This window comes from Equus caballus, chromosome 12 (assembly GCF_041296265.1).
Source record: "Equus caballus isolate H_3958 breed thoroughbred chromosome 12, TB-T2T, whole genome shotgun sequence".
Classification (NCBI taxonomy): Eukaryota; Metazoa; Chordata; class Mammalia; order Perissodactyla; family Equidae; genus Equus; species Equus caballus.
This window is the reverse complement of record NC_091695.1, coordinates 39,802,332-40,034,593: the sequence shown is the minus strand read 5'-3', so window position 1 is coordinate 40,034,593 and position 232,262 is coordinate 39,802,332. Positions and strand designations below refer to the sequence as shown.

General features: G+C 50.5%; 20 protein-coding genes, 2 long non-coding RNA genes and 1 other non-coding gene across 59 annotated transcripts in view; 14 read left to right on the top strand and 9 right to left on the bottom strand.

Moving 5' to 3' along the window:
* Nucleotides 1-3,914: 3,914 nt before the first annotated feature.
* POLR2G (RNA polymerase II subunit G) lies at nt 3,915-7,236 on the bottom strand. The gene is made up of 8 exons (XM_001494958.6): nt 7,096-7,236; nt 6,853-6,962; nt 5,787-5,946; nt 4,905-4,955; nt 4,733-4,798; nt 4,558-4,629; nt 4,350-4,383; nt 3,915-4,134 (listed from the first exon to the last, which is right to left on the bottom strand). Exons 1-8 carry the CDS (start codon nt 7,105-7,107, stop codon nt 4,121-4,123), a joined length of 519 nt encoding a protein of 172 aa, XP_001495008.2. The 5' UTR covers nt 7,108-7,236; the 3' UTR covers nt 3,915-4,120.
* An 11,365-nt stretch (nt 7,237-18,601) lies between these two features.
* Nucleotides 18,602-21,841, top strand: ZBTB3 (zinc finger and BTB domain containing 3). Of its 2 annotated transcripts, none has more exons than XM_014729631.3 (2): nt 18,602-19,079; nt 19,524-21,841. In XM_014729631.3, exon 2 carries the CDS (start codon nt 19,568-19,570, stop codon nt 20,990-20,992), a length of 1,425 nt encoding a protein of 474 aa, XP_014585117.2. In that variant the 5' UTR covers nt 18,602-19,079; nt 19,524-19,567; the 3' UTR covers nt 20,993-21,841. The 2 variants fall into 2 exon arrangements, with proteins under 2 accessions (XP_014585117.2, XP_014585118.2); XM_014729632.3 differs by lacking the exon at nt 18,602-19,079 and adding an exon at nt 19,322-19,415.
* A 4,018-nt stretch (nt 21,842-25,859) lies between these two features.
* Nucleotides 25,860-35,441, bottom strand: TTC9C (tetratricopeptide repeat domain 9C). 3 transcript variants are annotated; one of them, XM_023654239.2, is made up of 4 exons: nt 34,746-35,441; nt 32,951-33,245; nt 28,777-28,959; nt 25,860-27,550 (listed from the first exon to the last, which is right to left on the bottom strand). In XM_023654239.2, the coding sequence occupies exons 2-4, from the start codon at nt 33,186-33,188 to the stop codon at nt 27,456-27,458; spliced, it is 516 nt and encodes a 171-aa protein (XP_023510007.1). In that variant the 5' UTR covers nt 33,189-33,245; nt 34,746-35,441; the 3' UTR covers nt 25,860-27,455. The 3 variants fall into 3 exon arrangements, with proteins under 3 accessions (XP_023510007.1, XP_003362722.1, XP_001916410.1); XM_003362674.5 differs by lacking the exon at nt 34,746-35,441 and adding an exon at nt 33,846-34,718; XM_001916375.6 differs by lacking the exon at nt 34,746-35,441 and adding an exon at nt 33,499-33,908.
* HNRNPUL2 (heterogeneous nuclear ribonucleoprotein U like 2) lies at nt 34,928-46,770 on the top strand. 2 transcript variants are annotated; one of them, XM_023654235.2, is made up of 14 exons: nt 34,928-35,468; nt 37,422-37,557; nt 37,857-37,933; nt 38,129-38,268; nt 38,564-38,654; nt 38,752-38,864; nt 39,073-39,336; nt 39,509-39,631; nt 40,028-40,156; nt 40,697-40,865; nt 42,272-42,472; nt 43,477-43,550; nt 43,799-43,906; nt 44,028-46,770. In XM_023654235.2, the coding sequence occupies exons 1-14, from the start codon at nt 34,928-34,930 to the stop codon at nt 44,106-44,108; spliced, it is 2,247 nt and encodes a 748-aa protein (XP_023510003.1). In that variant the 3' UTR covers nt 44,109-46,770. The 2 variants fall into 2 exon arrangements, 1 of the variants encoding a protein (XP_023510003.1); XR_011424062.1 differs by lacking the exon at nt 43,477-43,550 and having other exon boundaries at nt 44,028-44,645.
* A 2,807-nt stretch (nt 46,771-49,577) lies between these two features.
* Nucleotides 49,578-51,018, bottom strand: GNG3 (G protein subunit gamma 3). 2 transcript variants are annotated; one of them, XM_014729628.3, is made up of 4 exons: nt 50,878-51,018; nt 50,559-50,647; nt 50,370-50,469; nt 49,578-50,091 (listed from the first exon to the last, which is right to left on the bottom strand). In XM_014729628.3, the coding sequence occupies exons 3-4, from the start codon at nt 50,466-50,468 to the stop codon at nt 49,963-49,965; spliced, it is 228 nt and encodes a 75-aa protein (XP_014585114.1). In that variant the 5' UTR covers nt 50,469; nt 50,559-50,647; nt 50,878-51,018; the 3' UTR covers nt 49,578-49,962. The 2 variants fall into 2 exon arrangements, with proteins under 2 accessions (XP_014585114.1, XP_014585115.1); XM_014729629.3 differs by lacking the exon at nt 50,559-50,647 and having other exon boundaries at nt 50,878-51,010.
* A 373-nt stretch (nt 51,019-51,391) lies between these two features.
* Nucleotides 51,392-52,467, bottom strand: LOC138916726 (uncharacterized). The gene is made up of 2 exons (XR_011424064.1): nt 52,035-52,467; nt 51,392-51,614 (listed from the first exon to the last, which is right to left on the bottom strand). It is a non-coding gene; the product is annotated as an uncharacterized lncRNA (long non-coding RNA).
* On the top strand, nt 51,564-61,016 carry BSCL2 (BSCL2 lipid droplet biogenesis associated, seipin). 11 transcript variants are annotated; one of them, XM_070230022.1, is made up of 11 exons: nt 51,564-51,703; nt 53,155-53,471; nt 54,319-54,400; nt 57,771-57,936; nt 59,012-59,146; nt 59,333-59,430; nt 59,860-60,001; nt 60,147-60,213; nt 60,390-60,470; nt 60,566-60,646; nt 60,785-61,016. In XM_070230022.1, the coding sequence occupies exons 2-11, from the start codon at nt 53,177-53,179 to the stop codon at nt 60,925-60,927; spliced, it is 1,290 nt and encodes a 429-aa protein (XP_070086123.1). In that variant the 5' UTR covers nt 51,564-51,703; nt 53,155-53,176; the 3' UTR covers nt 60,928-61,016. The 11 variants fall into 11 exon arrangements, with proteins under 11 accessions (XP_070086123.1, XP_070086128.1, XP_070086122.1 ...); XM_070230027.1 differs by having other exon boundaries at nt 60,384-60,470; nt 60,791-61,016; XM_070230021.1 differs by having other exon boundaries at nt 60,384-60,470.
* A 219-nt stretch (nt 61,017-61,235) lies between these two features.
* LRRN4CL (LRRN4 C-terminal like) lies at nt 61,236-63,860 on the top strand. 2 transcript variants are annotated; one of them, XM_070230028.1, is made up of 3 exons: nt 61,236-61,364; nt 61,734-61,852; nt 62,421-63,860. In XM_070230028.1, exon 3 carries the CDS (start codon nt 62,426-62,428, stop codon nt 63,134-63,136), a length of 711 nt encoding a protein of 236 aa, XP_070086129.1. In that variant the 5' UTR covers nt 61,236-61,364; nt 61,734-61,852; nt 62,421-62,425; the 3' UTR covers nt 63,137-63,860. The 2 variants fall into 2 exon arrangements, with proteins under 2 accessions (XP_070086129.1, XP_005598299.1); XM_005598242.4 differs by lacking the exon at nt 61,236-61,364 and having other exon boundaries at nt 61,738-61,940.
* A 2,628-nt stretch (nt 63,861-66,488) lies between these two features.
* On the top strand, nt 66,489-71,280 carry UBXN1 (UBX domain protein 1). Of its 2 annotated transcripts, XM_070230016.1 has the most exons (11): nt 66,489-66,729; nt 67,846-68,697; nt 68,804-68,891; nt 69,029-69,082; nt 69,171-69,277; nt 69,363-69,432; nt 69,673-69,864; nt 69,958-70,009; nt 70,158-70,268; nt 70,777-70,969; nt 71,138-71,280. In XM_070230016.1, exons 2-11 carry the CDS (start codon nt 68,298-68,300, stop codon nt 71,185-71,187), a joined length of 1,317 nt encoding a protein of 438 aa, XP_070086117.1. In that variant the 5' UTR covers nt 66,489-66,729; nt 67,846-68,297; the 3' UTR covers nt 71,188-71,280. The 2 variants fall into 2 exon arrangements, with proteins under 2 accessions (XP_070086117.1, XP_001502810.2); XM_001502760.7 differs by lacking the exon at nt 66,489-66,729 and having other exon boundaries at nt 68,310-68,697.
* A 1,126-nt stretch (nt 71,281-72,406) lies between these two features.
* UQCC3 (ubiquinol-cytochrome c reductase complex assembly factor 3) lies at nt 72,407-74,236 on the bottom strand. The gene is made up of 2 exons (XM_001494826.7): nt 73,698-74,236; nt 72,407-73,607 (listed from the first exon to the last, which is right to left on the bottom strand). Exons 1-2 carry the CDS (start codon nt 73,815-73,817, stop codon nt 73,458-73,460), a joined length of 270 nt encoding a protein of 89 aa, XP_001494876.1. The 5' UTR covers nt 73,818-74,236; the 3' UTR covers nt 72,407-73,457.
* A 2,075-nt stretch (nt 74,237-76,311) lies between these two features.
* CSKMT (citrate synthase lysine methyltransferase) lies at nt 76,312-79,267 on the bottom strand. 3 transcript variants are annotated; one of them, XM_023654232.2, is made up of 4 exons: nt 79,136-79,267; nt 78,774-78,864; nt 78,602-78,668; nt 76,312-78,434 (listed from the first exon to the last, which is right to left on the bottom strand). In XM_023654232.2, the coding sequence occupies exons 3-4, from the start codon at nt 78,666-78,668 to the stop codon at nt 77,779-77,781; spliced, it is 723 nt and encodes a 240-aa protein (XP_023510000.1). In that variant the 5' UTR covers nt 78,774-78,864; nt 79,136-79,267; the 3' UTR covers nt 76,312-77,778. The 3 variants fall into 3 exon arrangements, with proteins under 3 accessions (XP_023510000.1, XP_023510001.1, XP_023509997.1); XM_023654233.2 differs by having other exon boundaries at nt 78,778-78,864; nt 79,134-79,238; XM_023654229.2 differs by lacking the exon at nt 79,136-79,267 and having other exon boundaries at nt 78,778-79,044.
* On the bottom strand, nt 78,942-79,090 carry LOC111776146 (small nucleolar RNA SNORA57). Its single transcript, XR_002812100.1, has one exon. It is a non-coding gene; the product is annotated as a small nucleolar RNA SNORA57 (small nucleolar RNA).
* Nucleotides 79,249-81,666, top strand: C12H11orf98 (chromosome 12 C11orf98 homolog). Of its 2 annotated transcripts, none has more exons than XM_014729620.3 (4): nt 79,249-79,349; nt 79,497-79,621; nt 81,136-81,233; nt 81,318-81,666. In XM_014729620.3, the coding sequence occupies exons 1-4, from the start codon at nt 79,311-79,313 to the stop codon at nt 81,425-81,427; spliced, it is 372 nt and encodes a 123-aa protein (XP_014585106.1). In that variant the 5' UTR covers nt 79,249-79,310; the 3' UTR covers nt 81,428-81,666. The 2 variants fall into 2 exon arrangements, with proteins under 2 accessions (XP_014585106.1, XP_014585107.1); XM_014729621.3 differs by having other exon boundaries at nt 79,265-79,418.
* A 3,961-nt stretch (nt 81,667-85,627) lies between these two features.
* INTS5 (integrator complex subunit 5) lies at nt 85,628-90,310 on the top strand. The gene is made up of 2 exons (XM_001494796.6): nt 85,628-85,779; nt 87,138-90,310. Exons 1-2 carry the CDS (start codon nt 85,646-85,648, stop codon nt 90,115-90,117), a joined length of 3,114 nt encoding a protein of 1,037 aa, XP_001494846.3. The 5' UTR covers nt 85,628-85,645; the 3' UTR covers nt 90,118-90,310.
* Nucleotides 90,311-90,501: 191 nt separating this feature from the next.
* On the top strand, nt 90,502-105,632 carry GANAB (glucosidase II alpha subunit). 4 transcript variants are annotated; one of them, XM_003362671.5, is made up of 25 exons: nt 90,502-90,616; nt 93,316-93,420; nt 93,549-93,657; nt 93,899-94,026; nt 96,742-96,921; nt 97,377-97,442; nt 98,249-98,318; nt 98,492-98,579; nt 98,665-98,761; nt 98,984-99,164; nt 99,765-99,918; nt 100,143-100,378; nt 100,461-100,587; nt 100,693-100,772; nt 101,058-101,201; nt 101,304-101,400; nt 101,712-101,813; nt 101,984-102,227; nt 103,123-103,187; nt 103,356-103,432; nt 103,537-103,611; nt 103,789-103,902; nt 104,026-104,138; nt 104,305-104,405; nt 104,528-105,632. In XM_003362671.5, exons 1-25 carry the CDS (start codon nt 90,579-90,581, stop codon nt 104,635-104,637), a joined length of 2,901 nt encoding a protein of 966 aa, XP_003362719.1. In that variant the 5' UTR covers nt 90,502-90,578; the 3' UTR covers nt 104,638-105,632. The 4 variants fall into 4 exon arrangements, with proteins under 4 accessions (XP_003362719.1, XP_001502746.2, XP_070086111.1 ...); XM_070230010.1 differs by having other exon boundaries at nt 90,574-91,420; XM_001502696.7 differs by lacking the exon at nt 97,377-97,442 and having other exon boundaries at nt 90,503-90,616.
* Nucleotides 105,633-107,373: 1,741 nt separating this feature from the next.
* Nucleotides 107,374-111,941, top strand: B3GAT3 (beta-1,3-glucuronyltransferase 3). Of its 2 annotated transcripts, XM_014729619.3 has the most exons (6): nt 107,462-107,673; nt 108,792-108,966; nt 110,186-110,258; nt 110,352-110,546; nt 110,737-111,027; nt 111,440-111,941. In XM_014729619.3, exons 1-6 carry the CDS (start codon nt 107,592-107,594, stop codon nt 111,536-111,538), a joined length of 915 nt encoding a protein of 304 aa, XP_014585105.1. In that variant the 5' UTR covers nt 107,462-107,591; the 3' UTR covers nt 111,539-111,941. The 2 variants fall into 2 exon arrangements, with proteins under 2 accessions (XP_001494810.2, XP_014585105.1); XM_001494760.6 differs by having other exon boundaries at nt 107,374-107,673; nt 110,186-110,546.
* Nucleotides 111,942-112,088: 147 nt separating this feature from the next.
* On the bottom strand, nt 112,089-114,388 carry ROM1 (retinal outer segment membrane protein 1). 3 transcript variants are annotated; one of them, XM_001502671.5, is made up of 3 exons: nt 113,303-114,388; nt 112,699-112,945; nt 112,089-112,586 (listed from the first exon to the last, which is right to left on the bottom strand). In XM_001502671.5, the coding sequence occupies exons 1-3, from the start codon at nt 113,890-113,892 to the stop codon at nt 112,368-112,370; spliced, it is 1,056 nt and encodes a 351-aa protein (XP_001502721.1). In that variant the 5' UTR covers nt 113,893-114,388; the 3' UTR covers nt 112,089-112,367. The 3 variants fall into 3 exon arrangements, with proteins under 3 accessions (XP_001502721.1, XP_023509992.1, XP_014585104.1); XM_023654224.2 differs by having other exon boundaries at nt 113,399-114,269; XM_014729618.3 differs by having other exon boundaries at nt 112,699-113,002; nt 113,303-114,093.
* Nucleotides 114,389-114,416: 28 nt separating this feature from the next.
* Nucleotides 114,417-123,826, top strand: EML3 (EMAP like 3). 3 transcript variants are annotated; one of them, XM_023654219.2, is made up of 22 exons: nt 114,417-114,751; nt 115,545-115,716; nt 115,796-116,050; nt 116,145-116,258; nt 117,299-117,366; nt 117,549-117,672; nt 117,896-118,066; nt 118,249-118,318; nt 118,403-118,513; nt 118,759-118,854; nt 119,237-119,392; nt 119,555-119,696; nt 120,135-120,286; nt 120,367-120,492; nt 120,576-120,707; nt 121,171-121,238; nt 121,794-121,882; nt 121,954-122,051; nt 122,184-122,271; nt 122,788-122,886; nt 123,172-123,302; nt 123,386-123,826. In XM_023654219.2, exons 1-22 carry the CDS (start codon nt 114,730-114,732, stop codon nt 123,587-123,589), a joined length of 2,688 nt encoding a protein of 895 aa, XP_023509987.1. In that variant the 5' UTR covers nt 114,417-114,729; the 3' UTR covers nt 123,590-123,826. The 3 variants fall into 3 exon arrangements, with proteins under 3 accessions (XP_023509987.1, XP_023509988.1, XP_023509986.1); XM_023654220.2 differs by having other exon boundaries at nt 114,419-114,751; nt 115,799-116,050; XM_023654218.2 differs by lacking the exon at nt 123,172-123,302 and having other exon boundaries at nt 114,419-114,751; nt 115,799-116,050.
* A 73-nt stretch (nt 123,827-123,899) lies between these two features.
* On the top strand, nt 123,900-132,998 carry MTA2 (metastasis associated 1 family member 2). Of its 2 annotated transcripts, none has more exons than XM_023654221.2 (18): nt 123,900-124,627; nt 125,353-125,420; nt 125,798-125,891; nt 127,468-127,585; nt 127,718-127,781; nt 127,957-128,074; nt 128,376-128,478; nt 128,665-128,764; nt 128,934-129,122; nt 129,224-129,298; nt 129,421-129,479; nt 130,067-130,164; nt 130,288-130,427; nt 130,689-130,917; nt 131,112-131,201; nt 131,574-131,692; nt 131,798-131,946; nt 132,162-132,998. In XM_023654221.2, the coding sequence occupies exons 1-18, from the start codon at nt 124,600-124,602 to the stop codon at nt 132,325-132,327; spliced, it is 2,007 nt and encodes a 668-aa protein (XP_023509989.1). In that variant the 5' UTR covers nt 123,900-124,599; the 3' UTR covers nt 132,328-132,998. The 2 variants fall into 2 exon arrangements, with proteins under 2 accessions (XP_023509989.1, XP_023509990.1); XM_023654222.2 differs by lacking the exon at nt 123,900-124,627 and adding an exon at nt 124,745-125,000.
* Nucleotides 132,999-134,195: 1,197 nt separating this feature from the next.
* On the top strand, nt 134,196-145,763 carry TUT1 (terminal uridylyl transferase 1, U6 snRNA-specific). 3 transcript variants are annotated; one of them, XM_005598238.3, is made up of 9 exons: nt 134,196-134,799; nt 136,346-136,536; nt 140,794-141,109; nt 141,296-141,396; nt 142,419-142,888; nt 143,499-143,608; nt 143,774-143,884; nt 144,053-144,145; nt 144,569-145,763. In XM_005598238.3, the coding sequence occupies exons 1-9, from the start codon at nt 134,718-134,720 to the stop codon at nt 145,717-145,719; spliced, it is 2,625 nt and encodes an 874-aa protein (XP_005598295.1). In that variant the 5' UTR covers nt 134,196-134,717; the 3' UTR covers nt 145,720-145,763. The 3 variants fall into 3 exon arrangements, with proteins under 3 accessions (XP_005598295.1, XP_070086114.1, XP_070086115.1); XM_070230013.1 differs by having other exon boundaries at nt 134,779-135,261; XM_070230014.1 differs by having other exon boundaries at nt 134,796-134,946.
* LOC138916725 (uncharacterized) lies at nt 142,230-146,692 on the bottom strand. Its single transcript, XR_011424061.1, has 2 exons — nt 146,568-146,692; nt 142,230-146,023 (listed from the first exon to the last, which is right to left on the bottom strand). It is a non-coding gene; the product is annotated as an uncharacterized lncRNA (long non-coding RNA).
* A 278-nt stretch (nt 146,693-146,970) lies between these two features.
* EEF1G (eukaryotic translation elongation factor 1 gamma) lies at nt 146,971-156,292 on the top strand. Its single transcript, NM_001081785.1, has 10 exons — nt 146,971-147,001; nt 148,104-148,262; nt 148,957-149,020; nt 149,177-149,319; nt 149,988-150,131; nt 151,493-151,622; nt 152,033-152,237; nt 155,429-155,601; nt 155,694-155,818; nt 156,058-156,292. The coding sequence occupies exons 1-10, from the start codon at nt 146,990-146,992 to the stop codon at nt 156,214-156,216; spliced, it is 1,314 nt and encodes a 437-aa protein (NP_001075254.1). The 5' UTR covers nt 146,971-146,989; the 3' UTR covers nt 156,217-156,292.
* Nucleotides 156,293-165,496: 9,204 nt separating this feature from the next.
* AHNAK (AHNAK nucleoprotein) overlaps nt 165,497-232,262 on the top strand; it is a 138,996-nt gene continuing 72,230 nt past the window's right edge. For 4 of the 6 annotated variants that reach the window (XM_070230008.1, XM_070230009.1, XM_014729615.3 and 1 more), the window contains exons 1-5: nt 165,792-165,973; nt 176,189-176,290; nt 176,602-176,758; nt 177,202-177,389; nt 214,323-214,422. In XM_070230008.1, coding sequence (XP_070086109.1) covers nt 176,602-176,758; nt 177,202-177,389; nt 214,323-214,422 — 445 coding nt within the window. In that variant the 5' untranslated portion in view covers nt 165,792-165,973; nt 176,189-176,290. Of the gene's footprint in view, nt 165,974-176,188; nt 176,291-176,601; nt 176,759-177,201; nt 177,390-178,347; nt 196,467-214,322; nt 214,423-232,262 lie in introns of those variants that run through there. The other 2 variants (XM_014729614.3, XM_005598236.4) reach the window with 2 other exon arrangements.

The following is a 232,262-nucleotide window of genomic DNA, read 5'->3' as shown; positions in this document are numbered from 1 at the left end:
AGCTCAACCTACCTCTCCAACATGACCTGCCACTTCCCCTTCCCGAAGGATGGATGGGGGTCCAGGCGGGTAAAAGGGTCTTCTCACTGGACTAAACCCACGTGCAAGCTCCAGAGTCCAGGGCTCTGCTCATTTGGTCACCCTACCTCATGTCTTTCCCATTGTGTCCGAGAAGCCAAATAGGAGCCCTCACCTGCCTCGGAGACTGTTTTACACGCACACTTTCCCAGACTTGAGCAGTTCTCAACTGAGAAGCAAGTGGGCTTAGTGAGTAAAGGATGGTATTTGGAGTCAGACTAACCTGGGTTGAAATTCTAACAATGCTTTTGGGCAAATTACCTGACCACATTTTCCCCCATCTACAAAATGGGGTCAGATTACCCACCTCACAAGGTTACAGTACGTTACATGAGACAATGTCTGTGAAAGCACTTGGCAGAGTTGGTGGCTGAACTTCCTTTCACTCACACACCACAAGGCAGGCGGTGAATTAATTCCTTTATGTTCATCCAGGATGGAGTGGATTGCAATGGGCTATTCATTACAGAAAGGAGCTTCCTGCAGGAGAGCATAAGTACACATCCTCACCTTTCCTCCCTCTCGGGGTGAGATGCTGCTGCCTCTAGAAAAGATCCTCTGAGACCCGCGCTGGGAAAGCCAGATGGCTGTGACTGGGGTTGCCATGGCAACACCACCTAAGGAGACTGTGACCCTGCAGAGTCTCTTTCATTCATAATCAGGATGACATTTGGAGCAGTTTCAGTACTGTGCTTGAACACTGGCGTGTCTGCCCACCTATGCATGAAGGGAAGGGGCGAGGGGCTCTTCTAAGGTCCTGAGTCTGAGACCAGCTCAGCAGGATCTGGGCCGCTGGCAGATCTCCTTGCTAAGGTGAATATTGGTCTGGACAGCCGTCGGCAACCTCGGAGGCATGAGACAATGAAGGCAGGCCCAGGGCTGTATGGGATGTAGTGAAATTGCATCAAGCTGTCTGCGGCTCATATGCCCCCAACTTGAATGAAGACAGGGGCCAGGGAAAGCGGTAGTGAGACCCACGTGGCCACAGGTGGGAGAAAGGTGGTTCCCAGTCACTCCTCAGCCACCCAGGACCTGGCAAGAAGAGCTGTGATGGCTTTGGAGTCGAACTGACAGTTAAAAAAAAAAAAAAAAAAAGGCAAAGCTCCACTACTCACTAGCTGTGTGAACTCAGGCCTGTTAGTTCCTCTCTCTGACCTGTTTTAGCAACAGTAAAGTGGGATAACAGAACCTATGTCATGGGACAGTTGTAAAAATTCAGTAAAGTGTGTAAAGGATTCAGCATGTTACCAGGCAGATATTCTAGTTTCTGTTGGCCTATGACCAATAAGAGGCTGTAACTTTCAGACTCCCCTAGTCACAAACGTTAAAAGACCAGAAGAGTCCTGGAGACCATCTCCAGACCATCCCTACTTATGCCCTTCCCTACTCAGTGCCAGCCTTTTTTTTTGCTAAGGAAGATTGGTGCTGAGCTAACATCTGTTGCCAGTCTTCCTCTTTTTGCCTGAGGAAAATTCACCCTGTGTGTGTGCTAACATCTGTGCCAATCTTCCTCTATTTTGTATGTGGGTTGCTGCCACAGCACGGCCACTGATGAGTGATGTAGGTCCGTGCCCAGGAACTGAACCTGGGTCGCCAAAGAGGAGGGCACCAAACTTAACCACTAGGCCACAGGGCCAGCCCCCAGTGCCAGCCTTCTTAGTGGGTGCCACACTCTACATCCTCACCAGCATCCATACGCTGTTCCATGAGCTGTTTCTCTATCCATCTCTGCCTTCTAGGCCTGGTGTTACTTCCAGGTTATCCTGACATAATTTACAGATGGGTGGTTCCATTTGAGAACTTGGAAAAAGTTTTACTCTTGGTGAAACACATGGTGTTTATGGCCTCAAGGAAATTCCTACAAGCTATTTAATCAACTCACAGTATGGTGAAGTGATATCACACTTTGTTTCCATTGGAAAATTCATTGCAAATCCAGCAAAGAAACTTTCCTGGATTCAACAAATTTGGAAAACCTGGCACAGTGCTGAGAGCTGGAGATACAAAAGTGAAAGGGGATGCATGTGAATCTATAATTATCTCAATAAAATAATTGAAACTACATAATAAAAAAATCAAAAGGGACAATAACAAAATAGCATGTTTGTGAAACACTCTAGAGGTATGAGTGCAAGAGCCTATGTCTGCCCAGGAGTGGTGACAGTGAGGAGAAAGGAACCACATTCAAGTGCCTTTTTTTTTTTTTTTGAGGAAGATTAACCCTAAGCGAACTACTGCCAATCCTCCTTTTTGCTGAAGAAGACTGGCCCTGAGCTAACATCCATGCCCATCTTCCTCTACTTTACATGTGGGACGCCTACCACAGCATGGCTTGCCAAGCGGTGCCATGTCTGCACCTGGGATCCGAGCCGGCGAACCCCGGGCCACCAAGAAGCTAAATGTGCAAACTTAACCACTGCACCACCAGGCTGGCCCCTCAAGTGCCTTTTTCTTACCATGTTCCAGGTACTATTCTGGATGCTTCATATGGGGGTTTCTGGACCTCGGCACAATGACATTTGGGGCGAAATAATTCTTGGTTGTGGGGAGCTAGACACTGTGGGATGTTTAGCAGCATCCCTGATCTCTACGCATGAGAAGGCAGTAGCATCCGCCACCCAGTTGTGACAACCAAAAATGTCAGTGCCAAATGTCCCCAGGGGACCAAAATCACCACTAGTTGATAATCACTGCTTTATATACATTATAGAAATTACCTGATTATAATTAACAGTTGAGTGTCTAGCATGGGCCAGGTTCTATACCAGCCACTTGCACATAAGGATCTGAACCCAGGGGCTGGCCCCATGGCTGAGTGGTTAAGTTCGCGCGCTCCGCTGCAGGCGGCCCAGTGTTTCGTTGGTTCGAATCCTGGGCGCGGACATGGCACTGCTGGTCAAACCACACTGAGGCAGCGTCCCACATGCCACAACTAGAAGGACCCACAACGAAGAACATACAACTACATACCGGGAGGCTTTGGGGAGAAAAAGGAAAAAATAAAAAAATCTTAAAAAAAAAAAGGATCTGAACCCAGCAGTAACTATGCAAAGAGGGCTGTATGCCCATTTTAAGATGAGGGAGCATAAGGTCGCCCCGCTGGGACTGAAACCCAGTTCTGTATCAGTCCAAATACCATGCTTTCCACTACATAGCCCTGCTTCCCAAGGAAGTCAGGAAAGCTGCAACAACAAAAAAAAGAATTGACTGAGATGTGACAGATTGCTAGGCAGAAGCACACAGGCTGGGAAAGGGCATTCCAAGGTAGACAAATAGTACTGCGAAGGCATAGTGTGAGGAGAGTAATGTGTGTTCAATCTTGTAGACATTTTATGTATTTTTGTTGTGTTACCTTCACAAGATTATGAGCTTTTCACATCTTCAGCTGAGCTTAGTATAGTGATTGATTAGCAAATAAAGGCCTCTGTTGTTTATATACCCATCCTAGGAAGAACTGTGTTGGGACCCCACAAATCGTGTCATTACTCTCCCCTTGTTCACCTCTCCCATCTGCTGTTTCCTCTCCCCTCTTTCCCAGCTGTACCCTTGGTTATTTTTCAGGGTGGGGGAAGGGCGAATACTCTGAAACAAGATTGGGCCTCAGAGTGGCTCAATGATAGTTATCATTTGCTAGAAGCCAAAGATCCAACATTAGTGCCTTTGGTTCAATGAGGTCAACTTTAGACGTTGGCAAAAGGGTTAGTGAGACCCGTGGATGGCTGTGGCTAGCTGAGGCATCAGGCCAAGAAAAGAGGGGCTAGTTAGTGAGCACCTGGCCCCCAGCCTTTTAAAAAAAGAGTTGTTCTCACCAAAGAAAAAAGGAGCTAACACTTCCATGAAAATCAAGGACCTTTTATGGTTAGGACATAGAGTCAAAAGTCTGGCAGTGGCTGCTAAGCTGCAAGAAAAGCCAGATGTCTTCTGGGGACAAGGAACCTTCCTTGTCTCCCCCACACCAGCGACATGGGGCCTCTGGACAACATGGGAAGTGTGACAGTCAGATCTTCTAGATAAGGACCAAACAAGGTCGGAGGCCCTGGGCTCAGCTCACAAGCCCTGTGAGAACAGGAAAAGCACATCAGTTAGACTCAGAGCTTGGGGCAGCCATAACCACGTACCTCCCATCCCAAGAGGCGCATGGCCTGGATCTTCCAAGCAGACAGCGAGTTTCTTTCACCTGTGACTCAGGTATTAAAGCCCACATCCACCCACCGCCACGAACAAAGCCCTTTTCCAAGCAACAACCCTGGCACATGTGATTGGGCACTCACCCAAGTAATCGTCCATCAGGGAGCCAATAGCAAACTGCACAAGAGAAGGTAAAAAGGAAATGAAGCCAAAGCAAGCACAGAACTATCCTCTAACCCCCAGCCCTAGGCCTTCTGCCCACCCAACCCCTTTTCCTGGCAGAAGAGCACAAACCCTCCTGGAACTCCCAGCTCTGCCTGGTACAGACAGGGAGGCAGGCAAGAGACTCACAATGTCATTCTTGTCCACACGTGTCCCCACAATCTTCAAGCGGATCTCATCATCCTGCTGAATCACAATGTCCTGGGGATGAGGGAACAGTGTACTCAGGCACCCCCAGGCCAATACTCTCCCGAGAGTGGCTCATTCCCTCCTCCCTCTCGCTGACTTCTTCCTCCCCACTCACCTCATCCATTGTCTTGTAACATGGTGGGTTGGAGTTAGGATCAAACTCCATTTCTGATGGGATAGACTAAAAGGAAAGGGGGACTGGGTCAGCATTTTAAATAGATGCTTCCACAGATGGTCATGCATGGGTGTCTCTCCTCCTTGGCCCCACCCAGCATGTCCAGACTTACATGTCGAGAGATAAAACAGGACATAGGTCCAATTTCTGTGAAGAGTCCAACCTGCAAGGAAAATGAGTGACCTAGGGGCTGGCCCCGTGGCCGAGTGGTTAAGTTCGCACGCTCTGCTGCAGACGGCCCAGTGTTTTGTTGGTTCGAATCCTGGGCGCTGACATGGCACTGCTCATCAAACCACGCTGAGGCAGCGTCCCACATGCCACAACTAGAAGGACCCACAACAAAGAACATACAACTATGTAGCGGGAGGCTTTGGGGAGAAAAAGGAAAAAATAAAATCTTTAAAAAAATAAATAAATAAAATAAAATAAAAAAAGAAAATGAGTGACCTTGCTTTTTCCTTTGCCCCTAAAGTCTTCTAAGCTTTCCATCTTTATCTGATTCCTAATAACATTCTTCCTGTTTTTAAACCACTCTGAATTGTAGCATTTGTTTTATTTCTCTCTTTTTTCAAGCTTTCACTTTACGTTACACAACTACAGGGTAGTAGTAAAGAGCTGAGGCCCGGCACTTGTCAGTCTAGGATGTGAACAAATTGGTCACATGACCTTGGCCAGTAGACTTAATTTCTCTAAGCTTAAGTATCTATAAAAAGGGATAAAACCAACCACCTCACAGAGTCATTATGAAGCTTTGCACAATACTTGGCCCACAGTAGCTACTCAAGCAATGGAGTTTACTGTCGTTATGACTATTAATACTGACTTACATACCCCTGAGTGAGGCAGGGCGAGATTACCACACCATTTGACAGGTGAGGAAACTGAAGCCCAAAGAAGTGACTTGGCCAAGGACACAGAGTTAGCAAGTGCAGTTGGGACCCATCCCACATCTTCTGAGGGACCACCCCACTGCCTCCCCTGTGTGTGGTCTCACCTTGTTGACCTGAGTGACAACAGCATCCACAACCTCCCCTTTAAAGGGCCGGAAAACAATGGCCTTGTACTTCACTGGATAAAGGACAAAGCCTCGGCCTGGTTGGATCACACCAGCACCGATATTGTCGATGGTGGTGACAGCAATGACAAAGCCATACCTGCAAGAAGGATGAGAAAGAGAAAGGCACTGTGTGTGAAGAGCCTCTAAAACCATCTACAACAAGAGTCGGTGAGCCTGAGGGTTGGGAGACAGCACAAAAGGGAAGTAGTGGTACCCCCGCCCCCAGAGAGCTTGATGACTGAGGCAGAAGACCCGACACTGATCAGTATCTATGCTGCCAAATGCTGCTCTAGTAATTTCATGATAAATGTACAAGAAGGCGGCAGTCCTCGAGCCAAGAGACCACAATCTTTGGGATGCCTCAGAATCACCTGGCAGGAACTTAATAAAATGCAGATTCCCAGGCCTGTCGGCAGACAGTCTCGATTCTGTAGGGGTGAGATGAGGCTCAAGAACCCGCATGTTCAAGAAACACCCCAGGTTATTCTGATGATGGAGGCCCAGTACTCCATAGCCCTGGGCTCATAGCAGCTCACTCACGTCACAGTGTCAGAGGCACCTCTGCGCAGAGCCCAGAGACTGCCATGCCAGGTCCCTGGCGTAGGGGATGGAGAAAATCAGCAGAATCACAGAGAGAGAGCAAACACAGGAACAGTGTTAGACTGTGAGCTCCAGGAGGGCTGGCCTCATTGTCTTATTCGCTGCACTGTTCCCAGGGCCCAGCACAAAACCTGGCACGCAGCAGGAGCTTTAGGAATGTTTGCAGAGTAAATGAATGACCAATCTCAGCTGAGGGAAGGACGTCCTGTAATCCAGCTTTGCAGAGGCCGTAGTGGGAACCCAAAGAAGGAAGCAATTGACTGCGTGGGGCGCCTGGGAGGGTGAGAGGGTTCCCCAGAGTAGGTGGCAGGCCCTTGCAGGATGAGTAGGAGTTGGGGAGGGGCTGCAGGCATAGGGCTCCGTGTGCGCAGTGATCAGGCGGCACGGAGGGCGCCGCGCTTACTTGCCGGTGCAGGTCCCCTCCACCTCGGTGAAGAGCTTCTGCTTCACCGTGTTGAGCAGGTTGGGGCCGAAGTAGCGCGGGTGCAACAGGATCTCGTGCTCCAAGGAGATCTGCGGGGAAAGGGGGATAGAGACCAAGCCAGGCTCGGCAGGGATATGGGGCAAGAAGTGGCCCCTCGTCCCGGCGCCCCGACTCGCTCCTCCCCTCGACCCTGCCCTCGCCGCCACCCCGCGCCCTGCTCACGTGGTAGAACATCTTCCCGGACAAGGCGGGAAAGCAGCAGCGCCTGTAACTGCCGCGGCAGCGAGGCCTCCAGACCAACCGGAAACACACGCAGCCTCCCCATCCCCACTTCCGGGTCTGCCCCCTCTGCGGACGCAATTGGGCCTCGCTGTCGTGGGCGGGGAATCCACGAAGCCCTGCCCCCTTCTCCCCGCCCACCCGCGGTCGAAGAGCCCAACTCCCATAAATTAACAGTGCCCGCCCTAGAATAGATGCTCAGTAGATACTTTCAAACAGAATTAGTTAATTAATGGGAGCTGGCATAAGTAAAGCGCTTTAGCACAGTGCATTCATTCAGCAAATATTTGCAGACTGCTTTCACATAGTAAGAATAGTAAGTAGCCGCTCTTACCTCCTTTAGTCCATCCAGCAACTTCATGAGGCAGGCTTTACTGTTATTCCCATTTACACAGGAGGTCGCGCGCTGCGTCAGAGGGCTGAGGTCACTCAGGGCCGGGATTCAAATTCAGGATGTCTAACTCCAAGACTCTTGCATACTCAGGCATTCCGGTGCCAGGGAAGCGGGAGAATTCCCCCCACCTTTTCCTTAAGGTTCTTATGGCTGGTCAAACAATTTAAAAAGCAGGTTAGCAGGAGAAAATCAAACAAAGTTTAATAGCGTGTATACATGGAAGAAACTCAGGGGACACTGAGTAACTCAGCCAACTGGCTGAGGCTGCCTGTTTAAGTATCTTCAGCTACAGAGAAGGAGGACATTTGGGGTAGTGATTTGGGGCTTCAAAGGGGAGGAAGGCAACCGACTGGAAAGGGAAAAGCAAATGTTTGGTAAATAGAACTTTGATAACAGTGGCCTTAGCAAGGATCCTCCCAGTCTACCAAAACCCGGAGTTATCTATGGTGACGGCCTGCCCTGGAGACAGGCCTTTATTTTAAATTTATTTTAGGCAGTTAGGAGGGGAAGGTCGAATGTTCTTGCTGAGTCTGAGCCTTTATTGTCTTCAGCTCGAAATAATCCGCATACCACAGTGGCGCATCTTGGGGTGGCCTGCCTGGACCCCATCACCAGATACTATGCATGCACTAATTTGTTCAACAAACATTTATTTAGCATCCATTCCTTGTCAGGCGCTGGTAGTTTGGAGATGAAGCAGCCAAAGTCAGAGCCCAGAGGGTAGTGCTCCCTCCCCGTGTGAGAACCACGTCACTGTGCTGCTCCTCCTCCTCCCAGGCCCCCTGTCACACACACACACACACACACAAGGGATCTAGAGAACCTGTAAGCCCTTGTTTATTCCTTCAACTCTGCCCACATTTTTGTAGATAGTCCCTTTATTAAACTCACCTCAATTAACAAGAGTATGCAACTGTTCCTGCCTGAGACTCTGACTTATAAAAGGGCCGTGCAGAGAGAGGCAGAAACACCATGAGACACAGACCTGTGAGAAAGGCTCGGGAAGAGCAGCTGATTCTAGAGCCAGGGCAGTCTATGTGGCCTTGAGCAAACTCCTTGTTGCCTGAGTAAGTTTTTGTATGTTGTAAGTAAAAGAGCCTGTCCTCCCCTCCTGCAAGAACAGAGACCTCATGCTTCCTCAGAGCTGACACTCTCCAGCTCCCATTGATGCTGCCTGTCTCCTAGAGTGGTTGAGGCCATCATTCAGTGGCTCAGACCCCATCAGGATCCCCTCTGCCCATGACCAGGCAAGGAAGAAGATGAGTGGGCCTCAATACCCCTGACTACCTGCTCCCCTCTTTTCCAGTCAGTGTCCCCGCAAGGGCAACCTGACCTGCTGACAGTAGTGTGCTGGAGCTGACTACGAGAACCCATTGTTAATATTTCAGGAATTTTGCAAGGCAGTGGTTAAACACAGCCATTATTAAAATTGTAATTATTTTAACTTACAATGAAGTGAATTATATGAAAAAACAAAGAGATATAAACGAAACAAGTTTGGCAATATACTGATAATTGTTGAAGCCAGATGATGGATAATGGTGGTTTATTACACTTTTCCTTCTACTTTTGTGTGTTTGAAATTGTTCATAATAAAAAGCTGGGAGAAAACAAAGGTAATTGCGATATTGTGATTTATAATAAGAAACATATATTTGGTCTTTGTCTCTGTTCCTGGCACAGAGCTCCTGAAATTTAGGAAAAATTTAGGAAATCCTTGGAATTTCCTAAGTGACATTAATTTCCACAAGATGTGGAAGGAAAGAAACGAAAGAAACCTTAACTAAATTGGAGTCAGGAAGGCCTGTAGGGGGAGCTCTCACACCCTATCGCACATCTCAGAGACACCAAGCAGGAAAAGACAGACAGGAAGTAAAACTACCTTACTACTGAAGGGAGATTTCTCTCCCTACCCAGCAACAACCCTCAAAAGAGAAATGCTGCTGCTCAGCCAATGAGAAATGCCAATTAGAAGAGCCACTGAGAAGCCCTTGCTGCCCTGAGCTGTTTCTTTCCCCCAATGGACTTTTCTTTGGAATAGCCCCTCCCTACTCCCTTTTTCTCTATAAAGGCTGCTCCTCTGGGTTGGATTTCTTTTTTTTTTCTTACAGGTTGGCCCTGGGACCACCACGTGGCTGAGTGATTAAGTTCATGCTCTTTGCTTGGGCGGCCTGGAATTTCCCTGGTCCAGATCCCAGGCACGACATGGCACCGCTCATCAGGCCATGCTGAGATGGCTGTCCCACATAGCACAACCAGAAGGACCTACAACTAGAATATACAACTATGCACTGGAGGGCTTTGGGGAGAAGAAGAAGAAGAAAAGGGAAAATAAAAAAGATTGGCAACAGATGTTAGCTCAGGGCCAATCTAAAAAAACAAAGATTGTCTCTGAGCTAACATCTGTTGCCAATCTTCCTCTTTTTTTTTCTTCTCCCCAAAGCCCCCCAGTACATAGTTGTATATTCTAGTTGTAGGTCCTTCTGGTTGTGCTATGTGGGACAGCCATCTCAGCATGGCCTGATGAGCAGCGCTAGGTCTGCGCCCAGGATCCCAACTGGTGAAACCCTGGGCTGCGGAAGCAGAGCTTGCAAACTTAACCACTTGGCCATGGGGCCCGCCCTCTGTTGGATTTGCCTATGGTTTGCCATAGCATGCACTTCCCAAATTGCAATTCTTTTAGCTATTGCTGAATAGATTTGTTTTGAGGCTTTTCAAGTCAACAGTGATAAGAGCAATAAAGATGTCTTGATATTCATAACAAACCCCTTTCAACCATACCTGAGTTTATGATAAAGAGGTGACTTTTGCTAAGAACCTTAGGATGGGGGCTGGTTGCCAGGGGACCAACAATGTGTGATTGGAACTTTCAGTCTCGCCCCCCACCGACCTCCAGGGAGGAGAGAGGGGCCAGAGGTTGAATCGCTGGTCAATAGGCAATGATTTAATCAATCATGCCTACATAATGAAGTCTCTATAAAAACCCAAAAGGGTAAGATTCGGAGAACTTTTGGGTTGGTGAGCACGTGGAAATTTGGGGAGCACGCTATGTTGTGGTAGGTGTCCCATATATAAAAAAAGTAGAGGAAGATGGGCACGGATGTTAGCTCAGGGCCAGTCTTCCTCAAAAAAAAAAAACAAACAAAACCACAAATGAGATACTACTACATGGCTATTAGAATAGCTAACAAAACAAAAAAATTTTATTTTGTTTTATTCATTTATTTATTTTTAGAGGAAGATTAGCCCTGAGCTAACATCTGCCGCCAATCCTCCTCTCTTTGCTGAGGAAGACTGGCCCTGAGCTGACATCCGTGCCCATCTTTCTCTACTTTTTTTATATGTGGGACACCTACCACAGCATGGCTTGCCAAGTGGTGCCATGTCCGCACCCGGGATCTGAACCAGTGAACCCCAGGCCGCTGAAGTGGAAGCAGAACGTGCGAACTCAACTGCTGTTCCACTGGGCTGGCCCCTCTCATTATGGTTTTAATTTTTTTTTTTTTAGATTTTATTTTTTTTTCCCCCAAAGCCCCCCGGTACATAGTTGTATATTCTTCTTTGTGGGTCCTTCTAGTTGTGGCATGTGGGACGCCGCGTCAGCGTGGCTTGATGAGCAGTGCCGTGTCCGCGCCCAGGATTCGAACCAACGAAACACTGGGCCACCTGCAGCGGAGTGCACGAACTTAACCACTCGGTCATGGGGCCAGCCCCAGGTTTTAATTTTTCATTTCCCTAATGACTAATGATGTTGAACATCTTTTCATGTGCTTATTTGCCAAGAGTGATCTTTTCAAAACTGAAGTCAAATCATGTCACTCCCCTACTTAGAACCCAGTAGCTGGGGCCAGCCCCGTGGCTGAGTGGTTAAGTTTGCACTCTCAGCTTCAGAGGCCCAAGGTTTTGCTGGTTCGGATCCTGGGTGCAGACCTAGTACCGCTCATCAAGCCACGCTGAGGTGGTGTCCCACAAAGGAGAACTAGAAGGACCTATGATTAGAATATACGACTACGTACTGGGGGGCTTTGGGGAGAAGAAGAAGAAAAAAATTGGCAACAGATGTTAGCTCAGGTGCCAATCTTTATTTATTTATTTATTTTCTGCTTTTCCCCCCCAAATCCCCCCAGTACATGGTTGTATATTTTATTTTATTTTAATTATTATTATTTTTTAAAGATTTTATTTTTTTCCTTTTTCTCCCCAAAGCCCCCCGGTACATAGTTGTATATTCTTTGTTGTGGGTCCTTCTAGTTGTGGCATGTGGAGTGCCACCTCAGCATGGCTTGATGAGCGGTGCCATGTCCACGCCCAGGATTCGAACCGATGAAACGCTGGGCCGCCAGAGTGGAGCGCGAGAATTTAACCACTCAGCCACAGGGCCAGCCCCGGTTGTATATTTTAGTTGGGGGTCCTTCTAGTTGTGGCATGTGGGACGCTGCCGCAGCATGGCTTGATGAGCGGTGCCATGTCCATGCCCAGGATCTGAAGGGGCAAAACCCTAGGCCGCCGAAGCGGAGTGCGCAATCTTAACCACTCGGCCACAGTGCTGGCCCCCCAATCTTTTAAGAAAAAAAAAAAAGAACCCAATAGCTTCCCGGGGCACTAGAATAAAGTCATCACCCTGGCCTACCAGGCAGGGGACAGATCCAGCCAATTCCATCTTCCACCTCTCTTCCTCTTGCTTTCTCCACTCCAGCCACACTGGCCTCCTCTCCCACCTCAAGACCTATGTACTTGCTGTTTCTGGTGCCTAAAAATGCTCTTGGCTCTGATCCACACCTAGTGGGCTCCTTCTCATCCTTCAGGTATAAGCTCAATATCACCACCTCAGAGGCCTTCCATGAACTACCCTGGCTCAAGTAGCCACACCCCAGTCCCTTCGCTATTGCATTGCCTTGTTTTATGTTCCTCATAGAACTTAGGCCTATTTGGAATCATCTTATTAATTTACATATGTGTACATTGCCTGTGTCCCATCAAGGAAAGCAGGGATTCTTGTCTGTTGTGTTCTTCTGTATCCCCAACGCCTAGAATAGTCCCTCACACACAAGAGATGCTCAGTATCTATTTGCATCAGTGAAGGAATCTCTCGCACTTAATTAGAGTGCTCAGCAAATGATGGAGTTTAACAAATGTGGGTCCATTGAACTTCAGTCTCCTAATGAACCTATTATGATCTCTTCGAGCTCCCCAGGCATGGGTTGGCCATGATAAATTCTCCCCAAGCCCTGATCCCCTTGCTTCCAAAGCTTCAGGATTGGAGACAAGCTAGAACAGAAAGAGAAAATAGCAATGGAGAATAATCTATTGAGACTTAGAGTGCAAAGAAAGTTTATCAGAGGATTGCTTCTGTTATCTTGGGCTGCATAATAAACCATCCCAAAACTTAGCAGCTTAAGACAACCAAGATAATTTATATAGCTCACAAATCTACAATTTGGGCAAAGCTCGGTGGGGAAGGCTCATTCCAGCTCCATGCAGCATCAGCTGGGGCAGCTCAACTGGGGACTACGGGATCCACTTCCAAGACGGCTCAGTCACAGGGCTGGCAAGTTGGCTGTTAGCTGGAACTCCAGAGGTGGCTGTGGCTGGAAGCTTTACACATGGCCTCTTCATGTGGCCTGGGTGTCTTCACAGCAGAGTGGCTGGGTTCTAAGAGCAAGCATCCCAAGAAGACCACGTGGAAGCTACATCCCTTTTTATGACAGCCTGGAAAGTCACATAGCATCACATCCCCCTGGGGGTCACAATCCCTCCCAGACTCGAGGAGAGAGACTTTACCTGATTGACAGATAAAAATGGCAAGCAATGGGATATATTGGAGTATATGAGGAAGCCATTTTGCGTAAACCTAATTCGACCTGACCTTGTCTTTCCAAAAGGGCCTCACCGAGGCTGTTAAGCATGCATTGTATATCTGCTTTAGAGATTCCCTATGGCAAGAGCAAAGGCCCTTGAGATAAAGGTGCAACTTCTCTCCCCCTCCCAACCTTGGCATCTCCTTAAAGATTAAGCATCTTTCTTTAGGCTGGGAACCGATTGCAGCGCTCATCTGTGACCCCCCAGCCCGGGGCAACATACCTGCCACCCAGCGGCGTTCACTGAGACAGCAGACCTATCTGCCGTTTCCATCAACCGCTGTGCTGACAGAGCAGCCTCATGACTATTGTAAAAGGGACATTTCAATCATACGTGAAACATACTCTTTGAGGGTGTATAACCACCCTGTATACCCCCACTTCTTTGGAGTGCTCTGTTCCTTTGTGGAAAGACTCTCCCGGGTTATAATCCTCAGATTTCAGCTCAGAATAAACTCACCCAAATTTTCATTTATAGATTGGTTATGGATTATTTTTGTCGACACTGATGGAGAAGCATCAGTGTCATATTGTAAGATGAGTATGTGGGAGGGGAAAGGTTGTGAAGGCCATCTTGGAAAATACTGCCACAAGGGGCTGGCCCAGTGGTGCAGCAGCTAAGTGTGCACGTTCCGCTTCAGCGGCCTGGGGTTCGCCAGTTCCGATCCTGGGTGCGGACATGGCACCGCTTGGCATGCCATGCTGTGGTTGGCGTTCCACATATAAAGTAGAGGAAGATGGGCATAGATGTTAGCTCAGGGCCAGTCTTCCTCAGCAAAAAGAGGAGGATTCGCAGCAGTTAGCTCAGGGCTAATCTTCTTCAAAAAAAAAGAAAAGAAAAGAAAACACTGCCACAAGAATATAGTCTTGCCAACATATAATAGAGAGGAGCCCTGTGTAATATCTGCCACTTGTCTCCCAAAGATTCATACACAAGCAGGAGGTCCACTCCCTGGAGGGCAATCTCTGAGCAAGGATCATCCATCCCAGCTGCCCCTCTTCCTGATTCTGGGCTTCTCCTTCTGTGCCATCAGCTCTTCCATCAGGTAGGATAATCCTGCTCTAGCCACGGGTCCTACAACAAGCCTAAGGGCCACCCTGGGGCCACTCTGGGAAGACAGATCTACACAGTGGCTAGGGGTGTGGCTTTGAAGATAGACAGACCTAGATTCTATCTCAGCTCTGCTTTTTATTAGCTGTATGACCTTGGCCAAGTTACTTAACCAAGCTGAACTCAGTCTCTTCTGTGTAATGGGGTTAAGAAAGGCTATTATGGAATTGGAGGCTATATCTTTAGCATATTGCTAGCACTTAGCAAATGCTAAATAAATGGTAGATATTTTTCTAACTTCTACTAATACACAGATACACAGAAGCAAAGCTTTTCAGGGACTGGCCCTATGGTGTAGTGGTTAAGTTTGGGGCACTCCACTTTGGTGGCCTAGGTTCATGGGTTTGGATCCTGGGCATGGACCTACACCACTCATCAGCCATGCCGAGGCAGTGACCTACATATAAAGTGGAGGAAGATTGGCACAGATCTTAGCTCAGGGCTAATGTTCCTCAAGCAAAAAAAAAAAAAGAGGAAGACTGGGGCCAGCCTGGTAGTATAGCAGTCAGGTTCGCATGCTCTGCTTCAGCAGCCCGGGGTTCACAGGATCAGATCCCAGGAATGGACCTACGCACCACTTACCAAGCTATGCTGTGGCAGGTGTCCCACATATAAAATAGAGGAAGATGGGCATAGATGTTAGCTCTGGGTCAATCCTCCTCAGCAAAAAGAGAAGGATTGGCAGCGGATGTGAACTCAGGGCTAATCTTCCTCAAAAAAAAAAAAAGAGGAAGATTGGCAATAGATGTTAGCTCAGAGTGAGTCTTCCTCAGCAAAAACATAATAAATAAATAAATAAATAAATAAATAGGCTAAGAAGCAAAGCTTTCAATTTTTTTCCTTGAGGGAAAGTTACTGCTGTAAGTGCAAAATTACTTTTGTTTTAGCTTTAAATTTCACCTACATTTTTTTCACGTGCCATAATCTATCTGTGCTAGTTTAACGCTAGCATATTCCCCAAATAAAAGCTTTTATCGAAACAATTTGGGGGCCGGCCCCGTGGCTGAGTGGTTAAGTTCATGCACTCGGCTTGAGCAGCCCGGGGTTTCGCCGGTTCAGATCCTGGGCACGGACATGGCACCACTCATCAGGCCAGGCTGAGGCGGCATCCCACATGCCACAGCTAGAAGGACCCACAACTAGAGTATACAACTATGTACTGGGGGGATTTGGGGAGAAAAAACAAACAAACAAAAAAACCCCAAAACAACAATCTGGATGATGCTCTAGAAAGATGTGTCCTGGTATCCTGTAGTCTGTATACCCCAGGGTAGGCGTATGTGTACCCCAGTTTCAAGAAGCTGAACGTTTCGAGAGGCTGAAATCTGGCACATCCTTGGCTTATTAAGCTCTTGTGGCTACTAGGCTGCACTGACCAGAAAGGACACCTTTTTCACACTTGCACAGAGGTTAAAAGAACTGTAATTGAAAAAGTCTAGGTCAATTTTGCACGGCCATCCCAGAGTGTGCCACACACATAGTCTTCGTGCCCAAACTCAGACTCATCTTCATTCTGATCTCTTCTGAACCTGTAGAAACAGAATTGCTTAAGCTTCCCAAACAGCCTATGCTCCTTACTGCTTAGCAACTCCAGCAGCCTTCTCTCCTACAGGTGGTTTTCCTTCCAGTTCCTTAGCTTTAAACATAATCTATGCGCTGATGATATCTCTAGCCCCAGCGTTTGCTGATCTTCAGGCTCACAAGTCTAACGGGCTGAGGAGAAGCTCCACTTAAAGGGTCAGAAACAGAACTCTCAATTTTCCTCCCCATTGTCCACATCTCAGAAAATGGCTCTGCCAGCCACACCATTGCTCATGCTAAAATTCTGGCCATCTTTGACTTCTTGTTTCTCTTTCCCTCATCTCCTACCTGAATTTTAGCAAATTCTGTTGACCCAGCACTTCTCTCCAGCTCCACCACCACTACCCTTGTCTAGCCACCATCATATCTTGCTGGAACATTTCCATACCCTCCTCCCTGCTCCCACTTTGATCCCCACTGTCCCTTCTCCACAGAGTAGCCATGATAAGCCTTTAAAAACAAGAATCAGGGTCTGGCCCCATGGCTGAGTGGTTAAGTTTGTGCGCTCCGCTGCAGGCAGCCCAGTGTTTCGTTGGTTCGAATCCTGGGCGCGAACACGGCACTGCTCATCAAACCACACCGAGGCAGCGTCCCACATGCCACAACTAGAAGGACCCACACGAAGAATATACAACTATGTACTGGGGGGCTTTGGGGAGAAAAAGAAAAAAAAATAAAATCTTTAAAAACAAGAATCATATCAGAACACTCCCCTGCTTAAATGGCTTCCCATTACACTTAGAATAAAATACAAACTCCTCACCATGGCCAATGGATTCCACGCCTACTCACCTGTGTGAGGCCAGACTGTCTTCACATAATCAAAGCAATGTATCATAATAACTTGAAAACAGAAGAGGCGAGAATCCAGCTGTCTTCTACTAAGCCAGATATTAAGGAAAAAAAGTAAAACAATGCCACTATTTTCACTACACTTTCTTGGGAAAATACAGTTATTTTTAATAAAATATGAAAATGTTATTTAAATTAGTTTTAATTTCTATACCATAAATATTGTATGGCTTGGAAGACTATCTTGAAGATGTAGGCGCCTTCAAGCTGAGGCCAGTGTGGCCTGCATGTCTCTAGGGTAAGGATGGAAGGTAGATAAACTGTCCCTGGTTCTGGTTAGGTCTGACTGGTGGGCTTCACTGCAGAAGAAGAGGAGATGCTTAGTGTGGTGGTGGGCGAAGGGGTGAATAACTGGGCACTGAGTTACTCCTCTGGCAACCCTGTCGACACATTGCCCAGATCAGGTAAGAGGCAGCTATCACTGACTCCCACTTTATAGCCCTTTCCTCTGGTTGCCTAGGGACTCTCAAAGATTTCTTCAGCAGTAGCCACACTCTTTACTTTCCTGTTCTAGCATACTTGAGGCCCTTGATCCCATCCCCTCCCTTCCTATCAGCACGTGCCCAGTATGCTCCAGACATAGAAGTTGACAATAGGGTTCAGGCTAAGGACATGTAGACAGATTTTTGGGATCCCTCTGCCTGGCCTAACAGGAGAATCTAACAAGCAAACTGCATAGGCGTTAAGTCAGTACAATAAAATCCATGCTGTGCTGTGAGGCAGCCATGCAGGCAATCTTCAGCCTGTGTCAAAATGACCTTGCAATCCCATACCTCATGATTGAAGACACCAGCTGGATAGATCCACAATAGGAAAAGATAAAGAGTGGCTCGCTCCCATATTTCTCAGCTGCATTTCTTAGAGATTGAGGGAATCATTCTCCATCCTGGTCCTTGCCTCCCTCCACACATAGATAACCTGGGCATCTCTGAACTTGTTTGATGTAGAACCAAGAAATTTTTGTTTACGTTACCTTCAGTGTATAATCTAGAGAAAAGACCAGATGTACTCTATCCCTTCTTTTTTGACGCATATGAAATCTAGTTGTAAGTTTTTTTCTTTTCCTCTTCCCTGTACCTACACTGTTTTGTGAAAGAGAGATAAACTGCACTTAAACTCACACACCTTGGAGAAGTTTCATCAGAGCACTTTGTTGAATTGTATCCCAGGGGTTTGAACGTCTCACGCTGATTAGTGAACAAACTCCTTCACTAACATTACCTAGACTCTTTTTTTTTTTTTTTTTTTTTTTTTTAAGATAGGCGCCTGAGCTAACATCTGTTGGCAATCTTCTTCTTCTCCCCAAAGCCCTCCAGTACATAGTTGTATATTCTAGTTGTAGGTCCTTCTGGTTGTGCTATGTGGGACACCGCCTCAGCATGGCCTGATGAGGGGTGCCATGTCCGCACCCAGGATCCGCACCAGCGAAACCCCAGGCCACCCAAGAGGGGTGCGGGAACTTACCCACTCCGCCACGGGGCGGGCCCCTAGACTCTTTATTTCAGTGCACAGACACTACACAGCATTGGGGCTGCAGCTAGTTTCTGACACCACCATTACTGAGCAGGACCCCGGAACCATCAGACTGGGGAGAGTGAAGCAGTAGGGAATCCTGGAATTTTTGAGGAAGGAAGGGACCTTAAAGAGAACCGCAGTTGAGAGAGTTGTGGCTATTGCTCACGGACAGTGCAGAGCCCGGTCTAGGACCTGAGCCTCCTGGGTACCACATCACTTCTTTGGTTTTCCTTTTCCCGGTTACCCTGCAGCCAAGGCGACGTGCTATCATTCGAGGCACACACTGTGAGCGCTGGCGGACCTCGCGCTCTGCTCCCTAGAGCCTGTCCCCGCCCTACAACCGGCCCCGGGTAGATGGAGAATCTCAGCCAATCCACAGGGCTCTGAGGCAAAGAAGGCGGGACGAGGAGGAAAAGTTTAGGACAGGAGTGCCAACCAATCCGACGCCTAGCTGCCTGAGCGACGGCCACGAGCACCCACTGGGGACGCCGCTCAGAGCGCGGGGGATGATTACTGGGCAGTGGACCAATCCGGGACGGGGGACGGCAAACTTGAACCAATTAAAACTGAGAAGGTGGGAAGGGGCGGAGCTCGCTTGGTGGCTGATCGGTGGTGGGTAAGGATCAGCTTTCTCTGCTAGTTCCCACCCTGGGGCTTCTTAGCCCCTGGAATGCGAGAGACAGAGGCTTAGGGAGTTCCCGGAATAGGGCGTAGAGGTATCGCTCGGGAAGGCCTGGGAGCGAAAGAGACTTCTAGTTGGAGGAGCTGCTAGGAGCTATCCGGTGGGCATCGAGGAAGCGGAGGCTGGCTAGGGGGCGGGACTTCCGGGGGCAGGGCTTCGCCGTATGGGCGGGGCCTACTGCTAAGGTTAGGGCGAGGGGCGGATCTAAAAGGAGACCGCTGGGTGTGACCTAGGAGAACGAAGGATAGTGATTTAACCTAGCGTCTTGAGGTCGGGATGGTGTTGCCAGAGGCTTTGGGGTGGCAAGTGATAACTCAGGGCTGACATTAAGGTTGCTGGGGAGGTTACCTGCCCTAACTCACTGTCCTCTCTTCTCAGGGAGCCATTGGTGGGGACCTTTCTAGGTCCCCTCGTGGGGTGCTATGGAGTTTCCAGAGCACAGCCAGCAGCTGTTGCAGAGCCTCCGCGAGCAGCGGTCCCAGGGTTTCCTTTGTGACTGTACTGTGATGGTGGGTAACACCCAGTTCTTGGCCCATCGGGCTGTGTTGGCCTCCTGCAGCCCATTCTTCCAGCTTTTCTACAAGGAGCGGGAACTAGACAAGAGGGATCTGGTGTGTATCCACAATGAGATTGTCACGGCCCCAGCTTTTGGCTTGCTTCTGGACTTTATGTACGCTGGCCAGCTGGTCCTGAGGGAGGATACCCCTGTGGAGGATGTGCTGGCAGCTGCCAGCTACTTGCATATGAACGACATCGTCAAGGTGTGCAAGCGGCGGCTGCAAGCCCGGGCCCTAGCAGAAGCGGACAGTACCAAGAAGGAGGAGGAAACCAACTCACAGCCCCCTAGTTTGGAGTTTTTCTCCACCATTTCCCGTGGGCCCCACCCTTCGCTGGCATCTCCTGAGACATCAGGCCCTTGGGGCAAAGGGGAATGGAAAGGCCCTGCTGCTCCCTCACCTACTGTCTGTCCTCCAGATGAGCCACCAGTCCCCGGTGGGGCAGACACTACACAGCCTGGTGTGGAGGTTGATTCACCTCATCTACGGGCGCCGCCTCCACCAGTGGCTGCTGTCTCTCTCGCTAGCCCCAGTAGCTCCACAGAGACTATACCTGCAAACTACTTTTCTTCTGGCCTCCCAACAATTTCAGTGGAACCACTGGCTCCCCTTGATGTGGGTTCTGAGGGTCTGAGGGTGGTGGAACCGAGGGGTACTGGAGGACCATTGCAAGCCTTCTATCCTGCAACTTCGGCTGCAGCCCCAGCGGAAGCTGAGCTGGTCCAGGTGAAAGTAGAAGCTATTGTGATTTCCGACGAGGAGACTGATGTGTCAGAGGAACAGCCTCAGGGTCCCGAAGGACCGTTCCCACCTGCAGGAGCAATGTATGGTGGACAGCCCCCCCAGCCAGAGGCTTTTGAGGAGCCAAGGGCAGCAGGACTGGAGGAGGTGGGGCCAAGTGACCACTTCCTGCCCTCAGATCCTCACCTGCCCTACCATTTGCTGCCAGGTCTAGGGCAGTATCATCGAGGACTGGTGACCTCACCTCTGCCTGCTCCCCCGGCCCTGCATGAGCCAGTTTACCTGCCTTCTGAGTATGAAGCAGCCCCAGGAAGCTTTGGCATTTCTATTGAAGACGTTCCCACTTGTAAGACATGTGGGAAGACATTCTCATGCTCTTACACGCTACGGCGACATGCCACAGTGCACACACGTGAGCGACCCTATGAGTGCCGCTACTGCCTGCGCAGCTACACGCAGTCAGGGGACCTGTACCGCCACATCCGCAAGGCTCACAATGAGGACCTGGCCAAACGCAGCAAACCGGATCCAGAGGCCAGCCCCTGCTAGGAGTGCAGCCCCTCCCTGGCCCCCCTACAGCAGTCAGACAGAACAGCAGTGATAGAGGGCCACCAAAAGATTTTCTGCTTTGCCCCAAAAACTAACATCTGGGGGAGCATGAGCTGATGCTAGGCCTGCTCTTCCCATCGATAGGGGGCAGCACAGAAGGCTGGAAGCATCTCGTTTCCCCTGCTGGGCAACAGAATGAAGATTCTGCCCCTGCTGAAGGTTCCTACCCTTTTCTTTATCCGGCCAGATAGCAGGACTTTATGGGGTAGAGCATCTCAGTCAGCATCTCTCCAAGGGCACTGGGAATTTTCCTGAGGTGTAGTTGCTTCTCATCCCTCATTCTGCACCATAAAGCCAGCAGTGAAAGTTCTCTCTTTGAACTGGTGTTGGCTGGTTTCTTCCGCAAACCTTCAGACCTCCTGATTCTTTCATACCCCTCCTCCAGATCTTTTAGGAATCTGACATCTGTGCTTGGGGTAGGGGTGGGTCAGGGTGCTTATGAGGGGAAAAGTGAGATAGGCAGAAGGCCATGTAGATTTTACTGAGGAAAAGTATACAAATTAGGGAATCTTACACAATTATGGCTTATTGTACTGGGCTGTATTGGGAACTTCATATAAATACTCATTTAATCCTTAAGAACCTTATGATGTATTAGCCCCCTCCCCTTTTTTCCCCACTGACAAGGAAACTTGAGACTCAAAAATCAACTTGTTAGACTCAAAAAGTTAACTCGTTCTAGGTCACAGAGCTAGTCAAGGGGCAAGCCAGAATTTGAACCATAGCTTGTGACTCCAAACACCGTGTGTGTTATGCTGGTTTAAAACATTGTTAAAGCTGGTTAACCAAGGACTAGAAGGTGTTTCCTTTTTCGTCCTCTGGGTGTTGGGCTTTGCTCTCTGACCCCTTTACCTCTGCTTTCCATGTAGAAAGACCTTTGGTTGACTATTTCAACAACAGATACCATCTTGACGATTTGAAATTTTTGCCTGCATGTCATAAATACGAATTGAGGTCTCTGAAGAGGAGGAATTGAAAGGCAGAAAATACTAAGCTCCTGGTGGTCGGTTTGTGGGGTGGGTTGAGGGCCAGTGGTGTGGAAATGATGGGTGCTTGGGAAAACTAGAGCAAGAAACTCAAGACGAGAGAATCTTATAGTTCATCTAGTCCAACTCCCTCCCTTAAAAAGTGTGACGACAGCCTAGAGAGGTCAAATTACTTCTCTACAGTCACACAGGCGGTTATTAACTAGAGGTAGCAGAGAAATGGGAGTTTGGGGTGTTGATGTGGGATGGGGGATAAAAGGAGTTCTAGGAATGTATGAGAGGGGTCTGGCCCAGTCTGGGGAAAAGGAGTAGTGCTGTAGAATGGACTAGAAAGCTCCCTACAAACCCTTCTCTTTTTGGCACATAGGAACTGAGTACAAAAAACTCAGGAAGGAAAATACAGAAAAAGGTGAAAATATGAGTTTCTGAATTTCTCTTCCTTTTGGATTTGTCTGTTATATTCAGCACTGTTAACTTGTACTAGCTGTTACTTTTACTGTTTTTGAGTTATACAAAGGAGACAGAGCTGAGCATCGAAAAATTGGCCAAAGAAAGCTTACCTGGGGCATTATGGGAAGCTAAGATTGATGCTTAACATTTTCATGGCTGAAAGAGTGACTTTTATGGCTTTCACTTTCCTTGTGTTGGAATAACCTTTTAGTTTATCTTTCATGTGGCTAATTTTATTTATGCAAATACATTACTGCCTTAACTCCTTGGTAAAACAAGGCAAGATATACCTACATCCAATAAGAGCTATTCTAGCTGAGTGGAGCACTTTTCCAAAGGCTTCCTAGAGTAAATATCAAATCAAAATGCCTAGGGGCCAGCCCCGTGGCCAAGTGGTTACGTCCACAGACTCTGCTTTGGTGGCCCAGGGTTTTGCCAGTTCGGATCCTGGGCATGGACATGACACCACTCATCAGGCCATGCTGAGGCGACGTCCCACATAGCACAACCAGAGGCACTCACAACTAGAATATACAACTATGTACTGGGGGGCTTTGGGGAGAAGAAAGAAAATGTCAAAAAAGAATTGGTTGCCTTTAAAAGGGTGAATTTTATGGTATGTGGATTATATATATAAACAAAAAAAAAGATAAAGGAAAAAAAGAAATCAGTTGCCTCAGAACATCAGTTCCTTAAAGCAAGGCATCATATCTGTGTCTAAATGTATATATAATGTATATAATTTCTTTAGACAGTCTGGAGAACATGATAACCATTGTTTGTCTGGGCCACATGCCATTACTAACTGAAGAGGATCTGTTACTTGGTGAGATTTTCCTGAAGAGTGGCAAACATTTGCTTTCAGTTCCCAGCAGGAGATGCATTCTTCAGTGGAGGTGGCAGTTAGGAATTTGCAAGATGTTTAAAGAAGCAGCCAGGGGCTGGCCCCGTGGCCGTGGCCGTGGCCGTGGCCAAGTGGTTAAGTTCTCACGCTCCGCTGCAGGCGGCCCAGTGTTTCGTTGGTTCGAATCCTGGGCGCGGACATGGCACTGCTCATCAGACCATGCTGAGGCAGTGTCCCACATGCCACAACTAGAAGGACCCACAACGAAGAATATACAACTATGTACCGGGGGGCTTTGGGGAGAAAAAGGAAAAAAATAAAATCTTTGGGGAAAAAAAAAAAAAAAGCAGCAGCAGCCAACACAACTAAGGCCACAGTTGCCTCACTTTATCTGCTGGACACCAGGAACAGTTTATGCCAGTCTGTACAAGTGTGATCAATAGAGAATTTTCTCTAGTTTCCGCTGCTCTTGGTGGTCCCATCCAGGGATTCAAGGAACCACAGGTCAGTTCATCTAACTTCTAGTCCAGCACTGAATCCTCCTTTTGCCAGTTGTTAAACCTCTGCTTGAAAGAGAACTTACTACCCCCAAAGGCAACCTGTTCTCTTGTTGGACGGCCCTAAGTGTTGGCTAACGCTTCCTTCGACTGAGCCAAAATCGGTCTCCCTATATGGGGGGCATGGGCCAAGAATTTCACCCTGAGAGCTTATTTGCTTTTGAGCTATAAGTTGACTTAGTTTTCAGACAACCACCCTTTGCTCTCAGCTTTTTTATTTTTATTTTTTTAGAAAGAGGGTAGATTTAGGGATTGGTGATTTAAAGATTTTATTTTTCCTTTTTATCACCAAAGGCGAAACCCTGGGCCACCGAAGTGGAGCACCAAACTTAACCACTTGGCCATCGGGTGGGCCCCTGCTCTCAGCTCTAGAGATGTATTTCTAGTTTAGGATTTCTTTTCTTAATTGGCTATTCTTCACTTGGCGTCTAATACCTCTTCAATTGCCAAACATTTGACGAAGCTTAGCTTCACGGAACTCACCATTTCAGCCCTTCACACTGGATTTCAATTTTAATTTTTCCAAAGCCAGTGTTTCCAAAGATGATTTACTTGGACATATACTAATACTATTTTATCATAAAATACATTTATTTTTATGGGTCTTTTTGGCAAATGGTAACGAAGTGCTCTAAAGTCCCCTCCCCAATTTTATCCCTAAGCAATTTCAGTATGCACTACTAAAAGAACTCTTGGGGGGAAAAAAAAAGACCAAATACTTTTATCATACTCAAGAAAACTGACAATAATTCCTTTTCAAATTTCCCTGCTTGTCTCATAAACTTTTAGTTGTTTTTCTCAAGTCAGAATCTAAAATAGAGTCACATTTATTTGGTTGATGTCTCCTAAGCCTCTGTTAATCTATAGGCTCCCCTCCCTTTTTCCTTTCAACTTATTTATTGAAGAAATTGGGTTACTCGTCTTATGGTTTCACAGTCGAGTTTGTTGGTTACATCTCCATGGTATCATTTAACATGTTCCTCTGTCCAAAGGTTCCTCTAAAAATATAAATTTAGGGGCTGGCCCCGTGGCCAAGTGGTTAGGTTCGCATGCTCCACTTTAGCGGCCCAGGGTTTCACCAGTTGGGATCCTGGGTGCGGACATGGCACCGCTCATAAGGCCATGCTGAGGTGGCATCTCCATGCCACAGCTGGAAGGACCCACAACTAAAGATATGCAACTATGTGCCAGGGGGCTTTGGGGAGAAAAAGGAAAAATAAAATCTTAAAAAATAATAATTTAAAAAATTATATATATATAAATTTAGGAGCCAGCCCGGTGGCCAAGTGGTTAAGTTTGTGCCCTGTGCTTCGGCGGCCCAGGGTTTCGCCGGTTAGAATTCTGGGTGTGGACATGGTACCGCTCATCATGCCATGCTGAGGTGGCGTCCCAAATAGCACAACCAGAAGGACCTACAACTAGAATATACAACTATGTGCTGGGTGGCTTTGGGCAGAAGAAGAAGAAAGAAAAAAGAAGATTGGCAACAGATATTAGCTCAGGCGCCAATCTTTAAAATATATATATATAAATTTAAATAAAACATTGATGAAACAGTAGTATAGGTAGTATGTGGTTTTGGCAAAATTGTAAACATGGCGGGTATGAGTTCAGGAAACACTCTTCTAAACTGTCCCTTATGAGCCAAAGTATGAACCTTCACATTCACCATGAATGCTTTCTCTTCAATCAAACCCTCAAATTCTGTGTGGAAACCATTAAGGATTGATAAGGTGAGCAGCCTCTCCCTCCACCAACTTCTGAGTACAGAGATTTAGGCATCCTGCTGATGCCTTCAGGATGTGGGCTTGCCAGACCTCCTCCAGACCCACATCTGACTGCCTATCTTTGTCCACCTTCCTGTTCATTAACGTCTCCATTAGGAGCTGGCCTTCAAAATTAAGACTGAAATGTAAGCCTTTGTCTCTTAGCAGGACTAATAAAAGGATTTGTGCAATAAGTTTCTAAAGTATGTTTCTAAATATCAGTTTTATTTTTTACTCATTGATGCAGAAGATAGCTTACTATAACATCAAGTCTTTGAAAGAAAAGAAAATCAGAAAGCAAAGCCAGCCCCAAACAAACAAAACATGCAACCATGACATAATTTTGTCAACAATCTAGGCTTAGAAATTCAAGAAGCTTGGAAGAGGAATAAAATATTCAACTTTGTTAGTTCTGTCCTTGGACTTCAGAGGGTTATTTGGCAGAAATACTTTTTGTTGTAAGCTGTTGGTTGTATTATTTAAGGGTACAGAGAAATAAAGAGGAGTCTAGCTCATTGGGAGAGGGGGGCATTACTGACAAATGGAGAAGAATTCATGTGCACTTGGCAAGACTAAGGTGTTTTTCTTTTCTGAAATCTGTCTGTGGTTATCTGATGGCTAATGACACATTCTTATCACCTCCATTCATAAAGGTAGAGGCAGTGCTTCATGGTCTCATCTACTCTGTAGAACTCATACGCTGCGGCCATTATTCACAACAAGTACCCAGAATAACAAAGGAGCTCCTGATTGATGGAGCCTCCTACTGAGCCACAACTGCACCAGATCTGAAGCCTGCACCCATGCCCAACAAAGCTTCCAGAAAGTTCTGTCAGGTGCTTAAAAGGCACTAAGGAAGTAGAACACTTCCTCATTATTTCCCTCCTCTATAAGGAACTGAGCTCTTGCAAAATATAAGGAGACAGGCAAAGAAAAGATTTATGTTTTTATCCTGCTCTTTTATGGTATTGCTTCTAGAAGGCTTGGCAATCTGTTTTCCCTATGTTTTTTAGAGAAACGAGCATACTATAGATTTACACCTATTAAATATTAAAATGTTTACTTGGGTGGTTTTTGGCATGAGAGCTGAAGGGTTATTAAATAAATACTTAAAATGCTTGACTCCAGACGTTTTAAGATAGAAGAGTTTAATGAAAAAAATAAGCATATTAATGATCTGAATATGAATACCATCAAAGACTAGAAATCACCAAGAGAAACTTTTGTAGGAAAAAAAGAATCCGAATGTAGGTGGACTATTACGAAGAATAAGGAATTAATTTAATTAAAAAAATGGTTAATCTCAAATCTTTCATTTTAAGCCATGCGGGCCCAACTTATAATCCTCTAGTTTCACAAAAAAAATATATTTCCTAGTTTGTGGCCTGTCCAGCTTTGGCTTTGGGCATCTGAGGAAAAAAAGGAAGAAACTCCTTTCTGTCTATCCTTATTATCTCATCCTCTGCTGGCCTTCTCCTCTGTATATGAAGACATCTAACAACATCTATCATTAAAATCTATGTCATAAATATGATTAATTCCACCCATAGCTGATAAATGTTTTCTGGTTGTATTTCTCAAGGCAGATATCTCCCATACCACTTACTGAAAGCTATACAAATACACAGATGGACAAAAAAAAAAAGACACAGACTGTGTAAGTGGTAAAGAGTTTGTGCAGAATTAGAAATAAAACAGAAATCCACCTGGGTCAGAGGTATGGGATTAATTTCTCTTGCTGAGGCTCAGGTTCTTTACTGGTTTACCTAAGTTCACGTGGAGAAGCATCTTTCTTCTCTGTTAACCAAACATGCCCAGGTAGAGCTGCTTCTCTTTCCGGTGGTAGCTGCTGAGTTCCGACTGTGTTAGCTGGAGGTACCGCCGGACATTGGCGTCTTAGTATAGGGTGAAGAAGGCAAGTAGAGATAGTTAGACAGTAATCGCACCTCGGTGCAGGAGAAGATAATAAGTGTTAACAACACACTTCCATTTTTAAAAATCTTTCTAAGGTCTGAATACATCACAACTATTCTATGTAATGGTAAATCTCATTCATTAATAGTACTTTGAATTTTTACTGGACTGGGCTGGTTGCTAATTTAATAATGAAAAGCAGTTTGGAGAAATAGCTATAGTCATAGCAGAATCTCTACAGATACTATTCATGGGTGGCAGTGAATCTATGCACCTGAAGGTCAGAAACATGAACAAATGGCTCACATTTTATATCTTTATCAATTCATACTGGCTTTCCCATTCATTTAGTAAGGTTTTACTGCATTGTTATATGTTTGGGGACCCTCTGCTTCTAGCATCTAGTAGCTGCTCTAAGCCAGAATGCAAAAAGGAAGACAATTTTCAGCGGAATTAGTCTGTCATCTGCTTCACAAGGTCCTTTTTTGCCTTGGAAACAAAGTACCAGGTCTCAAATACTCTCTCAGTAGGCTTGCCTTTTTTTCTAGGTCATACCTGGGGTTAGCTGAGCTAAAGGATAAAATGAGAGTTAAAGCAAAAGCCAGATCCCAGCTGGAGAGCTGGCAGAAATGGGGATTATCAAGTTTATTCATTGGAATCTAGATCCTATTTCAGTCACAATGTAGGAACTGAAACTTGAACAACAATGCCTTAAAATCTCTTCCCCTGGAGGGCAGAGGGCAGATTACATACATGCCTGTTTAAGCATAAGATATTTCCTGCGAAGGCAAGATACAAGAGTAGGAAAAGGCCTATTCATCACACACCTTTTTATACTTTTTAAATTTGAACTATGTGAATGTATTACTACCTATTCAAAAAACTCAATAAATTTAAAAAGTAAAATAGGGGCTGGCCCCATGGCCGAGTGGTTAAGTTTGCGCACTCCAGCTTCGGCGGCCCAGGGTTTCACTGGTTCAGATCTTGGGCGCGGACATGGCACAACTCATCAGGCCATGTTGAGGCGGCGTCCCACATGCCACAACTAAAAGGACCCCCAGTTAAAAAATATACAACTATATAGTGGGGGGATTTGGGGAGAAAAAGCAGAAAAAAAAGTAAAATAAAATACAACCCTCTTCCACAGATACCACCTCAGTATCTCAGTTTTATTTGTCCTTACCATTTCAATCCTCTTCTCTCTCACCTTTTGGTTGCCTGTTGACAGCAGCCAGGAGGTAGTGCCGAGCCTGGTCATAGTCTTGCAGATGGAAAAAGGCCACTCCAGCCCGATACAAGGCCTTGGCATTATCAGGCTGTCGTTCCAGGACTTTCTGACTGTATTCTTTCACTCGTTCGTAGTTTACTGGTTCCATCTGAAGGAGACAGGCTAATGGGCCAAATGAAAGGAAGAGAGAAGAGGGAGGAGGGCCTTATTACACAAAGTTGCACTGGCCAACTCAAGGCAGTACCAAGCATTGGATGATATCAACAACATTCATTGATCCAACAAATATATTTAAGTGTCTTCCATGTGCCAGATGTTCTTCTAGGCACTGAGGATACAGCAGTGACTAAAAGCTTTACATACCTTACAATCTACTTCAATATCTACCAAAGGCCTACTATGTACCTAGTGTTGGGTTAGGCCCAGCTACAAGACTGATAAAGAATACACTTTAAAATTTCTTTAGGGGATGGCCCTGTGGCCGAGTGGTTAAGTTCGCGGGCTCTGCATCGGCGGCCCAAGGCTTCGCTGGTTTGGATCCTGGGTGCGGTCATGGCACCGCTCCTCAGACCATGCTGAAGTGGCATCCGACATAGCACAACCAGAAGGACCTACAACTAGAATATACAACTATGTCCTAGCAGGCTTTAGGGAGAAGAAGAAGAAAATAAGATAGGCAACAGATGTTAGCTCAGGTGCCAATCTTTAAAAAAACCCCAAAAATTATTTAAAATTCTTCTTTGTTATGTCTCTTCTATCCAAGGCTTTCTGTCTTGAACCTCCCACTTCACCACAGTTCTTGTACTGCAGCTTTGTTAACAACAATGGTTGCCATTAATTGTGTGAGGAAATAGCGAGCACTGTGCTACGTGCTTGACAAACATTATCTCATTTAATCTTCTCATCCACCCTATGAAATTGGCAAGTGTTACTGTCTCCATTTAATGGATGAAGAAATCAAGGCTCAGAGAGATAAAGTAACCTGTCTAAGATCCCAGAGCTTTTAGGTGGAATGAGTAAGGAATGTGAACCAAAGACCCCAATTCCAAAATCATCATCATTCTCAATGATGCTACATTACTTCACTCTTCCCTTGGATTATTTCATGGGACCTCAAAATACAAATCTGAATAGGAGGCAATGTTCAACCTTTCTACAATTAAGAAGGGAAATGTGTTCTCTACTTCATAACTGTGTAAATTAAACATAGTATTATTAAATCATGGTGCTGAGAAGGAAGGACAATTAGGGCTGATGAGGACATTAAGGGGTCTGGGCTGATGTCTGCATCTCTTCTACAACGTCACCACCAAGTGGTCATCTAGTTTATACTTAGGCATTTCCCCAGCGGTCAATTAATCCATCACTGTAGCTTTATTCATCCATTTGCCGACTAGTTATGGAACGCTGACTATGTGCTAGGCAGAGCTAGGAGCAAGAGATAAGAGGAACAAGACAAACATCTTGATAGTACATCGAGCTTGCATCCTAGTCCCCAAGAAGGAGGAACACACAATAAACAAATAAATGAATTTTTTAAAGTGCTTTGAGGGAAACAGAACTGTGCTGAGATAGAGGGAATGAGTTTAGAGTGATGTTTGATTACAGAAGGCCTAAGAAAGTGACTTTTGAGCCAAGATCTGAATGACAAGAGTCACTCAAGGGACAGGGCATTCTAACCCAAGAGAAGAGATCCTACAAAGCTAGAAGGTGGAGATGTGCTTTGCAAATTCAGAGTATGGAGGAGCCAGACCATGTTGGGCCCTGGAAGTGAAAGTCAGAGTTTGGATTTTTTCTTAAGTATAATGAGATGCCATTGGAGGGTTTTAGGCAGTGACATGATCTGATTTCCTTATGCGTAAAATGGAGATATAACTACCTTGCAGAATTTTTGTGACTATGAGAGATATTGTAAAATAAACTGCCCAACCTGTTACAGGCACTCAATAAGTGAAAATTGCTAATTCAGTGAGTCTTCAGGGAGCATCTACCAAGCACCCGCAGGCAGAGGCTCTATGGATGGCTAAGCCATAGCCTCTGCCTTCAAGTCCCCCTGGAGAGTCATGATATTTACAAGTACCCATCTCAGGGGCTGGCCCCGTGGCTGAGTGGTTAAGTTCGCGCGCCCCGCTGCAGGCGGCCCAGTGTTTTGTTGGTTCGAATCCTGGGCGTGGACATGGCACTGCTCATCAAACCACACTGAGGCAGCGTCCCACATGCCACAACTAGAAGGACTCACAACGAAGAATATACAACTATGCACCGGGGGGCTTTGGGGAGAAAAAGGAAAAAATAAAATCTTTAAAAAAAAAAAAAAACAAGTACCCATCTCCAAATCATCTTATTTCTTTAATTTCTGGTCAATTCCCTAATACATATTCTATTCTCTAATAATGTACAGTATTCTGCAATGAGAACTTAAGCTCTGGAGTTAAGGATTGCCCAGGTTTTTAATTTTAGCTCCATCACTTACTAGCTGTTTGTTTCCTTAAATTTTACTCAAAGGATGGCTGTGACACTTAAACAGGTTAATATGTATAAGAGGCTTAAACAGTGCTTGCCCATGGCATTTCAAAATGTCATCTCAATGAGCCCTCCCTGACTACTCTCTTTATTTTTCCCTTTCTTTTCTTTTTTTTTTTTTGAGGAAGATTAGCCCTGAGCTAACATCTGCCGTCAATCTCCCTCTTTCTGCTGAGGAAACTGGCCATGAGCCAACATCCATGGCCACTTTCCTCTACTTTATATGTGGGACGCCTGCCACAGCATGGCTTCACAAGCAGTGTGTAGTAAGGGAGGGATCCGAACCGGGATCAGAACCGGCGAACCCCGGGTCGCCAAAGCAGAAGGTGTAAACTTAACCACTGCACCACGGGACTGGCCCCCAGACCACTCCCTTTAAAAGTGAACATGCCCATGCCTGTGGCACTATCCCCATTTTCTGCTTTGTTTCTTTTCCACAGTACTTATTATCTTTAATATATTATATGTTACTTCTTCCATTAATTGTCCATCTCCCTTACCTGAATACATGTTCCATGAGAGCTGGGATCTTTATCTGTGTTATTATACTTCTGTATCCTCAGCACCCAATAAATAACTATTGAATGGAAACATTAGCTACTATGATTACTATTATTATTACTTGAATCTAAAAGTAGCACTTGACAGGGCCAGCCCTGGTGGCCTAGTGGTTAGTTTGATGTGTTCTGCTTTGGCAGCCCAGGTTTGGTTCCCAGCCCAGACCTACACCACTCACCTGTTAGTGACCATGCTGTGGCAGCAGCTCACATACAAAAACAGGAGGATTGGCAACAGCTGTTAGCCCAGGGCGAATCCTCCTCAGCAAAAAGAAAAAAGTGGCACTGGACTGGACACACACTGTAAAAAAGCTAGATTTTCTCCAAACCAGAGCTGGGTAGCAGTATTGTAGTAAAAAAAAAATAATAACCCTTTTAAACAGCCGTTAGAAATGTAAAAACTACTCAATAATTTCTATGCCTCAACTTGGACCCTTAGAATGTTTTAATATACTTTGAAATAATTTAATTAGCTCTGTGGTTATTCTGCTTGCAATAGAACAGACCTAAGAAGTCTCCCTTCTTTTAGCAGATTAATCGTAATGATACTAATTCTTGGCATCCATCTCTTCACCCAAGATCATCTGGAGATGGAAGATAGCTGTTATCAAATTTACCATCCTGATTTATAGGAAGGAGGAAAGTGAGGAAAAGCTACCCAAAACATCTAACACAGATAACTTACTTCAGTTGAAGCAAGTGCTTTCTTTCCTGTATTTTAAATATTAAAGAAACAACGTGCTATCAGTTCAATATTTTCTCTATAGCGTGCGAAATTCCCTAAAACTATCAGCATCTCCTGGGAGTCTGTTAGAAACGCAAATTGGTAAGCCCCAACCTCAGATACATTAAATTGGATAGTCTGGGGATGGAGCTCGGGAAGTTGTATTTAAGAAAGTCTCCAGATGAAGTTTGAGACCCGCTACCCTATCGAGACTCAATTAGAACCCCGTAGCCCAGAAATATATATATAACTAGATGACAGCAGAAATGCACGTCAGTGTTTTCCCCAAAGTTCACAGATTTTCACCTTCCTGCCTTGACACTCTACCCCCCTTCAGCCCTGTTCTTACCAGCTAGATTGTTGTAGCAGTCTGTCTGGGTGGTGTGCAGTATGTTTTCTTGTTCAGGTGTGAGAGCCGGGCCCTGAGGTCCTAGATTAGGTATCGGGGAGGGCAGACTTGGATCCAGACCCCGCAGCTGAAGCAAAGCTCGATGGTACCTACTCACAGCATCTCGGTACTTCCCTTCCCGGTAACGCTGGTTGCCTTTTTCCTTGTACAGCTGAGCCTCCTGTAGGCGCTTCTCCATAACTCTTGGTCGCCCAGTGCTCTTGCGGAATTGAGAAAGGAAAGAGCAACTGAAGCTCTGGGGATGGGAGCAAAATAACTGATTTTAGTAGCCGATTTAACAAGGCAGGAAATTACTCTTCTCCAGGAGGCCCCCCCCAGGGAAGGAGCTTTGCTTGTTTCTACCACAGCCCCTTCCTCTCCTCTCTGCAGGACTTCTCAATCTCTAGAAGTACAGGAGAGGATATGAGAATAGTAAAGCCAGAAATTATGTGATTTTCTAAAGACGCGATTGCGAGGGTGGGGACTCCCGGAAAAAGCAAAGGCCCTACCAAGGAATTGCAGCAGGCGTGCGAACGCCGGCAGTATTGCCTTCCTCCTTTTCTTTTGGACACACCTCCCTGACCAGGAAGTGGAAGGGAGAAGGCGGGGACAACTGCTAAAAGATGTCTGGAGGGCTTTCCTCCCTCCTGACTCTCGCACTTATTCAACAAGCATTTGTTGACGTCTGTGCCCGGAGCTGGGGAACCGCGGTGAATGCGGTCCGTGCACCGCAACCCACAGACAGACTGACGCGGCTGCAGGGCAGGTCAGTTACAAGTGCACCAAGCCCCGCGGCCAGCCCCTCGCCCTCTGCAAATGCCCAAGCCCGGAAGGCTCCCCCAGGGCTTCGGTTTACCGGCGGGAGCACCTAGACGACCGGGTCCGGTCTCCCGACAGTTTGGCGTCCAAAGTGTCGCACGCATTGCGCCACGCCGCCCAATCAGAAGCGGTCCCGGAAAACTAATCCCGCAGAAACCACCCCGCCTCTCCAGCCTCCCCTGTGGACCCGGAAGAACCGCCCCCCACGCCCACCCCGCCCGCGGCAGCTTCGCCAATTGAAAAAAACCCGACTGATCAAGGATGGCCAATCAGAACTGCAGATGACGATTCAAGTTGGCCAATGAGAGAGCTACAAGGCGAGGTCAGGGCGTCTGTTGCTGGGTAGAGGTTGAGGGATCGGGGGAAAAGGAGAGCCGGGGGTTAACTGTATTCCTTGGAGTTGGACAGTCCTTTTGTTTGCTAACCAGAAAGACAATTGCTAGTAGGCTTTCATGTTGCAACAGTTTCCCTTCTGGCTTTTTTCTTTACTCTCAAGAAGCTGCTACACATATAAACAGTAGGGGAGAGAAACTAGAGAGCAAGCCTCGAGACGACAGCGCAATCGGAAATCAGACGGCAGCCGGCGGTGACAGGGTGGGAGGGGGGAGGGAGCTCCGGGCGGCTGCGCAAAGCCCCCGGCTGGAAGTACGGCCGGCCTGGAGCGCACACGCCTCCGTGCTACGAGGCACTTGAAACGAAGCCAGCCTTTCCCGGCTCCGGCTCCCGCTCCTGTGCGGCTGCGCGGTGACACCACCGGCGGCGATTGGCCCAGGGGGTGAGAGGGGGCGGGAGGTAAAGGCAGGGAAGTCCGCCGTCCTCGGCGCGCGCCCGCCCGCCGCAGGGGAACCGAGGGGGCAGGAAAGGAAGCAGCTCCCTGCGGCGTTGTTTTGGGCTCCGCGGGCCGAAGAAGGGAGGGCACGGGGAGGGAGAAACAAACCTACGTAGCGGAGGCTGCGCGCGGCCCTCGCCGCCTGCGTGCGTACGTGCGTGCGCTCTCTCGCGCGGGCTCCGTGCTGGCGCGTGAGGCGGAGGCGGGCGGCGGCGGCGCCTGCGCGGTCGGGCTCGGTCGACGGTTCGCAGGGGAGGAGGCGGCGGGAGGCGGAGGAGGCGGCGGCGGCGATGGAGGTGAAGCGGCTGAAAGTGACCGAGCTGCGGTCGGAGCTGCAGCGGCGGGGCCTGGACTCGCGCGGCCTCAAGGTGGATCTGGCGCAGCGGCTCCAGGAGGCGCTGGACGCCGAGATGCTCGAGGACGAGGCCGGCGGTGGCGGGGCCGGGCCCGGCGGGGCCTGCAAGGCGGAGCCTCGGCCTGTGGCCGCGTCGGGCGGCGGCCCGGGCGGGGACGAGGAGGAGGACGAAGAGGAGGAGGAGGAGGACGAGGAGGCGCTGCTTGAGGACGAGGACGAGGAGCCACCCCCTGCCCAGGCCTCGGGCCAGGCCGCGCAGCCGCCGCCGGAGCCCCCGGAGGCGGCAGCCATGGAGGCCGCGGCCGAGCCTGATGCTTCCGAGCAGCCGGCGGAGGAAGCCACGGCCGAGTCAGGTGGGGTAAACGGCGGCGAAGAGCAGGGCACCGGCAAGGGGGAGGAAGACGAGCCGGAGGAGCGGAGCGGGGAGGAGACGCCGGGATCCGAGGCGCCTGGTGACAAGGCCGCGGAGGAACAGGGTGAGAAGCTGGCAGCGGAGCCTGGCTCCAACCTGCCGGGTGCGCCCCTGACCCAGCACCCAGCCCTGCACCGCGGGGTCCGATCCCTTGTTCTCACTTGCCTGAAAGTGTGAGATTCCCATCGCCATTTGGTGGGACTCCCCAGGGGAGGTGGCTTTCATTCTCTACCCACCTTTCTAGGGGATTTGGCCGCCTCTGGTGGCCCCACTCTCCGCAGGCGGGAGGTTGCTGCCTCACTTGCTTTCTTGGTGGTGGTGGATGGAAGTGAGCGGTTTTGCACGCGAACTGCTCCGTGAGCGACCTGTGGAGCAGCCTCCCGCGGTGCTGCTTGTCTTTTCCTAAACCGAGACTGCTGAGGTTTTGCCGATTACACGGACAGCCAGACAGGCTGCTGGAGGCTTCAGCCTTTGGGTTTACCTGACTGTTGACTTTTTCGCCATAAAAATATTAAGCAATAAACTAAGTTCGTCAAAGTTCGGTCCATCAAAAAGCATGTTGCTAGAGCTTGAGCCACGCAGGGAATCTGGAAATCTAACCTTGTTCCTGCTTTAACAGCAGGGGACAGCCTGTGGTGTGAGGGTGTCGAGTTTAATAGTTAACTAGTGAAGAGAAAGCCTTAATCTAGTGCGTTTAGAATAAGTTAGTTAACGATACTTGGCTAGTAGGGGTTTTACCTTGCCTGTGTTCTTATGATTAAATTTTAATCTTCCCGCTGAGTCGAAGGATGGGCATATTTCCGTAGACTTAGGTAACCTTTTATATTTTGGGTCCCTGGCTTCCTGAATTGAAGTGATTGAGGTGTTGGTGGGGCCATTGAGCAACCTTGTGGAAGAGAATGTGTAGAGTCACCTCGGAGAGTTAGTGACCTTTCTTCCTTTGAAGTGATTGGATTGTTAGAGCTGATCCCTCACTATCTGTCAGAGTAGAGACAACTAGAACTACTTCCATGTCTTACTATGAAGTGGGTTGCTTTCGTTCTTTTTGTAATACAGTTTTTAGCCTGCTACTCAGTATCATGGTATAATTGGAACCCATTCTCCGACAGTCACATGCAACTTGCAGATTGTCTGTCCTATGTCCAGGAACAGAAATCCCATTACATAACCTTTGACTTAACGGGTATCCCAAATAGCAGATAAAAAAGGTTGAGTGGTAAAGAACTGCTTTAAAGAAATTATCAAAAATCTTAGTGTTGCAAACTACAAAAGCTTTAACGAAAAATTGGGGGTTTTTCCTCCTCTTTTAAAGAATGTTGCTAAATGTATGACAACACCTTTCTGCCCCAAATTTTGTGCAGTAAAGATGCAGTATTATTTATGGGCCTCTTGTGACTCAGTGGTATGCTTTTGCAACTTTTAGTAAGAATCCATGATAAAAATACAGCTCTGTAGTAAGAATCCTTGATAAAAATACACCTCATGCACCTGAGTCCATTTCCTATATAAGTGAAGCTGTAGATGGCTGTGCATTTTAAAGCTGGAAAGGCAAATTATTAAAAAAAAGAAATTGAGCCTTCTGTATCATGAAACTGTGGAACAGGGTTGGAAAATATATCTTGTCTAGGTTAAATCCAGTGTGATGATCAAGAATCAAAATTAAATTAACCTATGAAGTTTTTTAAAGACTTAAGAGGTTTTTTTTAAATGTCATATTGGTGGGAAAATCTGCAAGATTGACCTGATTTAAGCAGATAAATTTAGAATGCAAAAATTGTCCAATTTTTATCTGTTGCTTGACTGTAATTAGTCCATAATCTTTTTTTTTTTTTTTAAGTAAAATCCCAACCAGTGACAGAAAGATGATCTTTGGAAATAAAATGTTCCATAGATGCAGGAGGAATAACCTGGCTCTTATTAGACAGATACTCAGATGCCCCGTTAGTTTCTTTTGGTTCTGAGCTTATTCTACACTCTAGTATGAAAACTGCTGATTTTCTTTCCCTCCTTTTTGTAGGAGATGACCAAGATAGTGAAAAGTCAAAACCAGCAGGCTCAGATGGTGAGCGGCGGGGGGTAAAGAGACAGCGGGATGAGAAGGATGAACATGGCCGAGCTTACTATGAATTCCGAGAGGAGGCTTACCACAGCCGGTGAGGGAAACAGTCCCTTTCATTGAAGGGAGTGTCTGCTCTGATTTTGGTATACCTGATGTTGATTGGAGAGTCTGGAAAGAGGGGTGGATTGAAAACGGAGTAGGTTTTTATAGGCATAAGGTTTAGATTGAATCTACCCTGAAAGCTCCTCTTGCCCTTTTCTCATTTGTTGAAAGAAGCTGTCTGCTGGTATTTTATATTTGCTGGTAGTTTAAAACAGACATGATGTCATGCAGACCCCGGTCAAAGAAGAGGGCTTTGGTTACATTGTATTTGCTTTTCTCCCACATGTATAGCTCAAAGTCTCCACCACCCCCTGAAGAAGAGGCAAAAGATGAGGAGGAGGATCAAACTCTTGTGAACCTGGACACGTGTATGTATAAGGCAGACAGGTTGGGGTTTGAACCAATCACAAGTGATTTTGGAGATTAACACTTGTGCCCTGCAACTTTTAAGAGATTTAGCACATGGGAGACTTTGTATCCATTCTTGACAACTGGGTATATTTGTGTTCTTTGGGTGGCTTTCAAGTCTTGGGCATTGGAGTAAACAGATTGCTTCTTAACAGATACCTCGGATCTCCATTTTCAAGTGAGCAAAGACCGCTATGGAGGGCAGCCCCTTTTCTCAGAGAAGTTCCCCACCCTTTGGTCGGGGGCGAGGAGCACTTACGGAGTGACGAAGGGGAAGATCTGCTTTGAGGCCAAGGTAGTCTGTGCAGCTCATGAAGGCCACCCGTTTGCTAAACTGTTCGCTCAACTGCTGTGTCCTGCCTACCAGTGTTTTATTAGTGCAGAAAAGGCACCACGCTTTAACAGTAACCGTAGCTCCAGTTACCAAAACATTGATCCCCATGGCTTTAAAGTCCATTGACAGTTGTTATTCTGATGTGGAGTTGTGATAGTCGTCATTTTCAGTTTGTATAGAAATCTTGTTTTTCTAACTCAAACTTTGCTCCTGAGCTGGTCAGAGTATCTCAGAGTTCCTTTTCTTACGTGGCCAGGTAACCCAGAATCTCCCAATGAAAGAAGGCTGCACGGAAGTTTCTCTCCTTCGAGTTGGATGGTCTGTTGATTTTTCCCGTCCACAGCTTGGTAAAGTTATCTTTGATTTAATTGTTAGTGTTTGCTACCATATTGCTTACTCCGTGGGAAGTTTGGGTGTAGGTAACTTATTTGTTGACTCTTCCAGGTGAGGATGAATTCTCTTATGGTTTCGATGGACGAGGACTCAAAGCAGAGAATGGGCAGTTTGAGGAATTTGGCCAGACTTTTGGGGAGAATGATGTTATTGGCTGCTTTGCTGTAAGTGTTGTTGAAAGTTGTGGATTCATAGCAAGGAGCGGATAGAGGGCACTGGGAATTCAATTTGCTTTTCATCAGCTGCTGTCTTTCGTGCATTGCTCACTTGTGTTGTGCAGCAGTCTGAATAAAAAAGAAAAGGTTAAATAGTAAGATTTAATCGACCTCAAAGCCTCTACACCCATAATGCTCTTGTCTTTTGTGGTTGTAGAATTTTGAGACGGAAGAAGTAGAACTTTCCTTTTCCAAGAATGGAGAAGACCTAGGTGTGGCATTCCGGATCAACAAGGAGTCTCTGGCAGACCGGGCCCTCCTACCCCATGTCCTCTGCAAAAATTGTGTTGTGGAATTAAACTTTGGTCAGAAGGAGGAGCCCTTCTTCCCACCACCAGAAGAGTTTGTGTTCATCCATGCTGTGCCTGTCGAGGAGCGTGTGCGCACTGCAACCCCTCCCAAGACCATAGAGGAGTGTGAGGTATGCCAAACAGTTTCCAAAAACTTAGTGCTCACGCTTTGGAATGGTGGGCAGGTAGCTTTTCTTCTCAAAGCTTTACTGAACCGGGGCGGGGAGGGTGTTCTTAAATTGGGCTTTATAAACATGACGCTCACTTCCTTTTCATTGCATTCCTGGTTCTGTTGACTTGCAGGTGATTCTGATGGTGGGACTGCCTGGATCTGGAAAGACCCAGTGGGCCCTGAAATACGCTAAAGAAAACCCTGAGAAAAGATACAATGTCCTGGGAGCTGAAACTGTGCTCAATCAAATGAGGGTGAGCTGGGGGAGGTTAGTCAGCTGTGGTGTTTGCTCTGGAGGTACCAAGAAATGCCCATAACTTTTCCCCATTGGAGTTAATCTTTCAAGTGCCTGAGAACAAGGGTCCCACAAATGGAGAAATGAGTTCTTTTCCATATGTGTTTAAGGTAGATTTTCCCCCTTTGCTATATTGTCACATTTTGAAAGCTGATAAAATCCAGACTGTTTCCAGATTGAGACTGGAAATGACTCCTACAGGAAATGGACAACATTCACAGCACTGAGGAATAGGAGTGAACTGATGTGGTAGCTTTGGTGGCATTTAAAGAAGTGACATTTACCAGTGGCTCTTGGGCTTTAACTTACTGCGTAACTTCTTGTGTTTCTGTTCACTTCCTCTCAAATACACCAGATGAAGGGGCTCGAGGAGCCAGAGATGGACCCCAAAAGTCGAGACCTTTTAGTTCAGCAAGCCTCCCAGTGCCTTAGTAAGCTGGTCCAGATTGCTTCCCGGACAAAAAGGAACTTCATTCTTGATCAGGTATTCAGACATTCAAAAGAAATCCAACTTTACAGGAAGTCCAAGGATGAAAAGTTTGGCGTCCATTCAATGTGATAAAATTGCTTAGAGTCGAAGTGGGGTGCACATGTAGAGAGAGAGACTGGATTAAGGAGCAGAATCAGATTACCTAATTGAGAACCAGTGGTTGTGTGTTACAATCATAATGTTTTTTGAGCTCAGAGGGATACCTTTTATTAGTGTTTTTACCAAGAATATATGGACCCAGACTCTAAAATACATAATAGAGGCAATGGAAAGAGCATTGGAGCTCGTTTGAATTCTTGGCTCCACCACCTACCAGCTTTGTGACCTTGGACAAGTCTTGGCCTCTCTGAGTCTCAGTTTTCCTCGTGCAAAACTGGATAATATCTGTCACATAGAGTTTGAAGAATTAAAGATTGTTTGTATAAGACCCCTAATCTGGTGCCTCCCGTGTCAGAGATGCTCACTAAGTGTTTTGATTGAATTTGAGTGATAATTTTTGTTCCTAAAACATCTGTTAACTCCTCCTATCCCTAGTGTAATGTGTACAACTCTGGCCAACGGCGGAAGCTCTTGCTGTTCAAGACTTTCTCTCGGAAAGTGGTGGTGGTTGTCCCTAATGAGGAAGATTGGAAGAAGAGGCTGGAGTTGAGGAAGGAAGTGGAGGGAGATGACGTGCCTGAGTCTATAATGCTGGAGATGAAAGGTGGGCTAAACTTGTACAAGTTAGGGATCCTGTCCTTGGTCAGTGCACACCTTACTAGGGCCTCGTAGGGCCTGGAGTGATTCTGTGCATCCAAAGTGTAAATCTGAAGAGTAAATAAATGGGTGTGAGCACTTGTAGATAAATGAACAGAGTGAATGAAGAAGGAGTAGCCCCTTGACTCCTTCTGGATAAGATACAAAAAGGGAAATAGAAAAAAACCCAGAGGGGTAGGGAATAGTAATGGGCCACAGGATAATTAAAAACTCAAGGCAGAGGCTTCATTGAGTCAGTTATTCATTTAGTAGATGCTTAAAGGGTGTCTGCTATCTGTTCGGTACTGTACTAGACATAGAGAAATAGCGAATGAAAAAAATGCTCCCCCTTCATTGAATTTATATTTTAGAGGGAGGAGATTATTACGGTTCAAATTAAAATATGGTGGTTGAAGTGAGTGATTTCATCAGCGTATCTTGATTTCTAGTGTCACAATATGCTTGTTTTTTGTTTGTTTGTTTTGGGTTTTGTAATGTGCCTGAAATCTTTAATGCAATGCAAAGCTTTATAGCAAAGTCTCTGTAAGGCAGAATTAACTGTCTTAATTGATCTGCTTCCTGCTCCCTTCAGGGTGTGCTTTTCCCCTTGCTACCTTCCGCTCCTGGCATCCCAGCTGTCCTATCAACTACTGGCTCTTCGACTTCTGATAATACCCAGGCTTAGGAGCTGCTTATCCGTCTAAGAGCTGGATTCTCCAAGTTTACTCAGCATGAACTATGCCAGTCCATAACTGATACTCAGGCACTCAGAGGAATTTAGTTCAGTTTTATCAAAGTGAGGGCTAACTGGATTGGTTTAAGAATCAAGAGAGTCACCATTGAACTGAAGTCCACCAGGACTCAGCCTCTGAACTTGATGTCTGGAGACTGGCGAATGTGCCAGCCCATCATGCACAGGTGGTAAATGAGACCCCTTGTACAGAGGAGTAAGTGCTCTTAGGCTTGGGTCAGTTGTTCATTGAGTCTCTTTTAAAAGTGGATTTCTTAGCATCTTATCTAACCAACACGAAAACTTTCTCAGTTACTTTTAGCCTCTGGCTGCCTGCTTCTGCCCTGATAAGAAACCTTAACCAGGTTCACTCTTAATTTATTATGGATCACTTGAGAACTTGTAAATCTACAGTTTGCAGAGAGCCCTTTGCCTGGGGCTGTTACAATTTAGGGAAAACTTATTTTATGTTTTATGGTAGGGAACGTTTCTTTAAACGTGAGTGGATATGAACCCAGCACTTTTTTGTGCATTAGAAGATGAGGCTGAGAAAATGTTATTCTTCCTGTAGTCAAGTTTTCGTAATGAGATCTTACCCATCTCTGCACTTTTCAGGCCCACAAGCTTCTCTCTTACTCTTACAGCCAACTTCTCTCTGCCTGAGAAATGCGACTATATGGATGAGGTGACATACGGGGAGCTGGAGAAGGAGGAAGCTCAGCCCATCGTCACAAAGTACAAGGAGGAGGCCAGGAAGCTGCTGCCCCCCTCCGAGAAGCGGACAAACCGCCGAAACAATCGAAACAAGCGTAACCGGCAGAACCGAAGCCGAGGCCAAGGCTATGGTGAGTCCTGGGGGCCCGCCAGCCCCCAGTCTGTCTGTTCTTTGTGCTGAGTACAGCAGGATCCACGAGGAAACCAAGTCAGGTCACTAACAATAAGGAAGTACCTTCTTTATGGAGCTTATTTCTTCTTGGATCTTTTACCCCCCAGCTTCTTGTGCTTTTTCCATAAGCCTTCAACAAAAGGTAGTTAGCTTTGAACAAAAATGTTTCCTTGAAAAGCAATGCTTACGCCTTCTCATTTGTCTAGTTTTCATTCTTACATATGGACTCCCCACTTCACTATTATAGCATATCTGAAGGATTTCTGCAGTGAAATCAGATTCTCATTTTAAGTTTTCTTGCTGCTTTGTCTCTCGGATCAACCCAACTGTAAAAACCAAAAAGTGAATACGTTATTCAGTAATTTTTTGAGTCACAAAGTGAGTTAGGCTATTAGTGGAATTAGTTTCCCTCCTGAAAGTCTGGTTTGTCAGTTAATGTCTTAGTGTGCATTCACTGCCCTTTAAAAATGTGTGTGTGTGTGTTGTCAAAATTTTGAGTGCCGGCTGTGTTAGGCACTGGGAATACCAACAGTTCCTGCCCTGGAAAAGCTTATTATTTAGACTTTGTCTCATTTGTATAAAATGATGGGTCTGGGTTATATGATATCTGAGATCCCTTCCAGGGCTGAAAGTCTGTGATTCTATGAATGGCAGTTTTTACTCATGTTTCTAACTCTGCCATGTAATGTATCCCTTTGCCATCTTAAATGTTTTGCAGGAATTGGGGAGCTTCAAAAGCAAGGTGGCTTGATTTTCTTGTGTCTCTATTCCTCTGCCCTCCCCCCTCAGACTTTTTAAAAAAAGATCCTGGCTGGTGCTTTAATTAACATTGTGTGAGCCTGACAGAAGCAGGCCTCCTATTCCCCCAGAATTGCCTTTGGCTCCGACTTTTTGATTTCCACTCAGATGTGGAGCCAGGACCCCACGCCAGCTGTCTGAGCGCGCTCTCCATTTCTCTTCCAGTGGGCGGGCAGCGCCGAGGCTACGACAACCGGGCCTACGGGCAGCAGTACTGGGGGCAGTCTGGAAACAGAGGGGTGAGTGCAGCTCTCCTTCTGCTCCTCCCTCTGGGCCGTGATAGCCATTCCTATTGGCTTGGGGGAGCAGAGTGGTTTGGGCTGTTTTCTCAGGGCTTAGGGTTTTCCCCATTTAATGTGTTCCTCTGGAAGATTAAGCCTGTTCAAAATATCAAGCTAAGATTTGTCTCACTTAAGATGGGGGATAGCAGTGGATCATGATGCTGAAAACGCATAAATCTTCACTCCTCCTCTTTCTCCTTTCTCAGGGTTACCGTAATTTCTACGATCGATACAGGGGAGACTACGATCGATTCTATGGGCGAGATTATGAGTACAACAGATACAGAGACTATTACAGACAATACAATCGGGATGTAAGTATCTTCTGGGGCTAGAGAGAGGGTGAAGCGGGACAGGACCAGAGGAATGAGTGTCATGCCTCTCCGTCCTCAGCCAGTTGTGGCTCCAAGTGATGGGGTTTCCCCTCTCTTCTAGTGGCAGAATTACTACTACCACCACCCCCAGGACAGAGACCGATACTACAGGAACTACTACGGTTACCAAGGGTATCGGTGAAGCCCCTGCCATGGTCGCCTGTCAGCCATGAAGCTGAATATCTGGGGGTGCCAGGCACCCCCCAAAACACAACCAAGGAAAACAGGGGCTGTCGGGGTGGGGCTGAGCTGCCGGGGAGGGGCGGTCGGGGGGAGGGTGCGCAAGCAGGGGTGGGGGAGGGGGGGAGGTGGAAACCAACAACAAAACTGTACATTTTTTTTAAAGTTTGTTGAAAAGAATATTGTCTTATTCTATAAAACATTTCAAACCTAGTTAGATATTTGTAATCAAAAAACATTTGCGCAGAAAGCAGCACTTAGGGCTGCCTGTCCTATACCCTGCAGTTGGACAGGAAAAGAACCGAAAATGTCACCCTTCTGACATTCTAAGGCAGCTGGACTGGCAGCCAAGTAAGGGAGAGTGACGAGGTGGTACGGAGAGGTGGGGAGCGTGTGAAGGCACTCTCCAGAGCAGGCAGGAGTGGGGACAGAGGGAGAGCTTGTGACTGGGGCAGTGAAAATAAACGATTGGCTCTTATCAATCACTTGCACCAACTAACCGTTTGTATTTTCTTTACCGACCTTTCCCTCTTGGGATATCTGGTCTGGTGGGCTGGGAGGCCAAAGTGTCCCTATCTCCACTTTCCTGTGCCTTCGTGCTGTTTGGCTGAGGCATGGAGACTACCAATTGGGTGGTTCTATTATATAGGATTCCCAGGCCGAGGCAGCATGGGGATTGTTCTTGATTACAGAGCAGAAAAGCTTGCACCCTCTATGTACCCATTAATGAATTTCCGTAAAATCTTGGGGAAGAATGGGATTGCAGCCCTCAGCCTGAAGATTGTGATTGGCCAGTCTCTACTCTCTCGTCTTCCAAGGTTGAGACAGGCAGGAAATCTCTGAAATCATCTCTGTTCGAGTATCTGTCCTCTTTTGTGCGAGAGAAGGAACGTTTCTCAGGGTTTCAGCTCACACAGAAACGAAGCAGGATTCTTTTCACTGCAGCAGGCTATGTATATAGGTGAATCCTGTGGTGTGGGCTACCAGGCCCAGGTGCTGAGAATAGCAACTATTTTATACAGTATGGAGGGCCCTGCCCTGCTGGTTTTTTTGATACACAGGTAGAGAGTGAATAGAAAGGGGGAGGGTGGGGTGGGAGGCAGCTCAGTGGGGCTGCTGAAACAGGAAGAGCGTGAGTGTGAGCGTGTGTAATGCGTACATGAAAGGGAGCACCCCTTCCCGACTTCTGGAGACGGGATTCCTCTGGGGGTGCTTTCCCTGTGTGTCCCCAGAGAGGCCTCTAGGCAAGAGACTTCAGTTGGGATAGTTTTTGTTTGTAACTTTACCAACACCCTCCCAGTTCTTGACAAACAGCTTCAGGTTGCTGGGTGCAAGAGTATGGGTGGGATATGGGAATGCTCTTTCATTACTTAGCTTCAGTTTTAATTCATCTTTCTGCTCAGCATTGTGTCAGCCAAGAGCTTACTCAGCAGACACCACGTACTCCAGCACTTCCTAGAGAGGGAAAACCCTGGGTTGTGCTACTACAAAATGCTTCACTACCATTTCCTCACCTGGGCAGTTCTCTGTTTAAAATTTTGTGCTGAGATTGGATCTTTCTCTCCCTCTCCCACTGTTAACTGCCATGCAGCCCTTCTCTAGGTGCAAGCCCTCCTTCTTGCCCTGTAGTGCCCCTGTCTGTGACACACCCTTCTGCTCCACAAGTACCTCTGACCCCGAGGCTTGAATGAGGGGGCTGGTAGGAAATACATTTGCTTGCTCGCAATGATGTCCTTTCTCTGGGCGCCTGCTTTCCTCTGGTGCCATCAAATGGATTTGTGTGTGGCAGTGGGTGAAGTGATTGCATGAACTTTTCTGTAACCCACTAACTTTTTATTATTAAGGGAGTTTGAGAAAGCTTTGCTCGTAGTGTCAGGACAAGGAGGTAAAAACTGGAGCCCAAAGAAATTCCCTTAGGGCAAGATTATGTTATAATAGGAAATTGAACTTGAAGCAGAAGCTGCCACCCCTTTGCAAATGTTTAGTCCTGCAGCGAATAGCATCTTTTTATTGTCTATGACGTGGTTTGGGGATGCTAGGCCCTCAGGGCCAGGGGGACAAAGCTTAAGCTGCTTTGGGTTTTTTTGTGGGGAGGGAGGGTTAGGGGAGGTATTTGCTGTTAATTTTTGACACTAGAAAGTCATCTTTTTTTAAAAAGCTGTTTTTCTAGGTGGGTGGAGAGTGAAACTGCCACATCCTTTTGGTTTAGTCCAAGAGATCACTTGCAATGACAGTAGATGTCTGGGTTTTGTTTCTGTCTGTCTTTTTATTATGAAAAAAACAATGTTAAGGGGGGAAATGTGGATTAACAGGAGGGATCCCTAGCCTTGTTTTCCTTAGAAGACTTGTTTAGTGTTTTATCAGACGTCTCTTGTAGTTGTTATAGATGGAAAAGCTTGTGAGAAAAACAAACACCACATGGAGCCTGTAAATGTTTTTGCACAACCTGTAAAGCATTCTTGGAAGTGGCCAGTAAAAAAGGGTTTTACCATTTAAAAAAAAAATGTAACTGTGTCATTGTTTACATCTGTAACTTTTTCCTCCCCTGTTCTCATTACAACATTCTGGCAAAAATGTAGGCACAGTAGCTTCCAGTTTTAGAATAAATAACCATTTGGATTGAATTCACTCTCTCTCCTGTGGCTGCACTGACTGGGGCCGAGTGTGTCATTGGGGGATTTATTTATTTATTTCAGATGCTGCTTCCTCAAGTTGCACTGGGTCCACCCAAGGATGGCTTTCCTCTTTCATGGCTGTTCCTCCCTCCCTAGTCTACCATGCCTTCACTTGGGAGCCAGCCATTCCTTCACTCCGTGGTTCTTGGCCTATTTAAGTGCTTTTTTATGCTAAGATCTTGAGCCGTTGGAGTAGAAGGAAATTATAACTCATGACCTCTGTGTTTCTGGCCAATCCTAAAACCAGTTGGACGCTTGAAGTTAAATCTGTTTCCATTTAGGAGCCAAGTAAGTTTATTTCTAAGTAATTACCTACCACTTAGGAAGAAAAGCCTGCTCATTCAACAGAAGATGTTTGATGCGGGTTATTTTCTACTGAATTTAGAGAACGAGAAGATAACTTTAACAAAATCACTATTGCATTTATTAGCACCAAACTGATCCTAATTGTACTTCTCCTAAATGGTCAGGGACTTATTAAGGCTCGGGTGCCACAGGTTCATGGTACCCAGTGTTTTTTGACAGAGTAGTGATATAGATGGCGATACTGCTCTCACTCTGTATGAAACACAGATTCAAACACTTAGACGGGCTTACAGCTTTGTCCCCTAAAGGCTATACCCTCAATTTCAGTGTTTGCCCATGCTCTAGGATGTTTACAGTTACTCAATGTTAGAGCTAATCAGTCATTTTAAATGTTTGTTTATAGGTCATGCCTTGGTCTCTAGTAACCTCCAAGTCCCTTTTTTTCCCCCAACTAGGATTGCAGCCATTTACTCCTAATATATGAGTACAAAAATTGAGTGCAGAAAAATTGAGCAGAGCTTAAACAAAAAAAAAAAACTATCAAGATTACATTTATTGAGCGCTTCTGGATTTTTAGCAAGTCTGAGCTGATAAGGAAATTTTCACTTAGTGCCCTGGAATTTGCCCAACACTCTGATGCAGTAGGAAGAGGGAAAGGTTCTTCAGAAGTGACTGCTTGTCATTTAAGTGTGTATAGTGCGATCCATTCCTTAGGTATTTGAATGCCTGCTCTGTGCCAGACACTGTCAAGATGCAGGGATTAAAAGACTTGATCCTTCCAGGAGTTTTCACAAACACCAAGAAGGACCCAAGCCAGCTCCTGAACAGAATGGGGGTAGGTCCCCACTTAAAGGCAGCCAGATTACTTTCCCTGTTTCTTCATCTCTAGGATGAGGGGATTAATTAGATGATCTCCAGGACCTGTTAGGGCTCCAAAGTTCATCAACAGCTGGAAAACTGCTATTCCTGAAGGTGCCCCAAGTTCACTGCCTACCCCCGGAGCCTGTGTAGCCTGTGTGGAACACTTTATTCCCTTGGTTTCTTCTCCCCTTGCTGACTTCCTGTGTGAAGGTGTGGGGAAGCTGGGGGTGGTGGGCTATCCCTAATACAGGTCACCCTTCTACTACTGCAGGGCAATCCCGCCCCCCAGGGTATCCAGGTACAAAACATGAGCTGGTCTAAGCTCCGCCCCTCCACCCGAAGGATGTATCCCTGAGTTTGGGGGGGGATCTTGACAATCCATAAGGAGCAGATATCCTGGGACTGTTATCCTTGCCTTAGCCCTGGTTCTTCCTTCGTATGTTCACCCTCGGAAGGAAAAGTCATCTAGAAAGGCATTCTGGGGCTTATAAACTGCCAAGTTTGAGTCTGGGAGGCGCTCGTGAGACAAAACCTTAGGTTTGGCCTCTGGCCATGCAGCATGCTGGACCACTACGAAGGGTGGCAGGCAGGCTAGGGGCGGGGACGTTGCTTCTGGCGGATGTGACAGAATGGGCCTGAGGGGGAAATGGGAGCATAGCAAGCCCCAGTTCTACCAGGAAATCGAAATTGAATAATTTGGGGTTTATCCAACTCCTAGGAAACCAGGAGGCGATTAAGGAACGGCGCCCGGAGACGGACGGCGCCGGTCATTGACCGCACGCTTACGTTTCCGCTCCAGAGGGATCCTCTATTTAGCAAGCTGTAGAAACCTAGATTCCCTCGCAAGCTGCACGCGACCAGCGCCTGCTACGCAGTGCTTGCTGGGATTCCCTTGTCCCGTGATCCTTGGCTCTAGCCGCCCGTGTGCCTTCACCTGGATCGGGGAACGTCGACTTCCAGATTCCAGGGCGGGTGGGAGTGGGTATCAAGTTGGTGAGGACAGGGGCAGCCATTTTGAGACCAGACGAGCACGGGAGAGACCATATTGAGAACTCTGGAGGCCTGGGGCCGCCATTTTAAGAATGGGGGCTGGCTGAGAAGCCCTGTACGGACAACGCAGTGACGTGGGGCCGCCATATTGGAGCCGTCCCTTGGCGGCGGCCATCTTGGGCAGGACCCGCCGTGGGCGCGGCCATCTTAGAAGTGAAACCGGCCCCTTCGCAGGAACTGGAGTCGAGCTCCTCCCCTCCGTTACTGGGTTCCTCCTGTCTGCGACTCCCCTCCGGGATCCCTCCCTACCTCCAACTTGTTCGGTCTGTTTTTCATTTTCACTTCATCGCCTTCTTCTTTGTGTGTGTGTGTGTGAATGCTCTCCGCAGCCTCTGGGCGTCTGTTGTAACAATTCTTCCACTTGAGACGCTCTCTCGCGCCCGCCATCCCCCAACCCCGCCGATCTCAGATCCTAGACAATGTCTAACCTGCTTTGACTGGCCCTGTTCCCTGGGTATGGCAAGCCTTTCCCCTGCCGCAGCCACCCCTAAGTCCATTGACTATGATCCTCTCCCCCAAGAACGCTAACACAGGAGCTGTCCTCTGAGACTCTGGATGACTTTATTCTTCAAATGGCTTTACCCTTCCCATAGCTCCAGGTGAGACTGAGAGCAAGCCCCCGGCCCTTCCCTCTCTCCATTGTCTGAGGGGGTCACAGAGGGAAGGGGGCAGGAGTCTGATGGCCCTTCTCTGGGTGGAGCAAAGGGTGCCCCGAGGCAAGGAGCGCTTGGAGTCGCCATAGTGGTTGAGGAAACGGGGTGGACAGACAGGTGAGGGAGGGCCTTGTGCTTCAGATAACCTCACAGGGGTCGTCAAGGACTAGGAATATGATGCAGGGACCCTTAGGGGTTCAGAACAGTTACTGACCTAAGGAAGGGCCCAGGAGAGGGACAGATGAGGAGTTGTGAGGAAGAACAGGGCAACTCAGAGAAGGGCACAGAAGAACTTCTTCTCCCGGAAGGGGTTCTCCGAAGTGGGCACAGGGGTGATGAGGGGATCCTCACAGGCGTGGGCATCACAGTAAGTCATCAGGTCTGCTGCTGCCTTGGACACCTGGGGCACAGCCAGGAGGGGAACCGTTAGCCAGAATCGCTGAAAGGGACTGCAGCCTCCCTCCCCAAATGGGTTATCTTTTGCCTTCTCAAGACCGCTCCTTAAGACAGTCTTCTCTTCCCTCATCGGCCACAGAGGCCTGAGGACAGCCCTTCTTACAGAGCCGGAGACTCCTCCCCTGATCTCAGGGAGTCAAGGAAAGAAAGCATCTTTTGTCCTGAGGTTTGAGAATCTACAGCACAGCCTGACCAACTAATGGGCTCCAGGGTCCCACCCACCTTTATCCGGCACAAGCTGGCTTCGATCTTAAGCTGTTCCACCATCTTGCGGGCTTGCCCAATACTCATAGTGCTGTTCACAGGGGTCTCCCCTTTCATCCTGGAGAAAAGAGAGGTACAGCTCAGAGCATGATAGGGGGCCTGCACGATCTCAGCTGAAGGCCCCCTCTGTGCTCACTCCTCACCAACCTTTACAAGGCTGTGGTCATGTGCCCCCATATTTTGTTCCGCTCTCATCCTCATCCTCCAGTGGCCTTTCCCATCCCTGTCTTCCTCGGCTGAGGAAATGGAGAGGGTGGGATGAGATGCTCCCCGAACTCCCACATGGGCGAGGCCACAGATCATTAAACATACAAAAGACTTAAGGCTTTTCAGCCCTTCAAGCCATGGGTGTTCCCAGCTCTGCAAGCCTCAACCAGAATGAGCCCCACCCTGATGAGGAGGGCACATAACCCCCACCTGCCCCCTCGAGCCCCAATGGGAGAAAAGCAGGATGCTCCCTTCTCACCTGAGGCCACAGGCGGCAGCAGCCCTGGGGAGTAGAGTCAGTGGGGTGCACCAAAACCTCCTGAGATGGGTGTCCCACCTTGTAGGGTGTTGCAGCTGAAAATATCTGACGCAGCAGCAGAAGCAGCTAATACAGAGAAAGCCACTCGGGAGGGTCAGGTCAGAGGTCTGTGGAGGGCTGGTCCCAGTTTCTGCAGCTCAAGCACTGCCCAGACGGCTGGTACCTGAAGGATGAAGGATGCTGGAAGGAGCTGCTAACATCCTGGAGCATACCAACTGCCTGGCCAGTGGGGGAGCCTGGCTGCTGCCTGCAGCCCCTGTGCACACCCCCACTGTTAACTGTCTCACCACTTGCCCCTCCCTCATTGCAGGCATCCTGAGTCCGGGCTAGAGCCCTCCTCAAAGGAGCTGGAAGGAGCTGAGGCCCAGGCAGATTCCCCCCTCAAATGAGGTGGTCCAGACCTATGACAGCCCCTGCAGTGGAGTCTGTACTGGCTGCCGGGGGACCCTGCTCATTTGAAAATCTGACATCAGCTGGGCAGTCACCACCCCCCGCCCGCTACTCTGACACAGCATTTAGTACCTGAATTTTCGTTTCTCTCCCAGGGACCCGTCATTCCCCATACCCAGGAAAATGTGATGCGCCACAGGTATCAGCTGCTAGATCACCACTTCATGTTCTAGCCACAAGTGACTCGACGGAAGATCCAGGGGCAGCGAGGTACGTCAAGAAGATGTCTAAAGAAATGACAGACCAAAGAGAAAAAGAAGAAGCTGGAGAAAAAGAGGCGTGGGGAGACCAGATCAAAGAATCGGACAAAGACGAGGTAGGGGGCATTGTGAGGACAGTCAGGGTGGGTTTCTGGAAATAGATGGGCTTCCTGGGTGGGGGTGGAGGATATTGGTTTGAGATTACCTCCCACGCCTGCAGCGTTGTGCTTGGTGCTGTGGGGAATGCAAAGATGTACGCAACACTGCCCTTACCCCCTGAGGGATTTTATTTGGGGTGAATAGACATACAAAATAGGAGGTGCCGTCTGCCGAGACCTAGTCTAGGTAATGCGCTGTGGGGACTCTGAGGGATAGTCTAGTTAGGGTCAGAGGAAGTCGATCACTCATCGTAAAAGATGGAGCTAGAACACGGAGCCGAAATGCTACCCTTCTGGTGAATAGGGAACAGCCAGTGCGCCGCGCAACGCGAAAGATGCACAGGGTCCCGCAGACTGCAGCGTTTTCTGGGCGAATGCTCTCTGCGTTGGACGCCTACAGGTCGAAGGAGCCGTGGCCGATAAAAACCAGAGCTGGCTGATGCCTGTCTCTCTCCCCGTTTCCAGGGGTTAAATGGCCAGTGGTGACGGTGTGGGGCGGAGGGCTGTGATTGCGGCCTCGAGGGGTGGGCTTAGGGGATGCTACTGACTTGGAGCATGCCCTGGGGCTTCTCATGGGGCCTGGAGGGACGCGCCTGTCCCCTTTGGTCACGGTAACCGGAGGCTAACGGACCGCAGAGATGGACAGCTCGGAGCGCGCGGACGTGGGAAGCTCGGCACTCGGGCAGGCCCCGCCCCCTGCGCCGGACCCCGCCCCCGGGCGAGGCCCCGCCCCCAAGGCTGGCGGCGGGAGTGGGCGGGGCTTCCCCGGGAGGCGGAAGTTCCTTCTCGCAGCTGCGCCGGCAGCCGGCGAGGCTGGTGAGTGTGCCGAGCTCCGGCGGCGGCGGGCTGGTTTCCATGGTGGCGGGTTAGGTGGGGCTTCAGGCACCGCGCCCACCGCCGATCCGGAGGGTGCTGGCCAGGAGCGGCCGTTGGCTTCAGGACGCTCTCCCGGTCGGGGAGAGAGCGCAGCACGAGGCGGAGAGGAGAAACTGAGGAGGCACTTGTGACAGCGCTTAGGCTGCTGGCTTTGAGTCTGTCTCTGTGACCTTAGACAAGTCGCGCATTCTCTCCGTGCAGTGTGGATTCAGTGTCATCGTCTGTGTAAAAGGGCCTTGTAAGGATGTGAAGGTGCTCATCCTCTGTATGTTGTATATTGCTATGAATGAGTATCAAGATGGCCTGTCCCAGAATCAGGATGCTGGAGGGCGAGTTCACCTGAGGAGCTCTGGCACTGGGGGCAGAGGGATGATTGGCTGAGAAATACAGTCATTTGGAGAAAGGCTGTATGAAACAAAGACTTTGCTATGTCCTACCATCTCTGGTTCCTCAGAGCCAGTCCAGTAACTCCTTATTGTCCCTACCTCCCCCGGGAAAGGAGCCATTCTTTCCCCTTCTCTGTCTTTTCCCAGGAACCACCAGCTGCTTCATCCCATGGCCAGGGGTGGCGTCCAGGTGGCAGGACAGCTAGGAACTCAAGGCCTGAACCTGGGGCCAGACCCCCTGCGCTCTCCACCATGGTCAATGACCCACCAGTACCTGCCTTACTGTGGGCCCAGGAGGTTGGCCACTGCTTGGCAGGCCGTGCCCGCAAGCTGCTGCTGCAGTTTGGGGTGCTCTTGTGTACCCTCCTTCTCCTGCTCTGGGTGTCTGTCTTCCTCTATGGCTCCTTCTACTATTCGTACATGCCGACAGTCAGCCACCTCAGCCCCGTGCATTTCTACTACAGGTGAGAGGGGTCTTCTATCGAAGTAGAGGAATCCTGTGAGAGAATCGCTGCAAGGACCCTTAGAGCTTATTCAGTTCCACCACCCTCGTTTACAGAGGGGGAAACTTGAGCCCAGTGTGCTTATATGATTTCTTACCTTTCACAGTCCAAGGCTGGGGCAGATCTGAGCTGGTAGGGCTCTAGGGTCCTAGTTCTACCTCCCGTTACTGAAATCTGGTTAAAAAGAAGAGAAAAAAAATAATCCCTGTCGTAGACTGTCATTATGAGGGTCGGTTCTATTTAGGTTGGATCAGACCACTCTCAGGGCCACTGTAGACTTCTGAGCCAGCCCAGTCCCTTAGGTCATCTTGGAACTAACCTGGCCGCATATGCTGCACACACATGCCTGTGTGCAATTTTGCTTACAATTTGAGGAGGTTAGTGAGCCTCTTGAAAACCATCTGTGGATCCCTTTGGAGGAGTTTTCTCAAACTAGACCCCAGACCCGAACTACTGAATCAGAATCCAGGGGTGGAAGCTGGGAATTTACGTTTTTATCAAGCTCCCCAAGTGAGTCTTTAGAAACACTTAAGTCTGAAACTGTTCAACTAAGTATCCATATATTCCCGTTTAAGAATGTCTGCTCTGATGAGAGGAAATATGCTGAGGCAGCAGGAAGAGAAAGGAAGGAATATTCTGGTGGCTTGAATCTCCTGCCTGCATTTCTTCTCCATCTCTCTAACAGAGAGAAGGGTGCCTGTTCTGGGAGAAGGGATAGGGGACAGGCAGGAGCCTTAGGGGGCCAGTGAGGGATGTGGACAGGTAAGCAGACTAAGCTTAGCAGAGTGTCATCCCCATTCTCCTTTAGGACTGACTGCGATTCCTCTGCCTCCTTACTCTGCTCCTTCCCTGTTGCCAATGTCTCGCTGGGTAAGGGTGGACGTGATCGGGTAAGTATGGGAGCTCAAGATAGGTTTCGTTAGAGCTTTGATGACTTGAAATAAGAAGGCTTGAGAAAGACCTGTAGAGCAGGAATTGAGTAATAGAGACTAAGAGGAAGGCTCTTAAGGAAAGGGAGGTTAAAGAAAATTAAATTCTAAATGGATTGTGTGGATTCTTTCCTGCAGTAGATGTAAGTAATGTTCTCCTCAAATGATTTCAGCCAGGCCATATCTAATAGTGAGATGTGTTTTAAACTTAAATGAATGTAAATGAACAAATCAGCTATTTCATTGGACTCAGATGGACTCTACCCAAGAGTTTTGAAAGCTTGTATGTAAAATTATGAAACTCTTGATAAATATATGTAATATGTAACCTGTCATTAGAAAGTGTAATGTGCCAGAGGACTGGCCAGATGCCAGTGTGACTTCAGCAAACCTGGAAACCCTGAGAAATGCAGAAAGGGAATCCATCCTTGTAGATTAGGCAAGCTGGTGGAGGCTCTGAGAAAGGGTAGGATCCCTGAACACTTCAAAAGGACCTTGGAAGATCAACATCATTTCTTTTTTTTTGAAGAAGATTAGCCCTGAGCTAATATTGGCTGCCAATCCTCCTGTTTTTGCTGAGGAATACTGGCCCTGAGCTAACATCCATGCCCATCTTCCTCTACTTTACATGTGGGACGCCTACCACAGCATGGCTTGCCAAGCAGTGCCATGTCTGCACCTGGGATCCGAACCAATGAACCCCGGGCCACCAAAGCAGAACGTGTGAACTTAACCACTGTGCCACCGGGTCAGCCCCCAACAACATCATTTCTGATCACTAGAGTTTTTTGAGTTGTCCGTCAGCAATGTGATTAGAAGGAATCAGTGGTCAGACTTACTAAGAATTTAAAAATCATTTGAAAATTATTTTTCAAAAGTGGTACCTGGGAGGACACTGACTTAAACATAGAAAACACAGGATAGAAATAAATGGTCATTCTGAAGGGAAGACTGTAAGCTGTAGAGTCGGGTTCCTTGGGATTGGTGTGCAGACCGGCCTTATTTGGCAGTACAAATCATTTGGGAGACTGTGTACCCTGTGACATCTTCCGATTTACCACCAGGAGCCACACCCTATCAAGAAAACTTGCCAGGTCAGATGAGTAGGCCCCAAATGGAACATTTCAAAGTAATCAAATGTGGGATGTTGGGCATTGCAACACAGATTTGTCATTCTAGTCCTGCTACTCAGGAAAGGAAGTTGGAGATTATTATAGAATGTTCTGTGAAGACATTGACTCAATGCGCTTCTGTAGCTCATAATAATAATAATAAGTGGAATATACTGAGAGAGGATTAGAAACAAAGCCACAGTACGTCTGCACCAGGGATGGTACACACAGTTGTGTGGCTGCCCATTGTAGGGATCATAATGGTGTTGTAGGGAGCTAAAACAATCAGGTGTGAGGCTGCGGGATGAGGAAGGAAGGGAAAGATGAAGGGTGAGGGGAGATCCAGCCCAAGTCCCTGATAAATAAAGCAAGTTGACCATTTCGTTTATTTACAGTGAACACTTTGAATGAATAGATGGATGAAATAATGTGTCTACTTCATGTGTAACACCTTGCTAGAAGTAGAAGAGGTGCTCCTGCTTTCAAGGAGCTCAGAGGATTGGTAGAAATCTATACATTGCGTTAAGTAGCGAAGTGTAAGATGCAGATTCTGCATTTCAGAAGAATTTGTGAAGAATTTAGAGAGATCAGTGTGAGACTGTGGAGATGGTGAGGCTCCAAGGGGACCTTTTAAGATGGGAATGAGGGAACGGAGAGAACCTGCCCATCAGGCAGATACAAGTGAACAAAGACACAGAGTCACTCACAAGATTCTGGTATTAGATTCCGTGGATCCCCTTTGAGGAAATGACATTTATTTAGACAGAATTACTAGTTAAAAAAAAATACATATATATATGTGTGTATGTGTATATAGATATACACATATGTTTATATGTATATACACATATATAAAACAGCTTTATTGAGATATAATTCACCTACCATACAATCACTCATTTACAATGTACAGCTCAGTCATTTTTAGTATATTCACAGAGTTGGGCAACCATCACCACAATCAGTTTTACATTTTAATCACCCCAAAAAGAATCCCATTAGTTAACAGTTGCTCCCCATTTCCCTCCAACCCACCGAAAAAACTACCTATTTTAATGTTTCAAAGAATTCAGCGAAACAACTGGCTTAGATTCATCTGCCCTATACAGGGGGTTAGGAATCCCATGGAGTCCTTTTTTTTCAAGAGGTAATTCAGACTGAAAATAAGAATCTGTACAAAGAAAGTCTTCGATCAGTGGTTTTCTACCTTTTACCCTAGGGGTAAAATGCCCAAAGCACCCTCATAGCCATATCCAGATTTTGGAGCTGATTCACTATGGGCTAGGGCAATATTTTTCACCTCTTTTTTTTATTCCATTCCCTCTTTGGTTAAAAGCAAAAGCTTTACCATCACCCCTGTGATTCTCATATACCACCCTGAGAGGGTCATGCTACAGGATAAGAATAGCTGAATATAGTATTAGAGGAATATAGGAATGATCAGGAAAAACTACAGTATGTTTGGCGGCAAATCTTTAATCTTTTGAGGTTAATCCCAGTGAAGAAGCCTTTCCACTCTGAGTCTCAGGGTTCCACAAACAGAACCAAGATAAGGGGCCCAGAATGACATAAAGATGATCTGGAGCGACAATGACTGTGCAAGAGCTGGCTAGGGAGATGGTGAGCACTTCTGGCACTTGTTTAACTAATAATATAAGTGGGACCAGCCCCGTGGCCAAGTGGTTAAGTTCGCGCGTTCTGCTGCAGCAGCCCAGGGTTTCGCTGGTTCGGATCCTGGGTGCGGACATGGTACTACTCATCAGGCCACGTTGAGGCGGCGTCCCACATGCCACAACTAGAAGGACCCACAACTAAAATATACAATTATGTACCACAGGGCTTTGGGGAGAAAAAGGAAAAATAAAATCTTTCAAAATAATAACAGTAATATAAGTGAAGGCAGGCTGGGCCCTAGGGGATGGCCTCACAGGGACAGGCCTGAGTCACAGATGGCCTAGTTGACAACATGATGGTTCACTTTTGGAAAACGTACACAGCCTTTCTTGGAACGGGGTAGAGAGTCTGATTCAGAAGAGCCAACAGGAGACCGAAGATCAAACGTGGGAGGGATGCATCCACCAGAAGGGGGCAGCATCTTCTCAGGATGGGAGTGATTGAGAGGCCAGCTGTGCTAACCAAGGGGGCTGATGCAGAGTATTTGGAGGGGGAGGGGGAGGTGGACCAGGGACAGTACAATTAAAAATGTTGTTTTTGAAAAGAGATAGGGGCTTCCTTGGACAGGTGCTGATGTATGGACAGCCGTACCGCGTTACCTTAGAGCTTGAGCTGCCAGAGTCCCCTGTCAATCAAGACCTGGGCATGTTCTTGGTCACCATTTCATGCTACACCAGAGGCGGTCGAATCATCTCCACTTCTTCACGCTCTGTAAGTATTCATGGCCTGTCTGGGAGGGTGTGGAGAATGATGATGGATGTCAGACTATCTGGGTAGGGCTTCAGGAGAAGACATCCTAGCTCTGTGGTCACAGACACATCAGGATAGGGATGAGGAGTCAGTTTACCAAGCCAGACAAACACCTCCAGATATCTGATGAGTATGTCCAGTTTTGGGGTAAAATAGGAAGCATGGAGCCGCTCTGAAGAAAGGGGCTTCTTTGGAGCCAGACAGACCTGGGCTCGAATCCTCACCCATAAACATACTAGCTAAGGAAGAACTTACTTAACCCCTTGGTTACAAAGTATTAAAATGGGAGTAATAGAAACTCCTCATAACAAGACTAGTTGGGGTTCAATGAGGAAACATGGGGTTCAGTGAGGCGTAGTGGTTAAGTTCATGCACTCTGCTTTTGTGGCCTGGGGTTAGCGCAGGTTCAGATCCCAGGCGTGGACTTACAAACCACTTATCAGGTCTTGCTGGGGTGGCACCCCACATACAAAATAGAGGAGGATTGGCACAGATATTAGGTCAGCAATAATCTTCCTCAAGCAAAAAGGAAGATTGGCAACAGATGTGAGCTCAGGGCCAATCTTCCTCACCAAAAAAAAAAAAGAGGCTTATTAGCACATAGTAGGTGTTCAGTATATGTTAGACTCAATTATTAATTGTCAACAGAACCAAGAAAAAAAATCATGAAGCAAATTCCTAAATGTCTACATGAGGAAGAAAGCTTCAGATGGTATACTGGGACTTAGTCTCTTCTGGATTATAGAATTATTTGGGGGAAAGGTAGATCAGAGACAGTGTTGGGCTTAACTGAGGAAGGTTTCTAGAAGAGAGGGCTTTGTTGTCCTGGAACAGAGACATGTGGTCAGGCAGGGCAGAATGGAGATGTCACTCAAGCATTGGAATGGTTGGGTCAAGACTTGGGGGGGAGGGCGTGGTAGGAAGTGAAAGTGAGGGGGCAGGGGACTTGAGGAAGAAGGAGCCTTCATAGACTGCAGGGGTGAGTTGGACCATAGGAACCTAAGGGTCCCCAACTTCTCCCTCCCGGCCCTGGCAGGTGATGCTGCATTACCGCTCAAACCTGCTCCAGATCCTTGACACGCTAGTCTTCTCTAGCCTCCTGCTGTTTGGCTTTTCAGAGCAGAAGCAGCTCCTGGAGGTGGAGCTCTACCCAGAATACAGAGAGAACTCGGTAAGGGGGTGATGGAGGACTGGGAGACAGCCCTCCCCAAAGCCCAGAATGCTACCCAAGCAGCCTCTGGGCTAGGTCAGGAGGGACAGCAACAGAGGCTGGAAGCGGACCTCAGATTGGGCAAGTAAGAGTGACAGCAGCAGGATCCTGGCCTGACACTGCTACCACCCTACCCCACCCCTGCAGTATGTGCCGACCACCGGCGTGATTATTGAGATCCACAGCAAGCGCATCCAGTTGTATGGAGCCTACCTCCGCATCCATGCCCACTTCACTGGGCTCAGGTGAGGAACCCCTGAAGTGGGCCTCAGTAGGTCTCATGGGTCCTTAATGAAGAGGGTCCTAAGCAGAGGGAACAGGTTTCACACAGGCCACAGGTTCTCAACCCTGGCTGCACATCAGCATATCAGTTCTCTGGTTAACTTTTAAAAAATACAAATGCCTGGGCCCTAGCCCTAGCCCAACTGAACCAGAATTTGTTATGTTCGTATCTCGTCATCAGACTTTTTAAAAGCACCCTGGGGAAGGCTGATGAGCAGTCCATTGAGAACTATTGTCTTGAACCATTGGCTCAGCGAGTGGGAGGCAGAGGAGGTGGAGGCCGACTCTAGCCAAACTCATTCGAATTGCCCTAGAAATTACTTCTGGGAAATGAGAAGGCTGGGGCTCTCCAGTAACTTCTACTTCCTTCCTGTCCCTACTTCCTGCCTCAGGTACCTGCTGTACAACTTCCCGATGACCTGCGCCTTCATAGGTATCGCCAGCAACTTCACCTTCCTCAGCGTCATCGTGCTCTTCAGCTACATGCAGTGGGTGTGGGGAGGCATCTGGCCCCGACATCGCTTCTCTTTGCAGGTTGAAAAGGACGCCCTCCCCTTCGTGATCCTTCTTTGACTGTAGATCCTTCTTTGGCCTGGGCATGTTGGGGACTTGGGTGTAAGGGCCCTGAACACTGGTGAAGGAGGTCAGTCCTCACCGCTCAGTAGTGTCTCCTCCACAGGTAAACATCCGAAAGAGAGATGGTTCCCGAAAGAAGGTCCAGCGAAGGATCTCTGCCCGTCAGCCAGGTAAAGGTGATGGTTGAGGGCTGGGTGAGAGGCGGCTCCTGCGTCTCCAGTATGAGGCTTAAGGCACTCACACCCTGAGCTGAGTCAAAGGAAAGGCTAGAGGAGGTGGAGTTGGCACTGCTGTCCGGCACAGCCACCCCAGCCCTGTCCTGTCTTCTACCCATTTGGAGGCACAGGGTCCCAAGGCCAGGAGGAGTCAACCCAGCTGTCAGATGTTAGAGAGGACGGTGAGAGCCCTGAAGATCCAGCAGGGACAGGTATGGTGCTGCAGCCTTCGCTCCCTTCTGACTCCTCCTAGCTCTCCCCTCCAGCCTCTTCCAGTCTGACCTCTGCATTCCCCCTGTGGCTGCAGAGGGCCAGCTGTCTGAGGAGGAGAGAGCAGATCAGCAGCCCCTGAGTGGAGAGGAGGAGCTAGAGCCGGAGGCCAGTGATGGTGAGGGACACCCCGCACCAGGACCGGGTGGGATGGGTGTGGCCTGTGGGTAGGGAGGAGGCCACATGAGGTTGGGGTGGGGGGCGCTGGTTATCTAATTTCCCATTTGGGATTCTGTTTTTCCCTCCCCTGGGCCAGGTTCAGGCTCCTGGGAAGATGCAGCTCTGCTGACGGAGGCCAGCCTGCCTGCTCCTGCCCCTGCCCTTGCCCCAGAGACTCTGGGCAGCTCTGAACCCTCCGTGGGCACTTTGCGACAGCGCTCCACTTGCTCTAGTTCCTGAAGAGAACACGGCAGAGTCCCCACATCCAGCCCTTTCCCACCTGCCCCCTTTCCTCTGGCTCCCCCCAATAAACTATTTTTGTGCCAGCAGCTTCCCTGACTCATCTAAATGGATTCAGGGCCATTTGAAAACCTTGTTTTCCCCAGGCACCCCCCGCCCCCGATTGGAGGAGGTTGTCTTGCTAGGGGCTGCCCCTGGGGAAGGCCTCCAGCCCCTGGACTATTTTAGGCACAGCTGTTTCCATTCATAAGTCTTGGAAGTCCAAGGAGAGAAAACCTATCGTGCCTACTCCATCCACGTGACTCTCATCTCCCTCTGGGGAGGGGGTTAGTGTAGGGCGGGTCCGGAGAGCTGCGCTACATCATTCTGGCCTCTGCACCCCTCCCGTTCTCTGTCCATGAGGAGGCAGGAGACAGGAAATGACTGCCATGGATGTGGTATGATTTGTACTGAAACAGCATTTTGTAGCCCAGGCCCCATGCTGTCCACAGCTGTTTTCCTCTCTGACACCAGCCAGGTGGCTCTCCCCTCTGCTCCCCTCCTCATCCCTTCACATGACTCTAGCCTTTGGATTGATTCTCAGCTCCTGGCTGCTGTCCACATTCCACTCCCCTTTCAGAACCCAGGCATCCTGGCCTCCAGCTGAAACCGCTGCATGTGGCTTCCCGCATCCCTGGCCCTGTGACTCAGGCCATCTGTAGGGAGCAGCCCTGTTCTTGGCATTCACGGGGAAGAGGGGGCAGAGGGAGGGGGGCTAGGTGGTGACATCACGGTTGAAAGGGTATAAATGCTTCGAGCCAAAACAGAATTGAAATTGAAGATACTGACAAAACCTGACTGCGCAGCCTGTGCTCCTGGGGACCCTTCAGCCTGATAACCACAGACGTCTCGTCGTAGATTCCTGCGGCAACAAGGCCTACCACTGGTGAGGGGCTGCGTCGTCGGGCCAGAGAGGGCCAGAGAGGAGCGGAGGGAGGTGGGACAGGCTGGAGGGACCAGGACTCCATCCACAGGTGGGGAGTGAGAATTCAGGCTCCTTACTTCCCTCTTCTGTTCCTCTCTTCTTTCTCACTAATGCCTCCTTTCTGGGTTTTTCTGTGTGTCGCTGACTGATACTTGTTTTACTCAGTTCTTTTCTCTGGGTGGCAGCTGGGAATTATTCCACCTTTCTTCCCTAAGTGGAGTAAATCATTTCCTCCTCTTCTCTCTCCCAGCACTTTGTTTATTCATTAACTCTTTCTAGTGTTTCACACATTGCTGGTCACACTCTGTCTCTCTCACCTCAAACCAGATTTTACTCTTTTTTGCCAAAAACAAAGCACGTAGGCTGTTTAGAAGTGCGTTGACAAGTGAGTGCGTCTGTCTCATTCCCTCCTCTCTCCTCCTCCTGGTCCCCACTTGTTTCCCTGGCCCCAAGGGGTTTTGTTAAGGGTCCGGGGCTGGAAGGCCTGGGGGCTGATCAGTAACAGTCTATATGCCTCCTTCCCTTCCAGACTCCATGCTGGGTTCTCCCTGCCTTCTGTGGCTCCTGGCTGTCACCTCCTTGGTGCCCACAGCGGAGCCCTTGACCCCTCAAGACTTTGAGGAAGAGGAGGAAGATGAGACAGCGTGGCCACCTTTCCCAGCTGTCCTCTGTGACTACGACCGTTGCCGGCACCTGCAGCTGCCTTGCCAAGAGCTGCAGAGGGCCAGCCCGACGCCCTGCCTGTGCCCCGGCCTCTCCAGCCCGGCCCTGCGGCCAGAGCAGCCGCGCCTGGGCGAAGTGCGCGTGGTGGCCGAGGCCGGCCTCGCGGTGGTGCACTGGTGTGCCCCTTCTTCCCCGGTGCACGAGTACTGGCTGCTGCTTTGGGAAGGCAGCGGGGCTCCGCAGAAGGGGCCCTCCCTCAACTCGACCGTCCGCAGGGCAGAACTGAAGGGACTGAAGCCTGGGGGCGCTTATGTCGTTTGCGTGGTGGCTGCTAACGCGGCCGGAGAGAGCAGTGTGCCCTGGGCGGATGGCAAGGGCATCGAGGGTGCCGACGGCCCAGCCTTCGGGCCCTGCGGCCGGCTGACCGTGCCCCCCAGGCCCCAGACCCTGGTCCACGCGGCCGTGGGCGTGGGCACGGCGCTGGCCCTGATGAGCTGCGCCGCCCTGGTCTGGCACTTCTTCCTGCGCCAGCGCTGGGGCTGTCCCCGCCGCACGGCCACCCGACCCGCCACGGGGCTCTGAACTGCCTCGGGGCATCTCCGGCCAATCCAAGCCAGTCCAGGTTCAGGAGGAGGTGGCGGCCCGCTGCTGCCCCGCGCAGCCTGGACGGGAGCAGAACTGAGTCTCTTGCTCGATCTGAGAGCTCGTGGAGGTCCAGACTTTCCGCTCTGCCCCAGGCTGAGGTTTAGGAAGGAGAGAGGGTCGGCAGCTGTTTGAAGAAACCAGACAGTAACTAATTTAGGCTTTGCGTTCCAGAGGATAACATGGAAGATATTATGGAGGTACTTCTATAAGCATGTAACCTTTTAAAAATGCAAAAAACATTCTTAGCTCACGGGCCTTAGAAATCAGGCCCAGAAGGGGTTGGCTATAGTTAGCTGACCCCTGTCATACACACTCAAAAGGGCTCAGCCACTGCGGGGGGGTCTTCAGTGGGAGTCTGAGAATAAGCCACAGCAGGATGAGAGCTTGAAGCCAGAAACCACTCCTTCTCCTGCCTTTTGTTCAGATATTGAGGAGGGGCACCCCTGAGTCAAAATCCACCTGTGTCTGAGGCAGGTAGAAATAAATGACTGATGTGGGGTGGAGAAGAGAGGGATTGCCCAAGCTGCTGTCTGGGACAAGCTTGCATTTTTGCTGGTGAAAAAATGATAATAATACAATAATACTGAGGGATTTCCCCCACTTTACCTCCATGTGTGTTTATTGTATATCCACTGTCACATTAAAGGAAACATAAAAGACATTTTCATTTTTCATGATTCTTTTCAATTCCCTGTCCACACACCTATTTTTCAGAGTAGTATACATACTTTTGAATTTATTTTTAAATTAAATAAATGTAGAAAAGTCTAAGATGGGCTAGCTCCGGTGGTCTAGGGGTTAAATTCAGTGTGCTCTACTTCACCAGCCCAGGTTCTGATCCCAGGTGCAGACCTACACCACTTTGTTAGTGGCCATGCTGTGCTGGCAGCTCACATACTAAAAAATGGAGGATGATTGGCATGGATGTTGGTTCAGGGTGAATCTTCCTCAGCAAAAAAAAAAAAAGAAAGAAAGAAAGAAAGAAAGAAAAGAAAAGTCTAAGTTGCTACAGGGTATAATCCTCACTTCTACTGGTCTTATAACTTTTTAAAAAATTATAAAAGTAACACTTACACAAATGTTAAGTAATACTGAAGAGTATGAAGTGAAAGTTCCCCTCCTCCTCAAGAGGTCATTGCCTGTAGCAGAGCAGATCTTTCTCTATGCAATGCAATTTTTTTTTTTTTTTTGGAAAAAGATTAGTCCTGAGCTAACATCTGCTGCCAATCCTCCTCTTTTTGCTGAGGAAGACTGGCCCTGAGCTAACATCCATGCCCATCTTCCTCTACATTATATGTGGGACACCTACCACAGCGTGGCTTGCCAAGTGGTGCCATGTCCGCACCCGGGATCCAAACCGGCGAACCGGGGCCACCAGATCGAAACGTACGAAATTAACTGCTGCGCTACCAGGCCGGTCCTGCACCTGTTTTCTTTTTGCATTCAATATATTATGGGGAGTGTTCCATGTTGCAGAGCCTCCTTAGTTATGTCGAAGGCTGCATAACTTTCCATTAGGAGGATGCTCTGTAACTGACAGTAGCCCTTGCTCTTTATTGGAACATGTTTCGTTTTGGGGAGCAAAAATCCTGCTCAGAGACTGAGGCTGTCTTTGCCAATTTTTTATTTAACACAGGTTCACTGTGGGATTTATAATAGTTTCACAAGCCAATAGCACACAGGATAATGTCTCATAAGAAGCCAATAAAGAAATAACATAACATACTCCAAACCAATGAAAGATTAACCACGCTATTGTTCCAGGGAAGCAGAGATGAAAGGAATAAAGTCCAAATTGAGTTTGAGGCGTACCTTTTTATACTCTGGCACTTGGGAGACATGACAAGCCCCTGTTGATAGAGCACATTGCCAGGGAATGACAGTGCTGGTGTTGGTGGGCAGGTTGATCTCCTTCACTTGTTTGCTGAGAGGTTTGTCACCACTACCACTAAGAGAGTCACCCCTACCACAGTAGGAGCTAATACCCCAAGATCTTTGGAGAGTTTATTCAGGTCAGCAAAGTCATGACCTGACAAAAACTCAGGTCCAGGCAAGCAGAGATGAAAATTCGGAAAAACAATTCAGGTCATGCCCAGACGAAAACTCTCAGATATTCCTCACCCTCTGGGTAGTAATAGTCTAAATGTCCCCTTGCCATAGTTGATTCTCCGTATGTTCTTATCATAAGCCCTCAGCAAGGCCCCTCGGCAGCTGGGCTACTAAGTTCTTAACAATGACAACAGATGAGTTGATGACATCTTGACACAACTTACTTCATTCTTATATCAAAACAAATTTTTTTTGTCTTTCTCATAAGCAAATGGATTTGAAAACATATCAAACCAATATACAGGGGGGCTGGCCCCGTGGCCGAGTGGTTAAGTTCGCGCGCTCCGCTGCAGGTGGCCCAGTGTTTCGTTGGTTCGAGTCCTGGGCGCGGACATGGCACTGCTCATCAGACCACGCTGAGGCAGCGTCCCACATACCACAATTAGAAGGACCCACAACGAAGTATATACAACTATGTACGGGGCGGGGGGGGCTTTGGGGAGAAAAAAGATAAAATAAAACCTTAAAAAAAAAAAACAATATACAACAGAACATTTAAGTTGCCTCTGGCATTTGCTATGGACATCCTTGCTTGTTTGTGTATCTTTCTGTATTTCTATAGGTACTTACCTGGAAGTAGGTGAAAGAGGCAGGACTATACAATTTAATCATTCTTTTATGATCGGACCTCTAGAATAAATTCAGAATACATTGGTTGTCTATAATATACTTATCACACTGTAGTGAATACTTTGTGCCTTTTTTACTGGATCCCTGTATTTCCCCAGCATTTATTCATTTACAAATAATGAGGGCCTACTATCTCATCTTTTTTTTAAAAGCTTCAGTGCGTGGTTGTGTATCCTAGTTGTTAGTTGAGCTCTCCATGCGGGCCGCCACAATAGAATGACTTGAGAGAGGGCGGTGTGATTCCACAATCCGGAAATGGGCTGTGGTGCTGAGAGTGCTGAATCTTAACCACTAGACCACCAGGGCTGGCTCTATTGTCTCCTTACTAAAGACAAGATGAGAAATTTAAGGTTCTAAATGGTTTGAAGCTACGAGCAAGGAGCTGGGTTAGGATTTGGACCCAAGCTGCCCAACTCCAGGCTGACGCTCTTCACTCCACCGTGGAGAGGTAACACAGCAGAGAGGTTTAATGAATGCACAGCTCATGGGTTTCAATCCCAGCTCTGCCACTTACCAGCTTTCTTTCTTTCTTTTTTTTCTTTTGAGGAAGATTAGCCCTGAGCTAACTGCCGCTAATCCTCCTCTTTTTGCTGAGGAAGACTGGCCCTGAGCTAACATCCATGCCCATCTTCCTCTACTTTATATGTGGGACGCCTGCCACAGCATGGCTTAGCCAAGCAGTGCCGTGTCTGCACCCGGGATCCGAACCCGAGAACCCTGGGCTGCAGAAGTGGAACATGCGCACTTAACCACTGCGCCACCGGGCCGGCCCCCCAGCTTTCTAACTTGAGGTAAATTATCTCATTTTTCTGTGTCTGTTTCCTGTGACTAATAATAGTATCTATATCATATGGATTATTGTGATGATTAAATATGCATTAATCATATAAAAGTCTCTAGCACATATATTATCAATATCAATACCTTATTATTACTTACCTCCTAATAAACATTTAAAGTGAGCTTTAGGGGGCCAGCCCGGTGGCATAGCAGTTAAGTTCCCACCTTCCACTTTCGCGGCCCGGGGTTTGCAGTTTCGGATCCCAGGTGCGTGGGGACCTGCACACTGCTTGTCAAGCCATGCTGTGGCAGGTGTCCCACATATAAAGTAGAGGAAGATGGGCACGGATCCTAGCTCAAGACCAGTCTTCCTCAGCAAAAAAAAAAAAAAAAAAAAAAAGGAGGAGGCTTGGTGGGAGATGTTAGCTCAGCGCTAATCTTCCTCAAAAGAAAAACAAAAACTAAAAATAAATAAAGTGAGCTTTACCTTTAGCAATCTAACAGCCTATGTGGTGGTGGAGGGCTAAATAGTCAACAATGACTACACAGCAGAGGGATAAGTGCTTAACCGGGTGAATACTGGAGCTGGGAAATACTGGAGCCGGGAAGTGGAGAGTGGGTGGTCAAAGCAGTTTTCCCTTAAAAAGCAAACCTAAAGCCCAGTCTGAAAAATGACTGGGAGTTAACCAAGCCCACAAAAGAAGAAGGACATCTCAGGTAGAGGGACTGGTTGCTGGAAAGACCTGGAGAAGGGAGAGGGCCTGTTTTGCAATATGCACGTTACCCTCCAGTGGTGGGAGATGAAACTGAGTACTGCCAACATTTACACAGTACAGTCTTGCCAGGCACCTAAGCTATGACAAACAGAAATGGCAAGCAATAGGATATATTGGAGCATATGAAGAAGCCATTTGGTGTAAACCTAATTGGGTCTGACTTTCTTTTTCCAAAAGGGCCTGACGTGGCCATGGGGCATGCGCTGTATATCTGCTTTAACCATTTACTATGGCAAGAACAAATGCCCTTAAGATAAAGGTGCAACTTCCCCCCACATTGGCATTTCCTCAAGGATAAGCATCTTTCCTTAGGCTAGGAACTGATTGCTGTGCTCACTTTTGACCACCCAGCTCACCTGTGACCACCCAGCTCGAGACAACAGACCTGCCGCCCTGCTGTGTCCACCAAGACAGCAGACCTACCTGCTGTGTCCATCAATCGCTGTGCCGACAGAGCAGTCCTGTGGCTATTGTAAAAGGGACATTTCAATCATATGTGAAACATCCTCTTTCGGGGTATATAACCACTCTGTGCACCCCACTTCTTTGGTGCCCTTTCTTCCTTGGGGAAGAAAGGCTCTGGGCCATGGTCCTCACATTTTAGCTCAGAATAAACTCACCCCAATTTTCATTTATGGATTATTTTCGTCGACAGGTAGGTGCTATGGTTATTTTCACTTTACAAAAGGGGCTCTAACAAACAAAGGGGCAGAAGGGAGCCAGACTGCCAGCATTTAGGTTTCATCCTGGGTGACCGGGGTGTCAGGAAGAATTTTTAAGCAGGGAGGTGATGACAGGATCAGATGTCATGTTTTGCAAAGATTCCTTTGGCAGGCGGGCGAGGATGGCTCAATTCCCCGAGGAGGCTGAGCGGGTCAAAGAGTATGCACATTTCCATCGCCCCTGGTAAACATTGCCAAATAACTTTCCAATTGGTTGCGCTAAGGGACCAACCATCTCCCGGAGCTGGCTTGATGTTGTCCATGGCGTTCAGAATTACAACACGCTGTTCCACCGCCGCGGGGCGCCCGGGATTGCAAAATCCCCGCCCTCGCGGGTCTCGCCAGCAGGGCCGGACCTGCACATTTTTGGACCTCGGCTGCACCCGTCCACGTCCGCCTCCACGTGACCCAAACAGATTCGGGCACTTCCGCTTTCCCTCGGCTTTCTTCTCGGCCGTGGCCGTGGTGGGTCCATTGCCGGGTGAGTGAGCGAGCGCCCGGCCGGGGCCGTCGGGGCTGGGTTGTGCGCGGGCCGGGGGCGCCCCGTGCTGATCCCCTCCGCCCTCCTTCTCGCCCCGCCCCCCCAGGTCCCCGCGGAAGCGGTGGTGGCGGCGCCATGGCGGAGCTGACGGCTCTGGAGAGTCTCATAGAGATGGGCTTCCCCAAGGGACGCGCGTAAGGGAGCCCCCTAACCCCGGCCCGCGGGGGTCACGGACCTGTCCGGGCCTTTATCCCGGCCTGGCCCTGCTCTGCGCCCCAGCCCGACCATCGCCATGACTCGTGGGCGCTATTCACGGTGTTTCTGCCCCCAGGGAGAAGGCTCTGGCCCTCACAGGGAACCAGGGCATCGAGGCTGCGATGGACTGGTGAGCGCTCAGACCGGGCGGCAGGGGACTGGGGACTGCTGGGAGGGGCAGCCTCAGTGTTAACCTCCCTCCCGACTTTCCCTGCCAGGTTGATGGAGCACGAAGACGACCCCGATGTGGACGAACCGCTGGCGGCCCCCGTTGGACATATCCTGGGACGGGAACCCACCCCCTCGGAGCAGGGTGGCCCTGAAGGTCCTGACTGAGGGACACGGGGTGATTATTTCGGAGGGTCCGAGGACGCTCTGAACGGGTAGTAATACTGATTCCGTGTTTATAGGACCCGGGTCTGCTGCGGGAGAAGGCAAACCCACTTTGAGTGAAGAGGAAAGACAGGAACAGACCAAGAGGTATAATAAGGAACCTACATTTCTGAGAGTCACTTTCCACCTCTCCCCAGGACGCAAGTCTGGTCACAGAACTCTGAACTTTCCACATTGCCTCTGTCCTCTCTTGGCCTTTTCCTTTTTGTTTCTTTCATCTGTCTTGGGACACGCGTTCCCTGATTTTGTTTTCTGAGTCCCTTGTTATAAACTCACTTTCCCAATCCATGTCCATTTTTCTTGAGCTCTTTCCTTTCTGCAACACAGGATGTTGGAGCTGGTGGCTCAGAAGCAGCGGGAACGTGAAGAAAGAGAGGAACGGGAGGCATTGGAACGGGAACGGCAGCGCAGGAGACAAGGGCAAGAATTGTCAGCCGCCCGGCAGCGGCTACAGGAAGATGAGATGCGCCGGGCTGCCGAGGAGCGGAGGAGGGAAAAGGCTGAAGAGTTAGCAGCCAGGTCTGGGTGCTGGGGTTGTCGGATAAGAGATGAGAAAGTAATCAAGATTTGCTTTGTCAAGTCTGACCTACTTTTTTCCTGTCTGCATTCCAGACAAAGAGTCCGAGAGAAGATCGAAAGGGACAAAGCAGAAAGAGCCAAGAAGGTAGGTGATTGGGAAGACAGAGAGTGCCGAAACAGGTGGGCTGCTAGTAAATCCTGTTTTCTAGCTTTAGAGGGAAGGGATGGGCTTATCCAGTGTTTCTCCTGAGGGTGGCTGAGTGCCTGATCCAGTTTTTTACCTTGTCCTTCAGTATGGTGGTGGTGTGGGTTCTCAGCCACCAGCAACAGAGCCAGGTCCTGTTCCCTCCTCTCCCAGCCAGGAGCCTCCCACCAAGCGGGAATATGACCAGTGTCGCATACAGGTACTGATTCTGATTCCTGGAACCCTTTGTTGGCCTGGAAGGCACGCAGCCCAGAGCTTTTTTCAGTTATGTTCCCTTTGCCAAACCTCTCCCTTTTTTGTAAATGACTTTTGAAATCCTATCTCCTCTACTCTTGGGGAGGATATCAAATTTCACTTGCCCAGTCACTTAAATCCATACTTTCCTCTTACTCAGCATTTACCTTTTTACTTGTTCATAATGTTTTTATTTGGTTTGTCACACACCTATTTGCATGATGCGTTATTTATCCAGATATTTTTGTATAATCCTGTCCTTGTCTTTCTTAAATTGTGAGGGATCCAAGAGACTCTCTTCAGTGCTTAGTAAAGCAAAGCATAAGTGGTTGTTCATTAAGACTTTAAATAGTAATTATGCTTGTTCAGTCTGTCGAAGAGGAAGGAGCCAACTTTGCTCTTCTTCTTTCCTTACTTGGGCACTTCATTCAGTTTTGACGTTCACAATACTGTATCTCTCCCTTGCCCTCCAGGTCAGGCTGCCAGATGGGACCTCGCTGACCCAGACCTTCCGGGCACGGGAACAGCTGGCAGCCGTGAGGCTCTATGTGGAGCTCCACCGTGGGGAGGAGCCTGGAGGGGGCCAGGACCCAGTCCAGTTGCTCAGTGGTTTCCCCCGACGGGCCTTCTCAGAGGCTGACATGGAAAGACCTTTGCAGGAGCTGGGTACGACATGTGGGACCTGAAAGAGGACTTAGTGGGGGATAGGAGGCATGCCTGAGAAAGGAAGGGATGCAAAGAGAAGGGACTTTGTGGAGATAGTGTGAGGCCAGGAATTTGGGGAGCAAAAAGCAAGTATTGTGGTGGTTCAAACCTGTTTTCTTCCATCTTCAGGACTTGTGCCTTCTGCTGTCCTCATTGTGGCCAAGAAATGTCCCAGCTGAGAGGCCTTCATCTCACCGTCCCTCTCTGACCTCGTCATCTTTGATAAAGCACTGACATCTCCTTCCTAATAAATAGACCTTCTGAGTTCTGTATGTCCCTGACTCCTTCCTGCATGGCTGGGAGGGTCAAAACTGAGGCAGAGGAAGAAGCTAAAGGGAAGGCTTTTTATTTATTTAAATTTTTTTAAGTAGGCTTTTTTTTTTTTTTTTTTTTTGGTGAGGAAGATTGGCCCCGAGCTAACATCTGTTGCCAATCTTCCTCTTCCCCACAACCCCCCTTCCCAAAGCCCCAGTACATAGTTGTATATCCTAGTTGCAGGTTATTCTAGTTCTTCTGTGTGAGATGCCACCACAGCATGGCTTGAGCCATGTACAGATCTGCACCCAGGATCTGAACCGGCAAACCCCAGGCCACCAAAGCAGAGCATGCGAACTTAACCACCTGGCCACAGGGCCGGGCCTCAGGGAAAGCTTTTAGAGTAGACCCTATTCTTCATCTTAAGTTTCCAACAAGAGACTTTTTTCTGATCTCTAGGTCTGATTAGTTGCTTGAGAGTTGAAGGGGGAATGGTGCGGGGGTACTTATGCACCTTTTCCTCCTATGGAAGGTGTTGCATAAGCCTGAAATCCTCACTAGCTATGTGCCTTAGCTTAAGCCTCATTTCTTCTTTAGTAAAATAGAGATGATAATTCCTGTTAATTGGGGTTGTTGTGGGGATTACATAATGCTGATACAAGGTGCTTTAGCACAGTGCCTGGCGCCTAGTAAGTTCCCAATAAGTATCAGCTACTAAAAGGGTTATATTTATACGTGGCCATTCACAAACATTGACAGCATTACAGTGACTTTCTGTGCTAAGAATATTAACTGAGATATGAAGGCATTATCTAGGGATAGGTACAATTATCCCATTTTAGTGATGGGGACACTGAAATACATGACTTACCCAAACCCACACAGGCAGTAAGTAGTAGAACCTGGACACACACCTGGGGAGCCCAACTCTAGGGGTCAGACTCTGAACCACCCAGTTCCTTCATGGTAGCCCCTCTCCCCGCTGCTGATCACTCTCCCTAGTGCTCCCTGGAAGAGTTGATGACCTTCCTCTCATTCCCTGGCTAGGAAAAGCCACAGTGAAAGTGTAAAGCTCACACTTGACACATGTATTCAGCTTATGACTTCACCATTCAGCAGCTGAAAGCGGCACCAATGCTCATATCTGAGTATACACCTCAGTGTTACCAGCTTTATTTAGTGTTCTGGCTTTAATAAAAACAGCCTTTTTTTTTTTCCCATTACAATCTTGCTTGGAACCACAGGATATAAAATAGACAAAAGGGAAGTGAATTGGTTGACCTGGTTGTGGGTCTGTGACCCCAGTGACAGCTTTTTCTCATCCCTTCAGTGCATCTCCAGTAGATCCTCTGACTGGATTCAGAGATTGAAAAGACTGCAGACCAAACGTTGAGGAAAAACTCCACTATATTTACTGCCAGGTTGCTCTGTCCCAGGCACTGCACTTGACATTTCTAAATTAATCTTTTTACAACAACCATCAAGATAATTATCACCTTTTGTAGAACAGGACTGAGGCTCAGAGAGGTTTTGTAACATGCAGGAGTTGAATCAAGATCTGTCTGACGCAAAGCACGTTCCTTTCATTACTACTCCTAGCAAGTGGGCCTCCAAAGGTTGAATAACGGCCCCAGGAGGCATAGTGGCACATGTTAAGTGCTAGAAGCCCCTCTCTAACCTCAGTCGAAGACGGGAACCAGAAGTGTTCTCTAAGGGCATCTATTGCTACAAGACTTTCCAGGATAGTTTCGATTTCAAGAATGTCGCTTGGTTATCCCCTGAAGTACCTTCAAACAGACCACGTGACCTGTGTTTTGAAAACGTGGTCGCTATGCCTATTGGGCTTCAGCTTCCGAGGCCGGACAGGTGGGAGCCACGGTAATCCCCGCCCGCAGCACCGACCCCCAGAAAACTCTAGGCATTTATAGGCGTCCGACCGCGGGGCTGACTTGACAGAAGAACGTGATTTATTGGTTCCTTCAGTTCGCCACATCCGACGCCCCGGCCCGCGATGTGGGCGTTAAAGCGCAGTCGGTGCAAGGTTGCCGGGGGGAAGTGCTCACCCGGCGGCAGCACCCCGACCCCGCGTGGCATCCCGGGTCCGGACTCCCCGCCAGGCCCACGGAAGTGAAGGACCGCCTCGGACTCCTGCGCCGGAGAGGGGGTCCCAGCGCCCACGGGGGCAAGTTCCGGGTCACCCTGACCTCCCGCCGCCGCCGTCATTCCAGTTCTTTCTCCAGGCCACGTTCTCCTGCGTGGTCGCTGCCTCCTGCAGAGTGGCGAACACTAACTGTTTGGTCCTGGCCGCCTCATCCCTGCGCCGAGGGTCCTGCTCCGGCATCTCCTGCGGGCAATGAGGGAGGTTCATAGTCCAGGCCCCCAGCCCGGAGCTCTCCGTCCGCCCACCCCACCTCGCACTCCCAATTGCTCCCACCTTCAGCATCGCCTGCTTCTGCTGCTCTCCCGGGGTCACGAGGACAAAGAGCGCGGAGCCCACACCAGCCCCAGCGCCCAGCACTGCGCCCACGATCAGCGCTTTGCGCACGGTCCCCATGACCGACCCCGCCACCAGCGAGGCGCCCTCCGGAGTCCTCCGCAGCCTAGAAAGGTAGCCCAGCCGTCTCGCTGCCCCGTGCGCGGGCTAGAGCGACCCACAGAGAAAACCATAGAGAAGGGGCCGGGCTAGAGAGGGCCTCACCTGCGAAACGTTTTAGACTCTGGAGCTGCTGGGTTTTAAGACTAGTTGTTGTTTAAAGATTGGCACCTGCGCTACCATCTGTTGCCCATCTCCTTCTCCCCAGAGCCCCACCCTCCACAGTTGTATATTCTAGTTGTGAGCGCCTCTGGTTATGCTGTGTAGAACGCCCCCTCAACGTGACCTGATGAGCGGTGCCATGTCCGTGCCCAGGATCCAAACTGACGAAGCCCTGGGCGGCGGAAGCGGAGCACGCAAATTTAACCACTCGGTCTTGCGGGGCCGGCCTCTTTTAAGACTAGTTTTAAGGTGAGAAGGTTGAGCCTGTCAAGAAGTGTTGACACTGAGGGCCGATAGCGGTGCCCATTGTGAAACCTGGAGTGGCATTGCTAAGGGGAGAGTGTGTGTCTTCATGGTTGTTGTGGGTTTTACAATTGCCAGGTTCGGAAATTTCCTGATCAATAGAGGGCTAGGACTTTGCCATGTGGTTTCCTACGACAATTTGTGCTCCTTCAATACAGCACATAGTGGACATCCAGATATTTATACACATCAGCCTATCGACCCCCTTCAATCCCTTCAACTCCTGAACAGAAACTCAAAGCCAAGTGTACTTGGTGGGGAAAAGGGTGTATTTATATACTTTTTCTTTATTTTACTTGTTAAATAAACTTGCTAAAAGTAAACGTTACTTTTCTCGTAATGGTATATACCCTTCGCTTTTTTTTTTTTTTTCTGCCGTGAAGACTCTGGTTTTTGTGTAACATACCGAATTGTAGCTTGGGGAAGTGTGACTCTGGGCTGGTCATTTAAGTTCTTTGTGCCCTGGTTTCTGCATGGGAAAATGAGGCTAAATAATAGTATCTATCTCATCGTTTTAGGATAATTAAAAGTTTGTATGTAAAGCATTTAAAACAGTTCCTGGCAAATAGTAAACACCATATAAATATTCATTAAATAAGATACAAAGAAACGTTTCAACTTGGGAGACGGAGGAAGCAAAGGAATCAGGAAATCCCAAGGTTTTTTTTCTTTTTTTGAGGAAGATTAGCCCTGAGCTAACTACTGCCACTCCTCCTCTTTTTGCTGAGGAAGACTGGCCCTGAGCCAACATCTGTGCCCATCTTCCTCTATTTTATACGTGGGATGCCTAGCACAGCATGGCTTTTGCCAAGCCCGTGCCATGTCCGCACCGGGGATCCGAACCCGTGAACCCCGGGCCGCCGAAGCGGACCATGCACACTTAATGGCTGCGCCACCTGGCCCACCGGGCCGGCCCCGGGAAATTGCAAGTTTGTTATCAAATCTCTTCACTCACAGGGCTTTAATCCAGGTGCCCTTGTGGACTCTTACTCCTCCTGCCTTTCCCAGTGTCACCAGGGAGTGAGTAGAAATAAAGCTCCTATCCTACCTCTTGGGATTTTCCCCTCCCCTGGAAGGCCCATAATCTCCTAGCACGTCATCCTCCTCTCTTCAGAAGTGATTACGGGGCCAGGCTCCAAAGAAGATTAAAGGAGCAGTCTGTGGGGTACACTCGGCAGGGGTACTCCACTCTGAGCTCAACCACCCTGCACGCTTAAGAATCAGCACCTATGGCCCTTGTGCCAGGGAGCAGCGAGGATGGGCGTTGGCCTAGAGACAGCCCAGGCTCCTCCCAGCATCCAGAAAGTCCTAGGCTGACCAACCCTCTCTGGAACGACAGAGGAGAAATTGGCAGGGTTGAAGGTCACGAGCATGTTCAGGTTAGTATTTCTCCACCCTGTGTCCTCCTGCTGGCTCGTCCTCCGATTTGGCCCAAGCTCCCTGCTGTCCCCATTCAGGTTGTCTCTCAAAAGACCCGCCGGCCCTCCATTGTGGTGGAAGCCTGTGAGGTGAGTGAAGAGAGTGGGGAGCTCCGGTGGCCTCATGAGAAGCTGCTGCTGCTCACCGATGAGGAAGAGGAGGCGGAGGTCTTCTTCCAGGACCAAAGTGAAGAGCCAGGTGAGGGAGGTGGCTAGTTCAGTGGGGCCATTGTGAGCTGGATGTTCTGGCCACGACCAAGATGGAAAACTCAGCTGTGTCCCCTGCATTAAGCAGTATCAGGCTCACAGCAGGTGCTCAGGAAACATAATGAAGAAAAATGTACGGGTGGGAGAGAAAGGTTAAGGGGCTTGGCAAAGTTGATAAAATTCAGAGCAGTTCTGATGTCGGATGGGTGACAGCTTTTAATATGTATTTTTAATATTTTAAAATATTTACATTGTTGTGGGGGGGGAGATAATAAAATTACCTCAAATCTGACTATCCAGTGACAGTTAACATTTCAGATGTCTTCTCTTCCAGACTTTTCCCCATGTCTGTTTATTGTTATAGCTTTTTTTTTTTTTGAGTTTTTACTATGTCCCAGGTACTGTGCTAAACACTTTTACCTCATAATTTTCAGAATGAAATGAGGGAGATATTTTCCCCCTCATGAGGAAATTGAGGCTGTGAAGTTAGGCTCTTCATTATAATTGCTATATTACCTTCTTATTTTTATTTATTTATTTTTGAGGAAGATTAGCCCTGAGCTAACATCTGCCACTCCTCCTCTTTTTGCTGAGGAAGACTGGCCCTAAGCTAACATCCATGCCCATCTTCCTCTACTTTATATGCGGGACGCCTACCACAGCATGGCTTGCCCAGCGGTGCCATGTCCTTACCCAGGATCCGAACTGGCAAACTCTGGGCCACCGAAGCAGAACGTGCAAACTTAACCACTGCGCCACCGGGCCAGCCCACTGTATTACCTTTTTATAAGGAAAAAAATTGCACAAATTCATTTTATCTCTAAAAAATTCCACAATATATCTGAAATATTTTTCATTGTTAATGAGCTCTTTTCTTTTCCTTAAAGATTTTATTTTTCCTTTTTCTCCCCAAAGCCCCCCGGTACATAGTTGTATAGTTTTAGTTGTAGGTCCTTCTAGTTGTGGCATGTGGGATGCCACCTCAGCACAGCTTGATGAACAGTGCCATGTCTGCGCCCAGGATTCGAACCGGCGAAACCCTGGGCCGCCGAAGCAGAGCGCTCGAACTTAACCACTCAGCCACAGGCTGGCCCGTTAATCAGCTCTTTAACTTGCCTCCCCCCTAGGCTGGACTTGGAGCCCACTGGACCCCAGATCTCCCTTAAGAAGCTTTAACCCAGAACTCAGCTGGGGGCAGGAACAGGTAGAACAAGATGCCTCCTGGAGTCCTGAGGACACAGAGTGTCAGGAAGCCTCCAGTCCCTGTCCTCTCTGGGACCCAGCCACACGCTCCCGTGCCTATAGAAGCTGCTTTGTGGAATATTCCCATCTCTTGCCTCCCAGGAGCTTTGAGGGTGAGTATCTCTCCCTCGAACATTTCACCCAGGTTTGTTTATGAAACCCTTCTACCTATCCTTTAACAGTCTTTCCCTTTTACAGGTGAGAAAAATGACACAGAGGTTAGGCAACTGGGTCACACAAGTTCGTCAATGCTGGGATTTGGATCGAGAATTCCCATCTGTGCTTTTAGGAGTTCCAGTTCGTTGGGGGTGGGGAACCATCCACTTGTACCTTCTCTAGCACTCGTCTTGTGCCTGGCACTGCTGAATGTTCCTCCTGTCCTTGTGTGTAATCCCCAGAACTCCAGGTATTTTTCCCACCTTGCAGATGAGTAAACTGGGGCACAGAAACATTCAATACTATGTGCACCCAGGTAGTAAGTGTGGAAGCCAGGACTCAAATCCTCATCTTCCAGCCATCTTGCAAGGACAAAGCTCTCTCCAACCCTCTCTCTTTCTCCAACAGAAGCACTAAGGTCAGGACTAAAGTCTTTAATCAGAGGCTTGAACCAAGTAAGCAAAGTAGGTGATGCCCCTGAAAGGGCCTAGCTCCTGCACAGTCACAGTCCGGCCTTGGGACCGTTGCTCCAGGCAGGGCAGCCGCACCTCAGGGTCCTCATCTGAGAACTGAATCAGGGTCCCCTGGGGGCTCAGGATCCTCAGGCATTCTGACAACAGCTGGTAAGCTCCAGGCAGACCACCCCGGGCAACAGCATCCCAGGTGCCCTTGTCTAGCACTAGCTGGAAGGAGCCTGAGGAAGCCACTGGCTCTAGGTTCTGGGCGTCAGCCTGCATGAAGTGGAGGTGGGAGGCAGGGTGCCCAGGGCACAGGGGTGTTTGGCCTTGGCCACATTCCAGGAGGCTGTTCATGTGGGCCACAGCCACAGGAGAGAAGTCCACCCCAAGCACATCCACGGGGTGCGGGCACTTGGTGTAGAGGCCTGTACACAGGCTTGAGGTCCCACAGCCCACATCCAACACCCGAAGTGGACAGGCAGCCCGTGCCTCCTGCAGCAGCGGCAGTAGGAGCCCCTGGGCTTCCTCGTATCCAAAGAACCAGTCGAAGGTGGGGTCGCTGCCCAGACGGGGCTGGGCATGGAGCTTATCCCAGAGGCAGCGGTCTGCCAGGCAGCTACCAGCCAGGGAGCCTGTGGACACGAGTGGAGGACACGTGTCACCCGGCGCCTGAGTACTATCAGACGGCTACAAAAATGGTGCAATGTACCCTGGGGTTTTAAGGGCCACATTTTCAGGGACTAGATTCCCGACTCACCGAGAACCCACCTTGCCCGCCCACTCTGTCCACCTTCCCTACCCGTCAACGCACGGCGCGCCCCCGCCGCCAGGGTCACCACGTGGAAGGTTCGGCGCAGCGCGACCATCTGGAGGTGATGACAAGGCAGGCCAGATACCTGAAAAATCCGCTTTGCGGAATCACGCGTGTAGCCTAACTCTGCAGCCTCCGGGAAAAGAACGCGGACACACACCTACCACGGTGCGAAAGGCCTTTATTGGTTGCAACGGCAAGTGGAGACGAGGCGATACGGCAGGTCCGGCTCCTGGGGCGTCTCCACAGACCTGAAACCGAAGAAGGCGTGAGCATCCCAGGGAAGAAGAGCCCGCTGCACCTCGGTGCTGCCCTCCTCCTTGGAGCTCCGTGTCCCGGCGCCTGAGGATAGAACCGGCGGACTGGAAGCCACCGGCACCGAAGACATGACGCCGAGAGGGCTGCAGCCCTTTCCCTCTTCCTCCGTACATTACGGGGACCGGGACCGCACGCCTGATCCCCGCCAAGAAAAGGAGGGTCCGTAGGCCCCACCCAAAACCCCCACCCGGCCTCCACGCACACCTCCAGTAGTTCCGTCTCCGCGGCGGGAAAGGCCCGACGCCTGGCCAAGATCCTTTATATAGACCAGGCCCCGCCCCCGCGCTGCCATTGGCTTGCGGAGTGCTGAGGGGCGGGGCTCACCCGGACCCTGCGTTAGGCGGAAACGTCGACCCGGAGCCGGGATCGCAGCGCGGCCATGGGAGCTCCTGGGGGAAAGATCAACCGGCCCCGAACGGTGACTGTGTGGGAGCCCTGACTGCCCAAGCGCCCCAGAGCCCCTGTCATCTCGCCCGAGATGAGCTCGGTGGGCCAGTCTCCCGGTGCGGGGATCCTGGTTCGCGGTGCGTGGCCTCCGTCTGATTAGCATCTTCCTCCCTCGCAGGAGCTGAAGAAGAAGCTGTTCAAGCGACGGCGGGTATTGAACCGGCAGCGGCGACTGAAGCACCGGGTGGTTGGGGCTGTCATAGACGAAGGGCTGATCACGCGGCACCACCTCAAGAAGCGGGCGTGAGTGCCAAACCCTCTTCCCCTCGATGCTCCCCACCGAGTCTCCTTCCTTCCCTGCTGAGCTCCGGAGAAGCTAACACCTCTCTGCTTTCCTTTTGCACTCACGTTTATGCAAGGAACGTTTGTTGGTTGTGTTTTGTGTCTAAACTCTGCTACCCTCTCACGACACCGCTAGGTAACAACCTTTCTTTGGGTCTTCGACCCCATTGAGAATCTAAGGAGAGCTATCGAATCCCCCACCTCCCCAAGTAACATCATACATTCACATAGATTTTTATAAGTAAATTTAAAAGCGCACACGTAAGCGTGCGAATAACTCGATGAATTTTCACAAGGCACATGTGGGATTTTGTATGTAAGTTTCAAGGCCCCCTGAGTCTTGGGGGAAGCGTTCCCATCCCACCTTTTAATTGACTTCTTCACTGTAAATGTTTACAGAGTTTTATGGTATAAGAAATGTATTTGGTAGGACCCACAACTAAAATATACAACTATGTACTGGGGGGATTTGGGGAGGAAAAAAAAAAAGAAATGTATTTGGTTTTTATCCCTGGTTCCTGGCACACAGCTCCTAAAACCCTTGGAAATTTCCTGAGTGACAGGAGTGTCTTTTATTTCATAAGGAATCCCTCTCGAGCACACCAAAGTTTGTGCTAATGGGTGACTTAGGGTTGGACTGCTCACCAGAAAGATCAAGGGATTAGAGGATTGGAAATTTAAGCCCAACCCACCGACCTCTGGGAAGGCTGGGAGGGCTGGAGATTAGGCTCTTTGAAAACTGTTGTTCAAGGGAGATTTGGTGAGCTTCCTGGTTGGTGAACAGGTGGAGGTGCTGGAAGGTTGGCGCACCTGGGAAGGGCATGGGAACTCCTGGTCTCTTCCATCTGGCTGTTCCTGACTTGTATCCTTTTATAATACATCAGTAAATACAAGTAAATCTTTCTAAGTTCTATGAGCTGTTCTAGCAAATTATCAAGTCTCAGAAGGGTATCATGAGGACCCCGATTTATAGCTGGTCAATCAGGAGTACAGGTGACAATCTGGACACGTGATTGACGTCTGAAGTGGGGGAAGTCTTGTGGGACTGAGCCCTTACCTATGGTATCTGATGCTGTCTCCAGGTAGATGTTGTCAGAATTGAGTGAAAATCGTAGGACACTCAGTTAATGCCCACTGAGAATTGGAGAATTGCTTCATGTGGGAATAACCTCCACACATCTGGTGTCAGAAATATCGAGAATAGAGGAAAAAAATAGAGTTTGCCCTTACAAGTTTCTACTATATATTAAATTTTAACATTTAATGTTAAGTACTTTAGGTACGCGTTGAGATAAGTATTATGCAAAGTATGTTAATGTCTAAGTGCTGGAGAGATTTAACTCACTACCTTAGAGCCCAGATTTTCAAACATTCTTTGCCTTGGATTTGAAGACCTTTTCAATAGCCAGAACCACTTGTGTGGCCTACGTTGGTTCAGGTTAACCTGGATATCTGTGCTCTCACCAACCCTTCAGGTCCAGTGCACGTGCCAACATTACTCTGTCTGGGAAGAAGCGCCGAAAACTCCTCCAGCAGATCCGGCTTGCCCAGAAAGAGAAAGCAGCCATGGAAGGTGAGGCTGGGGCACAAAGGTGGGGTGAGAGGGCAACCAGAATTCATTTAGGTTCTTTAATGCTTCCTCTTTTCCTTTGCTCAGTGGAAGCCCCCCAAAAGCCAGCCAGGACTAATGAACCACAGCCTAAATCAAAAAAGAAGACAAAAGCCCCCCAGGATATAGACATGGAGGACCTTGAAGATAAGAGCTAAATCTCTCGCCTCTTCTGCCAGAAGATTGTCATCGGGAGCCAGGAGGACTGAGTGGTTGTTTCAGAGGACTGCAGAGAAAGCATTGCTCCTTTAGACTCTTCCAGATTCCTCTTGCATAATGACCCAGTGGCTTGCCCTGGAGGGACGTGTTGAGAGGAAGAGGGTGGGGCAGACAGTTTGGAGAGGGGGCTCCTTAACAGTCAACTCCACTCATAATAAAGCCCTAGAGTTCTCACTGAGATGTGTGTGATTAAACATAGGAAATGGGGATGGGCCGTGAAAAGGGGTCTGTGAGTGTGGAAACAAGACAATTGGGAAACAGGGCCCACAGAGCTTACTTGAGCAAAGGCAACAAGAAACCAGCCTCTGTGAGGACCCTCTCTCCCTAGTGAGTGACACTCCAGCTTTCCATTTCTGACAAAAATCTAGATTATTTTGGAAATAGCAGCGGAGGTAAAGGTCCTGATACCAGTCCTGCCACTGCCTCTGTGTGACCGGGGTGGGCTGGTCACTATACCTCATATTTATCTCTGCTTCCTTTGCTGGGTTATATTTTTAATAAAGTGAAGATGAAACATTATTTTTCCTTTCTAATGTTCAGAGATTCTGCTTGTTGGAAGCCAGGGCTGGGGCGTTTAATTAAAGTGAAAAGCTGATGGGGCCGGCTCCGTGGCTGAGTGGTTAAGTTTGCGTGCTCTGCTGTAGCGGCCCAGGGTTCGGATCCTGGGCGCAGACATGGCACTGCTCGTCAGGCCACGTTGAGGCGGCGTCCCACATCCCACAACTAGAAGGACCTGCAACTAAGATATACAGCTATGTACGGGGGTGGTTTGGGAAGATAAAGGAGGGGAAAAAAAAAGGAAGATTGGCAACAGTTGTTAGCTCAGGTGCCAATCTTTAAAAAAAAAAAAATAGCTGCCTGTGTGGAGGTGTGTTCAACAGGGGAAAAAGCATATTCTGCCTGCTCTATTTAATCAGGACAGGCTTCCTGGAAGAGGGAGGCTTTGGGCCTGGTGTTGCACCCCTCTCCCCAACTTTATATTTTGAACAATTTCAAGCCTTCAGTAACATTAAGAGATTAGTATAGTGAACCCTTCTATATGCACTCTACCTAGATTTATCAATTCTAACATTTTTCTACACTTGTTTTATCTCTTTCCACACACTTGCAAATATGTATGTGTGTGAGTATATATCTTTGCAGACTTATTTGAAAGTCAATTGCAGATGAGATTTTATCCCCAAGGACATTCTTCTATAGCCAAAATACTATTATAACACTTAAGACATTTAACATTGGTAAAATAGCGAACATTCAGTTTTTCACATTCAAATTTCCTTAGTTGTTCCATTAATATCTTTCATAGCTCTTTTTCCCCACCTCAATCTGGGAGCCAGTCAAGGATCACATGTTGTATTTAATTGTCACGTCTCTTTAGCCTTTTTCTTTTTTTTTTTGAGGAAGATTAGCCCGGAGCTAACTACTGCCAATCTTCCTCTTTTTGCTGAGGAAGACTGGCCCTGAGCTAACATCCATGCCCATCTTCCTCTACTTTATATGTGGGACGCCTACCACAGCATGGCTTGCCAAACGGTGCCATGTCCGCACCTGGCATCTGAACCGGTGAACCCTGGGCCACCGAAGCAGAATGTGCACACTTAACCACTGCTCCACCAGGCTGGTCCCCTCTTTAGCCTCTTTCAATCCAGAACGGTATCCCTACCGTGTCTTAGATAATTTGACATTTTTGAAGAGTCCAGCCTAATTTTATTTATTTTTATTTGTTTATTTATTTAAGACTATCCCACAGCCTGGTTTGTCAGAGTGTTTCTGTATGTTTTCTCATAAGTGGATTTAGGTTAAGCATTTTGGGGAAAAATTCTACATAGATGATATTGTGTACTTCCCATTGCTTACATCAGGAAGTATAATATCAGTTTGTCTCATTATTGGTGATTCTACGTGTAAAAAGTTGGTTAAGTGGGTGTCTGTCAGATTTCTCCACCCTTTGTAATTAGTGAGTAATCTATGGAGTGATACTTTAAGATGGTATGAATATCCTATCCTCCAATGACCTTACATCCAGTGGTTTTAGCAACCATGATGATCTTTACCAGAATTAGTTACTGCAGCAAAATAGTGATTTTCTAATTCTATCATTCGTTCATTCATACTTGTTTGACATATTCTGTAAACTCCCTCCTTTTTAATATCACCATGGATTTAGATTGTTTCTCAATGTGTCATAATCCATTACTATCACTTTTTCATGCTCAAAATCATACCAAATTTGGCTAGCAGGAGCCTTTTCAAGGTGGTCCCTGTGTCCTTTTGACACAACACCATCAGTATTTGAGCATTTTTTTGCTTTCTGGCACAATGATACGTTCCAGGCTCACCTGCTACTTTCCCTGGCCTAAAACTTGGAATCAGCCATTTTTTCCAGGGAAACAGCATTGTGTCCAGTCTTGAACACAGGAAAGGAAAGTATTTGTTTGAAACTGAATTGTATGCAGATGCAGTAAGCAGAGGAGAGGAGGTGATAGCAGGGAGAAGGAAAGACATTTTCAACATTTTCGTACACCCATCCTTCATAATTTTGTTCTGAACCCTCCTCCCCCTACCACTCTGTGCCTAAGGTGGCAAGGAGCTTGTTGTGTTCCAAAAAGAAGAGTTTCCATATCTAGTATTATGCTAAGTCCTTTACATAAACATCTTTGCCAAAAGTCTGAGATAGGAGGCATCATGCCCATTTTATAGATAAGGAAATGAGCTCCAAACTGTTGGGTCACTTGCTCAGGGTTACATTGCTAATAAATAGCAGCAGTGAATCCATATCTGTCCAAATCCAAAACGAGCACCCTTAGATTGTGCAACCCTTAAGGGCAAGGACCACATAATAGTCTCATAGCTAGAAGAACTTATCTGGTTCAAAAGCCTCCTTTTACAGATCAAAAGTTGAAGTCCAGAGAAGGGAAGTGTTGGATCCAAGACTGAGGCAGAGCTAGGAGCAGAAATTGTTTCACATTTACTGTCCTAGAACAGTTTTGCTAGTAGGTAGTATATACACTTTATAAGTGATTGAACTTCTAAAATTTAAAAACAAATAACTATAGTCATTTAGCTTTTAAAACACAATCACTTCAAAAGTATCTTTAGGACCTACTGTGTGGTGTTATTTTGACCCACACTTTCATTGAGAGCAGTACACCCTCTGGTTAACACAGGCCTCAGAACCTACTTTCCTTTTCATTCATTCAACCAACTTTTTACTAAGAACCTGCTACTCTTGTCAAAGAGTTTATTTTCTGGAGTTCATTGAGCAAATACAATAAAAATAGCTAATGCTTATATAGTGCTCACTTACCATTGCAGGCACTAAGTGCTGTACAGTGAACAGATTATCTGGTGTTGGTTTTCACAACAATCCTTTGAGGTAGTTGTACTATGAGCGTCCTCATTTCCAGCAGAGGAAACAGGCATAGAGAGGTTCAGGGAAGTACACAGCCAGTAAAGAGAATAGCTGGAACTCGATCTAGATAGACTGGCTGGAGAGGAGGGTCCTGAACAGGTGTACTAGCTTCGCACATAGTTACCAAGCTCCCTTCCTGCAGGTGTGGGGACGTGAGGTAGACCAAGGTCCCTGCGCCGGGAGGTTGGGGAGAGAGCAAAGCCTAAACCATGGAGACTGATAGAAGGATGATAGTGCCAACATACGAGTGGAAGGACACCTTCAGCCCAGCCACCCCAATTTATTTCGGGCTTCCTGTCCCTTCCTCTGTTTCCTTTTCTCCTCTTCATCTGCTCTTACGAATTTTCTCTCCTTTCTTTCTGTCTCTTTTTCTTTTTCTCCCTTCCTTTCTCTCCTTTAACTGCTTTTTACATTATCACTTTCTTGATTGAAATGTTTCCTAGTGATTCATTTTTTAAAACCTCGTGAACTGAACATTCTGTAGTTTTGGCTGCAGGAAAAATAAATCCAACTGTCAGTGACCGCAGCTAGCTCCGTGTTAACGGTCCTTTGGGGAAAAAAATGGTTGCGTTGAGGGCGGGTCGACTTTCCGCTGTCATCGTCGCAGTCCTGCTTGGGGACCTCCAACACCCCCCGCCCCCCGCGACACGGGGCGGAACCTATGTATGAGGGTGGCAGACGTTGCCGGACTGGTTTTCCTGTGAGGCCTTGTTGCTGGTTCCTTTCGGGTTTCCCGTCAGCGCGCATGCGCTGCCTGCACTCCGCTGCTCCCGCCTCGGGCTCCGGCTCGGGCTCCGGGATGTCCGCGTTGTGCGACCCTCCCGGGGCCCCAGGGCCTCCCGGGCCTGCCCCGGCCACCCACGGTCCCGCGCCGCTCAGGTAGTCAGAGCCCCTGGCATCTTCCCCCACCGCCCGGCCCCGCGCCGATCCCCAGCCTTCTCGGCAGAAACCCGGATCCTACCTCGAGAACTCGCGTCAGGGTTCTCAGAGGTTCCTGGTCGGGTCTTCCCAGAACTCAGGGACCTCACCAAAACTCTGGGCTCCAGTGCCCACACTCCCAAGGTCTTGGGACTGCCTCCCTCTAAACCCCAATGCCTAGTTACCCCAGATCCCAGCCTTGCTCTCCCAAGAGTTGGGGATATCAGAATTCTTGGGAACCCAGCTGCCCTGCCCCTTTTAGACCCGAGGGCGCCCTGGGTCCCCCGACATCATGGAAACTCCCTGGGAACCCAGGCCCAGAAACCCACAGATTGCTTCCTTCCAGCCTTTCCCTTGCCCTCCAACGGAGACACTCCCCTCACCTTAGGATAGTTTGCTTTTCTTTGGAGGAACCCGAGAGGAATGGCACAGTCAGAGCCCTGTCAGCCCCTAGAGGATGCTGTCTTTGGCAGAAAAGGCAATCAGAGGAAGAGGATTTTGCCTTTTCCCATAACACTGGCTTCTGAACCTCTTAAGACTGAACCCATATGTTTCGGGAGGGGAGGGGTTGAAAGGCATTCCCTTGTCTGTGCCCTGGGACACCCTGATTCCTAGGCACACTGAGGGTGCTGGGAAGGTGGTGGTTGTTGATGTGGTGGAGTACAAGTGGTGGGTGGTTAGGATGCTTGCAAAATATGGGAAGAAACAGGTATTTGGAGGAAGAGTCCTTAGTAAGGGTGAGTTTGCACTTAGGATCTTCTTTCCATTAGGAGTAAAATCCCAGGGTGCCTGTGTTGGGGGCAGGAGGGATGCAGTAAAGCTGGAATGGTATTTTTAAAGCAGATGTTATAAGAACAAAAGTATACTTATTGAGCAAATATTTATTGAGTGTTTCCCATATACTAGGCACCTCAATAGAAGGGATTCAGTTTTAAAGAGCACAGAAATGTTTACTACCTTCTTGGAGCTTATAGTTGGATTACTTAACCTTGGTTTCCTTATCTGTACATTGAGATCATAATAGTATCTACCTTATTGAACTGTTGTCTGGATTGAAATATTACACGTAAAGTACTTAAAAGAGTACCTGACATGTTCTAAGAGTTATCTAATATAGATATTATTGTTATTGTTGAAAATAGCATTTATTGAGTGATTAGTATGAACTAGATATGGTGCTTGAATGCTTTATGAACATTCTTATGAGGCAGGTACAGTCATTCCTATTTTACTTAAAAAGAAACTGAAGCTCAAAGAGGGAATATGGCTTGCCCAACATCTCCCAACACTCTAAGTCTGCTTTTCTTGCTTCCTTACAGTGCTCAGGAGCTGTCCCAGGAAATCAAGGCTTTTCTGACTGGCGTAGACCCCATTCTGGGCCACCAGCTCTCAGCCCGGGAACATGCTCGCTGTGGTCTTCTCCTGCTCCGCTCTCTGCCACCTGCTCGCGCTGCTGTGCTTGACCACTTGCGAGGCGTCTTTGATGAGAGTGTCCGGGCCCACCTGGCTGCCTTGGATGAAAGCCCTGTGGCTGGTCCACCTCACCTCCGCCCACCCCCACCCTCCCATGTCCCTGCTGGGGGACCTGGTCTAGAGGATGTGGTGCAGGAAGTGCAGCAGGTGCTGTCTGAGTTCATCCGGGCCAACCCGAAGGCCTGGGCTCCTGTGATTAGTGCATGGTCCATAGACCTCATGGGTCAACTGAGCAGCACATACTCAGGCCAGCACCAGCGTGTGCCCCATGCCACTGGCTCTCTCAATGAATTGCTGCAGCTGTGGATGGGCTGTCGGGCCACACGCACGTTAATGGACATCTACGTTCAGTGCCTCTCAGCTCTCATTGGTAGTTGCCCAGATGCCTGCGTGGATGCCTTGCTGGATACCTCTGTGCAGCATTCCCCACACTTCGACTGGGTTGTGGCCCATATTGGCTCCTCTTTTCCTGGCACCATCATCTCCCGAGTTCTCTCCTGTGGCCTTAAGGACTTCTGTGTCCATGGTGGGGCTGGAGGTGGAGCTGGTGGCAGTGGTGGAAGCTCTTCTCAAACCTCCTCTACAGACCCCTTCCCTGGATCTCCTGCTATCCCTGGGGAGAAACGGGTGCCCAAGATTGCCTCAGTTGTAGGCATCCTAGGACACCTGGCCTCCCGCCATGGAGACAGCATCCGACGGGAGCTCCTGCGAATGTTCCATGATAGCCTAGCAGGTGGCACTGGGGGCCGGAGTGGGGATCCCTCCCTTCAGGCCACAGTGCCCTTCCTGCTGCAGTTGGCGGTCATGTCACCGGCTTTGCTGGGCACAGTCTCTGGGGAGCTGGTGGACTGCCTTAAGCCCCCAGCTGTGCTGAGCCAGCTGCAGCAACACCTTCAGGGATTCCCCCGAGAGGAGCTGGACAACATGCTGAACCTGGCTGTGCATCTGGTGAGCCAGGCCTCCGGGGCAGGTGCCTACCGCCTGTTGCAGTTCCTGGTGGACACAGCCATGCCTGCCTCAGTCATTACCACCCAGGGCCTGGCTGTGCCAGACACTGTGCGTGAGGCCTGTGACCGGCTGATCCAGCTGCTGCTGCTGCACCTGCAAAAACTGGTTCATCACCGCGGAGGGTCTCCTGGGGAAGGGGTCCTGGGCCCACCCCCACCCCCTCGCCCTGTGCCCTTTCTAGATGCGCTAAGAAACCATGTTGGAGAGCTGTGTGGAGAGACATTACGATTGGAACGGAAGCGCTTCCTCTGGCAACATCAGCTCCTGGGCCTGCTCTCTGTCTATACCCGGCCTAGCTGTGGACCTGAGGCCTTGGGCCATCTCCTGAGCCGGGCCCGAAGCCCTGAAGAGTTGAGTCTGGCCACCCAATTGTATGCAGGGCTGGTGGTCAGTCTCTCTGGCCTCCTGCCCTTGGCCTTCCGAAGCTGCCTGGCTCGGGTGCATGCAGGGACTTTGCAGCCTCCCTTCACAGCCCGGTTCCTGCGCAACTTGACACTGCTAGTGGGGTGGGAACAGCAGGGTGGTGAGGGCCCTGCAGCCCTAGGGGCCCGGTTTGGGGAGTCTGCCTCAGCTCATCTGTCTGACTTGGCTCCTCTCCTGCTACATCCTGAGGAGGAAGTAGCCGAAGCTGCTGCCTCCCTCCTGGCCATTTGTCCCTTTCCTCCAGAAGCCCTGTCCCCCTCCCAACTCCTGGGACTGGTGAGAGCTGGAGTGCATCGCTTCTTTGCCTCTCTGAGGCTGCATGGCCCCCCAGGTGTGGCTTCGGCCTCCCAGCTTCTTACTCGCCTCTCTCAGACCTCCCCAGCTGGGCTCAAGGCTGTCCTGCAGCTGCTAGTAGAGGGAGCCTTACATCGGGGCAACACAGAACTGTTTGGAGGGGAAGTGGATGGGGACAACGAAACTCTTTCAGTTGTCTCTGCTCCTTTTGCCTCGGCTTCCCTGTTGGACACAAACCGGCGGCACACTGCAGCTGTCCCAGGTCCTGGAGGGATTTGGTCTGTTTTCCACGCTGGAGTCATCGGCCGTGGCCTAAAGCCACCCAAGTTTGTCCAGTCACGCAATCAGCAGGAAGTAATCTATAACACCCAGAGCCTCCTCAGCCTCCTGGTGCACTGCTGCAGTGCCCTTGGGGGCACTGAATGTGGGGGAAGCTGGGGGGCTCCCACCCTGAGCCCAGAGGCAGCTAAAGCAGTGGCAGTGACCTTGGTGGAGAGTGTGTGTCCTGATGCAGCTGGGGCTGAGCTAGCGTGGCCCCCTGAGGAGCACGCCCGGGCCACCGTGGAGCGGGATCTCCGCATTGGCCGGCGCTTCCGGGAACAGCCCCTGCTTTTTGAGCTGTTAAAGCTGGTAGCAGCTGCTCCCCCAGCCCTGTGCTACTGCTCTGTGCTGCTCCGGGGGCTGCTGGCCGCCCTCTTGGGCCATTGGGAAGCCTCTCGCCACCCTGACACGGCCCACTCCCCCTGGCACCTGGAGGCATCCTGCACTCTGGTGGCTGTCATGGCTGAGGGAAGCCTCCTGCCACCAGCCTTGGGTAATATGCACGAGGTATTTAGCCAACTGGCACCTTTTGAAGTGCGTCTGCTGCTGCTCAGTGTCTGGGGTTTTCTCCGGGAGCACGGGCCCTTGCCCCAGAAGTTCATCTTCCAGTCAGAGCGCGGCCGCTTCATCCGGGACTTCTCCAGGGAGGGTGGGGGTGAGGGTGGACCCCATCTGGCTGTGCTGCACAGCGTCCTCCACCGCAACATTGACCGCCTGGGCCTTTTCTCTGGCCGTTTCCAGGCACCTTCACCGTCCACTCTCCTCCGGCAGGGGACATAGCCTTTTGCATGCTCCAGAAGCCGATGGAGGTTGAGCCGCGAGAGAGCCCTGGCGGCTCCCAGTGAATAGGGGGCTAAGGTGTTGCAGAAAGGTGGAGGTTTCTCTTCTAAGACCTTGGCCTAAAGAGCGCTGTCACTTTCTTCCTCCTCCACCTTTTTTTCTAAATAAAATTTGCCGAGTTGAGAAAAACAGAGTACAGTGCCTCCGTCTGATGCTTAGAGCCGGCAAAATCGGACAGCGCCTGGCTCTGGCCAAGCCCAACCCCGGCTTCAGGCCCCGCCTCCGGCCCCGGGCCCGCCCCCTGCAAGCATTTAGAGCGCGCGCTCAGCCAATGGGGCTGCCGTCCGGCCGCTCCCGGCCCAGGCCAATCAGAAGGCCGGAAGGGGCGGGCGCTAAGATACGTGGCTCAACGCGCGCGGGGGGAGGGGAGGCTCGGGGTCAAGGAGCAAACCCGGCACAAGATGGCGGCGGTAGCGGCAGTGGCGGCGCGTAGGAGGCGGTGAGGAGCCCGGAACCCGGGGTCGCTCCCGGGACGCCCCCAGAGCCCCCAAACCCCATATCGCTCATCCTTGTATGTCTTCCCGAGACTCTGCCACCCGCGGCCTCGTGAGAACCCTTTGTGTCTCTGGAGGCGGCCTCAGGCGCCCACAGCCTCCTCGCGATACATCCGCGCGGCGTTGGGGGACCTTGCCTCTGGGGTTTCCCGCTGCGGCCCGGTGGCTCAAGAAGGCCGCAGCGGTGCGCTCTTGTTGGCCTTGGCCGCTCAGCCGCCGCCCTCCCCTGGCGGCTCGCGGCTGTTAACGCTGCCGCCTCCTTCCTGCAGTGCGCGGGGCCGTCGGGGTGGGGGACGAGAGGCGGCCCGGCCTCCACGAGCCTCCTGCCCTGCGGCCCCTCGGCCGGGCTGGAAGCTCCACGGCCCGCAGTCCCGCCTGCACTGCCCTTCTTGTCTTCCCCCGAGAGTCCCGGACCCTGCCCTGCCCTGCCCTTGTCTTCACGTGGACACCGGCCCGGGCTTGTTCGGTGTTCACGGTCGCCGGGCACGGCTGGGGCAGGATCCAGTAAGTTCACAGCCTGCCTTGATGATGTTGCTGAAACACCACATGTAGTCGAATGGTTTGGTCTGCGCTCTCGAGTTTATATTACCGAAAAAACGCTTCGAAACAATCTCTGGCGCCACAATGCGTTTAGTACCGGGACCTAATGGATGTACTGGGGTGGGAGAGGCATGTACAGTCAGCAGCAGTGAAAAAGGCGTGGATCGTAAACTCAACTCTGGAAGCCTGTGATCTGAAACAATAAATGGGTACAACTTGCTCTGCGGCTCATTCTCGATTTTGGTTTATGACCACTTCTTGCTCAGGGGCGTTCAAGGCATCCCTGGGTTCCTAGGACCTTCCGACAGGTCACATCTGAAAGATCTTTTAGAAATTCTATCCCCCATTGGCATCTCTCCAAACCCATTTTATAGATTGTGCAAATAGGACTCCGTAGGGTATTTAACTCACTGTTTACTACTGCTTTGGGCAGGTGGATATGGGGTCAGTGGTTCAGGGTGCCTTCTGCAGTCACTCCTCAGGACCTGGGCTACATAACTTGGTGCTGAGTTTTCTAATAGCATTTCTGCTGCTTGTTCTGTTGCTGCTTATTTCTGCTTGGCGTATTAAACCACGATGCCTGGTGTTTTCCTAGCCTTCCTGTCTGGCCTGGCTTGCTTTGCACATTTTTCTGGAACTGGAGGGCTTAACTGTGTTCTCTCATCTTTCCGGTGACTTTCTTTACCTTTAGCTTTCATGCAGATACTGAGGCTAATGTTGGATATAATGTGTATAGTAGGCCCTATTGTTTAGTCACTGTATTAGCAGTTTGCTAAGTTTTACTGCTTAGAAGAATCTTGTGTTTTTGTCTTTTTTCTCTGCTATTTGGAACACTTTCTCAGTGTGGGTCTGGACCACCTATGTCAGTCAGTGGGAGAGCATGTTTAAAATGCAGATTTCCTGAAGCTCAGGAATCTTCATTTAATAAGCACCGCAGGTGATTCTTAACAGACACTAGAGATTGAAAACCGCTGTTTAGGGTTTACTCAGAATGGATGAATACGTCCTTTAAACTAATTGTTGAAATAAGCCTGTTAGCCCCTTGTCTGTCATTTGATAGCACTTTGGGGCAGTTACAGTTTGTGGTAACTTTGAGGTGATGGTCCTCAGTGAGGCAGGCCCTGCTGGTGGTAGTGTGCTGTATTGTGCATCATGAAGTACACGGGCAGAGCTGAGTTCAATCCCAGTTTCCCCCCTTACCAGCTGTTCAGTCTTGGATGAATTATTGAACCTTTTCTGTGTCAATTTTCCCATCTGGGGAAAACGCCAACCCTACATTCACCCAGAAAACAATGAAAGACAGGGAAAAGAGGTAGTGAGTATAAAGAAATGGCTCTGAATCATCGTTGCCCATTAGAGTTTTTTAGGGAGCTTTTGAAAAAACTCTGATGCACAGGCTGCGCTTTAGCCCAATTAGATCAGAATCTGAAGGTGAGACCTGGGCATTGACACTTTAGAAAATTGCAGGCAGACTTGAAAACCAGGGATCTAAAACAGTTAGCCAGGCCCCGGGGGTTCATTAGGACTCAATAAATGTTAGCTATTGTTATTGTTTTCAGGCTTAGGTGGTGATAGTGGTGACTTATTTTGGAGATACAGGAGTGGACATCAGAGGAGCAGGGTGTCTATGGTGCTAGAGATGTTAGGACCTGAGGAACTGTGACGCGTAGACTGGCTGTGAGGGTACCTCTTGAACTTTTTCGCTGTAGCTCCACCCAGTGCCTTGCCCCTGGAAACGCATGGCTTACTTTGTTTCTCTGTTCCACACACGGTACCACTACTTCTCCTGGGACTAGCTGTTACTGCTCCTTTCCTCTGAGAGGCTGATGTAACCAGAGTCAATACCAGGGCCTCTGAAGGCCAAAGATCCTTTGTCCATTTCCTCTGCCTTTTGAAGGGAAGGTGTGAATGAGCCAACTCCTCAGACCTGACATTTCACTCCATGTCCACTCTGTCTTTTTTAAATTTAATGGAACTCCATCTTTCTCCCCTCTTTCCTGAGCTGTCATTTAGGGTTATGGCAGGAAGAGGCCTTTACCTCAGAAGGGGGGCCCTTTCTAGCCCCAAGTGCTGATTGTTCCTTCTTTGTCCTTTTTCTCCTTAGGTCTTGGACAGGTTTGGTACTGGCTTGTTTAGGGGTCCTCCTGGGAATTAGCCTTGCTGTGGATAGAAGCAACTTTAAGACCTGTGAAGAGAGTTCCTTTTGCAAGTATGATATTTCTAAGAGAGTAGGATGGAAAATAGGGTAATGGGGGAGGTGTCTGTGGCGGCTGGGCTGGCCCGGAACACTGAAGCTGATGGGACCTAGGGACCCTTCATAACCATTTCATTTGGCAGGCGACAGCGAAGCGTACGACCAGGCCTCTCACCATATCGAGCTTTGCTGGACTCTCTGCAGCTTGGTCCTGATGCCCTTACAGTCCATCTGATGAACGAGGTCACCAAGGTCAGGGGAGAAAAGGAAGAATCTGGTGGGGGTGGGGACATGGCTAAGGGATAATTGCGAAGGGGGAACGGGCAGCGTGTCCTAGCCTAATCTGAGGACTTTTAATTTGTGAGGAATTCAGATATCAGGCCCCTTAGGCAAAGGGCTAGAAGGAGTAGACACTTCAGGAGGGAATGGGTTCTGAGGGCATTCCATGGTGTAGCCCTCTGCTTTCTCCAGATCCAAACCTCTGCCCTCACAGGTATTGCTGGTGCTGGAGCTTCAGGGGCTTCAAAAGAACATGACTCGGATCAGGATTGATGAACTGGAGCCCCGGCGGCCCCGATACCGTGTGCCAGACGTGTTGGTGGCTGATCCCCCCACAGCTCGGTAAATTTTTCCTGAGAAACGTATCCATCTCTATGGCCCTTTTCTCCTTCCTGAAAAGCCTTTATTTGGCAGCTGCCTTTCTTTCCCACATTAGAATAATGGCTGACTAGCACCTCGCCACTCTCTTCAACCTCTTCCCATCTCTTCCTCTGTTTCACTTATTTTCTCTTTCCCCCTTTATTTTCATTCATTCAGCAGATACTGCTTTCTCTTCTGTGCCAGGCCTGGTCTGGGTGCTAGCAATACAAGAGGACATAAACAAGGCACAGACCTTGCCCTCCAGGAATATAGTGTCTCTGTGGTTGGTTCCTTCCTCCCTCCCTTCCCCTTGACTTTTATTTTTTTCTGCCTTCCTTCCTTCCTTTTCTTTTTCCTCAGATATTCAGGGTGGGATTATTCAAATTCTTAGGTTATGACACACTGTCATCCTTCTTCCATGCATGGCTCTGTATTAAGTACTTAATTTAGAAAAAACATAAACCTTCCACTCACCCCAGCCATATACTTCTCACTGTCCTGTACCACTGACTCCCCCAGAAATGGTTGTTATTTTAAAGTTTGTCATTCCCTTGGGTTTTTGTTCTTATAGTTGTATCGTGTGTATATGTATATAAACACATACATACGTGCCTAAGCAGTAAATTATGTGGTTTTATTTGTTTTTGAGCTTTATAGGGAAAGTATCTCAGTGGATGTCTTCTGGGATTTCCTTTTTTCCCATCAGTTTAACTGTCGCATGTAACTCTAGTAATTCATTTTTGTTGGTATATAATGCTGTATGAATATATCCCAACTTATTCATTTGTGTGTTGATTAGCATTTGTGTTGTTTCCAGTGTTTTTCTGTTCAAACTATTGACATCAACATTCTTGTCCCTGGCTCCTGTGTCCATGTGCAGGAGTTCATCTTTGGGATCTACCTGGGAGAGGAACTGCAGAGTTGTAGAATGTGGGAATTATCAATGTCCCAGGATAAAGCCAAAGTGTTTTACCAGTTAACGCTCCACCAGCAGTGTATAAGAGGCCTCATTGATCCACATCCTCCCCAATTCTCAGTACTCTTGGACCTAATTTTTGTCAGTAGGATGGGTGTAGAATGATACCATGTGGTAGTCTTGGCTTGGCTGCCTTTCCCCAGTTATTAATGAGATTGAGCATCTCTTCATAGGGTTATTGTCATTCTGGCTTACTCTTCTGTGAAATGGTAGTTCACAGCTATGCTCGTTTTCCTTTTTCCTTTTATGTTGTTTGTCCTTATTGGTTTGTAGAAATTCATTAGTCTTGATACTAATCCTTTATCATGTGTAGGTATTGCAGTTATCTTTTCACAGGTTGTAGCTTATCTCTTTATTTTCAAAAGATGCCTTGAAAAAAAGACTTTTTGGGGGCCAGCCTGGTGGTGCAGTGGTTAAGTTCGCACGTTCCGTTTTGGCAGCATGGGGTTCGCTGGTTCAGATCCCGGGTGCGGACATGGCATCGCTTAGCAAGCCATGCTGTGGTAGGCGTCCCACATATGAAGTAGAGGAAGATGGTTATGGATGTTAGCTCAGGGCCAGTCTTCCTAAGCAAAAAGAGGAGGATTGGCAGATATTAGCTCAAAGCTAATCTTCCTCAAAAAAATAAAATAAAGAAAAAAACTTTTTGCTTTAGAATAGTTTTAGTCTTACAGGAAAGTTGCAAGAATATTATGAGAATTCTTGTATACCCTGCACTCCTGTTTTCCCCTGTTGTTAACATGACTGTGGTACGTTTGTCATACCTGATGAGTTGATACCGTTATTATTAACTGGAGTCCATGCGTTATTCAGATTTCCTTAGTTTTTACCTAATGTTCTTTTTCTGTCCAAGATCCCATCCAGGACACCATATTATGTTTAGTTGTCTTGTCTCCTTAGGCTCCTCTAGACTGGGACAGTTTCTTGGACTTTTCCTGTTTTTGATGACCCTAAAGATGTCTTTCAATAAATAGAAATTCTGAATTTTCATGTTTTCCAATGTATCAGTTTTTTACTTTCTGGTGTTAGCGTTTTCTTTTCTTTTCTTTTTTTTTTTTTGAGGAAGATTAGCCCTGAGCTAGCATCTGCTGCCAATCCTCCTCTTTTTGCTGAGGAAGACTGGCCCTGAGCTAACATCCATGCCCATCTTCCTCTACTTTATATGTGGGACGCCTACCACAGTATGGCTTGCCAAGCAGTGCCATGTCCACACATGGCATCTGAACCAGCGAACCCCAGGCTGCCGAAACAGAACGTGCGCACTTAACCACTGTGCCACCTGGCCAGCCCCCTAGCATTTTCTAAGTTGTGTTTAGATAATCCTTCTCTACCTCAAGGTCAGAAAAACAGTTGTTTGTATTGTCCTCTAAAGATTTTACTTTTAAATTTTAAGGCATAATCTGTCTGGAGTTGACATTTGTATCTGATATGAGGAAGGAATATGATACTATTATTTTCCTAAAACTCTGTTTTTCCTCTCCATGAACGAATGGTCTTCTTGACCTCACTGAACTGCTGTGCCACCTCTGTTACATTGCAAATTTCTAAGTGTGCTTGGCTCTGTCTCCAGGCTCTTTATTTGGTTCCTTTGGTCAGTTTCTCTGTCCCTGCACTATTAGCACACTACGTGTAGTTCTAAGCAGGTCCCCTTTTCTTCTGAAGTGTCGTGACTGCTTTTGGTTCTTTGCTCTTCCTTATATCCCTTTCGATCTCTTTCCCAGGCTTTCCATCTCTGGCCGTGACGACAACAGTGTGGAGCTAACTGTGGCTGAGGGACCCTATAAAATCATCTTGACGGCGCGGCCATTCCGCCTTGACCTGTTAGAGGACCGCAGCCTTCTCCTCAGTGTCAATGCCCGAGGACTCTTACATTTTGAGCACCAGAGGGCCCCCAGGGTCTCGTGAGTACTGGGGTCAGGACTGAAGGGAACCTAGTGTGAAAGAGCCTATGGGTGTTGGGTCTGGCACTGGGTTCCTGGGAGGAGACAGGGAGGCAGGACAGCCAGCTAGGGGCTAGGGGCTGGGAGAAGCTGTTTATCAGAGAGGGTAGGAAGCAGACCCAGGTTGCAGTTTTCTCCATTTCCTGTACAGACCAGGAGGCAGTTACTTTTGTCCCTGAGCTGTACCCTGGGCACCTCCTCGGGGAGGCCTGCCTGGGTCTGCCTTTCCCTCTTCCCGTTCTCATACCATCACATTTCCCAGATTTATTTTCTTCCTTTTTTTTTTTTTTTTTTTTAAATTTCTTTTCTCCCCCATCTCTGGAAGTTTGTCGACTGAAACTCACTTTTATGTTTCTGTTTTTGTGTTGGTTTTGTGCCTCCTTTTCCCCTTCCCTACCCATCTCCTCCTGCCCCAGTTTCTCGGATAAAGTTAGTCTCACGCTCGGTAGCATATGGGATAAGATCAAGAACCTTTTCTCTAGGTAAATCCATGGCCACTGGTACTGTATCTGTTCCTTTGCCCCCCTTCATTCTGGCCCCCAGGGGAAGATGCCCCAGACCCTTCCAGGCCCCGTGCTTCACTCACCACTCTTTCCCCAGCTACGTGGTATCTGGTCCCTGTTCCTTGTTCCTTTGGCTGGGAGACCCCTGGGAGAAGGAAGATGAAATGTTGGAAGTCCTTAAGGAATGTAGGGAGCTTCTTGCTTTGCCAAGGGGTGGAGAGATGCTGCCTATTGCCGGGGTTCTTGGCTCTCAGCTGGGGTGCACTGAGGCTTTGGGCAGAGCTGTTTGCCAGCTGCTCTTGAAAGCATTCTTTGGCAGAACCTCTTGTTTGAGTCCTCGCATATCTGTAGAAGCTTGACCGTGCTATGACCCACTTGCCTTTGCAAAACCCTGTGTCAGGCCAAGAGGCTGAGGCCCAGTGAGGGCAGTTGGGGCCAGAGTCTCTTGGTGGAGGCCGCAGAGAGCCAGGCGTGACATTCTGAACCTAGGCCCTTGAACCTGCCTGTCTCTTCTGGAATGCTGGCAGAGGCTGGTGATTTGGGCCTGTGTATGGAAGGCACCTCCTGGTGGCATTTATTGCTCATTTCCCTTTCTCATTTCTCTCCCCATCCTTTGCACACTTATCTGCTCACTGGGGTCACTCTCCAAGCTTTAACATTCAGTCCCTTCCTCCAATGCCTTCGTTCCTTTGGACCCTTGGCTCTCTATTCCCTCACCCCTCCTTCCACTAGCCCCTCGTCCCTGCCCCCTCTGGATTGGAGCAGACAGCTCTCCTACCTTCCAGGCAAGGATCAAAAGACCCAGCTGAGGGCGATGGGGCCCAGCCCGAGGAAACACCTGGGGATGGTGACAAGGCAAGTTGGTGGGGCTGGGTGGTGGAGCACAGAGCTGCCTGGGAGGTTGGAGGGGAAAGGCCCACAAGAAACTTGAGCTTAGTCTCGCCATCAGGGATGGGATTTAGAAAAGGGGCTGGGGAAGAGGGAGAACTGGTGTGTGATTGGGTACTGGTCTGCATTCCTCCTTGCAGCCAGAGGAGACCCAGGGAAGGGCAGACAAAGATGAGCCAGGAGCCTGGGAAGAGACATTCAAAACTCACTCTGATAGCAAGCCATATGGTGAGTGACGAGCGAGCCTTGGGCAGGGGCGCAGGAGTGCTGGCCAAGCAGAAACTCTGGAGCTCATCTTTTGCTTTCCTTCCAGGCCCCATGTCTGTGGGTTTGGACTTCTCTCTGCCTGGCATGGAGCATGTGTATGGGATCCCTGAGCATGCAGACAGCCTGAGGCTGAAGGTCACTGAGTGAGTCCCATGGTGACATCAGGATATAGGGGGAAAGGGGTCGGAAGCCAGGGCTGTGGGGAGATGTGCATGGATTACTTTCTGTGCTCAGGTCACTGTTGGTGATTGGAAAATTCTTCTTTGAAAAAGGGCAGAGGGGTCCATTCTTCTCCCTTACCTGTGTCTGTGGGATGGAGGTTGTGTGTGCCACAGCCTGGGGCCAGTTTGTCTGTCTGCCTGCAGGGGTGGGGAGCCGTATCGCCTCTACAATTTGGATGTGTTCCAGTACGAGCTGTACAACCCTATGGCCCTGTACGGGTCTGTGCCTGTGCTCCTGGCACACAGCCCTCATCGGGACCTGGGCATCTTCTGGCTCAACGTCGCAGAGACCTGGGTTGACATATCCTCCAACACTGCGGGGAAGGTGAGAGCATAGGCATGGAGCAATAAGGGAGTGAGTCGTCAGGCCTGGAGACAAATGGGTGTGCTAGGGACCTTAGCCTTGAAAATTCAGGCTGCTGGGGTAGCCTATTTGGATAACCTGTTTAGGGACGACATGAGAGAAGGGGCCCTGGGCCTTGTGAGCAGCATTTGAGTTCCCCAGTCACTCTCAGAAGACAAACTCATGGGGAAGGTATAGCCCTTTCTGCATTATCATTATATTTGTTATTGAGTATGCATTATATGCTAGATGCTTTTTCTAGGTGCTGGGGATATATTGCTCATTGAGTAGGAAAGGTCTTCATTCTCAGGGAGGAAGACAGACGTTAAATAGGTAGGCAAGATGAGTTCCGTGATAAGGGCTAAGAAAGAAGTGCCACGGTCACACAGTGGGGATGGAGGCAGTGTTGCTTCTGATGTGGGGGCTGGGAAAGCCTCACTGAAGAGGTGACATTTAGTCTCAGCCGAGAGTGATTCATTGGGAGCCAGCTGTCTGAGGACTCTGAGGAGAACACTGCTGCTTTGTATTTGGATTGGAGAATGAGAGGGTGGCCGTCAGACCTCTGTCCGGTTTTCTCTCCAGACCCTGTTTGGGAAGATGCTAGACTACCTGCAGGGCTCTGGGGAGACCCCACAGACAGATGTTCGCTGGATGTCGGAGAGTGGCATCATTGATGTCTTCCTGTTGCTTGGGCCCTCCGTCTTTGATGTCTTCCGGCAGTATGCAAGTCTCACAGGTACATGGCGTCCCGACTCTGTCGGCCAGCAGCCTCCTTTTCTGGCCCTTGTCTTGAGAGAGGGGTGACTGCATTTTCAGAAGTCTGGGCCTCGGCCTGTTCTCTAGCCGTGTACCCTTCAGCCTCCCTCTAGTTTATAAGCCTCCCTTGATTTCTGGGCATCCTCATTTGCCTCAGGTTGGGCCTCACCCCATTGTGACCCCCGTCCGTCACTGCACCTACAGGGACCCAGGCATTGCCCCCGCTCTTCTCCCTCGGCTACCACCAGAGCCGCTGGAACTACCGAGATGAGGCCGATGTGCTGGAAGTCGATCAGGGCTTCGACGATCACAACATGCCCTGCGATGTCATCTGGCTAGACATCGAGCACGCGGATGGCAAGCGCTACTTCACGTGGGACCCCAGCCGTTTCCCCCAGCCCCTCACCATGCTTGAGCACTTGGCCTCCAAGAGGCGGAAGGTAAGAGGACTGCAGCCATCATTAGTCTTCTCGGGCGTCCTAGCCCTGGAGACCTCTGACCACCCGTATTTCTTGCCCCCAGCTGGTGGCAATTGTGGACCCCCACATCAAGGTGGTCTCTGGCTACCGCGTACATGAAGAGTTGCAGAACCAGGGTCTATACGTTAAAACCCGGGATGGCTCTGACTACGAGGGCTGGTGCTGGCCAGGTAGGTTGGCCCAGAATTGAGGGAGAGGCTATTCAGAGACCAGGGAGGTAGAATGGTGGCTGTTTTGCCCATTGGGGGTTGAAAGCCACCCGTAACTTCTCCTAGGCGCAGCCGGTTACCCTGACTTCACCAATCCCACCATGAGGGCCTGGTGGGCTAACATGTTCAGCTTTGAGAATTATGAGGTATTGCAGCCCCTCCCCCAACCCATATCTATCTTTTCCCACCCTGCTCCTTGATTCAATCATTCTCTGCCTGCCAACCCTGCCATGGTTGGTTGCCTGTAATGTATCACGGGGCCTTGATGCCTTGATAATTCTGGGAAGGCCTTGAGAAATTTGTTTTTCTGGATTGCTAGGAGCTCTCTGCTCTGACACTGTTTGCTTTCTTCCTTTCTTCTGTCCTTTGTCTGCATTTGTTGTGTTCCTCCCCTCTGTCTTCTGTCTGCATTTTCTGCCTTGTGTTCTCAGGGCTCAGCTCCCAACCTTTATGTCTGGAATGACATGAATGAACCGTCTGTGTTCAATGGTCCTGAGGTCACCATGCTCAAAGATGCCCAGCATTACGGGGGCTGGGAACACCGGGACGTGCATAACATCTATGGCTTCTATGTGGTAAGGGGCTGAGAGAGGAGAGACTGAGGGCTGGGGATCTTTTACCAGATGATGGCTGGCTTTTGCTCCTCACTACCCCTCTTCTCTCCTCTCCCCACCCAGCACATGGCGACTGCTGATGGGCTGGTGCAGCGCTCCGGGGGCATAGAACGCCCCTTTGTCCTGAGCAGGGCTTTCTTCGCTGGTTCCCAGCGCTTTGGTAAGATTTGGAGAATAGAGCTGTGGCAGAGGGTGTGAAGGCCAGATCAGATGAGCCGTGGACCTGGGCCTGGTTCTTGGAAAATTCTCTTCACACAGCCATCCTCTTAGAGCCACAGCTGCATCCTCCCAGCTGTGCACTCTAAGGGGAGCCAGGGAGTGGGAGGTCTCTTCAAGTGCTCTTATGAACTCTCTCATCTTTGGCAGCACCTTGGGGGCCCCAGAGCAGATGTGGCAGGTCAGAGAGGTCAGTTATGTAAAAGGCTGAGCCCTTTTACTGTTTGCAAGCTCCTCCCCTCTTGTCTTCCTCAGGAGCCGTGTGGACCGGGGACAACACTGCTGAATGGGACCATTTGAAGATCTCTATCCCTATGTGTCTCAGCTTGGGGCTGGTGGGACTTTCCTTCTGTGGGGGTGAGAGGGGGAGGAATCTTGGTTTGGTGAGAGGGGGCAAGGTAGAGGGCACAGGACGTGGGCATGAAGAAAAAGAGCTGAGAGTCCAGGGTGGGGCCTTGGGGAGCTCCTTAGGCAGCTGCCCTCCTTCACTCTCTTTTCCAACCTGTTTCCTCCTTCTCCTCTCCCAGCGGATGTGGGTGGCTTCTTCAAAAATCCAGAGCCAGAGTTGCTTGTGCGCTGGTACCAGATGGGTGCCTACCAGCCATTCTACCGGGCACATGCCCACTTGGACACTGGGCGGCGAGAGCCATGGCTTTTACCCTCTCAGTACCATGACATGGTCCGAGATGCCTTGAACCAGCGGTATTCCTTGCTGCCCTTCTGGTACACTCTCTTCTATCAGGCCCATCGTGAAGGGATTCCTGTCATGAGGTGAGGCATTCTAATGATAGATTCCTATCATTAGAGTGGGCTGAGGTGGCTGAGGGACAGAAGGGAATGGGCTCTATCTCTGGGCCTCTTTTTCACTCAACAGAGCCTTGTAAAGGAGGGAAATCTGATTTCAAGGTCAAAGTAAGAAGAGACTAATGGAAATGAATAAGAGTAAACACGATCGAGGCCTTATGACATGCCGGGCATTGTTCATCACTGTCCCCAGAGCCTCAAACAAGGCAGACAAATGTCTTACCCTTGTGGAACTTACATTCTTAGGAGGAAGTCGGACATGTAAACAAATATATAAATAAGAAAATTGATAACATTGACAAGCTCCTTGAAAAAAACAGAAGAGGGTCATAGAATTAGGTTCCACGAGCAGCCTTTTTGAGAAGAAGGCCATGTGAGATGAGGCTGACTGATAAGTAAGAGAGACTTGTGATCTAGCGGAAGAATGTTCGAAGCAGAGGAGACTGCAAGTACAAAAATTCAAAAGTGGAAATGAGTTTGTCGTGTTCCAGGAATAGAAAAAAACAGTGTGTCTTTGGGGTAAGGAACCAGAGGGAGAGGTAGGAGATGAGGTGGGAGAGGAAAATACCACCTGATCCTGGAGGGCCTTTTAGGCCAGGGTACTGAAGTGGCCACTGGAAGGCTGCTGTGCAGAAAAGTTTCAAGAGGGGCACGGGAGGACGAGGCAGGAAGTTGGGTTACGAAGTTAAACGACTAGACCAAGTTTAGGTTGCATAGCCGAGGCCTGAAGCCCGCCCCCACTGGGCTGTAAGCTCCTGGGTTCTACCCCTGTGTTATTCTTATTGCCAGTTCCTGGGGTTAGCATCTTTGACTTTTGCCAATACAGCAAGTGTCGTCTTTTCTTGTCTTGCTTCCTTCCTAGGCCCTTGTGGGTGAATTTTCCTCAGGATGTGACCACCTTCAGTATAGATGATCAGTTTCTGCTTGGTGAGAAATGGGGAGGACGGTTGGTGGCGGGTTGGGATAGGGCTGAGAAGAAGTAAGCACTTGTGGGAGGAGTGAGTGAGGCTGGCAGTACAAGGGGAGTGGGTGCTCTGGTGCTCCCTGTCTGGAAACTGATCTCCTCAGTTCAGAGTTGATTCTGGTGTGTTTCAGGGGATGCGTTGCTGGTTCACCCTGTATCAGACGCTGGGGCTCGTGGTGTTCAGGTCTATTTGCCTGGCGAAGGGGAGGTGAGTTAAGGAAGGGCATGGTGGGGAAAGATGGTGGAGGCCAAAGAAGAGAAATGGAATTGGGGCCCTGTGCAGTGAATGAGTATATCTCCTACCACTCACAGGTGTGGTATGACATTGAGAGCTACCAGAAGCATCATGGTCCCCAGACCCTATACCTGCCTGTAACTCTAAGCACTGTGAGTATGCCTGGCCCAGCTGCCAACTTCATCTGCCTGTAGGTTTCCAGAAGGGGAGGGAGAGTGTGATTTGGGGTCCAGTACCTAAGTGGGCACAGATGGGCAAGAGTGAAAGATGCTGCAGGACCCAAGGTTGGATAGTGGGGCAACTTCATCCCAGCACTGCTCTTGCCCCAGATCCCCGTGTTCCAGCGTGGAGGGACAATTGTGCCTCGATGGATGCGAGTACGGCGTTCTTCAGAATGTATGAAGGATGACCCCATCACTCTTTTTGTTGCACTCAGCCCACAGGTGAGTGCATAGGTAGGAAGCCTCCTCAACCATCTGCCTACTTTCCTAGGGTTCTGTCCCTTGGGGATGTGCCCCTCACTCCCTCTTGGGCTCAGGCTCTCACCTATCTCACTTCCTACTCAGGGTACGGCCCAAGGAGAGCTCTTTCTAGATGATGGGCACACGTTCAGCTATCAGACTCACAATGAGTTCCTGCTGCGTCGATTCTCATTCTCTGGCAACACCCTTGTCTCCAGGTAATGAGGTGCCCATTCTTCCTTGGCAGCCTCTGGAGGAGCCTTGGCCTCCGGGATGCTCATAGCTCACTGTTCTCTTTTCTTGAATCAGTACCTTGCTCTGGGTCTCCTTCCCTCTGCTCTGACATCTTTCTCCCTGATGGGCATCAATTTTTGCTTCTTCCAGCTCAGCAGACCCCAAAGGCCACTTTGAGACACCAATCTGGATTGAGCGGGTGGTGATAATAGGGGCTGGAAAGCCAGCAGCCGTGGTACTCCAGACAAAAGGTGAGTGAGTGATCTGGCCCCCACCCTGGGGCAGAGCTGGGGATACCTTGCCTGTAGGAAAGTAGTTGTTATGCTAGATAGCATGTTGCTATGACTTGCACTCTTTCTTCTTCTTCCACCAGGATCTCCTGAAACCCGGCTGTCCTTCCAGCATGACCCTGAGACCTCTGTGTTGATCCTGCGCAAGCCTGGTGTCAACGTAGCATCCGACTGGAGTATTCACCTGCAATAACCCAAGGGATGTTGTGGGGGTGGGAGGTGCTATGGTGATGATGAGAGTTACTCTTCCTTCTGCCTTGGAGTTTGACCCCCCGAGACTTCACCTTTCCCATCCCAAGACTCAGATTCTGTCAACATCTGGGCAGGATGAGAGGGCTGTCCCTGAGCTCTGAATTCCTCCGTGATCTCCTGACCTCTCCCACCCCTTTGACACCAAGTCTCCGTTCATCCACCAACACTGTTGCTCTAACTGGAGCACATCCGCCTGTGAAGACCTGCAGACCACAGGGCCCTTGCTTTCCCTTCTCCCTTCTTTTAGGGGCCCTGAGTCTCCTCCAGATCTTTTCCACTTAATGCCTCTTGTATGCTGATGTCATTTCTTGGAAGAAGATGAGGGCAGTGAGCTTTAGGGCTCTTTTTTCTCTTGCCCTTCCCTCCCCACCAAACTGCTCTTTCATTTCTTCCTCCTGGCTCTTCTCTGTCAACCCTCCCCTTTTTACACCCCGCTGATACACTGGGACCACCCCTTACCTGATAAGGGATGAATGGATCCCTTATCCATGGAGGTTGCTGGAGAACAGCCTCTTCCCTCTTGTCCCAACCTTTCCTCTCCTCACTTCCTTCTAGAGCTGCTGCAGTTCTGACAGGGGCACTTCTACCTCCCGTGTCCCTTGGGGGAAAGAAGTTTCCATTCCTCCTTAAGAGGGGATAGGCATTAAACTTCTTTTGCCCCCTTTTTGTCCCCTTGAGGGGCATTCAAGATGGAGAAATCAGTTGTGGTTTCATCGAATCACGGTCACCTGTATTTATTGCTGGGAGAAGGCTGAGGGTGGGGGAGATGATCATGTGTGCCCAGGGTTGGCTTGAAGCCCTGGGTGGGGGGCGGGGGGTGGGGGGAGATTAACTGGCAACCAGGGGGAATATTCCTGGGAATTTTTTTACTTCCTCTTGGCCCCCAGCTGTGAAAGGTTTTGATAAAAGGAGAAACAATAAAGATAAATAAATAACTGTCAGTGTCTGGATTCTGGTTCTGTCCTGAGTCACAGACCCTAGAAGCCTATGGGCCTGACATTTTCATGTACCTTCAGCATAAGCCTCATCAGTTCAGCAAAGTGAGTGCAAGCTTTCCTCAGCTTGCTACATGCCAATATGGAATAGAGGAGCCCAGCAAGGTTATCAGATTATTTATTTATGCATTCATTCATTTATTGAGGAAGATCAGCCCTGAGCTAACATCTGCTGCCAATCCTCCTCTTTTTGCTGAGGAAGACTGGTCCTGAGCTAACATCTATGCCCGTCTTCCTCCAGTTTATATGTGGCATGCCTGCCATATCATGGCTTGATGAGTGGTGCCATGTCCACACCTGGGATCCGAACCAGCGGACCTCAGGCGGCCGAAGTGAAACGTGTGAACTTAACCACTGTGCCACCAGGCCAGCCCCAGATTTTTTTTTTAAAGATTTTATTTTTCTTCCTTCTCCCCAAAGTCCCCCAGTACATAGTTGTATATTCTAATTGTAGGTCCCTCTAGCTGTGTCAAGCGGGATGCCACCTGAGCATGGCCTGATGAGTGATGCATAGGTCTGCGCCCAGGATCCAAACCGGGGAAACCCCAGGCTGCTGAAGTGGAACGCCCGTGAACTCAACCACTTGGCCATGGGGTTGGCCTCAAGGTTATCAGATTTTAGTAGGCCTAGTTAATGGTGGTGACCAGAGCTGATGGGGTCCCTCTTAAGTAGAAATAGCTATATGGTCAGATGTTCTCACACTAAAAGTTGCTTCCTTTTAGCTAACAGCACTTAAAAAATTTCCCATTGTTGGGGCTGGCCCGGTGGCACATCAGTTAAGTTTGCATGTTCTGCTCCGGCAGCCTGGGGTTCACGCGTTCAGAACCCCGGGTGCAGACCTATGCTCTGCTTGACAAGCCATGCTTGTGGAAGGCGTTCCACATATAAAGTAGAGGAAGATGGGTATGGATGTTAGCTCAGGGCCAGTCTTCCTCAGCAAAAAGAGGAGGATTGGCAGCAGTCATTAGCTCAGGGCTAATCTTCCTCAAGAAAAAAAAAATTTCCCATTCTTTTAGTGACGGGAAATAGTTTTCTCCATTTTGTAGACTGACCACAAGTCTTAGTGACTATGTTATAAGAAACAAGTTTGTTTTAGGAAAAATGACTGCTCAGGATGACTTGTGCCTGTGAGGAGGTAGGGGATGTGTTCATGGAATTCCTCAGTCCAAGAAATATTTCCAGTCGCTTTCCTGGGGAGATAGCCTCCTGCCTTGGCACCCCATCCCTGCCCCTGCCCCTTTGTTGTCTGTTGAAGAAATGTGGGCTAGAGGAAACAGTACAGATCCCAGAGTTAGGTATGTAGAAAGGACACAGGAGAAAATTGCACAATGGCAATTACATAGTTTTTTTTTTTTTTTTTTTATCAACCTTCATCTTTAAAATTGGGACAGTACCATCCATCAAAAGTTTATGGTGAGGATTATGACACCCAGCACCCTGGCACGTGATAGGCCCTAGACTTCATTCATTAGTGTAACAAGTATTTATTGAGCTACTGTTACTCCGTACTGTGACTGACGGGTGAATGAATGAATATAAGGAGAAAACTGACAGGGCCTGGAGGTCAAGTGGAAGGTCTCAGTCTTTCCCACGTGCTCTCACCGGGCTTCTGACCGCCGGCCTCGCGCGCTTGGCACGCCGGATGTGACGTCACCCACTCCCGTGGTTCCCAGAACCAAGCTGTGGGACCGGAAGTTAACCTGGGGGTGTGCAGGGTGACCGGAAGTGGGCCACGGCTCCGCCAGCCCCGGTCCCGGGAGCCAGTAGAGAAGAGCGCGAGGAAGGCGGGGCACGAGGCGGGGCCGCTGCAGGGGCGGGGTCTGCAGGCTGGCGGGAGGGGGGCGGGGACCCCTCCTCCCTGCCGGACCCCGCCTGCCCCGGCGCCGGCGGCGGCACGGCCATGAAGCTGAAGCTGAAGAACGTGTTTCTCGCCTACTTCCTGGTGTCGATCGCCGGCCTCCTCTACGCGCTGGTGCAGCTCGGTGAGCGGGGCGGGGCGGGGGTGCGGCGGGCTGGCCGGAGGGCGCCCGCCGCCGTGCATCCCGCCCTGGGGATGAACCCCCGTGCAGACACCATTCATCCGCTCGGCCCTCCGACAGCCGTCTGCGGCCGCCGGACGCGCGCCCCTCTAGAACGCGCCGTGGCTCCCGCCGCACCTCGGATGAAATCCAGACTCCTTCCCAGAGCCTGCAAGGCCCCGCATGATCCTGCCGCCGTCTGCCTCTCCAACCCCATTTCCTTCCCCCGTCTCTCTCTCTCTGCTCCAACCACACCGGCTTCATGACAGTTTCTCGAAAACCCTCGCTCATTGCTCTCTCCAGCTCTTAACCTGTTCCCTCTGCTTGCGATGCTTTTCTCCCAGCTGCCTCTTTCTCATCCTTCAGGTCTCAGCTCAAATGTCACCGCCTCAGAGAGGCCTTCCCTGACCACTTTAGCAAAAATAACTCTTCTTTTTCTGGATTGTCTTCTCTATCCTATTTGTTTCCTTCATGGCCCTTAGCACAGTTTGTAATGGTTTTATTAATTTCTTTGCTCAGTGTCTGCCTCCTTCACTCAACTCAACGCTCCATGAGGGCAGGGAACCGTGTCTGTTTTGTTCCCTGCTGCATCCCCAGCACCTAAGGCAGTGCCTCCCGGGAGGAGCATTCAATAAATATTTATCCAATGATGGAATCGATTAATTTAATGAGTCCTTGGTCACACAGCTGAGGGAACAGATTCAACCCTGCCTCTTATGCAGGGATTTAGAGACAGAGCCACTGTGTGATCCTCAGGTATTTGAAAGACTGTCCTGTTTTAGGAGATCAACTTGTTCTTTATGGTTCCGGAAAGCAAAATTAGGAACAGCGGGTAGAAAGGATGGAGGCAGATAATCAGCTCAGTGTCCAAATGAAAATTGTAACGGATGGAATTTATTAAAGTTTGAGAGGGGCTGCTAACTGAGGCAGTGAGTTCCCCACCACCAGAGGTGTAGAAAATGCTGTTATCAAAGTTGTGAGGAGATTCCTGCATTGGTTAGGAGTTGAAGGAGAAGGTATGGCCCTTTGGGATGCTGAACATGCTGTGGTTCTCTGCCTCCAACCCTGCTTCCTGGGACCAGGCCAGCCATGTGACTGCCTCCCTCCCCTGCGGGCCGCAGCAGAGCAGCTTCGGCAGAAGGATCTGAGGATTTCCCAGCTGCAAGCCGATCTCCGTCGCCCACCCCCTGCCCCTGCCCAGCCCCCTGAACCTGAGGCCCTGCCTACTATCTATGTTGTTACCCCCACCTATGCCAGGTATGGGCTCTGGTGCGCTCAAGAGGCCTGCATGGACCAAGAAGTTGGGGTGGATGATAAGGCGTTTGAGGAAGCCCTAGGCCAGGGGATATTCCTCAAACTAGGGCATGCCAAACAACATGATAAATGAAATACATCTTTACTCAAAGACTTGTGGGAAAATGGTGGTGGTTCTCTTAAAATGGACAGGGGTGTACTGTGAAGCAGAATACAAAATTCCTGCGAAATTTTAAGATAGAATAATAAAGTTGCAAAGAAATTTTGAGCTTGCCACTGAGTTCACTCTCTCTCCTTAGGGATCCTTTGGTGAGAAAGTTTGAGAACCCCTTACTAAATTCAAGTAGAAAAGCGCTTGGCCCTACAGTCATACCAGGGTCTAGAAATAGTTACGCCAGTTATTGCAGTGTGTTTATTCTCTGCTAGGCGCTGTGATAAGTGCTTTCCTCTTTTTTTTTTTTTTTAATTAAAATGTAGCTTTGTTACTGATATGGACCAACTGGGGAATATGGTTTTGGATCTGTAGCCAAAGGGCCTCGTAACAGCACCCTGGAATCAAATGTTGACCCATTTAGGCAGAGGCAGCTCTTAGACCCTTTCCTCCTGCACATGTACACACCCACCATCAACCCTGGGCAGGCAGGCCCATCTGGAGGACGAAGAAGCCTAGAAGAGACTGGGCCAGACCTTCCCACTTCCTTGTCTAAACTCAGATAAATCATCTTCTCCTAGAGAGGGATAAGCCAAGAGGCTCCTCTAAATTCTTCTACCTGGAAACCCAAACACAGGAGGAAGAGAACCTCATCCTACTGGCGTCTTAGAAAGCCATTATTTAATCTTTAAAACAAAATTGTTATGAAGTACTTTTATTCTTATTTTATAGCCAAGGAAACTGAGGCTTGGGGAGATTGAGCCATTTTCCCCAGATGTCTCACCTAATAAGTTACAAAGCTGGCATTCAAACCCAGATCTGACCCCAAAGCCTATGTCCTTAACTTACAGCCCCCCACAGTCAGAGCCCTGGGGTTGAGGTGGGTGACAGACATGGACTGGAAAAACAGGGCAGTTGTCAGCATTGACAGGCAAGAAAGGGAATTTGGGTATTGGTCGGGGAAAGGTCATGTGGGATGCTAGAAGTGGCCCAGGAGAAGCTATGTATACTGGCTGGAGTGGGCAAATGGTGCCTACCCCTCTCCCTTCTGCTGCATCTCTCCCCTTGCAGGCTGGTGCAGAAGGCGGAGCTGGTGCGGCTGTCCCAGACACTGAGCCTGGTGCCCCGGCTGCATTGGCTACTGGTAGAGGACGCTGAGAGCCCCACCCCATTGGTCTCTGGGCTGCTGGCTGCCTCTGGCCTCCTCTTCACACACCTGGCTGTTCTCACCCCCAAGGCCCAGCGGCTCCGGGAGGGCGAGCCAGGCTGGGTTCGGCCCCGTGGTGTCGAGCAGCGGAACAGGGCCCTGGACTGGCTCCGAGGTGGAGGGGGTGCCGTAGGGGGAGAGAAGGACCCACCCCCGCCGGGGACCCGAGGAGTTGTTTACTTTGCTGACGATGACAACACCTACAGCCGGGAACTCTTTGAGGAGGTGAGCACTGGGATAAGGATGGGGAAAGAGGCCAAGTGGGGCCAGCTTCATCTGTTGCCTTGGTTACCACTGTTGGTCCAGGCTACTGGATGAGGAGGGGGGAACAATGGGGCAGAGTGACCCAAGTGGTCCTTCCTGATGCTCGCTATCCCCTGGGTTACCCCGTTTCTTCTCTCCTGACCTCTGTTAGATGCGCTGGACCCGTGGTGTCTCAGTGTGGCCAGTTGGGCTTGTGGGCGGCCTGCGATTTGAGGGCCCTCGGGTACAAGATGGTCGGGTCGTGGGCTTCCACACGGCATGGGAGCCCAACAGGCCCTTCCCATTGGATATGGCGGGATTCGCTGTTGCCCTGCCCTTGCTATTGGCTAAGCCCAATGCCCAGTTTGATGCTGCTGCTCCCCGGGGCCACCTGGAGAGCAGTCTCCTGAGCCACCTCGTGGATCCCAAGGACCTAGAGCCACGGGCTGCCAACTGCACTCGGGTAAGGGGCTGGAGGTGGGCACAGAAACCTGGCTCTGGGATGGATGGGGGATGGGAAGAGTGGGAGTGAGGCCCTGGGGAGAAGGACGAAAAGATGGCTGTTTGAACCAGGAGGGATCTTCCAGAGCCCAGATTCAACCTTGCTTACTCTACTGAAGGGGAAGCTGGGAGCCAGGAAGGAAAGTGGTCTCCTGCCACTGTGTCTCCCCAAGTCCTGGGTACCCATGTGGCGCAGAGAGGGGAAGGGGTAAGGCCCCATTTAAGGAATACTAAAGCCTCCCCCTACCCTGCCCTTTCACACTTTGCAGCCAACACTTGGTTTGTAAAGGGGCTGGAGAATCTGTTCTACACTGAGGGCCCCAGAGGCCTGGCTCCAGCCAGGCCTGGCTCTAACCGAAACCCTCCCGGGACAGGTTCTGGTGTGGCATACGCGGACAGAGAAGCCCAAGATGAAGCAAGAGGAGCAGCTACAGCGGCAGGGCCGAGGCTCAGATCCAGCCGTTGAGGTGTGATGGCGGCCCCATCCCGCCCCCCACCTCATCAGGCACAGAGCTGGGGGACTGAGCCTCTGGCCTGCCCAGGATGTGGTTTTCCAAGTCCTGACCCCTCAGAGCCAGGGGCGGCCCCTCTGCCCCTTCAGCCCCAGGGCGTAGCCCAGCTGCTTCTCCCCTCCCCCAGCCTGCCATGTGGCACTGCCCACAGGCTGGGGACAAGCGGCCCTTGTATTGAGCCAGATTGGCCCTGTCTGGGGCGGAGCAAAAGGACAGAAAGACTCAGGAGGGAGGGCGCCTGAGTAACTGGGTAACTTATTGAGGCTGGGCATGCACTGGGGGGCTGGAGGAGCTGGGCTGGACCCTCCCCACCTGAGCATGCTGACCCCCTTCCTACCTCCAGAATAAAAAATCTCAACCTGGAGGGGTCACTGTTTTCCTTCGCTTCCCACGTCTGGTTCTTGCACTCTGATCCTTACCACGGTCCAAACTTTGTCATCCTGGCTTCTCTATCAGACAGAAATCAGTTCTCTCAGGGACCCCAACCCAGATGAAGAGAGAGATCGGTGGCTTCAGTCCAAAAGCTTTATTGAGTCTGTGCACCAGAAGCAATCTCCAGTCCTTGTCATCGCCCTGTTTTCCTCTGTTCCCTGGTGGTTCGGCCACAGGGGCTGGGCTCTAGGATACCAGGTTTTCTCTCCTACCCCCGTCCAGCTCACTGACTATCTTTAACCCCTCTAATCCCAGGGCCCCCCCTCCCCGAGAGCCTTGGTAAGGAGTTGTGAGGTTTCCTGTCTTGTCCATCCCTCCCCTTCCCCCCCTCCCAATGCCCACCCCAAGCTCTAGGCCACTAGGCCTCAGGTAGACCCTCCTTAGGAGGGGCCTCTAGTGATGGGGCCTCCTCAGGTGCTGGCCTGTGGGCAACCCCTCCCTTTAGCCATGCTGTTTTCAGCATGCCTTTCAGCCCACTAGGAAAGAGATAGCCCTGTGTTTCTCCCTCCCCATTGATGACTCCTCCAAGCCCCTCCAGTGCTGTTTGCAAGTACCGCAGGCCCAGGAGCACCAGAGTCTGTGGGGAAAGCAAGGGAAAGAGGTCAGTGAGGGTTGGCCGTTCCAGGGGCCCCAGTGAGGCAGTGAGGAGGCCCAGATGGAGGGAGGCCTCAGACACGTTGCTGACTCACCTGCAGCACAAAGGTGACAGCCAGCATGCTGCCCAGTGTGCTTGCCAACCCTTGCAGCTGCCCCAGCAGCACACCATGGCATCCTTGGTCCCAGAGATTTAGGTTGGGTTGTCGGGGATCGAAGAGGGGGTGAGCATGTGGGTCTGAGAGCTGGCTTTGCAGGCAAGGCCTGGGTGAGTGGGGGTTGCAGCAAGAGAAAGGGACCCCGTCAATCAGATATAGGCCTTCCACATTGCTCTGGATCCGGCTGCAAAGGGAGGGCCAGGGTGTTAGGATGTCTGGAGATAAGAGGCCTGGGGAGATGCTGCAGGGCACAGGAGTTGAGAAGGGAAAAAAGTAAGATGTTTACTGACTGCTTTACTGGGTGCTAGGCATGCATAATTCATTTATCTTCACAAAACTCCCTATGATAAGTACTATTACCATCTCCATTTCACAGGTGAGGAAATGGAGCCAGAGCAGTTTGGTAACATGCCCTGGGTCACACAGCTAATACATGACAGAGCTGTAACCCATTCTCCCAACCACTATGCTCTATTTATGGCCTGTCCAGGTGAGGGGTTTCAAGGGAGGAGGAGGAGGAGGGAAGAAGCAAATCACTCACTCAACCACGTCCTGGTCATTGGGATCCAGGTAACGGCTGCTGACCCACTGGATCCCAAACCAATCCTTGTACCCATGGCGTCCGCAGCAGTGGTACCTGAGCTGCAGCTCATCCAACAGCCGTTTGGCATGACAGTGTCCAGGCACCTCTGTGTCCTTGTAGTGAGCCAAGGCAGTCGCCAGGCCCTCCTCCAGCCCTATGTCCAGACTCCCAGGTAGAGCCAGGGCTAGCCCCAGGGCAAGGACCAGGAGCCCCCCGCCCCCAGCAGTGCTAGCCACCAGCAGTGGGCCCAGGACCCCTCGCCAGGGAGGGTATTGAGCTGCATCCAGACTGGCCCTGCTGGCTCCTGCACCCACCAGTCCTGTGCCCAGAGCCACTGCACCGGCTGCCAGGGCAACCTGAGGCAGGGCAGCAAATGGGCAGGAGGGAGCCAGGAAGGTGCCAAGGTGCCACAGCTGGACCAGGAGATGCCCGCTACAGAGGAGGGTGAGGCCACCAGCCAGCGCCAGAAGCCAGGAGAGGAGCCAGAGCCCCTGTGCCAGACGGATGCGGGGCTGGAGGGGCAGCACCAGGGGCAACACCGGCGCCATCTCCCATCTCTACCCAAGGGAGAGCAGAGCTGTCAGGGCTGGGGATTGGCCGGGGCAGGATGCTGAGTCAGCCCAGCTCGGCTTGAGCTGGGCTAATGCCACCCTGACCCCAATACCCTGGGCAGCCTCCCATCCCCAGCCTTAATAACTCGCCGCCTTGTCCCCTGCCAGCCGCAATTCGGGATGCCTTGGCCTTGCCCCTTAGGAAAAGTCCCTCCCCCAGGCAGAGGGCCTATTTCGTGACCCCGCCTCTGCCCCCTCGCGGAAGTGGGGAGGGAGGGCTGGTCGGCTCTGCCCGAGGGGCTAGGGGCTGGGGGGCGGAGACCTCGGGCCCCTGCTGTCTCCCAGGTCCCCAGGGAATCCGGGGGCGGGGATCCGGAAGGGCCTGGAGGGCGGAGGCCTGGAGACGGCCTGGGGGTCAGCGGGTTGGCCCCGCCCGCGTGCTAAGCCGGGAGGCCCGGACAGGGAGGGGTTACCAGGCGGCCCGGCCCCCCCCACCCCGACCCGCCCCCCCTCCTGCGCTTCCTGGCGGCTCCGCGTCCGGCGCCTGTTTGTGCTGCGGCGCTGGGGCCCGGGACGGCCCCGTCACCCCACCCCCGGGAGCCGAGAGCGGCCCCGGGAGAGTCCGAGGCCCCGGTGGGCCCCGGAGTCGGCGGCCCCCGCCCCACAGCGCCCCCTCCAGGCCCTTTCCCCGCGCCCGACAGCGCCCCCGGGGGGTGGCACGGCGCCCTTGCGCGCGCGCCCCGGGGTGCTTCCCCTTCCCCTCTCCCTGGCCATGGCCCCAGCGGCTTAGACGCCTCCTCCGCCGCCGCCGCTCGGAGCAAGCCGGGGGGCCGGATGGACGGGGCCGGGGGGCCCGGTGAGTACGGGGCGGGGCGGGCGGCGTGCTCCTTCCCGGAGCGCCCGGCCGGTCGGGCGCCGCCAGTGCCCGACGGCTGTCTGCTGGCGTCCCCGCGTGCTCTCGGCCCCAGGGGCTCTGAGCATCCTCCACTGTTCTCAGGTCGCTTCCCCTACTTACTTGGGTTCCCCTACCGTCACTTCGGACTTCCCCAACGTCATCCTGCCCCTCGATGTTTCCCTGCCTCCTATGTTCTTCTGGGCCTTTTCTCCTGGTATTTCGGGTCTTTTTACTTCTGACTCCCTCTGTCACCTTGGGCCCTTCACTGTGACTCTGTCTCCACTGATACCTGTCATTCTAGTTCTCTCCTGGCCCACTGAGTCCTCAGGACGACTGTACTCTTGGGTCCCCCGTTCTCTCCCGTGCCCCCTGCTCAGTTTCTCTGCCTCCCCTGGAGACCCGAGCTTGCTCTGGGTTGGGCCTGTCGTCCCTCACCAGGACTGCACCTCCCTCTGTGGTTCCCACGTTCTTCGGCAGTACTCCATATTTCCTCCGGTACTCCATGGTACTCCCTGTCTTTGCGGAGGCTGGAATGGCAGCAGGAAGGGAGCTTTGCCAGGTTCCTTGCCTGCCTTGCCACAAGGAGGCTCTTGATCCTCTACCACCCATCTCCTCCCCTCTGGGCGAGCCCCAAGCCTGGGGCTGCTTGAAGGGGGCAGTCCTATTGGACAAATGCAAAGTTGAGGGGAGAGAAGTCCTCAGCCCTTTCCTCTGGTGGTGGGCACATTCTGAGTGCTTCTTGCCCCTTCCCCAGGTGAGGGCCCTGCTCAGGAGGTCCTGCGGTCCTTGAGCCAGCGGCTTCAGGTGCAGGAGAAGGAGATGGAGCTGGTAAAGGCAGCCCTGGCGGAAGCCCTTCGCCTGCTGCGGCTGCAGGCCCCCCCCACCTCCCTGCAGGACGCTGGCATACCAGCTCCTACAAGGGACAGGTATGCATATCGCCACACCCTCTTCCTCCTTCTTCCTGGGGCCTGTAGGGGCATCGGGTTTGATTCATTGTCTCCCCAGCAGCCCTGCAGCGCCCCCAGGACTACCACCCACATGCAGCCCCTCCTTGGTGAGCCGAGGCACCCAGACGGAGGTGCAGATGGAGCCATCCCCTGGACCCCCTGGCCTGAGCAACGGGCCCCCAGCCCCTCAGGGGGGCAGTGAAGAGCCTAGTGGGACACAGTCTGAAGGAGGGGGCAGTAGCAGCAGCGGCACTGGCTCCCCTGGCCCCCCGGGGATCCTCAGGCTTGTGCAGCCCCCACAGCGTGCTGATACGTAAGTGTCTTGTGGCAGAGGCTGGGAAGGGTGGGAGGGTTGGCGAGCTTGATTAGAGGGACTGACCTTCACCTGCTCACTGTGCTCTTGCCAGGCCACGGAGAAATTCTTCCTCCTCCTCATCCCCTTCAGAGCGGCCTCGACAGAAACTCTCCCGGAAGGCAGCTTCCTCGGCCAACCTGTTATTGCGTTCAGGGAGCACAGAGAGGTGGGCGAGGCTCCCCCCCAACCTGCCCGCCCCACGCTCAGGCTCTTGACTTTCCACATCCCTCACCTCACTTCCCTGGGTGGGGTGGGGGGACCTCATTGCCCAACAGGAAGAAAGGAACAAGCACTCCTGGGGCGCCTGCTGTGTACCCGGCGCTGTGCCAAACCCTCGACCTTCTCCATCTCATTCAGTCCCCACGACATCCTTGGGGGGTAGGTGGTCACATGCTGTTCATTGTCCAGGTGAGGAAGCAGGCTCAGAGAGGGTAAGTCATTTGCCTGGGGTCACACAGCTAGAGTCAGGATTCAACCCCACTTCTTCCAGACTCCACTTCCCCTGCCCTTTCCACCTTATCATGGCATACCTTCCAAGATTCCAAGAGGCTTTTCCAAAAGCTCCCATGATTTGCATGGAATACTGTTTTCAGAGTTTCAGCCCACCTTCCTCACCCCAATCTGCTAGGCTTTGCTTCTAGAGTCCAAGGAGAGATCCTCGTGGCTGAGCACAGTTGTCTCTGAGTCTGTACAGGTCCCAGGACACCTGAGTGTTCATTCTGCCCTATCTTTGGTCTCTCCTTTATTCTCTGAAGAGGTGTCACCTTATTATCATCTGTGACAGTGATCTCTGGAATTCACCTGTCACTTTCCTCTTGCGAGAGGAGGACTTTCTGGCTTACCTCCCAGATCCCTGTACATTCTGGGTTTACTTTTGTCCCACTTGACAGATGGGGAAATCAACAGCCAGAGGCCTGGCGGGCTGGAGGAAAGGGCTTCTGGCTTCTTCTCTCTGTCACCCAGCATTGCCTCTTACAAGCTTTGTGGCCTTGTGCTGTGTGCTCAGCCCCTTTAGCCTCAAACTTCTCATCTCTTAAATGGAGCCGAAAGTCCCCATCTACTCTCGGGCCCTGAACACTCAGAATGCAAACTAAAAGCCGCAGAGGTGATGTGGTCTCTGGAGTAACCTCCTGTCTTGTGTCCTCTCCCTCCCCACTTAGGTCTTGGGACCTGACTCCAATCTATGCTTTTCTCTCTTCCCAACAGCCGCGGAGGGAAAGACCCCCTCTCCAGCCCTGGGGGTCCTGGATCTCGGAGGAGCAATTACAATTTGGGTATGTAGAGAGGGCTCTAGAAGAACTTGGATGACAGAGTTAGGGTTTGGGCTATAGCCCCAAGAGCTGTTTTGGGGGACTGGTGAGGTGTGGTGGGTGGAGTTCTCTTCTGGCTTTCCTGGAAGGGAGGCTGCAGGGTGCTGGTTGACACGAACCTCCCCCCGCCCCTGTTTTCTCTGTAGAAGGCATCTCAGTGAAGATGTTCCTTCGTGGCCGCCCCATTACCATGTACATCCCATCTGGCATCCGCAGCCTTGAGGAGCTGCCCAGCGGCCCACCCCCGGAGACCCTCAGCCTTGACTGGGTGTATCCTGCCCCCTCCAGTCCCATGGGAACCACTTTTCCCATCTTGGGACCCCCCCCAGCCCCTTTTTTATGATTTCCTGCTGGGTCTGCAGGGTCAGGGAGCCCTCTGAATCCTCCCGTACCATCGTCTGCCAATGCTGCCAGCCAGAAGCTTTGTCCTTCTCCCCGCTTCCTCGTCCTGCCCTTGATCTGACCCTTTCCTTGACCATGACCTCCACTCCAGTTATGGGTACCGGGGTCGTGACTCCCGCTCTAATCTGTTTGTGCTGCGTTCTGGGGAGGTGGTTTACTTTATTGCCTGTGTGGTGGTGCTGTACCGGCCTGGGGGAGGCCCAGGGGGTCCTGGAGGTGGCGGCCAGAGACATTACCGGGGGCACACGGACTGCGTTCGATGGTGAGGGTCCCGGGACCTGGGGGTGGGCACAGGGGTGGTGGGCTTGGCAGGAAGAGTGGTTGGGCGGGTGTAGAGGAGCAGGAGAGAAGAGTTGCTTTGCTGCTCCGTGAGCACAGAGAAGGTGTCCTGGGTGGTCTTGAGAGACCGACCCCCTTCCCTAGAGTGTCTCCTCCCCTACTTAGCCTGGCTGTTCACCCTGATGGTGTCCGTGTAGCCTCAGGACAGACAGCTGGAGTGGATAAGGATGGAAAGGTAAGGTCAAAGAGACACCAGGCAGACAGGATGAGATTCCAGCCCAGCTTTCCTTCACACCCCTGACCCCTCCTCCTCCACCAGCCCCTGCAGCCTGTGGTTCACGTCTGGGACTCAGAGACGCTGCTGAAGCTGCAGGAGATTGGACTGGGGGCCTTCGAGAGGGGTGTGGGGGCCCTGGCCTTTTCAGTTGCGGTGAGCTGGCCCCAAAGCCTCTAGACCCCTATCTTCCTTGTCTGGGAACCCCCTTCTTGCACTTTACCGGGAAGCCTCAGAAGTTTTGGCCTTCCTGAACCCCACCTGGCTGCTTCTCCTGAGAAGGAGACATAAGTCCATTTCTCCTGCCCTTTTAACCTGTGATGGGACCCCCTTGCCTAATAACCGTGAACCCTAGACCTCTGAGCCTCACTCAGCCCCTTCGATGTGTCCTCCATTCTCAGGATCAGGGTGCTTTTTTGTGTGTGGTGGATGATTCCAATGAGCACATGCTGTCAGTGTGGGACTGCAGCCGGGGCACAAAGCTGGCTGAGATCAAGGTGAGGAGTCCAGGTGGCCTGGAGGAACCCTGAGGTTGGGGAGGTAGGGGTGGTGGAGTGCAGAGAGCTCCACACTTACGCATACATTTACTGCCTTTCCGGCTGGGTCACCTGGGGCAAGCTGCCTAGCCTCTCTGAGGCTGTGAAATGGGGACTGCAGAAGTTCTCCCCTCATGAGGGACGATGTGTTAGGCATTAACATAGGGTGACTAATCGTCATGACCGACAGTAGTGCTCTTAGGGGACCAAGGTCTGGAAGGATGCGCTGTCCTGGGGATTCTCAGCTTCTGCAGACCACCTGTTAGAATACAAATTGAAGAGAGTCAAGTAGAATGAGGGTGCTCAGGGCTCGGGGAGGCTGAATCTCTTATCTTCCCTTCAGAGTACAAATGACTCAGTCCTGGCCGTTGGCTTCAGCCCTCGTGACAGCAGCTGCATTGTCACCAGCGGGAAGTCCCACGTCCACTTCTGGAACTGGAGTGGTGGAGTAGGGGTTCCCGGGAATGGGACCCTCACTCGGAAACAGGGTGTCTTTGGGGTGAGGCGTGGATGGGTGCAGGGGGGTGGGAGAGGCAGAATGCAGATGGAAGTATTGGTCTGAGGACTGTAGACCCTAATACTACCCAACTCCCAGCTGTGCCGTAACTTTTAGTCCTTACCCTTCCCTTTGACCTCTGCCCCCCGCTCGCCTCTCCCCTAGAAATACAAGAAACCCAAGTTTATCCCTTGCTTTGTCTTCCTCCCGGATGGAGACATTCTCACTGGGGACTCAGAGGGGAACATTCTCACCTGGGGCCGGAGCCTCTCGGATTCCAGGACCCCAGGCAGGGGCGGGGCCAAAGGTATGTGGTGAAGGGTGGCATCTGGGAAGTCTAGCACCTCAGAGGGTCTGTGGGAACAGAGGAGAGGACTTCCCATCTTGGTACCGAGAGAGTTGACAGTTGTCGGTAGGTCCCAGTGTGGGCCCTTTGGGGGGCCGTTCGAGAAGGGTAGGGGGCAGCATGGCAAAGGGGAAAGAGCTGTGGCTTTGGAGTCTGCCAGATCCTGGGTTCAAATCCCAGTTTTGCCAGTGGTTGTCTGGCCTTTAGGAAGTTATCTCACTTGTTTGAACTTTGCTTGTTCAGTCTGTTAATGGGAGAATAAAAGCTGAGGATCAGAGACAGTATTTAGTAGGCACTCAACAGCTGGGAGTTATTACTCTATTGTGACAGCCTAGGCTGCTCCTGTTCCCCATTTCCCTGCACCCTAAGAGCATGACCCACCCAGGACTTTGCCAACAGAGACGTATGGGATTGTGGCCCAGGCCCACGCTCACGAAGGTTCCATCTTCGCCCTGTGTCTCCGGCGGGACGGGACGGTGCTAAGTGGTGGCGGGCGGGACCGCCGGCTGGTACAGTGGGGGCCCGGGTTGGTGGCCCTCCAGGAGGCTGAGGTGAGGGCTAGGCTGGGTTCAAGGGAGGGAGGGGGAGGAGGAATGGCCAGTGGGCCTGAATTTCTGCCACTGCTCTGCAGATTCCTGAACACTTTGGAGCCGTGCGGGCCATTGCTGAGGGGCTGGGCTCTGAGCTGCTAGTGGGAACCACGAAGAATGCGTTGCTGAGGGGAGATCTGGCCCAGGGTTTCTCCCCTGTAATCCAGGTTGGGGGGCCAAGGGCGTGGGAGAGGAGGGATGGAAGAGCTGGTGGAGATGGCCAGAGGTGACAGCCCATGCTCTGCTACAGGGTCACACGGATGAGCTCTGGGGGCTCTGCACACATCCCTTCCAGAACCGTTTCCTCACCTGCGGCCATGACCGGCAGCTCTGCTTATGGGATGGTGAGGGCCATGCGCTGGCCTGGAGCATCGACCTCAAGGTAGAGCCCTGTTTCCCTGGATCCCCAGTGCCACATCCACCCTGACTCCTGTGGCCAGCACTCCTTCCCTGCATCCCCTTACCTTCTGCTCCCAAGAGGCATCCAGTTTGTACTGGTATGGCTGTACTGGCTAAAATATTCACTCTTCCGTGCTGTATTCCTCCCGTGCCCCCTGAGCACTGCCCCCACCTCCAACCCTCCAGGCCTCCCTTTGATCCAGCAACAAATGGGTAACATGCGGCACAGCTGGGGGGGCCTCAGTTCTGATTGTTAAATATTTTGAGTATCACCCCCTGTTTAGGCTCCAGTGACAGCCTTCCTCCACCCCAGGTCTGCTGTCACTCTCCTCCCGTCTCCTCCTTGGGAGGAGGAGGCTTTCACATTACCAAGATGACAAGGTGTCCACCTTGGTTTCCTCACTAGAGAGGCACCTTCTTGAATTCACCTTCTCCCCCCTTCCCAGGAGACTGGTCTCTGTGCTGACTTCCATCCCAGTGGGGCAGTTGTGGCCGTAGGACTGAACACGGGGAGGTGAGAGGGAGCCAGGACCCCTGGGAGGGGAAAGCAGGAGGTATGGGAAGGGTTTCTGGTAATGGTGGGGTAGAGGAATGTGACTGCTGCCTGCTCAGGTGCCCCAGCTGCACCTTCCTGCTCCTCAGTGCTTCTCCCTGCAGCCTGGGCCTCCCCTGCTCTCCTGTGGCAACTGTCATCACACCCTCCCCCAGCCACTCTCCCCTCCAAGCCTGTGAGTGGAGGAGGTGGCAGCTCAGGATAGAGAAGCAGCAGGGATGGGAGGAGCACAGGGGAGACTAAACAGGCTTACAGGGAAGTGACAGGCTTGTAGACTCCATAAGGCCCTTGTTGTTGGCGCTCCTGTACTCCTTTCCCAGACTGACGTATGAGAAGCCCCTCACCTTTTATCTGCCCTTAGCCCCATCCTATTTCCCAGCATAAGAATTCAGTGGTGAGCTCTCTGTCAATATCACAGCCTTTCGGTGGGTGTCCCTGAGGCTTTCCAACTTGCCAACCCCCACCCTACCCGGGACAGGTATCCTCACACCTGCTTTCTGCCCCCCTCCCTACCAGGTGGCTGGTTTTGGACACAGAGACCAGAGAGATCGTGTCCGATGTCACTGATGGCAATGAGCAGCTCTCAGTGGTCCGGTACAGCCCAGGTGGGAGCCACCCCCACCCTGGATCCAGACCCGTCCTTGGCCTTTCCCTCTCTGAGTGACTGTCTTTGTAGATGGGTTGTACCTGGCCATCGGTTCCCATGACAACATGATCTACATCTATAGTGTTTCCAGTGATGGTGCCAAGTCCAGCCGCTTTGGCCGCTGTGTGGTGAGGAAGCTGGGGTGGAGGGTGGGGCATTACCATAGCAGGTCAACTCCTCCAAGGGGTCGAATGTATCAAGGGGGGCCAAGGGATGGGAAATGGTGGCTACATTTTTAGACTCTTGACCCTTGCTCCCAGGGTCACTCCAGCTTCATCACTCACCTTGACTGGTCCAAGGATGGGAATTTCATCATGTCCAATTCTGGGGACTATGAGATCCTTTACTGTGAGTGGCAGTAGGGGAGGGCAGGGGGAGAGGGTAATTAGGGTGGGTTTTATTTGTGTTTGTAGGGGCTCCTGGTTGGGAGGAATGAAGGAGAATATGTGGGGAGCCCCAGGTGGAGGGTCTGTCAGATAGGGAGGTGAAGATGGGGTGGAAGGGGAGTTGGAATTATACACATAGGAGAAATTTTGTGATTTGGAGAAAAAGCCACACATACAGTTTTATACCCTGTCTTGTTCCCACAAGGACTTGAGGGAGTTGAAAAATGCACTAAGCAAAGATTGTTTTGGAAAAGTTTCTCAGGGCAGGTGTGGAGGGATTGTCTTATCTAGGGAGGAGGAACTGATGAGAAGCTGTTAGAATTCAGGAAGCACTCAGACAGCACTGGGTTTGCCCTGGGCTGGGGGCTACCATGGTGACCAGATCACATGCCAGCGCCTCAAGCCAGTCTTTCCTTCTGGGCATCTTCGCGACTGGAGGCAGGGTTAGAGCTGAGCTGGGTGGGCTCCTTCTCCCCAGGGGACGTGGCTGGAGGCTGCAAGCTGCTGAGGAATCGCTATGAGAGCCGAGACCGGGAGTGGGCCACTTACACCTGCGTGCTGGGCTTCCATGTCTACGGTGAGCAGGGGTGCAAAGGCGCGGAACCCTGTGAGAGGGGCGTGGGGACAAGGTGCAGCCCGCCCCAGGCTCGGAATGCTGGGCGTGTGTCGAGGGGTGGGCGTCGAGAAACCGGCAGAGCCAGCCCAGGAGGCCCCTCCGGCCTCGGCCCTAGGGACCAGGAAGGATTGCCTGGAACGCGGCCGGTGGGTGGCCTCGCGGCTGCCTGAGCTCCGGAAACGGTGCAGCTCTGGGCCGTGGGTGGCGGCGGGGAGGAGGCCGGGCTGAGGCCGGCCGCTGTGCTAGGCGTGTGGCCGGACGGCTCGGATGGCACCGACATCAACTCCCTGTGCCGCTCCCACAACGAGCGCGTGGTGGCCGTGGCCGACGACTTCTGCAAAGTACACCTCTTCCAGTACCCGTGCGCACGCGCCAAGGTGAGGCCTCCCGGGGCCTCCGGGCCGGGCAGGCGGGCCCGGGGCTCCGCGGCCGCCGCAACTCGACTTTCCTTCCTGCCCAGGCGCCCAGCCTCGTGTACGGCGGGCACGGCAGCCACGTGACCAGTGTCCGGTTCACGCACGACGACTCGCACCTCGTCTCCCTGGGCGGCAAGGACGCGAGCATCTTCCAGTGGCGGGTGCTGGGCGCCGGGGGCGCAGGGCCGGCGCCCGCCACGCCCTCTCGAACCCCATCCTTGTCCCCCGCCTCCTCTCTCGACGTGTGACCGCTGCGCGACGGGACCCACTGGCCCTGCGGTGCGGCCCCACTCCACCCGAATACCCCAGGACCAGGAGCCGACCCTTTCCTCGACTTCGAGACATTCCCGACTGCGCATTTCCCCGGAGGGGGCGAACGGCACCCCTGCACACACTGTATAGACGCGCTGGCTGAGCCAGGCAGCCCCAGCCAGGGCCCTGGCTCCCGCCGCCTGCTGAGGGGCAATAAACCAAAAGCAAAGTCACCTCCCAGTCCTTTTGTGGGGCGCGGCTGGGCGCCTCTGGGGCCTCAAGGGGGTGGGGGTGAAGAAAAAGGGGAGTGCGGAAAGGGTAAGGGAGCGTAGACCGTTCATGCAAATAACAAGCAAAGGTGCTTGCAAATAGCCCGGCGAAGCGCAAAGGCGCGCGAGTCTTTCGGGTCGCGGGCGGAGCAGCAGGGCTCCAGCGACCATAGAGTTAAGCCCAACTCCTCTCCCGCCCTCGGAGGAGGGGCCCAGCCGCAACGGAAATAACCGAGCGCCGGGCCGCGGTTCGCCGGACGGAGCCGAACCTCTTCCGGAAGTAGCCGATCTGTAGGGTCTCGCTCTCCGACCTGAGCCGAGCGCCCAGCCTTGTTCTCCGGCTCGGCCGAAAGTGTTCCGGAAGGAGGCGAACCCCGAGGCGGGCAGGGCAAGCCTTCCCCGCGGCCGGCAGAGCCCAACGTCTGGTGGGGCTCGGCGAGGGCGGGGGGATCGGAGGCCTGGCTCCGGTCCGGCGGGAGCCGAGCTCGTTCCGGAAGAAGCCGAGCGGACCGGCGCCGGCCTCGGCGTCCGGGGCGTGAGGCGGTAGCGGCGGCGGCGACAGCGCGGGCCGGGATGAACCGCGACGGCTGAGGCGGCGGAGGTGCCGGCTGCGCGGGTCCGACCGAGACTTCCGCGAAGCGCCAGCCCCGATCTCGGGGCTTCGCCTCGAGCCGAACCCTGTCCCCGCGAGCCGCCTGGACCCCTTTGTGCGGCCGGAGGCGGCGGCGGGAACGGCCATGGCGGCCAACATGTACCGGGTGGGGGGTGAGTACCGGGAGCAGGGGCTGCGGGACCGGGGCGGGAGAGATTGGGGGGCAGCACAGGAGAGGCTCGGCACCCGGCGGCGTGGTCCCGAGCGCCGACCGGAACCGGAACCGGGAGCGCGGGGAGCCGGGGTGCGGGGACGGCGTCGCGGCCGGGCGCCGAGACTCGCGGAGAGACTGGGGCCGCCCCGACGGCACTCTCGGGGCCGCGCCTGGGGCCGCGGGGTCGGGGCATGGGGCTGGGAAGGTGGTTCCGAAGGAGCTGACAGGGCGGGCGAGGGGCGCGAAGGGCCGGGCGACCGCTTTGCCACCTGCGGGGGAGCCGCCGGGAGGTTTCCTCTCCCCAGGCGTTATTGTGCGCCTCGGTCGCAAAGGTGGGGGCCCTGCAAGAGAGGGAACAATTGCTCGTTTCGCCGAGACTGGGGTGCAGCTCCATAGCCGGGTTTTGGGGACTGCAGGGGAACCCCCTGCTTCCTGTCTGTTCCTTAAGGCTCACTTTTGAGTGAAGGATCTGATTTTAGAACTAGGTAGTCGGGGTGGGGGGTGGGGTGGGACATGGCTTATTTTCTTTTAGTCTCTCCGCTTCCACATTTCAGCGTCCTCTCTACGTGGACCCTTATCGTCTTTTGGTCCACTCAGATCTACTTTCTCCGCCCCTTCTCCGGTGCTCTGGCTCTTCCATCTCCACCTCTGATCTTCCCGGTTCTTCCCCACCCCCTCCTACAGATTACGTCTATTTTGAGAACTCCTCCAGCAATCCTTACCTGGTTAGACGGATTGAGGAGCTCAACAAGGTGAGTGGAGCAGAGTCCCGTCCTGCCCCGCAAGTGGTCTCTTTCTTCTGAGGTCTCTAACTGCAAGTGGAAGAGAAAGAGAGAGAGAGAGAGAGAGAGGCCCCTATCCTAAGTACTCATTCATATTCATTCATTCATTCATTCGATGTATTCAGGAAAGGCTATTGAGAGCTTAGTGGGAACTTTACTATTCTATTTCTTGGGGCCTAAGGAAAGGGATTTGGAAGTCTCATCTTAAATGTAAGTTTCTTTATTCATAATTTCTTGGGTTTTTCTACGTATATCCCTTAGAAACTTATTCGTTGTTGTTAGTCTCTTCTTTATGCATTTTCGTTGTCAAATGACCAGTTTTCACTGCCATTTTTTTCCCCCCTTAGACTGCAAATGGAAATGTGGAGGCAAAGGTTGTGTGCCTTTTCCGGCGAAGGGACATTTCTAGTAGCCTCAACAGCCTGGCTGATAGTAATGCCAGTGAGTGTCTTGGTACCCCCACCCCACCCCTGGCTCCCCTTTCTCCCCCTCCCCATGATCTGAGGCCAGGGCATGTTGCTGCAGGTGTTTCCCCTGGTTAACATGCCCAAGGCAGGGGCGTGAGTTTGGGGGTGGGAAATGCCTGGTCTTTGGAGAGAGGCCTGTTTTTACATGTTGGTGTTGGAAGCAGGGTGGAGAGACCATGATAAGGAAAGCCAGAATATGGCTTGTGTGTGAGTTTGTATATGTGAATGGTGTGAGTAAAAGGGATGATAGTATTTAAATAGGGGCTGAGGAAGAGCTTTGGAGAAGCAGGACCCTTGGAGGAAAGTTTTGGGTATGTTGGAACAGTGGGTGGTGGCTGTGGAGGTCAAGGTGAAGAGGAAGAGATTGTACTTAGAAGCCTGAATAACAGGGAAGCAGGCTTATTTTGTGATCAGGAGATGGTGAGAATGCATTGAAGGGAGAGAAGAGGAAGCTAGGAAAGTTTTCTTGCACTTTTCCCTCTTTCTCATCTCTCCTGTTCCCTTCCACTCCATTTTACCTCTTTCTATTTTCCTTTTGTGCTTTCTTCTCATTATGCTTTCATCTTCTGTTAAAAATTTTTTCTCCTTCAGTTTCCCTTAGCTTTTTCTTTCCCCTTTCTCTTGTTTCGCCTTCCTAAATTATTTTCCTTATTTCAGGCTGCTTTGGGCATGAAGGGGTTAATGAGGAGCTGGGCCTACCAAGTTCTCTGGCCCTCTGGGGTTTCCATCCCCATCTGGCAAGGGCTGACCTTGGCCTTGTCCAATCAGAAGGGGTGTGGGGGGTGTGGTCCCCCGTGCCTTAGCACAGGGTTTCCGGAGCATACAGTGAGGGGCGGAGCCTGCCGCACACCCCCCTTCTCCCTGAGGTTGGGAACAATGCACCAATGAGCCTGGGCCTGTGGTTCTTCTGCCCCCTCCCGCTTTGGTTGGCGCCCAGCCAGGTTAACCCTTTTCACTGAGGTTTCAGGGCAAGCTGCAGCTCCTTGGGTAGGAAGGTGTTGGCACTGGCTTGAGAGATACTGTCCTTGAAAGCCCCACAAATAAACTATTATTAGCCAAGTAGAAAGTGAGGGATAGTTAGGATTGCATGTGATGTTTAAGATCAAAGAGCCTTCTGAAATCTGAAAAGAAGAACTGGTAAACACAATCTTGTGTGATGTTTTTTCATCTTATTGAGTTTCTGGACCTCAGGCTGGTTTAGCAAGAAAGAGACAAGTGTGATATTCTTGCTGGGCCTGGTGTGGGCTGATTTGTGCTTTATGAGTGGTGTCTGAGCTTTGGCACCTGGGTTTGGGATGTATTTCTGTGGCCTTCTTTGTACTCTCAGCACCTCTTGCCTAAGAGCATTGGTGATGGAGAGTTGGGAGCATTTGTAATGGGAGAGAGGGTTAAGAGGAAAAGCTGGTGGCCTAAGGGTGTGGAAGATAGGTACCCCGGGGAATATAAGAAAAACAGCTGAGACAGGAAATGTCTTCCCTGGGCTAGAGTTTCCAAGGTGGCTTCTTTCTGGATTAGTTTCTGACTTGGTTTCTTCTTCCTTGATCTCCCAGGGGAGTTTGAGGAGGAATCGAAGCAGCCAGGGGTGTCAGAGCAGCAGCGACATCAACTGAAGCACCGGGAGCTTTTTCTTTCTCGGCAATTTGAATCGTTACCAGCCACCCACATACGGTATAGGACCGTCAGGGCCACTGTGGCCTCATGCACTTATTTAGAAGGTGGAGAGGAGGGGGTGGTGGATTGGAGATGGTGTGGAAAGGGAATGAGGAGCTCACCTGGGGCTTGCTCACCTCTTTCCTGTAGGGGGAAATGCAGTGTGACCCTCTTGAATGAGACAGATATCTTGAGCCAGTACCTGGAAAAGGAGGTGAGAAAGAGGTATTGGGAGAAGAGGGAGGGGAGTGGGTTTTGCCCTAAAAGGCAAGAGGAAAGTAGTACTGATGAGGTACAGGTTGACAGACTACCTGTCTTGGGAATTCTGGAAACAGCCCCCTGCCTGTGAGGACTGCTGCCCTGCTAACCTTCTCTCTTCCCATCTCCAGGACTGCTTTTTTTACTCACTGGTGTTTGACCCTGTGCAGAAGACACTTCTGGCTGATCAGGGGGAGATCCGAGTTGGTTGCAAATACCAAGCTGAGATCCCAGATCGCCTGGCAGAGGGTATGCAACAGGACAGATCATCTGGCCACTGGGTTATTTAACATCACAGTCTCTGTGAATGGTGTGCCCTGGAGTTGTACAGTGCATAGTCTGCATGGCTCTTGTGCTGTGACCCTGACAGATTGGGACCTTAGGAACCTGCCAGGGGCAAGTGGGCACAGTTGGGCAGAAAAGTCTGAGGGTTGAGGTGGCTGATAGAATCCAGGCAGGAGACAAGGAGGAACGAGGTGCTGTTGTGAGTGTCAAGACATGGATTATTCTCCCTTCCTTTCCCTGATGATGCCATTTCTCTGTTCCCCAGGAGAATCTGATAATCGGAACCAGCAGAAGATGGAGATGAAGGTGTGGGACCCAGACAACCCTCTCACAGACCGGCAGATTGATCAATTTCTCGTGGTGGCCCGGTGAGGGGTGGGTGGATGGGGAAGATGGGCTGGGGGAGAGGTGGACATAGTGCTGTGTCCCATTCTTAGAGATGGACTTTATTTATTTATTTGGCATGGGTGCTTTCCTTTTTTCTGATCTGCCTTAGTTCCTCAGCCCACTCATGCTTTCCTCTTTCTCTCCTGACTTCTCAATCTCTCCCTTAGAGCTGTGGGGACCTTCGCGAGAGCCCTAGATTGCAGCAGCTCCATTCGGCAGCCAAGCCTGCACATGAGTGCAGCCGCTGCCTCCCGAGATATCACCCTGGTGAGCAGACGTTGGTGGGTAGTTGGGCAGGCTGGGCTTTGTGGGGACCTGTAGAGCCTGAGGACAGGAAAGGAGCATGTCTCTGAGGGAGTGGGGGGGATTAAAGGGCAGCAGAGGAGTGGTGCTGAGGGTTTCAGGTCATCAGTACTGTTCCCTGCCTTCCCTGTAGTTTCATGCAATGGATACGTTGCAACGGAACGGCTACGACCTGGCTAAGGCCATGTCGACCCTGGTGCCCCAGGGGGGCCCCGTGTTGTGTAGAGATGAGATGGAGGAATGGTCTGCCTCAGAGGCCATGCTGTTTGAGGAGGCCTTGGAGAAGTACGGGAAGGACTTCAACGATATCCGCCAGGACTTTGTAAGTGGAAGGGGCTGGGAGGAGAGGTGGAAGAGGCGACAAGTGAGAGGACCAGGCCCGGGCCAGAGCCAGCTCATCCTTCTTCCCTCTGCCCTCCTTAGCTACCCTGGAAGTCACTTGCCAGCATAGTCCAGTTTTATTACATGTGGAAAACCACAGACCGCTATATTCAGCAGGTATGGTCTGGGCTAGGGAAGTTGGACCAGAGGCCTCCTGCTCACCCCTGCCTTTGAAGTTATGACATCCTCCTGCTGAGATGCTCTCATCCTTCTCTTTCTTTCTTTTTTCCTTCCCGCAGAAAAGATTGAAAGCTGCTGAAGCAGACAGCAAACTGAAACAGGTGTACATCCCCACTTAGTAAGTGTGACGGGTGGGGAGATGGGCATATTTTCCTTCTCTGCCCCTAACATGTGCTTTCCTCAGTGATTTGGAGGTGGGCAGGAGGCAGGGTCAAATATTATAGAGGGGCCGGCCCGGTGGCATAGTGGGTGAGTTTGCCTGCTCCGCTTTGGTGGCCCAGGGTTCGCAGGTTCAGATCCTGGGCGCAGACCTAACACTGCTCGTCAGGCCACGCTGTGGCAGCATCCCACATAAAATAGAGGAAGACTGGCACAGATGTTAGTTCAGTGACAATCATCCTCAAGCAAAAAGAGGAAGATTGGCAATAGATGTTAGCTAAGGGCCAACCTTCCTCACAAAAAAACAAACCAAACCAAACAAACCGAATATAGAGACAAGGTGGAAATAGATTCCTTTTTTTTTTTTAATCCCCCCCCCAGAAAAGATTCGTCCTGAGCTAACATCTGTTGCCAATCTTCCATTGTCTCTTTTTTTTTTGTCCTACTCCCAAAGCCCCAGTACATAGTTGTATATTCTTGTTGTAAGTAAGAAATGGATTCTTTTCCTTGACCAGTTCGTGGTTTCTCCCCCGCTGCCCCCATTAGCACGAAGCCAAATCCTAACCAGATTGTCTCTGTGGGCTCAAAACCTGGCATGAATGGGGCTGGATTCCAGAAGGGCTTGACCTGCGAGAGCTGCCACAGTGAGTTCCAGGGAGGGGCAGGGATGCTGGGGCTGGGCAGGAAGTCTGCTCTGGCCCGTGAACCTGAAGGGCTCAGTGGCATGTTTCCCCTCTGACCTCCTTCTTCTTTCTGGGCTCCTACAGCCACACAGTCTGCCCAGTGGTACGCCTGGGGCCCACCCAACATGCAGTGCCGCCTCTGTGCTTCCTGTTGGATCTACTGGAAGAAGTACGGGGGACTGAAGACCCCAACCCAGCTTGAGGGGGCTGCTCGGGGCACCACAGTAAGGACTCATGGGGGACAGGCAGGGGAGAGGAGTAAGCATATTGATGAGAGCTTTAGGCAAAGGCCAGAACACCGAACTCCTTATGTGGTGATGGTTTGATGTGTGTGTGGGTGCTTGATAGTGGTTGGGGAGCCAGGGAGGTCTGGATCGCGGTAAAGAGATCAGGCAGGAATAAAGTGCTCTCTGCAGAGAATGGAAGGAAGAAGGGAGCCTCAGTGTCCTTCTGTGTCCTTCCTTTTTCCTGTGTTCTCCTTCTAGGAGCCACATTCGCGGAGTCATTTGTCCAGACCTGAAGCCCAAAGTCTTTCCCCATATACGACCAGCGCCAACCGGGCCAAGCTGCTGGCGAAGAACAGGCAAACATTCCTGCTCCAAACCACGAAGCTGACCCGTCTTGCCAGACGCATGTGCAGGGACTTGTTACAGCCAAGGAGGGCTGCCCGACGACCCTACGCCCCTATCAATGCCAATGCCATCAAGGCTGAGTGTAAGGGCAGGAGTGGTGGGGCTCCTGGTGGGTTCAGGGTCGCCCTGGCCAGAGACTGGGTGTTTCTCTGGATGTCTAGTGACAGTAGGTATAGTAGGCTGCAAGGGTTTGTTAGGAGATTAGATGTGGCTCCTCCCTAGAAGAGGGCCTGAATCGTGAAGCCTTTTCAAAAAGCTTTCATCTTTTCTCTCCAGGCTCCATTCGACTTCCTAAGGCCGCCAAGACTCCATTGAAGATTCACCCTCTGGTGCGACTGCCCCTGGCAACTATCGTCAAAGATCTGGGTATGGGATGGGGAGCCAGACTGTGGATACAGGGCGGGTGTCGGACAGGGAACCAGTTAGGGTGGTGTTAAGCTCTCAGTCCTTTTCCTATCAAGAACCTTCTCTCTCCCTGCTTTGTTCTTTCCCGTTGAATCCTAAGAGATTTAGTCTAACAAACTGTACTTTTGTAGGTTAGTAATGTGTTTTCCTAAGCTATCCAGTATTACTCTACTGATTTGACAAGGTCACACTCACATGTGATTTTTGAAATACTGGTAATTGTTTGCCAGACCCCTCCCCATCACTACTTTTGGGGATGCCCAGGGAAACTGCATAGAGAAGAGAAAGGATGAAAGTTCTCTCTAAGTTTTCTTTTGTTTTTTTTCCTGGCAGTGGCCCAGGCACCTCTGAAACCAAAAACACCTCGGGGTACCAAGACACCCATCAACAGAAACCAGCTGACCCAGAACCGGGGACTAGGGGGCATTATGGTGAAGCGGCCCTATGAGACTGTGAGTTGACAGGTTGGAATGGGCCAAGCTGAGTTGAGTGGGCTTTTATTTTTGATAGGAGTCTGAGAGAGTCCCCTCTCATTGTGCTGCCCCACCCTTTTCCAGATGGCGGGGGCAGGGGTCCCCTTCTCTGCCAATGGAAGGCCTCTGGCCTCAGGGATTCGCTCAAGCTCACAGCCAGCAGCCAAGCGTCAGAAACTAAACCCAGCTGATGCCCCCAATCCTGTGGTGTTTGTGGCCACAAAAGATACCAGGTAGGGAGCCCACCTTGGGAGGGGCTGAGAGGTTGACAACCTACCTTGGTGGGTATGGGAAATAGGAATATCTGAGCAAGACCAGCTCCAGGAAGACTGTGGGTGCAGGGTAGGGATGCCAGAAAAGAATTACCTGAAAGAACTGCAGTGCAGAATGTGGGGTTTCACCTTGAGGGTCTTAGCCTTCCTGACTCCTCTCTTCTCTTTTTGGCCAGGGCCCTGCGGAAGGCTCTGACCCACCTGGAAATGCGGCGAGCTGCGCGTAGGCCCAACTTGCCCCTGAAGGTGAAGCCACCACTGATTGCAGTGCGGCCCCCAGTTCCTCTGCCTGCACCCTCGCATCCTGCCAGCACCAATGAGCCCATTGTCCTGGAGGATTGAGCATCTGTGGGGAAGGGAGGTGGGCTGAAAGCTAGAGAGTGGGTGCCCAGGGCACCTAACCTCCCTTCCCTCTAGTATCGAAGGGAGTGAGGAGGGAGGGAGGGAGGGAGCAAGTGAGTGTGTGTCCTTGGAGGGATTGGGCGCCCTCTGGTGTTACTACTACGAGGCTTGTCCCCTCCAGTGCTTCTCCATGCCTGGTGATGGAGGGCAGACTGCAGGAACTTGGCCCATTGTGGGAACCTAGCCTATTTTGGGGGGTAGGACCCACAGTTGTCTTGGACAGTTTTGGGGGGAGGGTTTTTTAATTTTTGAAAAATTTTGCCTCCCCTTGTGAAAGGGGATGGAGGAGGGGAAGAGTAAACAGATATCAGGTGGTTGTACCTGGTTTGGGGAGGGGGACGTGCACTGCCATTACTGCCATGTCTGTCTGTTTTTTTTTTTTTTCTAATTGGGAGTTTCTCTTCCTGTCCGGTGTCTGGACTTTCCTAATTGGAGTTTGAGGCCCCTAAGCTGGCATCAACCCCAGCCCATGCTCGCTCTTTCCTTCCCTCCCCTCGTCCCCTCCGCCTTTTGTACGCCAATTCTCAGAAATAAAGATCTTTTGTCCGTTTTTTTAACCTTGGATTCTGTAATTGGTTCTTATAGTAACAAATAAAAAGCTGTTTTCTTCAGCTCTTCCTGGCTCAGCTGTTCTCTGCCATGTATGTGTGTGTGTGTTGGCGGTGTGTGTCTTTGGGAAAAGAAAGGACAAAGGACTATAAGAGAGGTACAGATGGGGCTTGCCCTGGGAACAGCTCTATGACATTTGCAGCCTTGACAGGCAGCTTGCTGTAGCGCTCTCTCTTGTGGGACCCAAACTGCTCCCGGCTCCTTGTGGTGCTGGACCCCAAGCACCATCTTGGCCCAGATTCATTCAAAGCAGTTGGGATGAGGTGGTTCTCTGCAAAGCTGGTGGCATCCCTTGGGGGTGGGTGTGTGAAGGTTCTTCTTGCTGTGTTTTCCCAACTCTTAACTTCCCTCTCCCTTTTACTGAGGGAATTCTGGGAATTGCTAGAGGCCAGGGCAGGATGTAGTCCACCTTGTGGGATACTCCAGGATCTCTAGGATACAACACCTGGCTCCGTGTTGTATTTGCACAGAATACTGCTTCAAGGATCCCCAAGGCCAGCCTCAGCAACTGTCTTGATGTCAGGGCCCATGCTAGTGCTGTTTCCTGCCTTTTTAGGTTTGGGAAACATATGACTGAGCTGGGCCCAACAGGAGGAGCACCTTAGGAGAGAGAACAAGAAGTTAAGCCTACTACATGCTCTTTGGAGATGGGGAACAACCTTGCAGTTGTGACTTGCTCAAGGTTACAGACCTTGAGATGACTGCCTCAGGTCCACTCCTCTTTCCACAGTCCAAAGTTGTGGGCTGATCAACAGCAAGAGCTGCTTAGCCCATCAGATAGTCTCCTCCATCTCATGGTCTCTGTCCCTAGGGCCTCCCCAGTTCCCTTACTCTCTCCCCGTCCTGAGCCAACACCTCAGTGATGTCGGGAGAAGCTGACCACTATCCCAGTGTGGGGCAAAGCAGCATCGTCCAATGTCTTCACTTATATGGTGGCCACCGTAGTAGGTTCCATCGCATGCCTCGAAGTGGGCCCGTGGCTCCGGCGCCTCCTGAGGACCCTCCGCGCAACCCACTATTGCGGAAGGAAAGCCCGGCTCACCAGGACTGCAGCGATCTGGCTGTGGCCCCCCAAGATGGAGTCCGCAAGATGCCCGGTGGGGGTCTAGCTCCCCAACCAAGGCTAGGAAGGGGTCGCAGAACACCCGTTTCGGGGGAGGATCGAGGGCAGAGGGAAAGAGTAACGCCCTGAGGAGTTCGAGAATCCAGGGGCAGCCCTGGGCTTCGTAGAGGCTGCTCATCCTCCGCCTTTATTCGCTAGGTAATATAGGGTTGAGGATACAGCCGCGCAGGGCTCTCCTGTCGCCTGAAGGAGGGCACAGCCTGGCCACGACCACCCAGCGAGGAAGCGGCCGGCTGTCAAGAAGCTGGCCCCGACCGCAAACCGGCGCCTGCCTTTGTGGCTTCTGTTATGAATATTCACGATTCTTTCGGCCAATCAACGCCTGAACAGTCCAGAGCACACCAATCGGCTTACCGCATGCAGATAAGCATCGTAGATGGGCCGCTTTTCCTAAAGCCAGTTAGGTTAACACAGTCTGGAAACGGAACCCTGAGTCGAAGAAGCTTGGTTTCCGGAGGAGTGTGCCCGCGCGATTGGCCGGTGCTACGTCACTTCCTATTGAACTGGCGGAAGTTGCTTCCGAGCGCGTTACGGTTTGTAGGAGTCGATTCCTGTGGTGGCAGGAGTGGTTGCATTTTGTTGGTACTGGAGAGTCGCGATGGCAGCGGTGGATTCGGATGTCGAATCGCTGCCGCGTGGGGGTTTCCGCTGCTGCCTCTGCCACGTGACTACAGCCAACCGTAAGCGGTGGCTAGAGAGGGGGGTGGCTGTGGGCTTCGTCTCTGGGTCTTAGCGAAAGTTACGGTTATAGATCATAGTTCTTGTCAAGTCAGTTGGTAGGGTCACTCACCTCCGTTTTCACTCCGCCCGTCCGAAGGGATTAGAGAGTGAGCAAAGTCCCACCACCTTACTCCGCTCCTTCCCGGTGTCCGAAATCTCCACGACGAAAGCCTCGTTATTTTATTCCCGCTTTAACCGTCATCTATTGAACATTCCCTTTGTGCCTGCCAGGCTCTAGGGTGGGGAGAGGGTATTCAGAGATGAAGGAGCTCTCCATCTAGAGATGGAGACAATTTCAGTGCTCTACAGATATGTTTGGAGAGCTGTGGCATCACAGAGAAGGTAGTAAGTCAGGGAGGCCCTACAGAGGAGCTACCCAAAGGCAGAGATGGGTGAAGTAGCATGGCTTGCACGCCTGAACGGTGGGTTTGGAAAAGTAAACGAAGTCCTTGTGTGACGGCGCAAGGGGCTCAATGAAACCTCAGATTCCACTTTTGAAGTTTGAAATCCTGATCTTCCATAAACAGGATCTTCTGTTCTTTTTCTTTGTAAATGGCACTATTTGTCCTGAAGGGCAAGCCAGAACTCCAAGATAGTCTTCCTTGGCCCCACATCTACATTGGTGACATCAAGCAGCTGACTCAAAATATAATAAAAATCATAATAGCAGCAAGTTTTTCCCACATTCACCATGTACCAGACTCTCTGCCATGTGCTATATGTGAATAATACATATGTAGTAGGTACGATTATTATCTCCCTTTTTTTCCTTTTTGAGGAAGATTAGCCCTGAGCTAATTACTGCCAATCCTCTTTATCCTGAGGAAGACTGGCCCTGAGCTAACATCCATGCCCATCTTCCTCTACTTTATACGTGGGACGCCTGCCACAGCATGGTGTGCCAAGCGGTGCCGTGTCCCCCACCCGGGATCCAAACGAGTGAACCCCGGGCCGCCAAATCGGAACATGCGCACTTAACCACTGTGCCGCAGGGCCGGACCCTATTATCTCCCTTTTGTATCTGAGGAAACTGATGCAGAGAGAGGTTAAGTAACTTCCCCAAGATCTCACACAGTTTGACAAAGCTGGGGTTTGAACTTGGGCAATGTGACTTCAGATCCTGCACTTGGAATCTCTACACCATACCCAGAGATGATCCATGGGGAATAGTCTAGGGTCCTGATTTATTTAGTTCTTTGTATGACCTGGATAAGTTACCTGTTCATTTCTTTACAATTTGCAGATACTCCTCTACCTAGCACTTACAGATGGTTTAAGAAATTCTTGTAGTGTAGCCATTTCTCCTGGGAACTACTTAGAGGGAATACCCTATAAAGACAAATGGACAAGAGAGGAAGGTGAGAGGAGTCAGAACTTTGTGTATTCAAAGGTCACACTTTCTCTGGCTTTGAAGGATCAGTAGGATTTAGGCACGCAGAGAAGAGTCAGGGAGTAGGTACACTGAAGAGTAATTCAGATGTTTTTGTCTCACATTTGTCTTTGCAGGACCCAGCCTACATGCCCACCTGGGAGGCCGGAAGCACCGGCACCTGGTAGAACTAAGAGCTGCCCGAAAGGCCCAGGGACTTCGAAGTGTGTTTGTCAGTGGCTTTCCCCGGGATGTGGATTCTGCTCAGCTCTCTGAGTACTTCCAAGCATTTGGATCTGTGGCCAGTGTTGTCATGGACAAGGACAAGGTAGAGTGAATGGCTCTCCGTGTAAAGAATGAGTCAGGTGTGCTGCATATCGAAAGAAACAAGAGAGAGAAGCCAGCAGCCTGTTTGAGCTGGTGTCTAGTGTGGCTTCTCGGTGGACTCTTCTTCAGTACTTGGGCTAATCCAGCGTTGTGAGCCCCTCCCCAACCCAGCCCCTGCTTGGATTTTATCAGTTCACCAGATTTAGTCATTGGGGGACTTGTTCATCATTTATTTCTTCCATCAGTCTTTTATTTGCGAAATATTTACTAACTGCTAACTTTGTAACAGGCACTGTGCTTAGAGCTGCATTCTTATTTTATTTTTTGTGAGGAAGATTGGCCCTGAGCTAACCTCTTTGCCAGTCTTCCTCTATTTTGTATGTGGGACACCACCACAGCATGGCTTGACAAGTGGTGTATAGGTCCGTGCCAAGGATCCAAACTCACAAACCCCAGGCTGCTGAAGTGAAGCGTGCGAACTTAACCACTACACCACCAGGCCGGCCCCTAGAGCTGCATTCTGAGTAGTGATAGGATATATGCGCCCCCTCCTTGCACAGAGCTTACAGTTTAGTGGAGAAAGTAGACATTCAGTGAGTAATTACAGTGACCACAACTTTGGGAGTTGTCTCCTAACCCTCCAAGAGACTGGTTGATAGCCCAGTTAGCAGTTTAGTAACTTATACTGAGAGGTACTGATTATCTGGTCAGAACACCCTGTCCTCTGGACAGTGCTAGACAAACAAGCTTGTTCTTGGTGGTCCTTTTTGTCTTGCTTCCATGCAGACCTTTTGTCAGTTTCTCTGTAGTCTCTTGGAAAAAGTTCACTGTTGTGGTGCTGTGTTCTGTGGTTATACTGTATTCTGAGACTGCCCTCTAGTTCTGAAGGGGTGGCTCAGGTGATCCCAAATCTCCTTAGCAGCCCAGGTCTTCTCTTAGGATAGAGTGGGGTCTGTTTTTCTTAAGAGATTGCAGTCAGCAGCTGACCCACAATGGCTTCAATAAAAGGGGTTTAATTGTTCTCTTGGAACAAGAAGTCCAGACCTGAGCTGTGCAGGGTTTTCCTGTTTTCCTGCTCTGTCATTATTGGTACGTGGCTCTCACTTCAGAATTGTAATAATGCTGCTTCCACATCCTATGGCAAGAAGAAGGGATAAGTTGAAGGGCAGAGTATAAAAGGTATGGTCAGCTGAGCTGAACCCTCCTCCCTTTTCTTTATTTCCCGGAAGGATACCTTTTCCAGAGGCCTCTTCAGTAGACTTCTGCTTATATCTCATTGGTCAGAACTCTATTGCATAGTTACCCCTAGCTACAGGCAAGCCTGGGAAATGTAGCTTTTTTTTAGCTGGGCACTTTTCCCTTCTGAACAAAAATTGGGGTTCTGTTAGTAAGGAAGAAAGGGAGAATGTGTATTGGTGGGCAGTTGGCAGTGTCTGCCTCAGGTTACTTCTTCAGAAAGCTCCATGTCCCCATTTTTGGTCATATTTATTTCAGTTGTAAAGAATGGTCTTTTCCTGAACTTAAAGTTTCTGAGGCTTTTAATTATTATAACAATAATGATTAAAATTTTTATTGAGCAATTACTATGTACAAATTAGTGCTAAGTACTTTATATACAATATCTCATTTAATCTCCACGACATTTCCTTGAGGGAGATCATCGCTGGAAAGTTGGAGATTTGGGGGTTTGAGCCCCTACTTGGGAGGCAGTTACAAGTTACTTAAGCTCTCTGAGTTTTATTTTCTTAATTTTTAAAATGGGAATAATAATACATACTTTTTAGGGGTCTTATGAGACTTAGAAATAGCTTCTACGAACAGCTTGGTTTATAATAAGCCCTCATTAAATGGTGACTAGCTGGGGATGCTGCTATTGAGACGAGATGAATGTCCAGGATACAGGCTTCTGAATCTGCTAATCCCTCCCTCCCTAATGCCTTCCGTGTGCTTCCTGAGAGGAATATGTACACAGAGACAAGGCCAGGCATAGAGACACCTAATTTCTAGCTGGGGCTTTGGTTGCACACTTGGAGTTGAACTGCAGCCTGGTGAGCCGCGTGATTCCTCGGAGTCAGAAGATTGGCCTGGGCAGGTCCAAGTGGTTGCCTTTCTCCTTGGTTTCACTTTGGTTCTTTGCTCTCTTTGGCATAAAAGTAGAAGTGAGGGTAGGAAGGGCACATGTGTGATATCACACAGCATAAAATTCATCCTTTTAAAGTATACATTTCAGTGGTTGTGAGTATATTTACAAAGTTCTGCAACGATCACTACTATATAATTCCAGAATGTTTCATCACCCCAAAAAGAAACTGCATACTCATTATCACTCTTTCCCCATCCATAATTCAGGCCTGTGTGCTGGGGAAGCCGTCCCCCCAGTTAGTTTTTTTTTTAAGATTTTATTTTTTTTCCTTTTTCTCCCAAAGCTCCCCTGGTACATAGTTGTGTATTTTTAGTTGTAGGTCCTTCTAGTTGTGACATGTGTGATTCTGCCTCAGCATGGCTTGAGCGGTTCCATGTCTGCACCCAGGATTCAAACTGGCGAAACCCTGGGCCGCTGAAGTGGAGTGCGCAAACTTAACCACTCAGCCATGTGGCTGGCCGCCCCCCCCGCCAGTTAATTTTTTATATGGTGTGATGTAGGGGTCTAACATTATTCTTTTGCATCTGGCTATCCAGTGTCCCAGCACCATGTGTTGAGAAGACTATTCTTTTGCCATTGAATGGTCTTGGCACCTTTGTTGAAAACAGTTGATGATAGATATACGGGTTTATTTCTGGAGCCTCAACAACATTCCCTTCATTGGAATGCCTGTCTTATTGCCAGTACTACAATGTCTTGATTACTGTAGAGGGTATCTTTTCTTTTTAAAGATTGGCACCTGAGCTAACATCTGATGCCAGTCTTCTTTCTTTCTTTTTTCTTCTTCTCCCCAAAGCCCCCAAGTACACAGCTGTATCTTCTAGTTGTGGGTCCTTCTGGTTGTGCTATGTGGGACGCCACCTCAGCATGGCCTGATGAGTGGTGCCATGTTCGTGCCCAGGATCCAAACTGGTGAAACCCTGGGCCACTGAAGTGGAGCACATGAACTTAACCACTCAGTCATGGGGCCAGCCCTGAGGGTACCTTTTTATAAGCAGGATGAGGCTCGAGCTTTACCACTGAAGAGAATATAAAAGAATAGTGAACTTTTGCCACAAAGCAGTCATATTTTTTCCTGCTCCTGCTAACATTTTACCTTTTAAAAAAAAATGGCCTAAAGAATTTCATTGAACTCAGCCAAATCAGGGGCCGGCCTGGTGGCATAGTGGTTAAGTTCGCTCACTCTGCTTCGGCGGTTAGGCGTTCACCAGTTCAGATCCCTGGCTCGGACCTATGCACCACTCATCAAGCCACACTGTGGCAGGCGTTCCACATATAAAATAGAGGGATATGGGCACGGATGTTAGCTCAGGGCCAATCTTCCTCAGCAAAAAGAGGAGGATTGGCAGCAGATGTTAGCTCAGGGCCAATCTTCCTTAAAAAAAACCCACAAAAAACCCCAAAAAACAGTAAATAAGTGAACTCAGCCAAATCATAGCAGCATGCTGTCATATCGCTGTTATTCCTAGATGGTAAATTTGTCAAAGATAGGGTTTATGTGTTTATATTTATGTCTGGCACAGTGCTCATTACATGGATTCTTAATGTTAAGAGTCTATGGGCCGGCCCCATGGCCAAGTGGTTGGGTTCTTGCACTCTTCCTCGGTGGCCCAGGGTCCTGCCAGTTTGAATCCTGGGTGCGGACATGACACCGCTCTTCGGGCCATGCTGAGGCAGCATCCCACGTGCCACAACTAGAAGGATCCACAACTAAAAATACACAACTATGTACCGGGGGGCTTTGGGAGAAAAAGGAAAAATAAAATCGTTTAAAAAAAGTCTTTAAAAAACAAAAGAGTCTAATTAAAGCAGGAAAAGTTGGGGGTTTATGAGTCATGGTCTAACAGTGAAATCACATCACTGGGAAGAGGAGGGGACAGTGAAACAGGTCAAATGAGATTTTCAGAGGCAGGCTGGGGTGAGAGTAAAATGTGTGGGATAGAAGTGAGGGAGAGAATTGCTTTTCTAAATATGCTCCCTGTTAGAGAAACATTAAGCAAATATTCTCAATTTATAGGGTGGTCCCCACTTCAAAGATTCTCACCCACTGTGAGACTGTGTGTTTGGATTCTTGGTTCTAAAACCATCATCCCTGCCCCTGTTGTGGTTTGCCAGGGAGTGTTTGCCATCGTGGAGATGGGGGACGTGGGTGCCCGGGAAGCTGTCCTGTCACAGCCCCAGCACAGCCTGGGAGGACATCGCCTGCGGGTCCGGCCACGGGAGCAGAAAGAGTTCCAGAGCCCTGCCTCCAAATCCCCCAAAGGGGCGGCCCCTGACAGTCACCAGCTGGCCAAAGCACTCGCTGAGGCCCCAGACGTTGGGGCACAAATGGTAAAGCTCGTGGGGCTGAGGGAGTTGTCCGAGGCTGAGCGGCAGCTTCGGAGCCTGGTGGTGGCCCTGATGCAGGAGGTCTTCACAGAGTTCTTCCCTGGTGAGTCGCCTCCCTCAGCTGTATCTGTGCCCTTCCTGTCCTTCCCTCCCCAGTGTCTGCACCCCACTCCCCCCTCAGCTAGTGGTGTTTGTTCGGTTGCTCCTCCACCTTCACGCCCCATTATGTTCTTCTGCCCTCTACTCTTCCCTAATGTCTGTTGACCTTTATTCTCTGCTCGGCACACAGGCTGTGTGGTCCATCCTTTTGGCTCTTCCATAAACAGCTTTGATGTCCATGGCTGTGATCTTGACCTCTTCCTGGATCTGGGTGACTTGGAAGAGCCCCAGGTGAGTGACCAGGGAGGCAGTTGGGAAGAGTCAGTGGGAATGGTCATGTGACTCTGGGCAAACAGTTACCTCTCAGGCCTCAGTTCCTTATCTGTAAAATAGGGACAAGGGGACCCACCTGAAAGGGTTATTGTAATTAGAGAATTGTGAATGTGGCTGGGTATTCAATAGGATAAAAATGAATTGACATGGGATAGATGGCATTTATAACAGGAAAACACCAGATTTCAAAATGGTGTGTATCTTATCTTATTTTGGAAAAAATATATATAAAAGGACATACAGTAAGGCAATTTTCGGGTTAAGTTTTTGCTTCTCTGTATTTTCTAACATTTAATGTACAGATTCTGTTTGTGGAATGGGAAAGGGTTATTATTTTTTTAAAAGCCTTTATTTTTTAGAACAGTTTTAGTTTCACAGCAAAATTGAGCAGAAAGTAGAGTTCCTGATACTTTCTGCCCCACAAAAGGGGTTATGTTTAAAATAAAATTTCTTTTATCATTCTGTCTACACACCATTTATATTTTCTGAATCATCGAGAGTAGGTTGCATCCATCATGCTTCTTTACGCCTTTCTATTGCAGTGTGTAGCACCTAAGAACCAAGGTGTTCTAGTGTACAACCACAGCATGATTGTCAAGTTGAGGAAGTGCTCCACTGGTACAAGTGTACAGCTTTACCAGACTTTAATCTACAATGCGTTCTCCAACCGGGTCAGCTACCCTGCCAATGAACTGTTGTGTTGTCTCTTTAGTCTTCTTTAATCTGGAACAGTTCCTCTACCTTTTTTCTCTTTGGTGACAGTGGCATTTTTGCAGAATACAGACCATTGATTTTATGGCATTAAAAGGTTATTTTTAATTTAAAAAAACTGTGAGGATTAAATGAGTTAATATATATAAAGCCCTAAGAATAGGGCCTGGCACATAAGCAGTAAGTAACAGATATCTCTTGGGGATGGGAATGTTCCTGGGTTGGGGGACAGCAGGGGAGGCACTCACTCAGCTCATTTCTATCCCCAGCCAGCCCCAAAGGCTCCTGAGTCTCCGTCCTTGGACTCGGCCCTTGCATCCCCACTGGATCCTCAAGCCCTGGCTGGCACCCCAGCCTCCCCTCCAGACTCGCAGCCTCCAGCTTCTCCTCAAGACTCGGAAGCCCTGGACTTTGAAATCCCATCCTCCTCCCTGGCACCCCGGACTCCGGACTCTGCTTTGGCCTCTGAGACCCTCGCCTCTCCCCAGTCCCTGCCTCCAGCCTCACCACTGCAGGAGGACCGGGGCGAGGGGGACCCAGGGAAGTCTCTGGAACTAGCAGAGGCCCCGAATGGGGAGAAGACAGAGGGTGTAGCCATGCTGGAGCTGGTAGGATCCATTCTTCGGGGCTGTGTCCCTGGAGTGTACCGAGTCCAAACTGTGCCCTCTGCCCGACGTCCTGTAGTCAAGTTCTGCCATCGGCCTTCAGGTCTCCATGGTGACGTCTCCCTCAGTAACCGGTACCTTTGTTTAGCGGGGTGGTCGGGGAAGGCCAGCTGAGCATTCAGAGGTGGCTGAGGAGGGAGCCCTGGTGTGGAACCGTCCCACACCTGCTGGGCCTCGAGGGTATCCTTGTTTGGTCCCGTCCCTCTTTCTGCCACTCACCTCCTGTCTGGCTTCCATGTCAGTGTTCGTAAAGTGTGTTTCTCGGAATATTATTTTTAAGAGATTTAGAAAAGAGTTACATGGTTGAATATGTTTGGGAAATGCTAAATTAAACACACAGGTTTCTCCCTTCCCTGCCTCTCCTCCACTGCCACCTTCCCTCTCTTTCTCCTGTCTTCCCTGTCTCCGTCCCTTTCTGTCTGTTTCTTTGCACACTAAAGGCTCTGAGTAGCCTTATAATACCATGCTCTGTGAATGTCCAAGACATTTTTAGAATGTAGTGTTTCCCAAACATGTTTGATGGTTTGTACACCCTCTCATAAGACCAATGTGTCAGCACACACTTTGGAAACCCTCTTTTGGCCTTATTCCAGCTGGTCCCCAGCACGCCAGTCTGGAATGAGAGCTGGGGGTGATAGGTTCAGAGGGTTCCCAAGCCCTGACACCCGTCTCCCTTTGTCCCAGGCTGGCCCTGCATAACTCCCGCTTCCTGAGTCTCTGCTCTGAGCTGGATGGACGAGTACGGCCCCTTGTGTACACCCTCCGCTGCTGGGCTCAGGGTCGAGGGCTGTCAGGTGAGAATGAATCAGGACACACTTGGGGCTGGGTTGGTGTTGAGGCAAAGGCAGGGATTCAGGGAGAGAAGGATGGGCAGGTACAGGAACCAGGGTTGAGAAAACCACCAAGGAGGGGATTGGAGGCACCTCTGTTCTAATTGGCATTATTGATTATTTACCCAGGGAGTGGCCCCCTTCTCAATAACTACGCCCTGACCTTGCTCGTGATCTATTTCCTTCAGACCAGGGACCCTCCTGTGTTGCCCACTGTGGCCCAGCTCACCCAGAAGGCAGGTACGGCAGCCCAGCGTCCACCCGTTCAATCTTGTTAGCTTCATCTCTCTTCTTCATCTCACTTAGACACACTAGCTACCCTGGGAATCAGATCTCTCTGTTGTCACCCCTATTTCCACCCCCGTATTCCTGCTTTCAGGCTGACCCTCACCTTTTTTACTTTCACAGGTGAGGGTGAACAGGTGGAGGTTGATGGCTGGGACTGTAGCTTCCCCAGGGATGCCTCGAGACTGGAGCCCAGCACCAATAAGGAGCCCCTGAGTGAGTCTGGGGAGCCCGGTAGAGGACTAATAAATGATGTTAATCACAATAGTAGGAAACATACCTCACACAGTCACTGTGTGCCAGGCATGGTTCTCACAGCAACCTCATGCAATAGCTAATATTGTTACTGCCATTTTACGGATGAAGAAACCACGGCTTGGAGTAATTAAGTGGCTTGCCCAAGGTTACACTGTTAGCAAGGGGAAGGAGCAGCATCTGGGGCAGGACACTGCTGGGGGCATGGGGAGAGAGGTTTGACTTCTTGTGTATAGGGATCAGAGGAGCCTGGCTTCTGGGTACTCCTCTGAACCCCTTGGAAAGGAAAAGGAAAGTCTTCCAGAGGGAATGGCCCGGGTGCAGGGCTTGTCTCAGCTCTGGCCTTCAGGTAACCCCTTTTCCCTGGTCTTCCTCTTGCTCCAGGTTCCCTGCTAGCCCAGTTCTTCTCCTGTGTCTCTTGCTGGGATCTTCGTGGCTCACTGCTGTCCCTGCGAGAGGGTCAGGCACTGCCTGTGGCAGGGGGCCTGCCCTCTAATCTCTGGGAGGGTCTGCGCCTCGGCCCTATGAATCTCCAGGATCCTTTTGACCTGAGTCACAATGTGGCAGCCAATGTGACCAGCCGGGTGGCCGGGCGGCTACAGAACTGCTGTCGAGCGGCAGCCAATTACTGCCGAAGCCTCCAGTACCAGCGTCGTTCCTCCCGGGGTCGGGACTGGGGGCTGCTCCCCCTCCTGCAGCCCAGTTCCCCTAGCTCCCTGCTGTCTGCAACACCCATCCCCTTACCCCCTGCTCCCTTCACCCAGCTCACTGCTGCCCTGGTCCAGGTGTTAAGGGAAGCATTGGGGTGTCATATAGAACAGGGCACCAAGAGATTACGGTCAGAGGGAGGTGGAACTGGGGAGTCTCCCCAGGGGGGGACAAGCAAAAGATTGAAACTAGATGGACAGAACAAAAGCTGTGAGGAGGGGAAGGAGGAGCAGCAGGGATGTGCAGGGGACCACGGCGAAGATGGTGTAGAAGAAATGGTTATAGAGGTTGGAGAGACAGGGCAGGACTGGGCCATGTGGAGCCCTGTGCAGCCAGGGGAGCCGCCCCTGATGACCAGAAAGCATGTAGTTGCTGGAGAAGAAGGGCCGTCAAGCCATGCAGCGCTGGCAGAGCAGGGGCCCAAAGGACGTGAGGCAGCCAGAGAAGGGTCCCAGAGTGAGACAGGGAAGGGAGCGTTGCTCTCCTCAGTGAGCTGGCGCTGTGCCTTGTGGCACCGAGTGTGGCAGGGGCGGAGGCGTGCACGGCGACGCCTGCAGCAGCAAACCAAGCAAGGAGGTGGAGGTGGTGCTGGCACAGGAGCAGAGTGGCTGGCGACTGAGGCTCGGGTGACCCAGGAGCTGAGAGGACTGAGCAGTGCTGAACAGAGGCCAGAGGCTGAGCCACTTCTGACGTTTGTGGTGGCTGCCTCCCAGGCTGACCACACTCTCACTGTGACCCCACTCCAGGATGCTCAAGGCCTGTTCCCTGATCTCTATCATTTCTTACAGGTTTTCCTCCCTCAAGCACTTCGAAATCTCCTCAAGTGAAGACAGGGCCCTAAAGGGCAATAAAGCTGCTAGTTTAACAAACACTACAGTTTTCCTCTGATTTCCACTTGGTAATAATCCTGCCCCTACCCAGTACTTCCTCTCCCCAGACCATAATGCAGCCTTCTCAGAGGGCTTTTTTGGCCACTTCGAGGTCTCCCTGTTCCTCCACCGCAGCAGCCTGTTTCGTTCCTTCCTACCGTTTATCGCAGCTGCAGGGAGTGCCCAGGACGTGTTGGTCTGGCCCCTGGAGCCCACTCAGTTCTTGAACGATGACATGCTGGGTGGGTGGGTTGAGCAGGATCTGTGAGAGGAAGCAAGTTAGCCTCCACATTGACCTTGCTGCCCAGATTTATGAATGGTGACAGGGCCTGAAATTTGGGTTCAGGGGTCTTCATTCTCTCACTTAGGGGAATTCATCCTGTTCTCTGGTAAATTGGGTAAGAGATTTTCAGACCTGAACACGGGCAAAGGGCAACCCATCAGAATTTGTCTGAAACTGTGAGCCCCCTTGAGTGACGGGAGGTGGAAGGGGTATGGCTGGGTTCTCCCTTAGGCTCCTCCCCTGTCGCAGGCTCCAGGACTAAGTCCCCTTTCTTTTCGCAGTAGGAACAGCATCCCAGGGCTGCAAGGCGGTTTATGGGAGGAAATCCCACTTTTAGAGGGTTTCAGACCTGGGCTCCGGTTAGATACACGTGCTCTGCTCTAGAAAGCCAGAGCGGGAACAAAAGGAATTTGGCAAGTCGCCACCTCCGCAGGAGTTGTTTCCGCTCCTGAGTGTCACAATCACGGTGTTAGGGGCTTGGCAGGACCTCCCATCAAGTCACTCGTCCCTGGGCCTCACTTACACTGTGGGCCCCGCAAGCCGCAGGGGAATGCCGACTCGGGGACGCGGCGCCGCACCGGGTTGGCAGCTGTGCCACGTAGCCGCCAAGGGGCGACTTTCCAGCTAGTTCTCACAGTTTCCCCTCCCTCCGCGCCCAGTATCTCCACCTCGGGACTCCGATTGGTGGTACCTGAGGGGAGGGCTAGTCCGGAGCCCCATTGCGCAGGCGCGATCCTTTTCCGCGTAGGCCAGCAGACCCCACCCCCTTCCCTTTCCAATTCTGTCGCCGCGGGACACCGAACTGTCGTGCGTATGCCGTCTGTGCCGTCCTCGCTTTCCGGCTGCTGTCTCTCCACGTCTCTCCCTTCCCCCCTCCCTTCCCTCCCTGACGGCTTACTTTGCGGCAGCGCCGAGAGCCCCACCCCCTTTCTCTGCGGAATCACCATGGCGGCTGGGGTAAGTTTGCCGGCTCTGGCGAGCCAGGTCACCCTATCCGACGCCATCCTCTGCCCGAGTTGGGTGAGCTGGCGTCAGAGGAGTTCTGGAGCCGAATGGGGAGCTGACCTAGGATCTAGAGACCGTACTGTTGGAGAGCAGGGCTTCCAGGCCCCGGAGGGGAACTGAGGCTGGGGCTCTCGGAGGCCAAAGAGGTGGAAGGGTCTGGGGCAGAGGAGAAAAAAGATGCCGGGTCCTGACTGTCTGGGGCCGGGGAAAGGGGTTCGGGTTCATTGCCGCCTCGAGACGTGGGATCTGGGCAGGTTGACAGAACTTTTGCGACCGTTTTGTGGGACAACAGTAGGGACAGGGTGAAGAGGAGGGTCTTTGTGGGCAAGGACGGCTGGCCTCGGCTGAGGGTCATCCATCAGGGGAGTTCGGGAGCGAGAGGAACCTCCGGACGGTGGAGTCAGACCAGTCGGACCCCCCTGGTCAGGTTAATAGGAGAAGTGAAGGCAACATCAGGGAACTCACTGCGGGACGGGATCGGAGGATGCTGCGCGTGACAGGAAAGGCTTTTTAGGGAGACCGAGTTGATTTAGGAAGAGGAGATGCCGTTCTAGATCTCGGTGGCTATTTTGAGGGGAACCTGGGAATGTCTTGGTCGGGGTTTGTGTCTTAGAGACGAGAGAGATGCTCGGGAAGGAGTGAGCGGCTCAGCAGTGGAGTAGCAGGCACCCGGTAACCATCAATGAATGAAACCCTGGCTCAGGGAAGGGAGGGGCGGATGCTTGGCGGCAGATGGAGTCCGAGGGACCTAGGAGTTCTGGATTTCTTAGAGATAGATTCGAGGAGAAGAGCATGCTTCTCGAGATGTCCTTATGGAAGGTCAGATCTGTCAACAAGCTTTATTTAGCAGTTGGTGTGTTGTTCTGTCCTCTGGTATTTTGGAGGACTCTGATTACACATGACAGGTACTAAGGAATGTGGTTCACCAGGGGGAGTAAAGGAGTGAGTTGAACAGATTGGGGTCACTCAGGGAAGTCCTTCTGGGAGGTGACATTTAGGACTGGGACTCTTCAACTCATGCTAATTTTTTTTTCCTCTCCTCTTTCTGGCACAGACCCTGTACACATATCCTGAAAACTGGAGGGCCTTCAAGGCTCTCATCGCCGCCCAGTACAGCGGGGCTCAGGTCCGCGTGCTCTCCGCACCACCCCACTTCCACTTTGGCCAAACCAACCGCACCCCTGAGTTTCTCCGTAAATTTCCTGCCGGCAAGGTAAGTAGGAAGTGGAGAGGGGCCTTTGGTCCTGAGAACCCGAGGAGTTGTTAAGGGTCTGTCACCCTGAAGATGGCCTCCATCTTTAAAAGGGAGCTTTCCATGTTTTCTTTTCCACGTTTCAGTGATTTTTTTTAAAAAAACCTTTATTTTGAGGTAATTGTAGATTCAGATGTAGTTAGAAATAATAGAGAGCTATTCAGTGACTTTTTATAAAATTCACAGACTTTTACTTTGTATTTACGTGAGAGAATGAGTTTTGGCTGTTTCAGTGCAAGTAAATCAAGTACCTACTATGAGCAGAATTCTTGTCCCAAGAGGCTTACAGAGATAGGTCACCATGCTAAGAGTAGAAGAGATCAAGTATAGTGTGAGGAATGCTGTAATGCTTTGAATATTGTAGATAGCGATAGAAGACTAGGCTTCTGGCCGTTTGCTTATTTGATTGAGGAGTTTTATACAAATATCTGATAATAGGTAAGTCTTTTGGGTTTCTTATGTGAATTCAGATTGTAAGGGGTACCAAGTTATTCAAGTATTTTTGGTTCCTGAGTTCCAGACAGTATCAAGAGTTTGGTTAGCAAGAGTTGTCAGCCTTATATAAAAATTTGTATCCAAAACAATGCAGTTCCCAGGATTGGTTAGTGAGAGATGACTATGTATTTTACTTATGTTTTGTCTGCTTTGTCCCCAGGTTCCAGCATTTGAGGGTGATGATGGGTTCTGTGTGTTTGAGAGCAATGCCATTGCTTACTATGGTAATTTGCAGCGAATGTGGAAATGGGAGGGTCTGGAGGTGAGGGGTCTATGCGCGGGTGAGGGGGAGCCGCAGTGAACAGGGAGAGGACTTTTCAGGGACCTGGATTGGTGTTGGCATGACTCCAACGTTCTGACCTTTTGTTCTGCCTCTGCAGTGAGCAATGAAGAACTGCGGGGAAGTACTCCAGAGGCAGCAGCCCAGGTGGTCCAGTGGGTGAGCTTTGCTGATAGTGACATAGTGCCCCCAGCCAGTACCTGGGTGTTCCCCACCTTGGGCATCATGCACCACAACAAGCAGGTGAGCCTTGGAATGTGGGGAGAAGTCAAGGGCAGGGATTACATCCACTCCTGAGTGTCGGGGAATAAGAAAATAGGTTGAGAAAGATGCCAAGAATGTGTGTGTAATGAGAAGACCTAATCTTCGGGGTGAAATTTGGGAGCACTGCGCTCATGATAGCATCTGGGTTCCTTGTCAGACTCTGTGGACGTGGTGTCTACATCATGCACTGTCAGAGGAGAGATTTCTGCTGTAGGAAGGTTATACCGGCCAAATGGTGGGCGAGTGGTTAGAGCCGATGACCTATAAGATTCCGTCTAGGATCTGAAGATAGAGGACTATGATTGTTGCAATGGGAATGAAGCCAGACTGCACCATGAAGAAATTTAGTGCTGAGAGAGCTTCCTTCGTGATACATTTGCAGTGATTGTAGGATCTGACTCCAGTGAAACCAGGGGGATGAGCTGGGACTCAGTAACTGGAAAGCTACCTTAGTTGTGTTATTAGGGGGAGAAGGGGAGGGAAGGGGATTATTTTCCCTCTGATCTTGGCACACTAAAAAACAGTAAACGAGTTTTTCATGAAGCTGAGTTTAATTTAAAGGACTGTCCATTCTGAAATTGTGACACTCTTGCTCTTGAATGTTCTTTAGTTTCTGAGTGATAAGTTGGATCATATTAAATCACTAGGCCACAGAGAACGCAAAGGAGGAGGTGAGGCGAATTCTGGGGCTGCTGGATGCTCACTTGAAGACGAGGACTTTTCTGGTGGGCGAACGAGTTACGCTGGCTGACATCACAGTTGTCTGCACCCTGTTGTGGCTCTACAAACAGGTGAAGTTTATAAAGAATCAGGTTGGCAGAGGGTAGGTGGGGGTTAAAAACCAAGTGACAAGTCTCTCAGGTTACTGTGTGTCCTGCTGAGGACTTGGACGGGAGGGAGTCTGAGATGACAGCTCGTGTCTGGGAATCCCAAGATTGAGCACTATGGCTTCTCCTCCTCCTCCTGAGAAGTTTGGGAACGTTCTCTTGCCCTTAGTTTTTGTTTGGCAACTAAGGTGCTTGGTTTGCTCCCATATTTCTTGGAAAGCCCAGTTGTGCTGAACTGTGAAGACAGAGGTAGGGATGGCAGCTTCAGCATCAGGAGCTTTTGGAGGCAGAACTAGATTCTCTTCTTGGCTTCATAACTTACTAGTTGGAGGTAGAAGGCTGTGTATGTCTGTGTGTGTGTGAGTTCCTTAAGTCCTGTTTTTGTCATCTGTAAACTATAAAACCAGGGTAGTAATAATCAGTTGTAGAGGTTATTGGGTCAAAAAAGATGACATGTTGCTGGTTCCTAAATAGCAGCTCTTGGACTGGTTCAGGTCCAGAATAGTAAGGTGATAGCAAAGAGAAAAGCACCTACTTCGTGCCAGACCCTGTGCCAGGGGCCTTACTGGGATCATCTCAGTGAGTCTGCCTGTGTGTGGGCGAGGAAAAATGGAGCCTGCCCAAGGGCATGTAGCTAGTAAGTGGTGGAGTAGAGTTTGAACCCAAGTACTGCAGAACCAGCAGAGATGACTGCGATGTTCTGTCTCCACGACAACGTTATTTTTCCTCTGATCTTGGCAAACTAGAAAAAGGTAAATGAGTTTTTCATGAAGCTGAGTTTAATTTGAAGGACTGTTCGTTCTGGAATAATAGTTAGGCTTTTTGCTGTTGAATGTTCTTGGTTTTCTGAAGGTTGATGGTAATGTGTGTGTGTGTAGGTGTATATATATATGTTGTGTAGTTAATGTAGATAGTTTTTATTATTTGGTAAAATGAGTAATTGATAGCCCTCTGTTGGTCCCAACCTTTTTTTAAAAAAAATTTTATTGACGTGTGAAGTTCAAAAGATTGGAAACCAAGTGTGAAATAGATTTGTAGAAGGAGCAAGGCACCATATAAATATTATTGCTACCAAGTAGATTCCTACTAAATGGAGGGTGGGATCAAGCATCCATTAAATGGGACTGGACTGGCAAAAAGAGATGAGGAGGTAAATGGGAAGTAGCCCTCCAAGGTAAGATGGTGTTCTGGGGAGCTGCTGTCTGGGAGGTTGAGAGGAAGGTGGTGCTTTGGTGTAGGAAAAAACAAGGGTCTCTCGGCCTCTGGCTTGAAACTCTTCAGGACGTTTCCCTCACTGACTCTGTTTCCACCCTTCATCCTGGCAGGTCCTGGAGCCTTCTTTCCGCCAGGCCTTCCCCAATACCAACCGCTGGTTCCTCACCTGCATTAACCAGCCCCAGTTCCGGGCTGTCTTGGGGGAGGTGAAGCTCTGTGAGAAGATGGCCCAGTTTGATGGTAAGTCTGAGGAGGTTGAGGAGCGTCTGGCCAGGGTTGGGCTGGTTTGTGCTGCCAGGGTTGGGCTGGTTTGCTCGGTCTCAACCCTTGGATTTCCTTTCCAGCCTTTGGGTCATATGGACCCACGGAATGTAGGGTATCACATGCAGTAACTAGTTTGTGAAACTTGTTTTATACGCACATGTGCTCTCATTTGTGTTAATTTGTGTTATATGTAATTACGACGCACGCATATTTGTTGCTGAGAGTTGTGTTCTTTCTCGGAGATGTCCAGTGAGCTGGTGGCAGGGTGCTGAGAGCCTAGATCCCTTAATTCGCCCAGCTTTCCTCCATTATCCTGTTTGCTGCCTGGTTTTGGAGGGATGTGGAAAGAGGCAGGACACTGACACTTCTGCTTTCCTCTGCACCAGCTAAAAAATTTGCAGAGAGCCAGCCTAAAAAGGACACCCCAAGGAAAGAGAAGGGTTCTCGGGAGGAGAAGCAGAAGCCACAGGCTGAGCGGAAAGAGGAGAAAAAGGCGGCTGCTCCTGCTCCTGAGGAGGAGATGGATGAATGTGAGCAGGCGCTGGCTGCTGAGCCAAAAGCCAAGGACCCCTTTGCTCACCTGCCCAAGAGGTAAGGGTATTGGAGGGGACATGGACCCAAGAAGGCCTGTTTTCGCCTATGTGTGTTCCCCTCACACACAGCTACGGCCCAGAATTTTAGGTTGTGTATACAAAATTGAAAGGCGTGTTTTAGTTGCAAAAACAGCAACTTCCTGAATTTATCATCAAGAATTGGGTAAATTTCAAAAGTAAAAAGCAAGTTCCAAACACATTTAGTATTTGGAAAGATTGGAACTTCCTTTCTAGCAGAGAAAGTAGGCAGGTACAGAAATCGATGTGGAGTTAAATTGGTCTTTTCCTGCTCGCTAAGATTTGAAATCCCTCTGAATTAACAGTGAGAGCTGCAAGAAGGTGCAGGGAGCCTTGTGTCAGCTCTGCTGGGCTGGCTTTGCTGAAGCAGCAGTGACACCACGTCAGAATGGTTTGCTTATGTTTTTGCTGTTTTGATGAACCAGGTTGTATAAAAATTGCTTACTAACAGAAAGGACGATGGCCATGTCTACACAGTGCCTGTCTGGTTCATTGTTTGCAAAACTGGGGGCATTAAACCCCTCAAGGAGAAGGAGCTAGATGGGGTGGTCGTCTGTATCCTCTTTTCAGTAAATGTAGGGGTCCTTGGAAGAAAGAATACAGTATAAGGGAGATTTTTGGTCTGACAAAGGTGCGACACCCAGTCCTTGCCCAGTTCTCTTCCATCAAATCTTTCTTCAGTCACTGCCCCAAGTCCTGAGAATTTCAGGAAATATGAAGAATGTCTTTTCTGTGGTCACTTTGTTCTCTTTTCTCTCTACTTTGCTCACCCTCTCATTCTACCTTTCCAAAGCCATCCGGCCTTTCACTAGTTTGGTCTGTTAGGGTTCAACAGGGTTTCACCTCCCTCATTTTGTAATGTTCGTGATATGGGATAAACCAGTGTGAAGGAGCTCACACTGGTGGTGGGCATAATAGCTGTGCTTAAGATTGTAACTTAAAAACATCATAGTGGGGCTGGCCCTGTGGCCTAGTGGTTAAGTTTGTGCGCTCTGCTTCGGTGGCCCAGGGTTTCACCAGGTTCGATCCTGGGTGCCGACCCAGCACTGCTCATCAAGCCATGCTGAGTTGGCGTCCCACAGCACAACCAGAAGCACCTACAACTAGAATATACAACTATGTACTGGGGCTTTGAGGAGGAGAAGGCAAAAAAAGAGAAAAGATTGGCAACAGGTGTTAGCTCAGGTGCCAATCTTTAAAACAAAAACACGCAAAAAATCACAGTGCTGGACAGTCACCTTTAGGAACTGCTACTTCCCCTTCTGGGGAGCAACTTGGAGTGTAGCTGAGAGCTGTTACTTCTGGGCACTTCGTACAAGACCAAGACGGCTCTGGACGCAGCTGCTTAGATATATTTCGTTTTGAGCTAAAGTGATTTACTTTGAGCCTAGCACAGGGGCAGGTCAAGAGGGAGCAGAATTTTTGGTGTGTGTAAATAAGCTGTGATAACTAACCCAAATTACATATGCTGTTGTAACATGGGTAATGTTAATTATTAGCTAGAGATTTTCACATTTATTAGGTCTCTATACTCTGGGCAGAAAATAAATCAGGCAGTAAAAAAATCTTAAATAAACTTTGCATTTCTTATATCCTTTGTGGATTTTTTTTTAAGATTTTATTTTTCCTTTTTCTCCCCAAAGTGCCCCTGGTACACAGTTGTCTATTTTTAGTTGTGGGTCCTTCCAGTTGTGGCACGTGGGACGTTGCCTCAGCATGCCCCCACAAGCGGTGCCATGTTCGCACCCAGGATCCGAACTGGTGAAACCCTGGGCCACCAAAGCGGAGTGCACGATCTTAACCACTCTGCCACCTGCCTGGCCCCTGGGGAATGTTTATTAATACCTATTGGTAGTGCATCACCATGGTGCTCTGCTGGCCTGCAAGATGATTTTCCCTGGGATTTTTAATGTCACGAAGGTCATGCCTTCAAAGACCAAGGCTGTGATTTGTCCAGAGTTAATTCTAGTCCTTTTAAGGCCTTTTAGCTAAACTTGTTTCAGGAGCTATTCAGAGCTTATGGTTACTTAAAAAAAATGGATCCACGATCATGAATAATAAAGTTGGAACAGTTTCGGAGGGTGTGAATAAAAAATCCGTAGTCCTTTTTGGGTGGTCGAGGTATTAAAGCTCCTCAGATGGGGTCTCTGCTGTGCATTAGGGAAGGAACCTAGGACCTAGATTTGAAGGGCAGATTCTCTGCTACATTGTGATTGTGGGCAATCCACACCACTTAACCTGCCTGTAAAGGGAGGGGAGGTAACTGTCTCTAACTCTAGGATTTGTTGGGATTATTTATGCTAATGAATAATTGAGCCAATTAAACGTTCAGTAAGGGGGGTTAATAGGTGTATGGGACATTTGCAAAGAATTCTCAATAGCATGACATGGTATTAAATGAACAAATTGTGTAAGGCACAAAACTACGTTATCTTTGCAAACTCACCAGTGAGAAATAAATTATCTTGTTTGCTGGCATTGCAGGTGATTTTCTTCAGTTAGCATGTATTTTTATAATTGGAAAGGAAGAAATAGAACGCCTACCATGAGGGGAAGGACCTCTCCTATATTGTTGCTGGCATTCTTGGCTCATCGTGTCAGATTGCTTCAAAGATACTGAAACCCAAGGGTTATTCAGCATCTGAACTTGTTTCTGGGCAAAATGACTAAAGGATATGGGTGTAAGATTTGGGGTGGAGGCCCTTTGAAAATGTTCACTGCTTACATTGCTGTCATATCATAGTGTGTGTAACCCGAAGAGGCCTGTGGTGGGGGAAAGAGACTTGGGTGAGTCAGTAACTGAATGTGACTCATGGAAAAGAGCCCGGGGAGGGGCTGCCCAGGAAAAAAAGAGGAGGCCTCCTCACCCTGCGTCTCCACCAGGGGGCAGCAGTTCGCCGTGCCTTTCCTGGGGCAGGTCTCCTTTGAGCCCCACCTCTAAGTGTCTAGCATACTCAGTCTGGGGGTAGGGAGCGAGGGAGTACCTTAGGCCCCTGTTCATGCCCTTCAGCTCACAGGCCTCATTAGGTTATACACATCTGCCAGACTCTTCCTTTAAACCAGTACGTTTTAAGCGAAAAGGCCCTTAGGTTCTTTTGGCATGGCAACCCTTTGTTGCCTTAGTGTAGGACCTTTTCCACATTGACCTCCTTGGTTTTTTCCTCCATTCAGTACCTTTGTGTTGGATGAATTTAAGCGCAAGTACTCCAATGAGGACACACTCTCTGTGGCGCTGCCGTATTTTTGGGAGCACTTTGACAAGGATGGCTGGTCCCTGTGGTACTCTGAGTACCGCTTCCCTGAAGAGCTCACCCAGACCTTCATGAGTTGCAACCTCATCACTGGTGAGAAGTGGGTGGGTCTGGGAAGAGGGAGAGAGGGCAAGGTAGTGGGTGATGTGATTCCCAAGGCTGAATGTTCTCCCTTGTCCCTTCAGGAATGTTCCAGCGATTGGACAAGCTGAGGAAGAATGCCTTTGCCAGCGTCATCCTCTTTGGAACCAACAATAGCAGCTCCATTTCTGGAGTCTGGGTCTTCCGAGGCCAGGAGCTCGCCTTTCCGGTGAGGAAGGTGTAGGGTATGAGTGTGTGTCTTGAGGGTGGGACAAGGCTACGAGAAGCACACTCCTTTATTCCTGGACTGACGAGCATTCAGGAGAGTCCAAGGGATGTGTACAGAAAGGAGTTCATGTTCACACGAATCCTCGGCTCTGATGACATCTGTCTGAGCTGGAAGTAACAGGTGTGAGACAGTATCGGATAACCTGACCACATCCTTCTTACCTGGCTTTTTCTCTCCAGCTGAGTCCAGATTGGCAGGTGGACTACGAGTCATATACATGGCGGAAACTGGATCCTGGCAGCGAGGAGGCCCAGACGCTGGTTCGAGAGTACTTTTCCTGGGAGGGGGCCTTCCAGCATGTGGGCAAAGCCTTCAATCAGGGCAAGATCTTCAAGTGAACATCTCTTGCCACCGCCCAGCTGCCTGCACCTGCCCTTCAGGGAGACGGGGGTCATTAAAGGAAACTGAACATTGAACCCTTTCCTGTCCTGCCTTCTTTGTGAGTGATGGCTTCAAGAGGGAGTAGCTGTATGGAAGCAGGGTGTTTTCTATGCCTGGTGTACCTCCCTTGGCAGGAGAGAAATCTTCAGAAGAGCAGGGAGAGAGGCCTCGCCTCAGTTTTGATTTTTATGACCCTGCCTCCTACTGTGATGGGACTGTCTTCTATCTGGGAGATTTTGGATGCTGTTAGGGTGGGTGGTGACATGGGGCTTTGTAATGACCTAATTCCTAAGGATCAGATTCCAGACCTTCCCCAGTGAAGGGAGAGAACACCAGTTAATGATGTCAGAGCTAACATACGATGGGCACAGCAAGCAGAGGAACTTTACGGTTTCCCACAACTGCCCTGTGAGGGAGGAAGGCGGTGGTATCCAAGGGTCATAGTTTAAATACTTACAACAAGCAGGAAGGCCAGGCACAGGCTACTCGGAACAGACGCTGGCCCGTTGGCCCTAACCTGGCTGTGGATCCTCTGGGATAGCCCTACTTGTTAACAAGGAAGTAGGGTTCAGAGATATAAGTAACTTGCCCGTGATCACACATCGTAAGTGCTAGAGGCAGGACTTTGAACCCCGTGGGTGTCCCTGAAGCCTATTACTTCCTGAATTGTAGCTCAGTCCTGAATATGATCTAATAAGCTTGCTCAGACCAGTGATTACTCTTTTTTCTTTTGAGTTTACTTTTTATGATACCCTTTTCACAGATTCTTGCCTCTGCTCTGTCTTTTCTGAAGACCATTAAAGATCTCCCTGTAAATTTAAGGGCTCAGGTGAAACTGGAAACCTCTAATTTGATTCACTTTTTGAGACACATGCAGAAACAGTCCTGACTCTGCCTTTGGTCTCCAGGTTATGGTTTTATGTGTGGTTCCTTTCTCCCACCCTCTTAGTCTATGCACAGAGGGAGGCTTTTGGCTTGGGAGGGTAGGAAGGTGCTTTTCCCGGATACAGACGGGGCTGGTAGCTTGTGAGGGGCACTAGGGCCGTAAGTTAGCTGGGTCCCTGCAGCTGCAGTTGGGGTTCTGTGGACGAATGGGCAGAGGAGAGTTGTGGTTTGGAATCCAGCTGAGCATTGATGGGTTGGTTCTTGCTCAGAGTCTGCCCCCTGGCAGCTCGTCTTGAGTTGGATCCAAACTTGCTACCTGTCTTGCTTCTGAGCAGTCTGGGCCCTTCTTGGATAGGATCTAAAAGTGCTAGGTGCTGGCTGGGGTGTGCCCTGAGCGGGTTGCTGGGGCCTCACCAAACCTGTCAGACTCCCCTCCCAAATTCTGTCTCCCAGCACACCACCTGCTCCTTTGCTTGTGTAATCTTCACTACCTCCCTGGTACCCGTAACCTTCCCCGTGGCTCAGGATTTAGGCAGGAGAGACCATGTTGTGCAAGTAGGTTTGAGGAGGCAGGCCTGAGAGGCTCAGGAGTGGGGCCCAACTGTGAAATAGGTGGGGCTCCTGCTAGGTGGGCCAGAGCTTGGGCAGCAGCAGGCCTGGCAGCCCATATGGACTGGGCGGGTCTGGCCTGGGGTGGGGGGCGGAACCCCGCCTCCTCACCTCCCTCTGAGACTGCAGGAAGAGTGACTCATCCACACGTCCTGCGTCCTGTGCCTCTAGCTCTGGCGGTTTGATACAGAGGAGGGTGGCCAGGTTGTTGGATGAGGCCAGGCCTGCACTTGGGGGAGGGCCAGTACCCACAAGCTGGAGGTGGGGTGGGAGGCCTGAGGGGAGGGATTGTGGCCTCAGGAAGGCTCCTGTTGGCCTCCAAAGTGGGGTGGGATGGGGGCGCCTCTTCCCTGCTTCGGTGCCCAAGAAAAGTTCACAGAGGGAGTTTCTAGCGGCAGATGTGGGGAGGGAAAGAGGAGAAGTACATCTGGAGTTGGTTCCCCGCCCAGCCCTGGGGAGGCCTGAGTCACCCCACCTCTGCAGGCTGGGGACTTGCGCCCTCCCTGATCCCTGCTGGGGCCCCGCGTGGCTTGCAGAGCCCAGCCTTTCCCCACTTCTCCCGGTCCTGGGCCGGGTTGCTCCTGGCCCAGTCCGGCTTGCCATGGGAAGCCAGTAAGAGAGCCAGTGAGAGCCTGCTCCTGGGGGACATCTCCAGTTGCTGGGCCGGTTCCCTGATGTGAGGGAGGCTCTTGCCACCTGCACGCCACCTAGAGCTGGCATCCCCTGAAGACCATGCAGCACATGCATGCATGGCAGGGCAGGGCAGGGCTGGGGCTGGGGTCTCAGGGCAGAAAGGGAAGGGAGGATGCTGTGCGTGGGTTGGGGCCTGAGAACAGGTAGGAGGATAGGGCAAGGAGGAAGCTGTTTTATCCACTTAGTGGACAAAATCTCAGAGCCTCTAGAAAGGGAGGTTGAGAAACTGGAGAGGGGGTCGGGGTTCAGAGATGTATTTGACTACAGATAAAATCTTTACAGAGACTGCAGTGTGAATGGGAAGGGGTAAGACTTCGTTTAGCTTGTAGATAAACCAGGAGATAGTGGTTATAAACTGCTGTTTGTTTTAGCTTTGTTGGCGCTTCTGCTTAAGTCACTTATTAAAAAGTCAAAAGCGTTAAAGTTCTTCTGAGAAGGACCTAGATTGTCTTCTGTTTTTTCACGTCCTGCTTTGAGCTGGAGCCGGACAGCTGCAGCTCACACCAGGTCAGACCCATCCCACCAGCTGCCCACATGCCCCAAATGTGCCACTTCCCCTTTTGAAAGGTGGGGGAAGGGTCTAGAATGTTGAAGGAGAGGAATGAAGTGCTTCGGAGGCTCCGCCCAGTCATTTCTGAAATTAATACTGTGGTTTTCATGGCAACCAGCACTCTTTGTCCTTGGAACCCAGAACTTTCCCTCCGCACATCAGATGGGTTTTCCTGGGTGGCTGTGGCTTCCTTGGCCCACCCCGCCAGCGGTCCCTATAGGGCAGTGTCGCTTCCCCACTTGCTTTGGTGCTCTCTGGGTTTGAATGTAATTCTAGGGTACCCACCCTCATCTCTCCTCTTCCCCAAATGCTGTGGAGCTAAAATACTGGCGCTCCTGAAAGGTTAGAGAAACTATGCCACCTGCTCCTGTCTGTTTGCTCTGGTCAGGCTGGCACGGCTCCTGGGGGAGGCTGTGTTTTACTCCAGGGGAATTACTGAGGTGTCCCGGTGTTTCAGCACCCAAGGGATGGGTGGAATGGAAGATCATGGTGCTTGCTGGAAAGTAGCTCTTCAGTCACTTGAACCTCTTCTAAGAGGGAGAATTTCTTGGGCAGGTGGGGCTGGCTCAATGGCAAAGATGCCCTGGTGACCCTGGACCTCTAGACGTGCCTAGGCTCTTTTCATTCTTGTAGCCCCCACCCCTCTTTGTTTTCCTGATTTCCTCAGGATTCCAAAGGGAGCCTGTTAACCTTACCTTGTTTACACAATGGGCAGAGCAGGGACTGGATGGTTAGTCAGGGTTTGGGGCTATTTCTGATCGGATCTCCCGTGGAATGTGCCTCCCTCTACTTCCAGCTGCCCCCTCCCCTCCGCAGCAGGAACAGCTGTCATGTGAGGGCCTCTCCCGCTGGCTCAGCCCTTTTGCAATCATCTGGCTGGCTCTGCCAGGATGGGGGTGGATAGTGAGGATGGGCAGAGCCAAGGGGTAAACGAGGGGACACCCAGGGCAGGGGGAGTGGTTGGAAGGTGGCAAGGGCTATGGTGTTGAGGGCTGAGACAAGAGGGCTTGCCAAGGCCTGGTAGGAGGGGCGGAAGCAGCTGAGCAGGCCAGGGAGGCAGTATGATGAGGTTAGGGCGCCCATCAAAGGAAGTGGGGGCTGCACTAGGACTGGAAGCTTTCTAGGCGCAAGCGAGAGTTGGTTATAGCGGGACCCTGGCCAGTCGTTCTTCAGGGAGATCCGCATTTCCCCTGACTCACAGGGAAGCCACGGGGTGCTTTCCTGCCAGTCTGCCTTTCTGTGGGACCTGACTCACCGAGTTGCCCAGGGTCTTGGCTGCCCTATGGTGGCAGTGCCTGTGCCCTACCCCACCCACTCCTGTTAGGACATGGGTCAGTGAACACCGCTTTTATCCCACTCTCCTCAGTAGCAACTGTCCATCTCTTTGACTCAGACTCACAGGATGTGCCTCCTGTGGGGGGATTGCCGGGGGTGACCACATCAAGCAGTCCCTTTATTTTACCCATAAGGAAGTGGGAGTCCAGAGAGGGGAAGTGACTTATCGAGGGTGCATGCTAGTTTGTCCACAGTTCTTGCAGCCACTCAGTCACTTTTGCTCCTAAGAGGAGCAGGAGGGCACGTCCCTCAAAAGTTGAGGGATAAGTACGGTGGACAAAGCACACTAGGTTTTGGAGGCGGGAGAGGGTGGTATCTAAGGCTGTGGCAGCCAGAGTATGGCAGCCCTGACTAGGGTAAGAAGCAGAGAAGTGGAGCAAGTCCTGGGGCAGGGTCAGCCCTAGCGATCCAAGTCCTGGGGCGGGCAGAGGGCACAGGGTGTAGCAGAGGCGGGACTTCAAGTGACAGGAACCTCAACTATGTGGTGACTCAGGCTCTGGGCAGCATAGGCCCTTCCTTCCCAGCTCAGCCTGATCTCCTTAAACTGGACTTGGGAAATGTAAGCTGAGGAGGGAGGGAAACCCGGGCTCAGTTCCCTTTTCCCTGAGAGCTGAGGTAAAGGCGGAGGAAGTTGGAAAGGATGGGAGAAAGGCAGATTCCAAACAAGGGGAGAGGAGGCTGTTGCTCCCCTCTCCCCGGCCCCTCCCTCCCTGCTCCCCACTCCCTGCTGGGGAGGGGAGCTGGCTGGGGCGTTGGCTGCTCCGTTCATTCCAGCTCCCTCCCTCGGCTCCTGTTTACAACTCAGCCCGCCCAGTCCACAGCTCAGTTCTGAGCTCTTCTTTTCTCTCTTCCTCCCTCCCTCCTTCCTTCACAGCCTCATTCAGTTGTGTTTTGCCACTTCTTTTCCTTAGTCTCGAGACCACATTTCCTATTATCCTCCTGCTCCCGCAGCATCCCCAAGCCCCCAACTCACTGGCCTCTAAGCCATCTCTCACCACGGCTCTCGGGATCCACCCGTGCCCAGTATGTCCACTTGCCCCCCTCTGCCTGCCCACCTCCGTTCCCTTCCTCTTGCCTGGCCAGTCCTTTTTTGCCTTCTTTCCTCCCAGGGTCTGTACTCAGAGCCCTGCGTCTCGTCTCTTGTTCTCTAATCAGCTTTACCTTGGGTTCTGCTTGGGCCTGAAGATTTCAATTAGGACTGAGTGTAATGGGAGGGTTTCCGGTACCACGGCCGTCTGATCTGAGTAATTCAGGAACTCATGCGAAGCGTGAGGTTTAAATACAGGCTGGGATTTGAATTGAGCTGGAAGTGGATGATTTTACTCAGCTTCATATTTTAAGTTTGGGTTAGGACTTTGAGGTTTGAGAATTGCTGAGGAAATAATGTTTGGATCCCGGAATCACCCTTTAGGTTTGCTCTTCCCCTGGGGAAGAGGACAGATTAGGAAGCAATGAAAGTGAATGGAGAAGGGCCTGCTGTTTGGCAGGGATGCTAATGCCTGGGCTGATGTGTGTATGGGCTGGAGGTGGGGTCTGGGAGGTCCCAGATGGCCCAAAGAAGGGATAGCAGTCGTTTTTCTGCTTCTAAGGCCGATGTGCCAACAGGCCCTCGATGGGGGAAAAATCTGCTTTCGAAGAGACTGCCAACACTTCACTGCACACTTCACTTCCCTTCTGGGATGGGGGTTTAAAAGTCATGATTATTCTTTGAGCAGTCCGTGCGTCTTTTCTTCCCTGTAATACACTGATTTCAGAGAAGGGAGGGGAAGGGGAATCCCCTGGCAAGGGGCCTGCCCACAGAGCTCCCCTTTGTGGTTACTATGGAAACAGGCATAATAGAAACAAAACAGAGGCATGTTGCTTGGCAACAGAAGAGCCCAAGGTTCATCAAACACACATTACAACAGGGTACAGATCAGGGAACCCCCAGGGAGGGAGCGTCACTTCTGGGGAAGCTGGGGTATCCCAGTGATGACGAGTCCTAGAGCTCACCTCCCTCTGCCAGTGAGCCTGGAGCACTGTGGTGTGGGATGCCTCCGAAGGGTGTGCAGTGCCAGCGGGAGAGCTGAAGTCCTCCCTGATCCCTGGTAGCCCTCATGTTTTGACAGAGGACTCTGAAATCTTGAAGAAGACAGAGGTTTTCTTAGCAACATTGGCATGGAGGGGACTCTTTATAACCCCAAAATAGTGTGTGTCCGTGTGTGTCGGGGGTGGGGGGGGTGAAGGAGCTGTGTGCAACACCTGGTAGAAAAGATAATGTCCAATTTTCCCAAAGCATAGGACATGCAAGGAACTCAGAGTACAAGGTAAGGGGAGATCAAAGTACATTTCCTTCTGGACTGAGCTCCTTGAGGGCGGGGACTCCATCTTGTCGAGTTCTCTATTACCTGCACCACCACCACCACCATAAGCCCCCAGCCTAGTGTCAGACACACACTGAATGCTGGTGCAGCTGCATGAGAGACCTCCAATGGGGGCATTGCTCCCTGGGGGCTGAGAGCCAGGGGAAGCTCTGACATCCCCCCATGGGAAGAGTAGGGTACAGGATGCTGTTGTGAAAAGAACAAGGGCGTTGGGGCCAGTTATACCTGTAGTTCATTCATTCATTCATTCCACAAAATGTTCTTGAGTGATGCTATGTGCCAGCCCCTTCTCTAGGCACTAGGCATTGAGCAGAGAACAAAAAATCCCTGCTCTCATGGAGCTTCGATGCTAGTGGGAGCTTTGACTTCTGCTTCCGAGGGTTGTGTGACTTTAGGTAAATCACGAACCCTCTCTGAGACCATTTCCTCCCAGAGCACGTGAAGATTAAAGGAGCTAACCCATGAAAGAGCCTGCTGCGGTGTCAGACACCATCACCATTAAGGGAGCTTTGGCGGGTGAGGGGTGGGGGGCCCATGGCAGCAGACAGAAGGAGAAAGGTTGACGGAAATTTCTAAAAGTGTGTGTCTCCAATGACACCCTGAAAACATTCCCTTCCCCTGGGCTGAGGAGGCTGACCTAGGCTTTGGTTCCAGCAGGTACAATCATGGTTTTTTAGGAGGCAGTGTCAGCTTACCCCTTCTCTACCCTCCTAGCCTGGAATGGGGCAGAAGCCGGTCCCCAGGATGGCCCCTACCAGGTATCTTGACTCTCCTACCCCTGAATGAAGGACCTGGCAGTAATCCCTGCTCTTTGGCTGCTCCCAAACCCAGCCTCTCCCGCCTTCTTCCCTGTTGACCAAGAGGTTGGCCAGAACAAACAAAAGCAGCAGATAAGTTGGCTCTGAGCCCAGGCCACTAGCCTCTGCTCTTTCTGGGGGGCTGACGGAGCCCACGCTGAGGTGAGGACACAACATCCACACCCTCCATGCTCTTTTTTCCTGCCCCAGCTCCTCCCTCCAAACTCCCATAGCTCGGTTTGCAGAAACCTTATGTCTTGCGGCTTGTGTCACATCATAGCTTTTTCTGAGAACCTAGATGTAAATCAACTCCCATTTTAATATGCACTGGGGAAACCTGCACTTTCAAGGAACCAAATGATTCATTTTATACAGTTGAAAATCCTTTGGTAAACTGTTGGAGGTATCTTTGGGGAGAGGGACGAGGCAGAGGAGGAGGTGTTTACTGTTTATTTTTCTGCCTTTCTGTCTTGTTTACATTCTTCACCATTTGGAGGTATTGATTTTACTTACAGAATGTCAACTGAGGAGTATCTGACTTGTAGGATCACAGGCCATTCTGTTGATCTGTATTCTGGGTTCATGTTTCAAAAGCTGAATAAATGTGACTTAAAAGGAAATAAAATTTAAAAAGCTGTTGGTAAAGGAAATAATTCGCTCTTGGTTCTTCTTTTAAATGCATCCCAAAGTTGAAAAGTTGAGATTTTTTTTTTCTTTAGATAAGGTAGGTGCTGGGCAAGAGATGCAGAACAAAATGGAGGAGGGGAGATTCTTCAGAAAGCCTGGGTCTGCGACTGTCTGCTTGTGATACGTGTGGTGGCACTGCTTCTGCTGTGGGTTTGAGTGTCTATCTGGGTACTTGTGTGTGTGTGTGTGTGTGTGTGTGTGAGAGAGAGAGAGAGAGAGAGAGAGAGAGAGAGGGGGAGAATGCTCGTGCCCAAGTCTCTGCTTTGTCTATGTGTCTTTGCATGTCTGTGCCTGTCTGAATGTCTACACATGTGTCTCCACCTTTCTGTGTCCATTGTATGAGTGTCTGCACGTCCGTGGCTCTTTTTGCTGTCTCTTCCCTCCCCCACAGCCTGTACCCTGTGCGGGTAACTGGACCTGGGACACAGCCCCCAGGGCTGGCAGCAGAGTTGGCTGCTGGGTATTTTTAGCCTGTAAACATGTTTGCCATTTCAGAGGACAGGACTGCTGGTCTCAGCCCCAGCCCACTCACGATCTTGCAGCCAGGAGGGTGCTCCTGTCTGGGGCCAGGTCTTCTCAGTTCCCTGCCCTGGGGTCTCCCTTCCCCAGCATTTGGGAGAGAAGGAGAACTGGCTTGATGTGGGCAGTGGGTGGCCACCGAGGAGGCAGGCTAAGACGATTCACAGGACAGAAGAGAATGGGGATGGGCAGCCAGAAGGCCCCTGAACCCCATTATTAAGCGTTTAATAAAATCTCCATGTAGTCAGAACTGGCTGTGGGAAATGGCTGTAAATTTGGAAACTCAGCGTCCTGCAAGTGGGGAGGTGGTGGAGGGGTTCAGACAGGGCATATGAGAAGAAATGGGTAGGCAGAGGAAAAGCGGGAGCCCCGGCTTCCCTCAGGGAGTCTGGAGAGGGAGGTGAGCACCCCGGTCTGCTCCTCCAAGGGCTGCAGGCCTGACTGCTGCGCTGCTGCCCCGGCCGGGCGGAGCAGCACGGTGGTGCATGGGACACTGGTGGCCCTGACTCCGGGAGGTGGGGCCAGCGTCTCCAGGCTGGTTCTGTGGAGCGCGGGGCCCCAAGAAAGAGAGAAAGCCAGAAACGCGCGCGGTTGCATGGAGCTTGGAAACCAAGTGAGGAGACGGCCTGGGATTTGACGTGTAGTTGCCTGGTAGGATTTGAAGTTCTAGTGTTGAGGGAAAAACTCAAAAAGGTCTGCGTTAGGCTGGAGGTCGCGGCTGAACTACCCAAGCCCCCCAACCGCTCTCTGAACCCGTTGGTCCTTCCTGCAAAATGGGCGGATTCTTGGTTTCAGCTGTGAGGATAAGCCTCAGGGAGCTTCGAGGAGTTTCTTGCCGACGAAACACACTGCATACGTAGGGGGTAGATCCGGGCACCGGCCAGAGTAGGGGGCAGTGGATAGGGGGAGGGGGAAAGAAGCACTTTGGCAGCGCGGCGCCCTCCTGGTCCCCACGTCCCACAGGGCCCTCCCCACCAGCAACCCGCTCCCCGGGCCCTCCAGGGTCGGCCTTGCTAGCTCGTCCCAGCCCTACTCCGGCCCCGCCCGGCCCCGCCCTCTCCCCACAGCTCGGGGCAGACCCGCCCGCCCGAGCCGGAGTTACAAGAGCCGCCTCCGCGCGCGGGGGCCCGGCCACTCGGAGCAGCTCTGCCGCGGGGACTGCACCGCCCGCCCTGCCGGACCCGCCCCGAGCGGGGCTCGCCGCCTGCAACAGCCGCAGCACCGCGACCTCGGGCCCCGTGCGGGATATGGCTGTGCCCTGGGGCTGAGCGCGCAGGTAGGGGCGCCGGGCGCACCTTGGCGCGATCGGGGAACAGGACGCCGAGCACGGGAGAGGGGAGGTGGGTTGCAAGGGTTGGGCGAGGCGCTTTGGGTGGGTGTCACTGTGAGGATTCGAACAGTTTGGAGCAAGCTGGGCAGCCCAGGGCCGCGCGGGGAGGCGACGCGTCGCGCCCTCGGAGCCAAGCTCTGCCTCCGGAGTTGGGGCGCAAGTTGGGCAAAGTTGGAAAATCGCTCCGAAGTGTGCTTAGCCCCAGTCCATATTTCTCTCGGGCTGACTGTTGGCCCTACTGCACGGCAGGGCGTCCCATTCCTGGCCTGGTGTCTCCTGGTGGCCCCTGTCCCACTCCCTCTTTCTCCATGGGGCGGTGGCTCAGCGCAGTGCTCCGTTCCTATTTCATGTTTACTGGAGAAGTTTCTGAGATCGTGGCCGCGGCCCCTCTGCCCCTCCCGGCGCCCCTGCGTCCCCGCGCCACGCGCCCCCTCCTCTGTCCCTCCCGGTTCCCCACACCTCCGCCCTGAACTTCGCGTCCAGAGTCCTCCCGGCCCCACCCAGTTCTGTACCACCAGCCTCTCCCTTTCTGGCTCCTGGCGGCTCCCCTCGGCCCCCCTCCAGCTGCCCCGCCCTAGTCTTGCCCCTCCGTTTTCCCTGCTCCAGAAAACTCCCTTCTTCCTCTGGGTCTGCAGAGCCTGGAAGTTTGCAGCGCGCCTCCCTGCGGGGCGGGTGGGAGTGGGGGTGGGGGGACATAATTAGGGAGATTCCTGCAGTGGGGTGGGCGGGGAGGGGGCTCTGCAGTGGCCCAGCCCTCGGGACCGCCCCTTCCCCTCTAGAGGCGGCGCTCTCTCCCCTACCCCACTCCCAAACCCGTCCGGGCGGGATGGCCCCCGCCCCAGCGCCTGGCTTGGCGCCAGCAGCCTGAGGAATGTGGTGGTTGGAGCCGGTGACTAATTCAAACCAGAACTCGGGGAGGAGTGGTGAGGGGCAAAGGGGAGGTGGGGGAAGGGGCTGTGTGTGGGAGGTGGGGGCAGGAGCCGGGCTCGGCGTAGGAGGAGGGCTTAGCTGCCCTCTTTGGAGCCCTCCACTCAAGCTGTGCGCTCCAGGAGAGAGGGCCGGGGGGCGAGGTCCTGCAGAGGAGTTGGAAAGGCAGTGTGCTTAGGGTGTGTTCGGAGAACTGTGTTATGTAAGGCTTTCCCATGCAGGGAGAGGGTGTGCAGTGTGTGAGCGCCTGGCCCGCCCCTGGCTGGGCTGGGCGCCCCCTGCAATGCCAGAGCCCGGGATGTGGGCGCGCAGCCTCTTGGCGGTGCCGGCCACGAGAGACATGTGGGGTCTGAGCAGGGCTGGCTGTGCCCCTTGCGTGGGAGGGGAGCGGAGTGGGCAGATGGGGCATCTCACAGCCTTAGCCGGTCGGAGCACCAGGTGGGAGATGGCTTTGGCGCCTCTGCGCAATGTGGCCACGGAGAATCGTGCGCTAGTGTGTGCTCGCGCCTTTCACAGGGTGTGGCTGCGGAGAGGTGGGGTGAGGTGCCCCCAGGAAGCCTGCAGTCGCTGCTGAGTGCCCTGCTTTGTGCAGTCGTTTGTGGGAAGGCTGGGTGGAATCCTCCCGTGGCAGTAGGTCCTTAAGAGAATGACCTGCAGTTTCCAGAGGAAAAGGGACCCAGATATTTACCTCTGCGTCCCCAGCACAATGCTGGGCTCCGCGTAATTGGTTCTGAAACGGTTTCCTCTGCTAGAATCCAGCCTCGATTGCAAGGACCTCATGGCCTTCCTTCCACAGCCTAGCACATGACCAGAGTGGGGCTGATTTTGTGGGAGACAGTGATGATGCTTGGGGACTGTAGTGACCAGTGAAGGCAGGGGAGTTGGGGGGAGGGAGGGAGAGATTAAAGGTGCCTGGGAAGGCATTTCAGGGTCTCCATACCTGTGCTGGGTCTAAATGAGGGGAGTAAATTTTGCTTCCATTTCCCCTCTCTTCCCCTGCCTCTCAAGAGGGAAATCCTTGGGGCAGGGTGTGGCACTCACTTCCTTTCTGAAGCTGAATGGGGAAGCTTCCTCCTCCGTCCACGGGGATGATGGGCTGGGCCGGCACATGGTAGGCAGAGCCTGCAATGGGAGTAGAAAGAAACCCAGGCTTAGGGGTACCTCCTTGCTCTGAGCTGTGAGCTGTGGGATGAGGGAGGGTGGGAGAGGACCAGGGACTGTAAGAGCTCGGCTAGAGAGGGCACAGGTTCTAGAGGGGTTGGAGATGGGGGATTGGAGGGTGTCTGAGCCCCTCTGTAAAGCCTTGTCCTTAAGAGGTTATACGCAGCGACATCGGTCAGAGAACAAGGACACACAGGCAGCTACATAGGTCATGCCGGACTTAGTGCTGCTGACGTGGAGGCCCACAGCAGCGATTCAGGGGTCCTCGTCTGGGCAGCTCCTTGAAGAGCTAACCCCCTAGAGCTGAGGACTTGGTGCAGGGGAGGTCTAGGGCTCAGGGTGGGACACGAGAGAGTGAACTGTGGCAGACCTGTGGAGGCAGAAGGCCAGCTTTGGTCAAAGGCAGGGAATGGGCTGAGGGGTCCCCGGGTCACTTCAGTCCCAGGGAGGCCCTGGGTGGAGATGTCCGGACACTGCCAGGCTGGATTCTTTGGCTCAACTTGGAGTTGGCTGGCTGGCCCTGGCAGAGCACACCACTCAGAGCCTGAGGAGCTGGTTTGAGGGGTTGGGGCAAAGCTGTGGGGGTGGAGGGGTGTGTGGGGCTCTGGGGTGTGGTCACCACCTTCCTCAGAATTTGGGAACCGCCTGGGGACAGAGGCAGACCAGGAGAGCTAGTCCGACTCCTGATGGGAACTCTCCCCCTGCCACCGCTCCCAGACACCCCAAGTGTCTTTCCGTGAAGCTGGGCTGACCACGTGCATGTGCACATGAGGAAGGGAGGTGGCCTCTCGAGAGGGTTTAGAATGTGCTGTTTGAGTTGAGTGGCGGTGGTGGTGGCGGCGCATGTCTAGGGCCTATCTGCTCTCTTTGTCCTCCATGGGTTTCATCCAGGCTCCTGGGAGCTGTTATTTCCCTGGTCTCTGATCGTCCCGCTGGGCTCGCAGGCCTTCCTGAGCAACCCTGGGTGTGGTGAGGAAGTGTAGGGGGCCACGTGGGGGGGCCACCGCAGGGCTCAGCAGGAATGTTTGTGTGCAAGTTTTGATGGCGCCCCCTTCCTCCCTACTGCCCTCTGTTCCCACCAGTGGGGACAGCTGGGCTGCTGTAGCAGGAGGTCTTGGGTCCAGGGGTCCCTATTTCGCTGTGACCTTGGGTCCCTGTGGCCGCTAGTGTCCCAGCAGTGAGGTATGTGTTACTACCTGTGAGAGGGTGTCCCTCTGGCCGTGCATGGTGGTCCTCGCATTGCAGTGGACCTGGATGTGTTGGCTCTGCTTGTGTCTGGGGCTTATAGTGCAGGGGGCAGCAATGGGACCCTGCCGTGGTGGTGGAGGTTTCCCGGGGGCTGCAGGGGTTGTAGGTAAGGACTGAAGTAAGTCTCTCGGCCCTGGACAGGTTCCTGACCCTGAAGTTTGTATTTAGAGCCTGGCGGGAGGGTGAGGACAGCGCTGGGAGCCAGGCCCCGCTGAGAGAGGCTGAGCGAGGCTCTGCGCACGGCGGTCAGGGAGGGGCATCCTGCCCTGTCCCCGGGGGCCGGAGCGGAGGTTCTAGGGGAAGGGGAAGTGCCTGGAGCTGATCCCGGCTTCGTGTCCTGGCTGGCCTGGGGGGCGGCTCTTTGGCAGCCCAGCCAAGTGCCTGGCCCCCACACCCCTGCACTAGCGAGGCCTGGCCACTGGGCGGAGAGCTGGGCCGTGGTCCACGGCGGGCCGCTCCCAAGCTGTAATCTACCCCCAGGGCGAGACAGAGCATTGCTCTTCTTCACCCCCCTCCCCGTGGAGGGTGCCACCCTCAGAGTTGGTGTGTGACTCCCTGTGGTCGTGGATAAAGGCCAGGTGTGGGGACTTCCCATTGCAGAATGTAATGCTGCCCCCAGTCCCCTGTCACAAGGAGGAGAGAGAGTCTCTCTTGGATGGGGGAGGAAGAGGGACTCTCCCTGCCTGCTAGAAGTGAGAACTTGAAGCTGGGCACCGGAGGTGGGGGGGGCGCTTCGGAAGCTCCCTGGGGAGAGGGGTGGAGAAAGGTGTCAAGGAGGAGGCTAGAAAGCAGCTGGCTGGCTGGGGTGGGGCTGGGGCTGCCCTGGCAGTCGAGGTACAGAGAACTCCAGCTTGATGGTGGGGGGTGAGGGGGAAAGGGCTGAAGGGGAGGCGAGGGCTGGAGTGATGAGGCCGGGAAAACTTCCTCTTGGAGGAGGTTGTGGGCTGGGCCAGTGGTTCAGGTAGCAAGGGAGTAAGAGAGACAGGTGCATGCAGGTAGAGGGAGGCACAGACTCTGCTCCGTGATGGGCAGGGCCTGGGGCTGCCTGGACAGGTGTCAGTTGTGCGCTGGTGAAGGCAGGGAGTGTGGGCCTGCTCTGGGCCGTGAAGAGTAGGGAATGGGGCTGACGAGCGTCTCCATGCGCATGCCTTCTGTGTGCGTCTTTGTGTGTCTCTCCATATGTCTCTTCAGTGCCCATATTGCGCCTATCTTGCAGCTTGTTTGTCTAATTCTGATAATTCCACCCCCAACACACACGTCCCATTCAAGTTGAAAGTGCTCCCTTGGGGTGTACCGCCCAGAATCAGCTGAGTATAAAGTTCTTGATGCCAGCTGGGATTCTTAAGATCACTGCGCAGTTCTGCTCCGGTTAGAAGCGGGCACGCTGTTTTCCAGACGGAGGGCTGGCAGCTGCCCATGTGGAGGTCCGGTTGGAGGCTTAGGCCCTGGAAGAGATGCTGCCCCTGTGTTTCTCCTTGTTCCTTTGGGACGAGGGTCTGCCTGCGTGGCTGTCCCCATTTCCCAGTGAGTGGAAGTACTTGCCGTGCCCTGCCAGTGCCTGTCTCTAGAGTGGGTCTGATGCCCACCAAACCCCGGAAGGGGACAATTCTCTTAACCTTCACTTGCTGGGGCCCAAGAGAGTCTACAGGTGAGCTGGGATCTGTGTAGCTTAGGATTTCTGACTCCTAGAGATACGTCATCGATGGGCCCCAGAACCAAAAGGCCCTTCAGATCCTGGGCTCTGGGATGCCTGGACTCTGCCCGTTCTGGGTTTGCTGTCCTCAGACTGGACCAGGATGAGGCTGGTGTGTGGGCAAAGGAGGCTGGTGGCCACTTGCCCTCCTTCTGTGCTTGTGGCCCTTGGTGGGCATTGCTGCTCCCAAAGTGAGCCTCCTTCTGCGCCCTGGGTCTCCAGGTCCCCACCCAAATCTCACTGCCTCCCTTCCTCTGTGTTTCTGTCCCTCTCTCCGAGGCGTCCTTCTTCCTCTAGATGTGCATGGAGGCCTCTCCATCTTCCTGTGGGTGTGTGTCTCTGGCTCTCACTCTACCCTCCTCCAGTATAGGTCTGTCTCTTCTGTGTATCTCCCTTGTGCATCTTTCTCTGTGGTTTCTCATCCTGTGTGTATTTATTTGTGCCTTTGTCCCTCAACCTGGGTAAAGACTCTTGGCCTTGGAGTCAAACTTGGGCAAATCATCTTACCTCTGGGGCCTGTTTCTGCATCTCTAAAATAAGGATATTAATTCTTTTTGGGGGGGGCAGAGAGGAGTGAGGAAGATTGGCTCTGAGCCAACATCTGTTACCAGTCTTCCTCTTTTTGCTTGAGGAAGATTGTCACTGAGCTAACATCTGTGGCAATCTTCCTCTTTTTTTTTTTTTTGAGGAAGATTAGCCCTGAGCTAACATCTGCCACCAATCCGCCTCTTTTTTTTTTTTTGCTGAGGAAGACTGGCCCTGAACTAACATCCATGCCCATCTTCCTCTACTTTATATGTGGGACACCTACCACAGCATGGCTTGCCAAGCAGTGCCATGTCTGCACCCAGGATCCGAACCGGCAAACCCCCGGCCACTGAAGCGGAATGTGCGAACTTAACCGCTGTGCCACTGGGCCAGCCCCAATCTTCCTCTATTTTATGTGGGATGCCGCCACAGCATGGCTTGACGAGCGGTGCTGTGTCCAAGCCCCGGGTCCAAACCCGTGAACCCCAGGCCGCCAAAGTGGAGTGCGCAAACTTAACCACTACGTCACTGGGCCAGCCCCAAGGATATTAATTCTTAATCACATAGGATTGTTTGGGGATCGAATGAGACCCCAGGCATGGAACCACAGCTCAATACCTGGCACACAATAGGACCTCTGCAAAATTCTCTTTCTCTCAACCTGTTGGCTGTTTTCTTTCAGTGTAGAGCTGTCTCTTCCTCTTGCCGCCTGGCGAGTGTTTATGAGAGTGGATTGCCCTTCTGGGTGTGTCTCCCTTTTCTTTGAATATCCCAGGCCCTCATCCTGGTTATACGTCCTGGTTATACGGGCTTCCCTCTGGTGGAGCTCTCTAGCTCTGGGCGTGAGTCATTTCATTCTTCTGGGCATGGGGGCTGCTTCTCCCCGGCCTGTGTATATGGTGGATAGTGCCACTGTGCTTCGTGGAAGGTTCTTTGCTGTTGCTGTCTTCCCCACCATGGGGTGGGAGTGCTTCTGTCTCTTGGAGTGTCACCTCCTGTATCCCACCTCTGCTGGCTCAACCTTGTGCCCCTCTGATGTGTATCTTGTCCTGAGGTTTGGTGCATGGAGGCATTGAAGCCCAGAGTGTGTGTATCAGTTTCTGTCATCTTGACACTGACGCAGGCTGCAAGGCTGTCTTTGGCTGCTGCAGCAATTAGGCTGGGCCCCCTCCCTGGCTCACTTCATACTGGCGCTTGGGAGGAAGGGGCTGTGTTCCGTGGGGGCAGTGGAGGAAGGATGCTGCTCTGGAGGTCATACTCGGCGGAGACTGTCTGCCCAGGGCAAGGATTCGGCTTCTTGGATCTGCTCTGGTGTTGTCCCCAATCCGCATAGGTGGCATGGGTGCCTCCTCTTTGTGGTTGGAGGGCACGTCCTCTTTCTGCTTTTGAGTTGACAGGACACGCTCGTTCCTCTCTCGCTACTTCTGGCCTGAATTGCGGTCTGTCCCTGCCCACTCAGACGTGCCTCCTCTCAGCCTTGTAGCTGGAGTGGCCTCACCATCTTGCTCCTTTTCTGCCCTCCGCCTTAGAGGGTCTCTACTCCAGCCCTTCCCATTACGAAGGATACTGTGAGCCAGGGTCAGGTGGAGCACAGGCGGGGAGCTAGCAGAGCTGGTTGGGGGACCCCAGCATCCTCCCAGTCTCCCCTTTCTGGACCTCACTTTCCCCATCTCTAAATAACAGGCACTGCTTCCCATGGAACTTTCTGCAGTGCTGGAAATGTTCTGTATCTGGGCTGCATAATAGAGGAGCCATATGTGGCTGTTAAGCTCTTGAAATCTGGTTACTGCAACCAGTGAACTAAAATTTTAATGTAATTTAATTAATTTAAGTTTAAATAGCCACATGTGGCTACCATGTTGGATGGCATGGCTCGGAGGTATCTTCCGGCTCCAAAGGCTTATGACCCTTGGCTGGATGGGCAGAATTTCCCAAAGCTCCAAAGACCCTACTTTGGGTGGCTGCAGGGGAGAACCCTCAGCCCCCAGGAAGCCTGGCTTCACCTGACTTGTGTGGGAGGAGAAGGAAGGACCATCTGGGCTTGTTCAGGCTCCAGGGGTGGGAGAGACTGAGGGTTGGGATCCAAGTGCAGAAAACAGGCCTCTGCCACTGTGGCCTCCAATCCCCCACCAGTACCCCCATGTCGGCCACCTGAATGGCCCAGATCAGATCAGAGAAGAGGGGAATCTTTTCTGGCTGTGTCAGGAGGTGGGGCCCGAGGCAGAGCAGGCTGGGTGGTTGGCACCCTGTCCGGCTGGGAAGCCAGCGGGTGCCCTGCCAGGGTGAACCTGCAGCCTCGGGTCCAACGGCTACTGCTCTCACAGGCTGTGGACCCTTCTCATCTCAGGATGGCCTTCTCCCCTCATTAGTTGCCTGGGTCGAAGCATGCAGCAGGTCCCTCCTGAGCCTCCACGCTGTGCTCCTGGGGGACTCCTGGCCTGGGGCTTCGTCCTGAGGTGCTGGCATGGAAACTGACTGCTGTCGCCACTGGAGCCCCAGCCCCTCTGGCACCTGGGGGTCTGGCCCACCAAGCACTTTGTCGATTGGTTTCAGGCGTGATCCTTTACGTGTCTGGAGCTGTTGCAGCTGCGGTGACTCATTGGGGAAGGAGGGAGGGTGGGGCCGAGATGTGGGCGAGGGTGAGCTGGCTCAGCACCAGGATGCAGGGCGGAGAAAAGGGGCCCTGCTCAAGGAGGAAGAGAGGTGCTGGGGCGATTGGTGGCTTCAGAGATTGGGGAAGCCATCGGGCTGGAAGCCTTTTTCCTTCTCTGCCCTGCCTGGCTCCTGGTCTGCGGGCCTGGCTGCTCCGTGCTGGATGCTGGGGGAAGGTCTCGTTCAAGTTCCAGCTTTGTTGTTTCCCATCGGGAAGGGTCAGCATGACTTCCTGTAGCCGCTCCCCGGCCTGTCAGGAAGGGAGGTGTTTTCCCCAGCTCACACCTGTGCCAACAGGCGGCTCACCCGTCAGCAGCTCTCCTGGGCTCCTAACCAGCACCTGTGCTGACGAGGAGGCACATTGTAAATACCGTGTGTGAGTTCAGGTAGTGGGGAGACTGGCGGGGGGGGTCTCTGTGGCTGTCTTCATTTGTGTTGTTATCTGCCTGACATTGGAACTGCTAAGTGCCCGTGAATTTCCAAGAGACACGGTCTTGTCCTCAGAGGCAAAATCTAGCACCTTCAAGACCCCATTTATCTTTCATTCCCTCCAGAAGCCTCCTGGAACATTCGGAGGCTGAATTGTTCATGCCCAGAGCACCTTGCTCATAATTTATATCCTGGACAGGAACTAAGTCTTTTAAATCTCCACATCCGGCACATGGAGTGCATTCAATAAATGTTTGGAAGGTGCATGAGAGAAGTTAGGCAACAATTGAATGCAGCATAGAATTCAGAGCTGGGCTGAGCTGCAACCGTCCCTCATGGGTTTGCTCTGCAGGGTCCGGTACAATGTTGGACAAATGGGAGGTGATCAGTAGGCATGTGTTTATCCATTGGTTGACTAATTTGTGGATGCAAACAGCTGTAGGGCGGGGCTTTGGGGAAATTCTTCACGATTTATGGCCTCCCCCACACTGTTTCACAGACGTCCTTCTGGATGACGCTGCCGCCGCCATTTTGTGTGGGTGGCTGTAGGCCGTGGCCATATCCAGAGTCCTGCCTGGTGTCTTCCCAGGGTGCCTCTGGAGCTGACAGCTCATCCTGTGGCTGGAGGGCATCTTTGCTCCCAAGTGCCCGCACCTATGGGGGCCTGGCTCAGGGCCCAGGGTGGGCTGGCAGATGGGCCCTGACTCACCAGGTCCCTGAGGCAGGTCAGCTGTACTCTCACCTCTCGGGCTTGGGCCTGTGCCTGGGGGGCACCGGGGCTTCCTCTGTTTAGCCGCTGCCTGTGGCAGGCCTCCTGGAGTCCCAGCTGGTGAGGGTCCCCCTGGTCCTGAGACTGAGTTAGACAGACAGAGTCACTCTTGTCGCTGGGGGAGGGAGGACACCAGCATCCCTGCTTTCAGGCCTGCCAGTTACCCCCAGTGCTGGAGACACCCTGAGGAGTGTCCATCCTCTGATACGGTGTAGGGGAAAAGAGCCACAGACTCAGAGCTTGAGCATAGTTGCTCCCTTATTGTGGACCCCGGGCAAACTGGCGTCTCTGAATCTCAGTCTCTCCATCTGTAAAATAGGGACAGTAACATCTCCCTCCTGAAGCTGTTATAAAGAACCTAATGAGAATGTGTTTGTTGTGAGGTTCCTGTGCCCCAGAGCTTTTCACACATGCTCTGTCCCTCTCTTCTTCAGTCCTCACAGAGATCCTTTATTGTCTCCATTTTCATGATGAGAAAATGGAGCTTCAGAGAAGTTACGTGACTTGGCCAGGGTCACCCAGCTGGGAGGATGTGGAACCAGGATTTGAATCTGAGTCTGGCCTCCTCTAAACCCCTCTTCTGCGACCCTAGGCTGGAAAGTCATGTATGAATGGAATTGATGACAGTAGTAGGGGTCAGGGCATCGATCTGGCCTGGGGAACAGGACATCCAGCTGTCCCTTGCGTGGCAGCTGGTTGGGGTTCCAAGCAAGCTGATTGTTGAGTGCAAGCATCACTGTGAACTTTTCCTTAGGCTGTGTGACGGAGATTCCCGAGGAGAAAGACTGAAGAGAGGAGAGGAAGGAGGGGCGGGCTCCTGGCAAGGCATTTGCTCCTGAATTGAGTCCTGCAGAAGGTCAGTGGGAGGGAGGGTGAGGAGAGAGGTGGAGGTGATGGGATGGGGAGGGTGGAGACCCTGTGTGGCATCGGGAGGCAGGGCCCTGGGTGGAAGGGATGAGCGGCTGGTTCCTCCAAGGCCGGTTGCATCCACTGTCCACTTTCTGTCCTCTCCACTGTGCCTTGAGAGGCTTCCACTGCGGAAGCAGATACCTTGAGACAATGCTCCACTCCCCGAGAGTTGAAGGCACCAGAGATCCCTGGCTTTCTCATCTCTTTATGCCTTCATGCCCGTACTGTCCTGAGCTCCATTTCCTTACCTCATTCCAGATGGAGAAGGAAGAGGAGACGACCCGGGAGCTGCTGCTGCCCAACTGGCAGGGCAGCGGCTCCCACGGGCTGACCATTGCCCAGAGGGACAATGGCGTCTTTGTGCAGGAGGTGATGCAGAACTCCCCTGCGGCCCGCACTGGGGTGGTCAAGGAGGGTGAGTCACCTCAGGGTGAGGGCTGGGTGCTGGGTTGGGGTGGGCGTGGGTGGTGGAGGGAAGGGCAGGGGGCAGGCAGAAGTGGGCAAGTGGCTGTGGAGGGCCCAGTCCTGGCTGCATCAGGATGGTCAGGACCCACGCCCTGCCCTCCCCTGCCCACTCTGTGTCTCTTGGTTGTGGTCCTCGGGAGAGGCAGTCATGTGGGATGGTGGAGATGTAGTCCTTAGTTCTGATGCCACCACTCACGAGTTTTGGGCAAATTAATAGGCCTCTCTAAGCCTCAGTTTCCTCATCTATACAATGGGTATTATCACACCAGCCTCACAGGGTGGTCATGACACACACTGAATACAAGTCAGTTCAAGTGTCCAACACTGAGTGGTTGTGTGTTGTTTCCCTGAGACCCTGAGTGTCTTACCCACTTCTTGCTCCTCCCTGCTCAGGGGACCAGATTGTGGGTGCCACCATCTACTTTGACAACCTGCAGTCGGGTGAGGTGACCCAGCTGCTGAACACCATGGGGCACCACACTGTGGGCCTGAAGCTGCACCGCAAGGGGGACCGCTCCCCTGAGCCTGGCCAGACCTGGACGCACGAAGTCTTCACCGCCCGCAGCTCCGAAGTGGTTCTGGTGAGTGCCTCACTGGCCCATCTGCGCTCTGAGCTCCCCCTGGCCGCACCGACCTGCTGGCCCACTTCCTGAGCCTCTGTCTGCCTGCTGGATCTCTGTTGTCATTCCTTCTCCTACTGTCACCCCTCTGCACCCTCTGTTGAGCCAATCTGTTTGTTCCTATTCACGTGTGGCATGTGGCGGATGCTGCCCCTAAAAGTCTTCCCTCAGTCTCTTCAGAGTACCCAGCGTGGGAACTGACTCATGCTATCTGGTCCTAGATGCCAGGAGGAACATCAGCTGCTTTGTAAGAATCTTCGAAATGATTTCACAGGTGCCCAGCTCTGCCTCACAGACACCATTTTTCTACTTCCAGAGGCCTGGATTCATCTATGAGTCAGAGGCTGGGCAGAAAAGTGCCTGAGGGATGTTTCTCTGCTCCTTCTGATGGCTTGTTTATTTAACAAATAATGGGTCCCCAAAGTGAAAGTGTTAACCCAGGCGCCGCCAGTCTCAACAAAGGCTTAGACTCAACAGTGCTTTCCAAAGGTCCCTGGGAGAAATCCCTCCCGATTAAACAAACAAGCCGGTGAGTTGAGAGTTGAGAGCCAAAGGGTCAGGTCAGCACAGAGCTGGTCACCTGGAGGTGTCCCTGAGACTGGACAGGCTAATCTGAATCTAGGATTGATTGTTATTCCGTCTCTCAGACCACACAGTCCAGGAGTCTACACCCCGCTTTCCCCATGGCTTTCGCTTTGTTCCTCGAATTTCCCCAAATAGTTTCTGTTTTCCTCCTGGCATGTGGCTCTCAGCCCCTTTCTTCAGCCCCTGTGCTCTGCCCCAGGAGGCTCCATGGACCTCTGATATGGTCCCGGCTTCCATGGGCAATAGGCAACCATGTTGTCGGCTGGGCTGTGGCCAGGCGTCTGTGACTCAGGCAGACTCTGCTGCAACCTCTGCCGGGCGTGTCTTTCTGCAGAGCGGGGATGATGAGGAGTACCAGCGCATCTACACCACAAAGATCAAGCCTCGGCTGAAGTCGGAGGATGGAGTGGAAGGAGATCCTGGGGAGACCCAGAGCCGCACCATCACAGTGACTAGAAGAGTCACGGCCTACACTGTGGACGTCACAGGTCGGGAAGGAGCCAAGGACATCGACATCAGCAGCCCTGAGTTCAAGATCAAGATTCCAAGGCACGAACTGACGGAAATCTCCACCGTGGGTGTGGACACCCAGCCTGGGAAGACAGTGATCAGATTGCCCTCGGGCTCGGGGGCAGTGTCGCCAACCACAGGCTCTGCAGGGTCCATTTCCGCTTCGGGACCAGAGCTCCAAGGTGCTGGCCACTCGAAGCTCCAGGTCACCGTGCCTGGGATAAAGGTGGGAAGCCCGGGCGTCAGTGTCAGTGCAAAGGGCTTTGACTTGGGTGGCAAAGGAGGGGTCCAAGTTCCAGGAGTGGACATTTCATCTTCTCTAGGGGGTGGGGCAGTAGAGGTGCAGGGCTCCTCTCTTGAGAGTGGCAGTAATGGGAAAATTAAAATTCCTACCATGAAGATGCCAAAATTTGGTGTCTCAACAGGACCTGTTGAGGGTCAGGCGCCAGGGTTGAGTGTTTCTGCACCTGAATTCTCTGTGGGGCACAAGGACAGCAAGCCAGGCTTGGCCATTGGCGGGAACATCCAGGCTCCTCAGCTAGAAGTTAGTGCCCCCTCTCTCAATGTTGAGGGCATTGAGGGGAAGCTGAAGGGCCCCCAGATCACTGGGCCATCACTTGAGGGTGACCTAGGCCTGAAAGGTGCCAAGCCACAGGGGAGCGTAGGGGTGGACATCTCTGCTCCCAAAATCGAGGGCAGCGTCCTTGGCCCCAGTGTGGAAGTTCGAGCCCCTGACGTTGATATCCATGGGCCTGGAGGCAAACTGAATTTACCCAAGATGAACGTCCCCAAATTCTCTGCATCAGGTTCTAAGGGAGAGGGAGCTGGCATTGATGTGACACTGCCCACAGGTGAAGTGACTCTTCCAGGGATCTCTGGAGACATCAGGCTGCCTGAGGTTGCTCCTGGGGGGCTGGAAGGGAAGGTGAAGGGTACTAAAGTCAAGAGTCCTGAAATGGTTATTCAGAGACCTAAAATCTCCATGCAGGATGTGGATCTGAGCCTTGGGTCCCCTAAACTGAAAGGAGATATTCAGGTTTCTGCTCCTGGGGTGCAAGGTGATGTTAAAGGCCCTCAGGTGGCAATTAAAGGCTCCAAAGTGGACATCGAGACACCCAGCCTAGAGGGGACCCTGACAGGCCCCAAGCTCAGTGGGCCTTCTGGGAAAACAGGAACCTGCAAGATCTCTATGGCAGACGTAGACTTAAGTGTGGCTGCACCTAAACTGAAAGGGGGTGTGGATGTCACAGTCCCAGAAGTAGAAGGGAAAGTCAGAGTCCCTGAGGTTGACGTCAAAGGCCCCAAAGTGGATGTCAGTGCCCCAGATGTGAATGTTCATAGCCCAGAATGGAACCTGCAAATGCCCAAGATGAAAATGCCCAAGTTCAGCACTCCAGGAGTCAGAGGAGAAGGCCCAGATGTAGACATGAGTCTACCCAAAGGAGATATCAGTATTTCAGGGCCCAAGGTCAACGTGGAAGCCCCAGATGTCAACATAGGGGACCTGGGGAGCAAACTTAAAGGCTCTGACATTAAGCTGCCTGAAGTGAGTGTGAAGACACCAAAGATCTCCATGCCTGATGTAGATTTGCACGTTAAAGGCACAAAGGTAAAAGGAGAGTGTGATATAACAGTACCAAAACTTGAAGGAGAACTGAAAGGCCCCCAAATGGACATTGATGCCCCAGATGTGGACGTTCATGGCCCAGACTGGCACCTGAAGATGCCCAAAATGAAAATGCCCAAATTCAGTGTGCCAGGGCTCACAGCAGAAGGCCCAGAAGTGGATGTGAACCTGCCCAAGCCTGCTGTGGATATTTCTGGGCCCAAGGTAGATGTTAGTGCTCCAGATGTGAGCATTGAGGGACCAGAAGGGAAATTGAAAGGACCCAAGTTTAAGATGCCTGAGATGAATCTCAAAGCCCCAAAGATCTCATTGCCAGATGTGGACTTACATTTGAAAGGCCCTGGAGCAAGAGGAGAATATGATGTCACAGTGCCAAAGGTTGAAGGTGAGATTAAAGTTCCTGATGTTGAACTTAAAAGTGCTAAAATGGACATTGATGCCCCAGATGTGGATGTTCATGGCCCAGACTGGCACCTGAAGATGCCCAAAGTGAAAATGCCCAAGTTCGGCATGCCAGGCTTCAAAGGAGAGGGCCCAGAAGTGGATGTGAACCTGCCCAAAGCTGACATTGACATCTCAGGACCCAAGGTGGATGTTGAAGTTCCAGATGTGAGTATTGAAGGACCTGAAGGAAAGCTGAAGGGTCCCAAGTTCAAGATGCCTGAGATGAATATCAAGGCCCCAAAGATCTCCACGCCTGATATGGATTTACATATGAAAGGGCCCAAGGTAAAGGGAGAATATGATGTTACAGTGCCAAAGCTGGAAGGGGACCTGAAAGGGCCAAAAGTGGACGTCAGTGCCCCAGATGTTGAAGTGCATGGTCCTGATTGGAACCTAAAGATGCCCAAGATGAAAATGCCTAAATTTACCATGCCTAGCCTCAAAGGAGAGGGCCCAGAATTGGATGTGAACTTGCCCAAGGCCGATGTGGACATTTCTGCACCTAAGGTAGATATTAGTGCTCCAGATCTGAGTCTTGAAGGACCAGAAGGGAAGCTGAAAGGTCCCAAGTTTAAGATGCCTGAGATGCACTTCAAAGCTCCTAAGATGACTCTGCCAGATGTTGACCTGGATCTCAAAGGACCCAAAATGAAAGGAGATCTAGATGTGTCTGCACCAAAGATAGAAGGTGAGATGAAAGTTCCAGATGTGGACGTGAAAGGCCCTAAGGTAGATATTAAGGCACCAGATGTGGAAGTTCAAGGTCCAGACTGGAGCCTAAAAATGCCCAAGATGAAAATGCCTAAATTCAGCATGCCCAGCTTCAAAGGTGAGGGCCCAGATGTGGACGTGAACCTGCCTAAAGCTGACATTGACGTCACTGGACCCAAGGTTGGCATTGAAGCCCCAGATGTGAGCCTTGAGGGACCAGAAGGAAAGCTGAAGGGTCCCAAGTTTAAGATGCCTGAGATGCACTTCAAGGCCCCCAAGATCTCCACGCCTGATGTAGACTTACACCTGAAAGGCCCCAAAGTCAAAGGGGATATGGATGTGTCTGTGCCCAAGATAGAAGGTGAAATGAAAGTGCCAGATGTGGACATCAAAGGCCCCAAAGTGGACGTTGATGTCCCAGATGTGGACGTTCATGGCCCAGACTGGAACTTGAAAATGCCCAAGATGAAAATGCCAAAGTTCAGCGTGCCCGGCTTCAAAGCAGAGGGTCCAGAAGTGGATGTGAACCTGCCCAAAGCTGACATCGACATCTCTGGACCCAAGGTTGACATTGAAGCCCCAGATGTGAGCCTTGAGGGACCAGAAGGGAAGCTAAAGGGTCCCAAGTTTAGGATGCCTGAGATGCACTTCAAGGCCCCCAAGATCTCCATGCCTGATGCGAACCTGAATCTTAAGGGGCCGAAACTAAAGGGAGATGTGGATGTGACTTTGCCTGATGTAGAAGGTGAAATAAAAGTGCCAGATGTTGACATTAAAGGGCCCAAAGTTGACATCAGTGCTCCAGATGTTGATGCTCATGGCCCAGACTGGCACCTGAAAATGCCCAAAATGAAAATGCCCAAGTTCAGCATGCCTGGTTTCAAAGGAGAGGGCCCAGAAGTGGATGTGAACCTGCCCAAGGCTGACATTGATGTCGCAGGACCCAAGGTGGACGTTGAAGTTCCAGATGTGAATATTGAAGGTCCAAATGCAAAACTGAAAGGTCCTAAATTTAAGATGCCAGAAATGAATATAAAGCCTCAGAAGATATCCATGCCAGATGTTGGTTTGCATTTGAAAGGTCCTAAAATGAAAGGAGATTATGATGTTGCAGTTCCAAAAGTAGAAGGAGAGATAAAAGCTCCTGATGTTGACATCAAAGGTCCTAAGGTGGACATTAATGCACCAGATGTGGGAGTTCATGGCCCAGACTGGCACCTGAAGATGCCCAAAGTGAAAATGCCCAAGTTCAGCATGCCTGGCTTCAAAGGAGAGGGCCCAGAGGTGGATGTGAAACTACCAAAGGCTGACATTGATGTCTCTGGACCCAAGGTAGACATTGATGCTCCAGATGTGAATATTGAAGGTCCAGAGGGAAAACTAAAGGGTCCCAAGTTCAAGATGCCAAGCATGAATATACAGACACACAAAATCTCTATGCCTGATGTTGGACTAAATCTGAAAGCCCCTAAACTAAAAACTGATGTAGATGTTTCCCTTCCCAAAGTGGAAGGAAACTTGAAGGGTCCTGAAATTGATGTGAAAGCTCCTAAGATGGATGTAGATGTTGGTGATATTGATATTGAATGTCCAGAAGGAAAGGTGAAAGGCCCCAAGTTTAAGATGCCTGAGATGCATTTCAAAGCCCCCAAGATCTCCATGCCTGATGTAGACTTACACTTGAAAGGACCCAAAGTCAAAGGGGATATGGATGTGTCTGTGCCCAAGATAGAAGGTGAAATGAAAGTCCCAGATGTTGACGTTAAAGGACCCAAAGTGGATGTCGATGTGCCAGATGTGGATGTTCATGGCCCAGACTGGCACCTGAAGATGCCCAAAGTGAAAATGCCCAAGTTCAGCATGCCGGGCTTCAAAGGAGAGGGCCCAGAAGTGGATGTGAACTTGCCAAAGGCTGACATTAATGTTTCTGGCCCCAAAGTGGACATTGATGCTCCTGATTTGGATATTGAGGGACCAGAAGGAAAATTAAAAGGCTCTAAATTTAAGATGCCTAAGTTGAACATCAAATCTTCCAAGATATCCATGCCAGATGTGGACTTGAATTTGAAGGGACCCAAACTGAAAGGAGAGATAGATGCTTCTGTGCCAGAACTAGAAGGTGATCTCAGAGGCCCGCAAGTTGATATCAAAGGTCCCAGTGTAGATGTGGAGGTTCCTGATGTTGATCTGGAATGTCCTGATGCTAAGTTGAAAGGCCCTAAGTTTAAGATGCCGGACATGCACTTCAAGGCTCCCAAGATCTCCATGCCTGATGTACACTTGAAAGGCCCCAAAGTCAAAGGGGATATGGATGTGTCTGTGCCAAAATTGGAGGGAGATTTGAAAGGCCCCAGTGTGGACGTGGAGGTGCCTGATGTTGATCTGGAATGTCCTGATGCTAAGTTGAAAGGCCCTAAGTTTAAGATGCCAGACATGCACTTCAAGGCCCCCAAGATCTCCATGCCTGATATACACTTGAAAGGCCCCAAAGTCAAAGGGGATATGGATGTGTCTGTGCCAAAATTGGAGGGAGATTTGAAAGGTCCCAGTGTGGACGTGGAGGTGCCTGATGTTGATCTGGAATGTCCTGATGCTAAGTTGAAAGGCCCTAAGTTTAAGATGCCAGACATGCACTTCAAGGCCCCCAAGATCTCCATGCCTGATGTAGACTTACACTTGAAAGGCCCCAAAGTCAAAGGGGATATGGATGTGTCTGTGCCCAAAATAGAAGGCGAAATGAAAGTGCCAGATGTGGACATCAAAGGCCCCAAAGTGGACGTTGATGTCCCAGATGTGGACGTTCATGGCCCAGACTGGAACTTGAAAATGCCCAAGATGAAAATGCCAAAGTTCAGCGTGCCCGGCTTCAAAGCAGAGGGTCCAGAAGTGGATGTGAACCTGCCCAAAGCTGACATCGACATCTCTGGACCCAAGGTTGACATTGAAGCCCCAGATGTGAGTCTTGAGGGACCAGAAGGGAAGCTGAAGGGTCCCAAGTTTAAGATGCCTGAGATGCACTTCAAGGCCCCCAAGATCTCCATGCCTGACGTAGACTTACACCTGAAAGGCCCCAAAGTCAAAGGGGATATGGATGTGTCTGTGCCAAAATTGGAGGGAGATTTGAAAGGCCCCAGTGTGGACGTGGAGGTGCCTGATGTTGATCTGGAATGTCCTGATGCTAAGTTGAAAGGCCCTAAGTTTAAGATGCCAGACATGCACTTCAAGGCCCCCAAGATCTCCATGCCTGATATACACTTGAAAGGCCCCAAAGTCAAAGGGGATGTCGATGTGTCTGTGCCCAAAATAGAAGGTGAAATGAAAGTGCCAGATGTGGACATCAAAGGCCCCAAAGTTGACGTTGATGTCCCAGATGTGGATGTTCATGGCCCAGATTGGCACCTGAAGATGCCCAAGATGAAAATGCCCAAGTTCAGCATGCCTGGCTTCAAAGCAGAGGGCCCAGAAGTGGATGTGAACCTGCCCAAGGCCGACATTGACATCACTGGACCCAAGGTTGACATTGAAGCTCCAGATGTGAACATTGAGGGTCCAGAAGGAAAACTGAAGGGCCCTAAGTTCAAGATGCCTGAAATGCACTTTCATGCCCCCAAGATCTCCATGCCTGATGTTGATTTCAACTTAAAGGGACCTAAAGTCAAAGGAGACTTTGATGTTTCGGCCCCAAAGATGGAAGGAGAGTTCAAGAGTCCAGAATTGGATGTCAAGGGCCCCAAATTGGATGCTGACATGCCAGACGTAACTTTGGAAGGCCCAGATGGCAAATGGAAAAGTCCTAAATTTAAGATGCCAGACATGCACTTTAAAGCTCCCAAAATCTCCATGCCAGACATTGATCTACACTTAAAAAGCCCCAAGATAAAGGGAGAGGTGGATGTAGATGCTCCAAAATTGGAAGGTGGCCTTAAAGGGCCAGACCTCAAGGGTGACATCAGTGGGCCAGATATTGACATTGAAGGACCAGAGGGCAAATTGAAAGGCCCCAAGTTCAAGATGCCAGACATGCATTTCAAAGTCCCCAGTATTTCTATGCCTGATGTGGACCTAAATCTGAAAGGACCGAAAGTCAAGGGGGATGTAGATGTGTCTGTGCCTGAGGCAGAAGGTAAAATTAAAGTACCAGATGTGAACATCAAGGGCCCCAAGGTAGACATAAGTGCTCCTGAGGTGCATGGCCCAGACTGGCACCTGAAGATGCCCAAGATGAAAATGCCCAAGTTCAGCATGCCAGGCTTCAAAGGAGAGGGCCCAGAAGTGGACATGAACCTGCCCAAGGCCGACATTGATGTCTCAGCTCCCAAAGTCGACATTGAAGGCCCTGATGTTAACATTGAAGGACCAGAGGGAAAGGTGAAAGGTCCAAAGTTCAAGATGCCTGAGATGAACATCAAAGCCCCAAAGATCTCCATGCCGGATGTAGATTTACACTTGAAAGGTCCTAAGGTCAAAGGAGATGTAGACATTTCCCTGCCGAAGGTGGAAGGTGACCTAAAAGGCCCTAAAGTGGACATTGATGCCCCTGATGTGGATATTCAAGGTCCAGACTGGCACCTGAAGATGCCCAAGATGAAAATGCCGAAGTTCAGCATGCCAGGCTTCAAAGGAGAGGGCCCAGAAGTGGATGTAAACTTGCCCAAGGCCGACATTGATGTCTCAGCGCCCAAAGTGGACATCGAAGGCCCTGATGTTAACATTGAAGGACCAGAGGGAAAGTTGAAAGGTCCAAAGTTCAAGATGCCTGAGATGAACATCAAAGCCCCCAAGATCTCCATGCCGGACTTTGATTTGCACCTGAAAGGTCCCAAGGTAAAGGGCGATGTAGATGTTTCCCTGCCTAAGGTGGAAGGTGACCTCAAGGCCCCTGAGGTTGACCTCAAAGGGCCCAAAGTGGACATTGATGCCCCTGATGTGGATGTTCATGGCCCAGACTGGCACCTGAAGATGCCCAAGATAAAAATGCCCAAGATCAGCATGCCAGGCTTCAAAGGAGAGGGCCCAGAAGTGGATGTGAACCTGCCCAAAGCCGACATTGATGTCACTGGGCCCAAGGTGGACATTGAAGGACCTGACGTTAATATTGAAGGACCAGAAGGAAAGTGGAAAAGTCCAAAGTTTAAGATGCCTGAAATGCATTTTAAGACTCCAAAGATATCCATGCCAGATATTGATCTTAATCTAACAGGTCCGAAAATGAAAGGAGAAGTGGATGTCACAGGTCCAAAGGTAGAGGGAGATCTGAAAGGCCCTGAAGTTGACCTCAAAGGCCCAAAAGTGGACATTGATGTCCCTGATGTGGACGTTCATGGCCCAGACTGGCACCTGAAGATGCCCAAGATGAAAATGCCCAAGTTCAGTATGCCAGGCTTCAAAGGAGAGGGCCCAGAAGTGGATGTGAACCTGCCCAAGGCTGACATTGATGTCACTGGACCCAAGGTGGACATTGAAGGTCCAGATGTTAATATTGAAGGACCAGAAGGAAAGTTGAAAGGTCCTAAGTTCAAGATGCCTGAGATGAACATTAAAGCCCCCAAGATCTCCATGCCGGACTTTGATTTGCATCTGAAAGGTCCCAAGGTAAAGGGCGATGTGGATGTTTCTCTGCCCAAAGTTGAAGGTGACCTCAAAGGACCTGAAGTTGACCTCAAAGGCCCCAAAGTGGACATTGATGTCCCAGATGTGGATGTTCATGGCCCAGATTGGCACCTGAAGATGCCTAAGGTGAAGATGCCCAAGTTCAGCATGCCGGGCTTCAAAGGAGAGGGCCCAGAAGTGGATGTGAACCTGCCCAAGGCCGACATTGATGTCTCAGGACCCAAGGTGGACATTGATGTTCCAGATGTGAATATCGAAGGTCCAGATGCAAAACTGAAAGGCCCCAAGTTCAAGATGCCAGAGATGAACATCAAAGCTCCTAAGATCTCCATGCCGGACTTTGACTTAAACCTGAAAGGTCCCAAAGTAAAGGGTGATGTTGATGTTTCCCTGCCTAAGGTGGAAGGTGACCTCAAGGGCCCCGAAGTTGACCTCAAAGGGCCCAAAGTGGACATTGATGTCCCTGATGTGGACGTTCATGGCCCAGACTGGCACCTGAAGATGCCTAAGGTGAAGATGCCCAAGTTCAGCATGCCGGGCTTCAAAGGAGAGGGCCCAGAAGTGGACGTGAACCTGCCCAAGGCCGACATTGACGTCTCAGGACCCAAGGTGGACATTGATGTTCCAGATGTGAATATCGAGGGTCCAGATGCAAAGCTGAAGGGCCCCAAGTTTAAGATGCCCGAGATGAACATCAAAGCTCCTAAAATATCCATGCCAGATTTGGACTTGAATCTTAAAGGCCCTAAAATGAAAGGAGAGGTGGATGTTTCACTTCCAAATGTAGAAGGTGATTTGAAAGGCCCTACTCTTGACATCAAGGGCCCGAAGATAGATGTAGATGCTCCTGACATTGACATTCATGGCCCGGAAGGCAAATTAAAAGGTCCCAAACTGAAGATGCCTGACATGCATGTAAATGTGCCCAAGATCTCCATGCCAGAAATTGACCTGAATTTAAAAGGCTCAAAGCTTAAGGGAGATGTTGATGTTTCTGGGCCCAAATTGGAAGGCGACATTAAAGCTCCCAAGTTGGATGTAAAGGGCCCAGAAGTGGACATTTCTGGTCCTAAGGTCAATATTGAAGGCAAGTCAAAGAAATCTCGTTTTAAGCTTCCCAAATTCAATTTTTCGGGCTCTAAAGTTCAGACACCTGAGGTGGATGTGAAAGTTAAAAAGCCAGATATTGATGTAACAGGTCCAAAAGTTGATATTAATGCTCCTGATGTTGAGGTCCAAGGGAAAGTGAAAGGAAGCAAGTTCAAAATGCCTTTCCTGAGTATTTCATCTCCTAAAGTTTCTATGCCTGATGTGGAATTAAATCTGAAAGGTCCTAAAGTCAAAGGAGACTTAGATGTTGCAGGTCCTAATTTAGAAGGTGACTTTAAAGGACCCAAAGTGGATATTAAGGCACCAGAAGTTCATCTTGATGCACCTGATGTGGATGTTCATGGTCCAGACTGGAATTTGAAAATGCCCAAGATGAAGATGCCCAAGTTCAGTGTGCCTGGCTTAAAAGCAGAAGGGCCCGATGTGGCTGTGGGTCTTCCAAAGGGAGATGTCAACATAGAGGCTCCAAGAATGGACATTGAGGGCCCAGAAATTAATGTGGAAGGTCTAGAAGGAGGCTTGAAAGGTCCTAAACTCAAGATGCCTGACCTGAATATCAAAGCTCCCAAGATCTCTATGCCTGACATTGATTTAAACCTCAAGGGCCCCAAGGTGAAAGGTGATGTGGATGTTTCTCTGCCCAAAGTTGAAGGGGATCTGAAAGGGCCAGAGGTTGATATCAAAGGCCCAAAAGTGGACATTGATGCCCCTGATGTGGACGTTCATGGCCCAGACTGGCACCTGAAGATGCCCAAGGTGAAAATGCCCAAGTTCAGCATGCCAGGCTTCAAAGGAGAGGGCCCAGAAGTGGATGTTACCCTCCCTAAAGCTGACATTGATATTTCTGGCCCCAAAGTGGACATCAACGCCCCAGATGTGAATATTGAAGGTCCAGATGCAAAACTGAAGGGCCCTAAGTTCAAGATGCCAGAGATGAACATCAAAGCCCCCAAAATTTCCATGCCTGACATTGATCTGAACCTGAAGGGCCCCAAAATGAAGGGTGATGTGGACGTGTCTTTGCCAAAAGTGGAAGGTGACCTCAAGGGCCCTGAGGTTGACATCAAGGGCCCCAAAGTGGACATTGATGCTCCTGATATTAACATTGAAGGCCCAGAGGGGAAATTGAAGGGGCCCAAATTCAAGATGCCAGAGATGCACCTGAAGGCTCCCAAGATCTCCATGCCTGATATTGACTTAAACCTGAAGGGCCCCAAGGTGAAAGGTGATGTGGATGTCTCCCTTCCCAAGATTGAAGGGGATCTGAAAGGCCCTGAAGTTGACCTCAAAGGTCCTAAAGTGGACATTGATGCCCCTGATGTGGATGTCCATGGCCCAGATTGGCACCTGAAGATGCCCAAGATAAAAATGCCCAAGATCAGCATGCCAGGCTTCAAAGGAGAGGGCCCAGAAGTGGACGTGAACCTGCCCAAGGCCGACATTGATGTCTCAGCACCCAAAGTGGACATTGAAGGCCCTGATGTTAACATTGAAGGACCAGAGGGAAAGGTGAAAGGTCCTAAGTTCAAGATGCCTGAGATGAACATCAAAGCCCCCAAGATCTCCATGCCGGACTTTGATTTGCACCTGAAAGGTCCCAAGGTAAAGGGCGATGTGGATGTTTCCCTGCCTAAGGTGGAAGGTGACCTCAAGGCCCCTGAGGTTGACCTCAAAGGGCCCAAAGTGGACATTGATGCCCCTGATGTGGATGTTCATGGCCCAGACTGGCACCTAAAGATGCCCAAGATAAAAATGCCCAAGATCAGCATGCCAGGCTTCAAAGGAGAGGGCCCAGAAGTGGATGTGAACCTGCCCAAAGCCGACATTGATCTCTCAGCACCCAAGGTGGACATTGATGTTCCAGATGTGAATATCGAAGGTCCAGATGCAAAACTGAAGGGCCCCAAGTTCAAGATGCCTGAGATGAATATCAAAGCCCCCAAGATCTCCATGCCGGACTTTGATTTGCATCTGAAAGGTCCTAAGGTGAAAGGAGATGTTGATGTTTCCCTGCCTAAGGTGGAAGGGGACCTAAAGGCCCCTGAAGTTGACATCAAAGGACCCAAAGTGGACATTGATGTCCCTGATGTGGACGTTCATGGCCCAGACTGGCACCTGAAGATGCCTAAAGTGAAGATGCCCAAGTTCAGCATGCCGGGCTTCAAAGGAGAGGGCCCAGAAGTGGATGTGAGTCTGCCCAAGGCTGATATTGATGTCTCAGGACCCAAGGTGGATGTAGACACTCCTGACATTGACATTCATGGTCCAGAAGGGAAACTGAAAGGCCCCAAGTTTAAAATGCCTGACCTTCACCTCAAGGCACCCAAGATCTCCATGCCTGAAGTAGACCTGAATCTGAAGGGACCCAAGGTAAAGGGTGATGTGGACGTTTCCCTGCCTAAGGTGGAAGGTGACCTCAAGGGCCCCGAAGTTGACCTCAAAGGGCCCAAAGTAGACATTGATGTCCCTGATGTGGACGTTCATGGCCCAGACTGGCACCTGAAGATGCCTAAGGTGAAAATGCCCAAGTTCAGCATGCCGGGCTTCAAAGGAGAGGGCCCAGAAGTGGATGTGAATCTGCCCAAGGCCGACATTGACGTCTCAGGACCCAAGGTGGACATTGATGTTCCAGATGTGAATATCGAAGGTCCAGATGCAAAACTGAAAGGCCCCAAGTTCAAGATGCCAGAGGTGAACATCAAAGCTCCTAAGATCTCCATGCCGGACTTTGACTTAAACCTGAAAGGTCCCAAAGTAAAGGGTGATGTTGATGTTTCCCTGCCTATGGTGGAAGGTGACCTCAAGGGCCCCGAAGTTGACCTCAAAGGGCCCAAAGTGGACATTGATGTCCCTGATGTGGACGTTCATGGCCCAGACTGGCACCTGAAGATGCCTAAGGTGAAGATGCCCAAGTTCAGCATGCCGGGCTTCAAAGGAGAGGGCCCAGAAGTGGACGTGAACCTGCCCAAGGCCGACATTGACGTCTCAGGACCCAAGGTGGACATTGATGTTCCAGATGTGAATATCGAGGGTCCAGATGCAAAGCTGAAGGGCCCCAAGTTCAAGATGCCTGAGATGAACATCAAAGCCCCCAAAATCTCCATGCCTGACCTTGACTTTAGCCTGAAGGGCCCCAAAATGAAGAGTGATGTGGATGTCTCTCTGCCTAAAGTGGAAGGTGACCTCAAGGGCCCTGAGGTGGACATCAAGGGCCCTAAATTGGACATTGACACTCCTAATATCAATGTTGAAGGTCCAGAAGGAAAACTGAAGGGGCCCAAATTTAAGATGCCAGAGATGAACATTAAAGCCCCCAAGATCTCCATGCCTGACTTTGACTTAAACCTCAAAGGGCCAAAGGTAAAGGGAGATGTGGACCTTTCACTACCTAAGGTGCAAGGTGATCTGAAAGGTCCAGAGGTGGACATTGAAGGTCCTGAAGGGAAACTCAAAGGTCCCAAATTTAAGATGCCTGATGTCCATTTCAAAACCCCACAAATCTCCATGAGTGACATTGATTTGAACTTGAAAGGACCTAAGATTAAAGGAGATTTGGACGTTTCCATTCCTAAACTGGAAGGAGATATGAAAGGCCCCAAAGTGGATGTTAAAGGCCCTAAGCTGGACATAGACACTCCTGACATTGACATTCATGGTCCAGAAGGGAAACTGAAAGGCCCCAAGTTTAAAATGCCTGACCTTCACCTCAAGGCACCCAAGATCTCCATGCCTGAAGTCGACCTGAATCTGAAGGGACCCAAGGTAAAGGGTGATGTGGACGTTTCCCTGCCTAAGGTGGAAGGTGACCTCAAGGGCCCCGAAGTTGACCTCAAAGGACCCAAAGTGGACATTGATGCCCCTGATGTGGATGTTCATGGCCCAGACTGGCACCTGAAGATGCCTAAGGTGAAGATGCCCAAGTTCAGCATGCCGGGCTTCAAAGGAGAGGGCCCAGAAGTGGATGTGAACCTGCCCAAGGCTGACATTGACGTCTCAGGACCCAAGGTGGACATTGATGTTCCAGATGTGAATATTGAAGGTCCAGATGCAAAACTGAAGGGCCCCAAGTTCAAGATGCCAGAGATGAACATCAAAGCTCCTAAGATCTCCATGCCAGACTTTGACTTAAACCTGAAAGGTCCCAAAGTAAAGGGTGATGTTGATGTTTCTCTGCCTAAGGTGGAAGGTGACCTCAAGGGCCCTGAAGTTGACCTCAAAGGGCCCAAAGTGGACATTGATGTCCCTGATGTGGACGTTCATGGCCCAGACTGGCACCTGAAGATGCCTAAGGTGAAGATGCCCAAGTTCAGCATGCCGGGCTTCAAAGGAGAGGGCCCAGAAGTGGATGTGAACCTGCCCAAGGCCGACATTGACGTCTCAGGACCCAAGGTGGACATTGATGTTCCAGATGTGAATATCGAAGGTCCAGATGCAAAGCTGAAGGGCCCCAAGTTCAAGATGCCTGAGATAAATATCAAAGCTCCCAAAATCTCCAAGCCTGATGTTGACCTGGATTTAAAAGGACCCAAAATCAAAGGAGATTTTGATGTGTCTGTCCCTAAGATTGAAGGTACTTTCAAAGGCCCAGAAGTAGACCTTAAAGGTCCAGGTCTGGATTTTGAAGGCCCTGATGCCAAACTCAGTGGCCCAAATTTGAAGATGCCATCGCTGGATATATCTGCTCCTAAAGTAACTGCTCCCGATATTGATTTGCATCTCAAGGCACCCAAAATTGGAGTTTCTGGTCCCAAGTTAGAAGGTGGTGAACTGGACCTCAAGGGGCCCAAAGTTGATTTAGAAGCTCCAAGCTTAGGTGTACACATGGAGAGCCCAGATCTTAACATTGAGGGCCCGGATGTTAAAATTCCCAAATTTAAGAAACCCAAGTTTGGATTTGGGGCAAAGAGCCCCAAAGCTGACTTCAAGTCACCTTCACTTGATGTGACTGTTCCTGAGGCTGAGCTGAACGTTGAGACTCCTGAAATTAGTGTTGGTGGCAAGGGCAAGAAAAGTAAGTTTAAAATGCCTAAAATTCACATGAGTGGTCCTAAAATTAAGGCCAAGAAACAAGGATTTGATTTGAACGTTCCTGGGGGTGAAGTGGATGCCAGTCTCAAGACTCCTGATGTGGACGTCAATGTTGCAGGACCAGATGCCACGCTTAAAGTTGATGTGAAATCTCCCAAAACCAAGAAACCTATGTTTGGAAAAATGTACTTCCCAGATGTAGAATTTGACATTAAATCATCTAAATTTAAAGCGGAAGCCTCCCTCCCTAGCCCCAAAATGGAGGGTGAAATCCATGCACCTGATGTGGATATTTCGTCACCAGGGATTAATGTGGAAGGTCCTGACATCAGGCTGAAGTCTCCCAAGGTCAAAGTGCCAGGTATGGATGTTTCAGGGCCAAAAGTAGAGGGCGACCTGAAAGGCCCCAGGGTGCAGGCAAACTTGGACGCACCTGACATCAACATTGAAGGCCCAGATGCTAAAGTCAAAGCGTTTGGCATTTCTGCCCCTCAAGTCTCCATCCCCGATGTGAATGTTAGCTTGAAAGGACCAAAGATAAAGGGTGATGTCCCTGCGGTGGGCCTGGAAGGACCAGATGTAGATCTTCAAGGTCCAGAATCAAAAATCAAGTTCCCCAAGTTTTCGATGCCCAAGATCGGCGTCCCTGGTGTGAAAATGGAGGGTGAGGGAGCTGAGGTCCATGCCCACCTGCCCTCTCTTGAAGGAGGCTTGAGTGCATCAGATGTTAAGCTTGAAGGCCCTGATGTGTCTCTGAAGGGGCCAAAAGTAGACTTGCCTTCAGTGAACCTGTCTATGCCAAAAGTCTCTGGACCTGACCTTGACCTGAACTTGAAAGGACCAAGTTTGAAGGGAGACCTGGATGCATCTGTTCCCAGCGTGAAGGTGCATGCTCCAGGGCTTGACCTCAGAGGTGTCGGTGGAAAGGTGAAGATGGAAGGAGACGGTGTGAAAGTGCCAGGGATCGATGCCACAACAACACTTAACGTTGGTGTACCAGATGTGACCCTGAAGGGACCAAACCTGCAGGGAGACCTGGCTGTCTCTGGTGACATCAAGTGCCCTAAAGTATCAGTAGGTGCTCCTGATCTAAGCTTGGAGGCACCTGAAGGTAGTATTAAACTTCCCAAAATGAAGCTGCCCCAGTTTGGCATCTCTGCTCCAGGGTCCGACTTGGACATTAATGTCAAGGGGCCACAGGTTACTGGAGAACTCAAGGGGCCAGGCATGGATGTGAACCTGGGAGGTCTGAATCTGAAGGGGCCTCAGATCTCTGGCCCTCAAATCTCAGCACCGGATGTGGACTTGAACTTGGAAGGACCAAAAGTAAAAGGGAGCCTTGGGGCCACTGGTGAGATGAAAGGCCCCACCATTGGAGGAAGTCTTTCGGGCATCGGTGTTCAGGGCCTGGAAGGAAACCTTCAAATGCCTGGAATTAAGTCCTCTGGATGTGATGTAGAGCTACCAGGTGTGAATGTGAAACTCCCAACTGGGCAAATTTCTGGTCCTGAAATCAAAGGTGATCTGAAAGGTTTCCATGGGGCTGCTCCCGACATTAGCGTGAAGGGGCCTTCATTTAATGTGGCATCTCCTGAGTCTGATTTTGGTGTCAGCTTGAAGGGCCCAAAAATCAAAGGAGGTGTGGACATCTCAGGGGGTGTCAGCGCCCCAGATATCAGCCTGGGCGAAGGGCATATGGGTGTCAAAGGTTCTGGGGCCGAGTGGAAAGGACCCCAGGTCTCCTCCGCTCTCAACTTGGATGCACCTAAGCTGGCTGGGGGACTTCATTTCTCAGGACCAAAGGTAGAAGGAAGTGCGAAAGGAGGCCAGATTGGACTCCAGGGTCCTGGGCTGAGTGTGTCTGGGCCTCAAGGTCACTTGGAAAGCGGATCTGGAAAAGTAACATTCCCCAAGATGAAAATCCCCAAATTCACCTTCTCTGGCCGGGAGCTGGTTGGCAGAGAAGTGGGGGTGGATATTAGCTTTCCTAAAGCAGAGGCCAGTGTCCAGTCTGGTGCTGGAGAGGGCGAGTGGGAAGACTCCGACATCAAACTCAAAAAGTCTAAAATCAAAATGCCCAAATTCAATTTTTCCAAACCTAAAGGGAAAGGTGGTGTCACCGGCTCACCAGAAGCATCCATTTCGGGGTCCAAAGGTGACCTGAAGAGCTCCAAGGCCAGCCTCGGCTCTCTGGAAGGAGAGGCAGAGGCCGAAACATCTTCGTCCAAAGGCAAATTTTCCTTATTTAAAAGTAAGAAGCCACAGCACCGCTCAAATTCCTTCAGTGATGAAAGGGAGCTCTCTGCACCTTCCACCCCGCCCGGGACTTTGGAGTTTGAAGGTGGAGAAGTGTCGCTGGAAGGCGGGAAAGTCAAAGGGAAACAAGGAAAGCTGAAATTTGGTACCTTTGGTGGATTGGGGTCAAAGAGCAAAGGTCATTATGAGGTGACTGGGAGCGATGATGAGGCAGGCAAGTTACAGGGGAGTGGAGTGTCCTTGGCCTCTAAGAAGTCCCGACTGTCATCTTCTTCTAGCAATGACAGTGGGACTAAGATTGGCGTCCAGCTTCCCGAGGTGGAGCTGGCGGTTTCCACTAAGAAAGAGTAGCTGACCTTTTTGTGTGTACATATATGTATAAAAAGACATCAGCCTTGGGTGTGTTTGTATATAAACTCCAAAGAGAAACACACCAACAGCCTCGGCAATAATGCAAAGATCTGGCCTCGGCCAGTGGCAAGCGCTGACCGCCTTTAGGCTCCCGGAGCTTTCCAGATAGGTAAAGAGTTCCAAGTTCGTCCAGCCTGTGTGCAAAATCAACAGTATTTGCCTTAAGATTTCAGTTTTTTTGCATTGAACGCTGAGAGCTCCTGTTTACTAAGCAAGCTTTTGTGTTTATTATCTTCATTTTTACTGAACATTGTTAGTGTCGGGGTAATGGAAACCCACTTTTTCATTGTAATGACTTTTGGGGCTTTTGTTAGTAAGGGTGGGGTGGGGTAGAAGGCAGTAGAGGGGGCCAGACCTCCATTTCTCCTAAGATTGGATCTACTCAAACAGTAAACACCCAAAGAAGGCCGAGAGGAGCTGGCAGGCAGGGCGTGTGGGTGTTCTTAGAACTCTAGCATCATCGCCTTTTTCTCCAGGGGCTGCGGTCACAGCAAGTTTGGTGTTCACAGCGGGAGGGTGTTAGAATATGTTTGCAAATTGGCCAACCTACCCGCTCACTAGGAGGGGCTTCCATTTTGTGAATTGTAAGAGAAATGTTTTCTTGACCGCCGTGCTCCTGACTCTGATTTCTTTTAACAAATGTTATCATGATTAAGAAATTTTCCAGCACTTTAATGGCAAATTAATTAAGAATGTAAGAAAAATGGATGCTGTCCAAGGCAAATAAAGCTGTTCATTAACCCTGATGTCTTATGCCTTTTCGTTCTGTGTTGAGGGGATGAAGCCTGGGGAAGCTGCACCCCCGGCCCTGACGGTTCAGACTGGATCCACCCAGTGGCATTGCTGGTTTCATTAGTGGGTGATGAGCGGAATGCTTTGTTTCTCTGTTCTCACGGTGAGGGCAGCTGCCCCCTTGCTGAGGAATCAAGAGAGGTGTGGCATGCTGGCAGCCCATGCACCAGGACCCACCCACCAACTTTGCAACCTCAAATGTGCATACATGCTTCAGAAATGGTTCTAAATGGGTGAAAGGATACAGATGTGAATTGAAAAAAAGCCCTATTGGAGGGGGAGAAAGGGATCTGGCTGTGAGTTGCGGGCCTGCCATCTATTCCTGACTTGGCTGCAGGTTTGCTGAGTGGCCTCAAGGTACCTGCCCTGTCTGGGCCTCAGGTTCCTCTTTGAAATAAGGATGCCCTATTAGGTATATTTATGGTTCCTTGTAGTCCATTTTAGGGCTAAACTTTATGAAAAATCTCTTCTGACCAAAGTCCCCTTTGGATTTCCAGTTCTGCAGACAATACATGGTGGAGGAACCTTCTAGAAACTGCCTCCTAAAGTTGGTCACTGTTGGGCAGAGGGCAATCTTATAGCAAAACAATTGGACCAAGCTTGTCCCCCTTGCCATCCCCCAGAGCTGCCACCTTTCTGCCAGCGGAGGCAGCTTGCTCCTCTCCCATCACCCCCAGACCAGAGATAACAGCTCCCACCCCATCCTGCCCTCTCCAGTACCAGCTTGTCAGTTGGTTTCTGCACATAACAGTGGGATGTCCTGCCCAGCATCAACTCCACCTGCTCTTGCTTGGATTTCAGACATGCATTTGCCAGCTCCATCCATTCCCACCTTAGCAGAGCCTGTGTCCCTGGGGGGGTCTGGAGCTCAAGTGTGGCTCTTGGTTTTGAAAAGAGATAGGTCACAAGGGAGGCACTCGATGCCCTGCTGTTTTTCTTAAGATGACCAACCTGCAGCTGCTTTTGTGAATTGGGCAAGACCCTTAATCTTTGAGCCTCACTTTCCTCACCCATAAAAGGAGGATGGTATCCATAGGACCAAAGAGTCCATTCAGGTGTTTGGGTTGTCTACTGTGCAAGGGGACTGCATTTAAGTGTGAGGCTGTATGTTTATTTATGGAGAACATGAGGGTGGGTATGGAGTCCCAGAGTGGCAAGTGTGAGCCCCTCCACACACTCAAGATTGAGAGCACGCACATGCCCGCTGGCACACATGCCTACACACAGCTGTCTTCTGCCCTGAGTCAGCACCCTTCAAGGGTGCTTCTTTCACTCAAACACAGCTCGAAGCCCACTTCCTGATCCTCCCTCAGTTCTGAAGCTGACAAATGTGCGGGGTGGGATGGTGCACATGCTACCCAAGATGTGTGCCCCTTGTGTCTGGAGGGTAGGGTGAGTGGGTGACAGTGGGGTGCACTTGTGAACACAGCCAGGGGGGATGCCCATTGGGATGCTGGAAAGATTCCCTGGGCAGAATGACCTGGATTGTCCAATAACGTATCAATTAAATTTCTTTTTAGTTTGAGGAAGGGGTGATGGAGGTTAGTGGTGACCCTCAATGTCCACTCATTCAATACGTATTTTTTGAGCACTCTGTGGTTAGATGCTGTCTTAGCCCCCTGGCCTCAGAATCCTCTTCTGCTGACCTTCACGGACCAAACGACGTGATGGATCTGGGAAACTGCAATGCTTTGAACGCTGGAAATATACACGTGTAACTGACACTTCTACTGGGGACGATGAGGATGGTGATGGTTCCTGCGCTCTCAGGCTGGGACTGTCAGAGGGTGGTGGGTAAGATGGAGAAGGAACACAGCAACGAGCCGTTCAAGTGTGAGAAACTTCTCAGCCTCCTTCCTTCCAGATCAGGCCCAGGCTGGAGGCAGGGAGCACAGAACGGGAGCCCTCCCTGCTGCAGTGACCCTTACTACAGAACGGGAAGCACGGAGGAGGCGCCAGGGGCTGCAGAGGCTTGTGGAGGGCCCATCCCACCTGGCTTCCCTTTGCCCGTCCTGCCTGCCCACTCTCATTTCCCCCCTCCCTCTCTTCCTCCTGACTCCTCCATCACCACCTACCTCTGTCCTCTCTCAGTCCCTGATGGGGATGGTCCAAGTTATTCCCTCAAGTCCTGCAGGGCACCGATTCATGAGGTCTTACATTCTGAGGTCCCGCTCCCTGCATTCAAGGGTGGGAATACCCTCAGGAGACCAGGAAGGGGCTGGGCTGGGCTCCTCAAGGTCCTGCCTCAGGGGTCCAGCGTGCAGCAGCCGTGGCAAGGACTGCAGCCTCACAGTGCACTTTGCTTCAGGCCGTGTGACTGTGTGGGGGACGTGACGACTGTGTGGGGGAAGTGATGAGGTTAGAAGGAACATTTGGAAGATTGAATTATTTTGAATGTACGGGCTCAGAAATGGCAGTAAATACTTGTCATCAACTCAGACTCATTTTTGTATCTGTCAGGGTCCCTACGGGAAACTGAATTCCACTTGAAGATAGCTGGACCACACAGACTTTAAAAACGGGTCTGTTTATGGAGTAGTGGGCAGGGGCAAAGAAGCCCACAAAGGGTGATGAGACCCCCAGGGACAGGGGCCCTGGGAAGAAATGGTGTTCCTGGAATCCATCGTGAGCTGGAGGCGCAGGAGGGACCGCCTGCAGGAGCTGTAGCCTTGAAGGACCACAGCATCTGTCAGAATTGCCCGGCCACGCGAAGCAGGAAGAAATATCCTGACCTTTCCTTCTGCCGGTACCTCCCCCTGGAGGGCAAGCGAGCCCAGGTGTTGCAGGTGAAGGGATCAGCCTCCTGGAGGTGCAGAGCAGGGTAGAGAAGCAGAGAGAAGGGGTCTGAGGGTGGAGGGGCAGATAGAGAGCAACCAGGACAATGTCCTAATCCTCTCATTTTTCTGTTGGGCAAATTCGGATTTCTATATATTGAGGTTTCTTAAAATAGCCACAGTTATGTGGAATGTATTTAAACTATGATCATAAAATAAAAGGATAATTTTTTTTAAACAAACACTTATTTTGGGGAGGCTCTATAGTATGTGTGAAAGTTCTACCGTTAAGAATATTTGTGTTTCTTCTTTTGGAACTGCTCTCAATGTCGCCTGTACAATTAAAAAATTATTTTTCCTTGGGGAAACACAAATATTCCTCTTTTGATTTTTGCAAATAGCTAAAGGTCCTGGAAGATACTCCAGGATTCCCAGGACAGAACTCTAAAAAGAGCACCGGGCTGGGACTCAGTGGCATTAGCCGTGACCTTGGGCAAATTAAGGTCCCTCTCTGAGCGTTGGTTTCCGCATTTGTGACATGGATAAGACCCTGGCCAGGTCCAATAGTCTATGATCCTTTCAGAAGCAAGGCTGGTTAATTAGGTGGATGGGGCTGTTTTGGGTCAAAAGCAAGGTGTGATTATCACGTACCGCACCTAATCTTCCTGTGTGCTTGGTAAATTGACTCAAATGTTTTGAGTGACAGCAGCACTGTTGAAATATTGTATCTCCAGTGTCCCAAAGCAAAGCCCAGCACCCACCAGAACTTTGCATGGTGCTAGTACACATGTGTCATTTCTTCCGAGTCCCACCTTAGCTCTCTGGTATTGTGCCTTAGCTGCGACATGACTGGCACTTGGGAGATGCACTCAGGCATGTAACTGACGTTTCTTTTTTTTTTTTTAAGTGTATTTATTTTGAAGTCAAACCTACAGAGAAGTTGCAAGAATAATACAATCAATATCCATATATCTTTCACTTAGATTTACCAATTTTACCTCATTGGTTTTAATCTCTCTCTCTCTCTCTCTCTAGATGTTATAATTATCATTATTTTTGCTGAATCATTTGAGAGTAAAATGCAGACACCATGACCCTTACCCCGAAATACTTCAGCATGTATAGACATTCTCTTATATAAACACAATACAATAATCAACTTCAGGACACTTAACATTGATACAATATTATTATCTGACATTGAGTCCACATTTAAACTTTACCAATTGCCCCAATAATTTCCTTACAGCATTCCCCTCCCCACCCCATTGAGGTTTCAATCATCCATGATCCCACATGGCATGTAATTGTCATGGTCACTTTAGTTTCTTCAATCTGGAACACTTCCTCAGCTTTTCATTGTCATTAGTGACATCGATATTTTTGACGTGTACGGGGCCAGTTACTTTGTAGAAGTGTCCCTGAGTCTGCGTTTGTGTGATGATGTTTCCTTGTGGTTAGATTGAGGTTATGCCTCTTGGGGCAGGAATGCCACAGAAGTGGTGTGGGGTCTCTTCTCAGGACCTACGTGACTTTGATTCCTTGATTAAGGAGGAGATTGCTAAGTTTCTCCATTGTAACAGTGTCATGTTTTCCCTCTGGAATTAGCAAATAAACCCAAGTTTTCAAGACAGAAGTCCAAGTTTGGGCAAGTTAATTTCGCAAGTACACTTTAAAGGCTGGTGTCGTGCACACTTCAGCCGTGGAGGGCTCTCCAGCTGGGGATTTTGACAATGGAGTTCTGGTTTAGGGCTTTGCAGCACAGAGCAGCTCCCTGTCTCTCCTCACGAGGACGAAGAATTCGGTGCGTGAACGCTTGCCATAGGCCGGGAATGCCATGTGCTGTTTACCAGCAGGCGAATCACCCCGTGATGTCTGGTGGCCGCAAGTGTTTCCTAAGGCCGAACGCTCCCAGCAGAGGCGCTGTCTTGGGCCACAGCAAATGTGTGGGGGACATTCTGCTGAGGAAGCTGGTTTCAGTTCCCTTTAAAAACCTCTCTTAGGGGCCGGCCCTGTGGTGCAGCAGTTAAGTTTGCACGTTCTGCTTCTCAGCGGCCCAGGGTTTGCCGGTTCGGATCCCAGGTGCAGACATGGTACCGCTTGGCCAAAGCCATGCTGTGGCAGGCGTCCCACGTATAAAGTAGAGGAAGATGGGCATGGATGTTAGCTCAGGGCCAGTCTTCCTCAGCAAAAAAAAGAGAAGGATTGGCAGTAGTTAGCTCAGGGCTAATCTTCCTCAAAAAAAAAAACAAAAAAAAAAACCCCAAAAAACCACCTCTCTTATTTTCCACCACAAGCTTGAGGCCTGGCCTTAACAGAAAACCTTCCCAGCAGTGGAGCCAAGGATCAGGAGGAGTTAAGAACGAAAAGATCTTCTCTTTGGACAGGGCATTCTAGTCCACAGACTGCTTTGTCTCTTGAGATCGGCCATTGGGTCTGGGCTCCGCCCCGGCAAGAAGGCGTACAGAAAGGGGAGGTTTGGAGAGGTGAAGCAATTGGGCTCAACTCAGAGAGCTGGGAAGACGTGACTCTGCCTAGGTCCATCCAAGCTTTCTGATTAAAAAAAATTTTTTTTCTTTCCCATGGTGCCATTGCTGCTTCCTTGAAGAAGTTGGGAATTTTTTTCTGGGGAGGTTTTAGGAGATGGAAGATAGTCTTTTGAAATTTGTAGGGCCTTGACCTTTTTTTTTTATTTTGAGGAAGAATTAGCCCTGAGCTAACATCTGCTGCCAATCCTCCTCTTTTTGCTGAGGAAGACTGGCCCTGAGCTAACATCTGTGCCCACTTTCCTCTACTCTATATGTGGGACGCCTGCCACAGCATGGCTTGCCAAGCGATGCCGTGTCCGCATCCGGGATCCAAACCGGCGAACCCCGGGCCACTAAAGCGAGAATGAGAGAACTTAACCGCTGTGCCACCGGGCCAGCCCTGGCCTTGACCTTTTAACAACATCCCCGAAGTAGTTATTAAACACTTACGTGCAAAACCTTTTTCCTCAACGAGGCTATAGTCAAGTAGGGGAATAATAATAATAGCTCTCAGTTCTGCTGCTTCCTAGTTGTGTATCTTGGGCAAGTTATTGTACCTCTCTGTGCCTCAGTTTCCTTATTTATAAAATAGGCGTGATATGGTACCTCTCATAGCGTTGTTGTGAGGATGATATAAATTAACACATATAATGTGCTCAGCATATAGTAAATATTATAAATGTTAATTACTACTATTGAATACTTACTGTGTGTATGTATTGTACATGCTTTATCTCTTGATTTTTACAACAACCCTACAAGGTGGGTATTATTGTTCTCACTTACACACAAAGAAACTGAGGCTCAGAGAGGTCAAGCAATGTGTTCGGGGTCACACAGCTAGTAAATAGCAGAGTCAGGATTCAAACTGGGTCTGGTCTGACTGAGAAGCCAGTACTTTAACTCCTCACAACATTCCGCTTGCTCTGACACCAGCAAGATGGTGTTAATAGCAGACTATAAGTGTTTCAAGGTTTGGAGACAAGTGTGGGGAGGGCGTTCCAGGCAGAGGGAACAGCAGGAGTGAAAGCGTGGAAGTGAAGTGTGTGGGGAGGCTCTGCAAGGCAGGGCTGAGGGGAGCAAGAGAAGTTTGGGGATCCTAGGATGACACTTGAGACCCCGGCAGCTTGGCAAGGTTCTGGTCCAGTCCAGAAAAGAAAAGGCTCTTACCAATTTGCCCTTTTGGGAGGTAGGCGGTAGGCTCCAGGCCTCAGGCAAAGAGGACCCCTGGCCCAGGTTCAGCCTCCTCAGTTGCTGCCAGCCCCTCCTGCCCCGTGTTACCCTGTGTCTTTCCCCTCCTGGATCTTCACTCTTCCAGGGGAGGATGATAAACAAGGGAGAAAATACAATCAAAATATTTGCATTATAATTAGCCCCACCCATTGTCCCAGACCACCCTCGAGGCAGCCCGGAAGGCTGTGAACCAGCCGGCAAGCGGACTCGCTGCCCCGCGGCTATGGGCATGCAGGCCAGGCCTGTGCACATCCCTCTGGCCTGCTGGGGCTGTGCCTCTTTCCTGTGGGAGGGCTGGGAACGTGGGAGGCCCCATAGAGGAGTTTGGGCAGAACGGAGTTGTTTCCAACTGTCGCCAGTCTCCCTTCCTGTCCCTTTGCGTGCTGGCCCTGCTTGGCTCCAGGGCCCAGGCCGATTGCAGCGGCTGGAGAACGTGCTAACAATCAGCAGTGTGAGCAGGAGGACGTCCCGGCCTCCTGGGTGGGACGGAGCAGGCCCACCCACCCTCCCATCCTGGCGCCCTGCCTAAGGGGAAGGAGCTGGGGCCTCCACAAGCTCGGACCACTGGCTCTCCATTCCTTAGATTATGCGGGCGCGAGGGAAGAAGGAAGCAAATAGAAATCAAGTGGGAAAATGGAAGAGCGAGCCCGGGATAGGGCAGAGGCGGAGGCGGCGTGGCCGGGGGTCGGGGGTGGAGGGGGGGAAGGGAGAAGGCAGCAGGGGAGGGGCAAGGGGGAGGTTTGGGATGAGCGGCTGGGAAGGTACAAGGGCGTGGAGAGGGAAGGAAAGAAGAGAGAACCCACAGGGAGCAGGGACAGTGCCAAAGGGCTTTAGGGGGACTTTTTAGCCCCGCTCCCCATCTCTGTAAGTCCCTCCTGCGCGCCTCAAATGAACTTACAACCTAAGTAAAGCAGCGCGCTTGCACAAGTTCCCCCCCTCCTGCCAGCCCCCTATACTGTAACCCTGGGGCCGCCAGTGGCCAGGGAGTAAGAGAGGCTCCCAAAGAGACCCGCGGTGCCGGAGGAGTGGGAAGGAGAGAGGGAGAGGGGACAGGAGAAGGGGAGCACAGTCTCCAGGAGGCATCTGCCGCCACGCCCCCTTTGGCCAACCTGCCAATCGCTAGGCCGCATCCGGGTCTCGTAACCCGTTGCCAGGCAGATTTTTATCCAACTCTGGGCTGCTGCGAGCCACGTGCCCTGCGGGGCCTGGGTGGGGCTGGGCGCTGGGCGCCCGGCGCCGAGCACAGCCAGGCGGAAAGAGGGGAAGGAAGACCCTGGGGGTCTGTGGGAAAGTTGCTGGAGGCCAGGGTCACACCTCCTCGGGCGTGGCCGCGGAACCTAGCCTCCTCACCCTGGTGGGTCCCTAAGCCCCAAACGAGGCAGGGACGCATGCTTTTCCTTTAGTCCAGACTTGCCTCAATCGCCAGCTTTGTACTCTGAGAAACTGCTGTGCTGGAGAGTGCCACCGCCTTAGACGTTGATACTTTGGGATATTTACGTTTAAAAAGAGAGCTTTTGGGCCCTGAGGGATGGGTTCCTCATGGTGGTTATTTCAGGCCCGTGGGCAGGCAGCTCGGGTATTTTGGGACAGGAGAGCCTTTTTAGCAAAGCCTCACAAACAGCGTGGCTGGGGAGCCGCCTTGCTGTCCCTGCTGCGGGCCTGACACAGCCCCGGACCCTGGACGGTAGCAGGGACATTGACCCCTGCCTGCCTTACCGTCCCCACTCCCGGGCCGGTGAGGGGAAAGGCTTTTGACAACCTCTGGCCTTACCAGCCAGTGCCCTGCGGCCTGGGTTTCGTGTTTTACCTGGACATGTGGTCTCCTTCAGGGCACAAGGTCGCCATCCGGCCTCCATCGCCTGTGTCCAGTGGCCAGGCAGTGGGGAGGGCTGGAATGTGAGCAGGCAGGAGAGAAGAATGACAGGGCAGTTTCTACTTGTAAGAGTCCGAGCCCGGCGCACAACTTGAATTTCAAGTGGGCCCTTCAGGCAGATTAGGGAGGTCAAGTGAGAGAGTGGAGGCAGCCGGTGTGGATTGTCTAAATTCCTAGAAAATAAATTCTAGGAATTTAGCTGTGGGAGGGGGGAGTGCCAGGTGCGTAGCAGGGATTGGAGCTGGTGGTCCAGGAGGCATGGGGGGGTGTGTGTGTGGATTTTTGCTGTTCCCTCTCTGTTTGAACACCTTGTTTTTCCAAAAATGAATTATCTCTTGAATCATATCTAAGAGACAAATTAATGCTTTTAACCAAGGCTTTTTAAAAAAAATTATTTTGGGGGGCCGCCCGGTGGTGCAGCAGTTAAGTGCACACGTTCCTCTTATCGGCAGCCCGGGGTTCGCTGGTTTGGATCCCGGTGTCGACATGGCACCGCTTGGCAAAAGGCGTCCCATGTATAAAATAGAGGAAGATGGGCATGGATGTTAGCTCAGGGCCACTCTTCCTCAGCAAAAAGAGGAAGATTGGCAGTAGTTAGCTCAGGGCTAATCTTCCTCAAAGAAAAAAAAGTAAAATTAAAAAAATTATTTTTTTTAGCTGAGCTGCAGTCCTGTGGAGGAAAGCCACTCCCTGTAAATACTCTTTTTGCTGACTGCCCTTTGTTTGAAGTAATTATTGTCCCTGAAAATGGGAAATTACATGGTACTGTTTATCAAAAGGAAATAAATACCTTGGATTAATAAGGTTCTCGCCTTATTGGTGCTTCCAGACCTTGCCAGCAACCTGGGTTAAAAAGACTGCACCGCATGTGGGGCAAACGCTCACTTTTGGCGTTTGACGATTTCGAAAGGGAAATGGTTGGGTCCTGTGTGTCCCTTGAGGCTTGCTGGCCATGTTCTTGTTACATAATCACGGAGAACCTTTGATAGTGCTTTTCTGATGTCAGAAATAAGGACAGGAAAAAACATGGGGAGTGGAGCGTGCCTCCTGCCCACTCTGCTCTAGCAGGAATTGGACTCTGGGTTGCTCTGTGTTCATGAGCGTTTGGTTAACTCTCACTGAACAATAGAGAGAAGAGTTGGATGGGAATGCCTTACCGAGATGGCTTGAACTGCACATTTGCTCACGCAGGGAAGAAAAGTTCTTGGAGGTGCTCTGAGCACAGCAGGTCTCAGCCTTTCCGTGCTCCAGCCAGCACCCTGAAAGTGCTCGCCCCTCCAGTCTCCTGCGTGCTCCCCTCCTTTTGACTCTGGCCATTGTCAGTCCCTGCAGCCTCAAGCTGGCCTCTCCAGCCACACTCAGCTCTTTCCAGCACTCATTTTTTTTAAAGATTGGCATCTGAGCTCACATCTGTTGCCAAGATTTTTTTTTCCTTCTTCTTCCCAAAGCCCCCCAGTACATAGTTGTATATTTTAGTTGTGGGTCCTTCTAGTTGTGGCATGGGGGATGCTGCCTCAGCGTGGCTTGATAAGCAGTGCCATGTCTGCACCCAGGATCCGAACCATCGAAACCCTGGGCCACCAAAGCGGAGTGTGTGAACTTAACTGCTCGGCCACAGGGCTGGCCCCCTCCAGCACTCTTAGCATGCCCTGCTCTCTCCAGTATGCTGGCTTTCCACTTACTCTCTGCTTTTCTGTTCTCAGCATTGTTCATATTAAATTATCTGCAACCAGTTGCCTGCCTGTCTGCCTCCCCCATCAGACTGTCAGCTCTGGGAGGGGGGGGATGCAGTCTGCTTGTTCACCATCATATCGCCAGCACAGTGTCAGGCACACGGCCCATGGCACACGGCACATGGCAGAAACTCACTAAGCCCTCCTATCACTATCTTATCGCTTCACTTGTCACTTCCCTTAGCAACAAGTGCCCCAGTTTTCCTTCTGTCCATTACTATGTATTTCTCTGATCTCCAAGAGGCATTAGTCTCTACTTTGGGTAAAAACATATAAACAGTTCCAAAGCAAACCAACCAAACAAACACCAGAACTGGTTCTGTAATAAGTGATTGCTAAAGTTTTGCCTATCAGCTGCTCTCCTTCAGCTGTTGATGGGTCTGATTTAATTTCAGTAAAGGATAGAAAGCGTGCAGCCTGTCAGTCAGCAAACTCTTCAAAATCCACACCCTTCTAGCAGGCGGGACTGCCTTGTTGGGGTGAAAAGGAGGTAAAGCGAAAACTTGGTGACTCAGAAGGTGAGGAGCTGAAGTCCCAGAAAGGTGGGCTGGCGGCCACAGAAGGCATGCTGAGTGGGAAGACACCTGCAGGGATTTGGTGGCAGATGAAGGTGGGGCAGGAGGGGGTCTGAGATGGCCCCCACCAGAATTGCAGCAGAGATGTGACAGCCAAGAATTGAAGTGGAGGAAGGAGAGGAGGAAAGCTGGGGTGTGGAGGAGGAGGGGGCTCCCCCGATCTGATCAGTTTGGTCCAAAACCAGTGGCTGGCACCTGAAATGTCATTTATCGTTTAAGTCTGGGAAGTATGACTTTTGAGGATTCTGTTCCCAATAGATTATTTTTATTTTTATTGATTTTTTTAAAGATTTTATTTATTTATTTTTTCCCTTTTCTCCCCAAAGCTCCCCGGTACCTAGTTGTATATTCTTGGTTGTGGGTCCTTCTAGTTGTGGCATGTGGGACGCTGCCTCAGCGTGGTTTGATGAGCAGTGCCATGTCCCCGCCCAGGATTCGAACCAATGAAACACTGGGCCGCCTGCAGCGGAGCGCGCGAACTTAACCACTCGGCCACGGGGCCAGCCCCAGTTTTTATTGATTTAAAAAAATGCATCTTTCTGAAGAAATTCTGAGTGCCCTGACAGGCTTTGTTTTATTAAGAGAGTAATACAAAGAAAGCATCTTCATTTGTTCTCCTTCTTTCTTCCCCCTCCGTCCCTCCCTTCCTTCCTACTGAAATTTTTGACCAGAAACGCCAGCCAGGATGTGGAGAGCTGTGTTTTCCACCTGAACCAAGGTGGGGCTGGCCTTCTCTTTGTTGCAGCTAACTTGCTCCACCTCCACCCTGCTGTTCTCTTTGAGCTGGACAGACACAGCGACAGTGGCCCCGTTGCCAGCACAGACTGTTGCAGAATGAGACAAAGCCCTTGTGTATTTTGCTGGGCAGCACTTGGCCATGAAATCCTGACATGTGAGCGTAGGAGAGCATTTGTGATGCCCGAGCATACGGCTCTTGAATCCGCGCTTTTCAGGGCGTTTCCAAGCCTCCTTCAAGGACATCGAGGCTGAGGTTTGGTAAGTGTGTTTATCTTTCCCAAGTTGGGACAAAGTCCTCCTGGAAAGTAGATTTTGAAGCACTGAGATCAGAAATCTCCTGGGGAAGTGGGTATGGAATTGTGTGTTTTAACGTAATGCAGTGTGTTTGAGCAATATCCGTGTCCTGTTGTCAAGAAAGAAACACCATTCCCAGCCCAGTGCAGACTGGGTCCAATGGCACCTGACCCAGGTGGCTTGGGCTGATTCCTTGTCCACAGAGAGCCAGCTGTTGAGGTAGGCGAGATGAAAGGATTATTTACTACAAAAAGTGGTGGGTCAGGAATCTCCCAGTTGATTCTGTTAGTTCAAAATGGAAAAGAAATGAAGTGGAGGTGGTTCCTTGGCTTGATATCCAGTACGGTCATCCAGGCTCAGCAGTTGAAAGCCCATTGGATTTTATTAATCATTGGAACAATGCAAAGCTGCTCACCACGCCCCACATGTCTCACCACCGGACTCTGAGGGACAGCACGTAGGTGTGGGAGGAACAGGTTCCAACCTGATCCTGATCGTTAACAAAACTAGTCTTCCCCAGCAGACGTGAATCTCCAGGCCAATCAGATTACCTCAGCCTTCTAGCACCCGTGTGAACGGGCATTGTAGGGAAGCTGGCTGGGCTGGGCTCATGTAGGGTAGCCCAATGCCTATAAGGTGTAATTTTCTTTTTTTCCCAAGGAAGATTAGCCCTGAGCTAACATCTGCCAATCCTCCTCTTTTTTCTGAGGAAGACTGGCCCTGAGCTAACATCCGTGCCCATCTTCCTCTACTTTATATGTGGGATGCCTACCACAGCACATCCCACTGCATGGCTTGCCACGTGATGCCATGTCCGCACCCGAGATCCAAACTGGTAAACCCTGGGCCGCCGAAGCGGAACGTGCACACTTAACCATTGTGCCACCGGGCTGGCCCCAATATAAGGTGTAATTTGAAGGCCTCAGGAAAGGCCACCCTAGCCTGAAATCTCTGCCCTACTGGCTTGTCAAAGATTCCTGCAATTTCACTATTATCGAGCCATTGCTTTGTTTCCACAGGCCCTCTCTGTGCTGTTCTTCTGTAAACGCAGGTTGGTCTGTGATACGGGATTCCCTTAATCTTCCCACCTGAAATTGTGTGTTTAATCTCTTGGGTAAACCCCAAATTCAGCTCCACTTTTTCTTTTTCCAGTTTTATTGAAATATAATTGGCATAGAATATTGTATTCGTTTTAGAGGTACAACAAATAATGAGTTGATATATGTGTGTGCTGGGAAACGATCACCACAGTAAGTTGAGTCTCGGTTCCACTTTTTCATGTTAGGTCTCTCTCGAGTCACTTCACCTGCCCTATTCCCTATTCTGTTCAGCTTAGACAGGAAGGGAAGCTGGAAGCCAGGTGGCTCAGTGTGGGGGACAGAAGAGCCAAGGAAGGTGGAAGGAAGGGCGCTGGGGACTAGCGGCCTCTCACATGGCTTCGCAGCACAGTAAGGGCTGCCGGCCTTGCTCTGGTGCCAGATGGCACATGAAGGGAGATGTTCTCCCCTCTTTGGCCAAAGTGGATCCCCGTCAACTCCGACACATGCTCCTTTCCTCTCTACTCTCACTTCCTTCATCTCACTCACTTTCCTCTTACCTCTCCTCCTTCCCCTTTGCTCTCAGCCATCGTCATTCTAAGTGGCCCCATGTAGGAAGGGAACTCTCAGTTGGTAGCCCCAAGGAGCCAGGAGCTCCTAAACCAGACCAGAGCTTGGCTGCACCCTTTCCTCCTTCCACACTTGGTTCTCAGTCCTTCCATGAGGCCTGAGGAGTGACCCAGGAGCTGCCCAGCTGCAGGCATTCCAACTTGTACAGCTGGTTGGAGCAGACATGGAGGGTGTGCAGCGAGAGGCCAGCCAGATGCTGGGGGCTGCACTAAAGGCTTAGACCGTTTCTGCCTTTTCCTCTTTGCCTGGCCTAGAAGAGGTGACCAGAACCCATCTCTGCATGCCCCTGCCTCTGGGCCGATTTTATCTCCCCATACCTCTCTCCCAGAGCCCCCCATCCCAAAGGAAATGATGCCATAAACTCCACTGGAATATAACTCTAAGCAGGCAGGGATTTTTAATCTATCCTCAGAGTCTGGAACAGTGCCTGGCACATAGTAGGTGCTAAATAAATATTTGTTGCCTGAACCTCCTCTGATTGACGTAATCACAGCTGGTAAAATACTTTCAACTCTGCTGAACACTCTTTTGGGCCGGTAGACATTTTTAGAACTCACATTATGAAAGATTTAATTTTTAATTACACCACATAGCAATTCATTTTTCTCGAAAATTCAAACAGAGCCCTGATGGCCTAGTGGTTAAAGTTCGGCACATTCCACTCCAGGGGCCCAAGTTCGGTTCTTGGGCACGGAACCACACCACTTGTCTGTCAGTAGCCATGCTGTGGCAGCAGCTCACATAGAAAAACTAGAAGGACTTACAACTAGAATATACAACTATGTACTGGGGCTTTGGGGAGGAAAAAAAATTGAAACAGTAGGGAAGTTCTGCTTGCCCCAAACCCAGTTGCATGCCCCTCCTGAGCACTAACCACAGCCACCATCTTGGCGTACATCCTGCAGACTTTGCTCTATGCGTTTGGACAAAGCTGTCTGTAAACACAGACAGCTGTAGCTTGGCGGGTTAAAAGAAACCGTAAATAAGATCCCACCGTATTGTTTTGCAATTTGCTTGTTTCTCCTTACTAATATGTTTTGGAGATGTTCTGTGTAGGTAACTACAGATCCACTTCATTGTTTTTCACGGTTGTGAAATATCGCATAGCATAGACGGAGTACTGTTTGTTTAACTATTCCTGTACTGACAGAGCTTTGAGTCATGTCCAGTCTATGAACATCCTTGCAAAACCACTCTGAGTACATGTCCAAGTATTTCACTGGGACACCTACAGATGGAATTGCTGAGTGAAGGAGCATGTGCACTTAGCATGTTAATAGCTATGCCAAATTGCCCTCCCAAGCGGCTGGATCCATACACATTCCCACTTTTGGGTGTGAAAGCCCCTGCTTTCTCCGTACCCTTATTGGTTTTTATTGATCTTCTTTATTTTTTTTTACCAATCTGTTGGTCAAAACACATTATCTCATTGTTAGAATAAAAATTTCAGTTCAATTTTCTAGGCGAGGAAATTGTAATTCATGTTAGTAACATAATCGCATGTAGAGTAATAATACTATTTAACTGCTATGTGTTCTGTTATTTAGTAACTATTTTACATAGAATGAGTAAGTAATCAGGTCTCTGCCCTTTTAGATAGAAATAGTTATGTATCAATTTTTCTCCACACATTTCGCTGTGACCTTTAGATGTAAAACACAAGAGTGTGGGGGTCTTATAGGACCCCAGGGGAATGACCTCTCCTTTCCCCTGCATATCCTCGCTTCTCTGGAGTGGCTCCAGTGAATTCTTTCGATGCCACAGCCTGCCCTTCCTTCATGTCCTTTCCCACCACACAGTGGCCACGTCCTGGAATGACGATGTCAAGTCGCCCAATCCGATGGCGTGGTACATTCTCTGCTCCCCGGCCTCTGGGTTTCTGCTTAGAGCAGCTTGGAACACGTCAGCAGAAGTTGTTGGTTCTGTCCTTTGCTCACCTCTGATGATAGCTGGCCCATCTTCTGGTCTATCAGAAGCTATACCACGGGCTGGGTTCTGCCTTAATCTTTTCTAAGCTCAGACGTCACCTAGTACAACGTATTCCAGAGAGAAGCACATTTTAAAAGGAAAAGCTTTGAGAGCGTTTAAAATCGTACACTGTTTAATTTTGTGGCTAGTTCCCTTCCCACCCCCACCTTGAGGTCGTTTGTTCTTCTATTTTTCTTAACCTCTGGATAACGCCAAGATGGTGGTTGCGAAAGGGTTTTTCTCCCTGAAAGTTTTCTCTAGGCATGGTTCTTTGTTACTAACAAGATACAGCTTAGAATCATTTCGTGCCTTAATATTAATCTCTGATGATTGAATTGGAATCACCACCCACTGTGGCTGGATTTAATAATGGCCTCCTCCTAAAGTTACTTTTTTAGAGGGAGCATAGGATTTTAAGGCAGTGTGACTTGTTTTGATGGTTTCAGGTTAATTTTGTGTTTGTATCAGGTTAATTTCATATTTGTACCACAAAACCATTTGCTTGTTGATTTGATTGTTTCATTTTCTAAAGTGAGTTGAAACCAAAGTCATGTCCTACCCCCTTATTCAGTCCAGCTACTACAGAATCTTTGCTTTGCTGGTTTTAGAAATATTACTCTATTTCTAAAGCACTCCAGTTTTGGCCACAAATTATACCAACAGGACGCCGTGGGGCAATCTATATATTTAGCTAAGAATCTTAGTTTCTTTAGGATAACTTATTATTTTGGATATTCTGGTAACTTTGCCTTGGACTTTTTTTTCTTTCATATTTTCTGATATATGCTGCAAAACATGAGTGGAGGGGTTCATGAACCAGAAGGCCTGTGTCCAGATCCCAGCTCTGCCACTTCTTAGCTGTGTGGTCTTGGGCATGTTACTTACGCTCTCTGTGCCTCGGTTTTCTCTTGTGTAAAACAGAGTAACGGTAGCAACAATCTCCCGAGTTGCTAGAAGGAGTTTATGTACAAGTTTAAACAGTGTTTGGCATATGGTAAGTGCTAATGTGTTTGTCATTATTATTCAATCCTTTCTGAAAGAAAAAAACATTCCTTTCTTCTGTGGTTATTTGGACTTATTCTGAGTTACATTTTATAATTGAAAACCGAACAAATTGAAATGAAGGAAGAGTCATTGAATGCTTAATTACTCAACCAAACTGTTTCTGGAAGAGGCAAGAGTGTTTCTGTAAAGTAATTCACACCTGATTAATCTATTAGGATTTTTGAAAATTTGTGCACTAAGAAAAACCAGTGGGATGAGATTAATCTATGTGCAGTTTTTAAGAGTATGGGAAATTTTCATGCCATTGGTTGTTAAAGAAACGCAAGTATCATTCAGTTGAAAAAAAATTTCTTCCTTCCTTCCTTCCTTGCTTCCTTTCTTCCTTCCATCTGTCCTTCCTTCCTTCTCTCATCAGTCATCCATTCAAGCAACGAACATTTCCAGAGTGCCTGGGACACTGTGCTAGGCTCTACAAACAGGGGCACAGAGACAAATAATCCATGGTCCCAGCCCTTAGGAAAATCTAATGAAAGATTTGCTTGTTACTTATGGTGAGGAAAAATTTAAGTGGCCCCAACCTCCCTCGGAAAGCTTGGGACAGGGAAGACAGACCATCTGTAAGAAGGAATCATGAATAAGAAAATTCACCAATTGGAAAGCGAAGATCCGGACTCATTCCATTCATCAGCCTCCAAGTTACTTTCTCTTGAGGAAGAGCTATTTCTTGGGATGATGTTCAACTTGAGGAAACACACGAAAAGAACAGCCCATTGAAGGTGTTGATAGCAACCATGGTTTCCATGTTGCTGGCAGAGAGAATCCTGGCACTTGCCAGGGAATCCAATGCTCAGGTGGGCTTTCCTTCTTGATGGATCGCTTATTCTGACATGGTGGTGACCCCTGGATTGAAGATCTACCACATAAGGCTTCAGGGCCTCCTCGTGGAGTTCAATCTACTCGTTGGAACTCCTGCCCCATGAGATCCAGCTTGGTGCTAAGCAGAGAAGGTGCTCAGTAACTCACAACCCTCCTTTCTACACATTCTTCACTTGACAGCATCTTGTTCATCAGTGTTGGGTTGCACCTTATCTCTTTTCTTCTGCCACTGCAAAATCCTTGAGGACAGCGGCTAGATCTGCTGAACTGATGAACCCGAGATGACATTGTCCCCTTTGTACGAGTTTCCCTGGACTTTCACGGAAGGATGTCTTTCAGCATATGCCAGCTCCCTTCTTAAGATTCTCTGATCACTTCCACAGACAGAACTTCCAAATGAGGGTGGAGTGGGCTGGGTGGGATGTGGTGGGGGGTAAAGGTGGGACCTCTGGTTTTTCTGTATACCCTTAGTAGACATTTAAGAAATGTTAATTAATTGGATCACTTGATGAATGACCTGGTAATAATCCTTGTCTTTGTTGTTAGAACACATCACAGCCATCAGCACTGGAATGCAAACACCAGAATAAACCGGAGGAAGCCACCAGCCAAGCCCGGGCAGTTTCAATCTCCACCTCAAACGCAGGTGAGAGAAGGTGGTGGGAACTGAAAGAATGATAACCTTAATTGTAATAATGATACCCTCTCTTGAGAGATAGGCTCCAGGGAGCATCTGCAAGTGACCAGGCCTTCCTGGGCCATAGAAGTCACACTCTGGAAGGCGCTGGCTCAGGACAACAGGGGCCCAGCCTGTTCCTCTCCAGGGTCTAGAAATTCAAGTCCTCCTTCTCTCCTTTCAGCTCTTTGAAAAACGTGTAGAAAATGCACTTACTACAGAAGAATTATTGACTCCTTTAGAAGGCTTCTCAAGCGTTTCTTTGTATGTAGGGCTTTGTGGAACATTGGCATGCTTATAGGACAGTGTCTATTGAATTCAGAGTTCAGGGTGGAGCAGAGACCGGACACTTAGAATTCAAGCATTAGTATCTACTTCTAATTGAAGAGCCACCAGAGTTTAGCAAAAGGTATTTTTGATCCTATAAAGGAAATGCTTTCTTAGGCCTCCCAAGAGGGGAGACGCCCACACGAAGGGTGAGACAAAAGGAAGAAATGGCTATGGGTGTGGAAATCCTGGATCATGGGGAGCTAGCTGGGGGGCTGTTAGCTCAGTCTGGGCCATAGCCATGTTTTGGTTCTGCACAAGAATTAAACTTTTTTGGAGGTAGTTTGCAAACTTTGAAAATCAGGAGGTTTCACAGAAAATGGGGAATATATGGCTTTTTTGGAAATGTTGAAATCTTCAACTGGAGCAGAGTGACTGCTCTGTCACTGGGGAATTGGAGCTCTCAGCTTCCTCCTCCTGCGCCCCGTGGACCCCCACCTCCCCTGCCTCCTCCATCCCAGCATCACATGGTGTCTTGACTCCTGAGGCTAATCCCTCCAGGGGTTCTGTGTATCCCTCTCATTCACCTCCACCGGTCACCCCGTCTCTCCCCAGCACCCCATCTCTGTCTTGGCATCTCCTTTCGGCAGATAAATATGCACACGCCCCTCCCCCTTTAAAGAAACCCTCCCTCAGTCCCTCCCCCTTCTTGCTGTTGTCCCTGTAGAGTCAACCTGCTTGAAAGGGTCGCCTCTTCCCCGTTTTCCACTCACTCCAGTGCCCCACCCACTGCCACAGGCCTTCCCTCATCTCCACCCAAAACTGTTCTTGCTTATCCTTTATTCTGCCCAGTGCACTCTCTGGGCATTTGGAGCTATGTTTCTCCCTTCTGGGAGCCTTCTCATCCCTCAGCTTGGTGATGTCTCTTTTGTCTTGATGTCTGCATGGTTAGGACAACTCTGCTCTCCCTTCCCAGACCTTTTGTAGGCTCACAAAGGGTAGACTTTCCCAAGGACCTGCGCTGGGGTCTTTATTTTTCTCACTCTCGATGCTTTCTGGGCAACCTCTTGGGGCCCACTGATTCTCAAGCCTGTTCTCTAGCCAGCCCTCTCTTCTGAGCTCCAGGCCTGCACCAGCTGGGAGGCCTGGCACTGGGCTCACCTCCACCTCCCCTCTCCCTGCCAACCCGATCCGCCTCTTGTTTTCTCTGCCTCTGAGCAGCTCTGCTAACCATCTGGTTGCCACACCAGTCACCCACCTCCTCAACATCTCTGACATCTTAGGTTTCATTATTTACTGCAGTCGTCTCTAACTGGTCTGCCTGGCTTAGATCTTTTCCTCCACTGATGGGCTGAGCTTTAAGTAGAGGCCAGTCTAAAATAAAAATCATATCATGTTACTCCCCTGCTTCAAATTCTTCAGTGGCTCTTCTTGGCTTTCAGGGTGGAGTTCACATCCTTGGCTTAGCACACAAGGCTGCCGTGACCTGGCGTCCATCTGAGCACCCACAGCTTCCCATGTGGGCCTTTCACTCCGGCCACAGCAAAGTGCTGGTGGGTGCCCAAATTCATGATGCTGGGCCCTGCTTCTGTCTTCATGATGCCATTCCACAGGCCTTGTGTCCCCTGTTTTTCTGGGCCTTTGAGTTACCACCCCAGGCCTCCTTGAGACTCCAAGTCTGGGCTCACTGCCCCTTCCCTGTGCTCTCCCGCGGTGCCTGGTCATCCCTGTTTCAGCTCCCTCAGCACTGGGCTTCTGCTAGACTTCACATTCAGTGGAGACCCAGGAAGGTCCCCGGCAGAGTATGTCTGGTACATAAAATAGATAGATGATGGCAAGAGCTTCTGGCTGCCTTCCCAACACTCACATGGCTGGATGCTTCTCTCTTGCCCTTTTGGGAGCAGATTCTAGCTTCTCATAGTGTTTGCCTTCCCACTGCAGCACTTCTTTCTCGTGCGATGGACTTCATCAACATTTATTAAGTGTCTTAGGATTTAAAGGCCACTGGGATTTGATCCCTTTCCTCAAAGGACTTGTTATACACTGGGTGCATAATGTCTACTCATGCAATGAGCACTTATTGACAGCCAGTACCGAAGGAGGCAGAGTAAAAGCTGCCAGGAACAAGGATTCAGATAAACTCTGCAGAGCTCAGAGGCCCTTGCTCTGGCTTCTCATCTTCACGTGCCTTGGTTCGAACTACAGGTGAAAGATTACGGTTATCTTTGTTGGGGTCTCATCTACAGACCATGTCACAGGCTTTTCCCTCGTCATGGATGTTTCCTTAGGTGCTAGGTTGCATGTCCCTCATTTTCATGGACTTTGAAGCCGGAGTGTTGTGTAAACATTACTTCACCAGAATGCCAGAAATGAGCCTTTCCTGCCTCTGCCATTAGCCCCCAGCTTTCTCTAAATCAACTTCTCAAGAGAATTCTGCCATTTCCCTTAATTGTTAAAAACGCGTTTGAACAGAACAGAACTTGTGTTGGCTTTCTCACGGCCACCCCGTTGTCAGCTGTTGTCATAAAGAGTCATTTTGGTCAATAAGCAGAAAATCAATAGGTTTGATCAGAGATCCACTGTGGTACTTTGAGATAAGGCTGTGAAGTTCAGACCAGCGGGGCTTTTGAATCAAGATATCTGGTGTTGATGTCACACGGTGTCCTGAACGCTCCAGCGGGTTTTGGAGGGTGAAATGCTGCAAAGTTGACTCTGGGAATGTCAACTCATAAAGTCACAGTGTGGGATGTCACACGGTGTGGCATGGAGAGCTGTGTGTCCTAGTGGTTAAGAGCCCTACTCTGGAGCTGGGCTGCCTGGGTATGAATCCCGTTTCTGTTCCTCTGACCTCCGGCAAGTTCTAGTTTCCTCATTTGAGCAATTAGGATAATTAGAGGACTTCTCTTATGTGGTGGTGGTGAGGATTAAGCCAGGTAGCACCTGTACAGTGCGCAGACACACAGTAAGAGCTCGATAAATATGAGCTGTTCTAATTATGCCCCTTTATCAGCTTCACACAGGACGGTTAAGCATGATGACTTTTTCCTGGTCACCAAAGCTGTCATCCCATCTCCCACCATTTGTGGTCCACAGTGTCCCTGTTCCTGTTGTTTCAATCCTCTTTGCCCACTTTGCATCTCTGACCATCTTATTCCAGTCCTATCCTCTTTCATATTGTTCTTTCCGCCTAGAATAGGCTTCTGCTTCATGCCTGCCTCCCCCCACCCCCGACCTCCTGCTCCCTACCCTGAAGCCTCTTGGTGAAATGGATGCAGATGTTCTTGTACCCACAGCTAACCGAGGGAAAACTTTAGGATATTTTTTCATCTGAGTTTGTATTTATAAATCTCTAAAGGCTTATAGAGCCCTTGCCAGTGGGCTAATCTGTGAGATCACTATTTAAAATTTTTTAAAAAATATGTATGACATAAAGTCTACCATTTTAACCATTTTCAGGTGTACAGTTCAGTGGGATTAAGGACATACACAGTGTTGTGCAACCGTCACCACTATCTCTCTCCAGAACATTTTCATCTTTCCAAACGGAAACTCTGGACCCATCGAACAATAAATTTTCCTTCCCCCCTCCCTCCAGTCTCTGGCAACCACAATTCTGTTTTCTATCTCTATGAATTTAACGACTTTTGGTCCCTCCTATCAGTGGAATCATACAATATTTGTCCTTTGGTGTCTGGCTTCCTTCACTTAGCATAAGGTCTTCAAGTTTCACCCACATTGTGGCATGTGTCAGAATTTCATTCCTTTTGAAGGCTGAATAATATTCCATTGTACGTATATGCCACATTTTGTTTGTTCATTCTTCCACTGATGGACATTTGGGTTGTCTCCACTTTTGGCTATTGTGAATAATGCTGCTATGAACATGAGTGTACAAATATCTGTCTGAGTGCCTACTTTCAGTTCTTTTCGGTATATATCCAATAGTGGAATTGCTGGATCATATGGTCCACCTCTCACACAAAGGTGACTTTATAAATCAAGAGCAGAGGTTGAACACCTGGTGGGAAAATTCTCTCCCCCACCCCCACCCCAGTACTTCCCACAGACTTTCCCTCCATAAATGTCAACTCTACTCTCTGGTTGTTCAGGCTAAAACTTTGATGTCATCCTGGATGCTTCTAATTCTTTTACATCCGATATTTAGACCTGTAGCAATTCCCATCAGCCTGATCTTCCATATCCAAAATCTAGTTACTTCTCCCATCTCCACGGCTACTGCCCTGACCTCAGCCCCTACATCTTGCACCTGGATTGTGACAGTTGTTTCCTAAGTGGTCTCTCTCTTCTGCCTTGGTCACCCTCTTGTGTCTTCTTAGCACAGCAACAGGTTCAACTCTTTTAAACCATCAGTCACATAATGTCATTCCTTGCTCATGACCTTTCACTGCTCCATCTCACTTGGGGCAAAGCTCAAGGGCTTGCAAAAATCTACTGGCCCTCACTGCTCTTCTTCTTTTTTATTGAAGTATAATTGACATACAATATCCTATTAGCTTCAGGTGTACATCATGTGATTCGGTATCTATATACATTGTGAAATGACCACCACGATAAGCCCAGTTACCATCTGTCACCACACAATGTTATGACTATATTATTGGCTATATTCCCTATGCTGTGCAATTCCAGAACTGGCTGGTTTGTTAGCTGCCCTCTGGTTCCACCAGTCCCTTCCTTTCATATCTGAAAAAACAGAGACGTGAAAAAGTTGAGTGTCACAGACTCCCGTATTGTCTTGGACTGCAAACTAATTTATGACCCTTAAGTGGTCTGGGTGGTAAACCAGAAGCCCCATGGAGGGAAGGCTGGGAGCCTGCACAGCGTCTGGGACCCACCCCACCTGGAAACTGTCGCCATCTAGTGGCCCCTTTGGTCTTGGGCCTCTGGGGTCCCTGGTAACTTGGGTGCTGTTCAGTTTCAGGAGGAGTGGATGCTGGCTGAGGTCCCTGCCTCTGACCAGGCCGCCCTCCAGGAAGCTCTTCTTGCCGTGAAAACTGTGTCTTTCAAAATGTCATCTTTTTCGTGATTAAATGCACCAGGAGGATGAGGCTCAGCACCATTTTGTGGGCATTTTCGTGTCTTCATGTACCTGACAGTGTGTCCCCATCTTTTTCCTCCTGGGTCTCTTAGGGGTTAAATGCTGCCAGGAAGAAGCAGGGCGAATTCTCTCGCTTATTCTGCACATTAGGAATGAGGAATATTTTATGTTCATGAATAAGCTATTGTTTATTGATGTTCTGATTACAGATAAAGTGTTTTTGTTCTTCTTTGCTACACATGAAATCACAGCAAACAGTACAGGATGGACTATAATTAAATGCTTGAGCAACGTAGTCTCTGCTATACCAGGTGTAGAAATTCAGGGGAAAAGAATATTGGAGAGGGTTGGAATGGTCGGGTAATAATAAAAATAAAAATAAGACTAAAGTAAGAACTGACCCTTATCAAGCGCTGCCTATGCATCAGGCACGATACAAATGCTTTATGTGACTCAACTCGCTAAATCCTCAGAATACCCCTACGAAGTAGGTGCTATTATAGGAATCTAAGGCACAGAAAGATTAAGTGATTTGCCTAAAGTCATAGAGAGCTGAGAAACACAAAGCCAGGATTTGAATCCAGACTGGCTGGCTCCAGAGTCCCTTTTTCTTAAATACTATATCCCATGGCTTTGATGAGGCTTTGAGAGGCAGATAATCCTTGAGATAGGACTTGAAGAAGGAAAGGTCTGACAGCATGGGGACAAATCTGAGTGATGGCCCAGGGATGGAGTGGGCATGGCAGACCCCAACAGGGAAGAGACTAACCTCACTTGGCAGAGGGCACATATTGGGGAGCAATGGGGAAGATGGTGGGGCAGTAGGGTGGGGACAGATTATAAAAGGTCTTAACATCTCAGCAGAGGGTTTAGATTTGATCTGGGAGGACATAGCCTTTGGAGAGTGTTGAAGGCTGACTTGCTAGAAGCAGAGGTTTGGGGAGGTTTTGGGGTGGCGATGGCAGGTCTGACGGTAGGAGGTGTGGAGGCAGGAATGAAGCACAGAAGGTCGGGCCCAGGATGGTGCAAGAGGAATGAAAGGAAGGGAGAGTGATGTGAGAGAATTCACAGGTGGGATCAGCAGCAGGGAGGGGGAGTTCAGCATCCAGTTGGCTTTGAGATTTGGAGTCTGGCGAGAGGGACAATGTTGACTCCAAGGGCTGAAATCTCACTGTTTGTGGGCTTAAGTTGGTATCACAAGGGGTGAGTCCACAAAGAATTCAATGTTTATGACACATTCAGGTTGTTTGTCTTAAACTCTTACTTGTTTGGATAGCCTACTAAGATAGATTTTTTTCTATTGATTGTCGTATCAGTTGTGGTTCGATCAGAGAAGCAGGACGTCAATGAGCCATAGAGAATAAGGGGTTTATCAGTGGGTCAGAGCTCCTACGCTGGGGGAGCTGATTCTGCGGTCTGTGTAAGATGCCCCGTGTCTCAGCTGCGCCAGCTCAGAAGAGAAGATGAAGGTGGAGTGGGAAAGACGAGGGGTGAACTGGAACATGTGTGCTCTCACCACCTGCGATCTCCATGATGTGGGTGACCTGTGGACAAGTTGGAGTCCTTCACCCCAGAGCCATACCCACCTGGCCCAGGAGCTCGAGGAGCTGCGGGCCCAGTGGCTGCCCTACACCAGCGAGGGGGGCCAGCACAGCATGAGCTGCCCCGCGTCTGCCCTACACGAGCTTCAGAGCATAATAAAACAGCTATGCTTCACTTGCGCCTTCCAAATCTTGCACACCTTTCTGTTGTCACCAGTCCCCACCCAGGGACCTATAGAGAAGAGAGTTCTGGGAAATGTAACTATGTTGGCCGAGTACAAAAACACCGCCACTGTCCACACCCTTAGCAGACTCACTTTTCTTTAATTCTCTTCTTTTCCTTTTTGGCGATTTGATTTAAAGGACTTCTATCAATGTAGCATAAACCTTCTTAGTGAATCAGTTGTGACCAACCATTATATCGGAGGATGTTTTCATCCCGCCTGCAAGTTCTTAATAACTCTCATCTCTACTCTAAGTTTAATTTGTTTCTGAAGGTAGAGTGAATGGGGCTGGTATCTTCCAGCCTCGGGATGCATTCTTGGATTTTGTGAGGTGATGGGACATCCCATGTGAAGATGAGCTCACTGCTCCAGGCAGGGCTGATTCTGGGCGACGCTCACATAGGTGGCAGTGAATTTTCTATAGCTACGTCTTCTGCGTTAGTTTGCTTGGGCCTCCAGAACAAAGTACCATAGACCATAGGTACTTGTACCGTATAGGTACTAGACCATAGGTACTTGTACCATATAGGTACTAGACCATAGGTACTAGGACCATAGGTACTATTATAGGCTAAACAACAGGAATTTATGTTTGCATGGTTTTGGAGACTAGAAGACCAAGATCAAGGTGTCGGCAGGGTTGATTTCTTGAGGCCTCTCTCCTGGGTCTATAGTTGATGGTCTTCTCTCTGTCTCTGCGTGGTCTTTCCTCTGTAACTGTCTGTGTCCTTATTTCTTGCTGATAGAAGGACACCAGGCGTATTGGTTTAAGACCCACTCAAATGACCTCATTTTAACTTAATTACTTCTTTAAAGACCGTATCTTCAAATACAGTCACATTCTGAGGTACTGGAGGTTAGGACTTCTCCAGATGAGATTTTAGGGGACACAGTTCAGCCCATAACACCTTCTTTCTCATCCAACTTCCCTCACGGTGCAGGGTCAGCCCAGCAGCTGTACCAGCTGTGTAGTTCTTACATACTGTTACCATGGAAGGCAGCCTCTGGGGTTTTCTGGAAACGTCTAGGACATTGTTTACTGGACTGTTTTCCTGTGCATGGCTGTTCTTGCTTGGGCAAGCGGTGTTTCTCCACGCCATGCATTCCCACTTGGACAGATCAGAAATCCAGGGAGATTTTTTTTTTTTTTTTTTACTACGTGCAGAATTCCTTGCATAGCAGAGAGTTCAGGAAGGAAGGCTCTGCTTGGGGACAGAGGTCGGGGCTCCCGTTTGTTTGATTAGCCTCTGCATTGTACCTAGAATGAGCTCTGTCACAACTGATAATTTAATCTAACCCTTCAGCTTTATTTTCTCCCATTCCTAAAGTATCAGTTACTAAGGGATTTGGAAAGGAGAAGAGAGGCAAAATTGGCAAAAGAAAAGGTTCTGTGGCTCTCACTGTCCAGGACAGCTGGCCACTGGGTCCAGCCTGCTCCCGCAGCAGGCACAAGCGTGGATGGAGGGCTTCGCAAATCCTGCCTGCCGCCCTCCTGCTGGAAATGGGGAGAGAAGGTGTGATACCCTCCTACAAATCTAGCAGAATCAAGCCACAAGAGGGGCTGGGGTTTTCTCCCCCTCTCCTCTGGATTCCGGCTCCCCCGGTACTAGCCAAATTTGCTGTCATTTTTTATTGAAGTGAAAAACAGTCGAGATTTGAATATTCCCAAAGCCACTTTGGAGTACTTTCAAGAAATTGTTTCACAGCAAAAACAGAGAAAAGGACATGATTGCATGCAAGGCTGGGTCACCCACTTGGAGAGCTGGTTCTAGAAAGAGAAATTTGATGTCACGCTCCGGCCTCGTGCACATTGGAAGAAGGGAGTGGGAGGCATTGCGCTGGAGGGATGGAGGCCTGGTCCTCAGCCAGGATGTCCCCCTCTGCACGGCGACAGGCTCTTAGGGAAACATCTTAATCAAAAGAGTCACCAGCGGTCTGGCAACCTTCCAAGCCTCCTTGTACCCGAGACAAAAATGTTGGCCTGATGGAACTGTTTAGGTAATTCCTTAGCACGCTTACCACTTTACAGACTCGAAAACGCAGAGTAAATGGATCGCTGTAAAAAAAATAAAGCTATTAAAAAATTTGCCCAGCTATCTTGTTACAGTCAGTGCCGAAGTAGGCGCACTTCGTAATCTTAACTGTCAACATTAGTGAAACACTTGTGCACCAAAAGGCCTAGGAGGTATTCTTTTAAAGTGATTTTCCTACTGATGTACGCTTTCCTCTTGTCTAAACATGGTCAATTTGGGAAAAGTAAAAGAGGAGAAAAAAAGAAAAAGCCTTGGGGGCCGGCCCAGTGGCTCAGCGGTTAAGTTCACACGTTCTGCTTCGGCGGCCCGGGGTTTGCCAGTTAGGATCCCGGGTGCGGACATGGCACCGCTCGGCAAGCCATGCTGTGGTAGGCGTCCCACGTATAAAGTAGAGGAAGATGGGTACAGGTGTTAGCTCAGGGCCAGTCTTCCTCAGCAAAAAGAGGAGGATTAGCAGCAGATGTTAGCTCAGGGCTAATCTTCCTCAAAAAAAAAAAGAAAAAAGAAAAAGAAAAACGCCTCTCCTGAGCTCTAGAAAGTGTTTAAAATGGCCAAGTGAGAGCTGATAACTACGTGCCCTTGGTCTGTGGGGGAGCTCTGAGGGGAGCACTGGCAGGAGCCAGAGGGGTCCAGTTTTAGTGTGAAGAGGCCTTGAGACCAAGCCCCACCTGTCCCAGCCCCTGGGCTCTACCTGAGAAGAATAGAATGTGTGCAGCTGACCAGACCTGCCTGGCTGAGGCTGTGGGAGGCAAGAGGCCATCCCAAGAAGCCACAGGGAATAGCGGCTGAGGAGATAAGGAGGCCAAAAGCTTTGTGCTTTTAAGATAACATTGTCTCCTGTAGAGGGGAATTCCCTGGAGCAGAGGTGACTGAAAGAGGTTCCAAGCTCGTTCCCACCAGGGCTGTGGATTTCTGAGGGCCTCTGGGATCCGGAGACCTTCGAGTAAAACCATCTGACCAGGCTTCTCTTTTCCTCTTGGAATACATTCTCCAGCCCTCAGCAGCCAGCTCTTCCTGCTCCTCTTCAAATGTACTAGAGGCCTCAGGGCCTTTGCATGTGTTAATCTTTTGGCCAGGAATGCCCTGGCCACCCCCTAAGCCAATTACCCTTCAGGATTTGGTGCAGCCTTCACCTTCACCGGCTCAGGAAGGCCTTGACCCTGGGCTGGGTCAGGGTTCCCTTTTAAGTGCTCTGATTCTTCTGGCCCCTACCCTCTGGAACTCTCTCTCTCCTTCGCCAGATTATAACCACAGCCTCTGAGACATCAGGAATCTCCTTACATGTTGCCAGGTATTCATTCCTAGCAGGTAGCTCTCAGGTGGCCTGAGAGTGGCAGAAGGGAGACCCCTGCTGTCTGAAAGCGTCGGGACTCAACGGGCTCTGCTGACTGCTGTATCCCAAGGACCCAGCTCGGGCCTGGTACTTTGCAGGGGCTGCTTGGTTAATGTCTGTGGACTGACAATATCAAACTCACTTTTGTTGAGCAGCGACCACATGCCCCTTGCACGTTATATTCATCATCTCGTGTCACCTGCACAAGAACTGTGTGAGGACGGTATTATGTCTATTTCCAGATATGGAGATTGAGGCTCCTAGGTTCCGGGACTCTCCTGAGGTTACACAGCTAAGAAGAAGTAGCAATTCCCAGTTCTCACATTTCTAGGGCCTAAGAACCTCTGGGGAGCTGTTTAAAAACGTAGGTTTCCTTGCACGGCTCCCAAGATCCCGATTTTGCATTGGATTTTTTTTTTATTGAGGTAAAATATACTTAATAGAAAATTTACCATTTTAACCATTGTTAGGTCTCCAGTTCAGTGGCATTAAGTGTGTTCACACTGTCGTGCCACCATCACCACCATCCATCTCTAGAACTTTCTCATCTTCCCAAACTGAAACTCTGTGCTCATTAAACACCAACTCCCCATCCCCCTGCCCCCAGCCCCTGGCAACCACCCCTCTACTTTCTGTCTCTGAATTTGTCCGCTCTAAGGACCTCTATGAGTGGACTTATACAGTTTGTGTCCTTTTGTGTCTGGCTTATTTCACTGTCACAGCATTTTAAACAAGGGCCCCTGGTAATCCTCATGTAGGTGTCTGGACCGCTCTTTGAGAAATTCTGGTAGAGGCTGCGAGGAGGGTGAGGGGAAATGCCATCCTGGCACAGGCTTTGAGGGCTGGGATGAGTCAGGGAGTGTGGGCTGAGAGGCAGGAAGAGGGCAGTGAGGGCGATGGTGACAGAGGGGCCCGGGGTGGGTGACATCTGGTTCCTGCCAGGTATTGCTTACGGTGGGGTGTTGACCAAAGCTTAAGAGCTCAAGATGGAAGGACAGGGAGGGACAGTGGTGTGGACTGCTTAGTTCAGAGGGTCCACGAGCTGTGGGTTAAAGGCCAGGGTGAGGAGCTGACAAGAGAAGGCCGGAGCAGGGAAGGAGCCTGGGTGGGATGGGGTGTGTAGGGGCCACAGGAGGTGAGAAAAATCGGAGGGGGGTGGTGGGCGAGAGCCTCATGTGTCAACTCAAGAGGAGGCACCCCTGAGAAGCAGGGGCCAGATCCCACTTTGGGTCTAGAGGCAAATGGTGTTGATGGCGTGGGAGTCAGGGCAGGCGAGTGGGTCAGAAGATGTGGGAAAGGGGACCTGTGGGCACAGAAGGATTGGATATGGAGCCAAGCCTTTGCCTCGACCAGGAGATGGTGTGTACTTCCTCTGGAGGAGGCTTCTAACCCACCCCAGGGAGCATGGTCAGATGGGCCTTCTCTACCTTTCCCCCCTTCCCGGCTGTCTCATCTCTCCCTCTCTTTCTTCATGCTCTTCTTTCCTTCCTTGGCTCCCCTTTCTTCTTAATTTCTCTTTCTCCTAACTGCCACTGAATGGAGCTCAGGCGCGGGTGGAACAGGCCTGTGTACATGCGCGCACTGCAATGGTCACCCCCACACTCCTCCCACCCCCTGCAGCAGACCCCGGTACATGTCCGCTCTGCCCCCTATTGACTGCCTGGCCCTGGGCAGGTCTCCACAGGTCTCTGTGCCTCGTTTCCCCCATGTATAGTAATAGTACCTACCGCATAGGTCTGTTGTAAGGATTAAACGAGAGAATTCATGTAAAGGGCTGAGAGCAGTGCTTGGCACAGAGTAAGCAGCCAATAAATATCCATGATAACTCATGCAGGCTTCTACTTGGGGTGTGATTTTCCTGACTTCTTTGTTTTTTTTCATGGTAATGAGATGGGGAAAGGAGGCCGAGGACTTCCAGCCGTGTGTATAGACAGCATGGGTAGCGAGTGGGTGCATGGCTGGGTGGTCGCTTACTAGCTGGAGCCCATGCTGCACCCTCTGCTGGATTTCAGGCTTGTCTTGTGAGGGAGTGGGGCAGCCACTGGAAGCCTAGTTGCTAGAGGGATGGAGGGGTTTTCTGGTAGACAAGTTCCTAGAAGGGAAGACAGAGTCAGGCTCAGCCGTTGCAGCGGGAGGATCGTTCTGCATGCTGCCTGATGTGGGGCCCTCAGATCTGTCTTCCTGTCTCCCACTTGAGTCCTGTGGAGACAAGGGGGCTGTGAGTCACAACATGGAAGGGTGGCTGTACCACAGTCTTTGTAAGACAATGGGACTGAGAAATGATGCTTTTGTATTTGTGGCCAGAGGCAGACAAAGAGGTGTTTTGCTTACCTGGACAAGGAGGGTGGGGCGTCTTTGGTGCATTGAGGACCCAAGAGGTATCGTGTGGCTTTGGCCTAGTTCCTGGCATAACACTGTGGTGCCCAGCAGAATGGTTGTGTCCTTGCAGATGGTGGAGGTGCAGCCCTGCCTGGCGGCAGAGATCCAGTAGCTGAAGGAGGTAGCTGGTGTGGGGGCCCTGAGAGCAGCAGCGAGGTCTTCTGGAAGCTTAGCAAGCAGTGGGGTGAGGATGGTGACCATCAGCAGAGGGAGACACTGTGGCGGAAATAATGGCCGACCCTTCAGGGGAGCAAATTGGGTCTGCTCAGGCAGACATGTGAGGAGCTATCTGAGGACTTCCAAGAGTAATTGTGTGTGTGTGTGTGTGTGTGTGTGAGTAATTGTGTGTGTGTGTGTGTGTGTAAGGAGTAGGTCTTGGAGGAGATCGGGCCCCCACCATAGCTGTCAGAGGCAAGAGTCATTGACATCCACGTTATTACTCTCAAAACGGCCCCAACCTTAAGCCCAGAATGGGGTGGCCCAGGCAAATGCAAGTCACACATTTCTTTTTATTTATTTATTTATTTCCTTCTTCTTCTCCCCAAATCCCCCCCAGTGCATAGTTGTATATTCTAGTTTGAGTGCCTCTGGCTGTGCAAGTTACACATTTATTAACAAAAGATGTTGCCCCTTCTTACTGAAAGTTCAAAGTTTTCTCTCTCTGCCAAAAAGTTAGATGTAAACCGCTTTTTAACTTTAGAAAGCCCTTGATTTTTTCCCTGTGGATGTGGAGCTGGACCTAGATTTTACCAGTGTTTCTTCTCCCTCAACTGAAAGACCTTACCCTCTTTCAAAGGAGGGGCTTGGAGGAGCCCCCCGCTGCTTGCCCCCCACAGGGTCATCACAGGGCTCTCCGGCACCCTGAATGATGTAACCGCCAGCCTCTCTGGGACCACAGGCACCCTGGCCCAACCCCTCCATCCCCACTGTGTCCCTGTGTTCCCCAATGTCTGGTTCATACGGGGGTTCTCCCCACCTTTGTCCCTGCCTTGTCCTTGAGGGGAGTGGTTCTCGACTGGGGGCGATATCCCTCCCGGGGGATATTTGGCAATGCTTGGTTACAGCTGGTTGTCACCACTGGGGTAGGAGAGTGATTTCCTACTGGCATCTAGTGGGTAGAAATAGATGTTGAAGACTCAATGTTTGTGCCTCTCCCCCCACAATTGATATGTTGAAGCCCTAACCTCTACCATGATGCTATTTGGATATGGGGGCCTTTGGGGGCTAGTTAGGTCATGAAGGTGGACCACTCCCGATGGAATTAGTGCCCTCAGAAGAAACCCAGAGAGCTAGCATCCTCTCTCTCTCTCTCTGTCATGTGAAGATACAGCGAGAAAGCAGTTGTCTGCAAACCCACCATGCTGGCACTCTGATCTCATCTTCCGGCTTCCGGAACTGTGAGATAAATTTCTGTAGTCTAAGCCACCCAGTCCATGGCATCTTTGTCATAAGAGCCCGTACTGACTGAGACATCAGTTTAGTGGGGATGCCACTAAACAAGTGCACAGCACAGCCTCCCACAACAAAGCATTACCCAGTGCAAAATATTTAAAGGGTCACTGTTGAGAAACTCTGCTCTGGGGTTGCTTGGACTGAGTGTGCAGTCAGAAAGCACTCCTCCCAGGACAGCTGGCCTCTCCTGGTGCCACTGACACCTCTGTCCTCATCCCTGCGGCTGCAGGAGGCTGAAGCTTTTGTCCAACAGAAGTCCCTCCCACATCCTTCTCCTGTATTGGTGTAAATACAGTCAGGAGTTCTTTTAACCTGCAGGGGCTGACCACGGGTGGAGGAGGTTGTCCGGTAGGAGGGGCTACGTCCAGAGGGACTGCAGGCGCAGGATCTTTTATTTTCTATTTAGGCTATTGAAATTCACCAGCTGGGTAAGCATGGGATTATTACGAACAATTTGGCTATTTAAGAGCTTTGTTTATTCCCTGAAAGACAAAGAGATGAGAGATGAAGGTTGGTGGGAGCTGATGATCTAATATAAACGGGCATTCACAAAATTATTGACCTTGCCCTCCTGGGATGACCCCCCATCGGCCCCTAGGATCAGCCCTGGAGCCTCCCTGTGTGGCTGCGTGACAAAGCATTTGGATGGTTAGCTGAGTTTTACATTTCTCGGCTCTCAGGCTTTTGGTGGCTGGAAACCAGAGGTCCAGTACAGGAGTTATTCTCTAAACCCTATGCGGTTTTTCCACGTAATTTTTGCTTTATGATCCAGCACTCAGACCTGGATGAATTGTGCTTTCTGCTTTCTCCATGTTGTCCACTTTGTGAAGGTTTCATGTGTCACCTTCTCTGTCCCTAACGTCTTTTCCCCTCTGGAATTACCTGTTCCTTCACCTGTACCCACATAGCACCCTATGCACCACTCAACCATAGCTGTTATTATAATCTGGTTATATGAATATAATCCCAATATAATTAATACAACTCATATAATTATCCCACAATGGGAGAAGATTCTGGAGGGTAGAAACCATGTGCTGTTTACTCTTCTTTGAGCCCTCGGCAGCCGAGGTGTAACTCAGGCTTCAGGAAGTGTTTGCTGAGCTGAACTGAACTGCACAGGAGCAAATCCTATGCAACAATTTGACGGGGAAAATGGCAATTTGGGCCCCCAAATATATATGGAAGACAGGCGCTGCTTCAAGTTTTAGCTGGGTATGTTGGGAACTGCCTGAGAGAGTGTCCATCTCTCTTTTTCAAACAATTACAGCTTCTGACATGCTTTCCTCAGCGTCAAAAGGCTTGAGTGTTTCAAGATGCATTTTTGGAATGCTGGGCTCGCTGTGGTGGAGATTATAAGCGTCGAGAATTTAAGGTGTTTATAGTGTGTGCTTTCTGATGACATCACTGCAAAGTTCGAACTGTAGAATATGCATTTTCTTTTGAAGAAATGCAATTATAATATTTTCAAGGATGTGCTTTAAATGTATTGAATCAGGTTGTGAGGAAGGACCTAGGCTTTGCATAACCACCAAGTAAACCAGGTCTTTTAAAAGAGAAACTAGGGGACCATAACGAGTATACATATGATTCATAATTAACAGGCATGTTGTATGTAAACAATTTATCATCCCACATAGTTAAAGCCCTCCCTTATCTTAATTATGCTGTTAAAGTGCTCAGTAGCCTCTGTTTCAGTGATCACGAATTCTCAATCAAGGGAGTGTTTGGATTGATAAGGTTTTATTTTATTCATCAATCTGACAAGTATTTATGGCATGCCTATTATGTTCCAGGCCCTGGGGATAGCAATGAACAAGACCAAGTCCTTGGAACATTCTAGAAAAGCAAGGCATGATAACGGTTGGCAGAGGAGGAGGAAATATCCTGAATGTAGAGCTGATGAAAACTGCTGATGGATCAGATATATGGGGGCAGGAGTGAGAGAGAAATCAAGGATGACTTCTATGGTTTTGGCCTGAACAACTGGCTAAATGGCCTTGCCATTTACTGAGTTGGGGAAACCAGGAGAAAATGATCTAGGAAAGAAAAACCAAAAATTCAGTTTTTTTTTTTTAAAGAGAGTCACCTGAGCTAACATCTATTGTCAATCTTCTTCTTCTTTTATTTCTTCTCCCCAAAGCCTCCAGTACATAGTTGTATATTCTAGCTGTAGGTCCTTCTGGTTGTGCTATGTGGGATGCTGCCTCAGCATGGCCTGATGAGCAGTGCCATGTCCTCGCCCGGGATCGGAACTGGCAAAACCCTGAGCCACCGAAGGGGAGCGCAGGGACTTAACCACTCAGCCAGGGGGCCGGCCCCCCAAAAGTTTGGTTTTGGACATGCTAAATTTGAGATACTTAATAGACAGCCAAGGGGAGATGCCAAGTACATGGCTGGGTGTATAGAAATCTGGTAGCAGTCCAGGCTGGAGATAGAAATTGGATCTTGTATTGATTTCGTCAGGGGGCTTAAAACAAGAGAAATTTATTGTCTCATAGTTCTGAAGGCTAGAAGTCCAGAATCAAGGTGTTATCAGGGCTGTGTTCCCTCTGAAGTTTCTAGAGAAGAATCCTTTCTTGCCTCTTCCTAGCTTCTGGTGGTTGCTGGCAATCCTTGGCATTCCTCGGTTTATAGCTGTATCCCTCTAAATTCTGCCTCTTCACATGGCTATCTTCTCTCTTTATGTGTCTGTGTCTTTGTATCCAAATTTCCCTCTTATAAGGACATCAATCATTGGATTATGGCCCACTCTTATCCAGTATGACTTCATCTTAACTTGATTACATCTGCAAAGGCCCTATTTCCAAATAAGGTCACATTCATGGGTACTGGGGATTAGGACTTGAGCAAATCTCTTTGGGGGACACAGTTCTATCCACTGCAGGGGCCATCAGCATATAGATGGTATTTACAGCCGTGAGACTGGTTGGCCTCAACCAAAAAGAACATGAAGTTGGAGAAGAGAGGAGAACCAAGGACTGAGACCTGGGACTTGCCAAAATTTGGGAGCCAGGAAAAGAAAGAGGATGCAGCAAAGGAGACAGAGAAGGAACAGTGCATGTGGTAGGAGGAAAACCAGGACAGTGTGGGATGGAGAGCCGTGCTCTTCAAAGAGGGGTTCCCTAAATACGCCTGTCCACACACTGTTACTGGTCTATGCAGAGACGCGTTCTAGAATTGAGAGTAGCCATTCAGCAAATTTCCTAGCAATTGCCATAGCACCTTGGACTTGGCAGTGTGAGTGGTCTTGACAGTGGAGGTTTTGATAGAGTGAAGGAATGGAGGCCTGAGTGGAAGTTATTGACCAAGAATGGCGGATGAGGAGAGGATTCAGTGAAGAAAGATGGAACTTTGCTGAGAAGGACAGAGATATGGGTTGGTAGGAGGAGAGAAAAGTAAGGCCAAGGGAGACATTCCTTATTCTTTGAGATGGGGCATGGTAGACCTTGTCTGCATGCTCAAGGGAAGGAGTCAATGGAGACGGAGAGATGGATGATGAAAAGACAGGATAGTGCAGGA

What these genes read in the sequence shown, in the direction of transcription:
- POLR2G (XM_001494958.6), bottom strand. An exon ending in CCTGTTTTATCTCTCGACAT is followed by an intron (nt 4,799 to 4,904) that starts GTAAGTCTGGAC and finishes CTTTCCTTTTAG; the next exon opens with TCTATCCCATCAGAAATGGA. An exon ending in GTTACAAGACAATGGATGAG is followed by an intron (nt 4,630 to 4,732) that starts GTGAGTGGGGAG and finishes CCTCATCCCCAG; the next exon opens with GACATTGTGATTCAGCAGGA.
- ZBTB3 (XM_014729631.3), top strand. Translation starts at nt 19,568, where the DNA reads ATGGAGTTTCCAGAGCACAGCCAGCAGCTGTTGCAGAGCCTCCGCGAG.
- TTC9C (XM_023654239.2), bottom strand. Translation starts at nt 33,188, where the DNA reads ATGGAGAAGCGCCTACAGGAGGCTCAGCTGTACAAGGAAAAAGGCAAC. An exon ending in CTGCTACAACAATCTAGCTG is followed by an intron (nt 28,960 to 32,950) that starts GTAAGAACAGGG and finishes TTGGCCCATTAG; the next exon opens with CCTGTCTCCTTCAGATGGAA. An exon ending in TGTCAACAGGCAACCAAAAG is followed by an intron (nt 27,551 to 28,776) that starts GTGAGAGAGAAG and finishes CCCTATACTAAG; the next exon opens with ACGCCAATGTCCGGCGGTAC.
- HNRNPUL2 (XM_023654235.2), top strand. Translation starts at nt 34,928, where the DNA reads ATGGAGGTGAAGCGGCTGAAAGTGACCGAGCTGCGGTCGGAGCTGCAG. An exon ending in CAAGGCCGCGGAGGAACAGG is followed by an intron (nt 35,469 to 37,421) that starts GTGAGAAGCTGG and finishes TCCTTTTTGTAG; the next exon opens with GAGATGACCAAGATAGTGAA. An exon ending in AGACCATAGAGGAGTGTGAG is followed by an intron (nt 39,337 to 39,508) that starts GTATGCCAAACA and finishes GTTGACTTGCAG; the next exon opens with GTGATTCTGATGGTGGGACT.
- GNG3 (XM_014729628.3), bottom strand. Translation starts at nt 50,468, where the DNA reads ATGAAAGGGGAGACCCCTGTGAACAGCACTATGAGTATTGGGCAAGCC. An exon ending in CCAGCTTGTGCCGGATAAAG is followed by an intron (nt 50,092 to 50,369) that starts GTGGGTGGGACC and finishes GCTGTGCCCCAG; the next exon opens with GTGTCCAAGGCAGCAGCAGA.
- BSCL2 (XM_014729624.2), top strand. Translation starts at nt 51,611, where the DNA reads ATGTCTAAAGAAATGACAGACCAAAGAGAAAAAGAAGAAGCTGGAGAA. An exon ending in TCTCCACTTCTTCACGCTCT is followed by an intron (nt 57,937 to 59,011) that starts GTAAGTATTCAT and finishes CGGCCCTGGCAG; the next exon opens with GTGATGCTGCATTACCGCTC. An exon ending in GATCTCTGCCCGTCAGCCAG is followed by an intron (nt 60,214 to 60,383) that starts GTAAAGGTGATG and finishes ACCCATTTGGAG; the next exon opens with GCACAGGGTCCCAAGGCCAG.
- LRRN4CL (XM_070230028.1), top strand. Translation starts at nt 62,426, where the DNA reads ATGCTGGGTTCTCCCTGCCTTCTGTGGCTCCTGGCTGTCACCTCCTTG.
- UBXN1 (XM_070230016.1), top strand. Translation starts at nt 68,298, where the DNA reads ATGTCATGTTTTGCAAAGATTCCTTTGGCAGGCGGGCGAGGATGGCTC. An exon ending in AAGCAGAAAGAGCCAAGAAG is followed by an intron (nt 70,010 to 70,157) that starts GTAGGTGATTGG and finishes CTTGTCCTTCAG; the next exon opens with TATGGTGGTGGTGTGGGTTC. An exon ending in AAGACCTTTGCAGGAGCTGG is followed by an intron (nt 70,970 to 71,137) that starts GTACGACATGTG and finishes TTCCATCTTCAG; the next exon opens with GACTTGTGCCTTCTGCTGTC.
- UQCC3 (XM_001494826.7), bottom strand. Translation starts at nt 73,817, where the DNA reads ATGGGGACCGTGCGCAAAGCGCTGATCGTGGGCGCAGTGCTGGGCGCT. An exon ending in AGAAGCAGGCGATGCTGAAG is followed by an intron (nt 73,608 to 73,697) that starts GTGGGAGCAATT and finishes CATTGCCCGCAG; the next exon opens with GAGATGCCGGAGCAGGACCC.
- CSKMT (XM_023654229.2), bottom strand. Translation starts at nt 79,044, where the DNA reads ATGTACGGAGGAAGAGGGAAAGGGCTGCAGCCCTCTCGGCGTCATGTC. An exon ending in TAAAGGCCTTTCGCACCGTG is followed by an intron (nt 78,669 to 78,777) that starts GTAGGTGTGTGT and finishes CATCACCTCCAG; the next exon opens with ATGGTCGCGCTGCGCCGAAC. An exon ending in GGCGCGCCGTGCGTTGACGG is followed by an intron (nt 78,435 to 78,601) that starts GTAGGGAAGGTG and finishes TCGTGTCCACAG; the next exon opens with GCTCCCTGGCTGGTAGCTGC.
- C12H11orf98 (XM_014729620.3), top strand. Translation starts at nt 79,311, where the DNA reads ATGGGAGCTCCTGGGGGAAAGATCAACCGGCCCCGAACG. An exon ending in AGATCAACCGGCCCCGAACG is followed by an intron (nt 79,350 to 79,496) that starts GTGACTGTGTGG and finishes CCTCCCTCGCAG; the next exon opens with GAGCTGAAGAAGAAGCTGTT. An exon ending in AGAGAAAGCAGCCATGGAAG is followed by an intron (nt 81,234 to 81,317) that starts GTGAGGCTGGGG and finishes TCCTTTGCTCAG; the next exon opens with TGGAAGCCCCCCAAAAGCCA.
- INTS5 (XM_001494796.6), top strand. Translation starts at nt 85,646, where the DNA reads ATGCGCTGCCTGCACTCCGCTGCTCCCGCCTCGGGCTCCGGCTCGGGC. An exon ending in CACGGTCCCGCGCCGCTCAG is followed by an intron (nt 85,780 to 87,137) that starts GTAGTCAGAGCC and finishes GCTTCCTTACAG; the next exon opens with TGCTCAGGAGCTGTCCCAGG.
- GANAB (XM_003362671.5), top strand. Translation starts at nt 90,579, where the DNA reads ATGGCGGCGGTAGCGGCAGTGGCGGCGCGTAGGAGGCG. An exon ending in CGCTGGTTCCCAGCGCTTTG is followed by an intron (nt 101,401 to 101,711) that starts GTAAGATTTGGA and finishes TGTCTTCCTCAG; the next exon opens with GAGCCGTGTGGACCGGGGAC. An exon ending in GGGACTTTCCTTCTGTGGGG is followed by an intron (nt 101,814 to 101,983) that starts GTGAGAGGGGGA and finishes CTCCTCTCCCAG; the next exon opens with CGGATGTGGGTGGCTTCTTC.
- B3GAT3 (XM_001494760.6), top strand. Translation starts at nt 107,592, where the DNA reads ATGAAGCTGAAGCTGAAGAACGTGTTTCTCGCCTACTTCCTGGTGTCG. An exon ending in GCCGGGAACTCTTTGAGGAG is followed by an intron (nt 110,547 to 110,736) that starts GTGAGCACTGGG and finishes GACCTCTGTTAG; the next exon opens with ATGCGCTGGACCCGTGGTGT. An exon ending in GGGCTGCCAACTGCACTCGG is followed by an intron (nt 111,028 to 111,439) that starts GTAAGGGGCTGG and finishes CTCCCGGGACAG; the next exon opens with GTTCTGGTGTGGCATACGCG.
- ROM1 (XM_014729618.3), bottom strand. Translation starts at nt 113,892, where the DNA reads ATGGCGCCGGTGTTGCCCCTGGTGCTGCCCCTCCAGCCCCGCATCCGT. An exon ending in AATGACCAGGACGTGGTTGA is followed by an intron (nt 113,003 to 113,302) that starts GTGAGTGATTTG and finishes TGTGCCCTGCAG; the next exon opens with CATCTCCCCAGGCCTCTTAT. An exon ending in CTGTCACCTTTGTGCTGCAG is followed by an intron (nt 112,587 to 112,698) that starts GTGAGTCAGCAA and finishes CTTTCCCCACAG; the next exon opens with ACTCTGGTGCTCCTGGGCCT.
- EML3 (XM_023654218.2), top strand. Translation starts at nt 114,730, where the DNA reads ATGGACGGGGCCGGGGGGCCCG. An exon ending in CACACGGACTGCGTTCGATG is followed by an intron (nt 118,067 to 118,248) that starts GTGAGGGTCCCG and finishes TCCCCTACTTAG; the next exon opens with CCTGGCTGTTCACCCTGATG. An exon ending in CCTGGAGCATCGACCTCAAG is followed by an intron (nt 120,708 to 121,170) that starts GTAGAGCCCTGT and finishes CCCCCTTCCCAG; the next exon opens with GAGACTGGTCTCTGTGCTGA.
- MTA2 (XM_023654221.2), top strand. Translation starts at nt 124,600, where the DNA reads ATGGCGGCCAACATGTACCGGGTGGGGG. An exon ending in AACTATCGTCAAAGATCTGG is followed by an intron (nt 131,202 to 131,573) that starts GTATGGGATGGG and finishes TTTTCCTGGCAG; the next exon opens with TGGCCCAGGCACCTCTGAAA. An exon ending in TGAAGCGGCCCTATGAGACT is followed by an intron (nt 131,693 to 131,797) that starts GTGAGTTGACAG and finishes ACCCTTTTCCAG; the next exon opens with ATGGCGGGGGCAGGGGTCCC.
- TUT1 (XM_005598238.3), top strand. Translation starts at nt 134,718, where the DNA reads ATGGCAGCGGTGGATTCGGATGTCGAATCGCTGCCGCGTGGGGGTTTC. An exon ending in CTTCACAGAGTTCTTCCCTG is followed by an intron (nt 141,110 to 141,295) that starts GTGAGTCGCCTC and finishes CTCGGCACACAG; the next exon opens with GCTGTGTGGTCCATCCTTTT. An exon ending in CCAGCTCACCCAGAAGGCAG is followed by an intron (nt 143,885 to 144,052) that starts GTACGGCAGCCC and finishes TTACTTTCACAG; the next exon opens with GTGAGGGTGAACAGGTGGAG.
- EEF1G (NM_001081785.1), top strand. An exon ending in CAATGCCATTGCTTACTATG is followed by an intron (nt 149,021 to 149,176) that starts GTAATTTGCAGC and finishes CTGCCTCTGCAG; the next exon opens with TGAGCAATGAAGAACTGCGG. An exon ending in GCCAGGAGCTCGCCTTTCCG is followed by an intron (nt 155,819 to 156,057) that starts GTGAGGAAGGTG and finishes TTTTCTCTCCAG; the next exon opens with CTGAGTCCAGATTGGCAGGT.